General features: G+C 58.3%; 2 protein-coding genes and 2 long non-coding RNA genes across 7 annotated transcripts; 2 read left to right on the top strand and 2 right to left on the bottom strand.

Moving 5' to 3' along the window:
- Positions 1-40,153: 40,153 nt before the first annotated feature.
- On the top strand, positions 40,154-165,456 carry ATXN10 (ataxin 10). The gene is made up of 12 exons (XM_079774523.1): positions 40,154-40,458; positions 60,167-60,358; positions 63,807-63,889; positions 78,443-78,539; positions 79,993-80,151; positions 87,519-87,599; positions 90,977-91,142; positions 97,313-97,418; positions 99,039-99,208; positions 145,220-145,283; positions 163,629-163,813; positions 164,180-165,456. Exons 1-12 carry the CDS (start codon positions 40,343-40,345, stop codon positions 164,180-164,182), a joined length of 1,422 nt encoding a protein of 473 aa, XP_079630649.1. The 5' UTR covers positions 40,154-40,342; the 3' UTR covers positions 164,183-165,456.
- On the bottom strand, positions 113,555-119,659 carry LOC307101511. The gene is made up of 3 exons (XR_013813684.1): positions 116,384-119,659; positions 116,307-116,339; positions 113,555-116,241 (listed from the first exon to the last, which is right to left on the bottom strand). It is a non-coding gene; the product is annotated as an uncharacterized lncRNA (long non-coding RNA).
- A 36,830-nt stretch (positions 165,457-202,286) lies between the features above and the next one.
- Positions 202,287-249,400, bottom strand: WNT7B (Wnt family member 7B). Of its 4 annotated transcripts, none has more exons than XM_079774584.1 (4): positions 248,827-249,400; positions 226,331-226,553; positions 211,388-211,659; positions 202,287-204,779 (listed from the first exon to the last, which is right to left on the bottom strand). In XM_079774584.1, exons 1-4 carry the CDS (start codon positions 248,920-248,922, stop codon positions 204,300-204,302), a joined length of 1,071 nt encoding a protein of 356 aa, XP_079630710.1. In that variant the 5' UTR covers positions 248,923-249,400; the 3' UTR covers positions 202,287-204,299. The 4 variants fall into 4 exon arrangements, with proteins under 4 accessions (XP_079630710.1, XP_079630711.1, XP_079630713.1 ...); XM_079774585.1 differs by having other exon boundaries at positions 226,327-226,553; positions 248,827-249,397; XM_079774587.1 differs by lacking the exon at positions 248,827-249,400 and adding an exon at positions 244,917-246,310 and having other exon boundaries at positions 226,327-226,553.
- Positions 247,185-259,419, top strand: LOC307101556. The gene is made up of 3 exons (XR_013813691.1): positions 247,185-248,061; positions 252,421-252,524; positions 258,401-259,419. It is a non-coding gene; the product is annotated as an uncharacterized lncRNA (long non-coding RNA).
- Positions 259,420-259,793: the final 374 nt, after the last annotated feature.

The raw sequence follows: 259,793 nt of genomic DNA, 5'->3' as shown, positions 1-259,793 counted from the left end.
GTTGTACTGTTGATATTTGGCTCTGTGGACTAATGAGTTTGCCGACCACTGGCCTAGCAGGTTCGATAGGCCCTGCCAGAAGCAGCGGGACCCAGCGCCTCACAGGACACCGGGAAGGTACATTGCTGTTCTGTTCAAACAGAGGAACTCCTTCGGTAAAGACACAGCCGTTCGGTCCGTGTGTGGCCCCGGCATGTTCACCAGGGGAATGGCAGCGTTTTCTCTGCTCCCTGCACCATCTTCTCTGATCACAGGTGGGAAAATAAGCAGGTTTGTGATTCTTCCGATGGACCGTGCATGGGGGTCTGTCAGAAAGGGGGCTCCCACTAGCCAAGGGCCTGAGGGTGTCCCCCCTGGTCTCCTCAAAGAGCCTCCTGCCTGCCAAGGTGCTGGGGCGGGGCCTGGCGTGTGTATTGGAAACGCTTCCCACCGACTAGCACACCATTTCCGGGACCACGGCCACCCTCCGAGGAGCGTGGCTCAGGCACACACCCATGCCCACGTCCAGCCCTGCGAGGCCTCCCGGCGCTCCAGCTCCTGAGCGTCCCCTCCGGGCCCCACTGGGCGCAACGACCGTTCTCTCCAGCAGCGAGCGCCGGGTCCTGGCCATGGGCAGGTGGCCCTTCGTTTACCCTCCTGGCCACCCAGCGAGGTGGGCGTGGCCGTGCCCCATCAGAGATGAGCAGACCGGGTTCAGAGAGAGGAACTCAACTGCCCAAAGTCGCAGAACTTTTTAGAGACGAAGATGGAATTCAAATTCCGTTGATCAGACTCCAAACCCCATTCCCCTCTGACACCCTGTGCCAGACGAGAGGTGGACAGGCTGGATTTGTGGGGTGTCCCAACATCACCCTCAGCCAGGGGGGTTGGACCAAGAGCACCCTACTCCGGAGGCCCACTCTGATCCCCAGGGACTCAGCATCCAGCCCTTGGTTCCCACGCCAGCTTCTCCCCATCCGGCCCTGAGCTTATCCCACCTGCCCCCCAGGGCCTCCCTCCGCCTGTGCCCACTCCAGCCTCGTTGGGATCTCGGGCTGGGGTTCTGTCATTGACGCCTGTGCGGGGCGTGGACCTCACCACCTTCGGAAACGTTCCTGCAGCCGCTCGTGTGGGGCCCTCGTCCATCAGAGCCAGGCCTGGGCCAGCCGGGCACAAGGCCTGCGGGGGCCTGGAGGGAGGGGAACCAGTGCGGCTGGACAGCCGGGAGCCAGGTCCTGGGGCCGGAGGCACAGGGGACAGCTGAGCAGCTCCCTGCCAGCGGATTGGGGTCTTGGCAGGGAAGGGGTGGGGGCCTCCGGTCTGATCGTAGGAGTGGAAGCCTCGGGATGAGGGGTAGGAAATGGGGAGGTCACATGGGGCTCCAGTTCCCCACCTGCAGCTTGGGAGGCAAGTCTGGGGCCCAGGCCCTTGGAGATGGAATGTTCTGGAAGCCTCCTCCTTCCCGAGGCCTCAGTGGGGCGGGTGGGAACGCGGACGCTTCCCACACTCAGTAGGTGTTAGGGTGGGAGCTGCCATTGGCGGGCAGAGCCAAGACTCCTGCCGTGGATTGGCTCTCGGGTGAGCACGTGACCTAAGCGGACCAATCAGCCCTTCCTGAGGGCGGGCGCTGGGGCGTGGGAACGCCTGGGGCGAGGGCAGGCGTGAGCCAGGGAGCAGCCGGGTGCCCGGGAAGAGGGAGCAGAGGGAGCAGAGTCGGGGAGTCAGCGAGGCCAGTGGCACCATCGCCGCGGCTGGGCCAGCAGGTGAGTCGCGCCCATGCCGTCTGCCCGGCCTCAGTTTATGCGTCTGCAAAGTGGAGCGGTCACCCCGCCCTCCAACTGGGACCCAGCGACGTGAGCCGGCGTTTCTGAGCCGCACGCAGGCTCTCCAGTCAGTTCAGGTGGGAAAACCTGGACATCGTGTTGCATTTTTCTTTCTTTCCTAATATTTTTAATGAAACGTTTCAAACAGCAAAGTTGAAAGAATTACAGTGAGAGAAAAGGGGCCCTGTCCCTGGTATTCTGCTGTGGCCGCCCACGTTAATCCATACCCTGCGGACGGCGGTCGGACCCACCGCTCACAACACCGGAAGTCGGTTGTTCCGTGGCCGGTATCAGCGTGGCAGCGGGCCTGGCGCTGGGAGTGGAGGAAGGTCCGGGGGGTCCTAGGGGGGCTTCTTGGTCTCAAGAACTCGGAGAGCCCAGACCAGAGGTTCCCAGCGAGGGGCACACGCCCCACAGGGGGGCGATTTGATTTTTGAGGGGGGCAATTCGAGAATGAGTTATTAGCAGTGAATTTTTTGCATTTCTTATGGTTCTGGGGGCCTCATATATGCATATAGATATATATTGTGATGTATTTATGCATTTCAGTTCTCTGTTATATGTTTTGAAACTTTATTTGCTATTTTTCATATCACGTCATATTATTTTTTAAAACAATTTCTTAGTGATTTCTTCCTCAGTATGTCAACTGTCCTTTCGTTCTTTTATTTTTCTCTTTCATGGCTACCTTGTTCTATGGAAGCCTGTTTAGACCAAGCTAATGGCCTTTTAGGATTCCTCCACGTGAATACGAGTCACTTTTTGAATAATAAGAACTCTATGTCACGGGGTGGGGGGGGCGGGCATCAGGATTTTAGAGATGCTTAGGTGGGGCGTGGCCAAGAAAAGGTTGGGAACCCCTGCTCTGGAGTCTCCGGGCATAAGAAGTTCTTTCTCTGATCTAACCTAAGTCCACCCTCACCCCCTCTCCTCTCCATACTACACCGTTAGCCAACCCAGGATTGGCCAGACTTCGCCCCGCACCAGCCTGAAGCTCTGGTCCCCTCCCCAGGTTCCTCTGTGCACTCAACTGGGGTTGGCAAAAACCAGGAGCCCTGACCTCTGACCTTTGACCTGACCCAAGGACCACCGTATCCCCTTCCAATCCATGTTGCCATGTTGTGTAAATACCGTGGACTTTGGGGGGGGAGAAGCGGTAATAGGGCTACAAAGCCCTTGCGTGACAGATACCCCGAAACTACGACTTAGGTTTTAGAAATGACAAATGCGCGTCTGAGCCGGGCTCCCCACGGCCGGACGCTGCCTTCCTGCCGGCCGGGGCGGGGCGGGGCGGGGCCAGGTGGGGTTCAGAAACAGGAATGTTTCTCCTGCGCTGGAGACGCTTATCCCGGCCCTCTCTTGGCACCTCAACGTGTTCCCCACCCGCCTGGTAATTGCTTCATCAATTGCGTGCGGGTAACTCGCTGAAGAAGGAGGTTGTTAGGCGCGGGGAGCCTGCCGCCCACCCCCCGGGCATCGCCAGGCTGGCCTCTGTGCCGGGCCTGGCCCGGAGGAGCCCCCAGAGGGTCTTCTGCGCCCAGTCTGACCACAGGAGCAGCTGGCCTGAGAGCCGGGGCCCTGGCTGCGGCCATCTGCTCTGCTGGGTCAAGTCCAAGGCCGCTCCTCGGAGCCAACGCCCTGCCGGGGGGTGGAGGGAACATGTCTCATCCCCTTGAGGGTGGGGAGTCAGGGGGTTCCCTTGGGGCTTCGCCACCCCCCTTTGGGCTTTGGAGACCCTTCTGGAAAGCCAGCCTCCGCTTGCTCCCCGCCATGGTCCGCATAGCTGTGCGGCCTCTCCAGGGTCTGATGCCCCGAGCCCCGCTGAGCCCCTGGGAGCCACTGCAGCCCCACCCGGCGGCTCTCCGCCTTCGGGGGCCAGGCCGTCGCTCAGCATCGCCCAGAAGGCTGTTATCTAGAGCGGGTGGGCCCTGCGTGGGCCCCGGCTCCGCTGCACCCAGTGCTTTGGGTTCGGGAGGCAGGGAAATGGCCCTAAACAAGCTTGTTTACCCCCATCCCACCACCGCGAGCACAGTTGTGCCTCCGCTGCCTCCTCTGTCGGGCACAGAGCTCCAGGGCCCCTCCCCACCCTGCTCTCCACGTCCAGGCAGAGCAGCCACTGGTGCTGGGGGAACGGAGTGGAGGGGTCGCCCGGGTGGTGTGAAAGGGGCAATGGAGTTATCACTTGGGACCAGGGCCTGCAGACCCCGTCTCCCGCCTCTTGCTCTCTCTCTCTCTGCAGAAAGTTCAGGGACAAAGCCCGGGGTCTCCCTATGGGCAGCTGTGCCCACCTGCCTGTGAGCTGGGCCCCAGCGTATGGTGCAGAAGCCTCAGCCGTGGAGAAGCCTGGAGCCCCCCCCCCCACAGCACCCCTCTCTCCCCACACACCCCTGCACAGACCTGGAGTGCCCTGGAACCCTGGCTTTTGGGTGGGTGGCGGGGGCAGAGGGGAGAGGTGGACCCCTCGTGGCACTGAGACAGGGGAATGGCAGGGGTCACGGGGTCATGGAACTGGGCCCCGGAAGAGGGGGTCACCTGAGGGAGGGACCGGGAAGCTATTGAAATGTCCCAGAGCAAAGATGGCCATCTAACGCCCGGGCTCACGGACGTTTTTGGGGGGGTGGCCAAGTTCCAACGTCCATGATGGGAAAGGCCAGCAGGTGGCGGACCCAACTGCATTGGTAGCAGCAACCCCCAACCCTGAGCCTGACATTGGGTTTTCTGCCCCAGACCCTCACTCGCAGGCAGAGTCCCAGGCCTGGCCGCCCTGCCCAGGTCCTGCGCCTTCACGGGTCAGTGATCCCAGTCTCGCTGTTGAGTAGCCAGCAGCCCGGATCCTTCCTGAGAGGCGAGCGCCCCTCCCCCATCTCCGTGGGCAGAGGCAGGAGGGGCTGGAAGGAACGCTGAGTCCCACCTGCACCTCTCCGCCGGCCGTGCACGCGGTGCACACGGCAGGTGCTTCCTTCTCGCTCCAGAGAGCAGAGCGGGCACAGGCCGGGCCTGCACAACCGCGCTCTTTCCACGCTGCCCCCCGAGACCAGCAGCGCCAGGAGATGGCTTTCCCTGCGCCCCAGCCCTTCCTTCCAGCGGCATCTCCTGTTGCCTGGGAACCGGAGCCCGCAGCCCCAAGCCCAGATGGCAGCAGAGAATGCCGCGACGGAGGTCGCTGGGAACCCACGCTGGCCTGTGCCGCTGGCCTGTGCCGCTGGCCGCGCACTGTGGGGAATGCCAGTGTTTGGGGTGGACGAGAAGAGGTCCATTGCTGCGCAGCTGGTCCGGTTAGGGTTCCGGGGCGTCTGCCACGGCCAGACTTCGTCGGTTCCATGGAGAAGAGAAGGGGGGCGCCTTGTTTCTTTTGTGCCACAAAACTGGGCAGCGAAAGCCGACCTAGGGTGACGTGAGGGGTGTGTCAGGCGGCCTGTGACCTCCCTGCCGGCCTCTCCGGGGTTATGCCACGGGAGCCGGTGCCAGCTCCTCAGGACGCAGGCCTGGCACCGTCCCTCGCCGCTGGAGGTAAGGCTGGTTCGGGGGCGGCGCCCTGGGGCCTCCGTGCCTCTTGTGCCCAGGGAGAGGCAGGTGCGTGCGTGACCCAAGAAAGGTGCGGAGCGCGGAGGGAACCACCCAGCGGCCATGGAGTCTTCGTAGAGATGGCAAAAGAGAAGACACTTCCGCCCGGTCGGCGGGGCTCAGTGGTGGAGTGTCGACCTCTGAACCAGGAGGTCACAGTTCGATTCCCGGTCAGGGCACAGGCCCGGGTTGCAGGCTCGATCCCCAGTGTGGGGCGTGCAGGAGGCAGCCGATCCATGATTCTCTCTCATCATCGATGTTTCTACCTCTCTCTCCCTCTCCCTCCCTCTCTGAAATCAATAAAAAATCTATTTAAAAACAAGGGGGGAAAAGGACTTCCAATTGGACCAAGATGACTTTCTTTAGAGAAATACCACCTACTTGGCCCACGCCACCTCCAGCCACCACTGGGAGGTTGGCGTCTCGATACCTTCTTGCAGAGGCCAGCCGGAGCCTCAGAAACGGAGGGTCTCGCCCAGGGCAGGACTCGCCGGAGCTGCCGCCCCCTCGGGCCCCCCTCGCTCTTCCCACCAAAGCGGGCGGGACAGGCGGCCTTTGGTCTAAGCTCCTGGAGCCAATCTCTCCTCCTTGCAAACGACGTTCGGCTCAGCTTGGTAAATGCCGGCCGGACATTTGTGACGTGCAAACCCCAGGAGCCGATCGGCCTGACCGACCAACAGCACAGGAGGAGCAAGGAGGGCCCGGGCCCCAGTGGGCGGCAGAGGGGCCGGCCGGGCGCCTCGTCGCTGGGCAGTGCCCCTTCCTCACGTCTCCCCTGAGGACCCACCGCAGGGCTTCGCCAGCTCATTACAAGATGCTCCTCAGAGTTTCCTTCATTCGCTTCCGTTTCCTCGTTGGAAAATGGGCCCGGAACTGCTCCCCTGGGGCTTTGCGAGGAGGAAGCGGACGGTGACTGGAAAGTGGGGGGCACAGTAGTTGGCCCAAGAAGGGGCTCGGAAAATATCCTTGTCGGCTCTCCTCCTCCCGCTGGGCCTGCTGTTGTGGGTGCTCAGCAAACACCGCTGCACCCCATTCTCCTTCTATTGAAAACAAATATTGGCTGCGCACCTTCCGTAACAGGCGCGGGCCAGGCTCAGACCGGGCAAAGCAGACACAGCGGCCAGCAGGCCATGTGGAGAGCAGTGTGGGGGGGGGGGGGGGGAGGGTCTGGGGGCCCCAGCGGAAGCCAGTTCCCTTCATGGCTGGACGAGTTTTGTTTTCATCGCTTTTATGTTGTTAGTTTTCTCTCTGTGCACCAAGATGTTTAAGATAAAACTCACTTCCCTGTCACAAATATGTAAAGAAATAAGTTCTCAACAAAGGACCCAATGAATTGGTTATAATTTCAACGTGACTAACTCTGCTAGTAAAAATCCCATGCACTTTCAGAATCCTAAGAACCAACATATATCCCTTTTTATTTTGGCTGCTGGGAAGCTCAAACCTACATTTAATGTCCAGTTGAATAACACCTTATCTGACATTTAAACTTTAATTTTATCTCCCACCTTGCTTCTGATCTCCTTTTTTTTTTTTTAGTCTATACCATTCTAATGCACGTTTTTCTAAGGAAAGTCATCTCATATCTTTATTTAAAAGGAGGCATAAATTGTAAATAATTTTGTGAAAGATGAAGAGAGTATTAGAATAGAAATCACCGGACTCAATAGCCAAAAGGTGGCGGCGACTCCGGTGTCCACTGAGGAATGAGTGGGCGAAGGAAGTGCGCTCCTCCGTGCAATGGGCTGTCCGTCAGCCTCAAAGAGGCAGGAGCCCTGGCACCTGCTACCGCGGGCGGGGCCGGGAGGACTCATGCTCCGTGGCACGAGCCAGACACAGAAGGATGAGTGCTGTGCGGGTCCACTTCTCTGCGGGACGTAGAAGAGTCACCTCCATGGTGACAAAGCAGAGAGGTGGTTACCGGAGACCCCGGGGAGGGGGAGGGGGAGGGGGAGGGAGTGTTTCTTGGGGACAGAGTTGCCATTTGGGAAGAAGAGAAAGTTCTGGAGATGATGGAGGTAGTGGCTGCACAGCAATGTGAGTGAACTTAATGCCACTGAACTGTGCTCTTAAAAATGGTTAACATGGCGAATTTCATAGTACGTATATCTTACTGCTATAAGAAAGGCCGGCCTGGCTCGGGTTGAGCATTGACCTATGAACCAGGAGGTCAAGGTTCGATTCCCTGCCATGCCCACGTTGCAGGCTCGATCCCCTGTGGGGGGCGTGCAGGAGGCAGCTGATCAGTGATGTTTCTCTCTCATCACTGATGTTTCTATCTCTCTCTCCCTCTCCCTCTCCCTCTGTGACATCACTAAAGGAATATTTTACAAAGAAAAAGGCGCCCCTGGAAATGGACACTGGACGCTGTGCCGGCCCCGGCGCCTCCGCTCTCTTCCTTGGCGGAGGGTCAGGTCGTGGCTTCCGTGTGGCTTCCTGTCCCTCCGACCCCGGGAACTGTGTTTGGGCCTCTCCAGGGGGCCCCGTCCTGCACGTGCTGACTCCACCGCGCAGCCCCTCGCCCGCCCACTGTCCCCGAGCAGAGGGGCATCTGGGGGGCAGCGGGGACCCCCCCCACCGCGGGCCCACAGGGCGCTGGAGAGGGCGCCGTAAATGCATCTCTCAGCAGCCGCGGTGACTGTCATCACCGGGTTATTTTATCTCCGGCCTCCGGGCATTCGCGCTGCTCCCCCGTTATTACTCATATTATATCATCAGCCACAATTTTGCTTGTCAGCCGGTGGGGGAGGGGCGCTGAGGAGCGAGAGGAGCCAGCTCTCTCGGGAGAGGAAGGGGGAGGGGTGGCTGCGTCCTGTGCTGTAACTTGGCTGCTGACAGATGGGCCGAGAAAGGCTCCCTCTGGCCAGGACCTGGGGCGCACTCCCTGTTGTCTGCGGGAACCTGGGAGCCAGCTTTATGGAAGGCCACCGAGGCCGGGCCCCTGCTGACTGGTGCCGGCCTCAGGGGGGCTCAGGGTGTCTCCCGAGCCCGAGGGGCCCGTGGCCACCCTGAGGCTGGGCAGGAGCCCTAACAACAGCCAAATTGCAGTGGGGAAGAGCTCAGACTCTGCCACTGACATGCTGTGTGAAGTGGGCAAGTTGCTAAACCTCTCTGAGACGGATGCGGAAACAGGACAGGACGCTCCCCACCACAGTTCCTGGCAGGGTGCCTGACACCCAGTCCCCTCCCCCGTCAGCACACGGGGAGCAGGACTCCGGAGCCCCCTGGTGCGCAGCACGTCCCTCCCCCGGGGGGTGGGGGGGGAGAAGGTGGCCTGTGCAGGACAGTGCTGAGCGCCCCTCCTTGGCTGCAGCCCAACAACAGACGGAGCTGGTACCGTGGCACACAGAGGCTAGATCAGCGGAGAGGACCGCAGGCCACTAGCGAGGGCAAGTCTGTAAGAAGTGACAGGCGCTGCGCGGGGGGCAGGGACCAGCAGGCAGCCAGCCGGCAGGGACCCCAGCTCCCTCTCAGCCCCTCCTCTCCTGGAATACAAATGAGCTGCTTCCCATTGTGAGCGCTGGCGAGCAGAGGCCAGGCGAGGCCCAGGCCCAACGGAACCAGCGGTGAACACAATGAGCCCTTTTTGGAAGAGACGGTGCAAGGAGAGCAGCCAGCGGGGCCAGTGACAGCAAACAAAGGGCACCCAGTGACTCCGCACAGGACAGGCCGCCTGTGTCCGGGAGCCCGTCCCAGACTCCAGCTTCGCGGCTTTCTGGTCTGAGCCTCACCCAGAGGGGCGAGGCAGCGCGGCTCAGTGGTTGAGCATTGGCCTGTGAACCAGGAGGTCACAGTTCGATTCCTGGTCAGGGCACATCTTGGGGTTTCGGGCTCGATCCCCAGTGGCGGTGGGCGGGGGGGGGGGGGGGGGGGGGGCGGTGTGCATGTAGGAGGCAGCCAGTCCATGATTCTCTCTCAGCATTAATGTTTCTATCTCTTTCTCTCCCTATATCTTCCTCTCTGAAATCAATAGAAATATATTTTTTAAAACGTCTCAGAGCTCATCGGAATCCAGGCATGGTGAGAAACGGGGTGTCCGATGGCTTCAGCAACTGGCAGCCTCCTCGGTGGACAGAGAAGAGAGTGAGGAGCGGTCTCTTGTCAGCTCCTCAGGAGTCTTCCAAGATGTCCTTTTTATTCTTAATTGATGGATCGTGTTTTTTTTTATCATGAACAAGAATTTTATCAAATGTTTTCTTGCATTGGTATTTTTTCTTCTTCTTTATTCTGTTACTATGTCAAATTACACTGCTTGGTTTTCAGACGTCAAACCAACCTTGCATTTCTGGAGTAAGCTCTACTTGGTGATGAAGTAGTATCCTTTTACTATATCTCTGATTGGATTTACTGAAGTTTCCGTTAAGATTTTTCATTCTTATTTATGAGAGATACAAGACTGTGAATTTCTGGTATTGTAATGTCCTTGTCAACTTTTAATATCAGGGTTTTGCTGGCCTCATAAAATAAGTTGGGAGGTGTTCTTTATTAGAGTTTGTATGACATTGGTATTATTTCTTCCTTGAATGTTTACAGAATTACCCATGAAGCCACCTAAGACTGAAGTTTTCTTTGTGAGAACATTTTAACTTACAGATTTGTTGTTAACAGTATAGGGCTCTTGGGATTTTCCATTTCTTCTTGTATTAGTTTTGCTAAATTGTGGTTTTTAGAGGAGGTGCTCATTTATCCAGGTTGTCACTTTTATTGGCATAACAGTTGTTCATAATATCCTATATAATCAAAGCCTAATATGCTAAGTGTCCGACCATTCATTGGACTGTTCGACCAGTCGCTATGATGTGCACTGACCATCAGGGGGCAGACGCTCTGACCAGTAGGTTAGCTTGCTGCTGGGGTCCCACTGATCGGGACTGGGCAAGACGGGCTGGACACGCCCTGGAGCCCTCTTATGGTCCCTCCCCGGCCCCGATCGTGCACCAGTGGGGTCCCTCAGCCTGGCTTGCGGGGATTGGGCCGAAACCAGCTCTCTGACATCCCCCGAGGGGTCCCAGATTGCGAGAGGGTGCAGGCCAGGCTGAGGGACCCAACCAGTGCACGAATCTGGGCACCGGGCCTCTAGTTTTATTATAACACTTAAAATATCGTTGGGACCTGCGGTAATGGCCCCTTTGTATTTCGGATATTGGGATGGAAAATGTGGGGGTTATTTTCTTCCTTGACCCGTCTGAATGGGATTATCAATTTTATTAATCTTCTCAATCACCTAACTTGGCTTTGTCATTTTTTCTATTGTGCGTCTGTTCTCAAGTGCATTGATTTCTACTCTTGATTACATCCTGCTTCGCACTTTCTTTGGGTTTAATTTACTGGGTGCTGTTCGTTTGTTGAGGTTTATAGACGGAAGCTTAGATCACTGATTCTCAACCTTCTTATTTTCTGAGTCACGCGTTTAAAACTACAGTTTCCACGGAAGCACTCGAGCTGCTTCTCCCGAGTTTCAGCGTGTTTGTTGCCATTGTTCTTCCGTCCTGAGTATTTTCTAATCGCCGCCGTTTGCATGCCTGGCCCCTGGGTGAGTCCGAAGCGTGTCGCTCACCTCCCCGCCGCTCGGGGAGCCCGCAGGCACCTCCTGTGATTACTGCTCCTGTAATTGCCCCGCTCAGGGCGCTGTCCAGGCCTGCTCGGCATCTGGCCCGCTGGGGAGGGTTCCAGGCTCCGCCAGCCTGGCCCTGGCCCGGGGCCGCCGTGGGCTGGTCACTGACTGTTGCTGAAACAGGCGAGATCGCGGGTGCTGCGCCCCTTCCTGCGGCCCAGGCTGCCTCGGGGTTCGCCTGGGACACCGGTTCAGCCCCGTTTCTCAGAGCAGCGTCTTCTCCAGGGCGGGCGGGCGGGGCAGCTGTTTGCTCAGCAACATGGAGATGCCATTCCGTTGTCTCTTGGATTCCAAAAACGTGAAGTGCTCCCCCACCTGCGTGTCGCTCTTGGGGCCACGTCGTCTTCCACGTGTCACCCCGACGTTAGTGTAGGCGCTGCCGTAGACACTGGCCCTGCCCTTTGAAACAGTTTCCTTCAGCTTCTCTGTCAGGGCCTCCTCCACGCGGGGCGCAGCAGAGTCCTCACACCCTCGGGCAATGGTGTGTGGGGGTCCCAAAAGGGCCCCCGATAAAGAATGCCCTCCCCCTCCCCCGGGTTCCGAGGAAGCCGTGGGCGCGGCAGAGCGCAAAGCCCCTTTGTCCCGACACACGGGGACCAGGTGGAGGGCGGAGGGGTGTTTGGGACAGGACACAGCTCACCTGGGCCCAGCACCAGCCCCGCGCCGCGGCCCGCAGCCTCCTCATCCCCGCAGGCCAGGGTTGCGGCTCCCCCGACAGCGGGGCCCGGCGGCGGCTTAGGACTCAGCGCGGCTCCCAGGCCCGTGGGCATCCCGGCCGGTTCAGAGCCCGTTCAGAGCCGGGCCGTCGCCCCAACAAAGTTGTCAGAGTGAAATGGCTCCCGGCCCCCACGGGCACGGACCGCGTGGTGGGTTCGTTTACCAGGTATGAGCGTCATCCCCCCTCCCTTGCTCACCGCACGCGAGCTCCGCGGGCCTCTTGTCCGGCCCTCAGACACCCCACTTCCCTCCTGGGCGCCCTGCTTTCCAGGTTGGTGCCGGGTCCTGGCCTCCGTCCTGGCTCCTCCCACTCCTGCGGGTCTTGGTTTAAATGTTCCTTTAAAAAATGTTTATTGATGACTTTTTTTTTGGAGAGAGAGAAACATCGACTTGTTCCACTTCCCTGTGCATTCACTGGTGAGTCCCGCATGTGCCCCAACCGGGGACTGAACCCCCAATCCTGGTGTACCAGGGTGACGCTCCAACCAACCGAGCTTCCTGGCCAGGAGTTAAATGTTCCTTTTTAAAACTATATTTTATTGATTTCAGAGAGGAAGGGAGAGGGAGAGAGAGAGAGAGAAACATCAATGATGAGGGAGAATCATGGATCAGCTGCCTCCTGCACACCCCCCACTGGGAATGGAGCCTGAAACCCGGGCCTGTGCCCTGACCGGGAATCGAACCGTGACCTCCTGGGTCCTAGGCTGACGCTCAACCACCGAGCCACGCTGGCTGGGCTGCATGTTCCTCTTAAGGCGTCCATTTTGGTCCCTCTCCCCATTTAAATCAAGTCCCCTTTATGAACTTTTGTCACACTCTGTCATTTTTTTTTCTTTCTAGAACTTACCATCTTGTATGATCTAGAACGAGTCTCCCTGTCATTTGTGGACGCTGCTCCGTCAGCTCCGGGAGCCGTGGGCACCTCTCCTTCAGCCCTCAGTGTGTGTCCCCCATAGATTCTCTCTCGCCCTCCCCACAGCTCTCCTCTTGTCCCCCCGGGGGCGGGGAGCCAGCCTCCTCCTCTCCCCCCCCACCCCCGTTCCAGTGGAGACAAGCCGGATGTCCTGGGAGCCACGCAGGTGAGTGGGGCGGGGTGCGGGGCGTGGCCGCACTGGCTGCATTGTGCAGGGCGGCCAGCAGGCGGCCTGGTAACGTGTCCACCTGAGTCACCCTTGGCAAAGGCTGCCAGGCCCCCGGACAGAACATGCGTGAGCAGCACCTCCTCGAGGCGCCCCCGCTCCTTAAAGTTAGCCGAGGCGGGCGTGGTCGCCGGAGCGCAGTCGGCAGGTTGAGTGGGGACCCGTGTACCAGGTATGGAGTGGTTTCATTCGCAGGAAGCCGAGCAGAAAAGCAGAAAACCCTGCTAGGGCTAGAATCCTTTTGCCACATTTTGTCCTGTTTTATTTTTATTTTTTTAATATATTTTTTATTATAGGAAGGGAGAGGGAGAGAGAGAGAGAAACATCAATGGTGAGAGAGCATTGTTGGTCGGCTGCCTCCTGCACGCCCCTTACTGGGGGTTGAGCCTGCAACCCGGGCACTGGGAATCGAACCCTGACCTCCTGGTTCAAAGGTCGACACTCAACCACTGAGCCACGCCGGCCGGGTTGTCCTGCTTTATTAAGCCACATCTTCACAACTGGTTTTGGCTCCTCCAGAGCAAGGATTCTGTATCTTTTCCTTTCTTTTTTGTCTCCCACAAAGCACCAGCCCAGCGCAGGGCCCGGTGGGCGCTCAGTGGGACGGCCCCGTCACACCCCGGGCGCTTTGTGGCAAGGCCAGTCAGGGCAGGAACAGCAGGCGTCACGGACTCCACGCGTGTCAGCTCTCACCCTCACGGAGAAGGCACTCCTTGTGTGAAACTCCTCCTTGACAAACGAGGAGACCGGTGCCCAGGTCTGGCCGCGTTCACACCTTCAGTAAAGTGAGGCTTCCAGGCACTCACCCAGGCCTGACTCAGGCAGGAGGCGCGGATAGGGGAACACGAGACCAAAAAAGCGAAGGCCAACCTCGAGTGGCCCTGGGCATGGTCACTGCAGGGACTGGGATGTAAAATGGTGACGTTCTGTCCCCATCGGTGCAGAGGCTGGGCGTGCTGATGGGCTGCAGGCACGTGCGCCCTGCACTCCTCCACCCCCCTCCCCCGCCCCCAGCTACCCTCCCCCCGTGGATTCTCGGCGGGTGCATCAGCCACCACCTACGGTTCAGGGCCCGGGGGCCGGGGCAGAGGTGAAAGTCACACCTTTGAATTCCTTTTTTAAAAATTTATTTCTTTAAAATATGTTTTATTGATTTTTAGAGCAAGAGGAAGGGAGAGAGAGAGAGAGAGAGAGAGAGAGAAACACCAATGGGAGAGAAACATCTATGGGCTGCCTCCTGCACGCCCCCTACTGGAGATCGAGCCCGTAACCCAAGCATGTGCCCTGACGGGGAATTGAACCAGTGACCTCTGGGTTCATGGGTTGATGCCCAACCACTGAGCCACACTGGCTGGGCTGAATTCTTTCTCTGGGATTGCACTGAACACAGCTGGTGTGGCTCAGTGGATAGAGCGTCGGCCTGGGGACTGAAAAGGGTCCCAGGTTCAATTCCGGTCAAGGGCACATGCCTGGGTTGTGGGCTCGATCCCCCGTTGGGGGCGTACAGGAGGCAGCCGATCGATGATTCTCTCTCATCATTGATGTTTCTCTCTCTCTCCCTTCTTCTCTAAAATCAATAAAGATATATTTTCAAAACAAAACAAAACAACAACAAAGCACAAATCCCAAACCTCCGCGGAAACGGGCTATAACAGACCCAGCAAAACCCACAGTGAGGCCTGTTTGCTTCGTAGAGTCCTGCCACACACCCGGGTCCCTGCTGCGCGACCCGGCACCGCCGCCCGCCGCTGCCCCGCCTCGGTCCCGCAGCAGGACGCGCAGGTGACTCGGGAAACATGGAGAAAGGTTCGCCGGGCTGTGATGGCTTCAAGCTCGGTGAGCGCAGTGGTGGCGGGAGTAAGACATTTAGCGAAAAGGGAAGAAGAATCTGACGTGCAGGGCGTGGGTGGGTCTGAGCGCCGCTCCAGCTCACCCTCATGGGGACCTTTGTGCATCCTTCGAAGAGTTCTTCTCTTTTTCCTTTTCCTTTCTTTCTGCGATGCTAGTTGGAGGCGTGTTGGGTAAAATCTCATGTGTCCTTAGGGAGATCCGGCCTCTGTCGTGTAAGAATGGCTCCTCGCAGCCAGCCCAGGGTGCAGTCCCGGAGCCGGGCGTGAGCAGACCTGAGGCGGCCGGCAGCTGTGTGGGCCGGACCAGGGGGGGGGGGGGGTTGGGGAGAGAGCAGGAGCGCAGCCTGGCACTGGGCTGACTCGGGAACAGCTGGCCCCAGCGGGGCTTCCTGGACGTGAGCTGCTGACCCGAAGGCGCTCTCTCCACCTGGACCAGGGGGTGGTCTTGTGGGATCTGATCCAATCATTGAATCCACCTCCCCTGGGAACTGACCTTCAGTCCCCTTCACAGCCCGCATTCCCTTTCCCCAGACGGCATTCCACTGGCCGGGCCGTTATCCTTCCCCTCGGGCCTGGCCCAGGGCCCGGCGCCCAGCGAGTGCTCCGCCCGGAAAAGGCCGCCTGGCGTCCCGGTGCTGGCGCCTCTCTGGGGCTCGGCCGCCTGGTCTCCAGATGACCTCACGCGTTTGTAACTCTTCACCACGCGTGGCCGGTGCGTGCCTCGGTGGGCGGCCCCACCAGGTCTGAAGCGTGGCTTTTGCCGAGCGCCTCCCGATGGAGCTGGAGCTGAGGCCGCGACAGCTGAGGCCGGTCCCTGGCCTGACCAAGGTCGCAGAGCTGGTGGGAAGCCGAGCGAGCGGCTGAGCGGCAAGGAGGAGGCAGAGCTTCTTTCTCGTTCTTTGTTGTTTAAACCCTCTCCCCGCCCCCAAAGTGTGGATGAGTTCAGCCTCTTGGAATGGGACCCTCTATACTCAGTGTCACATGAACAGTTATTGTGGGCTTTTCTGCCCCCCCCCCCCCCCGCCTCCTCTCTGTCCGAAGTCAGGAGGAGGCAGAAATGCTGGGACGTCCACGCAGGGGTCAGGCGGGCCGAGAGCCCCGGCCTAAGGGAAAGTCTTACCGTTTATTTGCGTCAAACTGACGACAGCTGCTGGGAAGCAGAATCTCAATGGATGGAGACAGTGCCCCGAGAATGGCACTGTTACGGCTTATTTTATGCATTAGAATCAGAGGAGGAGACGGAGGGGGGAGCGTGAAATCCATTGGAGGCTGAGGTGGGAGGAAGCCAAGCGGGGGCGGGGCAATCTCTGGGGTTGGGACACACACTTCCACTCCGGTGGGGCCCGATGGTTAGCTAGGCACGGTTACAGCTCGGAGACGGTGTGTGGGCAACGAGATAACGCAGGAATTCTGTGGTCGGGTGCGGGTGGGAGGCTGAGCCCCAGGGCCCTGACGTTCCAAGGTGCTATCTTGGATGCAGAGACAACAGGCAGGGCCCCTGAGGTAACACTGACCTTTGTCCAGGAAGCCGCCGCCTCGGACGTGGCTGGCTTTTAGTGAGCACTGTGTGCAGGCCGACCTCTGTACGTCTCTGAGTTTCTGAGGCCGCCACACGGGCCTCCCCGGGCTGGCGGGGCTCCGCGTGTGGCCCCCTTTTCCGTCCACGCCAGGCTCGCTAGAGCTTGTGCACTTGATCTTGAATTACACCCTCCTAGATCCTTGGTCTGCAAACTGCGGCTCTTTGGCCCCTTGAGTGTGGCTCTTCCACAAAATACCACGGCCTGGGCGAGTCTATTTTGAAGAAGTGGCGTTAGAAGAAGTTTAAGTTTAAAAAATTTGGCTCTCAAAAGAGTTGTACTGTTGATATTTGGCTCTGTTGACTAACGAGTTTGCCGACCACTGGGCTACTTAATAACGACAAGGAACGGTGTGGCCCTCGAGGCCCAGAGTGGACGGGTGTTTAGTGATGGACTTGGTAACCGCATTTTGTCCTTGTTCTTCACCACGGCGTAATTGCCCCAGTTACGCCGGAGACAGCTAAACACCCACGTCTCTGAAGTAGATTGTGGGGGTGTGAGCATGGGGGCGGGTCACCTGCCCATTCATTCACGTGTTCGTTCTGCAGAGTGTCCTGAACCAAGGACAGTAACCGAGCCACATTCAGTTAGATTCACCTGAGGCCCCAATTTAAAAGTTGGAGGCATGAGCCCGGCTGGCGTGGCTCAGCGGTTGAGTGTCGGCCTGTGAACCAGGAGGTCACGGTTCGATTCAGGCCTGATCAGGGCACAGGCCCGGTCCGGTGTTCAGGCTTGATCCCCAGTGTGGGGCGTGCAGGAGGCAGTGGACCGATGATTCTCTCTCATCTTTAATGTTTCTATCTCTCTCTCCCTCTCCCTTTGTCTCTGAAATAAAAAAAAAGTTGGAGGGACGAGAGGAAGGAAGCAGGAGCCAGCCAGCCCGGCACAGGCTGGAGGGGACGGGAGAGAAGGGCACGGAGCTCCTGGGCGGGCGGGGCAGCACTTGGGGCCGGTCCTGAGGACGGCACGGTGCTCAGTGCTCCCTGCCCAGGCTCCGGGAGCAGCAGGAGAACCCCAGAGGGGGACCCCACGGCGGGGGGTGGCGGGTAGTAAGGCCAGGGTTTGCTGTGTTGGAGGCGGGCTGCGACCTCCGAGTTAGCCAGGAGACACCGAGTGGGCCTGGGCACAGGCAAGGACACGTGTCGCCCAGACCTTGCGGACACACAGACACAACAGGCAGAGGAGCTGGGCCGGGACCGGCGGTCTCCGCCTGCCAGCCAGGGGGTGAGCAAGCTAGTCAGCTCTCCGTTGCCTGGCAACACAGCCACAGAGGTTCACGGAATCATAATGAACAAGCCACATGCAAATGAGGCCAATTGCAATTAGCGGGGATGGCACCCAGCCTGCCCTGGGGGAGGCGCTGGTGGGGGGGGGGGGGATCCGCAGCAGACAAAGGAGGAGCGGGGAAAGCAGGGCCTGGTGTGTGGGAACGTGTGGGAACGCGGCCGGCCTGGGCTCCTGCAGACCTGGGGCGCCTCCCGACTGGGGGGGTGTTGGATGGGGAGCGCACCTCCCAGTTCAGACCCTGCAGCCGCCGCTGGTGCCAGGCCCTTGCCACACAGGCCTGGGGGAGCAGGGCGAGCCCCTCGGTGACTCGAACCCTCTCCTTTGGGCCCATCTCTCCGAGACAAACCCAAAAGCTGGTTTCCAGACCCGGCAGCCACCCACTCCCAGGCGGTAGGCATCCGCCCTCCCCTCCCCACCAGATTCTTCTCCAAAGACCCACCTCCCAGCTCCTGACGTTTGGGAGCCGGACCCCCAGGCCCCTCCCAACAGAAGCGGGATGCTGCCCTGCCCACCTGCCCACCTGCCCACCTGCCCAGGGCTCCGTCAGCTGGCTGAGGCCCCCCGGAAAGGTGAGGAACCCCCAGGAGCGAGGACGCGGCGGGAACCTCTGGCACCGGGACCAGAGCAAACAAACAGGAAACAAAGGGTTAGGGTTAGGGTCCCAGAGAAGCCGAGGCTGAAGGGGCGATGAGCGCTCAGAGGCCACAAAGCCTCCCAGCGTCCTGAGCGGGACCGGGGAGAGGATGCGTCCGTCAAACAAGAACAGAGGCCCCTGAGCTCGGACTCAAGGGCGAGGACGGGAGGCCGGTCCCGCCCCCCCCCCCCCGCCCCCCCACCTGCCCTGTGGTCAACAGCAAGAAATAGGAGGGAGCTCCAAGCGGGGCCAGCGAGGGGCAGCGGGATTTCTGGTGCCACCTCCAGGCCCTGGGAGCCGGACCTGCTCCCTGTTCAGGGCCAGTCCTGCCACAGTGGCTCCTGCCCGTCCCCACCACCAGCCGAGAGGGGCCGTCCGGTCCTTTCCCCAGGGGCCAGGGGCAGGCTGTTCACTTGTCTGGGTAACCCCACCTTGCAAGTGACTCTTTATCCCCCAGTGCAGGATGGAAACAGCAAGCGAGGCACGGTGCTCAGGCCCCCAGCCCGCCGTCCCCTCCGCAGGGGGCGGGCGGGGCGCCCTGTTTATTTTCCCAACGGGGAGATAGCCTGGGAGCGTGCCCCCGCTCCCCACCGCCAGGCAGGAACGCGCTGCTATTGTTCTGTCTCAAGGAGCGCCCTGAGCGTGTGGGTCGGGGCCGCCCCAGAAAGTATGAGTCACGGAAACTGAGACGCCGAGGACCCGCTGACAACGCTGCGAATCACCGCTCCCCGGAGCGGGGCGCTGCCTCCCGCTGGGCCAGGCCTCCGTGACGGGTGGAGGCTGGAGTCATACCAGCCCGCCCCGCACGTGGGCCCCAGGCCACGGGCACGCAGAGCCGAAGTCCTACAGTGCAGACAGCTGAGGGGAAACTGAGGCATGGAGGGGCTGCATGACAGAGCTGAGGTCTCACACCAGTAGCAGCAACACCAGAATGTGCGGGGATTGGGGCGGGGTGTGGGGGCCCACGGGCCAGACTCTCTGTCTTCCCTCCTGTGCTCTAGGCCCTCTCACCGCGTAAGGGTGTGGGCTCTCGGACGGGCTCAGGGAAGACGCTGCACTGAGCCGCCCCCCGCCCCAGGCCTTCGGCGGCCTCTCCTTTCCTAAACTCCGGTGACGGCCGCAGAACGGGGTCTGGAAGAAAGAAAGGCCCCCAAGGAAAACAGGGAAATCAATGGCTGTGGCCGGGGCCGCCCAGACAGCTCGGAAGGTAGGCCCCGAGCACGCGAAGGTGGCAGCACGAGCCACCACTGCCAGCTGCAAACAGGCCCTGCTGGGGCAGAGGGGCAGGGACCCCCTGTGCATGTGTCACTATAACCGTATAGGAACGTCCGAGTTCACCTCTTCGACCCCAGAACAGCAGGGTGAGGACTATCCTGCCCTGAGCGTTCGAGGCAGCGGTCTTTTTATTTTTCTTAGATATATGTTTATTGATGTCAGAGAGGAAGGGAGAGGGAGAGAGAGATGGAAACATCAGTGATGAGAGAGAATCATGGATGGGCTGCCTCCTGCACGCCCCCTACTGGGGATCGAGCCTAAACCCGGGCCTGTGCCCTGACCAGGAATCTAACTGGGGTCTCCTGGTTCATAGGTCAATGCTCACTCACGAGCCACGCCGTCCGCTAGGCCGAGATCTTTGACTGTTCTTTACAAGCCCTCCAGAATCCTGCAGAGCCTCAGCCAGGTTAGAAGCTGGGGCCGTGGTTGATTCCAGAAGCTTCTACACTTCCCCAGGCCTCACTTCTGTGCACAGAGGCGGGAATGCCTGCTAAGAGGGCGGGATGTTCTGGCTCCGCCCTGCCTCTGCCGGCTCTGGGCCCCGCCGGTCGGGCTCCTGGCTGCAGGTAGGCTGTGGCCATGGGAACAGTTTATAGATACTGTCGGCCGCATTTTTCTGGAAAACCTGAGCGGGCGGGAAACAGGACGGTCGGCCTCGCGTTCCCCTCAGACACGCGGCCGGCTGAGCTCCCTCCCACAGAGCCTGGGCCAGGCTGTAGATAAGTGCGCGCCAAGGTTGGTAAAAACAAGTGGAAAGTTTTTGTGGTTTCTCATGGTTTCCCCGGGCCAGCTGGAGTCCAGGGGGGAGGTTCTAACATTCCCGCCCCACAACGCAGACCTCCGGGGGCTCCTGGCTGGCTGTGAAATGGGCCATTTCTTTCTTTCTATTTTTTTATCTTTATTGTTGATAGTATTACATATGTCCCCGTTCTCCCCCCACTGGCCCGCCCCGCCCCCTGCCCCAGGCCTTCACCGCCCTATTGTCTGTGTCTGTGCATCACCCTCTGATGCCATTTCCAAGTTCACCTTCCTTTTCCCGCCCTGACCTCTGAGTGGGGAGCTGTCTCCCGACCAGCTGGCCGGTGTGTGAGCGCCAGGTCTCCCTCCACTGGCTGTGAGGACGGGAAGGAGTGAAGGGGTGATGCAGGTGACCTGGCCAGGGGTCTGCGCGGGTGACCTGCGCTAACATGGGAAGGGGCGTAATAGGTTGGAGTCTGAAACTTGCCATAAAGCGATGTCTTCTCCCCCGACCTGTGCACCCGCCGGGGCCTCGCTCCACCTCTGCGTCCAGGTAACCCCCTTGCAAACGCCCTGGGCCACAGGAGCCCCACTTCTCCGTGCTCCATCTCTGTGACCGCACCCTGCTTTAGTGCTGCCCGGACAGCCAGCCAACTGGACCGGGGCTTCCCAAGACCCAGGTACCTCCGAGGGCACCCTCATTGGGGCAGGCAAATGGCTCCTTCCTTTTTTTTTTTTCTTCTTACATTTATTTTTATTGATGTCAGAGAGGAAGGGAGCGGGGGAGAGAGAAACATTAGTGATGAGAGAGCATCATGGATCCGCTGCCTCTTGCACACCCCCTAGTGGGGATCGAGCTTAAACCCGGGCCTGTGCCTTGACCGGGAATCGAACCATGGCCTCCTGGTTCACAGGTCAATGCTCAACCACGGAGCCACGCCGGCCGGAAGTGGCTCCCTCCTTGAGTCGCCCTTGACTGTGACCACTGCTTCTCAGCTCCACGCCGCAACAGCTGCTGCGGAAAAGGAGACACACCAACATTCAGAGGCGCCCACGGACACGGGCCCTGCGCTGACCTCCCTCCCGGGTTTGTGCTCCTTGGCAAACGCTGCCTGTGCCTTCTCGTTTCTTCCCCTCGCCTGTCTCTGTCAGACTCTGTCCCCCACGAGAAGTGACAAGGCCTCGCCCAAGCACCCCGGGCGGCGGTGGCGGGCCAGAGGAAGTAGTCGGAGTCGGCTGGCTCTTCCTCTGTAAAGTCTCTTCTTCGCCGTCCGGGTCCGCCCGCCCGTCCGGCTAAGTTCCTGTGTAAGTGTTGGCGCGAGGAACTCGGACTTGCTGCCACTTGAGCTGCTGTGGGTAAGTGGACTCCTGACTCCGCAAATCCAGAACCTTCCACCCTCAGCGGCCGGCCCTTGGTGAGCTGGTCCGGCCGGCGGCTGGGCCCGCACACAGGCCCCGAGTCTGCGGAGGGCTTGACGTCAGCGAAGCACACACACCCACAGGCCGTGTGTCAGCAGGCAGCGGCGGCACATGTGTGCGCGCACACATACACGCACGAGCGGGGCGCACGCGGGGGAAGCGGGCTGTTTGGTTAGGACGCGGGGCTTTGTCGGGCAGGACGGCGGGGGATTAGGTGTTGATTCAGGAGGTGTTCCCCATGTCAGGTTTCAATGGCAACGGGAAGGAAAAGGGAAGGAGAGAAATGGCCCCTTTCGAACGTCTCCATCCATCATCTCCCCTTCGGCAAACACTGCGAAGCCGCTGGAGAGGCGCCCGCGCCCTCGGGGAGACGGGGGCGGCCGATGGCGCGGTTGCTAAGGGAACGCTGTGGGCTTCCGAGCAGCAGAGCAAACAGACATCTGCAGCGCGAGTCAACCATTAATTCGTTAATATTCTTAGCGACGGGGTCTGGGGAGCCGGCCTGGTCCCCTTTATCCCGGTTCTCAAACGCTCGCTTTCATCGCCAGGCAAACACTCGGCGGCCACTTCACGGCCATTACCCCTCTCCGGCTCGAGGGCGGAGGCGGCTCGCGCTCGGGTTCTAATGGATCAAAGAAAAGGGGGCGCCGCCGAGGAGTGGGCCTCGTGGCCTGGCTTTGTTTCTTAACTGGCGGCGGTGGTTTTGTAGAGAATGGAGAATGCATTAAGGGCAGTTTGACTTCGGCACAAAGCACCTTCGGATGGGCAAACAGGTCTGAGTCGAGGCCAGGCCACGCCGGCTGACCCACGGTCCTGCCTGCGCCATGGCGGCCTTGTCAGCGCCGGATTGCGTGGCGCAGGGGCAGGAGGAGGTGCGGGAGTCGCCGCCTCCGGGCGCTCGGGGCGCAGAGACCGGGAAGCTCCCGGGTGTGGAAGGAACCGGAGACGCAGGCCTGGGCCCAGGGCAGGGACAGGACGCCCAGGAGGCCGCCGTGGCGACAGGAGTGGGTGTCCCAGCTCCCGGGCTGACAGGGCGTCAGCGTGGTCCCTCGGTGCGCACAGGCCTGGCCCGCAGAGTGATGGAGAGGTGGCCTGGCCCAGCGGGGCTTGCCTCTGGCCCTCCACAGGGGCCAGGCCCTCCTCACAGCATTAGCGAGGGATCGGGAGAGCCGGACTTTCCCCTCTCTACCCCAGCTTCCGCCTCTGCTCCCAGCCGGTGCTCCCAGCAGCTCTAGCTGCCCACCCCCGCCCCCCTGCAGCCGCCTCCCTCTCTCGGACCGCCAGTGCCAGTCTGAAAGGTGCGCACAGTCCCCGCCGCCCAGGAGCTGAGGGGGAGGACGGCTCCTGCCGCGGCCACACCCGGGGCACCGAGAGCACCGGCCAGTGCCCGTGCCGCGTGGGCTCCCGGAGCTGCACCTTCCGAGCTGTGTGACCTGCGCCAGTTGCTGAACCGCTCTGTGCCTTGGTCTCCTCCCCCATAACCCAGCCAGCCACTGCTCCTCCCCCAAAGGGCCGGGAAGGATTCGCCGGCATCGCTAACTTTACGGCAGCGAGGGAAGCCGAGGCCCCCGGGTGGCGGCTGGGTGGGCGGCGAGCCCTCCCTGGCCCTGCGTAGGCGCCGGCGCCTCCGGCCTCCAGTTGTCCCTCCCTGAGGCCCAGGAGGATGACCGGCCTCCATCACCCGCAGCACCTTCCTGGCCGTAGACCCTTCAGAATCATCAAATCATAGGGTTCAGCATCAAAACCCGCCCCTCCGCTCCCAGGGGGCCTGTCCGGTCTAGACCCCAGTGGGGACGGAAGTGGGTCGGTCTGCACCCTCTCCTCTCAGTGAAACGCCTGGTACTCTCCCTGCTGTCTTTATGTTTTTATATTATTATTTTTTAAAATAATTTTTTATTGATTTCAGAGAGGAAGGGAGAGGGAGAGAGAGATAGAAACATCAATGATGAGAGAGAACCATGGATCAGCTGCCTCCTGCACGCCCCCTACTGGGGATCGAGCCTGCAACCCGGGCCTGTGCCCTGACCGGGAATTGAACTGTGACCTCCTGGTTCATAGGTCAACCCTCAACCACAGAGCCGCGCGGGCTGGGCTGCCTGCTTTCAGAGTCAGTGTCTCCATCGTCCTGTTCATAAACGAAACAGATGCGACCTGTGTTCTACTTTTATGAGCAGAAACTCACCTTGATGGGCGGGCGCCCCGTGATTTCAGAGGCCGGAGAATGCCCGCCGGGTGAGGGGTGGAGGGACGGGGTGGTAAATGAGGGAACCCCACCCAGCTCCCCCAGGGGTCCCCACATTCCACCCGCGTTGCTCCCGCTCTCGGCGTTGTTGACAGTTCCGAACAGATTCTTTCCACAGGGAATCGGCCCGAACACGACAAGAACGGGCTCGCTCTGTATCAGAGGCTGAATTCTACCTGACAAATTGGACAGCTTCCCTGAGGCAGGGCTCCTACGCTTCGTCATCCTCACCAGAAATGTGATTTATAATCTGCCCCTGTTTGCTAGGCACTCCTGCTCCCAGGAATGAGGGCCTCGCCAGCACAGAGACAAGAGGTCTCCTGACTACCTGGAGCCCCTATAAAATCCGCTCCCCCGTCTCCGGAGCCTAAACCAGATGTGCGTGCCGGGATCCCGCCAGCCAAGTGAGTTTCGTCTCATTGCGTTAATGATAGTGTAGGCAGGGAAACACTTGCTGTCAGGACGGGGCCAGAGGAACCCACAATTTACTTTAGGACTTTCTCTTCTGAAGGAAAGACCCCAGGGGCTGGCGAAAGGGGTTTTATTTCCTCTGCTTCCAGTTTATAAAAACAAACCCGGTGTTTGCTGTTCCGTAAAAACCGACACTTGTGACTACAGAATGAATGTGTCGGGTATCGGGGATCCACCTGCCCCTCAGCCGAGCCGCCTCGGGGATCCTTCGTGAAACCCACACACAGAGCCGTAAACAACCCGACTTCGTAAAAGCCCGGCTGGGCGTTGCAGACCAGGGCCCACCAGTGCCGGCTGAGCCACTGGGCACAGCGGGTTTGGTCTCTGGATCCGATCGCTGAGCAGACCTCAGCGGCCACTTTTTCAACCGCGGCTCCGTATCATGGAGCGTCCCGAAAATCTCCAAGGGGGTGACCTGAGCTCGTGAAAAATGAGCCCAGATGTCAAGGGGACAAAGCTCCCCGTCCCAGAGGTCGTTGGGGAGCCGGCCGCCTTTCGAATTTCACCTGACAAGCGCCCTCCGCTCTGTCCTGCCGGCCCCCATTCCTCCGCTGAGGCCATGGCTCAGAAAACAGTTATACAACAGCGATTGTTCAAAATGGGATCTGCCTGGTGGGACTGTTCATTGTACCCGACATCTTCACGTGTGGAAACAACACGAGTGTTTCTAGTGCTACGTGTCCTTTACTGCATGGCACGCACGTTGGCGTGTACATGTTCTTTGCTCAGAAGGACACGGCGACCCGATGAGAGAGGGATGGAATCTCCCACAGAGAGGCCTCCCGCGTGCAGGCCCGGGCTGGGCTCAGGACCACAGCGCGGTAGCAGCGGCAGCAACCCCTGGAGCGTGTCCCCAAGGGGACTGGATATGGGGGAGCCTGGGGACTCCAGCAGCTCCTCAGGCTCAGCCCTCGCCCTTGGGGCCGCTGGCTCTTTGTGTGTGCCGTGGGGGCGGGGCCGCCCTGAGCATCCTCGGAGGCTGGGCATCCTGGTCTCTGCCCACTAGGTGTCAGTAGCAGCCTCTCTCCTCCAGGGGTGGCAACCAGAAGGTCTCCAGACAAGGCCAAAGGTCCCCGGGGGCACAGCACGTGTCCCGGATGGAGAACCATTGCCCTAAAGAATGAGGGAAGTTGGGCGTAGTTAGTCCCATATGACAGTGTCTTCAGGGAACCTAGAAGCCGTTTGCAGGCCTCGCATTAACACAGCGATTCTGAGTTGCTTCCGAAGCCTGAACAGGACAAATGGGGCAGAATTGTAGAGGCCAATCTGACTAAGGCACAGGGAGAACTTTCTGGAAGAGCTGTGCAGCTTCCAGGCTAGAACCCTGGCCCTTTCCCCCTGGCAGATCTTCCTGGAGCTTCCTGCCAGCAGAGCCCTGTGCTGGCCGCGTGGCACCCGGGGTGCGGTCCTGTGTCAGGAGCAATCTGAAGGCTTTAAAGGTGGACCTCGTGCCCCGAGCAGCCAGCCTGTCCTGCCAGGGCACCCCAGTTCCGCAGGGAGGGCGGGCCGGGCTGTGTGAGGCGGGGCTGGGAGCCCAGGGACGTTGGGGCAGGAGAAGGAGCCCTCCCGACAGAGTTTCTGGTCTGAGGGTGCCTAGCTGGTGTCTGTGCCAGGACTTGAACCCAGGGTCGCCCCCCCCCCCCACCCGCCCCCGCGGAGGCAGGCGAGCTGTGCAGGTGAGCGCCCAGCGCAGGAGGCCAGAGCCTCCCCAGCCTCCGCGCGGGAAGCCTCTCCCCAGGTGGCCGCTAGGTGTCGCTCTGGGGTCTCGAATGACTGCTTGCTGGTGCCGCAGCCGGAGTGGCTGTTCTTCCTGCTGCTTTCCCCCCCCCCCAGATTTTTACATTTTCCTCCCCTTCGCCTCCGGCAGGAACATTCCAGTATTCTCCACCACAGATAGCTTCGCTTTCCCGCTAAATGGCCTTCCCTCTTTTCTCCCCGCCCTGCGTCCTCCACACACTTCCTCCCTGTGGTGGACCCCCTTGCAGGTGTGGCTGTGCTCCTGGGGAGGTGGGGGGGGGGGGTAGGACCCCTGGGAAGCCCCAGTGAGTCCCCGGGAGCCGGAGAGGCAGTCTGGCCAGGGAGCCTGAGCCGGGCCTGGGGACCGGGCTGCTGCCCGCCTCCCTCTCCTCGTGGCCTGCGCTCACCCTGGCTCACGGCCGCCTCACCGTCTGGATGGTGAGCCCCGAATGGCTCCCACTTCCTATTCCCTATGCCCAGAGCAATGCCCGTGGCAGAGGCAGGGGGTCGGGGTTGCTACCGCTGAGGGGAAGGAAGGGAAAAGAAAGAGTTTAAACCCGGAGCCAAGGAAACATGAAAACCAGCAACAGTTCCCGCCCTGAAAGTGAGGGAGCCAGGGAGAGTGTGTCCACCAGGGAGAGAGCGAGGCTGGGGGAGCCGCGGGGAGAGCTTGGGTGCGTGATGGGTGGCCGCCTGTATGGGAGGCCCAGGCAGGCCCGTGGAGAGCGCCCTGCGCAGGGAGAGGCTGAGCTCTGGCGGGGGTGCTGGGGGGGGGGGGGGGTGAGGGGGCGCAGAAAGGAGAGACGGGGCACCGAGCTTGGCCGGAGCAGACACGGTGGCCAGGAATTCCTGTAGGTTGTCAGCTGCTCCACCCGCTTCCCACCCAGGGCCTCGCTTGCCGTCCCAGGTCACGTACAAGGCCTCCCAGAGCCGAGGGTCGAAAGGCCCAGACCACCGCCCCTCTGCTGCTTGCAGGCGGCGCTGCCTGTGCTGGTGGGTTTGCAGGCGGCACAGAGAGAACAGAAAGCACGAGGGCCCTGACAGAGGACACCGCCGCCCTCTCACGCCGTCCCCTTCCCTCCCCCCTCCCCATCCTGATCCCCAGGGAGGGTCACTCTGCAGAGTGCCCAGTGTTGGGGGCCTTCAGCCCGGGACCTTCCTAAGAGAGTGACAGAGACCTCCGTGCCTGTGGGGGCATTTGGGTAGTGGGTGGAGGCATAAGCTAATGCTTACTGAGCACTTACTATGTGCCAGACACTGTGCTAACCGCGTCCCAGGCCCTCAGGTGCTCATGTCACCCAACGAGACGGTTGCCTTGTGTGTCCCGGGCACACGGCTGGCAGGGCCTCGGGCGGGGCCTCGGGCACAGGCAGCCCGGCTCCGGGACTCTCTCAGCCTCAGTCCACAGTGACAAGCCTGCACCGTGACAGTTCCGAGCGACATGAATGAAACTGCATTTGAGGGACAGTGTTCTCCATGGGCCTGGACTGCAGGGTTCATGTGAGCAGCATTGCCTGGGCGATGATTTGCTAAGTTACTTGAGACGGAAACATCGCCATCTGCAAAGCATCTGCACATCTATAACTATACTGGAGGTCCGGTGCACAAAATTCGTGCACTGAGGGGGGAGTCCCTCAGCCCGGCCTGCACCCTCTCGCAGTCTGGGAGCCCTTGGGGGATGTCGGACTGATGACTTAGGCCCGCTCCCTGCCACCACCGCTGCACTCACCAGCCATGAACCCGGCTTCTGGCTGAGCGGCGCTCCCCCTGTGGGAGCGCATTGACCACCAGGGGCAGCTCCTGCATTGAGCATCTGCCCCTTGGTGGTCAGTGCGCATCGTAGTGATGGGTCGTTCAGTCAATTTGCATATTACCCTTTCATTATATAGGATTGGACCTCAACAGCCTTGTCCAGTGGGCAAAGCAGATGAAGAAGCGGAGACTCCGAGGCCAGTTGGGTGACCAGTGAGGGTGCAGCAGCCTCATCCTCCATCCAGCATGCGGGTGCGCCTGCAGCCGGTGGCTCTACTGGAAGGCGACCAGCGACCAGCGACCAGCAGGTGCCTGCTGTGTGCCAGGCAGGCTCACAGCTAATTTCAACAAGTATTGATAATATCCCCGTTAGGGGTCGTTTTCCTCCACTGAGGCTGAGAGAAGTGACTCGTCCGAGGTCCCCCCTGAGCCAGCCCAGAACCCACATCTGTCTGTCTGGCCAGGACACGTGTCTGGCTGCGAAGCTCTGCTGTTTCTCGCCCATCTGAGGGCTTCTGCCCGCCGGCTCCCGGCACCCACCACAGACTCGGCCCATTTCTCAGCCCTCACCTTCCAGGTCTGTGCTGCCAACTCCTGCGCAGGGTTTTCGCTCTGAAAGCGGAAGGAAGGGGCTTTGCTGAGCGCTGTGTTATGGACAAAATAATTCATGAGGATTCAGCGCAGACACGCTGATGGGACCAAAACCAACAACACAGGAGCGGAAGCGAATGACATTAAAATTGGGGGGTTGGGCAGACAATGATAGGGTGGTTAAGAAAGGGAAGGATTTGGTATAAAGAAAATAAGTTCCGTTTGAGGGATGTCTGGCCGTCCGTGGTGGAAGCCTGGTTCGCGTGTTAGGTAGAAGGAAAACACAAAGGAGGAACTGCGGGCTGGGGGTGGGGGCCAGGGGCGCCTCTGTGAGTCATCTGGAGGACAGACGGAGCCCCAGAGACGGGCACCGAGGCTGGAGACGGGAGGGCGCTGCCAGATGTCTGTCCTCCCCACACCTCCTCCTCCCCGGTGACTCTCACCTCCACTCCCCTCCGGCCGCCCACACCCGGGCCTGGTCACCCGTGGACCGTTCCAGCTGCACTCCACGGTCCCACTCCCTGACCACAGCTTCCGATGGCGCTGCCAGGCCCCTCACGCCTCCGTCCCCCGCCCGTGACCTCATCCTCCTCTCCAGGCCCTGGACTTCCCCGCGCGGCCCGCACCTCCGCTCCCTGCCTCCGGCCTCCAGACCACGCAGGCCAGGTCGCCGCCATTCTCTGGCCAGGACCCTCACTGCACTGCCCCTTCGTCCTTCCGCCCTGCTCCTCCGCCCGGCTTTGCACAAGCACCTGTCCCGTCCGCCGCAGCTCCTGCGCCCGGGAGGAAATCCCACACCAAGGATGTGTGCTGCCCACAGGGCCTGCTCCCCAGCCAGCTGCTCGCTCCTCCTGGCTCCCCCCTCCTCTTCTCAGCATCCATTCCAGGCCCCACAGCTTCCCCCAGCAGATGGCTCTGCTCCTGGCCCACACGGGTAATGGGGGGGCACAGATGCCGTGGGCTCTGCACCCCGTCCCCACACACGCATGTTCACTGTGTGATGTTCACTGTGTGCACCCCGCCATGCTTTGTTACTGTGCTCCCTCATTTCTCCTCGCAGCAGCCGGCCTCTGGTCTCATTTGACCGATTGGGAGCCAGAGGCTCAGTGGCCGGCCCCAGGTTCCACAGCCTGAAGGCAGGAGGTGCGGGGGTCCGGGGGGAAGGAGGCTGAGTGTCTTGGGATGTGCGCTCTGAACCCACAGAGCCGGGTGCTGTGCCACAGGCTGAGGAGACCGTGGGACACAAGTAGACGAGGCTCTCACCTCCTGAAGCTTACATTTAATTTTTTTAATTTATTTTTTTTAAATTTCTTTATTGATTAAGGTGTCAAATATTTGTCCTCATCCCCCCATTCCCATCCCACACCCCTCCCCACGGATGCCCCAACCCCCTGTTGAACTTAACCATTGGTTAGGCTCATATGCATGCACACAAGTCCTTTGGTTGATCTCTCCCCCCTCCCCCCACCCTCCCCTATCCTCCCTCTGAGGCCGATAGTCTGATCGATGCCTCCTTGTTTCTGGTTCTGTTCTTGTTCATCAGTCCATGCTGTTCATCATTTCCCCTAGATGAGCGAAATCATGTGTCACTAGAGATATAAGAACTGAATGTGAGACGAGCAAGAATAGTTATGCTGACAGGCAAATGAATCAGTCTGTAGTGAGTTTCTTTCTGGACCAACAGTTCTTTTGAGACCCAATTTCAATGTCCACCAGTTCCTCATGTGTACATGTCGGCACTGACCCCTCAGCTCTGGATGGTGGACAAATGGTGGTAATGCAGGTCTGACTCCCTCTGGTTTGGTCTCAGCCGGACCAGGGGCACGGCTTCACCCGGACCCAGGGGGGTGCGTGGCCTCATCTGGACCCAGGTGCGCGTGGCTTCACCCGGACCTGGGACCCAGCCTCACCTGGATCCAGGGGCGCGTGGCCTCACCCGGACCCAGGGGCGCGTGGCCTCTCCCAGACCCAGGGTCACGTGGCCTCACCCGGATCCAGGGGCCCACGGCCTCACCCAGACCCGGGACCCAGCCTCACCTGGATCCAGGGGCACACGGCCTCGCCCGGACCCGGGATCTAGCTTCCCCCGGACCCAGGGGCACGTGGCCTCACCCGGATCCAGGGGCGCACGGCCTCACCCGGACCCGGGACCCAGCCTCACCTGGATCCAGGGGCACACGGCCTCGCCCAGACCCACTGAAGCTTACATTTTAAAGGACCGACACCATCAATGAGTACAGGACCACGTGAAATAAATGTGGGCAGCGAACATGCCAGCAGAGGGCGGGGCCGTGTGAGGCTAGAAAAGGGGATGAGAGGAGGGAAGCAGAGAGCCAGAGGGAGGGCAGCGTGCGAAGGACTCACCCTTCAGCCCTGGGCTGCTGGCTTTGAGGCTGGAGAGAGGGGCCACAAGCCAGGGAGCACGGTGGCCTCTAAAACGAGAACAGGCCAGGAACTGGGCTCTCCCCTAGAGGCTCTGGACGGAACGCAGGCCTGCCCCTGTCAGCACCTCGCTTCCGCCCAGTGGCTTCCATTTCAGTCATCCGAACAGTGAGACACTAAATCACTCAAGCCACGAAGTCTGTGAAGATGAGTGAGAGACTCCATCTGTAAGATACTAAGTCTGGGTTGTTTTGTTAAGCCCCTGAGTTTGTGGTGATGTGTTACAGTGGCCGGCCGGCGGAAACTAACATCACACCAAGCAATCCCACCTGTGCCCCGGCTGGCTCGTTTCCCTTGTCCATCTGATCATGAGCGACGCCCATCCGTATGGCCAGAGGTAGCGAGAGCTTCGGGACATGTGCCCGCGCAACGGCGGCGGCGTCATGACTTTGGGCCGCTTGCTGGTGTTACTTACGGCTGCCCTCTGGCCTTCCTGGTGCTCAGGCCCAGTCCTGCTGCTCCTGTCTTAGGACGAGTTGCTGCTGCACGCGCGGAGGGTCTGGAAGAATCCAGCTCATGATGGGCAGCACTGGCCACATGGTGACTTGACATCATGGTCAGGCAGTGCCCAGTAGCATGCCAGGCAGGAGCTTTTTACTTTAATATTTTGACGAGGTTTTTTGTTTTTGTTTTTAAAATACGTTTTTTTACTGATTTCAAAGAGAGGAAGGGAGAGGGATAGAGAACAGAAACATCGATGAGAGAGGAATGTCATTGTTTGGCTGCCTCCTGCATCCCTCCTACTGGGGATGGAGCCTGCAACCCGGGCATGTGCCCTGACCGGGAGTGATGGTGGCCTCTTGGTTCCTGGGTCGATGCTCAACCACTGAGCCACACCAGCTAGGCACAGGTCTACTTTCTGTCTTTATATTGTTTGCCTTTTCTAGAAAGTTCATATAAATGTAATAATACAACAGGCAGTCTTTTTGTGCCTGGTTTCTTAATGTGGAAATACCACAGTTTGTCCCTTCACCAGTGGATGGACACTTGGTTCCTGCCAGCTTGGGGCTATGTAAATGTTACTTTGTATGGAAAGACATATACATACGCTTTGTTGTAAGTATATAACTTTTAAAGATATTGCCATAATGTTTTGCAAAGTAGCCATACCAAGTTGCAGTCCCATCAGCAACATATAAGACTTCTAGTTGCTCTACATCATAAGTAACTGTTACTATGTCTTTAATTTCAGCCTTTCTAATGGTTGCATAGTGGTATTTCATTGTTTTCCCCTTTGATTTTTTTTTTACATATTTTTATTGATTTCAGAGAGGAAGGGAAAGGGAGAGAGAGATAGAAACATCAATGATGAGAGAGAATCAATGATCAGCTGCCTCCTGCACGCCCCACACTGGGGATCGAGCCCACAACCCAGGCATGTGTCCTTGACCCAGGACCCTTCAGTAGGCAGGTCGACGCTTTATCCACTGAGAAAACCAGCTAGGGCTATTTTCCCCTTTGAATTACCTTGGTGCTTTTGTCAAAAACTAATTGACCATATAAATGTGGGTTAATTTCTGATCTCTCCATTCTATTACATTCATCTTCACTGTCTTGATGACTGTTACTTTACGGTCTTGAAATAAAATACTTAAGTCCTTCATCCATCTTACTCAGAGGTAATCTTGTTGCAAATTGGTCCACAAAGAACACTTTGAATAGCATTGGTCTAAACCACTGTTAGACCAATGATAGTTACATTCAGAATGACATTTGTAAGTTTCTCTTCCATAGTTTTCTGCCAAATGTTTATAATTAAGGGCTCAATGCCAGACAATGTCAATGCCAGTGGAGAAATTCCAAGTTCAGGCAGAGAAGGTGGAAGGAGTGCTAAAAATATCTGAATATTGTTTGGTACTGATTGACTTGACAAAGCTCACTTCATATAAAGCAATTCTGGCCTTTGCAGATTGTTCTCAATGAATTTCTCTTCTTTTCTGCCAATAGATTTCTTTTCTTCCTTCCTTCCTTCCTTCCTTTTTTTTTTTTTTTTTTTTGGGTGTTGTCAGTCTTTTTATTTTTCTTTTTTTTCTTTTTGATTAAGGTATTATATATGTGTCCTTGTCCCCCTAGATTTCTTTTCTTTACTGATTTTCAACCTTCTGTGATCTTAGCTGCTGGGAAGTGTAAAGCAGAGCAAGTCTCCAGGCAAGAGATATACCTGGGCCTGTGCCCACAGAGGTGGCCTTTTCTTCCTCCAATTTTTACACTTGTAGTAAAATATACATAATATAAAATTTTCTATCTTAATCATTTTTAAGTATACAGTTCAGTGGTATTAAGTGCATTCACAATGTGCAACCATCACCACCATTCATCTCTATAATTCTTTTCATCTTGTAAAACTGAAACTCTATCCATTAAAAACTCTCCATTCCTTCCTCTCTCCCAGGCCCTGGCAACCACCATTCTACTTTCTAGCTCTATGAATGTGACTACTCCACCTCATATAAGTGGAATCATACATTATTGTTTTTTTTGTATGACTGGTTTATTTCACTTAGCTTAATGTCCTCAAGGTTCGTCCATGTTGTAGTATATGTCATTTTCCTTCCCTCTTAAGGTTGAATAATAAATAGTCACTTTGTGGATGAACCATGTTTTGCTTATTCAATTATCCATTGATGAACACTGAGTTGCTTCCACATTTTAGCTTTTGTGAATAATGCTGCTATGACTATGGGTGTACAAATATCCCTCTGAGATCCTTCTTTCAAGCCTCTTGGATATATACCTAGAAGTGGAATTGCTGGATCATGTGGTAATTCCCTCTTTAATTTTTTGAAGAACTGCCATACTGTTTTCCATTGTGGCTGTACCGTTTTACTTCCCCACCCACCACAGTCCACAAGCGTTCCAATTTCTCCACATCTTCATCAATGTTAGTTATTTTCTGGTGTCTTGTCTCTCCTAGTTTTATTTGCATTTCCGTGCTGATTAGTGATGTTGAATATCTTTTCATATGCTTGTTGGCCCCATTTGTATATATTCTTAAGAGAAATGTCTAGTCAAATCCTTTGCTCATTTTTGATCAGATTATTTGTTCTTTTTGCTGTTGTTGAATTTTAGGAGTTTTCTGGATATTAATAACTTATCAGATATGTGATTTGCAAACATTTCCTCCCATTCTGAGGGCTGCTTTTTTACTGTGTAGTCTCTTTTGATGTACAAAATTTAACATTTTCATATAGTCCAATTTGCCTATTTTTTCTTTTGTTGTCTATGCAGAAGAGGCATTCTGAGAGACCTGGGAACATGAATTAGGATACCAGAGGAGGCCAAGTCCCCAGGTAGTTTCATGATGGTTTGGAGCAGAACCATGCCATAAACATTCCAATTCTTTATTTTTAAACCCATGACACATGGTTGCTTTATTATTGCTTTATACTTTGGATGGTCATTAAGATGAAGCTGAATGTTCACCTTTCTTATTGCCTTTTTTTTTTTTTAAATCCTCACCTGAGGATAGTTTTCCATTTATTTTTAGAGAGAGTGGAAGAGAAAGGGAAAGACTGAGAGAAATATCAATGTAAGAGAAACACATCGATTAGTTGCCTTATGCAGGAGCCCTGACCAGGGCCCGGGCTGGGGAGGAGCCTGCAACCAAGGTATCGAACCCAGGACCCTTCGTTTTGCAGGCTGATGCTCTATCCACTGAACCAAACTGGCTAGGGTTTTCTTTCAGTATTTTTTAAGTTTTTCTTATTCAAAGGATTGCTTTAAATAACCTAGCCTGTCATTACTAAAAGTGAAACATTTTCCATTTTGTGAAACTTCTTGTATGAGACAGAGATTATATCTTTTGTGTTGGGTAGAATTCAGATATAAAACCAACCGCTTAGGCCATTTTTCTGGAATGTACTTTCATTTTTTTTCTTGTCCAGTATTCATCTACTTATTTAAGATTCAGCTTAAATGCCTTCTTTAGTAGTCCCTTCTTCACCTCCCAGTTTCCTAGCTTTTTGTACATCCTTTCTGGTATTATTACATTGTATCATCAGTATATGTTTATATTTCTGGATTCTCTAATAGACTGAGAGCTGATTGATGGTTGAGGTGTTATATTATTCATCTTTGTAATGGTAGATTCCAATATAGTTCATGATAGATGCTTAAAAATATTGGCTAAATTGAAATATGAGAATTACATTTAAAATGGATTAGTAGCAATAATAGGAAATTCGGTTGCTAACTTTACAAATTATATAAAAGTCATTGATCCCTACAATGCAGCTATTACTAGAAAGATCAGAACTATTGCTTAAATACCAGCAGTCTATTGTTGGTCACTTACTACCAATTATATCTTGAGCCAAATTAAGTAGGTATTAGTACTGTTTCATTTTACAAATAAAAGGCTTAAAGAGATGTTTTCTTGTCCAAGATCAGGTGCTAAGAAATGAGAGCAGGATTCACACCATCTCATGCTCTTTACCAGAGATCGGCAAACCTTTCCTACAAAAACCCAAATAGTTAATATTTTAGGTTTTCTGGGCCATCCAATCTCTGCCACAATTATTCAACTCTCTGACTGTAGCATCAATTAAGTAATATGAAATAAATGACTGTGACAGTTTTCAATACGATTTATAAAAATAGATAGTGGAAAAGATCCGGCTCGCAGGCTGCAGTTTGCTGATCCCTGCTCTTAACATTTACACTATTCTGTTATTTTTTCCTTCAGGCTCCAAAGTTTTCATTTCAATACATTTTTCTTAATATATTTTATTGATTTTTTACAGAGAGGAAGGGAGAGGGATAGAGAGTTAGAAACATCAATGAGAGAGAAACATCAATCAGCAGCCTCCTGCACACTCCCTACTAGGGATGCGCCCGCAACCAAGCTACATGCCCTTGACCGGAATTGAATCTGGGACCCTTCAGTCCGCAGGGTGACGCTCTATCCACTGAGCCAAACCAGTTAGAGCATCAATACATTTTTATAGCATAGATTCTAAGTGCAAGCCACTGAGCTTGGTCCTGGATGAAATGAGGAAGATAAAATCCCTGACTTGAGGGACTTCAGATGCAGGAAGGTGGTACATAAACACGTTTATAGCCGAAAGCTGTCTTTGAAAAGTCAGAGCCAAGAGTCTAGACTGACCAGAGCTTTTCCTGATTGACACACGATGCTTTGGTGGCATAGGCGGCAATGGCATAAGCTTTCTAGTGAGAGAATCATAGGCAGAGATAATAAGAAGTGAGATAGAGGAGCAAGCACAAGCAAGAAGTTTTCTCTCCATCATTCATCTTCCATTCTCTTTAACAGTATTCTCTCTTTTCTGTACAAAAACCATATACACTTTGGTCCAAATCTTGCTTGCACCTCACCTTTCTCCCTTGCTTTCTATTTTTTCCTTTCCTTTCTTTTTATTTATTTTTACTTCTTGACTACTGAATCATTGCTGATCTAGTTCTTCTGCAGCAGGCTCAAGACAAACTCAGATCACAGATTTCATCTGAAGTTTAATTCAGGTACATCAAAATGATGGCATGTTTACCTAAGGCGATGATTTTCAACCTTTTTCTCCTCATGGCACATAAACTAATTACTAAAATTCTGTGGAAAACCAAAAAATATATATTTTTTGCCAATCTGACAAAAAATAGATATACTTTTGATTCATTCACACCAGATGGCAATTGTGTTGGCTGTTGTAATTTTTTAATTTGACAATCTAAGGGAAAAGCAGTCAGGGCCCCTCACTCAATAGTCACATATCGCATGCTTTAAAAAATCTTGTGGCACACCAGTAGAAAATTGCTGATCTAAGGTAAACAATTACATAAGATTACGTAACATTAAAAAATGCCTTTTAGCCCAAGTGAAATATTAACTTAGTTCTGTCAATTCAGTCAAGGTTGAAAATCCTCCAGCCGATTCCAGGCAGTAAATAACACCCCACTGTTTGACCAATTTAATATTCTTCTGTTTCTCTTGCTTGCCCATACTTCAGCCTGTCCTGTTATTCTCTCTCTTTTAATCTTCCTTATACTTCTTGTCTTCCTCTCCTCCATCCTTCCTCTTTCCTGTACTATTTTGATTGTTATTTCCTTCCTCCTTTCTGAAAATACCTTTTATTTTTTCCATAGACTGTAGACTACCTTTGTGACATGAGTTAAGATAGGAGAGAGGAGGACTTATTTGCCTTTCTGGGCCTTGATTTTCCTCAGATAGAAGTCCAGCTCCTCGCCCCGCAGCACACAGCCATCTGCAGCACAGCCACACTGGCCTGGTTTTGAAGCAATGTATGCAAGAACTGCCCTGCTAGAACTGTTCCTCTAGAAGACTGCTGATTGTGGCATTCTTTCCCCTTTCATCATATTTCTTCGCAATTTTCTTCAAGTGTCTCTTCATCCTTAGGAGTCAGTTTGACCCCCGTCTTGTGGCCCAGGGACAGTACATGGTGGGATTCGTACCGCTGTCTGTCCAGTGTGCTGTCAATGAGCATGATGCAGTTCTTTACTAGGGCCTTGGTGTGGACCAGTTCATTGCTGGATGCATTGTAGACACCAATAATTCTTGTTTTGCATGTGCAACTCTTAGAGCCCCAGGAAAAGTTGCCCACATCTAGCCTCAAGGCACTGTACTTTTTGCTGCCTCCTCGCACTCCGACTGTGTGTATTCAGTGGGTGCCGACCTTACTGTTGGCAGCAGGGTGGCCCAGCTCATATATCTGCTTCTTCTGATAGGGCTTTCTCTTGTCCCCAGCCTGTGGCACTTGTGCCAGTTGTCCTGAGAGATGCCCATGGCTCGGTGCCTACTGGGAAGAGAAAATGCAAAGTCACAGCCCTAAAATTATCTTTCAGAAATGTTCTTTGTTCATTAATTCAACTTTTATTGAACAATTACTTTATAGGAGGTCCTTTTCTAGGTGCTGGAGTACATTCTGGCAGTAAACAAAATAGGTAACAATAAACCAATCTACACTAATAAAAGAGTAAGATGCAAATTGACCATACTGTCACGATGCCCACCAGCCAACCAGGAGTATGCAAATTAACCCAACAAAGATGGCGGGTTAATTTGCATACACTGAGCAGCCGGGGGTGGGGCATTCCGCTTGTGTCATCGCCATGGCGACAACGCAGGCGTTCTGCACCGCCCCAGCCACTCCAGGCCTCTGGGCAGCATGGGAAGGTGGAAAGGTGGCTCCGGCCAGAGAGAAAGGCGGTGCCGGCAGCCAGGGGAAGGAAGGCCCATTATTGCACGAATCTTCGTGCATCAGGCCTCTAGTTAGAAATAAACTATGACATAGAAAGTGTTCAGTGCTATGGAGAAAAATTCCTGAGGATCGGGAATTTGGATGGTGTGCTACTGTTACAATTTTAAAGATTGGTAAGGGAGCCTTGGTCGGCATGCTCAGTGGTTAGAGCATTGGCCTGTGCACCAGAAGGTCTCTGGTTTGATTCCAGATCAAGGGCTGTTACCTGTGCTGCAGGTTCAATCCCCACTCCTATCGGGGTGTGTGTGTGTGTGTGACAACCAAGTGATGTGTCTCTCTCCCATCAATGTTTCTCTCTCCCTCCACCTGTCCCCTCCTTTCCACTCTCTCTAAGAATCAATGGAAAAAATATCCTCACTCCTCTGGTAAGGATTCAAAAAAAGAGATTGATACGGGGAACTCATTAGATCTTTTGAGCAGATAAGTTGAAGTAAGGAAGCAAATCCTGCAAGTATTTGACTTGCATGTTTAAAGGATCTAGAATATTGGGAGTCAATAGAAGCAAAGAAACCAATCAGGATTATATGGAATGATCTAGGCCAGTGGTTGGCAAACTCATTAGTCAACAGAGCGGCAAACCACGGCTTGCGAGCCTCAGTTTGCCGACCACTGATCTAGGCTAAACTTTAGGGGGAATGTTTTCTAAGGATTGTTAAGGTAATCTAAGGATTGTTAAGCATTTTGAATTGTCTTGAGCACTGCTAGGTGATCTAATGCTTGGCAAATAGAAGTATTTGTGGAACGAAATGATTATGTAGTCAGTCAAATGGGTAAGGATGAATTACAATACCAAGTAACTTGCTTGTGCACAATTCATTTCTCCTGCATACTCTGGAGGTGCTTATTATTGTGTTTACATTTATTTAGGAAAGAACATAAAAAACACATTATATACACACTCCTACTCTTCAAATCCAATTGTAGGGGGCACGTATCTATGTATTTTAAGTGGTTCCACAGCCATTTGTACAGTCCTCTATAGTCCTTAACTGTACTCGGCCATGTTTGCCTGTCTCCCAATAGTCTGAGTTCCTTCAGGGTTGGGATCATCTCACCTAGCATAGTGCTTGGCAACAATGCCCGTTGAAGTATACATGATATGATCAAGGGCATGGAAACAAAATAGGTGAGTTACAAACACCCTCCAGAGAATCTGGTCTGATTCCTGTAAAAAATGTTCATTTCCCTTAGGAAAAAGAATCATTCGTAGCCTATGGCTGTAGAATTTAGCCCCTTGACTTCTAATTGTATTTTAAGCCCCTGATGAGCTGGAACAATGTTTTCTCGCCCTGTTTGAAGCGCCTGGTCAACATCTGGGGAAGGGGAACTGAACTTTCAGGGCCTGAGACTCGCAAGCTGGTGACAGACTGCTCCCAGGAGTCGGAGTCGGAGTCGGAGTCGGGCACTGATCACTTCACCCAAAGGAAATGGTCTTCAGTCTGCTCCTTAGAGGGAGCCTGTGCACAGGTCCCCTCATCCTCCCTGGACTCCCCTTTACCCCTCAGTGAACCTGCCCCCTCTCCCCTCCCTCCCCCTCAGTGAACCTGTCCCCTTCCCCTCCCCCTCCCCCTCCCTCCCCCTCAGGTGAACCTGCCCCCTCCCCCTCAGGTGAACCTATCCCCTCCCCCTCCCTCCCCCTCAGGTGAACCTGTCCCCTCCCCCTCCCTCCCCCTCAGGTGAGCCTGTCCCCTCCCCCTCAGGTGAACCTGCCCCCTCCCCCTCAGGTGAACCTATCCCCTCCCCCTCCCTCCCCCTCAGGTGAACCTGTCCCCTCCCCCTCCCTCCCCCTCAGGTGAGCCTGTCCCCTCCCCCTCCCTCCCCCTCAGGTGAACCTGCCCCCTCCCCCTCAGGTGAGCCTGTCCCCTTACCCCCTCCTCATCGGGGTGAACCTTGAACCCAGGCTCCTCCTCTCAGACCTGCACTCTCCAGGACGTGCTTCCCCAAGTCTCACGCAGAACTCCGCCCGCGCCCCCTTCCCTCGGGCTGCACTTCCGCCCGCGCTCCGTCCCCTCGGGCCGCACTTCCGCCCGCGCCCCCTCCCCTCGGGCCGCACTTCCGCCCGCCCCCTCCCCTCGGGCCGCACTTCCGCCCGCGCCCCCTCCCCTCGCGCACAGCCTTTCCGCCGCGGGCGACCCGGCGTCGCGGTGCCGCGAGCTCTCCCTTCAGGTCGGCGTGGCCTGAGGTGCGGGCCTCCTCCCCGCCGGCTTCCCGCCCGCCGCTCCCCCTCCGGCCGCCGCTCGTCCTCGTCGCCGCGGCATCGGCAAGATGGCGGCGCCCAGGCCGCCGCCCGCCGGGCTGTCCGGCATCATGATGCCCGCGCCCATCCCGGACCTGGAGGCTCTCCGCGCGCTGACGGCGCTCTTCAAGGAGCAGCGGAACCGGTAACGCGGCGCGAGCGGCCGGGCGGCCGGCGGGAGGGCGCAGCCTGGCGGGAGCGGGGGCCGGGGGCGGGGAGCGGGGAGCCGGCCGCCCTTCCCCGGAGGCTGCGGCGGAGGCCCCAGGCCGCTTCCTCCCGCGTCTGCCCTCGGGGCGCCCGAGCGGGGGCTGACAGCTGCTCCCCACCTGCCGGTCCAGGCGCGAGGCAGGGGGACCCGACGACCCCTGAGCCCTTCGCCCCCTCGGCCGTTTTGGGACTGGAGCCGATGGCGCTCCTGTCACGTGCAGGCTGCGGGGCTGGGGTGGCCGGAGCAGGTGACAGGGCGCCCGGGTCACGGACCGCACCGGACGCGGGGCGCGTTGGGGGTCGCACCGTCAGGCACTGGGCGGGGCCGGGGTTGGCCTCCCCCGTCCTCACTGCCCGCCAGGCCTGCCGTCCCCGGGGCGGGGCGGGGCGGGGCGGCCCGGGGAGAGCACTGGTCAGGGGCGGCCCTTCAGCCCCCACGCTGCCCCGGGCACCGTAGCCAGGCCAGCAGGTGCCCAGGAGCCCGGCGCACCAGCATGTGCTTCCTGGCCTTGTAAGCGGCGCATATTGGCCACTTTCTAGAAGCCTTGGATTCCTGGTCTAAAAAAGGGGTGTGGGGTACGTCACTGCATTGCTGGGTCGTACAGAGGAATAAACGCAATAGCCTGTGAGAGTATCAAGTGTGTGATGCCCTCAGTCAGTGCGTGTTTGAGTTTGTTCTAATCTCGGCCTCAGTTTTGTCATCTGTTTAATGGGAATAATGTTGTACAGTACTGGTACCTCCCTGCTGGGATTCTTGTAAGGAGCATATGAGATTATGCATTAAACCCTTAGTACCTAGACTAGACACGTACTAGGTGTACCGGTTAATAATGGGGATTTTGTAATCAAAGAAAACACGATAATTTCAAGAGAAACATCAAAAGTGCTGTCTTCAAAGTAATGTCCATCACTAGCTACACATTCCCCTCATTTCAGGTAATCTGTGGATACCGTCCCAATAGAACTTTTCTTGTTTTGAGGCAGACCATTCAGAGACCCAATTTTCCACTTCGTACGTTTTGAAGTGCTGCTCAGAAAGTGCATGTGCCATCGATCGGAACAAGTGGTCATCTGAAGGAGCAAGGTCTGGTGAATACGGCGGGTGGGTTCATACTTCCCAGGCAAGATCTTTTAACGTGTCTTTAACAGGTTTTGAATGTGTGATGGTGCATCATCATGAAGCAGAATTACTTTGCCGTGTCTTCTGGCCCATTCTGGTCATTTCACAATCAAAGCGCGGTTCAAATTGATTATTTGCTGTCGGTAGCGATCAGTATTAACGGTTTCACCTGGTTTTAGAAGCTCATCATACACCACACCTTCCTGATCCCACCAAACACAGAGCATTGTCTTCTTTCCGAAGCGATTTGGCCTTGCACTCGATGTTGATGGTTGACCTGGATCAGTGGTCGGCAAACTCATTAGTCAACAGAGCCAAATATCAACAGCACAACGATTGAAATTTCTTTTGAGAGCCGAAAACCGACTTCTGCGCATGGGCCACGAAGTTTCAGTCGCACTGTACGTGCGCGCCCGCACGTGGTATTTTGTGGAAGAGCCACACTCAAGGCGCCAAAGAGCCGCATGTGGCTCGAGAGCCGAGGTTTGCCGACTACTGACCTGGATCAACCCATGATTTTGCGCATTTGGGATTCTCAAAATAAATCCACTTTTCATCGCCAGTCACAATTCGATGCAAAGACTTTTTTCGTGCCGTTGAAGCAACACTTTACTGATAACTTTTCGGTTTTCCATTTGTCTTTCGTTCAGTTGATGTGGCACCCACTTTCCTTCCTTTAAAATCTCTCCATGGCTTGTAAATGATCGGAAATTGTTTGCTGAGCAACGTTTAATCTTTCTGCAAGTTGTTTTTGAGTTTGACACACATCTTCATCCAATAATGCTTGTCATTGTTGGTCTTCAAACTTTTTCGTTTGACCTGGATGTTCTTTGTCTTTCACATCGAAATCATCCCTTTTAAAGCGTTTAAACCAGCGTTCACAAGTATCTTGAGATGGAGCATGTTCACCATAAGCTTCCCGAAGAATACGATCACTTTCAGCAGCACTTTTCTTCAAAATAAAGTAATGAATTAAAACTTCCAGCAAATGCTCTTTTTTTGGCATGAAATTCGACATTTTTAAGCGTAAAAATATCTATGATGTTAACACCTTCAGCAAATTTGACATATGAAGTTTTGAAGCTTGTTGTCAATCCAACAAAATAGCACACATATCAAATCGCATACACATGTATAACTCCATCTATTGAAAAGAATCCACATTGTTAACTGGTACACCTGGTAGTACTGTTAGCTGATCTCGTCACTTCATACATTTGTGTTCCCCAGTGCCGGGTTCTGTGAAAAGCCCTGTCTGGGAAGCCAGCAGACAGTCCTGCAGTCCCGGGCTGCGCACAAAGGTAGAGCGAGCATACAAGAAAGGGGTGCTAGGGTGGGGTTGGTCCGAATGCTCCCTGGAGGTCCTTAAAGTGGACCCCTTAGTCGGAGCACTTCTGCCTCAGGTCACAATGGTGGGTGTCTGCTGAGAGTGCTGAACGCTTCTCGGGAGGTCATGTTACCTGATGTGGGGCTGATGGGAGATGTGTTGACTGAGTTAATGCCTCAGTAGATCTAAACCAGATGGACCTCTGATGAGTTGTCAGCCATTTGGAGCACCCACTGTGAAACAGGCTCTGTGTAGGGGCTGAGGTACAAAGGTGAAGGGGACATGATCCCTTTTTTCCAAGCTTACTAGGCAAGCTGCTGTGTAAACACACTAACGGGAGGAGCTAGGCAAGAAGAGGTGGTGGCCCAGGGGACCGTGTGGGTCTGTTGGTTGGATCCTGGACGAGCCAGGAAAGGTTTTAGATGACATTGGCTGCCTGGCTGACAGATGAGAGAGCTCATTAGGAAGAACAGTATATGCAGAGGGACCGTAGGCTGATTTTGCACGGTTCCCCAAAGGGTTAAGTGAAATAACAGGAAAGTGTCTGGTACAGGAGACATTCAGACATCACACCCCTCTCTGTAACCTGGAGGATAAAATCCAAGACCCTGAGTCAATTTACAAGGCCTTTTTCTATTCTGCCATTGTGGGGGAGTTAATGGGGAACAGCGAAGGTCCTCTCCAGGGAGTGGCATGATAAGATCTGCGTATTACAAAGAGCTCTCTGGCTGCCCTTGTGGGCGCTAACTCAGAGAGGGGGAGGCTGGAGGCAGGGGACTTTGAAGGCGCTGATGCAGAAGCCCCAGTGAAAGAGAAAAGTGCCGAATCAGGGCATGGTCTATGGGGAGGGACAGGATAAACGTTGAAAATGTTTGCAAGTTGTATGGACAGGACTCGGGGACCAAATGGATTATTAGGGGAGAAGCAGGACACAGATGCTGCCCACATTTAGCTCGAGTTTTCTGGAGCCTGTCCTGTTCCAGGCAGGATTTGGAGACCAGGAAAGGTGAGCGGATGTGCAGGTCTTGGGTGGGGAGGCGGTTGTGTGGTGAGAGTTTGTAAGGATTGGCTTCTGGTCCTGGTCCTGCCACTGCTTCTCTGTGTGTCTTCGGACAGGTCACTAGCTGCCCCTCAGAGGGGTCTCATGGTTTAGACCAGATCCAGCTGCTCCGAGAGGATCCCTCCCCGGCTGAGGAGCCCAGCGGGAGGATGGGCCGCAGTGCCAGGAGCTGGACGGGAAAAGGGAAGCAAAATGAGGCCTCGGAGTAGCAGATAGAAAACATCAGACAAAGCGGAAACAGACAGAAGAGAGTAAGACAGTAATTGATGGAACAAGATTTGCATGTTAGCTAAAAAATGTATTTTGTGGGTCTTCGAAGCCTTGATGCTACAAAACTAGCTTCTGTCTGTGATAGCTGGAGTGACAGAGTGTCATGTAGTGGGAAGACAGTGACTTGGGAACCAGGTAGTTCCTGGGCTTATCTATCTCTCTGGACTTCTTATTTCTCGACTTGAAAATGCGGATGGTACCTCCCACTTTGTAGTGACTGTGAGGGTCTGTAACACTGTATGTGTAGCGCGGTGTTTTATGCCTAGTAGGTGCCATCTAGCACCTGCTATTAAAAAGTAACTGGGCTGTAAGCGACCAAGAACCCAGTTGTGCTTAATCTGCCTTTTAGAAAGCAATGAATGCTATTAAAAAGGTGATGATTCTAATTTTGGGGTTTTCAGGGAAAGGGATGCCAGGATCTCATTGCAACTTTTAGCCAACCTCCAACCCAGTGAGGTAATTCTCCTGTCTCATTGCAATGGTTTTGATATGTCCACAAATTCTCTGCCCTTCAAGAGGAGGAGGGTAATTCCTCTCATTGAGTGGGGGCTGCATTTAGTGTTTGCTTTTAAATAGGAATATGGCAGAAGTGACAGTGTGACTTCTGAGACCAGGTCATGCACAAAAGGCATTGCAGCTGCTCACTGCTCTCTCTTGGACCACTTGCTCTGACAGCCAGCTGCCGTGTCTGAGGACCGCAGGCACCCCTCTAGGCATCTGCTGGGGAGGGATGGAGGCCCCCTGCCAGCAGCCTCTGAAGGAACCATTTACAATTCCTGAGAAATCTTGAGCCAGAACCACACCACTCAGCCACTCCCGACCCTCAGACCTGTGCGGACCCGAAATCTTACTGTTTTCAACTGCTAGATTTTGGGGTCATTTAATAAATAGCAGTAGATAATTAATATTCCCATCTAAATTCTTCTCGATGTGGATTAAACTCAGATTCAATAACCCATTTCTTGAATAGTATCTGAATCACTTAAATCCATAAAAAAATGCTTATGGTAATAAATTACCAGTATTAAGATCTTGCCCACTATTTCTGCTCAGAGGATAATTTTTTTTAACTTACTTTAAGTTTGTATTATACCTTTTTTTAAATGTACATATCTGCATTAAAAAATATTTTTATTGTTTTCAGAGAGGAAAGAGGGAGAAACATCAATGATGGGAGAGAGTCATTGATTGGCTGCCTCCTGCACGTCCCCTACAGGGGATCGTGCCCTCAACCCGGGCATGCGCCCTACCCTGGAATGGAACCATGACCTCCTGGTTTATAGGTCAAATGCTCAGCCACTGAGCCACACTGGCTGGGCCTTATATGCATTTTTAACATTTAACATGTGATTTTTCTTGCTGTGCTCTGAGTCTTTGCAAGTCTTGTTAAATTCTTTTTGGGATGTAGTAAGATATAAATGCATTAAAAAGTCAATTTTTGGCTTTTTCCTAGAAGTATTATTTTTTAACTTTTTAGTCACCTTTGTGATATATCCCTGTCTCTACATTATCTATCTTTATGAAATACATCCAGATAACACATTTTACCCACTGTGTTAAAATGTGGAGCCAAGTGAGGTTGGTTGTCATTCTCTGCCTCTGCTGTACATTAAGTAGCCACTAGCTACAGGTGGCTATTTAAGTTAATTAGAAATAAGTAAAATTAATAATTCTGTTTCTTACTTGCATTAGTCACTTTTTAAGTAGTCAGTAGCCACACGTGGCCGGCCAGTGACTACCTCATTGGTATGCAGATAAAGAATATTTCCATCATTGCAGAAAGTTCTGTTGCATAATGCTGCTCTGTAATTTATTTTTTTTCTATAGAGAAGATTATGTTCCAGTTCTTGAATATTCATGAAATCATGTAACATTTGGATTCTACTTTCTATACATTCTTCTCATGCTTAACTGACACCTTCATTGCTCCTCCATCAGCTAAGCTTCTGAATGAAGTGAGCATTTCACATTCCCTGTATGCCTAGCATTTGCATTGAGTCTGATAATTGTAGGTACTTAACGAATTCCCGTGGAATTGCTTCTGTTTGTGTAACTTATTACTCATTGTGTGTGATTGGTCTTTTTCTTCCATACCCATGTAGACAATAATTTTTTTAAGCCTTCGGTCAAGATGGCTTATTTTTCCTCTTCTGTCTGTGTTTAGTTAAGATAATTTTTCTGGTTACTTCCTTCAAGGTTTTATACATCCTATTTAATAGCGTAGGTACTTCCCTCTACTTCTGAATCCCTTTACCTTATAAACTCTATTTTTCATTTTAAAGAAAGCACTTATTACATTCTAATGTACCGTATAATAATTTACAGCGGTTTTTTATTCTCTGTCTCCTTCCAGAATGGAAGGCCCATAAGGGCAGAGATGTTTGGCTTTTTCATGATTATCCTAGTTGGATAATGCTGCTTGAATTTGATGTCTTCTCTCAAAATTGTCAGCCAGTATTTTTTCAAATATTGTTTATCTTCTGTTCATTTATTTCCTTCTAGGACTCCAATTGCACATATGTTAAACCTTTCATTCTACTTATATGTCCCATAGGCTCCTTTCTGTAGTTCCTATTCTCTCTGAGTTTCTGTTTGAAAATTTTGTACTAATTTGCTGTAGTTCTCTAATCCTCTTTTCTGCGTCTTATTTGCTGTCATCTATTGTGTTCTTAGTTTCAGGTGTATTTTTGAGTCATTGTATTGTAGAATTTCTATTTGATTTTAAAAAAATAGGTTACACTGTTGAATTCATTTTGCCATTTACCTTCTTGAATGTACTAGTATTAATTATAGTTAAAGAATGTGCCTGATAACTTTCTATTGTCAGTTTTTGTCTTCTTGTGTTTCGTTATTTGGTTCTATCTTTTTTTTTGAATGCTGAATGTTGTGCATAAAAAATTGAGGTCAGTTTCAGGTATCTTCCCTTTGCAAATATTTGAAACTCAAAATCAAAACAATCTAAAAGTGATTTTTTTCAACAAATGGCGATAGAACAACTTGATAGCTAATTGGATTAAAATGAACCTTGACCCCACACGTTGCACCATTTGCAAAAAAATATTTCACCATGGGTTATAGACCTAAACATGAAAACTAAAACTATAACATGTGTTTATTATTATTATTATTATTATTATTATTTTAGAGATAAAGGAAGGGAGAAGGATATAGAGAGAGAAACATCGATGAAGAGAAACACCACTTGGTTTCCTTCTGCATGCCCCCTACTGGGGGGTTGAGTCCACAACCCGGGCATGTGCCCTGACCAGGAATCAAACCAGTGACTTCTTGGTTCCTGGGTCAAAGCTCAACCACTGAACCACACCGCTGGGCCTATAACATGTTTAGAAGAAACATGGGAAAATATCTTTGTGGCCCTGAGTGTAGGCAAACATTTATCCAGGACACAACACTAACTATGCAAGAAAAAATTGACTTTATCAAATTATATTTTATAAAACTAAAAACGTCTGCTCATCAAAAGAAATGAAGAAAATGAAAAGGCAAGCCACAAAGTTAGAGAAAGTATTTGCAATATCTATATCTGACAAAGGACTTGTTTTAGAATATATAGAGCTCCTACAACTCAATGATAAAAAGAAAAAATTGGACAAAAAACTTGCATGACTTATAAAGAAAGATATATAAATGGCCAAGAAACACATGATAAAAGTACTCAATAGCATTATTAAGGAAATGCAAATTAAAACAATAGTGAGATACCACTTTATGCCCTTAGGATGACTAGTACCAAAAAAAGGAAAATAAAAGAAAATAGGTTTTGGTGAGGATGTGGAGAAATTGGAACCCTTCTGCATTGATGGTGGGAATGTAAAATGATGCAGCTATTGTGGAAAACAGTTTGGTGGTTCCACAATGAGCTAAACATAGAATATGACCCAGCAATTTCTAGGTATATGTCCAAAAGAATGGAGAGCAGGCACTCAGATGCTTGTGTGCTAATGTTCATTGTAGCAGTATTTACAACTAGAGACCCGGTGAACAAAAATTTGTGCACACCGCGTGGGGGTCCCTCAGCCCAGCCTGCGCCCTCTCATAGTCCGGGACCCCTTGGGGGATGTCCACATGCCAGCTTAGGCCTGCTCCCCGGGGGATCAGGCTTAACCTGGCAGTCAGACCTCCCTATGGCAGCCTGGGAGCCCTTGGGGGATGTCCGACTGACGGCTTAGGTCCACATCCTGTGGGGAGCGGGCCTAAGCCAGCAGTCGGGCATCCTTAGCACTGCTGAGGCGGCAGGAGAAGCTCCTGCCACCACTGCTGCACTTGCAGCAGTCAGCCTGGCTTGTGGCTGAGCAGAGCTCCCCTGGTGGGAGTGTACTGACCACCAGGGGGCAGCTCCTGCATTGAGCGTCTGCCCCCTGGTGGTCAGTGCGCATCATAGTGACCAGTTGTTCCAGTCATTCTGCCGTTAGGGTCAATTTGCATATTACCCTTTTATTATATAGAATAGCCAAAAGGTAGAAACAGTCCATGTCCATCAAAGATGAATAAACAGAACATGGAATACAGTGGAATATTATTTACTCACTAGAGGAGGCCTGGTGCATGAAATTTGTGCATGGGTAGGGTCCCTAGACCTGTCCGGTGATCAGGGCTGATCTGTGGGGTGACCGGTGGGGTGATTAGGGGGCCCCTGCTGGCACCTGCCTTGGCCAGCCTGGAATCGCCCTCAATCGCCCCGCTGCTGCTGCCGGTCACCTTCCTTGGTGGGGTGATCAGGGGCTCCACTAGCACCTGCCTTGGCTGGCCTGGGGCCTGCTGGCTGGGGGCAGCTCCTGCATTGAGCGTCTGCCCCCTGGTGGTCAGTGTGTGTCATAGTGACCGGTCGTTCTACCTGTTGTTCTGTTGTTCGGTCTATTTGCACATTAGGCTTTTATTATATAGGACTAGGGGCCCGGTGCACAAAATTCGTGCACTGGGTGAGTGGGTCCCTCAGCCAGACCTGCACCCTCTCCAATCTGGGAGCCCTCAGGGGATGTCCTACTGATGGCTTAGGCCTGCTCCCCATGGTTCTCTGCTCTCTGCAGACTTGCCTGCTTGATGCCACCGCATGCCCTGGTGTCTGCTCTCTGTGGGGGCCCTGCAGGGGATTGCTTGCCCCTCGCTGCCATGGCCAGGGGCAAGCAGGGCCCTGCTGTCTGTTCGCTCACTGCCAGGAACGTTCCTGCCCCACCCCTGGCCGCTTGCGCGTGTGCCGGCTTGGGGTGATTAGGGGGCCCCCGCTGGCACCTGCCTTGGCCAGCCTGGAGCCACCCTCAATCACCCCACTGCTGCTGCCGGTCACCTTCCTTGGCGGGGTGATCAGGGGCCCCACTAGCACCTGCCTTGGCTGGGTCCCGGAGATGTTCCTGCCCTGCCCCTGGCCGCTCAGCGCCTGCGAGCGTAGGCCCAGATTGGCCGGGGGTTGTTCCGGGCCTATGCACAGGCCTACAGGCTCAGAGCGGCCTGGCTCCCGAGGACACCTGTCCTCGGGATGCAGGCTGCTTGGTGCCAGTGTGCATGCAAGAGGCTGCCCCGACCCTTGCCGCTCGGTGCCTGCATATGCAAATTAACCTGCCAGCTTTGTTGGGTTAATTTGCATACTCACTCCTGATTGGTTGGTGGGCGTTGCGTAGTGACAGTCAATTAGCATCTTTCTCTTTTATTAGTGTAGATGAGGAATGAGGTACTGATGCATGTTGCATCATGGATGAACCTTGAAAATGTTTTGCAAGGTGAAAAAAACCAGACATAAAAGGACAAATATTCTTTGATTCCACTTATCTAAAGTACTTAGGATAGTCATAGAAACAAAGTATTTTAGAGCTTACCAGGGAATTGGGACAGTGCCGAGGGGGTGAGGGTGTGATGGGATTATTGCTTAATGGTTACAGAGTTTCTGTTTTGGAATTAGATCTGGTAATGGTTCCAAAACATTGAATATAATTAAGATTCCTCTGCTGGAATCTTGCATGCAGGGCTAGCCATAGTAGCATCTTATCTGACGGTTCTGGCCCTGAGAGCTCACTTGCAGGGGGATTTCCCTCCGCTTTTTGTGACCTCTGAATACCACAGGGCTCCTTGTGGTCTGTTTTGCAGAGTGACTGAGATAGTTGTGTGTTTTTTTAAACAATTTGTGTTTTGGGGGCTCCTTCCCTCTCCCCTCTTCTCTCCTGAAATACACCAGTATGAATTATCGATACCTTTTTGGAATCAGGCAGTGGGTTTCAGGGGAAAAAGGCTTTTATGAGGCATAGGCTTAGTTTCAAATCCAAGTATTGCCGCTTCCGAGCGGTGTGAACTGGCAAATATTGCACTTCTCCCAGCCTGTTTTCACCGGGTCAGTGGTATGATAATGCCTGCCTTGTAGGTTGATGTTGTGCTCTATGTAGAGTCAGAATGGTGCCAGCACATGGCTGGTGCCCAGCAAACACCAATATTATCATTGCAGCCTCCAGTCAGTAGTGAAAGGAAAGGAAATGTGTGGTCATTCTTGAGAGTTTTGCATATTTTAAAATAGTGCTTGTTAACTGTTTAATTTCATCTCAATTCCATGATCAGGTTCTGGTCTTAATAGGCTTTTAAAACTGCTTCTGGAACTTTAGAATAAGAAACATATAATAACTCCGTGAAAGAAAAGTAGTCTTTTAATCCAAAAGATATGGGCAGTAATTTCTTGTCAATATTTGAATTCCTTGAAAGAAACGTTTTTTAAAGCAATATAAACAATTTTAAAAAGCTATGAGAATTTCCAACAAAAAAGAGACTACTTGAGTGGGGAGAGGGGCAATGGAGGGATAAGGACACATATGTAATACCTTAATCAATTTAAAAAAATAAAACAAACAAACAAAAGAGACTACTTGAAAGTAACTAGAGGAATTTAGATGATTTTGATTTTGCATTTAGGAACTGACATTTAAGAAAACATCCTTGTATACTCTAAGGAAAAAGGAATTTAAGCTTATCTTTAGCTTTCATCCTAGTGTTTTTGTCAGTTGGTTGTTTTTAAACTCTTGACGAAACTACAAATACATGATTATGTTAATGCATTTTTGGAAGATGATATAATCTAACAAGTACCCATGTATTTCACTTGCAAAATCAACAAGTGTTAAAATTGTGTTTTGTTCTCTCAAAGTCCAAAACGTTACTGATACGTTAATGTCCTCTGTATTAGAACAAATTACCCTGCAAGTTAGCAGCTTGAAACACAAACATTTATTATCGTGCACAGTTCATGCACGTCAGGGACCAGGGCTGCTGTGCTGGCGGGCCTGGCTCATTGTCTTTCACGAGGTTGCAGTCCAGCTGTGGGCCCGGCCGCAGCCTTCTGAAGGCCCGACTGGGGCTGAGCCTGGGATTCCAAGCTCGCACGTGGCTTTGGCAGGTGCATCCGTTCCTTCCCACGTGGACCCCTGTGTAGGGCCACTCAGCACCTGGCAGCTGGCTTGTTCCAAAGCCAGATGATCCAAGAGGGTGCGGCTGGGGTGGAAGTTGCGGTGCCGTTATAACCTAATCGTGGAAATGGCACTCCCTTACTCCTGCATATCCCAGTGGTCACAGAGCAGGAGCACAGGAGGGGTCACCTAGAGGGTGTGAATACCAGGAGGTGGGGATCGGGTAGGGTGCCCTGTGTTTCACTTTGCAATCCCATTTCTCCCTTATTCATAAATGGATGCTTGTAAGCTCTGCAGCTCCTGTGCATGAGGCCCGGTGCATGAAAATTCATGCACTGGAGGGGGGTCCCTCAGCCCGCCTGCCCCCTCTCACAGTCTGGGAGCCCTCAGGGGCGGGAGGCGACGCCCCCATCACACCTCTGCTGCTGCCATTGCCGGCAGCGCAAGCCTCAGCCAGCCCTGGTTACCTGAGCCTCGGGCAGCTGACATCCTGAGGCTTGCCTATGCCTTGGGCCGGCCCTGGGCAGCTGGGGCTGAGGGGACTGGGGGACTCCAGAGGCAGGCGCCCTGGCAGGGCTGAGGGGACTGGGTGCCGCCATCTTGTGGCTGTGGGTGCTGCCATCTTTGAGGGCGCGACAGTCAATTAGCATATTTCCTCCTCATTGGCTGTGGGCTCTGCCATCTTTGTGAGGGTGTGATGGTCAATTAGCATATTCCCTCTTTATTATATAGGATTTTATTGATTTTTTTTTTACAGAGAGGAAGGGAGAGGGATAGAGAGTTAGAAACATCGATGAGAGAGAAACATAGATCAGCTGCCTCCTGCACACCCGCTACTGGGGATGTGCCCGCAACCAAGGTATATGCCCTTGACCGGAATCGAACCTGGGACCCTTCAGTCCGCAGGCCGGCACTCTATCCACTGAGCTAAACTGGTCAGGGCTGCAGCTCCTGTTTTTATCGACATTTTGTTTTGAGTGTTACCAGTGTTCATATTGGAGAGCTAGATCATTAACTTCAGCTGTTGTAACCATCATAATTTATCTACCTTTTCTCTTACTGATGGCTATTTGGCTTGTCTTGAATTTTTGGTAATTCAGACAGTGCTGCGGAGACCATCTTTATACACATCTCCTTGAGTACCTGAGCCTTAGTTGTTTTTTCCCCCAAAGCAGAATTTGAGGCAAAGACTCGGATGAGGTCATTTAATCAGAAGTGACCCCCAGCGGTGAGGAGTGCGGGAGAGGGATGCTGGGCTGGAAGGAGAGACACCCCTGTAAGGTGCTTCCTTATTGAGCTGGTAGCTGTGTGGGCAACGGGGGCTCAGCCCCACTGGGCTTCTCTGAGGAATGCAGCTCTGGATTGTCCGAATGGACGGCTGGGTCACTGCTTTAGTAACATGTTGCCATTGGTGGAGAATGGCTCTTGGGGCCCTTAACTGATGGGCCAGGGTGTGGAGTGAGGACACAGGGCATTTCACAGCCTGCTCCTCTCTGCGGTGCTCTCTGTCACTCACTGCTCGAGGGCTGGTTGGAGTCTGAACGGGCCTGGACGGAGTGTTAGTGCCGCAAGCTCCCCTCGCCACTGCTGCAGCCCGCCCCGAGTCCAGTTGGTGACAATTAGATTGCTCTCCGCCACACGAGGCTAGGCTCTGCTGTGGAGGGTTTGAGCCCTCCGCTGCCTGTCTCTGGTCAGGCTGGTTGCTGTAGTTTATGGTTGTGCCTAGACGTGGAAGAACCAAGATACTCTGTGCTTATCACCTCTTTCAAAGAACTTTATGTGGGATGTTATAACCACTGAATCACCTCCAAATCCTCCTAGAATGACAGCAATCTGAAGGCAGGAGCCCTCTCATTCACCTCTATTCCCAGTACCTACTTTAAGACCTAGCACATAATGAGCACTTCATAGTAATATTATTTCCTTGGACATTTAATTTCCTTGAGTCGTTGGATGTATAAGTGAGAGCATAGAGGAAAGACTATAGTAAGGAAAGTATAGAAAAATTGTGAAATATGACGATGACTGTGATTTCAAGAGGTAAAAAAGGTCTTAGTGTTACTCATTGCTTGTATAAGTGTGTTGACTAACTTTCATGAAGGAATTGAGTGAACACTTCAGAGGTCAACATACTACAGAACTCAAAAATAAACCTAGCCATCTGTGTGTGTACACGTTCACTAGGTTTCCCCAAACATTACTGTGCCTCTGGCCAGCAAGAGTCTTTGGATGCACCAAAAACAAAACAAAAAACGAAACAAAACAAAAAACCCACACGAATTGTCAGCTTAGTTAAGGATGCCATATCATCTTGACTCAACCATGATTCAGATCAACTTTGTTGAGAGAGAACATCAATTAAGTTACACTATAAAAAGAACTTTTTAGAGTGATGACAATTTCCTTTATTTTTATCTGTGCCATGAGCTGGAAGACCATATGGAACTATTTGGTAAGGTGTTCTGACTCAACTTCAAAATACAGATGTGGTCAGTGTGAGCCACCCCTCACATTCAATTATCTTAAATGGACACAGTAGACAGGAAAAAGTTAGAGCCAGCAAATCAAAATAAATAAGGTTAGAATTGTGACCAATAGTACCCTCGGCAGAGTTTCTCAGTCTTTCATTCTTCCAGTCTTTTGTAGTGGTCTCTGGACCCAAGGGTGTGGTCACGGAACTGTGGGCAAGGACTCACTCAGAGGCACAGGAACCCTGGGGCTTACTGGGCTGAGTCAACCTCTGAAGGCCACGAGCCTAGGGAAGTCACATTAGAGTTGAGGACGGTTTGTAAACAAGCGATGCTCTTCTTACAGCCATTGAGGAGTGTATCCCTGGCGTGGTTGGTAGAGAGCAGGGCACATAATAAGTACAATGTAAGTGTCAGTGGCTATCATCTCCATTGAGAGTGTTATAAAACTTTATCAAAACATAGGAAAGAACACTTAAATGGTGAGATATACCATTATACGATAGGAAACCTAAAAAATATAGACATCAGTTCTCCCAAAATTGAGCTGTGGTTTCAATGACGTTCAAAATAAAATCTCAACATGGTTTTTGTTAGAAATTCACAATCTGCCGAGACCGGTTTGGCTCAGTGGATAGAGCGTCGGCCTGCGGACTGAGGGGTCCCAGGTTCGATTCCGGTCAAGGGCATGTACCTTGGTTGCGGGCACATCCCTGGTGGGGGGTGTGCAGGAGGCAGCTGATCGATGTTTCTCTCTCATCGATGTTTCTGGCTCTCTGTCCCTCTCTCTTCCTCTCTGTAAAAAATCAATAAAATATATATATATATAAAAAAAGCAATTCACAATCTGATTTTCTATTTTTTTTTCCTTTTTAAAACTTTTCAGTTACATCCTGTTGATCCTTCTACTTCCTATTTACTGTCCTTTCCCCCTCATGCTCTCATTTCCCTTCTTTCTTTTTAAGGACTGCAGCATATACTCTCAGCATTGCTGCAGTTTAAACAATGACAAGGCATTAAAATGATGTGATTTTTTAAAATGTTTTTTTATTGTTTGTTTGTTTTTAAACAGAAAGGAAGGGAGAGAGAGAGACATCGATCGATTGCCTCCTGCACACACCCCAACTGGACTGGGCATGTGCCCTGACCTGGACTCAAACCGGCGACCTTTTGGTGCACAGACAACCCTCACCTTACTGAGCCACACCGGCCAGGGTACAATTCCCTTCTTAATTCAGTTTAGGTCTATGGACTTTGAGTTAAGAATGATTTTTACAGCTCTGACTGGTTTGGCTCAGTGGATAGAGCATTGGCCTTCGGATTGAGAGGTCCCAGGTTCGGTTCCGGTCAAGGGCATGTACCTTGGTTGCGGGCACATCCCCAGTAGGGGGTGTGCAAGAGGCAGCTGATCGATGTTTCTAACTCTCTATCCCTCTCTCTTCCTCTCTGTAAAAAATCAATAAAATATATTTAAAAAAAGAAAATAAAAATAATATATATATATTTAAAAAAGTGATTTTTACATATTTAAATGGTTGGGGAAATAAATAAAATTTCATGACATGTGAAAATTATATGAACTTTAAGTGTCGGTGTCCATAAAAATAGTTTCATTAGGACACAGCCACAGTTAGGTGTTGCCTTAGACTGCCAGACCTTAAAGTGTGTCTCTGACCCTTTCCAGAAAAGTTTGCCCACCCCGCACAGGGGACAGGGCTGTCAGGGACACCTGGGGAGTCCTGGGTGTGACAGAGCGGGGAAGAGCCTGTCAAAGAGGAGTCTGAGGCCTGCAAAGATGAATTGCAAAATGTTGCCCTCGGCTGCTTTTGGCAGGAGATAGAAATGTTTTATTTTCTGTTTTTGCTCAATCAGCCCAGTCACATCAGGAGGCAGGACTTACGGTTTTAAATAACAACCAGTGATTGTTACTTTAATCTCTGAACTTGTATGTATTTTAATAGTTTTTCTTAGTGACAGTGGTTAAACTACTCTAAACCGCATATGCCAGTTTTTAATTAAATCTAAGGTATTAGAATAAATCTTTTAGCAAGTGTGAGAGTCTTAGTTGTAGCATTACAATGACTAGCATTTAGTTTCCTTTTCAGTAGGAGGTTCCACCTGATGAATTGACTGTAAAATGTGTATACATATAGTTTATTAGACCTCTCCAACCTGTTACATGTAATCATGGGTAGTTTTCTTTAATTTTGCTCAAACAGGACTTGCCGAGATTACACCTACAGATCTGTTCAAACTTGAAGGAAATGAAATTCTACCTTTTGTATAATTCAAAGGCTTTTTTTTTGTGGCCTTTTTTTGTGTGTAATGTAACATTTCATTTATATGTTGTCTTCAGGGTATGCATTCCTACCTAATAGGAATGTCTAACGGTTGAATTTAATTGTCCTCTTAAGTACTTTCTGCCTTCTGTGAATGAAGTAGCTAAGCTTTTTTAAGTCCTTGTGAATATTTTGTGTTACTTTAGTTAAAGCAGAAATGACAGCAATTTTTGTTATTAACATTTGTAATATAGGAACGATTGACTGATGATTATTAGTTATTTCACTGTCGTTAATCATTACACATATTTAGCTGTGCTGTCTTGACAGTGAACTTAGAATTTGCAAACCGAGTATTTTTTAACTACTTTGGGTCTGTAATGCCAAAAATGCTTTCTGTCAAGGCCATTTAGAAGGTAAGGAAGTATAGAGGAGTTTTACTGTTAGTGAGTAAAAGCTTTTTGTCCTCATCTGATGAAAGTTGTTAATGTGTTATACTGTATAAAATATTGTGAATAAAATCCATAGTTATTTATTCTATGGGTCTAGATGAAAGCGTCTCCCCTGCCCCCTTTATAGAGGGATACAGACATCTAAGAAATAGTCTTTGCTCTCAAGAAATTTAAAATGTAGTTAATCGGGTTACAACTCCTCTCCCGCCCCCTTTAAACTTACCCATTTATTGTATAGTGTAGAAGAGAAATTAGATGTTTGTTAAATTGCAATCACAAGATCTCTACCTCTTAACATCGGACATTTTCCCTGTTTTGGGGTCCAGCATATGTGGGTTTCTTAATGGAAACGTGAGGTGAGCTGATGCCTCAGGAGCTCCCTTTCCCAGGCACTGATGCCTCTGCTTGCCTCAGGCCTGGCTCCGAGGGTTTGGATCCCAAGTCAGATGCCACTCTGAGTATGCAGACAGTCTCATCACTTACTTTAGACTTGAACAGAACAAGTAATGAAGGCCATTCTGGGCCCGAGGATAAAGACAAATAAATAAGATAGTCTCTATTTTTGGGGCGGGGGGGGGGGGGGTTATAGGCTAGCTGGGGAGGTAGCTGGAAGTGAAGGTAATGGATGTTGGTGCTACTGCAGTCTCTGGACTGAGTGCCAGTGAGCGTGGAGGTGGAGCTGGCTCACTGGACTAGTGGGGCGTTCCCCCAGGGCCGAGAATGAAGGGGACCCAGAGACGAGGGAGAGAGCTGGCTGGGAAGGGTGGGAAGGGCATTCCGGTGGAGGGTACTTTGAGCAGACACGGGGGCAGGGGCTTGGCGTGTTCAGGAGCTCCTGGGTGTGCTCCTCGTTAGTGGCTGGTCATAGTTATTTGGATTCAGGAGCCTTTTGATTGACTAGCTCAGTTAAACATTCTTCTTTTGGTTGAGAGTGTAATAAATACAGAAGAAGGCATGGCCCTGGCCAGGTGGCTCCGTTGGGTGGAGCGTCATCCCATTCACTAAAAGGTTGCGGGTTAGATTCCTGGTCAAGGCACATACCTAGGTTGCGGGTTCAACCCCTGGTCAGGGTGTGTATGGGAGGCAACCAGTTGATGTTTCTTTCCCTTCCTCGCTCTTTAAAATCAATATACATATCCCTGGGAGAGGATTGAAAAGGAAGAAGAGGGCATGGTGCATACATGACAAAGTAACATGTGACATTGGGAATCCTCACAGGCCAGTTCATGAGTTAATTGTTCTGTTGCTGGAACATCAGTTATCCAGTTTTCCTAAGAAACTGCTTTTCTCCTCTTGTGTTTAGTCTACCATAGTTTGGTTGCAAGCTTTTGCTGTGCTTGATACCAATTCTGAGTAAACCGAATTTGGTGAAGATTTCAAAGAGGGACGTCAGGGGAGACCTGCACAGTAGGAAGCTGACTCTCATGCGAGAGGGAGCTTGCAAAGAACCAGTGGAAAGAAGACAGAATTGGCTTCTTCCTCACAGGTGTGAACACATCTCCTCGCCATCTCACTGGCGAAAGGAGGCTTTCCTGTAGACTGCTCACGGGGCAGAGCTCTCCTTCCCTTTGAATGGAAGATAAATAATACATTTATTCTTTGCTGTAGAGATCGTGATCATTCTTGGCAGGCTTTGAAAGGTCTTAACTCTTGGGTGTTTTCTCAGCACAGTAATGTCTGCTGCACTGGATTTTGTCTTCCGTAAAGCTTTCTTGAGAGCGTTAGTGAATGTTCTTCTATGGCACATTGTCACTGAAGATGGCTTACTGCCTACCTGCTTCCTCCAGGTCCTGAGGCAGGTCACCGTGCCCTCAGCTTTTCCTCTGTCATTGATCACTCAAAGCTGCACGGTCCACACTTAGAGACGGCTGGCCGCGGAGATGCGGGCAAATTATTTTATTTTTTGCCTGATTTCTCAATTTTTAATTGATTAATTTACACTCTGCCTCTTTCCAAAAACAAAATTGAAGCACCTGAAAATACAAAAACAGTTAAATAAAATAAAAAATAAGGGAGAGAAGGGAAAGCTGGGTGGGGAAACATAAGGTTAATACTTGAAGTCATGCCTTGGGATTCAGTGTTAAAGACGAGCTCCGGATGCTGTGGACTTAAAGGGGCAGGCTGAGGCCACAGTGGTTTTTACGAGCTGCCCCGGCGACGCACACACACACCGCTTGGGGTACAAGCGCGTGGCCCTGAAGCTCCAGGGGGGAGTGTCTCCCCGGGCCAGCGCTGAGCGAGCCCCGCGCTGCAGGCGTTCCAGGCCGGGGTTCTGCGTGAACGTGCAGCTCCCCGGTGGGCTGGCTGGGTCCGAGGGTGCCGTAGGGCGCTGTGATTGCAGGGGGAGAGCAGAAGGAGCAAAGCCCTCTGGGCAGCTGAATCGGTGAGAATCCTGTCCACTGGCCCACACGGCGGCACTCCTAACGTTAGAGTAGATGGAGGGCTGGCTCCCCGAGTCCCGGAATGAGGAAGTTGGCCTGCGTTTCGGTGCTGGGTTGTACAAAACATTCTCACCTTCATAGCTTTGGAATGAGAGGCAGTGCAGGCCCGCTCCTGGCATGAGAGGCATGTGGGAACCGGGTGCCTGAGGGGACAGCACAGCTCATTTCTCCCCGGGCCACGGGCTCTCGTCTCCCTCTGTCTCCCTCCCCCACTTTCCCCCCACGTAGTTGAATGAATACGTGCGCGCTCGCACACACTCTCACTCAGTGTTGCCAGCTTCACTGTATCTAGGGAACGGATGGTGTATTTGCCTCCCGGGCAGTCAGTCCTCATGACTTGTTTCTGGAAACTGGACTTAGGTGCACACTGGGTGACAGGCCACGGCTCTGCGCTCTGTCTGGAACATGAGATGTAGCTATCCCTTGGATTAAGGGCAGATCCAGGAGCACGAACAGTCCCTGAAAGTGGGTTTGGGCTGTCCTGGGAGTGGAGCTCAGAAGTCACACTGCCCCCGCTGGAACGGGGCTCTGCCAGTAATTGCCCGAGGCCCTGGGCAGGTTGCTCAAAGCCCCTCTCCTTCAGTTATCTTTAAAATGGAGAGGACAGTGCTGGCTTAATGCAGAGATTAAACGCTATAGCACAGGGAATGTTGATAAGGACAGTGCCCGGCATGTAGCCCTTTCATTCTGTGTTGTAAACGAGGGAGCTGGCACAGCAGGCCTAGCCCACCGCCCCACCTCAAGAAGTCAGCACAGGCTGCGTTCTGAACAGGGCGTTGGGAGGTTAGGTTACTTTTTTCTGGTTTGTGACCGTTTTGTCCTCTTCCAGAGAAACCGCACCCAGGACTATCTTCCAAAGAGTCCTGGATATCTTGAAGAGATCCGCTCGCACCGTCGAGCTGGCCTGCAGAGACCCGTCCCGCGTGGAGCACCTGGCCTCGAGTCTGCAGCTGATAACAGAGTGCTTCCGGTGCCTCCGCAACGCCTGCATCGAGTGCTCCGTGAACCAGAACGCCATCAGGTGCGCCCCCTCAGCGTGCCTCCTGGCTGCGGGCGCTCTGCCCTCCTGTCGGCCCGTGAGCAGCTGTGGGGCATCACAGTGTCGGGGGGCGGGGGGCGAGTACTCTGATGGAGAAGGGTGTGGCCTGCCGTGGAGTGTGGTTGGCACGGGGTCTTCAGGCTTCTCCCCGGCATGTGTGTGTGTGGCACTTGGTTTCCCACCAGCACAGCTGGGAACTTAATCGTGGTCACTGACCCAGACTCTGCCCGAGGGCACGTGCGGCCCCGGGCCTCGGTGTCGGCTCCGTGCTTCCCTGGGGCGTGGCCCTGGTGCTGCTTTGGACGGGGAGCAGGCTTTGTACAGGCCTACGATGCCTCCTGACCACTCCACTTCCGCCTGTCTTGTTTACTTGTTTAAAAGATTTCTATTGATGTCAGAGAGGAAGGGATAAAGAGAGAGAGAGAGAAACATCAATGATGAGAGAGAATCATTGACCTGCTGCCTCCTGCACGCCCCCCACTGGGGATCGAGCCCACAGCCTGGGCCTGTGCCCTGACCAGGAATCAAACCGTCACCTCCTGGTTCATAGGTCAACGCTCAACCACTGAGCCGTGCTGCCCGGGCTCCACCTGTTTTGTCACGAGGCTAAAGGCTGCGCGAAAACTGCTCGGTGCTGTGCGCGTTGACACGTTGCTCTCTCCTCCCAGAACTGAACCCCTTTCCTCTTTGGTTTTATGGAATCTGCTTTTCATTAAAAATGTTTACTTGAGATGAAGGCAGAAGCCTCAGGAGCAAGCTCACCTTCCTGTCCTGGACTTGCGTGTAGACGAGCCTCGGGCCCCCTGTCACTGCTGTGATGGGTGCAGTCGGGCTGGTCCAGAGCCCAATGAGGGGCCGCCCTGCGCTGCCCAGACAGTTCTGAGACCCGAGGCTTCGCTGTGATTAATGGGATTTTTAAGATAAAAGGAGAGAGGGAGAAAGCTAGGGTTGTTTAATTCTAAACCAAACCTGCCATCCTTTTGCAGACAAATGGACAGAACAATTATAATCTAGATAATAATAGTCCGCATTTAAAAACCTCACTGGCTGTGTGCTGGAAGCGTGGGCCAGGGGCAGGTTTCTTCTGCCCCTCTCCAGGCAGGAGGCTCTCCGGGGCGCTGGGGGAGGGAGAGGGAGTTAGAGCAGAAACCGGCCTGGGCTGGCGGGGCTGTCTCAGCGCTTGGCCAGCCTCTCAGGAAGGCAAGCGGGCACTCTGGGCGCCGGCCCTAAGCGCCGGGTTTGGTAACCCAAGGGCTTGACTTGCATTGTCTCATGTAATCCTAAGGACAAATTCAAGCAATAGTATGCTACCATGCGGCCACAGGCGGTCCCACATCAAACATGGTTCCTGCTGACGGTCTGCGTGGTTATCAGATTGCCTGTGCGATGGCTCCATACATGTAAAAAAGCAGTAGTATGCTGCTGTTCTTCCGTTTTCACAAAGGAAGCGCTGGGACTCAGAGGTTAAGGAACCTGTCCGAGAGGCACCCATCACTAAGGGCCCTTCTGACTCCCGACTAGAGCTCAGCTCAGAGCAGCCGCCATATCGAGCCTGAGACTTCCTGACCCCGTGTGTGTGACTGCCGGCCCTGAACAGCCCGTGGCCCTGGGCGGGGCCTTCGCCCTCCGGGCACCGCTCCCCTGTCCTTCCCACGGGGGTTAGGTGAGGCCACCGAGGAACGGCCTGCTGGCCCCGCGCACACTGCTCAGCCGGGAGCGGCCGCACAGGAAATAAACACTGTTACTCTCTTTGAAAACAGTTCACTTCATTTTCTTTCTTGAGTACAAAGGTGATATATGTGAACTATAAAAATCCAAACACTACAGAATAAATACTGTGGCAGATAAAGCACCAGCGGGCTCTGGCCGGCCGTGCTCCGTGGTCGTGGTGTCTCTTTCTTCAGCTTCCAGTCGGCTTCATTTCAGCCATGCAATAAAGACACCACGGTAGAGTTTTGTTACGTTTCCTGCCTTTTACCTTCTAGGTTTATATTTATTTACTGTTGATTTTAAAGGGAAATTCCAACCATTTAGGGTATCAGCTCAGAATAAAACATTTTCTAGTCAGAAATACAACAAAGATTTATAAGGCCTTCAAGGCTAACCTTAACTGAAGCCAGTGCGGAGCCTGTCCAGATTCAGATCACAACCAACATGTATTTTCCCGGCGTTTTACTTGAAGTTATTACAGGGTTAGTCAGAAGGTGTGATGCTACCAAGACTGAGGTCTTTTCCCATCTCTGCCTGAGCCCTGCGCGGTGTGAACGCGGCTGCTCTTTCTCTTGATGTGTGGAACGGCCTGCTGCGGCCAGCACACCATCGCTCATGGCCTTCAGGAGTGCTCAGAGCACTAGTGGTAAGTGTGCGCTCTGCGTGTGAATGCCACCCGATTGCAGAGGTCGCTAGACTTCTGTAAAGGGCCCGATGGTAAGTAGTTAGGCGTTGTGACCTCTGTCAGAATCTCTCCCTTCTCCCTTTGGAGCGTGAAGGCAGCCGTAGGTAATAGGTGAGCGAAAGAGCCTGGCTGTGTCCCATGACACGTGAAACCAGAAAATGAGTTTTTTATTCCAAAATACAGTGGTGGGACAGGCATGGGATAACGGTGTCAGACATTGCCCTTTAAAGTGGAGACAATGGAAGGGAAGGGGCGTCGCTGGCCCCAGGCGGTTTCAAAATCCAGTTGGGCAAACTCAGGTGTCAAGGCCGGGCGCTAAGCCTCCGTGGCTTGAGACTGCCCGTGGTCCCGCCCTGAGAGTCCTCCTTCCTTTTCCTTCCAGGACAGCACCTGCTTGTACTGAGCAGTTTATCAGCCTGTTGTCCACCTGTAGGGTTGGGAGTCTGCCTGCCTGTCAGTTCATCCTTCCTCTGAGCGTTTTGTTCACGCTGGCAGGGCTCCTCCTGGTGTAACATCCTCAATCCTGTGGGCCTCACATGGATGTCCTAGGGACTCCCATCAGACAGGAGGGGCTGCCGTCTCTACTGTGTCTGCTGGGGGGACTGAGGGGACAGGAGGTTCCTTCTGGACGCGCTGGGGAGAACGTTGGCCAGCTTTGAGAGGCTGCCTGCATTTCTGCCTCGTGGCCTCCCTCCCTGACCCTGACCCTGACCCTCTCTTCCTCTCACAAGCACCTGTGATCCCATTGGCCCCGCCTGATCCTCCAGGACACCCTGCCCACCTCGGGGTCCTTCATACTCTCCTGGCTGGGAAGTCCCCTTGCCTGTGAGGTCACATGCACGGGTTTGGGGAGCTAACGGGCTGATGGTTCAGCAGTTACAGACAGCAGTACATTCTAACTCTTTCTTTGGAGACCATTGTTCTTTCCGCTGGCCACAGGCACTGTCCCCAGCAGGCTCCGCGCTGCTTTTGGATCACGTGACATGTAGGCTCGGGAACGTGTCTGACTTTGTCTCTCTTAACATCACGACACAGGAACTTGGACACGATCGGCATTGCCGTGGACTTGGTTCTTCTGTTCCGGGAACTCCGAGTGGAACAGGAGGCGCTGCTGACAGGTGCGTCCGGACGACTCAGGAATTACTTATATGTTTGGAAAGGGTTTAAAAACTGAACACTGATATTAATCACTCATTAAAGCACATGTTCTGTGACGATGCAGAGAACCTTTATTAGTGGTACTAAAGAATTATCATTTAAAAAGTTGCAGCAACTTCCTTTCTTGCCTCTGTGGCTGAGCTGTGTTCCTCCCAATTCCCATGGTGGAGTCCTACCCCCCAGTATCTCAGATGTGACTGTATTTGGAGCCAGAGCCTTTAAAAAGGTTAATGGAGGCAAAGTGAGGTCACGTGTGTGGCCCTAATCCAGTGTGACGTGTCCTTATAAGAAGAGGACATCAGGACACAGACACACACAGGGACGTCCGTGTGAGGACACAGGGAGAACAGCCGTCTAGAAGCCGAGGAGCCTCCCTCAGAAGGAACCGACCCTGCCCACTCCTTCCTCTCCCTTCCCGCCGCCCGAGCTGTGAGACAGGCATTTTGGTTGTTGAAGGCCCCGTCTGTGTTGGGTGTGAGCCTAACAGGGACCCCAACCCCCTGCCCTCAGGGCGCTCCCATTCCATGGAGGAGAGCCAGATGCTGAACGTGTTAGACAAAGAAAGAAAGCGGGGACAGAATGGCAGGTTAGCTCTGATTGCCAGTGGCTGCTGATGTGGGGTCCAGGAGATCCAAGCCTCTTACGTTGAAGGCCAGGACGCTTTTCTAGGTGTTTTTGAATGTTTTTGGTTCTTGAACTACTAGCATCAACACTTGTCTTTGAGCGAGGGTTACTATCTTAACCTCATGCTTAAAAAACATAGAATTTTAATATATGACGTATTTACCCAGAGAATTAAAATACTTGATGGCTAAACCCAAGTCACTTAATAAGAAAACCCCAATGTAAATATCTGGCTTTTAAAAAGCTGTAGTTAAAATTCTCTTTAGTAAAGAAAGTATAACATAATTCAACAAATACTTCTCTAAGTGAGAAATCTCCAGGTATACTTAAAATGATTTGATTTATAAATTTATTTACATACAGTTCTTAAAGCCTATACTTATATAAAGTGAGGCATCCTGACCTCTGTGTGAGTATGCATGCCGCTGTGGCCAGGTGGGGAGAGAACGGAGGTCCTCGTCTCTCTACAGGCAAGGAGGCTGAGGCACGGAGTGAAATAGGCTGAATCCGCTGCTAGAAATGCTGCCTGGCTTGTTTAAGTTTCATTCTAGTCTGTGATTTCTTAGTGTTTTTATTTAAAGCTCATTTGTTAAAATTCCTGCATTTTCCTATTTGGTTTAGAATTCTTCCTTTGGGCACCGAATTAGGTTTTGAATTAAGTTAACTTAAGAATTTACAAAGTGGTTGCTCTCGGTTTTTTTAAACAGCACTAATTTTTCAAATATTCTCACGAAATGGGTAGGCTGTGGGATTTAGCTGTGAACTGCCTTTAAGATGTTACCAAGTTCTGTTTGTTGCTCTATTTTTTCATAAATCGGAAGCCCCCGTGCTCTTGGGGGATTAAACCCGGGCCGGGAGAGACAGGTCTCTGTCTCGTGTGGAAAGGCAGCTGCTTCTGAAGTCGGGGGCATGTGGCTCAGGGAGAGTTCAGGAGGCGCTGCCTCTGTAAGGCTGGAAGATGCAAGCGAGGCAGGGAGTGTGTCCCTGGCCTCCCGCGCTGTGCTGGGCAGCAGTTTTCTCCCGGACGATGTGCCTCAAAATAAGGCGCCGCAGGAAGTGCCCCGCGAGCAGACACTGCGATTAAACAGCCATCAGCCCGACCCAGCGCCTCCCTCCCGCACGCGGGCACTCTGCCCTGAAATTACCCCCTCTCCCTCCGCCTCTTCAGCTGTTCCCTTTCCTCGTTTCCATCCGAGTGTAATGTGCTCTCCTGTTTCCCATCTCCAGAACCCGTTATCCCTGTCCTCTGCTCCCACATCTGCTGCAAAGATTTGCTTTCCATTGTTTATAATAAATGGGAAGAGATGATTTCTTCTCGCAGGATTCATTTTCTCTTCACTGAAGCAAGCGGATGATCTACCAACAAACTTAAAGGAGGCGATTTCTGAAACTTTTTATGAACTGGTTTGGAATGGATGAGGACATTGGTTGTTCGGTTTGGGGCTTGGCTGCTCACTGGTGCCCACAGGCTAGAGAGACTGGGTCTTCACAGGCCTGTTTTCTGTGAGGTGCCTGAGAGTGGTCCACAGTTTAGGTAGCTGCAGTTGTATCAACTTCAGTACTTTTTTATTGACATGACGTAAGAGAAAAATAACCACTCTGAACTGAGTGGCATTTAGTGCATTCGCAGGGCTGCAAATATTTTTATGACCCCCAAAGGCATCCCTGGGCCCTCTGAGCAGCTGTATTCCATTTCCTACTCCCTGAGCCCTGGCAACCACCATTCTGCATTTTGTCTGTGGATTTACCTGTTCTGGATATTTCCCATAAATGGAATCATACAATTATGGGATCTTTTGTGTCGGGCTTTTTTTCTTAGCATAATGTTTTTGAGGTTCATTCATATTATAGCATGTATCAGAACTTTATCTTTTTATGCCTGAATAATTCCATTGAATGCTCAGATCACATTTTCTTTAGCCATTCATTCACTGATGACTGTTTGAGTTGTTTCCACCATTTCACTATTGTGCCACCTATAAATACGTGCATGTACATGTACTTGTCTGAGTACCTGCCTCCAATTCCTTTGGGTATATACTTAGGAGTGGAATTGCTGGGTTGATTTTATGTTTAACTAGAGGCTCGGTGCACGATATTCATGCAATGGGTAGGATCGCTAGGCCTGGCCAGCGATCAGGGGCAACCAGTGGGGCGATTGGGGGGGGGGGGCCACTAGCACCTGCCTTGGCTGGCCTGGAGCCGCCCGCTTGCCATCCCCACCCCCTGCCGCCGCTCGGGGCCTGCGGGCTGGGGGTAGCTCCTGTGTTGAGTGCCTGCCCCCTGGTGGTCAGTGCGCATGATAGCAGCTGGTCATTCTGCTGTTCGGTCAATTTGCATATTAGGCTTTTATTATATAGGATTTTTAAGGAACTGCCAGACTTTTCTACAGCAGCTGAGCCATTTTACATTTTCTCCAACGATGTTCAAGGTTCCAGTTTCTCCACATCCTGGCCAACATTTCTTTTCTTTAGATTATAATCATGCTGGTGGGTATGAAACGGTCTCTCATTGTAGTTGTGATTTGCATTTTTCTAAGATTAATGATGTGGAATATCTTATGTGCTTGTTGGTTGTCAATCTTCTTTGGGGAAATGTCTATTCGAGTCCTTGGCCCAGTTTTTATTGGGTTGTTTGCCTTTTTCTTGTCAAATTATAGGAGTTACTTATATATTATGGATACTAGGAATGGTGTGGAATTTATAGGTCCTTCTGGGGAGAATTGCCGTGTTAATGATAGTGTCTTCCAGTCTGTGAGTATGGAACATGTGCTGTTTTAGGTCTTTAATATTGAAGTTGTATCCATTTCAAGTAGACAGCTTACGCTTGTAGGCCGAGTTGCAAGGCTACTAGAGGCAAGGAGGAAAGCAAGCTAAGTTTTCTCGCAACCTTCCTGAAAAAGGCAGCTACCAATATTACTGAATTTTATTTCAAGTAATTTCATTCAAGAATGAAGTTTGCATTCAACAATGAAGCTTTAAAAGTATTTATAGTGTGTTAGTTCAAACCTGATGCAAATCTTTTAAAAGGCGTTCTGGCTCCTAATAAAGTTCTTACACTGTTTTTTGACTATTTCTCTGTGAGAACCGTATGCTTGGTAGAATTTTAGCAGGGCATCTGTGCCAGTTTTGTAACCACTTTTGAGGTAAGAACTATAATTACATTGTCAAAATAATATTTAGAGTATTATTTTCAGAGAATAATTACAGTGGTGTGACGAATATATTATGCTCATCAAATTTTGTGTAAACACAAGCATGAGTTATTTTAATTGAGTTATTGGTGTTATTTTTGGCTTTTATTCTTTTCTAATCTGTAAAAATAATGTTGGGATTTTTGAGGGACTTGGTAACATTTGCAATATTTACATAAAGATCACTTGATAAGCTGTTTGGTAAAAGTAAACTGTCATTTGTCCGTGTCTGGAGTTTTCTGTTGTTTCGGGGCCATCTTTAAACCTTGCCTTCCCAGAACTGAGTTCTGATTCACATGCTCAGTTCCAGTTCCTGGTGACTTGTTGGGTCAGCTGGCTTTCGGACCAACTTACGTTGTTGCCCTATTTAATGTGTTCACTTCCACAAAGTTTGAGTGTTAATATTCTAAAATACTCAGTAGGAATATGTCATTTAAGTTATGACTTATCTTAAGGTTAAAAATGAAGAGGTTTTTTATTATAAGCATTTTATAATTTTACTAGAGGCCCAGTGCACGAAATTCGTGCACGGGGCGGGGGGGGGGGGTGTTGTCCCTCAGCCCAGCCTACAGTCTCTCCAATCTGGGACCCCTCAAGGGACCTTCATTTTTTTTCTCCAGGAGTGTGGTGGAAAAACCCTAGATCACCTTCTTGGATTCTTATTACCCAAATTACCAAGAACACTGCAAGTGGCGGCCTACAGGGAGCTTAGCCAATGAGTGGTCAGAAAAGGTATTTACTTTCAAACCAGTTTGGCTCAGTGGATAGACCGTGGGCCTGCAGACTGAAGGGTCCCAGGTTTGATTCCTGTTAAGGGCAAGTGCCTTGGTTGGAGGCACATCTCCAGTGGGGAGTGTGCAGGAGGCAGCTAATGGATGTTTCTCTCTCATTGATATTTCCGACTGTCTATCCCTCTCCCCTCTTCTCTGTTAAAAAAAAATCAATAAAATATATTTTTTAAAAAGGTGTATCCTCTGCAGCTCTTGCAGCCCCTGGGTTGTGACCACTGGGCTAGGGGTGTGTCCCTGCCACCCAGTGGTGGCTGCTGGGGTCTCCGCACACCCCAGAGGCCAGCAGCCCTCCCGCTGTGGAGGGCACTGGGCTGGGGGCGTGGACACAATCTGCCACTTGGTGCTGGAGCTTGGAAAGCCTCTGGGGCGGGGCGGGAACATCCCCGTCTCCAAATGCCCCGAGGCCAGCAGCCAGTCCCACCATGGGCCCGAGGCTGGGGGCATGCAGGGACCCTGGGCAGCATGCAGCATGGCCGCCAGGGTCTCAGCACACCCCAGAGGCCAGCAGCCAGCCCCCGGTCCTGGGCGCCTGGCTGGGGGTGGCACCCCAAAATGCTGCATCATGTGTGAGCCTTTGCAAGCCGCTGGGGGAGGCCAGCAGCCAGCCCCACCATGGGCCCCAGGCTCGGGGCATGCAGCAGCGGTGGCCACCAGGGTCTCGGCACACCCCAGCGGCCAGCAGCCAGCCCCCAGGTGGGCGCCTGGCTGGGGGCGTGGCCCCAAACCGCTGCTTCGTGCGCGAGCCTTTGCAAGCCGCTGGGGGCAGGGCGAGAACATCCCTGCATCGCTATAGTGACATGGGGATGTTCCCGCCTACCAGGCGGCTTGGGGCCTGCACCCATAGGCTTCAAGTGGCCAGGGGGCGTTCTGGGACCTCTGCCGCTCAGGACCTAAGCGCGGGCCTACAGGCTAGGAGAGGCCTGGGTCTGGAGGATGTTTCTGGGACCCAGGCCGCTCAGCGCCCGCATATGCAAATTAACCGCCATCTTGTTCGCTATGATTGGCTGTGGGAGTAGCGAAGGTACGGTCAATTTGCATGTTTCTCTTTTATTAGGTAGGATTTTACAGTAATTTCAAACAATTCCCAAAAGTCGAAAGAAAATCATCATTATGCAGACTACATTAAACAAACACTTGACTTGTTTTCCAGTCATTTTTCAGTACCTGTAGGGGTGGGTAGGGATGTGTATGTGCAGCTCTGTACCCTGCATCCTGTTTGAGATAGTAATAGTAAGTTAATTCAGCTTCGAGGTTTTTGGCTCATCGTTTTCATGGTACATTTTTTACATGTCAGTGTTTTGATTTTTGGCCACGGTTTTGCAATTCTCTTTGAACCCCAGTTGTTGGGTGAGTCTGAGTGAGTGAATAGTGTGGCATGTTACTCACCTCGCCTTTCATCATGTCAGCGGCTCTGCTGTGGAGGGTTGGAGCCAGCAGCCAGGTGCTCAGCCAGGGTTAGGCAACAGGGGTTGAAGGGAAGGCCCAGGCTCCGACCTGGGAAAGTCCAAGGTCAGAGGACGGCAGCTCTGGGGCTGGCTTGGCAGGCCAGCTTCTCTCTTCTAGCAAAGCAGAGATCTAGAAAGCTTAAGGGCTTTGAAGTTCACTGCCCTGGACACTGGCTCCTGGTTGATGCCTGGGGGAATTCCTTTAATGGAGCAAAATCTTTCGACCCCGATCCTCTGGTGGCCTTTGGCCTTCCCTGATCAGCCTCAGCTCCTGTCCCCACGAAGGGCACCGCTGTTTTGCCAACTGTATTGCCACCACTTACAACTTCACGTCCTGAGTGAGTCCGTGACCCCTTGAACTTCAGTCTCCTCTTGTGTAAAGGGGGGAGAATTTAATACCTCCCTTACTGTGGGTGTCAGGGGTGCAGGGAGGGACCCGACTCGGCCGTGCTTTAAAGTGCTCCTGGGACGGTCCTGGTGCTGACAGGGCTGGCTGTCAGCTGCGCAGGAGCTCATCACCAGGGACGCATTCAGCGGCCGCTGCGGTACCTGGAGCCCCGGGAGGAAATTCTGCCCCCCCCCCCCCCCCCGCCTCTGCCGCCAAGGCTGGCCGAGCCCCGGCCAGTGGAGACGCTGAAGGGCCCGCTTTCTCTTGCAGAGCAGGCACTGGAGGGATTATTTGGAGCCGAGAGGCCCTGGTAACTGGTTTCCACTCAAAAATACGGCGCACGCAGTCTGGGGAGCAGGCTCCTGGAAGCTGGGGTGCAGAGCCCGTGAAGCGCCTTGCGCTCCTGTCCCATCACATGCTCACGGCCCTGCGGGGTTTCCTGACTGGGCCTTCCCCTCCGGTGGGGATGTGGTGGGACCTCATGCTTTCCCCAGAGTGAGCACTGGTCACGTGTGTTGTGTGTGTATTTGCCTGTTGGCTGTCCTACTTTACTAAGTGTTTTTTGAGTTCTTGGTTTTGGGGCCTATGTTTCTACTGGATTTTTTGTCTTTTTGACTGATTTCTAAGAGCTCTTCTGATGTGCTCTGTACATGAAGCTGCCTCAGTTCTGTGTTCCGTGTCTCTTCCTGTTTCAGGGTTAGTTTTCTTTGTTGTTTTTTGTGGTGTCTTAAGGAAAAAATGTTCTTAAGTTTGATGTAGTCTATTAATATAATATAGTCTACTAGAAGCCCGGTGCACGAAATTCGTGCACGGCAGGGGGTTGTCCCTCAGCCCAGCCTGTACCCTCTCCAATCTGGGACTCCTGGAGGGATGTCCGACTGCCCGTTTAGGCCCGATCCAGGATCGGGCCTAAACGGGCAGTCGGACATCCCTCTCACAATCCAGGACTGCTGGCTCCCAACTGCTTGCCTGCCTGCCTTCCTGATTGCCCCTAACCGCTTCTGCCTGCCAGCCTGATCACCCCCTAACCACTCCGCTGCCAGCCTGGTTGATGCTTAACTGCTCCCCTGCCAGCCTGTTTGCCCCCAACTTCTCTCCTCTGCCAGCCTGGTCACCCCTAACTGCCCTCTCCTGCAGGGTTGATCACCTCCAACTGCCCTCTTCTGCCGGCCTGGTCACCCCTAACTGCCCTCTCCTGCAGGGTTGATCACCTCCAACTGCCCTCTCTTGCAAGCCTGGTCCCTCTCAACTGCCCTCCCTTGCAGGCCGGCTGCCTCCCAACTGCCCTCTCCTGCTGGCCATCTTGTAGTGGCCATCTTGTGTCCACATGGGGGCAGGATCTTTGACCACATGGGGGCAGCTATATTGTGTGTTGCAGTGATGATCAATCTGCATAGTACTCTTTTATTAGATAGTATAGAGGCCTGGTGCACGGGTGGGGGCCAGCTGGTTTGCCCTGAAGGGTGTCCCGGATCAGGGTGGGGTTCCCTTGGGGCGAGGGGCAGCCTGAGCGAGGGGCCTGTGGTGGTTTGCAGGCCGGCCACGCCCCCTGGCAACCCAAGCAGAGGCCCTGGTATCTGGGATTTATTTTCCTTCTACAATTGAAACTTTGTAGCCTGGAGCGGAGCCAAGCCTGCTGCTCCCTGTGGGGCGGCAGCCATTTCTGTGGCAGTTAATTCACCTTCTACAATTGAAACTTTGTAGCCTTGAGCGGGTGAGCCTGGCCAGGGTGTGCGGAAAGCTTTGCTTCCCCTGTTGCCGCTGGCAACCCTGGCCTGCTCTCTCAAGCTCCATTCTGCCGCCATTTATTTGAATTTGTTTACCTTCTATAACTGAAACTTTGTAGCTTGAGTGGAGGCTTAGGCCTGCAACTGCTATGGACAGCTTGGCTTGCTCTGTTACCTGGGAAACCTTGCTCTCTGTGGCTGTAGCCATCTTGGTTTGGGTTAATTTGCATACTCGCCCTGATTGGCTGGTGGGCGTGGCTTTGGATGGTGGGCGTTGCTTATGTAGCGGTGTGGTGGTTAATTTGCATATTACCATTTTATTAGAGAGGATGTTTGGTTTTAAAATCTTTCTTAACAGTTATTGCTTTTAAAACCTTTCTATTTGGACTTTTTTGCATGTAGGTTAGTACATGGAATGGAATGTTCTGTGTTGTGTGAACACCTATTTCCATTCTTTGGCACTGATGCCCAGTTGTCCCGGTATCATTTTGAAAAGACTGTCTCTTACTCCGTTCCCTGCTGTCACATCCCTGCTGTTAGTCACACGTCAGCGTAGGTTTGCGTCTTCCTGGTCTGTTCTGTCCTATCGCTGTCTCTCCTCCTGCCGGGGACCGCGCTGGCTCACCCACGGCTTACTGTTTTGTGACAACAAATGCTCTCGCGGCTTTGAACGGCACCTCAGCTGCGCTTGGCCCTTTGTGTCATCACACAGACCCTGAAATCGTATCGTCAGATTACACACACACACACACACACACACACACACACACGGACACACTCATCTTCCGGTGTGTGGAGTTACACACACACACACACACACACACAGACATACACATCTTCTGGTGTGTGCAATTACACACACACACAGACACACACAGACACACACATCTTCCGGTGTGTGGAGTTACACACACACACACACGGACACACTCATCTTCTGGTGTGTGGAGTTACACACACACACACACACACACAGACACACACATCTTCCGGTGTGTGGAGTTACACACACACACACACACACACACACACACGGACACACTCATCTTCTGGTGTGTGGAGTTACACACACACACACACAGACACACACATCTTCCGGTGTGTGGAGTTACACACACACACACACACACACACACAGACACACACATCTTCCGGTGTGTGGAGTTACACACACACACACACACACACACACAGACACACACATCTTCCGGTGTGTGGAGTTACACACACAGACACACACATCTTCCGGTGTGTGGAGTTACACACACACACACACACACACACACACACACAGACACACACATCTTCCGGTGTGTGGAGTTACACACACACACACACAGACACACACATCTTCCGGTGTGTGGAGTTACACACACACACACACAGACACACACATCTTCCGGTGTGTGGAGTTACACACACACACACACACAGACACACACATCTTCCGGTGTGTGGAGTTACACACACACACACACACACAGACACACACATCTTCCGGTGTGTGGAGTTACACACACACACACACACAGACACACACATCTTCCGGTGTGTGGAGTTACACACACACACACACACACACAGACACACACATCTTCCGGTGTGTGGAGTTACACACACACACACACACACAGACACACACATCTTCCGGTGTGTGGAGTTACACACACACACACACACACACACACACCCTGTTGTGATGCAGCCTGGAATTGCATGTAATCTCTAGTCCTGTAATCTGTGAACACGGCACAATGCCTCCTTAGTCCTACTGTAACATTTTCTGTGCAGATTAGAAATGACCTTCGTCCGGGCTGGAATGACGGCCCCGCTCTCCTCTTCGCTCCGTGGGCCTTCCTGCCGCGGCCTCGCTGACATTGCCGTGCCGGCTGACGGGGCGGACAGCCGGGCTGGGGGCGCGCTCCCCGGAAGGAGCCCCTTGGTCTGAGCCGGCGGTTAATTGTACCGTGGGCCTGGGTTCTGTGGATGCTTATGTTTAGGTAAAGCGGCCCCTCCTGTTCTTCGGTGACTAGGCGTTTGTTTGTTTGCTTTAAATTACGAGTGGTGTGAAATTTCATCACATCTGATTTCTGCAGTGTTTGAGATGATCAGATGGTTTTGTCCTGTACAGTTAACATGGTCAGTTATAAATCTGGATTTCTAATGTTAAAGCAGCTTTCAAGGCAGGTGTACATTTAACTCTGTCAGGTGACATGTTTCTGGAGCCCTTTGGTCAGCGGCTGGTTGCGTACCAGGGGTGTTCGTTCCCTTTGGATGCCGTCCTTGTTCTGATGGGGTCGCAGTTATGCTGGGCTCAGAACGCCGGCTGGGAGTCTCCGCCCTCTTTCTGTAAGCGTTCTCTGAAGAGCTGTGTGAACTGGAATTACTCTCTCCTTGAATGTGAACTGGCCACAATCTGGTCTGGGGTTTTCTTTTTGGGAAAATATTTGACTACTGATTCAATTTCCTTAATGGTTAGAGGACTCTTCAGGTTTTTCCTGAATATTTTACGGAATTTTTTACAGAGTCAGTTTTTGTTAGTTATACTCTCGGGTTTTGGTTATTTTATTTACATTTTCAAATACTTTGGCATAATATTATTTAAGATGATATTCAGATATTATTTGTAATATCTTATGGTTTTCTTTTTTTTTTTTTATGTTGCAAGATCTGTGGCAGTATCCTCCTTTTCATTTCTGAGTTTTCTTTGTTATCTGTGTCCTTTCTCTCTCTTGATCAATCTTCCCAAAGGTTGATCAGTATTGAGCTTCTTGATGAAGTCAGTTTTAGGTTTGTTGATATTCTCTTCTTTTTTATTGTTTTCAATTTTAGTTATTTCTTGCTCTGCATCTTTAATTTTCTTCATTTTGGGGTGTTATTTTGCTATTTTCTAGTTTCTGGAAAAGAATGCTTACTTAGCTCATTTATTTTTATTGCTTATCTTTCCCAGTATATGCATTTTAAAGCTACAAATTTCCCTCTGTTCCATTTTAGTTGCATCTCAAAAGTTTTAGTCTGTAGTATTTTTGTTAACATTCGGTTTGAACTATTTTATTTGCATTGTGATTTCTCTTTTGTCCCTATGGGTTATTTAGAACCACATCTCTTAGTTTTAAACTATGGGGTGTTTTAATCATTTGGGGGCTTTATTTTTAGTATACAGTGAGCATTAGTCATATATTAGTTCTTTAAATTTGTTGAGGTTGTCATTTCCTCTGTTATATGGTGAAATATTGTCTGACAGCATGCAAATATCCTTGGGAAGACTACATATGCTGCAGATTTTTAAACTCCCTTTTTACTAATTAAATTCATATGTAACTACCAAGTAGTTAGGAGCTTCTGATAAGCTTGAGGTAACACTCAGACCATATTGGGTTGCTCCAATCACAGGGGTTCATCCAGATTTGTGATTCTTTATAATTAATTGTGTGACTTGGTCAAGTTACTGGTAACTTGTGGGGGTCTTGGTTTCTCGTGCTCTCTAATGAGTATAAACATACCTGTCTCAATAGTAAGATTCTTATAAGGATTTACACATTAAGTACTCAAGGGTTCCATTGAGAGTCTGACTATAGACCCAAACACGTTTTAATTTGAATTTTGTAAATCTGACTTTTTAAGCCGTTTATCACGTGCATATTATGTGCTGGTAGAGAGGGTGGCCAGGTGAGCATTTAGTGTGCTCCCTACTACACGCTCAACACTTAGTGAGCTCACAGCTCATCCTTACAGTAGCTCTGCAAAATACATACTGTTAGCACCATTCGCTGATGAGGACATTGCATCTGACTAAAGTTAAGTAACTTGTTCACACTAAAAGTTGGGAATTGAACTTAGGCTGTCTTTTTTCGTGTGTCACTAAATAGTTTTATTTACTGTTATTCTTTCTTTTTTTAAATAAAGTTTATTTTTCAGAGCAGTTTTAGGTTCACAGCAGAATCGAGAAGGTACAGAGATTTCTCATGTGTTTCTTGCCCCCACACTTGCACAGCCTTTACCACCAACGTCTGGCACCAGCGTAGTTCATTTGTTACAATTGATGAGCCTCCACCAACATAGCATGTCACTCGGAGTCTGGAGTCCGTGGTTTACTTTTGGTTCGCTCTGGGTGCGGTACATTCTGTGGGTGGGGACAAATGTGTCATGACATGTACCCACCACTGTCCTATATAATAAAGAGGTAATATGCAAATTGACCGCCACACCCTCACAAGATGGCTGTCCACGACCAGGCCGGCAGGGGGGTTAGTGAGGGACGATCAAAGACTGAACAAGCAGGCTGTGTGGGGTGACCAGGCCGGCAGGGGGTTAGTGAGGGATGACCAAACGACTGAACAGCAGGCTGCCTGGGGTGACCAGGTGGGCGGGTGGGCCATGAGGGGTGACCAGGCCGGCAGGAGGCGCAATTGGGGGCGACCAGGCCAGTGGGGGCAGGAGGTGCAGTTGGGGATAGCCAGGCAAGTGGGGGGGGTCGGGCAGTAAGATGCGACCAGGCTGCCGGCGGGGGGGGGGTAGTTAGGGGCGACCAGGCCGGCTGTGGGGGGTGCAGTTGGGGGTGACCAGGCTGGCAGGGAGGGCAGTGAGGGGTGACTAGGTTGGTGGGGGGGGCGCAGTTGGGGGTGACCAGGCTGGCAGGCAGGGGTAGTTCAGGGCGACCAGGCTGGCAGCGGGGGGGGGGGGAGGGGGAGAGTAAGGGGTGACCAGGTCGGTGGGGAGGGGGCATTTGCAGGCGACCTGGCTGGCAGCGGGGGGCAGTTAGGGGCAACCAAGTTGGTAGGGGGGGGCAGTTAGTGGCAATCAGGCTGGTATGCAGAGGCAGTGAGGGGCGATCAGGCCAGTAAGGGGGGGCAGTTAGGGGCGACCAGGCAGGCAGGCAGGTGAGCGATTAGGAGCCAGCGGTCCAGGATTGTGAGAGGGATGTCTGACTGCCGGTTTAGGCCCGATCCCTGGGATCGGGCCTAAACCGGCAGTGGGACATCCCCCAAGGGATCCCAGATTGGAGAGTGTGCAGGTTGGGCTGAGGGGATCTCTTCCCCCGCCCCCCGTGCATGAATTTTGTGCACCGGGCCTCTAGTAGTGTGATAAAGTACAGTGTCACTGCCCTGAAATCCTCTGTGTTCCACCTACTCCTCCCTCCCTCCCCTGGCCCCTGGCAACTGCTGATCATTTCACCGTCTCCATCGTTTTGCCTTTTCTGGAACTTGGTGCAGTTGGAAACATACACGATGCAGCCTCCTCCGATGGGCTTCGTCACGGAGTCACGTGCAGTGAAGTTTCCTCTGTCTTTTCACGGCCTGATAGCTCATTCCTTTTAGCTCTGCATACTGTTCCACTGTCTGGATGGAACGTCGTTCACCAGGCACCTACTGAAGGACACCTTGGCTGCTTCCCAGTTTGGGCAGTTACGAAGAAAGCTGCTTAAACATGGGTGTGCAGGTTTTGTGTGGACATAAGCTTTCAGTTCCTTCAGGTGAATGCCGAGGAGCATGATTGCTGGATCGCATGCTGAGAGTATGTTTAGTTTTGTAAGAAATCAAACTGTCTCCCCAAGGGGCTGTACCGTGTGCATTCTCCCAGCACGGAAGGGGTTCCTGCTGCTCCCGCCCTCACCAGCACTCTCGGCAGCATTCTAGATTTTGTGCAGCATTTTGCACTTTTATTTGATAAAATATTCTAAACTCATCAGCAAGGTTGTCAATAAATCATATTCAGTTCTTTTAAACATACTGATGTTTTTGTTTGTATTATAATTGCCCAATTTAATTGTGGATTTTTCTCTTTATACTTTGTCAGTTTTCCTTTTAGTTATGTGTTTGAGGCCATGTTAGTAGGTCATTCCGATCTAAAATTGTTATCTCTTCCTGGTGAATTTAACTCATTCTGAAATGACTTTACCAAAACCTTTAGTAATGCTTTTTGCCTTAAGCATTAGCCTTAAGGTTTATTATGTCTGATTTTATATGGTCTATGATGTTCTTTAGGTTGGTATTTGTCTAGTATATCTTTTTTTTTTTTTACCATGCTTTATAAAAACTCTAGTCTAAGAGTAACTTTTTAAAAATTGGAGCACATATCCCATAGTTAATTTAATTACAGGTATATGTGTTTACATTTATAATCTTTTCAAGAAGTTAGTTAACTTTGTAGAGCAGTTGTTTTGGTGAGGCATTTAATGTTAATGTTATATGCAGTTTCCTGTGGCCAGGGATCTTTATAGTTAAAGGAAGCTAACAGAAACTTCCTGTTTTTAAAAACGTTGGGAATATTTCTTATTCAGATGAATTTATTCATTATGTTAAAATTTTTAAAAACCATACATCTTTTTTACTCATAAATTCTCAGCTTTTCGCTGTGGCCTGCAGTTCTTAGGCAATATTGCCTCACGGAATGAAGATTCCCAGGCCATCGTGTGGGTGCACGCTTTCCCGGAACTCTTCCTGTGAGTATATTGCTGAGTTTTTCTAATTTCTGAGAAAATTGTGGTTATATCATTCCATTTACGTGAAGCTCAAAAACAGGAAAAACGAACCTTTGCTCATAAAAATGAGGATAGTGGTTTGGGTTCAGTACCAGCTGAGAGCGGGCCCGAGCCAGTCTTCTGGGGTTCGGCGATGTTCTGCCTCCTCATCGGGTAGTTGAATAGGTGTATTCATTCATGTCGAAAATGTATTGATTTTTGATTTGTGTCTTTTGTTGTATGTCCGTTTCACTTTAAGAAATTAAAAGTTTGGGTTAAAATGAGAAATATTGTCCTTAGCGGACCCTGTAATTTATAAGGAAAAGCCATAAAACACTGAGTTGTGGGCAGTGGGTAATCATTCATGTGTGTACTGAGCACTTCCTGTGTGCGCGGCACGGGGCTGGCCGGTGTGGAGAACGTCAGCGTGGATTCCGACCCGCTCCCCAGCGTGGTTCGGGGTACATTGGTGATCTTCTGCTTTGTGTGAGCAGCTGTTAGTTCATAACCATGGGAACATGGAGCACAAAGGGGAGCACGTGCTGGGGCGGGAGGGAAGAGGAAAGCACGCTGGGAGTCCAGGCTGGTTCCTCATCCTGGCCGTGTTGCCGCGGAGTGGGGTGACTTTGGCGTGGCAGCATGGAAGCGGGGCAGCTGCTGTTCGTGCCCCGAGCTGGGCATTTCTGCGCCTGCTCCCTGTTCTGTGCCCAGCCCCCGGGGCACGTTGCTGTCCCTGTTTGGGCAGACGAGGGAACTGGAGCTCAGTGCTGATAAACATAACCCCCTCGCTGCCTAAATTCTTCCCTGGTTGCGTACATTTTTCTGGACCACTTGTAGAGTTATGGTGTTTGCATCAGATAATCCTCATGTTCCTTCTCGTGCCCTGAGTATAACTGTCAGTCAAAGATAAGTAGAATTGAAGGCATATATACCTGTTATCTGTATGATTAATAATAATTGAGCTTAGGTGGAAGGAAAGAATTGTGGGACTCACGTTACAGAAGTATAATGCTAATAAATTCTCCAGAAGAGTATTAGGAAGTTTAAGTGAAAAAATAAAATTCTGCCACATGCATGACCCATGACGTAATTGACGAGAGCGAAATTGAGGCCTTCCTAAGATCACGGGCGGGTGAACCAGGACTTACAGTGAGGCTCTGGACTCCACATTTTATTTCTTGCCCGTAGACCACCTTCCCCTTAAACAGTGTGTCCTTTATGACTATTCATGGGTACTTACGTTGTGACTAATCTTATATTTGCCTTTTTTGCAATAAATAATGTACTTGTTTCAAAGTGTTGTAATTCTTTATTGAATTCTTAAAAATTCAGTATGTACTGAATTTGTTATTGGGATTATTATTATTTATTTGCTACAATCATATTTTATCATGCTGTTAAATTGGGCTAACACTTTCATTTCTTTATTTGGAAGGTCTTGCTTAAATCACCCAGACAAAAAAATTGTTGCCTACTGTTCAATGATTTTGTTCACATCCCTTAATTCTGAAAGAATGAAAGAACTGGAAGAAAACCTCAATATTGCAATCGATGTCATAGAAACTCACCAAAAGCAGCCTGAATCAGAATGGCCGTGAGTATCATTTTAGGAAGTAGATTGCTTAAGAACATTCTGACAGATCACGCTCCTAATAGAGATTTTAAGTAAAAATTTGAATTATAATGATTGGACAGGAAGTTAAAACGACACATGTTGACAACAGAAGAGAAGTTTCTCAGCAGCCCCTGGAGGCTTTGTGAGAGGGGAAGTGAGGTTTGAGCGGGTCCTTGAAGGGTGAGACGTTTTTAAGGGGTGAGGAGGGCGAGGGCGCTCAGTCTGTGAAACAACGCTGCGTGCAAACGCGCAGCTCCTGCGGAGCGTGTGGGTCAGACGGCTGTGGCTGCAGTGGGCGCTCCGTAAAGGCTAGAGGCTAGTAAGGGCCCTGTGGGCATCGTGTAGGTGAGACTCACTGTCAGGTCATACTTGTGGTGGTGAGCACACTTGGTGTCTCTTCATTCTAGTTAAACACACGGAGGCTTGTTGTATGGCCCAGCACCGGGTCTGTCACGGAGGATGCTCCCTGTTTTGAGAAGAGCGTGCGTCCTGTTTCTGATGGATGTTGTGTGCTCTCTGTCAGGTCTGGTGGTTTACAGTGGTGGTCACGTCTGCTGTGCCCTGACGGTCCGCTGGCTAGTTATTCATTATTGACAGCGGGTTGCTGTTTCTCCCTTCAGTTCTGTCAGGGTTTGCTTCGCTTATTCAGTCTGTTGGGAGGTCCATATAAGTCTGTAACTGCTATGTCTTCTGAGGACTTGACTCTCATCATTATAAACTCATCAGACATCTTGTTTTTCTTTATTAGGGTCCTCCTGTTTTCTCTAAAATCTGTCTGTTTTCCACATAGTGGATCAGTTTGTCTTGGGTCGGGAGCCTCGAGCTGCCAGTAATCCCACTTGCATTTCACAGGCATGAACTTTCCCAGTTTTGGCCTCTTTTAGTATGAACGTTATTGTTCCATTGAAGGTATACATAATTTTAAAATAACTTATATGTATGGGCATTTATTTTATTTGAATTACCACTTGCACACAAACAAGTTGGTACAAAAATAATTGCTATTGTGCTTGACTTCAAAAACCTCCCTCAGTAATGCAAGTGTTTTTACATGACAGGTGAATCATTAGTCAGGTTATTAAGGGACATTTTCTATAGTCTAATTCTGTTTCATCTGTTAAGTATCTTGGATCTATATTTTATGTAAATATTTTAAAATATGTTTTTATTGATTTTAGAAAGGAAGGGAGAGGGAGAGAGAGAGAAATATGGATCGGCTGTCCTCCTATGTGCTCCCATGGAAGATGGAGCCTGCAACCCCGGCATGGCCGGAATCAAACCAGCGACCTCTTGGTGCATGGGACGACACTCAACCAATTGAGCCCCACCGGCCAGGGCAGATCTATATTTTAACCATCTGTCATTTTTTTAGCAGCATGGAATAAAGGGCAAAAGATCGTAAATGGCAGAATAAGATCTACTTCGGGACAGTTCAAGTTCAAGTTATGAAAGGTCACTAGCGGGGTTTAGACAAGAAGAAGGATGGGCAGTAGTAGTTAACTGTCTCTACAGTCTGCTGGACTGACGTGAGCAGAACTCTATTTGGTAAACAAAAATGGGGCCACAAATATCCAGAGATGTCCAACAGAACGCTTCCTTTCACTGCGAACTCTGAGCCCAGCCCTGAAGATTAGGAGAAAAAACTACTTTTTGTCCTCCCACCTCGCAACGTGCGAGAGCGTTCCACAGGCATGAACTTGCCCAGTTTTGGCCTCTTTTAGTATGAATGTTATTGTATTGAAATTATACCTAATTTTAAAATATTGAGAGCAATATTTTACAGTGAGCCGAAAGGACATGGCGTTAGAACTCATAGGTTTAGTATCTTTTCTCGGAAAGGGACAGATGTAGCTTTCAGTAACTTCGGGTCAGTTTGTGTTGGTTCACACGGGAAAGCGCAGGCGAAGAAGGCTTGGGCAGTGCTCAGTTGAGTTATTGGGATAGTGTCCTGGCAATGCTGGTTTCTCTTGTTTGCTGGTGGGAAAGATGTGTTCATGCTCAGACAGCCCGGGATGAACCAGTCCAAGGCTTGAAGTTTGGCATTTGAATCTATCTGGACCTGACAGCCCACCAAATGTGCGTGACTAGTGGGTGGGGTCGGCGTGGCATGGCGGAGCGGAGAGCGTGGGGCGGCCCTGTGCTGGGGGCGCAGTGTGTCGGGGTCTTGTCCTGTCACTGCCATCCGGGGAGTGTCTTTTGCCACCACGGACAGATGAGAGCCCCGAGACTCAAGCAGGTTCGTGTAGGCTCACACTTGCTGAGTGTCCGGCGCTGTAAGGAGAGTTTCGGGAGGAGGCCCGAGTTGAAAGGTGAGTGATGAGCTCTTTCGGTTTCGGCCTCTTTCAGAACAAACCTTCTCTTTCTGTTGAACCCACGGTGTCACTACAAACATGAATTTATAACTGTGAGCGGAGGATTGCTTTTGGGTCATATTTGGGTTATCTAGTTGATTTATTTTGCATGACAAAGTTTCACTCCCAGATTGCTATCTCCTTTGCTCTAGGGATGTTTCTTGCCTTTCGGATATAAATTTCACTATTTCCTTCGCTATAAAGCTATTAGGGAGATAAATGTAATTATCTTCCCCGTGTGGTTTGACTCTGCTGCCCTTCTGTTCTCCTGCGCCCTCACATCTCACAGCGTGCACCACTGTCTGTGAGGCTGGGAGCACCTGATGGCAAGATTGAGCGTTGTTGGTTCTTGCAACCTCAACAGGATAACACCGGGCATGTGACAGGCATGAGCCTCGTCTTGAGGCTCTGAGTCCGAAGTGCCGCAGCCCAGCTCAGACGCACATGTGCAGAGAGAACTTACCGCCTCTAAGCGGACCGCCCTGGAGTCACCGGGCGTGTAGGCGCAGTGGGTGCGGGGCTGCCAGACCCGGCAGTGCTGGGCGCTGTGTCTGCTCTTCCTTCGGCGCTGCTTTCTCTCGGGCACCGTGGCCGCCTGCGTTGTGAGCGCCTGTTCTGTTTCAGCCCGAAGATGGCATGGCCCGTGGCCCGTCTTCAGCCGCCTTGTCTGTCATTGCTCATTCCCGGGCGACCTTCCCCAGAGTCACAGCTTAGGTTTCCTTTCTGAGTTGATGACTTCCAAATGTACGAGGCTGGCCAGACCTGTGTGTGCGCCTTCCCCCGGCGTGCTTGTAGCCGATGTCTCACACTCGGAGACCTCCGTTCCCTCCCTGGAGCCTGCCATTGCTCCCCGTCTTCACTGGTTCCGTGACCCACCTCACCTTTCACCTCGTGCGGAGGCCCGACCCCGCTCGCCCGAACCTGAGCGTTGGTCTTGCTTCTCTTCCTGTCACTGCTGCACGCATCAGCCCTGTCTGCCGGCCGTGCTCCCAGGTCACCTGCTTCCCACCCTCTGCTCGACAGCGCGAGGCGGCCTCTCCCGGAGACAGACGACGTGGGCTGCCGCCCAGCCACACACGGCGCTGCGAAGGTGTGCAGAGCTCGCCGCTCGCTGGCTTAAGGAGACCCTGGGGGCCTTCCCCGCACCACGGGGCCCGCTGGAAGTAATGCCATGTCCTGGCTCCTGGCTGAGCTCATTTTGCTTCCGACCGCTTTATCTCCCTGCTCCTTACTTCCCGCTGCTCTCGCTGCTTTTCTGTGAATTGCCCGAGTTTGTTCTCTCCTGAATCTTGACAGCTGCCCTCCCTTCTGTGCTCCTCCTCTGCGTGGAGTGCTCCTCTGCATGGCGTGCTCTGCGTGCATGCTTCTCCTCTGCGTGGCGTGCTGCTCCTCTGTGTGGAGTGCTCCTCCCCTGCATGGCGTGCTGCTGCTCTGCATGGAGTGCTCCTCCTCTGCGTGGCATGCTCCTCCTCTGTGTGGTGTGCTGCTCCTCTTTGTGGCGTGCTGCTCCTCTTTGTGGCGTGCTGCTCCCCTGCGTGGCGTGCTCCTCCCCTGCGTGGCGTGCTCCTCCCCTGCGTGGCGTGCTCCTCCCCTGCGTGGCGTGCTCCTCCCCTGCGTGGCGTGCTCCTCCTCTGCGTGGCGTGCTCCTCCCCTGCGTGGCGTGCTCTTCCCCTGGTGGCGTGGCAGGCCTGCTTTTATAAATCTCTGTCAGCACCCAGCCGTACCCATCAGCTTATGTCTTTATTGTCTCGGGCCGCTTTCCTGCTACCTCGGCAGACCGAGGGGCGGAGACTTGGCCCCTGGTCTCGATAGTCAGCGCCAGGCTCTGAGGGAAAAGCACCCGCTGTGTCGTGTTTGTGGAATGAGTTGGGTGACGGTGGTGTCCTTGGCCTCCAGTGGCCTCAGGCTTGTCGGCTCCTCGTGCCGTCGTTGAGGGACTCCCAGAGGTCCGTGCCGGCCTTCCCTGGAGCCTGGGCCGCGAAGCTCAGGCGCTGCGGGGAGGGCCAGGGCCTGCAGGGCGCGAGCACGGACCGCTGTTGACTCTGCCCCGGAGTCTGGGGTGCTTCTCGGGGCGTCTGCACGCAGCTCTGACCTGAAGTTGCATGTGGAATGCAACCTGGGATGTTTTGTGTGCACATGTTTTTGTGCAAGTTGGAATCCTTTAGGATGTAAGGAAACGAGAAGTTTGGGGAGTAAAGAGGTATTCCGCGGGAGAAGGTTAGCCCGCAGGCCTTTGGGAGGGGTGCGAGTGGCCCTTCAGGCTCCTGTCCTATCGGGGGCAGCCTTTGTCCCGGGCCCGGTCCCGCGTTCACTCTGCGGGAGCTTTCGGAGCTGCGTGCCTGAGCCCCGCCGGCAGGTGTGGGGTCTTTCTTGAAAGGAGGAGTTTCTGTTACTTGAAGAAGGTGAAAGGGATTTTAGGGGAAAGGGGCGGCATCTACAAGGACTCCGTCAATGGCTGACGAATGAGTGAATCATTTTCATTGTCCGTGCTGCTTTCCAAGTGAAAAGTTTGATTTCTCTTACTGGGTTGGAGTTGCACTCTGATGTCATTACTAGAAGCTGGAGAAGCAGGACACTGAGCTGAGAGGGTGGGCCGTGGCCAGTGGCCGCTGCCCGTGGGTCAGGACTGAGACCGGGGCCCAGCTCTCTCTGCCACCGAAGTGTCCGCTTCTCTCGGGAGGCGGGCACGGAAGGGGCAGAAACACGCGTGTGTGTAAACGGCCGTTCCCTGGCCGGCCCGGCAGCACTCGCACCCAGCGGAGTCAGGCTGTCTCTGCTGTGCGGGGGAGCGCGGCCCGGGCCTCGGGCTGACGGATGGCTGTGTGTGGGCGCTTCCGGGCGCCCCGAAAGGCCACCGGCCGGAGAGGGAGCTGTTTGCGCGGCAGCGCCGGCCGCTTCGCAGGTTGCTGTGTAGCCGCTGTGGGCGGAGGCCCGGATCTCAGAGCAAGCAGGAGGTGGCCTTCGTTTTGAGAGCGTGTTCAGATCAGAGTCTTTATTCCACCAGTGAGCTGTGAAACATTTCCTAGGCTTTTTGCAGTCAATGAGATGGATTTTATTTATGTTACAAATAAGCTTTGACGTTGTAGACTTGTGTATGGAAATGGCGACAAGTGGCTCCCATTTTTAGAAAATTCCCTCAAACGCTGCTTCCCAGTGACAGTCACTGTCCACGGTCCTTTCCCTGTGCCCCTGATGGGTAGTGGCCTCTGCCGCCTTCTGCCGGTGTTACCGCACCGAGGTGCGGATCGTGGCTCATCTCTTTGTAGTTGGTCACATACTTCCTGCGCTCGGGCTGTTAGCCAGGGTGGACACTTGTAAAATTGTGGTCAGGCTTTGCCATCAACAACCCGCTTTGTGAACTGGTGTTCTGTAATGACATTTAAATGAGGAACTTCCCTGTTAAACTGAGCTCTGCCTCCAGCTGCCTGGGGGGCCCACTCTGGCCCCCGAGGCTGAAAGTAGTTGGCGGGAGGGAAAACGCCCCAAAGCGCCTGCAGCGGAACTGAGGGGAGACTTCAGGAGTGCGGACAGGATCCCATTTCTAGCTGCTTCTTTTTGGGAAATAAAGATGCATTTCTCGGTGCCCCTTCCGCTCTGACCTCTGCCTCGTGGGTAGGATGTGTTTTTGACCCTCCCCCAGCTGGTTTGTCCTACTCTGCCCAGACTTGGAGTACCACTTGCGTGTTCCTAACAGTCTCCAGATGTCCTCGCACATTCTGGGTTGTAGATTAGTGGGCCCCTGCCTCCCTCTTACAGAACTACCACCACATTTCTGAATTTACAGAAATAGTTCTGCAGAAAAATTAATCACAAATTAAAGTGTGTAACTTAGCAAATATGGAGCGTGATTGGGTCTCTTTGTTGTGAAAGTTTTCACCTGTGGTTTCTCTTGAGTCGGTATTTGGTAAGAAAGTAAATGCAGTGAATTTTGACTGAAAATTGAGAATTTATGCAGCACCCTGGAGAGGAGAGTGTATGTATTATATTTAGAAAAATAATCTGAGCATCTGCCACATAAAAACGTCTGCATAATTGACAGCCACTGAAACGGCCATTTTCGAGTTGCTGCAGAGCATCCCATCCCCGTTGCTGTGTGCGGACTGGGGGGGAGGAGAGTAGGTGTTTCGGTTTCGTTTTTATGCGAAGTGACAGCGTGTTGTGGTAGCTAATGTGCTTCATCCTGTTACCATTCTGAAGCCATACTTTTATTTGTTAAGAAGTAATTAGATGAACTATGACTGTAAATGTATTGACTGTTTAATAGCCACTTCGGTTACTCTGGACTTGGAATAAACTGTGTGTTCTTAGTTCTTAAGTCTGCAGATGCCCTCTGGTAAAGACGATTCAGAACTCATCAGTAAGCCGCCCAGCCTTTGAGCTGTCACAGTGGCACTTTGAAGAATATGCTTATAATCTGTGCCCGGGGCGGTGCACAATTGATCTCTAAGTTGGGATGGGCGCTGCCTGACAGTGAGGATGTTTTCGTGGTAACTTGAGAGCCTTCCAGAGGAGATAATGAAGCCAGTGTTCACTGCTGTGTGGCTGGTATATGCTCCCATAAAAAACATAGGATGTTCTCTTTCTTGGTTCATGTTAACACTAAGCTTCTGACTAAACAGTTAAAGTGTTTTCTGTTTATTCCTGAGCTTGTGGCTAAATTCCATTCTGCTGTTTAAACTCCAGTGGAGTGTTTTTCCTTTCTCAGCTCTGACAAATGCGGTAGCAGCCCCTTCCTCCCAGCTGGGTAAAGCGCAACCGTTTCAGTAAATGTCTCAGAAATAAAACTGGAGAGAAATATTTTGAGAGCTTTAATTTTCCTTTAGCTGCTAATAGAAAATAGTATGTGAACCTCTGAAAACATTTTAAGATTACAGCTAGTCAGGAATTCACTGAAAAGGAGTGCTTTTATGTGTAAGATACGCCTATCAGGTTGATAAGGCCATGTCTGTTTGACTATGTTTTTAGTAACCAAACTTTTTCCTCCTTTTTTCTTAGGTTCTTGATTATTACAGACCATTTTCTGAAAAGTCCGGAATTGGTGAAAGCCATGTATGCCAAAATGAGCAATCAAGAAAGGTAACCCCAAAAACCAGTGCGGTTTTGAGTAGTTAGCATTCCATATAGGGTATCCTGTACACATGACTGAAAAACTGTGTGGTTTCTTAGTTGGCACAAAATCTCTAAATACATGTTTCTGTGTCAGTAATGGTTTTAAATTGGCTGGTTAACATTACAGCTTAGCCACAACAGGCAGTGGTTAGCGCGGGCTGCCGAAGCCAGGTTGGCGCCATTGTCCAGGGAAGCCATGTTCGAAGATGTCAGGGCCAAAGGTGGTGCTTGCGCCCTGATCTTATCCTCGTAATTCACGCAGCTAGATGTTGCCGCTGTGTGTGCGAAGGGCGCGCATTTGCCCGCCTCACTGACAGGGTAGTTTGGATATGCTCTCCCAGGGGGTGGTTGCCGGTAGGTAATTCAGACCCAGGAAGGGGGTGCCCGGCTGCGATCTCCCCGCTGTTGCAGCGGGCAGAGCGGTGAGTGCCTGAGAGCGAGCCGCTCCCTGCCGGCCTGGCCGGAGAAATCCTGTGTGTGACTGTGGTCAGGTTTTTATCGTGTTTGGATTCAGTTTCCTGACCTATAAAATTAGAGGATTAAACACAATGATTCACAGTTCTCTTTCCATTCCAATAGGATGTGTTTTTCCAAACCTTATTGGAAATGTTGTCTTAGGAAAATAAAACTTACTCAGAAATCTGATGATCAGAAACTGATATAATGGTTAAAAACTTTAAAAATGTTACTCTTTTGATTGTAGTCACAATTTTTATACTCGCTGTGGTTTTGAAATTTTGCCTGTGTGTTTGGGTCTAATGTTAAGCTTTATGCACTCCTTTGTAGTCGTGTTAAGGAGTGATTTTTCTTTAATGTCTTTAGCAAAAAAGAAAAGTTCATGCTTATAAAGTGAGTTTAAATGCCATGTTTATAAATCCATGACCCCTGCTACTGCCACATATGTATGTTTATTCCTGAAAGAGAATTATTTGTAGTTTTTTTTTTAACCTAAAATAAGTAACTTGATGAGCACTGCTAGAAATTAGTCATTGCTTTGCAGTAAGGAACACACGAGTACACGAATACATAGTTTAATTGTGATTTAATATTCACGTTTGTATTTTCTGCATTGCTATCAAGTGATCTGTTTTTCAACTAATCATTATCTAAGCAAGTGAGGATGGCAGACTAAACAGTTTCCATTTTATTTATAAAACAGTTGTAGCCGCTGCTTCCCTCCTTCATGTAAGTTTTCTGCTCAAGCGTTCTCTCCGCCTCCGCCTCCTGTACTCCCTTCCCAGGGAGAAGGGCCGTCACCTCCTCACAGAACTTCGCAGGCACTGGACCGGGTCCCACTGCATAGCCTGTCCGGCAGCGGGCCGGGCCCCGGGCCCCGGGCCTGCAGCTGTCCGGCGCTCCCGCTAGGAGTGTGTGCGGGAGGGTTGATCTTTCCTCTTCTGCGGCATCCACGTCGCCCAGGCGCAGAACTCAGGTTTTTGAATGAAAGCATGAGCGACCGAGGCAGTTTTCTTACTCACAAAAGGGTTCTCAGCAGCTGGTTAGGGTGCGAGAGCCCTGGTATCCATGGTGCTGCCTCCACTTTCCAGGTCGCCTTGGCCACTGCGGCCGACACCACGTTACAGTCTTCCAGGCACAGCGAGATGGGCGGTGGTGCTTAGGAGACCTTGCTCTTTTCAAAATGCTTGTTTTATACAAGAAGCTGTGTCAGAAATTTAGCATCTAATGGCCACATCCTAAATCTACAAATGCCACTAAGAGCCACCCTCCCCTCTTCTGCACTTGGCATTATGGGTAGTCCTTGCTTTTACTGTGAATACATGATCAGGGAAAGCACTTACAGTTTTTTCTCCTACGAATTTGTCCGCAGCTCCTGTTAGGTGAGTCAGGCCCTGTCCCAAGCGCCACCGGGGCAGCTCGGTCACTGTCAGCCTCGGAGGCTGGCACGCCTGTTGTCCTGCGTGGCAGGTGCACACACGGAGGGAGAGAGGTTAGTGGCTTGTCCAGGCCTCACTGCGGGGGACGGCAGCCTGGCTCTGGAGTCGGTCTTAATAACACTGCCCTGTGCCGCCTCCGGAAGGCCCTTGGCTAGGGTAACTGGTGCTGTATGTAAAAACGTAAAAGACGCCCAACAGTACTCTGTATGAGGACGTTTGAAGTGAATACCTTGACGACAAGATAATCATTCTCTCATCGGTGGCTTATGTCTCCTGAATACGATGTGTTTCTCTAACGCTGATGTGTCAGGCATGGTGGTTTAGACGTCATGACCAGACAGCCGATGCTAGTTCAGTGAATGAATGAAGACCTGAATGACAGCCTCACCCTCCGTTCCATTGGGAGATAGGTTTTGCTGGAGGTGGGTCTTGTGGTTCATACTACACGTAGTTATACGGCCTCAGCCAGATTTCTAGCTGCTGCGAACTTTGTTTTCAAGAAACATCAACCATAAGTATTCTGGCGCGAGAGTTGTCCTTTTGTTCCTCATGCCCTCTGAGTGGCACATAGACACACGTGGAAGCAGGTTCATCAGCCACACACTTTGTGACACATTTGACCACTTCGGGTTAAAGGAGCGGGCCCCTTTCCGGTGTAGAAGTAAAGACTGTACACACAATCCCAGGCCAGAATAGGGTTTTGAGGAACATGCTTGGTTTATGCTGGATAGATTGCCCTGTGTATGCTTTGTTTTTTCTACGAAAAGGAAAAAGGTTGTTGAATAAAAATATTTATTGTTAATTTAAATACTGATATAAAAAATGGCATAGGTTGGGTTTCAGATTTATGTTTTTGTAAACTAAAATGATGAAACCAACAAAAAAGCCAACCTTCCCAAGAAAGACAGTAAAATGAGCAGCTAAGGCACCGACCCAGGAGCGGAGACCGCTCCTGCCGTGGCTCTCACCCCCCGGGGCGTGAGGCGGCGCCTCCTCGCAGCTCTGTGCGCACCAAGTGAGAAAGTGGGTGGGAAGCGCTTTGCTCTAGTAAGTAGTGAATGTTGGTTTTATAGTTCTGATCACTCAGGAGAATGATTAAGTATACATTTCCTGAAAAAACAAAAAAAATAAGCAGTGCATGTTGCCCATTTAACTTTGCTGTTGTTATTATTGTTGGTGCATTTCTGGAGTTTGAATTATTTTAGTGCTCCAAGTAACGATATAAAAGGGGCTTCTTTCTGTAGCCTCACCATATCAAAGAAATCAAGATTTTTTAAAAAACAGATGATTGCTGAGGGTTAATTTTATTCACAAACCTTGTTTCCCCAGCTAGACACTAAGCAAAGTACGGAAGTTAAAGAGTAAAACGTTCTCTGACAGTGGTCTCTGATGTTCTCAGCGCGGTGGCGTCCCAGTATTGCGTGTTCCTGTAAAGTCTTTGCTTCACAGGGTCACCCTCCTGGACGTTCTCATAGCCAAGATGGCGGGCGAGGAGCCTCTGACCAAGGATGACACGCTTGCGCTCCTGGGCCACGCCGAGCTCATCGCCAGCACCTTCGTGGACCAGTGCAGGGTGGTGCTGAAGCTGACGGCCGGGCAGCATGACGACGACGAGGTGAGAAGCCAGACTTCCCCCTCCACGGGGTCCTCGATGCGAAGTCTTCCACAAGCTTTTAAAAGAGATTGCGTAATATCGCAGTAGCCAGAATGGCTCTCCTCCCCCTTCACGTGTTGGAAACCTAATGACAGAGTTGATAGTGTTAGGAGGTGGGGCTTTTGGCACGTGATCAGGTCATGATGGAGCCCTTATGAATAGGGTTAGTGCCCAGAAAGATCCCTCGCCCCTCCCACCACACGAGGGCATAGCAAGAAGCCGCCAGTCTGCAACCCGCAAGACTTCCTCCCAAACCAGCCACGCCAGCACCTGATCTTGGACATAAATCTCCAGGACTGCGAGAAATAAATTCCCTTGTTTGTAAGCCATACTAGTGGCCCAGTGCACGGATTCGTGCACATTGAAAGGAAATGAATTAAATTCCTGGAGCAGCGCAGAGGCTTGAAGGGCGTCTGCGTGGGGAAGGGGGGTCGGGGGGAGGGGTTGGAGGAGAAAAAGAAAACTCACGCTTGGCTGTTCCGGCTCACGGCGCTGGCTCCAGTGCAGGGACTAATGCAGGCGGTCCTAGGTGCTGGCCGGCGGGGCAGGACTGGGCAAGATGGGCCAGACACGCCCTGGAGCCAACCTCCCGCGGTCCCTCCCGGCCGGTCTCACCTGGGGCGGCTTGAAGGTCGTCTGCGGAGTGAGCGGGCTCCCTCCTGCAGGTGGGGTCCCTTGGCCTAGCCCGCGGGGATCGGGCCAAACCAGCTCTCCTCCGACATCCCCTGAGGGGTCTCGGAGTGCGAGAGGGCACTCCGCAAAGTTGCTGTCGTACAGGGTGTGGAACGCAAACACAAGTGTGCAGTAAACCAGATTCGGGGCCGACAGTACCCCAGCAACAACATAACCCACAGCAGAAGGTGGAATCACGCGGCCCCAAGAGGAATCGGGCTCCCTCCTCTCTGGTTCCCGGGGTACGTCACCCGAGAACTGCCACTGCCAATCACCGCAGCTCGGCAGCTCCTGCATTGAGTGTCTGTCCCCTGGTGGTCAGTGCACATCATAGGTACCAGCCGGTCGGACGGTCACTTAGCCTTTTATATATATAGATTATGCTGTTTTTGTTAGAGCAGTTTAAATAGACTAAGACTGTATCCTTATTTTAGAACAGTTAAGAAAATACAGATAAAGGAAAACAATATCCTTATTCACAACCATTCAGAGTTAATGACAACAATTCTAGTTAATATATTTATCTAGGCAGATAACATCAAATAGACACGTGCATATGTACACATGTGCACACACAAACATTAAAATGAAATGATTCTGTGCCATCTTTTTGTAAATTCCTGTTGTTCCTTCTGAATGTAAGCTCCATGTGCACGGAATTTTTGACTAAGTCTGTAGTACTGTGTACATAGCGGGCATTTAGCAAATATTTTCTGAATGAACGAACAATACTTGGTTAATGGCTTTTTAAGTGCCAGTGTAGCGCGCTCAGTAAAGAATTCATCCGCATTTACTTGTCCAGCTAAGGGAGTGGACGTCGAGGGGCCCGTGTTTGCGTTGGTTGTGAGGAGGGTATAGGCTGTGTTTCTGCAGCAGCGCCTGTACCCCTCCAGGCTCCTTAACCGGGCGCGGCCCCAGGCACAGGCCTGCCGGGCGGAGGGTTTACCCCGCTTAAAGCTCTGGGTGCACGTTGGCGAATTGCCTTCCAGAGTGTTTCTCCTGACCCCGCAGGAGAGTCCTGTTCACGCGCCTCCCTGGTTGGCTCCGCCCGGCACTTCACCCTCCCAGGCCTCGCCCTGCGTCCTTCCGGTCCTTCCGTGGCTTAGCCAGCTTACTTAATTGTGGTTCCCTCTCCACTTTAGAATTCTCTTCATTTTTATCTGTTTCTTTTTCCCTTTGGCCTTGAAGTTGGGTTGGTTTTTCTCTGGAATTCTACTCAGCGGTACAAAGAAATGCATTTCTGAGACAGGAACGAGGTGAGCCTCACGGAGCGAGGGAAGACGCCGGGCGGGCCAGGGAGCGCACTCTGGTCCCACCGCGCTCCGCGGCGCGCCGCTTCCCGCGGGGGCAGCTCGCTGGCCGGCTGGCAGTGGGCAGGTGCGGGTGGCTGCGGGGCGCGCAGGAACGTCCTGGGCGATGGAAGTGTTACACGTGGCTGTGGACATTCCCACAGCTCTGCACCGGAGACGCAAGAGCATGTCTTATTGCATGGGACTTCCGCCTCAGTGAGGCTGATTTCATCACCAAGCTCAGAAACACAGTCATGGTCCCTTCCACGCGGATAGGATGATGAACAGAGAGGGAATCACTGGCGAATAGGCGAGGGGCTGCCCTGGGCTGGACGTCCGCTCTCTCCGGACGGGAAGGGGGTGTGGTCGCTGCTCCGTAGCTTCTGGAGACGGAGACTGAGCCTGCGAGCTCCGGCCCCAAATGCAGGGCGTGTTCACGAGGCTCCTGCCGCAGAGACTGCGCCTCGCTCTCCGTGCGTGTGCTTTCCTCGGGGCCACGTGGCTGCTGGTGTTCGTGCCGGCCCGTTGGGTCCCGCTGAGAAAGCCAGTATGTGGGTGCCATTGGCTGGGACAGAGGGGAGAGAAGGCCCTCGCTCACGGGCCTTCCTGGCCTTCCTGGAGACAGAGCTGCGCGTTTCCAGCAGGAGGAGCAGCGAGCTGAGCGAGGAGGTTAGAATGAATCTCCAGGACCCACGGGAGGTGAGGCTTAGTGCTTGTTAAAGCTCAGCTTTAAGGGTTTTCCTGGCTCTCACATTTATGGTATAGATGAGCTCAGTATTGTAATCAGTGACCTGGTGTAACTGTATTTGGGACGTTTTACATCTTTCCTCCAAAGAGGTTTTTCTCTGAAGTGGGAGAAGTTATCTATTAACACGGTGAGCGCCCGGCCTCTGTTGTCTTCCGGACGGAAAGTATAGTGTCAGGCACCGGTGACTGACAGGGCGCTTAACGTGTTCAGTGATAGAAAATTGTAGACAGTTTCCTTTTGAAAAGCCCCAATAGTTTACTTTTTGATAATTCATTGATCCACATACACGCATGACTTGTGCATATTAGTGTATATATGTTACCCTTTCACTTACAAGTTTAAAAAGCTATGGTCATTGTTAACAAGACCCCTTGCCTGAGTATTTAAATACCCTGATGTGCTGGTGTGGCCGCCACCGATGCCTGAGGGCCAGGCGTTTGTGAGCTGATGGGTAGCTTGAAAGCGGCCTTCGTGGAGTATCTGTAGCGTGGGAATCGGCCACTTTCCCAGCAAACCACTGCCTTTACCCATCATATTCAAGGACAAGATAACCAGTAACTGCTCATAGTACTATGTCTGAAAAATCCGAATGAAGCCATCATTTTTATAGCATCTGGCTTTTAATTTATGTATTCGTTCGGCTTTAAGATCCTGAGATTTTATCCATATCTCTTCCTTTATAAAAATAGTCTTAGATTATGTCGTTAATATACCTGTTTCTGTCTTTTGGTATATTTTTGCATACTTCCGAGGTACATGCCCTTAGCCAGGAATTGAACCCGAGACCCTTTGGTTCTTGGGCCGACGCTCTAACCACCGAGCAACCGGCCAGGGCCATCAGTTAATTGAATATGTATCTCTAAAAGATAAGGAGTCTTCACACATAAGTGAAGTAAATGAACCCATTTAAAATTTTTAAATTTTAGTATCAAACAGTACTTACGTTATCTCCTTTGTCTACTTCCCCCCAAATTTATGTCTTTGAATTGGGAACATATAAGGGCCATCATACATTGCAGTTGGTTGATAGGTTTCAAATCTCCTTTCCTATGTAGGTTACCCTGCCCCCATCCCTCTTTCTTCTTTTTTCTGTGCTCGTTGTTTGTTGAAGAAATTGGCTTGTGTGACCTGTGGCGTTTTCTACAGTTTGGATTTGGATGAGTGGATCTCCATGGTGGTGTTTAACGTGGCCTTCTGTTCCTTGAATTTCTTGTGAATTTTAATTAGTTCCAAATGCTTATTCAGATTCCGGTTCGTTTTTTGTTGTGATTTTTTTTTAGTCATGTTTCATCGTTGGTGACCCGTTCATTCATCAAGAGGCTCTTAATGTCTGGTTGTCTCTTTTGTGATGCTCGCAGGCGTTAATGATTATTACCTAGATCCATCGGTGGTTCGGGGCTGTGAAATAGCACTCACTTTTCATTTGTTAGCTATAGTACTTTCTGAAGATATCTCCCCCTAATCAGCGAGTAGGTGACTAGTGTACAAGATACATTTTGTTTCCCCTCCTTGATTACTAATATTCAGAGTAAGGAGCTGGTTTTGTGATGCCATCCTGAGATGACAAGTGCCTTGTTTTGTTTTCATTATTATGCAGTCACTAGGGGCCTGGTGCACAAATTCATGCACCAGCCCACCCCGACCGGGGCCCATTGGGCTGAGCTGGTTGTGGGGGAGGGGCTGTGGGCAGTTGGCCGTCCGGCCCTGTCCCGGATCGGGGTGTTGGGGGCCGATCAGGGGCAGGGCCGGCTGGGGTTGGGGGCCGATCGGGGTCTGGATCAGGCTGGTTGGCTGCTGCAGTGCACGTCATAGCCACCAGTCGTTCCGGTCTTTGTGGTTGTTCCGCCGTTCAGGTCGCTGGGCTTTTATGTATATAGATGGCTCTAGACCCACTTGGTTTGTTCTCGTCATCGGCAGCGTGGTTCTTCCCGATGTTCTAACGCGCGCTTGCTGCCGGGGCCTCTCGGGTCGCTTCTGGTTTCTCCTGACCTGGTCCTAGTAGTTTCAGTTAGCGCCTCTGCCACCCGGTATTGCAGATGTCCTGGGTATCTTACACCCGGTATTGCACCCTGTATGAATCTGCCCGCACCCAGCACCAGGCAGCCATTTCTTGAAGGAGAAAGGGTATTGGGAGATGACAGTGTGGGCACCTACCCACTTAACAGAGAGGGAGCTGAAGCCGTGCAGTTAATGGATCTGCTGGAGTCTTTTAAACCTGGTGTAATGTCAGACTTCTTATCTAAGTATTTCCCCCTAACTTTTTAACTAGCAATTGAAGCTATGAAATAAAATTAAAACGCAAGGCATTAAAAATGGGTGTTGTTTCTTGCTGTTTAGATTGCAACACAAATAGTATTTTAAGATTGCAACACAAATAGTATTTTGAGATTCAACACAAATAGTATTTTAAATCTCCGAATTACAGAATCGTAAATGCAATTAGAATTAACAAAAGGAAGACATTTATTTTGCTTTTGAAGAGTGTTATCTTTATGACCTAAATTTATAGCATCTACCACATTTTGCCAACTAATGTATACTTTAAAAATGAGGTTCAAAATCTATACAAAAATTGCATTTTAAGATTTTATTTTGTCCCAGTTGGTGTGGCTCAGTGGTTGAACATGGACCTATGAACCAGGAGTCGTGGTTCGATTCCTGGTCAGAGCACATGCCTGGGTTGCCGGCTTGATCCCTAGTATAGGGCATGTAGGAGGCAGCTAATTAATGAGTCTTTCTCACCATTGATGTTTCTATCTCTCCCTCTCCCTTCCTCTCTGAAATCAATAGAAATATATATATTCTTTAAAAAAGATTTTATTTTGACTCCCTAGTCATTGGTAGTTGGTATTTTCTTGGGCATGTAATCTATTTGGTAATAAACTCTTCAGTAGCTATGTGAACTAGCATTTCCAAATAATATATTTTCCAGCTTACCAAGATATGGTATATAGGTCTATATTTATCCAGAAATAATGCAGATTCTTGTTGCCAGTGTTCTTTCCACCACAGCATTTTATAGGATTCCTGTGGACAAGAAATTAATGTAGTTCATGGTGTATTTGTATCTGTAAAGTAGAACTTGCTCGCTGGGAACACTTTAAAAAGAAAGGATCTGCATAAATGTTATGTGCATAGCTAGTAATTTTGAACAGTCATTGCACTGCTGGCAGGTATTTTTGCTTGGATGAGAGCTGCTCTGGCTCTTTGCTCCAGTAAGACACACAATCGCATTCTCGATGGCGGTGTCTGCTAGCGCAGCCGGTTGTTCCCGTCATTTCTGATGCTTCTGTTTCTCTCTTTCGATGTGTGAGAAGCACTGACTCTTCAGTACTCACTGTGACAGTTCATTCTCGCACAGCATTTAAAGCAGTCCGATCTCTTAGCCTGATTTAAAACGTGTTTCCTTCTCTTCTCACGAGGCCCTCGCTACAATTCGGCTCCTTGACGTCCTGTGTGAGATGACCGCCAGCACCGACCTGCTCGGCTACCTGCAGGGCTACCCCGGCTTGCTGGAGAGAGCCGTTGGTGAGTGAGCCGGCGCACGCCGCCGTTTTTAATCGAGAAATCTCTCACTTTTCATACTGTAATGTCAGTTCAAACACGGGTCTGTAATTTTCAGGGTATTGTTACATTTCTGAGATTTGGGGGGATGTTTTTTCTCGGAGGAATTACGGTGTTTTGGTAACAGCTCAGGCTGTTGCCCCTGCCCTGCTGTTTAACTCCGGCTGCCTCAGCAGCACGTGAGGGTCCCAGTGCCTGCCGCACAGGGCCCGGGGGTGTCTCATCGCCAGGGCCTGCAATGATGAGGGGGCGCGGTTTCGATGATGATAGCATTTTTAATATCACTGTAGTTTTACCAAATTTGTTAGTAAAAATTTTCCTAGTTACATTTATGGGGCGCGAAGAATAGTGCCTTACACAGTTATTGTGTCTTTGATGTTGATAGAAAACTAGAGGCCCAGTGCACGAAATTCGTACACTGGTAGGGTCCCTAGCGGCTGCCCGGGTACTCCCTCCCTTCCCCTGGCTGCCTGCCACCACAGCTGCTGGCCAGGGCCTCCCTCCCTTCCCCCGGCCAGCCCCGCCCCCTGGTCGAGGGGACAATTTGCATACTATGCTTTTATTGTATAGGATTGTTTTTAAGCAAGAAGCCAGTGTGTGAAATATTACCATCTTTGCCAAAAAACTGTTTGCAAAATAATTCAAGTGGAGCCTGCTCCTTGTGGTTAGCCACGCTTATGCTGCTGCTATTCACTGGCTGCTACGTGTTTCTTTAGAAAAGGTTATAATTATTCTGGAGACTCAGATGCCAAGCAAGATGAATTTGGATCTAAATGGGTAGACGAGTTCTCAGTGAGCTCTAGACAATAGTTAGAATCTCATATCGGTGTTTTATTTTTGAATTCAGTGCTTTTAGTGATCATTAAAACACCACAGACCTGGGAAGCGAGTCATTGTGGAAGAGCATGCGTTAGGAGTCCGGGCAGGCACAGGCTGCCATCTCGGCTCTGAAATCACTAGCTTCTCTGAGCCTGATTCCTTCATTATAAATTGGGAGAGAGACAACTAACTGCCTTTAATAGGCTGGCTGAGCTGGTTAAATGAGATAGTGCGCCGGCACTCAAATACAGCGGCTTCTCCTCGGCTCTTACGGCGGCTCAGACAGTCTGACGGTATTGATCAGCTCTTCTGAATTAGCCCAACGGCACCTGGAGGGCACGTGCCGCCGTCTGATTGCCTGGCCAGAGGGACACCCGTGCTCCCGGCTGTGTGGTGTGGCTCCTCACAGACAGCGGGTGTCCTGGACGCAGCTGACTGGGGGCCCTCAGCCGTTCTCCCCCAAGAAGCTGAGATTGGAAAGCTTTTTCTAAGAAAGATGGTGGGAATGTTCAGCTAACTTTTCTTTGTGGATAAATGGAAAGCCCAAGTTGGGGTCGTCATGATGGCTTATGTCCCCAAAGCCAGTCATGAAAAATTTTAGAGCAAAAATAGAAGAGCCTTTTAATCATTATTTAAAGGAAGCTTTCAGCACTCTGCCTGTATTTGGTTTTAATCCATGAACATAAATTAGATTCGTTTATGGAAAACTAGTACAACATACTAAAGCGTTTCTGTGGAAAATGAAGTTTGTTGTTTTCCTCACAGATCTTTTACGGTTGATTCATGTAACTGCCAACGACACCACAAACATCTTCAGTACCTGTGCTTGCATAAGGGCGGACGGGGACGTCGCAAACATGGTTGAGGGCTTTCGGTCTCATCTCATTCGTCTGATCGGAAATATGTGTTACAAGAATAAAGATAACCAAGACAAGGTAAGACTGTTTCTTACTGTGTATCAGACATATGTGACTTCATTTAGAACAGGGGTCCTCAAACTTTTTAAACAGGGGGCCAGTTCACTGTCCCTCAGACCGTTGGAGGGCCGGACTATAGTTTTAAAAAAACTATGAACAAATTCCTATGCACACTGCACATATCTTATTTTGAAGTAAAAAAACAAAACGGCAAAAACACCCGCATGTGGCCCGCGGGCCGTAGTTTGAGGACGCCTGATTTAGAATATAATATTTAAAATCAGAAAATAATCAACTTTTTTGGCGTGAAAGCTTACAGCGCTTAGAAAGTAGCTTGAGATATGTGTATGTGTGTATATATATATTCCCACAGATAAACATCAAAGGCCATAATTATTTGTATTAGGGTTTGTATTTTTGTAATTTGCATTGTATTTGTCCTTAGTGTGTTTGAGTCAGTCTCCTTTCTTATAAATTGTTGATCTTCGTCCTAAGCCTATGCATTTAAACAACCTAATGTCCTTAGACAATAGTCAATAAAAGCAGGTATTTAAAAAGCAGGTATTTAGAAATTGTCAAACACATAGTAGACACAATAAACAGTAGTTATTACTTTTTTAATCCTCAGCCGAGGACATGCTTAGAGAGAGGAAGAGAGGGAGAGAGAGACACTGATCAGTTGCCTTCCGTATGCTCCCCGACTAGGGATCAAACCCACAACCCAGGCATGTGCCCTGACCGGGAATCGAACTGGCAGCCCCTCAGTGCATGGGACGATAATCAACCACTGAGCCGCTCTGGCCCGGCAACAGCAGTTACTGACATTATCTTAAGAAAAAACAGATACATTTTAATTTATCTCTGTGCCCTACGTTTTGGATTATAGCGACATAAGCATTTCTTCTAGGAATTTTGAAATGAATATAATATTATATCAATAACATGAGAAGGCAATAAAAATGATGGCAGGAGAATTAGACCACATGCTTCATGTTGAACTACTGCCTGTATCTTCCTAACACTTTAAGTGGCGTTTGTTTTGCTCCATCAAATATTGAATATATGTGTGGCAGATTCCACTCTTCAGGCATGGCCACACAGGTACCTGTCATTCTGCGTGTATTCCTGCCATGTGAATGGGGATGACTAGAGCTCTTGGACTACTTGGAACAACAGAACGTGGCAGGAGCGGTCCAGCCCCGTTTCGGTGGTGGCCCACACTGCCTGGCGGCCCCGTTGCCCGCCTCACAGAAGCCGTCACCATGTCAGAGCGGATTCCCTGCGGTCACCGTGCCGAGAGTTGCCAAGTCCACGTGCAGCAGCCCTGGAGGAGGAGAGGCAGTAAGGAGACAGAAAGAGACCAGTTCGAGGAACGAGGCATCAGACACGTGAGCGAGACACCAACTCGGAAGTGACTAACCTCGGTTTCCTAGTGCCAGCTGATGCCCCGTGAACAGGAGCAGCCTGCCCAGCAAGCTCTTCCTGAGTGCACCGCCCACAGCATTGTGGGAAAAAGGGAAAATCTGGGGGGATTAAGTTGTAGGTTCTGCTTTGGTTAATGGCCCTGTGAGCTACTACCGGACCGATCTTCCCACAGATAATAACTAGAAACTCTGGACAGAAGACAGCTTTGTGAAGACACTCTAAGTGGAACCAAACGGCAGATTCTGAGGTGAATTGACACGGAAGAAGGCACAGTGTGTGTGTGTGTGTGTGTGTGTGTGTGTGTGTGAGATGCAGGGCAGTTAAAACTGATGGAAATCTACAGACCTTTTGCTTAAGGAATGAAGGACAGTTTGAAGCAGCCACAGCCATTGGAAGGTGAAGGAGGTAATCCTGGAAAGGATAAAGCAAGTCCTCCGTGCTAACGGCCTACATCCCTGCTGATGCCTGGATCATGCGTGTGGGTCAGGCACCACGCAGCTAAGCGAAGGATGAAATAATCGTATTGAGATTTGAACGGTCACCCTAAAGAATTTACAGTTAAGGTCCAACTAAGATAATTGCCGGCTAAAACAATGTAACAGTTTTTAGAGCAATGGAATGCCGAGTTTCCACAACATAGCACTTGCAACGGCCAGGATCCAGACTCACTAGCACACAGGGAAATCCTCAAGAGAAAGAGATCATTAACAGAGATGGACTATGTGATAACACAAATGTTAGGTTTAGCAGACAAGGAGTTTAAAGCATTTATAACTGTGATCAAGGATGTAAAGGAAAATATCCTCTTAATGCATGGAAAGATATCGTGATTCAAAGAAATAGAAACTATAAAAATACGAACCAAATGGGAATTCTAAAACTGAAAAATATAGCATCCAAATTAAAATTTAAAAATGTTGACTGAATGTGTTTAACAACTCAATGGAGATGACAGAGTAAAGAGTCGGGCCCTAGCTAGTTTGGTTCAGTGGATAGAGCATTGACCCATGGACTGAAGGGTCCTGGGTTCGATTCCTGTGAAGGGCATATACCTCGGTTGCAGACTCCATCCCTGGCCCTGGTTGGGGCTCGTGCGGGAGGCAACCAGTTGATATGTGTCTCTCACATCGATGTTTCTCTCTTTCTGTCTCTCCTCCCTTCCACTCTCTCTAAAAATCAATGGAAAAATATCCTCAGGTGAGGATTAACAACAACAACAACAAATGTTGGTGTATGTGGAGATAGATCAATAGAAATCATCTAGTCTAAAGAACAGAGGAGAGAAAGATTGAAAATAAAATCTTGATGCTAAATTTCAGGGCAATGTGTGTGCAGCATTTGATAACTAGAATAATTCCCAGCACAGGCACAGAACCGTATGCCCGGCAACCTGTTTTTTATTGTGTGTGTACACTGTTTCGACTCCTCCTCATCTTCAAGCAGGTATGAGTGGAAGACCACTAATCCCCCTTGGAAAATTACTGGGCTCATGTTTGTAAGAGAAAGTTTATACAGAATAGAACTCTTTACCTCTTTAATGACCAAGACTGTCTTTCTCGAGGAGCACAAAGGAGGTGTTTTTTCTTGTGTTTAACTGTTCTTTTGTTGCTGCTTTGGATTGGCCTCTTATAGGAATAAAATGTAGTCACCCTTCAAAGGCTTATGGAGTGACTCACTGAAGTCAGGCTCAGCTTGCACCCTGAGTAAACATGGAGTGTGTCCAAGGCTGCCCCGGGGGCCGCGGGCGCCCAGGAAGACCACGGTGCCCCTGCCCGTGGGCCGTTGCTAATGGCTCTGTGAGTTCTGAGCAAACACTCGAGGCTGGGAAGGAGCTCGCTCATTGAGGAGCGGAATGCCTCCGTTTCTCCACTTTCCTACCTGAGCCGACAAAGGCCTCCAGCGAAAGCATTACCTCGGGGGTTTGTTCTCCTCCCCAAGAACCAGACACAGCAGCACAGTCTTTTTCTGAGTGTGCTGGAAGCTTCTTTGTTCTCGCCGTCAAATCCTGATTGCAGCTGGTGTTGCAGATGTTGGCTCTGCTCAGTCAAAGGAAGGAGCTCACTGGCACTCAGATGCCTTTGGTTCTGATTTTGGAGAAGCGGTGATTGCATAGCCCAGTGGTTGGCAAAGTGCGGCTCACGAGCCGCAGTTTGCCGCTCTGTTGACTAATGAGTTTGCCGACCACTGGCCTAGCCGATCTTGATCGCCAGCTAGTCATTCTCGTTGTATCGCCGGCAGGGATGGCCCCGCTCCTGCCCACACAGGGGCCTGAAAGGAAACGGAGCTCTGTCTCTGCTGAGACTGAAGATGGGAGCGAGGGGTGTGCCATCTGATTGAGGTCCTCCTTCCCGCGGAAGGAGCCGGGCCGCGGGCCGGGTTAGTGCCTGTGGGCCCAGCGTGTGCTCGCTGGGTGACGGGGTTTGCCATGGAGTCTTTGCTGTTGGCCCTGCAGAGCAGGTTCTGCTCACCGCACTCAGGGAGAGCCATTCGGCCTGGGAGGTGCGGGTCTGCGAACGCAGGCTGTGTGACAGCGCGGGCTCCCCGCCCCGGACCGTGGCCTCATTCGGGGGCTTCCGGGGAGGACCTCATCACGGACTTCAGACTGACGGTGCGGAGGGCTGGTGTGCTTGGGTCGCCAGGCCCGCCAGGCCTCTCACGCCCCAGCTCGGTCCAGGCTGGCGCTCTGGTGATGAGCACATCCATGCACGTCTCCGTCCCAGTTCCTCCCTCTTCCCAGGCGCGTTCCCAGCGTGGGGGCCTTGGCTGGCGGAGATGGGTGGGCGTCTCCATCAGTGAGCCTGTCACTCTAGGAGCGTCTAGACGCCATCCTTGCCTCTGAACTGGGATTCCAAAATGATCTCTGACACATGACCTGATTCTCTGCGGTTTGCTCAGAAGTCAGTTAAGCCCCGCGGGGTCTCTGTGCTTGAAGCTCATTGATTGCACGGTGTGGTGCCCACCCGGAGAGCACCCTGCCACACCGCTCTCAGCTCATTGTGCCACGTGACGGCTCTGGACAAGGCCGGGAGGGTAGTTATCACCCTGCTTTAAAGGAAGAGACCCAGACAGGCAGCGATGGAACTCGGCTGCCGTTTACTGAGTGGAAGTGGCTTCGGGCCGCGTGCTCCGGAGCGGACCGCACCTCGCAGGTGAGCTCCCGCCGGAGCGCGAGCAGCTCCGACACCCGCGCTGGGAGACCTGTCGGGCCGGAGCAGGTGAGCGACGCCATCCCCTGGGCCAGCTGTGCCGGGAGCAGCCCTCAGGCGCGGAGCTGGACTCCAGGAGCTCCACGGGCCTGGGAAGGGTGATGCCCTGCCCTTGTGTGCGTGCCCTTGGGCTGTCCGCCAGGGCGTGGAGGTGCCGCGCCCGGATGGAGCGGGCCGGCTGTGGGTGTCACCGGCTTCCCAGTGAGCTCGGAAGTCGGCACACACGGCGGGCGGCGGTGCGTCCCGAGTTGTAAGTCCAGCTGGTGCCGGAGTCCCGCAGGCAGGCGCTCCCGCTGACTTCCGTTCTTCGCTGTGCTGTGCTCCTCAGCGCATCTCCTTGCCCGTCTGCAGTGATTAGCTTTCCTTTGGGCCGGAATGGAGAGCCTGGCGGGGTTTCTGCGGGGAGAGGCACAGGGTATCATGCTGCAAACATGGAGAAGCCTTCTTTGGCTTCTTGGTTAGAATGAGGAATGTATGGTTTGCTTTTTCCTTCCCCATTCTTCTTTTCTGTGCTATTGTCATAAATTCTTTAAGTGAATGCTTTATTAGGGAAATAAACCAAACTTTTTTTTTCTTCATAAAACTGCATGCATTCTTTCCACAGTGGGCAGGCAGGTGACCTAGTTTATCCCAGAGAAGTTGTCTCGGCTGAGATGAGCTGTCCAGGTTTGGGCCTGAGTCCTCTCCGCCGGAGGTTCCTTGGAGGCGCTGTTCAGGTCTTCTCCTCCCGATAGGAAGATTCTGCGCGTGCACGTGTGTTTGATCCCATGTGTCCAAACATGCACACACAGCTTTCAGTACAGGCATCGCTTCGTTTTAGAAATAAGTTGGTGCTGTGTGAGAAGTTCATTGTGTAAACACAACTGTTTGTCCACTTTGATCCAAAAGTATCTGTATGAAGTAGGTGTCATTTACATACGTGAGAAACCTCTGTGATGCATTCTTCATCAGAAACGTTTTACCTCTTGTGCTGTTCCCAAGATTAAACTGTGCCTGCCACACAGTAGGGTCCAGTAAAGTTTTCTTGAATGAGGTTTGTTTTTAAAATATTTGTTGAGTGTCTGGTGCATACTGAGCAGTTTTAGGTTCTGAAAATACACAGCCAGTAAAACACAACCCCTCTTTTCAAGTAGTCTGTATTTTACTATAAAATATCCTGACTGCATTTGCAAACAAAGACGTGATAAAAATAAAGTAACTTTTTTAAGTGAAAATTAATGTTCCTCTAATTCTGGGTATTCACAAAGCTTGAAGTAGCTCTCACATTCCCGGGTCTGTGTACATTGCTTTCCTCCTAGCGGCCTTCTCGGAGGAAGTAAGTGAAAGCAAATATGAGCACTTTCTTCAGGGGAGAATCATTTTTTTTCTTGTCAGTTTCAACATAAATGCTTTCTGAGTTGATTTCTCTTTTGTTGGACTTGGTCAGGAGTGGGGTGTTTCTGTGCGGACACAGCACCGTTCCACTCCGTTCTCAGCGCTGGGGAGCTTCGCAATGGCAGGGCCGTGGCCTCTCGGCTGTTTTCCTCTGTCAGAAGCGAGTTGTATAGAATTCAGCACATTGATTTGAAGATTGAGTGTATAGGCAAGATCTGACTTGCTGAGAATTCCACTTTCTTTTGTAATGTAATCCCAGTTCAAGAAATATGTCAAAATTCATACATCAAGCTGTCACCATTTGCTTCCTGAACCTGCAGTTCCTGTTACAGTAAATGAAATTAAAATTCCTATCGGGAGGACACATCTGGGGGGGGGGGGTGAGTTTGTTGCAGCTGTAAATTTTTTTAAGGCCCCAAAGACCCTTTTCTGTATCTTGTTGTGGAGTAATCAGCTTATTCTTTTGCAGAAAAGGTGTAACGTTATTTAAAAGGAAGGAACATGCTAAGTACCAGTATGGGGATAAAATGTAACAAGGTACAGTGTCATTGCTGTGCCTGTTGCCTACTGACTAGGCTTCAGTGTGAAAGCACTAACTGCTGCTCCCGGGGCCCCCTCCGCTCGCTCACTAGGCTGCAGGCTCCGTGAAGGGGGACACGGGTCTGGCCCAGCACCTGCCCGCGCTGGTGTGGCCTGTGGGCGAGCGCCCCCTTTCACTGATGAACCAAAGCCTCCGAGTAGCTCAGTTCCTTGCCGGGGGCGACATCAAGCTGGATGCTGACTCTAGAGCCAGGCTTTCCCTGCGGTGTCCCCCTTCACCAAAGACAGACATCCGAGCTTGCCCTTCGAGAGCTCTGACCAGCTTGGTGGAGTTCTTAGCCGGCCGGACACCTTTGGTAAAGCAGCGCTCGCGGGACTGACGGAAGTGGTTCCTGACAGCGATTGCGTCTTAGTTCCCGCTGGGCTGTCCTCCGGGCTGACCTTCTGGGCGGTCTGCCTGCCTTGAGGTGCGGAGGGAACGTGGCAGGGACGCGCACATTGCTGAGAAGCACAGTTACGGGGCCCCGGGGCCCAGAGGAAGCCTCGGGGTCCCTGGGCCATGGCGATGGGGCACGTGGTCAGGGCCTGGAACCCCTTTCTTAGCTGCGCTCGGTGCTCTTGGCTGTGCCGCGTGGGGAGCGGTGGACGACGGGCTTCGGTGGCGTTTAACAGTGACAGTGATTATGTCCCAGGATCCACGGCAAGAAGTACCCGAGACTCAGGCGGGCCACGTCTGGGCGCCGCATCTGTCCCGATGGAAGTACAGAATCTGTTTTCAGACTCATTCTTTGTTTGTTGCTAGCCCTATCAAAATCTCCTGAAGGAAAAAAGACAGAAATTTGGAAAAATGAAAAGAATTGGGGAATGGCTTTAACAGTATTATTTTTTAAAGCGAAACGCTCGACGATGCACAGAAGTGGACAGGCTGGTGGAGGGAAACAGTCCGCGGAGAAGCTAACGTACAGGGTGGCCCCGTGACCCGGAGCAAAGGAGAGCTGGTGATAAAGGGACGGGATAAGTAGCTCGCCTCGCCCGCCGCAGACCAGCAGAGGCCGGGGCTGAGGCAGACAGATGTTAGAGATGGAGCCTGAACCCTGTACCGGCATCCATCGGTTTTTCAGAGTAAGCAAGAATGTTTTATAAGTTAGAAATAATAAGGATGCCCTAGCTGGTTTGGCTCAATGGATAGAGCCTTGGCCTGCAGACTGAAGGGTCCCAGGTTCAATTCCGGTCAAGGGCACATGCCCAGGTTGCGGGCTCAATTTCCAATAGGGGGCGAGCAGGAGACAGCCAGTCAATGATTCTCTCTCATCATTGATGTTTCTATCTCTCTCTCCCTCTCCCTCTCTGAAATCAGTAAAAATATATTTTAAAGAAAGAAATAGAAGGGTTATCATAGATTTGAAAATAAATGGGGGAATGGGCTTAAATCAGCCCAAATAGGTTTAAACCTGGGTCTGTTAAATAATAGCTGGGTGACCTTGAGCTGATTAGTTAGCCTCTCCATGACTCAGTTTACTCAACCCAGAACAGTCATTTCAGTCATCATGGCCACGTGGGTGAGGCGTACCTGAGGTCAGGGTGTACGACGTGCCCCGCACGCAGTCCAGTCGGTGAGAGTGACGCTCACCGCAGCCTCGTTTCCGTCGTTGGAAATGTCCCGGTGACGGCACAGGGTCTGCACCACGCTCACGGTGCCACGGGCAGGGGAGGGCCGAGCCGGGCACGGCACGCTGCCAGGACGCCTGCTTCATGTACTCGTGTCTGTTGTATGTTTGCTTACGGTCCGCAGGTGTCTGGGTGGGTGGCGGGGTGACCGAGGAGCGCCCGGTGACAGTGGCAGCAGGCCCCGCTGCTGGTGAGGTGGAGGATTGGGGTGTTTCTTCCGTATACTTTTTGCGGTCTTTGTAGTGAATGTGAGGCACTTTAACAATAAGAAGAAGGTACTAGTAAAAAGGGAATCCCGCTTTTCTCTGATCGGAAGCGAACTGCTGGGTCATCAGTGCCTGGAGGAATTCTCTCTTTTGCCTCCATCGAAGTCCGCCTTCCTTGGCCAGGGCCTGGGCTTTAGCAGGTATAACTTTAATTAGATTTTTAATTGAAAGATTTTAGAAACTAAAACATTAGCATAAGACCTGCTAACAAACAATAGCTGAGCTGGGGATGGTAAGTGGTGGTGGTGATGGTGGTGGTGGGTGTGGGTGAGAGAGAGAGAAAGAGAGAGATTAGGAGGGAGAAAATAGACTGTTACAGCATTGTTTTCCCCTTTTAAGGGACAGAGTTTGAATGGGACCCTTTCGGTCAGGTGTTCTGACTTGGGACCCTTGCTTTGCTGAGCGCGTGTGTGTGGAAGAGCCCTCCGAGGCTCTGACGTTGGGAAATGTCTCCTGTCTCCCCGGGCTCATTTCTCTGGTTAAATGAGGAAAGTGCTCCTGGTTCATATGTTGGAGAGTTCTCGCCTCTTCTAAGAAAATGAAACGGACCTGCCTGTCACACATCTGAAGCAGTTTGATCTCTAGCATATTTAGTTGTGTGTGTGTTTTCCCGGCAGCACTGAAAATTAAGAGGATCAAAGTCACGTTCCAATAAAAGACTTTTTTCATCAGCACCAGAAGTCGCTCTCCCTCCCCTCCTGCCCTCCCTACCCCCCGCCTAAAGCCTCTGTGCTTCTTGTTCTGATAGAGTTTAATTTCATACCCATCACATCCTGAGGGACCAAGAGTGAGATTTAGTCTCAAGCTGGCGGCTTCCAGTCTGAATGTAAATCTGCTGCTGTGCTGCAGTTAGAGTCGGGGACCGGGCTCAGACACTGCGAATGGAAAGGGTCTGCCCTAGGCTGCTCCGAGGGTTCCCGGGGGGGGGGGGGGGGGGCAGGTGTAAAAAGGATTGTTGGTCTCATGGAGTAGAACATGGGGGTGTGAAAAGTACTCAGTAGCAGCCCTAAGTGCCTGGTGTGAGTGGCTCCCTGGGGACCTTCAGGGAGAGCCTCTGGGGCCGAGGATTTAAAGGGTGAAGGAAGGCAGGCCGCGGGGAGGGCGTCCTCCAGCAGTGACCTCTCCCCGTGTGGTGTCTCCGGCTCTGAGGGCAGAGCCTCGGGCTGTGAGCGGGCAGCACCGCGGGAGGGAGCCAAGAGGGGAAGGTGGGTCCCTGCAGGCCTCCCCGCCGGCGAGCACAGGCCCCGCTGGCTCCTTGTTGCAGAAGACCAAGAAGACCCAGGACGCTTCTGAGGAAGTAGGAGGGACACTGTTTACTACGCCGGCGGGCTCGGAGCGGCCTTCCAAACCTGAGTGAAGGAACACGCATGGGCCCTCCCTTATATCTCCCTCCCTGTGCTCTTTGTCCCACAAGCATGGATTTGCTTCCGGTCCTTTTTGAGGGCCTTGCAAGAAGGCCCCAGGTGTTGGGGGTCTCCAGGCCGTATCTGAGGGTCTGGCCCAGCATCAGAGCTAACAGCCCTCCCTCTGGGCAGTGCACTGTCCACAGTCCAATGGCCTCTGTAGCCGGTTCTGCAAGCCCAGTGTCTGGGAAAGAGGCAGTGACTTAACCATACGTCATCAGGAATGTACACCGAGCTTGCTGACTTGGATTCAGGTCACTAGCCTCCACATATGAGGGTTACACTGGAATTAGCCCTTTTAGCCTCCTCATCCTCGGGCGGCTCAGGGGCCGGGAATGCCGGTGCAGGACCCTGCTGGCCACGCAGCCCTCGGCCGCTGCGGGCAGGTGCGCTGCCCGCGTGGGCGCAGGAGCTGGTCCTTTCTCCACGGCCCGCCCAGCCCCGTTTCCCATCACACGAACAATCCCACTATCAACCTTCCATGGTCCTCAGTCAGATCTATGTCAAGTGCACGGACACGTCGGGGGGAAACGTTTTAAACGTGTCCATGTTTATGGGACACATTTTCGTCTTTTCCTGAGATCCAACGTGGTGAGATGGTGAGGGGAGACCCGGCCTGCCTCCTGGCGAGGCCCACGCGCTGCCAGGCCTGGAGCTGCCTGCTCGCTCCCACTGGTCATGCTGCCACTAGTGGGCGCTTGTCTAATGGGAGAAAAGGCACAGTTACCTGGGCCACTTATTTAGATAGAAGAATGGAAATTGTAAAACTTCAGACCCTGGAAAGGGACATTGCGTCTGGAATGAATGCCAGGTAAAGTGCATCTACAATGAATCGCCACGGGAGAGGCCAGCACATACGGGCTGACTGGGCACAGGCGTGTGAGCCCTCTGTGGACACTAGCGTGTTTCCTAGAGTGGGCAGGATCATCATCCCATCTTACAAATTTGTAAACTGAGGCCCATCAGGGTTAAATAATTTGCCCAAGATCACACGCAGCCAGTCGGGGAGAGCCACGCAGGAACCAGGAGGCCTGGCTCCTGCCCAGGCTCCGCGGCCTCCCAGCGCCGGCTCCTCTCCCTGATGGGCCGCACGGTGCCGGCCAGGCCTGGGTGATGCTCCTCGGGGACGTGGCCGCCACGGCACGAAGGGTCCCTCCAGCTTTCTAGTCGATCGCAGACTCGGTTTCCGTGTTGCACGTGAAGGCAGGCGGGGTGTCCGACCCGGCCTTTCGGGTGCGCACGTACAGGCGGCGGTCAGGGTTCTTGCTTAACCAGACTGTTTATGATTAACTGGTACTCTGCAGCCTTGACTGACACTTTCAAACAGACATCTTTCTTAAGATGGTGTCTGCTGACATATACTATAGATACATATATAAGCAGAGAATATGTGTTCTTTAATTAAAGAAAAACAGTAGATTATTGTCATTAAAAGAAAACGGCAAAATAGCTGTGACGACCTTCTTAAAGGCTATTTCCCGGATTTGTGTGACTGGGAGTTTCTGGGGAGGCTTTGGGCCGCGTTCCGGGCGGGCCCTCTGCTAGACCCGCAGGCGGCCGCTGAGTGGCATCAGCAGCGACTGTGTGGGGGGTGGGGGGGGGTACAGTTGTCCTTTTGTGGCTGAACTGTTTGTGTTGTTGTGCCTCTTATGTTACAAATCCTTCCCCATGTGGCTCTCAGCTCATGTTTCTCTCCAGCATTTGAATAATTGGTTTAACATGAGACTGATTTCTGGGGATGATTCATCGCTATTTACTCGGTAAGATTCGGTGGCAGTGTTGAATTTACCCACTGGAAAAATCCAACAGGTAACTTAAAAAAGAAATCATTTCTTGGCAGAGGTGGGGGCCGGAAGGGGTTGGAGCTGAGTTTCCTTCTTTTCATCCGGTCAGTGCCCGAGAGCGGAGGCGAGGGCCACCCTGAGACGAACGCTTCAGGCGTCCTCTAAAGCGGATCGCCGCCTTCTGTGGCAAGGCATGACTTTGGTCTGCACCTGCGCTCCAGAGCGGACAGCCTGGGGCTTGGGGTGCAGAGGGGGAGGCTGGGGCGGCTGAGCAGGCGGTGGGTGGGGGGTGTTGACAGGAAGAATCAGACTGGCAGGCTCGGAGCAAGGCTGCTGCGGGCGTGTCTTGCCTGCTGGAATTTCAACCCCGGCAACTTTCAGCGTCACCCTCCTTCCCAGCCCCCACCCAACATCTCAGAGCTCCAGTGCCCACAGGGAGTGCCAGCTGCTCTATTCCATGCCACGGAGGCGCTGTGGCGAGCCCTCCGCTGCCCGCTGGGATGCTGCCTCTGTTTCCCCCGCAGTTCCAGCAGCTGCGCCAGGAAGCCGGAGGCTGGGGGCGGGGCAGGGCCCTAGTGCAGTCAGATTTAGAACTGTGTTCCCTGGGGGGTCCTGGGAGGATGTGTTCCAGAAGGGAGGCGGGTTCACCGTGTGTCCTTCCTGTGTCTGCCGCGGGCGGAGCTGGGTTTAGTCTTGAGAAAGCACTCGCTGGGCAGCGCCGCTGAGGAGGCTCCGGGCTCACTCTGCTGACCTTGTGGCCACACTGTGCTTAGAATTCTCATGGAAAGGAGCGGGTGTTTTGTTCTCTTTTATGCATTATCATCTTTTGTAGTTTTTGTAAACAATTTAGCTTGGATTTATTAGAAAATTAAGCACTGGTACACTTTCTGCAGTCAGTCCTACTCATGGAGGCCACATTCGTTAACTTGGCATTTATCAGATGTCTGTGTATACTGTTTAGTAACTTCATTTAAATTTGTAAAAAGGTGAAAACACTAAGTTGAGCCTTTGTGATGAGATGCACAGATTCACCAGAGTCGGTGGCACGGAGACCGGTGCGGCTTAGCTGCTTGTGACAGAGCAGTGGCGTGGGGAAGGCCGTGTGGCAGTGGGGGGACCCCTGCGCATCCTGCCCCCAACACGCTCCCCCAACACACACACACACACACACACACACACACACCACCCTCATCGCCCTGAGCCGCCGGTGCTCCTGCCTGGCCTTGGCTCCCTCATCTGCAAGTGGGTCCACCTGGTCAGGTTGTTGCCAGAGGGGGTACCCCCGCCGCCCAAGTGTCTGCACAGCCCTCACGCCGGCAGGGTCCTCAGGCCGAACTGCAGGCTCCAGCCATTCCAGGTCCGTGTCGGGGCGCGGAGAAGCCCGCCAGCCTCGCCTTACTGAGATCACACACTTACGGCCGGAGGTGTCGCCATGTAGGTTGAATGTCAGGATTTCTGGTCCAAACATGAGACTCAAATTCCAGATCTTGAAAAGCCCGAGTTCCTGCGGAGCATCACACCGCTTTCCGCTGGCTTCCGCTGTGGGGCATCCACAGCCTGGAAATGCGGGGCTGGGGCAGCGTGTCATGCTCGGCAAGTGGCCTGGGAGAAGTTTGGGGGCTGCTGAGTGTTCCTGTAGGCACGCACCGGCCTGTGTGCTGCGTGTGCACGCGTGCCCTCACGCGAGCAGAGTGCGGGAGCTGTGCGTGGGGCCGTGGTGTGGTCTGCACGCTGCACTCGGGGCCAGCCCGCTGCCGATGCGGCCTCCCCGCCGGTCACTCCCCAGGCCTGGGCCAGGCTGCCGTCTGCGGCTCTTATGGACTCGGCGGCCACAGGACCGCAGTCTGCACGGCTCCGGGAAAGGGGAGACCTGCCTTCCCGGAGCGCTGAGATTCGGTGTCACTTAGATTCCCTGCAGGCAGTGGGTTTCATGTCTTTGATGGTAGCCTGCACCCCCACCGCCGAGCAACGCCCACTGTGCCCGCACCCTGCTCAGTCCTGAGGGCAGGCGTGAGCGGAGCGGCGGGGCCTGGGGGAGGTGCCCGCCAGTGAAGGGGTGCCGTCTGGGAAGTGTGTTTTCAGATGGAGGTGACAGGCGGACCAGGCAGAGGATCCCCTCTTCACGGGCCATGTGCAGCTCGAAGGAGGGGCTCCCCAGGAGGTGGCGCTGCAGACCTTCAGGGTGAGTAGCGTTCAGTACCGCGCAGAGGCCGGGCCGCCTACCTGCTCACACACCGGTCCCCGTGCCTCCGCTTCCTCCTTCCTCTGCACCACGGAGACCGAAGGTGATAGAGCCCCCCCCCCCCCCCCCCCCGCCCCAATTTATACAATGAAATGCACAGATTCTTGATGCTTCGGTAAGTTCCAACATGTGCGTGTACCTGTGTGACTGTTGCCCAGCCAAGGTGTGGAGAACAGTTTCGTCTCCTCATCAGCTGCCCCGTCGGGGCCGCCCCACAGCACACCCTGTGCGGGGCTGGTGGCCCTGGGGAGGAATGAGGAACAGGGTGGAGCCGGCACATTCTTCTCCGAGGTGGAGAGGGTGGTGGCGGTGGGGATGGCTGGGTGCTGATACACCGCATTCCTTTGCTTGGACTTCCCTGGGAGCGGAGCGTGTCCTGGAGGTCCTGGCTCCGTCGAGGCCTGACTCGGGGCCCTTACAGGGAACAGCGAGTCTTGGCCATCTGCAGGTGCCGTTCCGACCGCAGTCACGTGCTTTCCGTCAGTCTCCTCGCAGGCCAGCGCCTCTGAGTGTGTGTGTGTAGACCCAGCTCCCATGGGGTTTATTCAAGCAACGGGGTGATTATTCCACATTCTTCCCTTTAGCTTAGCAGACACCTCCTTAGGGTCTACTATTTGCCAGACTCTGTTAAGCTCTGGGGTTCAACAGTGGAGTCAGGAGCTCTCCTTATGCTCAAGTAGCCTCCACGGCGAGACAGCTACGGCGTGGCGCGGCGCGGCGCGGTCAGACGGGAGGGAGGAAGCCCGGTGGCTGCTCATCAAGACGGGCGCCGGCAGAGGCCTCCGGGAGGAGCAGCGAAGGGCTGAGTGTCACCCTCGGGAGCGCTTTGCGTGCTCGGACCTCTCCCTCAGCTTGTTGGATCCTCTTGTTACTTCCCCCATTTTGCAGATGGGGAAACTGAGGGCCAGAGAAGGTAAATCATGTGCCCACGAGCACACTGCTGTTACGTGGCCTGAGCAAGAAATAAGCCTCCTTAAGCCACTGACATTTTGTGGGTTGTTACTGCAGCATGAACTAGCCTATCCTGACTCTGAGCATGGGTGTGGGGGGATGGGGGAACCACCCAGGAGGGGAAGCATTCAGAGTGGAGGAGGGGCCCTGTGGCCGGGAGGTGGGAAGGAGGAGGGCGGGTGAGTGGGGAAAGACTGAGGAAGACAGGAACCCATGGGCGCTTTCTTTCGGACTTCGGGGTGGGTGGGGGCTGTTGTACTTGATTATTGTTACCTATTGGGAAAGTTAGCCTTTTATTGTTGCCTTAACGTTTCAAGGACTGCCTTACTACTTAGCGTATTTGTATTGGCGGCTGTGAGCAGAGATTAAAACCATTTCAAATACAACGAGGCTGCAGACTGCTTTTCACTCCTCGCGCTCTCCTCGGCCCTAGCGCAGTGCCTGGCCCTGGGCGAGTGTTCTGGACATCGTTAGGAAGGACAAATGAGGGTTCCGAACCAGAATTCCTTTCTCACAGTTCCACTAAGTTCCTGTGTAATGCCGCAGCTGCTGCTTTTTCATTTCCCTGTAACCTTTATAGGAAGCGTAGGCACAAAAATGATCATTGCTAAGATGATAATGCAATATAATAGCTAAAAACGCCTTTAAAAGGTGAAAGTTAATGTAGTGAAGCATTGGAATACATGGGTGCTAGGAAATATTCCCCTTTTGTGAACCTTCTGAATCCAGGGCATAGAATATTTTATATAATTCGTTGCTCTATTTTTTTTTATCATACACCTCTTCCTGCTTTTGCCCAGTCATTATTAGCAATTACATAAAAATCTGTTTTAAGCTACACCCCAGGGAGTAGCAAGAGTTGGTTACTTGTCTAAGTGGTCTTTAATTAAAGTTGGAAAAAATGTAGGCCCTGATGATGGAAATATTTTTAAATGTTGTCTAAAACAGAAGGCTGATTAAGTGTAGTCAGGTTGAAACTGTACTTAAATGGATTAAAGTCTAATCTGGCTTTTTGCAAAACCACATCTGTCTGGGATGATGTAGGTGTGGTCCCCGTTTTAAGCAGGTGGAGGACCAGGTAAGCCTTTAAGAGTCTTCTGACTCCCAGGTTTTTCTCATTTTAAAACAATGTCCTGTTTAAACATACGTTCTTCCTTCAGTGTATGGTTTAAGTGAGCTGAACAACAAAACGTATTCATAAAGGGTAGTATTATGCTCATACCAACTGCCAAAGTGCCGGCTCGACGCTGGGGTAAACAGTAGGTAATTGCCCCCGTCCGCGCTGGCTTGCGCGGTGCACCCCCGGAGCTGGTTCTGGGTTAGCTTCCCTTTGCCTGTCCCCCGGCTGGCCTGTGTCCGCCGAGGGCAGGTCCTTAGCCGCCTTCCCTGTGTGTGCATGGCCCTCGGCGCCTGAGTGCTGCCCCTGCTGGAGCGAGAGGCGGCGGCTGCTGTCCTTTGTCTCCGTGACAGTGACGGCTGGGGAGATCGTATCCGGCAGGAGCACAGACGTGTAAGCACAGACTCCTTTCACTGTGTCCTCTGCATGTTCTGTGCTTCGTGCTGCTCATTACACCTGCGCGCGCGCACACTTCGAATGTGTCTTCACACCCCACTGGTTCCCTAGGAAGAGTGTTCGCACTCTGCTTGGCGCGGCCGTAACCAGAGCGGCCCCCAGGTGGCCGGTGGCCCGCCAGGGCTCTTCCTGCTGGTGCTTGGGGGCAGACGGCGGCTCGTTAGGCGCCGGTGAGCTGCGAGGAGCGGCCCTCTTCCTTAGCCATTAGCCTGTGGTGAAGCGGCTTCACTAGCAGCGTTCCACCGGAGGTCCCCGAGCCGACTGGAGAGGGTAGGCGAAGGCCTCCCTACTGCCGTGAGAGCATGGAGCCTCAGGGGGAGCTGGGGGCCCCCGGGCCTTGGCCACGCCAGCAGGACGCAGAGCTGCCCGGGTCTGCAGGGCCGCAGCCTCCCCGCGCCCTCTGCCTGCTCTTCTCCTGGCCTCCTCTCTCAGACCTTCTCTTGCTTATGGCACCGAGTGGCCGCCTCCCCATCTTCGCCCGGCCTCCCCCCGCCTCTTCGCCCGGCCTCCCCTCGCCTCTTCGCCCGGCCTCCCCCCGCCTCTTCGCCCGGCCTCCCCTCGCCTCTTCGCCCCGCCTCCCCTGGCCTCTGCCTGGCCTCCTCTCGCCTCTTCGCCCGGCCTCCCCTGGCCTCTGCCTGGCCTCCCCTCGCCTCTTCGCCCGGCCTCCCCTGGCCTCTGCCTGGCCTCCCCTCGCCTCTTCGCCCGGCCTCCCCTCGCCTCTTCGCCCCGCCTCCCCTGGCCTCTGCCTGGCCTCCCCTCGCCTCTTCGCCCGGCCTCCCCTGGCCTCTGCCTGGCCTCCCCTCGCCTCTTCGCCCGCCCCGGGCAGATGGCGTCCCTCCGCATCTCGCCCCAGCCCCTCCGTGAGGAGGACTGCGCCGCTTCACTTGGGCGCCTTGCCATCCCTTCCAGCAGCTTCCCCGCTGACTTGGAGCGCCCCACTCTGCGCAGAGGTCTCCCCAGCCCTGCAGCCATTCCCCTCCCGCTCCCCAGCCCAGGGCCTGATGCTCTGCTGAACCAGGGGGTGCCGCGCCGGCTCAGCCAAGGGTGACCCTGAGTGGGGGCGGCTGAAAGGCTTAGAACAGACAGACAAGAGGATGAGAGCTGGGTCTCGGGGGGGACGCTGCTTCCTGAGAGACAGCGCCGATGCCCACGAGCCGCGTCTTTGTTTTATAGCCGATGCCACGAGGCACAGGGAGGGCGGGTCAAGATGTTCACAGCATTCTCGTGGGTTTCGATCCCACTCAGCTACACGCACCTGGTCCAGCTTTGTTTACTTGCAGCCGCTATCACTCAGACACGGGGGCCACGTGTTCGGACCACAGGTTCACGCTCACAACCACAGCTGTTGGCTGTCACTGTGCTGGGAGGCTCTGCCCTCCAGGCTGGGACTTGCATGTGCCCTCTGATCAGTCCGAGGCTTGAACCTGTCCAAACGCTGTGGCCGCGCCCCACACCAGGGCCTCGCCACTGGTCAGTGCGAAGTTAGGGTTTGGTGGAGGGTTTCCCAGCCAGACTCCGGCCGAGTGTGCAGCCGCTGCCCTCCCGCCGCCTCCACCGCGGGCCCGGAACTCGCCAAGGCACCTATTTGCATCTGGCTGGCCCAGGTCTGTCTGGCCTTGTCTCTTCCGACACCAAACTGGACTCGCTGTTTATTAGCCTTTGTCTGCACCGGTGGCCGTTTTGTTGCCTTTCCCCCGTCAGCCTTTGTGGGTAGATTGAAGCTAAGATAGGGCTTTCTCTTTTTGGTATCAAACCCTGGCATGCTTTGGTGAAGAGGAGCTAAACAAGCTTTTAAACAAGCAAAGACTTTATTCAGAGCCGTTAAAATGAGACTCTCTGGATGGGACAAATAACAAATCCCGGGACCATAGATATATTTAGTAGCTGTGCACTCACCGAAGGGCACACACTTCCGCTGCTCACAGTCCTGCTCTCCGTGTCACGTGGCTGGAATGTCCGCCTGCGCAGGGCGAGCAGCCACCGAGGTGCTGCCCAGTTTAAACTGGGCCGTGTTTGATGGTGCCCAGCCTGGACCTTCGCATGGCGGTTCATTGGCCGGTTCATTCTAACAAACTGCTTTTTACGCGATGCATTTTCTTAATGAAAAAAAAAAAATCCCAGTGAGGAATTAATGTGAAGAGCCATGCTGACAGGACAGCAACATAAACGGAAGTCCGTTCCCCTAGACCTGTGGTCGGCAAACTGCGGCTCTTTGGCCCCTGGAGTGTGGCTCTTCCACAGAATACCACGGCCTGGGCGAGTCTGTTTTGAAGAAGTGGCGTTAGAAGAAGTTTAAGGTTAAAAAATTTGTCTCTCAAAAGAAATTTCAATCGTGGTACTGTTGATATTTGGCTCTGTTGACTAATGAGTTTGCCGACCACTGCCCTAGAAACACGTACATATGTGTTTACACGCTTTTGTGTCAGCACTTCACAGGGAGGATAAAGAAAATGAGCAGTTAGGTTTATGCTGTTAGCAGCAGCTGTTCAGCCTAAAGGCGGCACCACGAGTGCAGAGAGAAGGAGACCTCGGTGTGAAGTCGGAGGAAACGGCAGCGGGAATGCCCGGGCAGTCATTTTCCCCCAGAGAGGACGTATTTCCCAGTTTTGTTCACGGAAAAGACTAAAAACGAGTGTTTGTAGCATCACAGTTGTGTTTTCAATACCATTTCTCTACAAAGAACCCGGCTGCCCTGGCCGGTGTGGCTCGGTGGATAGAGCATCAGCCTGGGGGGCGTGTGCGGCAGGCAACCAGTGGATGTGTCTCTCACATCACTTTCTCCCTCTGCCTCTCCCCCTCCCTTCCGCTCTTTCTAAAACTCAGTGGGGAAATATCCTTGGGTGAGGATTAAAAAATAAAGAGAAAGAAAAAGAACTCGGCTCAGCAGAGAGGGCTGGCTCTCGGCGGGGCAGGAGGTCGGGGAGATGTGCTGGACGTGCGGGTGTGCGAGAGCGTGGGGGGCTGGGGGCTGCGCTGCGCAACAGGGCGCCCCGCCGGCCTGCAGGGCGGTCCGCCGGGGGACGACTAGATGGTTTGAAGAAGGAAAAGCAGGGCCTGCCGGGGACGAAAACACATCAGATCCACCAAAACCCTGCCTCACACCGACGCCGAGATGGACGGTTCACTGTCGCCACTGTGAGGACTGCAGATGAGGGAAGAACCCAGCATTTACCTCCTTTCGAGTTGGAGCCGTACGTGAGGGCAGTGAGGGCTGGGGAGGGACGCCTTACGGGAGAGTGCGGCTAGTTCGTGCAGAACGAGGAGTATCAGAAATTGGTTGCATTTTTAAAGTACAGAGTGGGGCAAAAGTAGGCTTACAGTTGTTCGTATGGAAAATAAAATAAATGACACAAGAATAAACAGACAAATGTGGGATCTTTCAAGTTTCTTGGAGAGACTGCCTTCCTCGGCTCTTTGTTTTCCCAATCCTTTTCCACATAATTCCTCCGTAATCTGTTGAGTTGAATTTCTTGAGCCAAGTAATGTTTATTAGTCCAGAGAATGGACGCCATTGAACTAGAATGATTGTGCGCGCGCATGTGTGTGGTAATCTTAAATAATCCAAAAACCTACTTTTATATTTTGAGAAATTATTGATTTGGATTTTTAAGTTTTACTGTTACTGTTAAATTTTACTGTTACTCCTAAGTGACACCTTACTGAGCTCAGCCTGCTTTAGTTAAAAGGGGCTGTTTCTCATGCTTCGTTACATATGGAACAGCCTGTGATGATCAAGGTTATCTCACCCAGGTAGCATCCCCTGCACTTCCGTTTTGGTTATGGAGAGGTTACCATAGGTGGGTGCTTAAACTTTTGTGAACTCAGAATTCTTTTATGATGAGGGACCATTTCATGTTTAATATTCTTGGTACAGAGTATGTGTTCAAATATTTTACCAGGTATGTGTTTTTTACAGGTTCATATAATATATAAAATGCATTTCTGTTCCAAGAAAAATAGAAGTGGTAAACAGTTGGGAGCGAGCTTGCATATTTTCCTTTCTCATCCTGTCTGATGATTAATGCGGCCAGCGGTGTTCAGCCTCACGGTTAACCAGGTTAGTGTTTAGCTGTGGTCGGGCTGCTTCCTGCGAGAGCGCAGCGGCCAATCCCAGGCTGCCGTCGCCCAGGCGGAGTCTCCGCATTGTTTCCAGATCACGGTGCTTAATGGAAGGTCAGCTTTCCTGGTGAAGACAGATTTTGGATTAACCACGCTGTGCTCTTGCGCACGCCCCTTCACACCTGCCTGTCCGCCTCAGCTCCGGCAGCCGGCCCCGGCCACGGCTCTCATTCCCATGCCAGAGGGGGAGGCTCGGCTTCGCAGCATCAAGTGCAAAAGCAGCTTCTGAGTGAGGCAGGTCTGCCCGTCTCCGCAGGGAGACCAGGAGGCTTCGTGGACAGAGCGTGTGTGACCGTGGATGGAGCCCTAATAGCTGAGTCTCTGCTTCTCCTTCATCTACTTTGCTCGACTGTTAGGAGGATTTAGTGCGGGGCTGGCAGACTACAAACTGGGGGCCTGTTTTTGAAAGTAAAATTGTATTGAGACAGTCCTGGCCACCCCTTTAGTCTTGTCAATAGCTGCTCACATGCTGCCCAGCACAGTTGGGTAGTTGTGACAGAGACAACCCAATGGCTTACAAAGCCTAAAGTATTCATTCTGTGTCCCTTTGTAGAAAATGTTGGCTGGCCCTTGATATAATGCATTAAAAAAACAGTGGCTGAGTCTTAGCTCTGCCACTCAGTGACTGTGACCTTGACCATGATTTGTAACCTCTTTGTGCCTTAATTTCTGCTCCACAAACGTCATTTTTCCATCAAGTCGGTGAGTATCACGTGCTTGCCGTGGGTCAGGCACTGTTCTAGGCTCAGGAAGGGCAACAGTGCACGGAATGGACCCAGTGCCCGCCCCCGGGGCTCGATCCGGTGCCGCCTGTGCAGAGAGGGCAGGCAGTGCCGCTCCGAGGAGGCGTGGAGGACCCCGGGCACAGTGATCCTGAGTGGACTGTGCTCGGTGGGTGGACAGAGTGGAGCCTCAGTTCCGGGTTGGAACCCCTGTTCGCTGTCCGCGAGGTTTTGGTGACAGAAGGAGTAGCCGGAGAACGAAGGACGTGCGGTGCCTTAGCCCCGAGAGAAGCTGGGTGTGGTCTCCGGGAAGGAAATGGTGTCTCTGAGGGCCGGGTCCGAGCAAGGGGAAGGTCTCAAGTTGTTCTTGGTGCAGAGGTCTGTTCAGATGGAGGAGGACGGAACAGAAAAAGTAAACATTTGATACCTCCCATCTCTTAATACTCATTTACCGAACATTAGCCCGTGGACTTAGCTCCTGGAGTTTCCCCGTATTTTAAAATCCCCGTTAGACAGGAGATCCCTTGGACTCGGGCGCTCTGACTGCGTGCAGGAGCCGGGAGGAAAGGGCTCAGGAGTGGAGGGAACGGCGGTGGCTGTATGTGAAGACTGAAGGCTGACGTGTGAAGGGGGGATGGGTGTGCCTGTTATATGCGGTGACTGTTGGTAACTAAGTTGGTGTTGGCACACAGGTCCTCGCACCGGCGTGGTGTCCAGCGTGGCGCTCGGGCGTGTGGTGGAGGGAAGAGTTAAAACCTGAGGGCAGTGGCCACAGTGTCAGGACCTGCAGCCCCCGATGGTCTGACGTGGGCGGGAGAATTGTTATAGTTTCCTCATTTGTAAAGGAAGGAGATGGGACCAATTTCTCCAGCTCCTTGTCCGCTCTGGTGATGTGACTTGTGACTTTTCTCTGGGACCAGGTGCCCCAGAGTAGAAAGCCTTGAATTGTTTTTCTCTTCTGCTAGAAATAGCCACCTCCTCCTCCCCGGAGGACGGACTCCTGTGAGTCCATGTTCTAAGCACAGAGCACAGCGCACGGGAGAGCAGGCCCGGCCCTCCCAGGAGTCCGCAGCTTCCTCCTCCCCCGCTCAGCACGGCCGCCTCTGTGACCTGCCTGCCGGCAGAGTACGGTTTGATCGGCCACAGGCGCTCCCCGGTCTGCAGCCTGGGGTCCAGAGTCACGGCCAGCAGACTGAAGATGGCGGGAAGGAAGAGGGCTGAGGTTGGTTTGTTGGTTGGTTTAAGGTGGAAAAGAGGGAAACCTCCATAGCTGGGGAAGGCTGGACTTACTCTGCGCACGCGCGCCCCCCACCACCGGCAGTGACGCGGCACCGTGGTCTCCCTGTGGTTTGGGCGGCGCCCTTGTCCGCTAACGCCTGCCCTTGGCAGCGGCTGGAGGAAACATCTACCCTAGAAGCGTCCATGGAGGAAAGTGACCCCTTCAAGATCGCCTCATGTAACCGCAGTGGGAAAACCAAGCCTTGGAACTGTAGCTTGTGATCTGGTAGAGATTACATAAAACTTATATACTTTTGAAAATAAAAATCACTTGTATTTTATATGAAAACATGCCATTTTTCTGCAACTTTCATTTTTAAAATATTTAGTTATTAACAATATGTTTTTGAAAAATCACTGATAAAGAAGTGGAAAAATAAAATATACCTCAGTGGTTTGACCAGTCAGGAGTCTTCCCTGTCTCTAACATTACTAGGGTGAATATTGTCTGTCTGTAATGGCTATAGTGCTCCCAGGTAATGACATTCCAGCGAGAGAGGCTTCTGTAGATCAAGGGCAGACCCCTGTTTGAAGCTGTGGATTGTGAGCCTGAGCGGAGGCGTGTTTGGAAGACAGCAGGGCTCCTGTGAGGCCAGGCCTCCCGCCTGTTGGAGAGCGTGGCCGGGGGGGAGCGCCTCTGTATGTGGAGGGCAGGAGCTCTGGGCAGTGATCTAGGTCCAAACCCTGGCCCTGCTCTGGGCCGGAGTGAGCCCCCTGCCCCTGGACAAACAGGGCAGCAGCAAGTCCTGCCTCAGAGCTCCTCGGGGGGTTAAGTCAGGTGGTTCACGGGGTGTGAGCAGCGGGGGAAGCAGTAGTAAACATTAACTGTCGTTACTTTGTTTGCACAAGTGCATCTGGTCTTCCTTCTGAAATCTAACCTGCGTCGCTGGCTTCCTCCTCTCTCCTGAGGGAAGTCCGGTGGCGTCTTGGAAACAGCACATTGAGAATGGCCCTTCGGACTCCGGATCGAGATGGCATAGATGCGCCTCTGGACGCCGCTGCCGAGTGCACGCAGCCACAGCCCTGACCTCGGCTGTATAGCAGACAGCGAGACCGAGAGGAGGCCAGGCAGAGGCAGCCCGCCTCGGGGCCTCGGACTGAGCAGCAGCCTGAGGGCAGGTTCCTCTCGGCTGATGTTCCAGAAGCTATTGGCCCAGAACACCCGTGAGGGTGGAAGGAAGGAGCATCAGAAGCTGGTCAAGAACTGAGAAAGAGGCAGCTTGGCAGGACAGACTTGTAGACAGTCCCCACCCCCTTTTAGACAAACACCCTGGGAGACGTGGCCTCACTTGCATCGGCAAAGGGAGCGTAGACTAACCCTCACCCCGATACAGGGAGGCGCCCCTCACCCCGCTGGGTGGGGAGCCAGGACTTGCATCCACTCCTTCGTAACCAGGCGCCCTCCCTCCCCTGCACAGCTGTGAGGGCGGCGCGTGGGAATCCGGAACGCCGCCTGTGCGAGGAAGGGGGGTGAGACTACTTCTCCCAGCGGTGAGGGGCTCCTCGGCCGGCCGCACACCTCGGGGTCAGAGGCGGCTGGGGGAGGGCCCGGACCTTCACCCCGTGTGGCAGGAACAGGGTGCTGCTTCCCACCCTGGCCAAGGCAGGAGGTGCACGAGGTCCAGCCTCCTGCCATCACACCCAGAATGCTGGGGTGCAGTTAGAGATCAGGTGTTAGACCAGGAACCCAGGAGGGCTCAACTCGAATGACGAAGACAGGCAGCATGCCGCACCGGAGGGCACAGATGCGGGACGTCCGGCAGGGTTTAGCCGCACTCAGAAGTGTTTCAGGAAGCAGTTATGAAACTTGGAACCAATAGGAAATCTCAGCAGAGAAACAGAAGATGGAAAGGAAAGCCAAATGGACATTTTAGGGCTGAACAACGTGGTAACCCGAGTTAACATTTAAAACCTGTCCGCAGGCTCTGCAGCCCGGAGAGGAGAGGACAGGAAGGAGGCGGTGAGCGCGGGCAGAGGGACAAGTACCCAGCCTCAACGACAGAAAGCGGGCAGATGGGGTGTGGAGAGCGGCTACAGCGTTTGGCAGGTTCAAGCCTCGGGCTAAGGAGAGGGCACGATCCTCTCGTGGCAAAGCCACGTGCAAGTCCCAGCATAGTTACAGCCAAAGGCTGTAGTTGTCAGCTTGACCCTGTGGTCCCACAAGGCTGAGTGATGTGGGCTTGATAGAGTTCAGGTGCATGTAACTGAGTAGATTCGAAACCCGTGAGAACATTGTAAACATCTTGACCACGCCTTCCTTTGCCTCGTGGAATCTGGCTATAAAATAAAGACTCGGCTTGCAGGCCATGGCGCTGTCTCTCTAATCAGAGGGTAGCGTCCCACCCAGTCCAGCTTTTTTCTCTTGTCTGTCTTCGTTAATCCTTCACCACCACCCCCCCCCCCGCCAGGTTCACCCCTGGCCGTGCTGGCGGGCACACTGGGGAGATTGGCAGGGACACTAGGGCTCGGGTAGGCGGTCTGTCACCAGACTCCCGGAGGAGACAGGAAAGAGGATTCGGCCAGAAAATTTTTCAAAAAAACAGGGTCCCAAATTTGGCAAAAAATAGAACTACAGCTTTAGGAGGGTCCCGGCGGGGTCATGTTTCCTTGGTAAACGCGCACCTACCTCTCTGGCAACAATTGTGATCCTGTTAGCTCATTCTTCCCGGTAGGAAAGGGGTCTTGTTTTTAGCCTTCATTCGTCATGGCTAAGGCCGCTTGCCTTTTCTTCGTCCAGGCCACATCAACCAGCATTTTTAATAAAAGCATGAGAAGGTAATCGTTCGTTACATACCTTGTTTTCCTAAGCCAGCAATTACCTGGGTATAGACCAGAAATTAGTACTTATATTCACCAAAAGTCATGTACATGGATGTTCATGCAGCCTTATTCATACCCGCAAGCAGCTGGAGAGCGTATCACTAGAATGGCTGCGTGGCCGCGGCGTGTCCTGCAGGGGGGGGGGGCAGCGCTGAGAGTCGGTCCTGTGATGCGCAGCCGCGTCTGAAGGGACCCGGGCACAGGGGGTGCCGTGTGGCTCCCCTGGCCCCGATCGCAGCAGAGTCAGCGGCGACCTGAGCTGCTGGAGGTGAGGGTGCTGGTTACCGGGAGGGGTGCCGGCCGCTGGGGCCGCGGGAGCCCTGGGTGCGGGGGTCCTGCGTCTGAACTTCTCCGCGTTGCGCCTGCAGGTTGTGCACTTGGCTTGTAACTCGCTTCTGAATCCATGTGCGCTCTGGACCCGCCATCTCCGGGAGGCCTTCCTGTCGCCCTCAGGACACAACGGACGCAGCCGGGTCAGGCGTGCTCCTCTCGCTATTCCCGGGGCGTCACGTCCCCCTCCCCCCTCGGGCTCCTGGGCTCCTGACGCTTTTAGCTCTGCGGCCTCGCCTCTCCCCGCCCTCCCGCACCCTGGTTTTGTGGGAGCAGCGGATGTTGGACCCCGTCAGTCCCGGGAAGACTGCCCCGGGCAGCGCTGCAGCTCCTGTGAAGCAGTCAGTCCTGGGGGCCACCTGCCTCCCGGCTCCGCCGCGCCTCTGGCTGTCTCGCTGGCCTCTCGGCCCCCTTCAAGGCCGAGTACCCGCAGCGGCACCGAGGTTCCCGCTCATTTCCTGTTACTTCAGCCACTGCCTCTTTCCTGGGGACCGGAAGCGCCCTCCTGCCCTTGTGTGGTGCGCGCTTTTCGAGGCGCGAACTTGTCACCGGCCAGACCGGGCTCTCCCGCTCGCTCGGCGCTCTGCCGAGTTGCAGGACCCTTACCGGCCTCACCCTCGTCTGAGGACAGAACGCCCGTTCCCACCTTGCAAAGCTGTTCTGAGCACCCAACATGCGTGTAACATGTTGGCATAGAAGGTGGGTTTCCTTCCTCTTGTCCATGTCCCGTTCTCCAGCAGAGGCGGCGTTCTGACAACAGCGTGCGCTGCTGGCATGCGTCTCTGCAGACACGGTCCCCTCCTGGTGACCTGCGCCCGGACCGTGGGACAGGGGACGGGGGGCTGCTGTGTGGCGCAGCCGGCAGTCAGTTCCTGGATGGGCCGTTGGGACCCCCGCCCCCAGGTTCACCTGTGGCCTCAGAGCGGGGCCACGTGGAGGCCTGGCTCCCCTCGCCGGCCCCAGGTTTGAGATGCTCCTTCCCGGGCGTGTGAAGCCCCGCCGGGCGCACGCTGGGCAGGCCTGGCCAACTCAGCGGGCAGCGGCCGGCCCCGGCTGTGCAGCGGCGGCACCGGCTCCTCGGCACCCGGCGGCCGCTGAGACGCTGCCCCCGGGTTAAACCCGGCACTGCGCTCCGGACCGAGCTCTGCCTGCTCCGGCACCGGAGGGTGACACAGGTGACGCACGGGGGTGGGGACAGCACCCGAGCGGCGGGGCGGACGCGCGCTTTGTGGACTGGCCGGTGCGTTGTTCTGTCTGCAGAGCTCTGCGTGTGGGCACAGCCGTGCCGACAGCTTCCGGGCACCTTCTTTCCCCTGCGGACGGGGGTTCTGGGGTTCCTGCATCCTCGTCACGCCTCGTGGGACCCGGGGAGGCTTCAAGTCACCGCACGCGGTAAATGCACTCCGGATCCGTGTTTTCCCTCTTCTGCCTACAAACAGGCCTCTCATCCGGCTCCTCGAATCGCTGGTCAGCTTTGCACATTTTGCTTAAAGAAACTGCCTTAAAGGAACGACGGTGGTGGGCAAGGAGTCTGTGCTCTTACTTTTTCTTGTGGTTCAGCGAGTTTCACGTTTGTTACAAAGCATGCACCGGAAGTGCCGCCGCCGCCGGGGCAGGGGGAGCAGAGGGCGGGCCGATAGCAGCCATTCCATTGGGCGCTCGCCGGGGCCAGGTGTGTGCGGCGTGTCCTCTGGAGGCCCCACTGGGCCCGGCTTTCCGCCCCCGGTGGCTGAGGCCGAGCCGGCCCTGCTGGGGCTCCTGCCGCCCTGGCTGTGCAGCAGCTGGAGGCCGAGGGCGGGAGCCGGGGCGGGGCTGCGCCTGGGGTGTGGCCCCCCTAGAGGAGGACACGCTCGGCCGCCTCAGCCCCCTCCTGGCCGGCTCCTGGGGATGTTCCACGTTCCAGCCCGGGGAGCACGCCCGTGGGGCAGCCTCGGCCCGGCTGCCGGCCTGTGGGAGCAGGTGTGCGGCGTAGCGAGGGGGTTCCGCGGCGCCCACTCGCCCCCCGTGGGAGGCATCTCCCCCTCACGTGGGCACTCATCATCTTTTCAGTCTGGAGAGCAGAATAGACCAATCTTGTTTAAAACCATCTCGCTTCACTCATTATTTAAGCAGATCTTATCTGCTGGGGGAAGAATTCATGAGGAAATTGCACCGAATTCAGATGCAGACGCTCCAGGAAAATGGGTGGTTCGTCTTCCTGGAATATGCGGTTGCACTAAAAACATTTGTATTAATCGCACTGTCCCTGTCCTGGGGGGACCTCAGCAGGCTCGGCCCTGCTGTTCTGGAAAAGCCCCTGTGTTTTCCGCGCACAGTTCCGATCCGCGACTCCCGGATCTACTGGGGAAACGACACGCTTCTCGGTGCTTTCCCGCTCCGGCCGCCGCTCCGCGTGCGGGCTCTCCTGGAAGGCCTAAGGCCGGGGACTGCGGGGCCGGCTCTGGACAAGTGGGCTGTTCTTGGCTCTCAGGTCCCCGCAGTGACGCTGTGGGCCAAGCCGATGGGGGCACCAAGGTGCTGTGAGTCTGTCCGGGAAGCTGGGCGAGGCTTGTCCTACAGGTTGTGGGCTTTCCTGCCTGCACGTCTGTTCACCCGTCGGGCAGATGGTGGGTTCTTCCTTGTTCTGGTTTCGCGCTCTGAGGGCAGCTCGGCGCATGTGTTAGCTGCTCAGCAAGCTTTACGCCACGGCCTGATCCCCAAACCTCCGGCCTGATCCCCAAACCTCCGTCCTGATCCCCAAACCTCCGGCCTGATCCCAAAACCTCCGGCCTGATCCCAAAACCTTCGGCCTGATCCCAAAACCTCCGGCCTGATCCCCAAACCTCCGGCCTGATCCCCAAACCTCCGTCCTGATCCCCAAACCTCCGGCCTGATCCCCAAACCTCTGTCCTGATCCCCAAACCTCCGGCCTGATCCCAAAATCTCCGGCCTGATCCCAAAACCTCCGTCCTGATCCTCAAACCTCCGGCCTGATCCCAAAACCTTCGGCCTGATCCCAAACCTCCGGCCTGATCCCAAAACCTCCGTCCTGATCCCAAAACCTCCGGCCTGATCCCAAAACCTCCGGCCTGATCCCAAAACCTCCGCCGCGAACGCGGGCGGTGGGAAGTGCCCCGCTTCTAGAGAAAAGGCAGACGAGCCCCACACCCCATGGCTGCTTCTGGAGGAGGCGCTGGCGCAGGGGAAAGGGCAGGGGCAGTTCTGCGGGCGGAGAAAGTTGGAAGCGTCCTTCGGGGCAGCTTGGCACGTGTGGCGAATATGTTAACAGTTTGCATCTGGTAGTGCTTTTGGGAATTTCTCCAAAGTAAATCATCAGTGATGGAGTGAAAACATTTTGGTAAGGATATTCATTATATTGTTGGCTGAAATTTAGAAGTGATTCAAATGTCCTGAGAAGGTGAAGGTTAAATAAATTACAGTGGATTGGAATAGAATTGTATATACCATTTAAAAAACCCACTTTTTCAAAGAATTTTTATTATATGGAAAAATGAGATAGTGTACATTTGGCAATGATCCCATATTTTTAAAACATGTATAATATATTCGGTCTGAGGAAAAAGAGAAGGTGTGCATGGATAGAGCTGTCCCTACTTCAAGGGGTGGGGGGGGGGAGCGCGTTGGCCTCAAAAGAAAGGGGTCAGATCCTAGGGAGCCCCCCAGCCTGGGCTCGGTGAGGTTTCGGGACCGGGATCCTCTAGTGAAATGAACTCTAATTCTCATTGGCCCGAAGCTGACCTCCTTCTGTTCTACCCTGTGCCTGCCCCTGAGCCCTCGAACGCAGAGGGGCAGAGGGCTTGGGAGATGGTGGGTCCATGGTGTTTCGCTCCCTCTCCATCCCCAAGACCAGCACCCTTGACCCCGGCACGCAGGGAGCCTGCTTCCTGGGAGCACTGGCCGGCAGTCCTTCTGAGGTTGAACTTTCCATCCAGTCTGTTCTTCTTGTGGCCTGGGCTGGGACAGAAGGAGTCGGCTGAAATAAAAATATTTCTTATTCAGCTTAGTTGGGTGGGTTTGTATGTGTATCTTATGTTATTGCTGTCTATTTTTAGCAGAACAAGATAAGAAATTGGCATATTTCACAGCCCACAGTATAATTCGGTTTCAGTAATAAGCTTCTAAAAGAAGTTACCCTGAAAAATGATTCGAGGACAAATCCAATGATCACTGTAACTTTTTAATTTTTTAAAAGTCCTCACCTGAGGATATGATTTGTTACTGATTTTTAGAGAGAGAAACATCAGTGTGAGAGAAACATCCATCAGTTGCCTCCCATACGCGCCCTGACCAGGGATTGTGCCCACAACCTTCTGATTTCCGGGATGACGATCCAACCAACTGAGCCACGGGCCAGGGCGATCAGTGTAACTGTTAAAGAAAACCTTGTCACTGCATTTCCACTTACCGTGAGCTCCTTCCCGGTGAAAGGGAATAGCCATATCGCTCACAAATTAATCCAGTGGGAATGAGCGCTTACACTCGTCTGCGGTATCTAGTGTTGGATTATCCAAACTATTTTTTTTTTTAAGCACAAGTGAGTTTTGTTTTTCTTATAAAAGATGTACAACACAGGTTTTAATTTTCTTTCTGTTTTGGAGACACAAGAGTATGTCACAGCTCAGGGCGACAGGTGTTGGGAAAGATGTTTGCAGTACATTGTGATGGGGCGGCCTGCGCCCCGACAAAGCTTCCAGCAGCTCCTGGCCCGGAAGCTGAGCTGGAGGAGGCAGGCTGTGCCCGGACCACAAAGTGAGGGGGCGAGCGGGAACTCGGTGTGTGTTTTGTTGTTGTTGTTTTATTGTCTAAAGTTTTACATATGTCTCCTTTTCCCCATTTCCCCCCCACCCCCAGCCATTCCCATCCCGGGCAAGCCCCCACCTTCCCAGTGTCTGTGTCCATTGGCCATGCTAATATGCGTGCATACAAGTCCTTTGGTTGCTCTCTAACCCCCCCTCCCCTGCCATTTGTCTCTGGATCTATTCTTGTTCATCAAATTATGTTGATCATTATATCTCCATATGAGTAAGATCATGTGATATTTATCTTTCTCTGACTCGCTTATTTCACTTAGCATAATGCTCTCCAGTTCCATCCATGCTGTTGCAAATGGTAAGAGCTCCTTCTTTTTTATTAGCGGTGTAGTATTCCATTGTGTAGATGTACCACAGTTTTTTAATCCACTCATCTGCTGGTGGGCACTTAGGCTGTTTCCAGATCTTAGCTAATGTAAATTGTGCTGCTATGAACATAGGGGTGCATATATCCTTTCTGATTGGTGTTTCTGTTTTCTTGGGATATAGTTCTAGAAGTGGGATTTCTGGGTCAAATGGGAGTTCCATTCTCAACTTTTTGAGGAAACTCCATACTGTTCTCCACAGTGGCTGCACCAGTCTGCATTCCCACCAGCAGTGCATGAGGGTTCCTTTTTCTCCGCATCCTCGCCAGCACTTGTCATTTGTTGATTTGTTGATGATAGCCATTCTTACAGGTGTGAGATGGTATCTCATTGTTTTGATTTGCATCTCTCAGATGATGAGTGACTTTGAGCATGTTTTCATATGTCTCTTGGCTTTCTGAATGTCCTCTTTTGAAAAGTGTCTATTTAGGTCCTTTGCCCATTTTTTGATTGGATCGTTTATCTTCCTTTTGTTAAGTTGTATGAGTTCTCTGTAAATTTTGGAGATTAAACCCTTATTGGAAATATCATTGGCAAATATGGTCTCCCATGCAGTGGGCTTTCTGGTTGTTTTGTTGATGGTTTCTTTTGCTGTGCAGAAGTTTTTATTTTGATATAGTCCCATTTGTTTATTTTCTCCTTAGTCTCCATTGCCCTAGGAGCTGTGTTGGTAAAGATATTGCTACGACATATGTCTGCTATTTTGCTGCCTATGGAGTCTTGTAGGATTTTTATGGTTTTACATTTAAGTCCGTTAGCCATTTTGAGTTTGTTTTTGTGTATGGTGTAAGTTGGTGATGTAGTTTCATTTTTTTGCATGTATCTGACCAAATTTCCCAGCACCATTTATTGAAGAGACTGTCTTGACTCCATTGTATGCTCTTGCCTCCTTTGTCAATTATTAATTGAGCATAATGGCTTGGGTCAATTTCTGGGTTCTGTGTTCTGTTCCATTGGTCTATATGTCTGTTCTTGTGCCAGTACCAGGCAGTTTTGAGAACCGTGGCTTTGTAATATATCTTGATATCTGGTATTGTGATCCCTCCAACTTTGTTCTTCTTTCTCAGGATTGCTGTGGCTATTTGGGGTCTTTTTTTTATTCCAGATGAATTTTTGGAGAGATTATTCTAGATCTTTGAAATATGCCATTGGTATTTTAATGGGGAGTGCATTGAATCTGTGGATTGCTTTGGGTAGTATGGACATTTTAATGATGTTGATTCTACCAATCCATGAACATGGTATGTTCTTACATTTGTTTATGTCTTCCTCTATCTCTTTTTTCAATGTCCTGTAGTTTTCCAAGTACAGGTCTTTTACGTCCTTAGTTAAGTTTATTCCTAGGTATCTTAGTTTTTTTGGGTGCAGTGGTAAATGGGATTGTTTTTTTCATTTCTCTTTCTGTGAGTTCATTATTGGTGTATAAAAAGACCATAGATTTCTGGGTATTAATTTTGTACCCTGCTACATTGCCGAATTCATTTATTAGGTCTAGTAGTTTTTTGATGGGAGTCTTTGGGGTTTTCTATGTATAGTATCACGTCATCTGCGAATAAGGACAGTTTTACTTCTTTTCCTATTTGGATGCCTTTTATTTCTTCTTCTTGTCTGATTGCTATGGCTAGTACTTCCAGTACTATGTTGAACAGGAGTGGTGAAAATGGGCATCCCTGTCTTGTTCCTGTTCTTAGGGGGAATGAGTTTAGTTTTTGCCCATTGAGTATGATGGTGGCTGTAGGTTTGTCATATAGGGCTTTTATTATGTTGAGGTATGATCCCTCTATTCCCACCTTGCTGAGAGTTTTTATCAAGAAAGGGTGTTGGATTTTGTCAAATGCCTTTTCTGCATGAATCGATACGGCTATGTGATTTTTACCTCTCAATTTGTTTATGTGATGTATCACGTTTATTGATTTGCAGATATTGTGCCATCCTTGCATCCCCGGAATAAATCCCACTTGGTCATGGTGTATGATCTTTCTGATGTACTGCTGGATCCAATTTGCTAGAATTTTGTTAAGGATTTTAGCATCTCTGTTCAGCAAGGATATTGGTCTGTACTCTTTTTTTGTGGTGTCTTTATCTGGTTTTGGGATTAGGGTAATGCTGGCTTCATAGAAAGAGCTTGGGAGTGTGCCTTCCTCTTGAATTTTTTGGAATAGTCTGAGGAGGATAGGTTTTAGTTCTTCTTTGAATGCTTGGTAGAACTCCCCTGTAAAGCCATCCGGACCAGGGCTTTTGTTTGCTGGAAGATTTTTTATCACTGCATCAATTTCTTCAGTAGTTATTGGCCTGAAAGGTTTTTTGATGCTTCCTGATTGAATTTTGGGAGCTTGTATTTTTCTAAGTTTAGGTCCATTTTGTCTCAGTTGTCCATTTTGTTGGAATAGAGTTGTTCATAGTATTTTTTCATAGTCGTTTGTATTTCTGTGGGATCGGTTATTACTTAACCTCTTCCATTTCTGATTTTGTTTATTTGGGTCCTCTCTCTTTGCTTCCTGGTGAGCCTGGCTAGAGGTTCATCTATCTTGTTTATCCTTTCAAAGAACCAGCTCTTGGTTTTATTGATCTTTTTTATTGTTTCTTTGGTCTCTATGTCATTTATCTCCGCTCTGATCTTTATTATTTCCTTCCTTCTGCTTAAGCTGGGCTTTTCTTGTTGCTCTCTTTCTAACTCTGAGTTGTAGGATTAGATAATTTATTACCATTTTTTCTTGTTTTTGAGGTAGGCCTGTAGAACTATGAACTTCCCTCTCAAGACTGCTTTTGCTGTGTCCCATAGATTTTGGATTGTTGTGTTTTCATTGTCATTTGTTGCCATGATGCTTTTAATTTCTTCTTTGATCTCTTTGGTAACCCAATCATTGTTTAATAGCATGCTATTTAGCCTCCAGGTATTTGATTTTTTTATTGTTTTTATTGTAGTTGATTTCTAATTTTATGCCATTGTGATCTGAGAAGATGCTTGATATGATTTCTATCTTCTTGAATTTGAAAAGACTTTGTCCTTGTCCCAATATGTGGTCTATCTTTGAAAATGACCCATGCGCACTTGAGAAGAATGTATATTCTGTGGCTTTGGGGTGAAATGTTCTGAAGATGTCAATCCATCTGGTCTAGTGAGTCATTTAGGATTGATGTTTCTTTGCTGATTTTTTGTTTAGAGGATTTGTCCAGTGGTGTTAGTGGGGTATTAAAGTCCCCTACTATGTATTGCTGTCAATCTCTCCCTTGATATCCTCTAGAAGTTTTTTTATGTATTTGGGTACTCCAGTATTGGGTGCATATATGTTTACCAGTTATATCTTCTTGTTGAATTTCTCCCTTTAATATTATGAAGTGGCCTTCCTTATCTCTTATTATGGCCTTCACTTTGAGGTCTAATTTGTCAGATATAAGTATTGCTACCCCAGCTTTTTTTTCATTTCCATTTGCCTGAAAAACCTTTTTCCATCCCTTCACCCTCAGTCTGTGTGCGTCTTTTTTTCTGAGGTGGGTTTCCTGTAGACAGCAGATATATGGGTCATGTTTTCTTATCCACTCAGCTACCCTGTGTCTTTTGATTGGGGCATTTAATCCATTTCATTTAAAGTTGTTATTGATAGGTACTTGTTTGTCACCATTTTTATTCTTTACCCCTGTGTTCCTTCTTCGCTTCCTATTTCTTCTTATTACAGCAGACCCTTTAGCATTTCTTGCATTGCTGGTTTGGTGGTAATAAACTCCCTTAGTCCTTTTTTGTCTGTGAAGCTCCTGATTTCACCCTCAATTTTGATTGATAGCCTTGCTGGGTACAATATTCTTGGATTCAGACCCTTGCTTTGCATGACTTTGTATATTTCATTCCATTCCCTTCTTGCCTGATGTGTCTGTTGAGAAATCAGTCACTAGTCTGATGGGAGATCCCTTGTAGGTAACTTTCTGTCTCTCTGGCAGCCTTTGAGATTCTTACTTTGTTCTTGGTGTTTGCCAATTTAATTATAATGTGCCTTGGTGTTGGTCTTTTGGGGTTCATCTTGTTTGGGACTCTGTGAGCTTCTTGGACTTGTGTGAGTTTTTTCTTCCCGATATCAGGGAAGTTTTCTGTCATTATTTCTTCAAACAGGTTTTCTATTCCTTGCTCAGTTTCCTCTCCTTCTGGATCCCCTATTATGCAGATATTGATTCGTTTCATGTTGTCCCGAAGTTTTCTTAGGCTCTCCTCCTGTTTTTTGAGGTGTTTTTTTCTAGATGCTGCTCTGCTTGGGTATTTTTTCACACCTTGTCTTCTGCCTCACTGATGTGGTCCTTCGCTTCTTCTAGTCTACTGTTGATGCTTTCTATTGAGTTCTTCATTGCAGCGATGTCGTTTTTCATTTCTTCTTGGTTCTTCTTCATTTTCTCTTGGTTCTTACACATGTTGTTCAATTTGTCTTCCATCCTTTTCAGCAACCTTATGCTCTGAATTCTTTCTCTGACATATTGCTTGCCTTCATTTTGTTTACTTCCTTTTCTGGTGATTCCTCCTTTTCTTTCGTATGCAGGCTGTTTCTTTGTCTTCCCATGATCGCTCCTCTCAGAGTGTCTGGCTCTCTCTCCTGAGTTGACTTAAAGGCACAAAATACAACATGACAAGACACAACGCACAGGGCACCAAACACAAATGTATTCACGATACTAATAACCCCAAATAAAGGTGACCACCAGAGAATTAGGGAAGAGAAAAGAGTGCAAAAATGATATTGAGAAAAGGAAAAAATGTAAGAGAGAAAAGATAGAGAAGAAAAAAGAAGGGGGAAAAAGTATATATATGTATGGGGAGAAAACTCCAATAAACAAGAACTAATCCAAAAAAATGCAAATAACAAACCCCCAGAGATTCATGCAAACAACAAATAACAATCTAAAAAATGAAACAACAAATACCCAGATGAATCTGAGCAGGCAGAGCTTTCTCTAGGGCAGTGATGGCGAACCTATGACACGCGTGTCAGCACTGACACGCGTAGCCATTTGTGATGACATGCGGCCGCTGAGGCGGCCGCATGCCGAGGATGAAACATTTACGAAATAATGTTTTTTCCTCGAAGTGACACACTACCCGAGTTATGCTCAGTTTTTTGGCGAAGTTTGACACGCCAAGCTCACAAGGTTGCCCATCACTGCCCTAGGGGATATCTGACCTTTCCATCCACGGATTGCCTCACCAGCTGTGATTAATTCGCCAATTCTGGGTGGATGTTGTTCGATTCAACTATTCATCTGCTCTGTCCACCTATTCAGCGCCGCTTTGTCTCCCCCCTGGACAGACTTTTCAGGCACCCGCCGTCGGGGAGGCTGGAGTCTCGGTGTTCGTGGGTTCGCAGCTGAGGCAGCTGGTCTTGGGCGTTGTGGTTGTGGGGTCCCGGGAGATATGAGGTCTCCCTGGTCGAAGGTAAGGCTGGGCTTCGATCTCAGCCGCTCTCCCCTTCCAGATGGCGTGGTCTGTGCTGCAGAGCCGGCTGCTCCACGAGAGATTTCGGCAGCAGTCGAGGCTGCCTGGCCAGGGGAGCCCGGTCTGCCAGTCCCCAACAGTCCCGTGGGATGTAGCTGTCCCTCCTCACACACAGACACTCCCGCACTCCTTTCTCTCTCACACACTGTCTTGCAGCCTGCTGTCCTGTCCGCAGCCATCTTGGGCGCCTCCCCTGTATACTTTTGACATGACTCAGTGGTGTTTTCAGAAGTGCTTTATGGCGTCGTGCGAGCTGGTGTTCAGAGGTGAGGGCAGGCTGGCGCGAGGGCGCTGATCACACCGGGCCCCCTTCCCGCGTGGAGGTGTTCAGGTCCATCCAGCCGCCATGGCCGCGGCGCCCAAGTGCGAGCCCCGCCTCCCGCTGGGCCAGGCTCGGGGCCATGGCTGAGCTCGGCGGCCAGACACTCGGCTCCGCACAGACTGAGCGGTGGCTCCCGCCCACTGGACTCCGGTTACGTGCTCAGGAGAGACCCCCCCATTTACTCTGGAACCGGGGGTGCTGCCAGTCCGCGGCCACCTGCTCCTGTCCCACCTTCCGACTGAGGGACACTCGGTGCTGACGCCATGGTTACTGATCGCCGCCCAGGAGCCAGGAGTCCTCTCCGCCGACCTGAGTGCCCAGTGCCAGGGGCTTGTCCTGAGCCCTGCTGTCCCCGCCCCCCCCCCCCCCCCCCGGGAGACCGCATTGCTGGGCGGGGAGACCCCGTGTGCAGTGCCTTCCAGAGGAGCTCTCGAGCCCAGGGACGGAGCTGCTCCCGTTCTCTCGGCGTGAAACAGAGGACAGAACGGCTGGCGTCCACCTGGATGTCTCCACGCCTGTCGCCCCTCTCAGGTCCACAGCCGTGCTCTGGAGTCCCCCCTTCGCCAGCCTTTCGCTTCTGCCTCAGTAGGCGAGGCCGCCTCACCCAGCAGGCCTGAATCTCACGTCCTCTCTCTTCCCGCCCCCAGTCTAGAAAGCAGTTCCTCCCGCTGTACCTTAACGGCACCTCACGTCGGCTGCTTCCTGTCCCCACAGCCACCAGCGGGGCCTGGCCCGTGTCACCACTCGGCTCTGACCGCGGGGCCTCCTGGCAGGCCTCTCTTTACTGGACAGCCAGACTGATGATTTCATTCACCTGCATAAAACCTTGGGGCTCATTTTACACCTGGGAAAAAATCTAAATTATTTTCCTGACTTTAAGGCTATATTCTACCCTACTGGGCCACCTGCGGAGCTTTTACAGTCCATACATGCACATACGTGTGTGCCTGGACCGTCACCCACGCTCCATGAGCTGGGACCGAGGCCGCACTGGCGAGAGCCAAGGAGCGGTGGGGGCCTCCGCTCCGTCCACAGCACAGCGGGCGGGGCGGCTTCTGCCTCCGCGTCCTGTCTGGTTCGGGGAGGAGCTCGGTCACCGGACATCTCCCGCCCCTGGAGGGCCCCTCCCGGGCCGCCGCTCTCCCTTTCTCCTGGGCCCCGGCAGCGGAGGCGAGCTTGTGCCCCCAGCGGACTCTTAAGTGGGTCAGACAAATACATGAATCAAATTAACCCCAAATCACTTTGACCTCAAGGCAGAATTCATTCCATATTAAGATACTGCAGCGAAAGGCCTAAATTCACTGTAGTAATAAAATGCCCACAAGAGATACCCTATATTTGAATATTAATTCTATCTCATTAATCAAATTCCCAGGGAAGTATTAAAATCCAAAGATGACATTTCATTTTAAATTAAAGTCAAGTGCTCTGCCCATATGAGCTAAAATTCAAAGAAATTGCTCTCTCGACCTTCATTCTGCTCAATTGCAACTGGGGGCTCTGGGGCTGCTCAGGCCGGGTCCTCGAGCAGCCGCAGCCACAGCCTGGCGGGGTTTCAGGAGCCCGGGACCGAGTCGCTGATGTGCCTCACTTCCTAAAAGTGAGCCGGTTAGCAGGGCCCGGGCTGGTGTAAGCTGCTCCTCCCTTCCGAAGCCTGACCGCCGTTAGGGGCCGAGCCTGTCCCGGGTCTGCCGGTGGCCTCGGCAGCGGGGGCTCCGCCAGCAGGTGGACCACAGCAGGAAGCCTGCGGCCTCAGCGTCGGGGAGGGTCTTGGCTTCGGCCTCCCGGGACTGCAGTGCGCCCGTGGCAGGTGGTGGCCTGTGGCATTGGGTCTCGCTGTCCTTCTCTTCCCCTCCTGGGTGTGTAGGCCTGCTCACAGCTGAGCTCCGTGGCACCTAGACTAACACATGGACGCCTTCTCTCGTTCATTGCACAGCGCTTAGTCTGGGCGCCCTTGGCATCTCCCTTCCGGGCGTGTCACTCGGCAGTGTCAGCATTTCCTGCTTCACACCCGCGTGCCTGGCCCCTAAGACTTCGGCTGGTGCTCCGGGAGCACGTCTCTTCCCCACCCGGTCAGCCTGGCGCTCCTCCGACAGCCACACCCGCACTTGCCCTTCAGCTCCTCGTGGGTCTGAGCCCCGTGTTCAAAGGGCATCTCAGCAAGACCGCCCGCCGCGTTAACAGCTAACGTTTCGCTTTGAACAAAGCCCTTTGACGCTGCGGGGTGCGCGGAGTGTAGTGCCCACGCGAAAGCAAGCCTGTCCGGGGTCTCCTGTGCTCCGGGAGCCTCTGCCTCTTCTCCGAGGGCCGGTATTTCCTCCAGGCCTCCGCACGTGGCCTTGTTCGCTAAAACAGTTCTCGGAGAACTAAATTGCCGGGGCGGCCAGCAGAGCCTGCGGGACGGGTGGATGAAGGAGGACTCTGACACGGTTCTGTGGGAGAGAGGCTGAGGGACTGCCTGGCTGCAGGAACCGAACAGCCCGTTCGCCTGCCCCTCGGGCTTTCATTGTGACAACGGCCTGAGCTAAAATGAACTCCGAGGCTCGCTCAGCAGGCAAGCACCCGAGAGACACGCGCGTCCGCAGTGTCCTTTCAGCAGGGACGTTAAGGACTAAGCATAACGGTTCCAGTAGACACCCCGGGGCTCTGACTTGCTTGGGAAAGTCAAGGCAGGGTAGTCGCCTTCGACGGCTCCCCCCGGAGGCCCCCGGCCTTTCAGAGTTCCTCCTGACAGACTTCCCGAGCCCCGTGCTTCCCCACATCAAATCACAAGCGGTGCTAAACATCAGACCTGTCCCGTGACATCGAGGCTATTGTTAGTCCATTGATGAGGAAGGTGACATGGGCGGCTTTCTGATCTACATTGAGGCCGTGAGGGATTGTGCGGCACGTTAGCGGCCTGGTGCCTCTGGGCTTACGAAAGGAATAAGCCTATCGTGTGCGTACTCGTCTGCCTTGTCCTGGGTTAGGAGCCACGTCGTAGGAAACTCTACTGGGAGGTGGGGAACTTCCTCTTTGTCTGTTGTTTGGACAGCTTACATGCATGATGGAGAATCTGTTCCTTAAAGAGTTGGGGGACCCACTTGGAGAGCTGTTTGGGTCTGACTGTTTTTGTTAGAGAGTCTTTGGTCATGTTCCTATTTTTAAATTACTTAAATTTAAATGCTTAAATGATCATTCTGTGAAGGCTTTTTATTCATTGTGTCAATTTTGACATCTTTTATTTTTCTTAGAAATAACTTCCATTTAGATTTTCAGGTTTTTTTTGTAAAGTTTATGATATTTTATCTATGTTTCTATACTTATTTTTCTCTTTTTATTCTATTCTTTTAAAACCGATGACTGTTTTCCTTCATCAGTCTTTACAGAATTTTTAAAATTCTAATAATACTTACAAAGAACGTTAAGCTTCTAGTTTGGGTTAATTTTTCCTATTGTGTTGCTACTCTAGTTCACTGACTTCTGCCGGTCAGCCTAAGAACAAAGATGGGGCCATAGCAGGCTTCTCTCAGAAACAGTGCAAACGGGAATCAGCGGGGTGACAGCTTTAAGATGATAGGAGACACTGTCACTCCGGAGCCAGCCAGCCAGGATATTTTTCAAAAACGATGAGGGCAGAATAAAGAGATTCCCAGGCGGTCAGAGGGAAAGAGAATTTGCCGGCAGAATGTGCTGTAATGAGTGTGCAAGGACGAACAAGGTGAGCCTGATCCACATGAAGAAATCAAGTATGTGGGTAAAATAAAAGGCCTTCCCCTCACTTTTTGGTTGTTTAAAACATGATTGGCTCTTCGATGCATTTATGGCAGGAACGTATGTTGAGGTGTATAATGTGTGTAGAAGTAAACGCATGAGGGCGGCAGGTGCCCAGAGGCCCAGTGGCGTGTCCAGCTGGCAGCGTGCGGGTGTAGGAAGTCGTCTCCAGTGATCCTCACGTCACAGCGTTGGCACCAAATCAAGAGTAAATAGGAAATCTCCATCGCCGACATTTTAGAAAATGGATTTGTAATTAAAAACTTCTCCCACAACCAAATCTCCAGGCACACATTGCTTCAGTGGTGAGTTTATGAATCACCTGAGAAGGAAAACATGCCCAGTGTTTCTCTTTAAGAAATAAAGGAGGAGGGAATACTTTCCAACCCATTTTATGAAGCCAACAGTGCATTTGTCTGTATATAGTCCAGACAAAGCCTTACAGGAAAAACAAGCTACAGAAACGTAAACATTAACAGAATCATGAACAAAAACAATTTTTTCAAAATATTAACTAATAAATTCGTGTACTATATAAAATGAAGTGCATTGCTAATAATGATGGCACTGTTGAGTCAACATTACAAAATCAAACACCAATGACCACATATTAACGGAAGAAAAGGGGGACAGAGATAGGATGATCTCAATAAGTAGAGGGAGAGCGTTTGACAAAATGTAACATTCATAATGAAAATGGACAGCAAATGGAGAGGGGGGAGGAACTTCCTCAGCGGGTCAGGGCACCCAGCGCCAGAGAGAGGGCTCTCAGCCCCGTCAGCTGCACCGGGTGCTGAGTGTGGTAGAAACTGGAAAATTGTTCTTCGTCTAAATGGAAAAGTTAGGCCCTGACTGGTTTGGCTCAGTGGATAGAGCGTCGGCCTGCGGACTGAAGGGTCCCAGGTTCGATTCCGGTCAAGGGCATGTACCTTGGTTGCGGGCACATCCCCAGTAGGGGGTGTGCAGGAGGCAGCTGATCGATGTTTCTCTCATCGATGTTTCTAACTCTCTATCCCTCTCCCCTCCTCTCTGTAAAAAAAATAAAAAATAAATCAATAAATCAATAAATGGAAAAGTTAGCGTCTTAGAAAACACTGTTGAGACAATGAAAGGAAAGGCCCATAGTGGGAGAAAGTATTCACTCGGCGTGTGGCTGCCAAGGGCTCGTGTCCTGTTATCTGAGGAACCCGCTGCTCAGTCAGAGGAACCGTGGGCAGAGACTTGGAGAGCACTTTGCAAAAGGTGGGGGCCCCACGCCCTGAAAACAGGCTCCATCAGGAGCCATCGGGCAGGTGCGGAGGAGTCGGGGTGATGCCCGAGAGGGTCCGGCAGCGCCCGGCGCGGGCATGTCTGAGGCCGCCTCGTCCCCGAGGGAAGCCGGCCCTGCCACGCCACCTCGTACCCGCGTCAGCGCGAGGACGGGGACCCTCCGTCTGTGCTGTTGGAGGCGCTGTGTTCAGACGTGGACCAGACGGGGTCAGGCCGGGGCCCGCGGGGCTGTGCGCCTCTCTCCGGGTTTGGTTTGACTTCGGGTTCCGTTCGGTGGGAGAACAGCCCGAACAATGAGGCTGTTTCCTCTCAGCCACCGCATGGCCCCAGGAGCTCAGAGGTGGGGGGGCGGGGGGGGGGGGTCTGCGCCTTTGCAGGTGCGTTCTGTGAGGTCGAGGTGGGAGAGAACAGTTAGCAAACCAGTCAGCTGCCCTGTGTACACCTGTCTCCAGGGGCGAACGTGCGTGTGTTCAGGCGGGTGGGCTGTCTTGCCGGGATGCGCTCGCTGGGGAGGCCTTACTGAGCTCGGCTCCTTGATGTGAGCTGCCGCCATGACTCATCTCTGGGTTGGCATCAGTTCCCAACACGCTGGGTGAAAAAACAACTTGTTTTATGAAGTGCGAACAGAAGGAAACTTGTTAATTCCCTAATTGTTCGCCCCTGCCCCCGACGTGAGCTCCGCACCCGCAGTGAACTTGAGCTGTAATCACCGAGCGCCCATCACTCCCGAGGGTTCCGCTCTGCCCTGCTCTCCTCGTGACCTTGCCCTGTGTCCTTTTTTTTTTTTTTTTAATGATGTCAGAGGAAGGGAGAGGGAGAGGGAGACAGAAACATCCATGATGAGAGACAATCATTGATTGGCTGCCTCCTGCACGCCCCCCACTGGGGACTGAGCCCACAACCCGGGCTTGTGCCCTTGACCAGAATCGAACCCGAGACCCTTCAGTCCGCAGGCCGACGCTCTATCCACTGAGCCACACCAGCTAGGGCTGCCCTGTGTCATTCTTAAATGACCTGCTTGTCATAGGTCACTTATGTTATAACATTAAATGAAGTTCTATAAGAATTTATCTGTCTCATTTCCTAGTTCACTGGTGTGAATGACAAGCATACCCAGTCCCACCACGCCTGGTGTAACCATCCCTTACTGCTTGCTTCAGCGTCAGTTTTCAGCGGTGATTTTATTTCCTCCAAAGAACATCTTACCTGTTTAGCATATCTGAGAATTCTTTCTCCCCAGGAAAATGAGATGTTTCTCTTGCATTGAATAAAGGTCCTGGATCCTTACTCCCCTCAAAAGAAACCTGGTTTTAAAAATAAATGTACAATTTTGCCTAATTCCCAGTAGGATTGTGTCCTGGGCTGTGGGCCAGTCTCCCTGCGGTTTCTCGGCGTCCAGGAGCCACGCTCCCTCCTCGCTGTGGCCGCTGGATTTCTTGCAGTGAGCAGCAGGACACGGCCACCATGAGAAGCCCCTGTGTGCCAGCCGTACGCAGGCACCCTTGGAACTGGGCCCTGTCATCTCCGTTTTACAGATGAGAAAACTAAGTCTGAGGGGTCCGGAGACTGACGAGTCCTCGGCATCGCACTCGCCGCTACGTGGCTCGCTCGACTCGCAGGCTCCCTTCCGGGTCTGTGCGTGGAGCCAGGGACGCGCCCCCGTGCTGTCCTCCCGAGCACCTGCAGTGCCTGTTGCAGACCGTCGTCCCCTCCGCTCGGTGCTCCAGGGGCGGCAGGAAGTGGGTGTGTCCCCCGGACGGCAGGTCGCAGGGCACTGGAGAGCCGGCCTCCGGGCGGGGCTCTGACCGCGCAGCTGGTGCGGAGCGGCCATCCTGCCGCTTGTCGCAGCTCCTGGGCCTTTTCAGGAGGGAGCGACAGCCCGGGAGCAAAGGCTTTTAGAAAAAGAGAAACCGATGGGAATGCACGCTAACCGTTTCCAATTGAAACGTAAAATGAACGTTTTTAGGCTGAAAAGCTTGGTTCCTAATGATGAATTGCCCGCTGCTTTAGCCTGAACATAGAAATAACGGTCCAGACAGCCGTGCCACCGCGGCCTGCTCAGAGGCCGAGTGCGTGGAAGGCCCCGTGGGGTCTCTGAGCTCAGGGCGCATCTCACCGAGATGTGAAGTCACAGTACCCATCTAATCCTGTGAAGTAACTTTTCTTCCTTTTGTGTGTCGTCAGATTAACTTGTTTTTATAAGTTTAATTTTAAAAAACTATGTAAAAATGCACAGGGTTTCAAAGCCAGACGTGTACAGGCAGGTGCACTCACGGAGGCTGGCCTGCATCCTGTCTTCCGCATCGGCTCTTCTCTGCGCTCCGGGCAGCCTTGCTTTCATGTCGCCGTTGTGGTGTTTGGGACACAAGGAGCCTGTTTATTGTGCCTCCGGGAGGACAGCAGGGGTTCGCACTTTCCACCCTGCACCGCGCTCTCGCGCGTGCTCTGATGTCCGGCCGTCCGGTCGCAGCACGCGGTGGCCTCCATGCGCTGCCCCAGCCACCTGGAGTCTTCGGCGTCACGCCATAGTTATTGGCCAGCGGGGGCTGCAGCAGCTGAGGCGTTTCCGCGATACTTGTTATCACGTTGCCCACTCCAAACCGTTCAGTAGCCGTCAGGGACGGGCAAATGGACCACGATGACATAGCACCTCACTCCCAGGACGGCTGCCCTGGCAGGCCACAGCAGCTGTCCCCGAGGAGGGGAGGGGGAGCCCCGCCCGCGGCTGGGGGGCCGGAAATGGGCAGCCCCTGGAAAGAGTCTGGCAGCTCCTCGGAACGTTCTCTGCGGAGCTGCCTGAGATCCTAGTGATGCTGCTGCTGCCAGGTACATCGCCAAGAAAACGAAACGCACATGTCCACTCAGGAACACGTACACGGGCGTTCACAGACATCATCATATCCGGATGGTGGAACTAGCTCAAGTGCCCGTCGCCAGGTGAGTGGGTAAGTGAATGCGGTGCATCCACAGCACCAACGGCAAGTGGTCCAGCCATCATGGACGGAGCACACCGCCCGGGGACTCAGTGGATGGGACACAGGAGGCCGTGTGCTGTGATTCCGATGGCGTGAAGCCTCCAGATCCCGCACATCCCTGGAGACAGGGCTGGAGCGGGGGAGGGAGTGGCTGCTGGGGGGTATGGATGGAAAGGTTCTAAAATTAGGGAGTGTGCCGAAACCGGTTTGGCTCAGTGGATAGAGCGTCGGCTTGTGGACTCAAGGGTCCCAGGTTCGATTCCGGTCAAGGGCATGTACCTTGGTTGTGGGCACATCCCCAGTAGGGGGTGTGCAAGAGGCAGCTGATCGATGTTTCTAACTCTCTATCCCTCTCTCTTCCTCTCTGTAAAAAATCAATAAAATATATTTAAAAAAAATAAAAATAAATAAATAAAATAAAATAAAATTAGGGAGTGGTGACGACGACACACTTTGTGAATGTACTAAATCCACTGAATTAAAAGGGTGCGTTTTCTGGTGTGAGGATTATAATCTCAATAAAACTTATAAAGATATACGTTGTGCTGCAGCGAGTCACCTGTGCAAACATAACTTCGCATGACCATGGTGTGTATTTTACCTGCTGTCCTGGCCAAAAGGGTAAATAGCTCAGGACTGTGCTGTCTGCCCGGCGCCGCTCCGTGTGCCTGTCCCTGTCCCTGTCCGCCTCCCGCAGTTTGTGTCAAATCGGCATTTGCCCCCTGACGGCTGCGGCTGGTCCTCGGCGTGGCAGTAACCTGCCTTCCTGACTGTGCGCACAGTTGAGCGTATTCTGATATCTTTATGGTCCGCATGCATTTCTTTTTTATTTTTTCAGTGTCGTTTCTGTTCATGTATTTCATCCATTTTTCTATTGGATTGTTGGTCTTTTCTCAATTTTTAGAAGATCTTTATGTATTAAAATAATAAACCTTTGCCTATGATATCTTACGAGTCATTTTTCCAGTTTTCATTTGCCTTTTTAAAAAACCTAGTCAAACCTGTTCCCTGCTGCTTCTGGATTTTGAATCCAGTTCGAGAAGCTTTTCCTGCTCCGAACTTAGGAAGGGGACTCACTTGCTCGGCTAGTGACCTGTCGTGACCTCAGGCCCAGCTGGCGTCTGTCCTGGGAAAAGCGATCTGCTTTTATCCTTGTTTGTGTGGCTCCCAGTCGCCCCGCGTTTTTGAGAAAGGGGGAAAGGAAAAGTATCACTTTTTGTTCACATGCCTGTTGTTAACTATTTCCGGGTTGATAATTGCAGACAGTATAGCGACAAGCAGGGCAAGAAAACGGACAGATCCCCGTGGTCCCCGGCGCTCCGGCTGCTGCGTGCGTAACTCCGTGCTCTCCTCTCTGCAGGTCAACGAGCTGGACGCCATCCCCCTGATCCTGGACAGCTGCAGCCCGGACGACAACAACCCCTGTATCCTTGCGTGGGAGCCCCGCTGCAGGCCGCAGCCCGCGCCCCGGCGTGCCCGCCCGCCCGCCCGCTGCTCCTGTGCTGAGGAGCTGCCTGCTCTCCCGTTGGCTTGTTCCTAAGAAGGAAGCCCCTTCCCGGTGCGGCCGGGCCGGCCCCCGGCAGCCCGTGCAGGTGGTGGCCGGGGCTTCCCGGGCGGACGGGAGTTACAGGGAGAACGCGCCGTGGCACCGGGCTCTTGTTTTGGCAAGTCCTGTCCTGTGGCCTCTGGGACTGAAGCCGCGGCTCCGGCTCTTGTCCTCACCTGTGATCCAGGTGTGTTCCGGGGTGTCTGGCACTCGTGTCCCCAAGGAGTGGCGCTATAGGAAGCAGGTCTCGTGCAATGGCGAGGAACCCCAGAACCCGTGCCGCCCGTTTCGGTTTGAGAGAGAAGCTCAGTTCTGGAGCCGCCCTGGGGAGGGGCACACGCAGCCCGGCCCGGCCCTTCTCCGCACGGCCTGGCGCTGACGGCGGGGAGAGGCAGACCGGCTGCCGTGGGGACTGGAGAGTAGAACCCCATGGGGACAGTGAGGAGCTGTCCGAGGATGGAGGAGATGGGGGGGGGTGCATTTTAAAGTAAAATCCCTCCCTGGTTTCTGTCAAGGACAGAAAAGGAGCCCTGGCTGGTTTGGCTCAGTGAATACAATGTCGGCCTGTGGACTGAAGGGTCCCGGGTTCGATTCCGGTCAAGGGCACATGCCCAGGTTGTGGACTCCATCCCCAGTAGGGGCGTGCAGGAGGCAGCCAATCAATGATTCTCTCTCATCATGGATTATCTCTCCCTCTCCCTTCCTCTCTGACATCCATAAAAATATATTTTAAAAAAGAACAGAAAAGGAGCTGATGGAAATCACGTGTTTCAAAGTAAGTGGACGGAAAATGCTCACTTGTGCTAGAGAGCCTGTCGTGTGTCTGATTAGAAGAGAGATCTCTCCTTTCAGAGAGCTCGGAGCCATAGCTCCTCAGGGGGACAGGCCCAGAGCCTCTCGCTCGGGCAAGCAGCCGGCTCCGTCGCATCGTGATTGGGGCTCGGGCTGTGCTCGCTGCAGACCTCCTACTCGGCTCAGCTCCAAGGCCGGGGAGGAGAGCGGGACGCTTTCTGCCCAGGAGAGCAGGGAACGAGCAGGTGCAAGGAAAGTGGCTTCTTAAGAAATAAGAAATGCACCCGGGTTTACTCCCATGGCCCTCGGACCGCCCTTCTCGTGAGACAAGCTTCGTCTCGTGGTCTGTAGCTTTTGGCAAAGACCAGACGGCTGGGAGGCTGTTGCCCACAGCACGCCAGCTCACGGGGCTCCTGCGGAGGTCTCCGCCCGGCTCCCCAGATCCTCCCTCCCTCCCTCCCTCTCTCCCTCTCTCAGCTCTTTCAGGAACCTCAGCGGTCCTGCTGAGCATCTACACACTTCCCCTTCCTTACTCCCGCAGCGCCCGAGCAGACCCTGTGTCTCACCTGCCCTTCGCGATGAGCAATGCACTGTGAGTCCCGGCCACCTGCCTAACGTCAGGCCGGGTTTGAGCGAGGTGTGTGGCGTGTGCCCGCTTCCTAGTCACTGGCCCGCACTGCCTCCTCGCCAGCCGCTGGGAGGCGCAGCACAGAGGCCGCAGGAGCTCACTCCTGGGCGCTTTCTGGGCCGTGGGGTGGCGGAATCTGCAGGAGGCTGTGCGTCATCCGGGCAGGGAGCGACCGCGGCTGGAGCCCCTGGGAACCTGGCGATGGGGAGACAGTGCTCTGAGCATTCTCATGGCTTTGAATGGCGTCACCTAAGCGTAACCTCTAGACAGGCTCTGCTTAGTGTCAGGCATGTACCTAACTCCCCGTTACCATTTGGCTTGTGTCTTACCAATGTCCCAACCTCACACGTCCGGTGAGGCTTCCTCCCTCTGCCCAGCCACCGGTCCTGGTCAGCGGGGCACCTCCATCACCAGTGGCCACGGCCAGAACCTGGGAGCCGCTCGCCGCGTGAGAGGAGGAACGGGCGTGAGCACAGTGGCCTGGTGACGTGCGTGTGTGTTTTGCCAAAAGAAGTTTCTCCCAAGAGTTGTTTCTTCTGTAAATTCATTAAGCTCGGCTTGGCGATGATATTATTTCAAATTTGTTTGGTTTAACCTCTTCAGATAATTAACAAGAGGCAAGCTCTTAGTGAATTTTAACTTCAGTCGTTTATGTAAAAAGCGGTAGGTGTCTGGGTGTGCTTAGACTAGGAGCAGTTCTGGTGTGAATGCCACTTAATAACAGCACCTCCGTCTCGGGTCATCCGGGTCATGCCCATCAGTCTCCTCCCTGGGAGGGGAGGGCGTGTGTGGCCTCTGGACACCCCACGGGACTGACTGGCCACCCGTGGGGACCAGGAACTCCAGGCTGCATGTCAGAGAGGCCGGTCCGTGGGGACAGGCTGGGAGGCCCCTGACGCCCCGTCTCGGGCAGTTCCAGCGGCCGGTGGGAAGACGTCGTCTCCAGGGTGGCCGGCGGGTGAGGAGCCCTGGGCTGCTGCTGCTTCGCGACACGAGCCAGCGCCCAGCTGTTGGCTCGCCGCGCACTGTGGGTCCCGCAGTAATGACAGGGGCAGAGGCCACCGGAAAGTTCCCGCTCCGCGGCCGCAGCGGCCGTTATTATTCGTCAGGTTTGTGGCAGTGGGACTTTCTGTTGTTGTTTCCAAATAGAAGCAGCTGAGCTTCATTTGAAATGTTTTTCTTTCATTCTTTTCTCATCTGTTTTGATCAGCATCCTTGATGTGGGTTTTTTAATGTTGTTTTTATTGGAGGGGGAGGGGCAGGGATAGAAGGAGAGTCCAAACAGGGTTGTGTTTTTTTTCTGTTCTTTCTTCTTTTTCCTCCCTTCCTTTTTTCTTTACCTTTTTTTGTTTGTTTGTATTGAATACCTCATTTGTAAGTTTCGCATGCACACAGCACCTTAACCGTTTGTGGGAATAATAAGCAAACTCTCTTTCTTCGTAGTCCGATAGCATAGTGTCCACAGCATCATCTCTGGAGCAGACAGACCCTGGTTCTGCCGCTTGTTGAATTCTAAGCACCTCACTGAGCCCCCTGAGCTTTAGCCTCTTTGCCCCACAGGGTATGGTGGAGGTTTGTAAATTGCCCAGCGTATAGTTTCTCAACAAATAGATCTTGTACAGAGACCCTGTTATAACTCCGGATCCCTAAGAGAGAGGTATAAATGCCGCTCCTGATTGTGCTGAGTCAGTGTGAAAGCTCCACAGTGATGATGGTGATGATGTCACAGAACAGAACGGCGAGCTCGCACCCAGGTTCACAGCGACACAGATGGGTGCCGGTGCAGTTTGGCGAGAAAAGGACAGGTTTTTCCCATAAATAGTGTGAGACCAGTTAGAAGTGCATGCTGGGCCCTGGCCGGGTGGTTCAGTGGCTGGAGCAGCATCCCGTACACAGGAAGTTGGCGGGTTCGATCCCCAGTCAGGGCACATGTCCAGGTTGTGGGTTTGATCCCCAGTTGGGGCGCGTATGGGAAGTGACCAGTTGATGTTTCTCTCTCTCCCTTCCTTTCTCTCTAAAATCAATAAAAACGTATCCTCGGGTGAGGATTTTAAAAAAGTCCTTAATGGGAAAAACTCATCACCCTTACCTCAATCCTTTCTCAAAGCGCTGGCGGGGCCTGGAGTGGCCTGAACGTGCCACTTCCTGGCACCTGCCCGTGAGCCAGCAGGCCCCCTCCCAGGTATGTGCCCATCAGAGGGCGTGCCCAGCATGGCGCCGCCTGGCCAGGCGAGCAGTCTTTCTTGCGGGAGTTAGATCTTCGCCGTTCCCTGTGCGTGTGGGACGTTCCGGCGCTAGCGCCTCATCTTGGCGAATGTAGGAATTTTAGAATAAACACAGAAACGGTTCACTCTGTCCTTTTTATGGGGCTCCAGCTGGTGACTGGCCTGCCCAGCGGCAGCGAGAGGGCGGCCCAGGGGAGGCCTGGGACCCGGGCTGGCGCGCCTGCCTGGCTGGTGTCTGTAAAGGTGTCAGCGTGTCCCCTTGCGGCACTTCCGTCACCTCGACGTTAGGAGCAGGGACTGGCCGGGGCCCTTTCCCCTGGAATCGGCTTCCTCCTGGGGGTGGGCAGGGCTTGCCTCCCTTTGCTTCCGGGTCCCACACAAACAGTCGCCAGCGTTCGGGTCATTTGTTCACGTTGGGCTGACATTAAGGAAAAACTGGAAAGCCTCATAGTGCTGTTTTGCTTTAAAAAGATGAATTTTTGTTTTGGCTTCCCCACAGTTGAACGTGGTTTTTTTGAAGCTCTCGTTGATTCTCTTAGCCCTCTCCTAGTGCGATTGAAGATGCACAAACCAAATTGTTCTCCCCACCACCGCACACAAGTGCGCAGTTTCACAGGTTCGCGGGGGCCTCCCCAGACCCCGTGTGAAGTGAGTCGAGTGTGGGGCTAAGGAGTGGGCACACAGATGCCACTTCCAGGTCGTTTAGAGTGTAACCCGCTGCCACCGAGCACCCCACACCCACACACACAGATGCAGGCATCCAAATAGACGCGTTCAGAATGAAAGCGGGGAGAAGACCGGTTTTCCACAGCTTTATGGTTACCTAGCAATTCTTCCAGGGCTTGAAGCCGACATTGGAGGGTCAGATGTAATGTAACGAGTGAGGCTTTCACAAAGGGAACTGTCTCCTTGTCCAGGTGTCTGGGTGAAAGTCAAGCTATTTTAAAATGACACAGAAATGAAATGCTTGGAATTGTGTCCACGTGCCTCTCAGTTCTGTGCTTCTCGGTGTCCTGTCTGAAGTGTCGCGGCGTCACCACCCAGGTTTGTGCACGGGAGCGTGCGGGCGGCCCTGTCTGCCCTCGCCCTCTCGGGTCTGCACGCGGGCGTGGCCTTCGGCCCTTCACCCAGCGGCCTGGATGCGGCTGCGCTCGGAGCAGGTGTGGCCCGGCCCAAGGTGCCTGGAGCTGCCCCGGCCCCGGGCTGCGCGATAAGCAGCATTATTATGTTTGTATTTCCTTACAAAGCTACTTATTTGCCAGTTTTTCTCTTTGCATTCGCTGTATTAAAAAGCTCAGTGCCTCTTGGCTGTGTTCACTTTTTCATATTGTCTCTTTAAATACCATCCCACAGGATCCGTATTTTGTAAGACATTGAGAGGCCGGGTTGCCGGAGCCTGGCACCGAGAGACAAGTTCCGGGTGACCCTGACTAATGGCAGTGTTTTTGCCTAAAATGACGTTGGCCAGATTTGGCCGTGCCAGCCAGGGTCTGGTCAAAACCTCGGCGTGCCGGACCCTTTCCGCAGGTTAAGTGGTAACTCCTAGCTGCTTTGTTTTGAGATCCTCATTCTCTGCGGGGAGTTGTGTTCTCTGTAGCACTTTTCTAGAACCAACAGGTTTTTTAAAAAAACAACAGAAACCTCGTGCTGGCGGCGAATGCGCTGCGGTCCGCGCATCCCTGAGCCCCAGGATCCGGGCGCTCGAGGTGTCGGCAGAGTTCTCGGCGCCGGCCGGGCCTGGGACCTGCGTTTGGCACACCAGCCCGCCCTTCAGGTCTCCCTTCCATCCCCCAGTTTCTCACAGCGACTTATTTTGAAATGTAATATGCACACCAAAAAGCGAGAGGAGTGTGTGTGCACTGTTTGCAAATAATTACAAAGGAGCCGTGAGCCAACACCCAGGTCAGGCGGAAACACCGCGGCCTCTGAGCCCTGCCCATCCAGCCGCTCCGGAACCCTGGCTCAGCGCGACCTGCCCGTTGGCCCCCGCACCCCGCCGTGCTGTGGGGTGGCCCGTTTTTAAACGTCTGTGAATGGCGTCACGGCTTGCCTTTTGTCATCGGGCATTCAGAACCGTGATTGCGATTCGCCGAGTCGTTGCGGGCGGGTTCCTGTGTCCGTTGCGAGAGGATTTCGCATTTGTTCCGTCAGCTGCTGGGGGACACTCGGCTTATTCCTCCTTTGGGGCCATTGGGGTTCATGCTGCCGAGAGCACTTCTGTGCGTGTGTGTCCCGGGCGTGAGCGTGCGTCTTCGGGGTGTGGACCTTGTGCGGCTGGTGTGGCTCCAGCTTTCTTCCGGAGGATGCCAGACTCTTCCAGAATCCCGTGTGCCAGCTGGTACTCCACCGGCGGTGGCCCAGAGTGCCCTGCGCTCACGTCCTGGCCACCACGTGGTGCAGTCAGACTGTAGAGTTTTGCCTGTCGGAGGAGTATGTGTTGCTGTTGTGATGGTGATTTTAATTTCCCTAATTAGCAATATGTTTATTGGCATTTGGGTTTCCTGTGTCGTGAAGAAGCTGTTCAATTTTGTTGCCTATATTTAATTGAGGAATTCTTTTATATTCAGGATATCGGATCTGTGTTGACATAGTCCCTCCCATCCTAGTGGCTTGTTTTGTTTTTTATTTTCTTTCTAGTATCTTTATTATTGAGATGTAGCTTACGTATAGTAAAATGCCAGATGGGAGAAAGTGTCCCAGTGTGTGTCCACCCCGTGTCACACCCAGCGGGCGGGGAGGGCGTTCCCCCCTCCTCCCCGCACCAGGCCCACAGCTGACGCTGCTCTGGCTTCGCTGGTGTTTGGATGAGTTTTCTTCTCTCTGTGGTGAGTGGTTTTGCGTCTCACCAAAGACCCTGAGGTCATGGCCTGGCCCGTGTTTTCATCTGGACGCTGGATTGCCCCGCCTTTCCCGGTGGGTCTGTGATCCCAGAAGTTAGTTTCCGTCTGGCGGACAGCGGAGGCGCAGTTTCTAATGTTCCCTGTGGTCCCAGCCGTGACGAGACCTTGCTTTCGCCCGGCTCTGCAGGATCTTACCATAAGCCGCAGTCCCGCGGGCATGGCTCTGCCCGGTTTGGTGCGCCCTGGTCACGTGGCGATCCGTGCCGCCTGCTCTCCGTTTCGGCTCAGCGTGTGCGGCCCTGCTCCTGTGCCTGTCCTCCGTGGGTAGAAGCCTTTCCAGTGTTAAAGCCTCGTGCGTGTCCTGTCCCTGTGTGGCCGGTCCATCTCTGCCTGTTACTCTCTCATGCTCCGCTCTGCACTCTGAGCATCTGTGCCGCGCGGCACTGTTCCAGCTGCTGGCACTCAGCGGCCGCCAAGGGGACCGTCTGTGTTCCCGGGGGTGGGCCCACCAATGCAGCGGAGGAAGGAGCCCCAGCCTCACCTCCAGAAGCCTCTGCTGTGTGCCCCCAGGAGCCTGGGACACCCCTCCCTGGGGCTGCATTGGAGCTGCCTGAGGGCAAACCAGCCTGATCGTCTGACCGTTTTATGGGTCGCCCGGCCCAGAGAAGGTGCATCCTCCTCGGCCTCCCCACTGGCCTCCCTGCTCGCTGGCCTCCCTTCTGCCCGGCCCCGGGCTCCTCCACTCGCGCCCGCACCCACGGCCCTCTGCCGGGGGCCCCACGCTCCACTCCACCAGCCGCAGAGGTTCCCGTCACTTCTCAGCTCTCGCTTGCTGGCCTGGCCCGCCGCGTCCTCTCCGACTCGCCAGGTGACCGTTTCTTCTTTTCCTGTGGTTCCTGCTCAGTGTCCCCGCCGAGGCCACCCCCCTTGTCATCGTCCTCCCGGGACGGGCTTTGTCGCGCACCTGTTCAGTGGAGTGTGGTCTCGCCGCCGCCTCTGCAGAAGCCACACCGCAGGGCCAGGCCCCGCTGTCCTGTCGGCTGCTGTGCCGCAGCACTGAGCACGGGCCTTCGCGCTTGTTACAGCGAGTGAGCACGGCCTGGCGAGACGCTCGGGAGCATCAGGTGTGGCCAGAGTCTTGGTTGTGTCCGCATCCCTCTGGACGCCAGGACAAGCTCCGAGGCGATGCTGTGGAGAGAGGAGTGGGGCCGCCGCCAGAGTTGGAGTCTGTAGCTGAACGAGGTCTCCCCGAGCGAGTCCCTCGGGGTAAAGTCTTAGAAGGGACGTGTCGAGGGAGAGCTTTAGATCCAGTGTCCCCGCCACTGCCAACGTGGCTTTTAATAGTCCGACGTGTGGGTGCTGACTTCCCGTCGGTGTCGGGTTATTCCCAGGTCACGTGCTGTTCCACGCGGACCCAGCAGGCTCCGCCCGCGGTGAGGACAAGCTCAGGGCTCACCAGTGACTCAGAGATGGCGGCCGACAGCACGAGGCCCGGCTGCACCTCCTGGTTGATGCTGCGGCCCAGCGGAGCCTCCTGGCGGCCCTGTCCCCACCGTGGGCGCCCGCTCCTCACTGCTGACCTCGGCGCGGCGGGGGGAGGGGGCGCCGTCGCTGCCTTCGCCCGTGCGCCTGCAGCTGTGCTGGCCGCCGTGTCCTGTCACGTAGGTGGGTGCGTCTCTGCTTCGAAGTCGGATTCGTTTCACACTGCTCACTGGCCACTTCCAGAGGCATCATCAGAGGCGGTCACACCGGCTGAAGGTGGCTGGCACTGAGGTCTCTGAGAGAAGGGACCTGCTGCAGGTCTGAGCTGTCCCGTCTTCCGCTGGTGAGCGGGCACAGCCCCGAGGCCGGCGCTCAGACTCAGCGGGGAGAGCCCGCCCCCCGCCCTCCCTCCTCCCGCCACAGCCGTGCTCAGGCAGCGAGGCTGAGCCTGCGTCCGCCCCGCCGCCCCCGCCCCGTGCCACCCAGGCCAGCAGTGCCCCCTGCGCCTCAGAATGGGGCCACTGCCTGCGCCGAGCGTGTCTGCGGCCGGGACAGCCGCGGGCACTGTCTGTCCTGGGGGCAGGGCGCTGTCTGTCCTGGGGGCAGGGCGCTGTCTGTCCTGGGGGCAGGGCGCTGTCTGTCCCGGGGGCAGGGCGCTGTCTGTCCCGGGGGCAGGGCGCTGTCTGTCCTGGGGGGCAGGGCGCTGTCTGTCCCGGGGGCAGGGCTGCCTGTGCTCATCGTGGGCGCCGCTGCTAGTTCGCAGGTACCTGGCAGTGGGGCTCCTGGGACCCACCGCGTTCCTCCTGCCAAGCCTCGCTGACGCTGAAGGCGGCGGGGACTCTGGACAGAAACGCGCTCGAGGCAGCTTCGTGTTTGATGTTCCTTCACCCGCGGAGCACGCCTCCTCCCTGGCAGAGGGGCCTGGGCTTCCCGGGGTCTCCCCGGTTCCACGGTGCCTGTTCGTAGATCCCTCCATCGCCAGGACGCGGTGACCTCGGGTTCCATCACACCCTGCCCTGCTCCCTCTGGCAGGAAGCCCCGCAGTGGCCCTGCGGGGAACGTGGGCGCCGGGGAACCTGGGCGCCGGGCGGCGGCGCTGGCTTTGGAAGTTGGCTGTCCAGACGCCTCTGCCTGGCGCTTCCTCCCTGCGGCGTGGAGGCGGCGCTGCGCGGCACGGGGCGTCCGCCAGCCCGGAGCTGACCGAGGGCTGGGGGCCCCGTCCACGGAGAGGGGAGCCGGGGCGCTCACCCAGCAGATGCAGGAAGCGTTCCGACCCGATGTGCGCAGTGACAAGGACGAAGGCGGGAGCCCCGGCGCCCAGGTCCGCACGCCTGGGGAGGAGTCGGGGTCACCACCACAGTAGGGTGACAGTGGCACGCGAGGGTAGTCACGGAGAAGACGCCCTACGTGATGGCTGAGAGGGTTATTCCCGGCTATCCCAACCCCCCGTGCGGCTGCCCGAGCCGGGCTCTCAGCGCTGTGCCGTGCGCGCCTGGGAAGGGGCGGTGGAGAGCTGCCCCAGGAGCAAATGGAACCACTGTGGCCCCGCCTTTCGTGTGGTTGGAGTTAGAAGTGGTCTCGGTTGGTTCTGATCCCGAAACCTGTTGGGTGACGGGGATAACAGGCTGCGACCGCCCCGGCCCGCGCTGTGCTTTTAAGTGGTTAGTAAAACGCTTCCAGAACGGGGGGCGCAGAGTTGGTTTCTGGGCCGCAGGATCCCTCACCAGCAGGCCTGCAAGTGCGGCCGCTCGGCCACAGGGCTTTTGGGTGGGGGTGCGTGTGGCACCGCGGGCAGGGCACCGCCTCCCCATGACGTCACTGCCAGCTGTGGGCTTGCCAATCGGTGACAGCAGCGCCTCATTGTGCCCTGCTCTTCTGGGGTGCGTGCACTGTGCACGTCTGGGATCGGAAAGGACTTGCGCACAGTCCACCAGGGCCCAGGGCAGGCGGCAGTTCCGCGGTCCTCGGTCCTCCCGTGCCCGTGAGGTGACACTGCGGAAGTGGGGGCCTGGGGAAACGGAGAGCTGGCTCAGGCCTCTGGTAGGGGAGGGAGTGACCCACCATGACCTGAACAGCTGGTCCCCCTTTATGTATGTGTGTGTGTGTGTGTGTGTGTGTGTGTGTGTGTCCTCACCTGAGGATATTTTTCTATTGATTTTTAGAGAAGGGAGTGGAAGTGGGGGGGTGGGGGGGAGAGAGAAACATCGATGTGAGAGAGACACATCAATTGGTTGCCTCCCACACGCACTCCTACCAGAGACGGGGATTGAACCTATAACCCAGGTGTGCGCCCTTGACCCGGAATCACACCTGAGAGCCTTCGGCGCATGGGCAGATGCTCTAACCCCTGAACACACTGGCCAGGGCATAGCTGATCTCTCCCTTTAACACGGGTGGGGCACCCCCGCCCGGCCTGCAAGCCGGATGAGGCCTGAGGAATCGTTCGGTCTGGCCCTGCCACGGCAACCGCAGGCGGGACTCGAAATGCAGTAAATCTGGGAGCTTTTCTATAGCAGCCTGAGTGTGCGTTAGTGATTATATTAAGTGAGTGACGTAATATCCAGATGGCCCTGGGAGGAAGGTTCCCACCCTGCTTTCAAGGGTCAGCTGATGGGCAGGAAGTTGCCTGTGAGGACAGTGCGTGGCCGCGTCGCGTGGACAGTGCTGACTGCGCAGGGATGGGGCCTCCTGGCCCACGCGGCGGTGACAGCGCTGGGCCTTTGCGGCTCCTGGGAGTTGGAGGCAGAGACCAGCTGCGGCTGCTTTTGAAGAACCCGCTTTCCCAGGTGCCCCCGTCAGTGCTGAGGTGCTCTGGGCCTCCTGCAGCGCCCTCAGCGCAGCCTCCTCTCCGTCCCCATGGCGGCCTGCGGTCCCCGCCTCTCTGGTCGTCCTTTCTCACCAAGCCCGGCGCCAGCAGCGGCCAGCAGTGGCAGAGCCAGGGGCTCGCGTTCACGGTGCTGCTGTCAGGGCACTGCCGAGCCCAGAGCAGTGCGCGTCGGCGCGGCCGGAGCCCGCCAGCCACAGCTGTCCCTCAGATGTAACTACAGACACATGGGGACTGGACACCAGATAGACCAGCAATTGGAGAAGGAAGCGGCAGCCCAGATGGGCGGTTTGTGGTGGTACTGACCCGCGCTGCTCAGCGTCAGGCAGGGGCTGGGCGCAGTCTGCTCGCTGGGTGCGGCCTCGCTGGGTGCGGCCTCGCTGGGTGCGGCCTCGCTGGGGTGCGGCCTCGCTGGGGTGCGGCCTTGCTGGGTGCGGCCTCGCTGGGGTGCGGCCTCGCTGGGGTGCGGCCTCGCTGGGTGCGGCCTCGCTGGGGTGCGGCCTCGCTGGGTGCGGCCTCGCTGGGGTGCGGCCTCGCTGGGTGCGGCCTCGCTGGGCCCTTCCGCCGCGGAGGAGCGCAGTTCGCTGACGCCTGCGGAGAGGAAAGCACAGGTGATGGAAGCAGGTGGAGGCGGGAGTGGCATGAGCTGCGCAGTGAAGTCTGAGTGTAAGACGGGCTCACCTGCCCAGTAGAGCGTGTGGCGCTGTGAAGGGGAACAGAACGGGGTTCCAGATCCTTCCCCCACGGGACCATTATCTGCCCGCCCCACTTCCGTGTTTGCCCTAAGTCGCCCGCCCTCCCTGCCCCCCCGGGCCCGGGTTCCGGAATCTGCAGCAAGTGCCCTGATGCTGGCTCCTGGAAGGTCCTCTTCCTTCTCCCATCAGCTCCAGTGGCTGCGGTGAGCCTCCTGACTGGACCGGGAGCGTGACTTTGGCACGTGCGTCTGCGGGTTGGGCTGTTCAGCCGGGAGGTTCTCTGTTGGTGCCATCTCCCGGCCTCCATGCTTCTCTGCTGGCGTCGGTACCTGACCTGCACCGGCCCCCGGTCCCGTGTTGGGCTAAGCCTCTGAGTCCCACGCACAGCTGCCTGGAGGGCGAGAGCCGCTTCTCACTCTCACCCTCCCAGGCTCAGCCATCCCCGGGGCTCTCACCCCCCCAGGCTCGGCCATCCCCGGGGCTCTCACCCCCCCACCCCCAGGCTCAGTCATCCCCGGGGCTCTCACCCCCCCAGGCTCGGCCATCCCCGGGGCTCTCACCCCCCCAGGCTCAGTCATCCCCGGGGCTCTCACCCCCCCAGGCTCGGCCATCCCCGGGGCTCTCACCCCCCCCAGGCTCAGTCATCCCCGGGGCTCTCACCCCCCCAGGCTCGGCCATCCCCGGGGCTCTCACCCCCCCAGGCTCAGCCATCCCAGGGCTGAATCTCTGTCGTCTGGGGCTGTTTGGAGACACCCAAAGGGCCTCATGGCGTCCTCCTCCAGCCTGGCTGCAGGTGCTTCCCGGAGGCTGTGACACAGGCCCCTGCCTCTGTTTGCAGTCGCTATGGCAACGTTAGAAACACTGTTCCTGGAGCGAAGCACACAAGAAAGCACTTGAAGTGTCGGTGGATTAGAGCTTTAGAAGCTGTTTAATTTTCTCCCCCTCTTCCTTTCTGCTGTCTCTTTGGAGAGGGAACAAGAGGGCAATGTGAATATTAACTGGGACCCGCTTTAATCTCCGTCACACTCGAGGGTCCGGGTCCCACAGACACCGGAGGCCGCGTATTCATGAGCCAGGCTGGGGCGGGGGTGGGGGGCAGTGCATAAGGGCTCTATTGCACCGTTTCTCTTGTCCACTGGTTTTATCGAAGGAACAACTACTAAGGCTTGGTTTTTACATTATGATTAAGTTGGAGACCCTAGACTGGACTTCTACAATGTCCTCATGACATGGGGACAATTAGAGGACCTCATGAGGTGTTATGTTATAAACTAGAGGCCCAGTGCATGAATTCGTGCACGGGTGGGGTCCAGCTGGCCTACCGGGCCTGTTGGGAGGAGGAGACGGGGAGGTTGGTCAGCCAGCCCACCCTGACTGGGGCTGATCAGGGCCGGGCCAGCTGGGAGGAAGGGTCGCAGGTGATTGGCTGGCGGGCCCTGCCCCCAATTGGGGTGGGGGTGCTGATTGGGGGCAGGGCAAGCCATGGGGAGGGGCTGTGGGAGGTTGGCCAGCCAGCCCCACCCCCAATTGGTATGGAGTGGTGGCTGGCTGGGGGGCTGCTGGCTGATCCGGGTGGGGTGGGCTGATTGGGGGTGGGGCTGGCCGTGGGGAAGGGCGGGGTGGGGGTGTTGGCCGGCCAGCCCCATCCCCACCCCCAGATCAGGCTGGTTTGCTGGCCGCAGTGGCATCATGGTGACCTGTCCTTCCGGTGTTCAGGTCGCTGGCTTTTTATATATATACTAGGTGTACCGGTTAATAATGGCGGATTTTGTAATCAAAGAAAACACGATAATTTCAAGAGAAACATCAAAAGTGCTGTATTCAAAGTAATGTCCATTGCTAGCTACACATTTCCCCCATCTTTCAGGGAATTTGTGGATACCGTCCCAATAGAACTTTTCTTGTTTTGAGGCAGACCATTCAGAGACCCAATTTCCCACTTCTTCGTACGTTTTGAAGTGCTGCTCAGAAAGTGCGTGTGCCATCGATCGGAACAAGTGGTCATCTGAAGGAGCAAGGTCTGGTGAATACGGCGGGTGGGTTAATACTTCCCAGGAAAGATCTTTAAACGTGTCTTCACCTGGTTTTGAAGTGTGTGATGGTGCGTCATCATGAAGCAAAATTCCTTTGCCGTGTCTTCTGGCCCATTCTGGTCGTTTCATGATCAAAGCGTGGTTCAAATTGATTATTTGTTGTCGGTAGCGATCAGTATTAACGGTTTCACCTGGTTTTAGAAGCTCATAATACACCACACCTTCCTGATCCCACCAAACGCAGAGCATTGTCTTCTTTCTGAAGCGACTTGGCCTTGCAGTCGATGTTGATGGTTGACCTGGATCAACCCATGATTTTGTGCGTTTGGGATTCTCAAAGCCACTTTTCATGGTCAGTCACAATTCGATGCAAAAAAGACTTTCTTTCGTGCCATTGAAGTAGCATTTTACTGGTGACTTTTCGGTTTTCCATGTGGCACCCATTTTCCTTCCTTTAAAATCCTTCCCATTGCTTGTAAATGATCAGAAATTGTTTGCTGAGCAACAATCTTTCTGCAAGTTGTTTTTGAGTTTGACACCCATCTTCATCCAATAATGCTTGTAATTGTTGGTCTTCAAACTTTTTCGTTTGACCTGGACGTTCTTTGTCTTTCACATGGAAATCACCACTTTTAAAGCGTTTAAACCAGCGCTCACAAGTATCTTGAGATGGAGCATGTTCACCATAAGCTTCCCGAAGTATACGATAACTTTTTCTTCAAAATAAAGTAATGAATTAAAACTTCCTGCAAATGCTCTTTTTTTAGCACGAAATTCGACATTTTTAAGCGTAAAAATATCTATGATGTTAACACCTTCAGCAAATTTGACATATGAAGTTTTGAAGCTTGCTGTCAATACAACAAAATAGCACACACATCAAATCACATATATATGAACATACGTGTAACTCCATCTAGGGGGAAAGTCCGCGTTATTAACCGGTGCACCTGGTAGACGGCAGCCCAGAGTGAGGGGCTCACTCGGAGGCTCCGCCCGGGAGGGGTGGCGGCTGCAGCCTCCCAGGCAGGGCTCTCCTCGCAGAGGAGGCGGGATTAATGCATGGACGTAAGGATGCGGACGCACTTCGGTGGACGTGTTGAGGTTCTGCTGTCGTCTGTTTGTTCTTTCTGGTTCTCAAGGTACCGAGAAGCCCCCGCTCCCTCCCCTGCACCTCGTTTCCCCGAGACCGGCTGGGGAAGAGCGCGGAGGGCCCCGCTGCCGCGGCTTCGGTGCTGCTCTGTGAGGGTGTCCGCTCCCCGGGCCCCGGCGCTGGCGTCGGCTCTCATTCTCCTCCCTCTCCGTGCGCCTGTCCTGGAGTCAGTGGGGATCGGGTCAGCTTTTCAGCAGAAATTAGCCACCAAACCCTTCACGAATGAAATGCTATTAAAATACCATAACAGCCCGGCCAGCGTGTCTCAGTGGTTGAGCGTCGACCTATGAACCAGGAGGTCACAGTTCAATTCACAGTCTGGGTTGCGGGCTCGATCCCCAGTGGGGGGTGATGCAGGAGGCAACCGATCAATGAGTCTCGTCATTGATGTTTCTCTCTCTCTCCCTCTCCCTTCCTCTCTGAAAGCAATCTATAATGATAAAAGCATAATGTGCTAATTAGACCAGACGTCCTTCCGGACGCTGCGAGGGCAGCCCGGGTCGCGGGTGCCGGAGGGAAGCCGGTGCCGGCAGCCGGGGGAAGGAAGGCCTCCTCTTGCATGAACTTGGCGCATCGGGCCTCTAGTAAAATGTAAGAGCAAACAAGCCTAACAGTATTTTCACAACACGCGGTGGCTGCCTTCCCAGATGAACATGATTCAAGTCCACGCTTTTGTCCGTCCACATGGGACCTCTGAGGTTTGTTGTCACGGCCTTTTATGGACACAGTTCAGCATCTGCCTGGTTTGCATTTATGTTGGTTTACTTTCCTCTGATCTCAGCCCTGCAGAGCCCTGAGTCAGGGCTGTGGGTCGTGTGGTGCCCAGGCCCCGCCCCACGGGGAGTGGGAGACACGCTCACTGTGGACACTGACGCGGGCAGACACTTGCCAGCACTGGGCTGGAGCGGGGACAGAGGTGATGACACATCACCTTGATGAGGAGGGGCCCAGGGGGGCTGGGCAGACAAACATCCACATTGCGTATCCGTGCTCCACGTCGTGTGGGGCCTGAGGCAGAGCTGGGGTACGGACATCTGGTAGGTGTGGCCCCAGCCCTTACACAGGTGGGCACAGTGATGTGGGAACGAGAACGAGAAAGCTCTGGGAACATCCCGAGGGCGCACCGAGCCAGCTGTGTGCGGGCGGCCGGGTGGGGGTGGGGTGGTGTTGGGGGGCAACTGCCGGGGCGGGGGGCACTTAGCGTGTCTGTGAGAAATGAAAGGGCGGGGGAGGGGGAGGCATGTCCCAGGTTGGGGCTCGCGTGTGGGACTGACATTGCTGGAGCCTCAGGGCTGAAGGGCCCGCAGCGAGACCGGAACGCGGGCCGTGCTGGGCAGCGGCCGTTTGCCTGGACTGCGAGCCTGTGCACCGGGAGGGCCCGCCGGCCTCGATCCCGTTCCAGCCCCAGCCCCGCAGCTGTCCGGGCTCTCGGCGCGGGGTGGGAATGTGGGGTTCCCACTCAGTATCGGTGCGTAGCCAGGAGGTTCGGGAAGCAGCCGCCTGCTCTGGCACTGGGAGCGGAGCGGTTGGCACGGGAACCCGGTCCCACGTGGCTTTCCGGCCTGAACGCCCCCTTTCTCATGTCTCTCCTCCCGTCGGGTCTCGAGGGCGCGGCCTCTCGCTTCCCGCGAGGAGCTGGGCGGCGTGACGGCCGGCCCTGCGTGGCAGTGGGTCACGCTCAGGGCCGCTGGCAGGCGGAGGCGCTTCCGCGGGGGCTGTTAGTCTTCTGGGTCCGGCACAAGGTGGGGCCTGGTGACTGGGGGAGGGAGGAATTCATTTAGGTTTTATGCGTTGGAGTGTCTCTGGCTCCAGGAGAAAAATGTGGCTTAGCAAGGCCCGGGGCATTGTGCGAGGGGGACAGGTCCGTGGCACGAGAACGTCCCCCCGGGGGGCGGGGGTGAGTACTGAGAGCGGCGGCCTCACCGGCTTTCCTGGCCTGGCACCTGGGCAGGGCCGTCCCGCACACTCAGTGGCTGCGGTGCCACGTGCCCGGGACCGGGCCGTCCCGCAGCGCTTGTCTGCGGGGCCCGGGTGTGCGGCGAGGCCCCTCGTGCAGGAGCCAGTGTGCCATCGAGGCCGCGACCAGGAGCGCGGGGCCAGGAAGGCCCCAGGGTGGGAGGCAGCTCGGGGGTGGGAACCAGGACGGAGCCACCTTTCAGCCCCAGAGAACATCCCGAACGTAAAACTTCCCGTGTTTTCTGCCTCCCATTTGTCTGACTTCAGGGACCGGCGCGTCTTTTCCTGTTTCCTGTGAGGTTTTTGAACCAGGGACACCATCTGACTCACTTTCTGCCCCAACCCTTCGAGCGGGAGCCACAGGCTGAGCGTGGGGCCTTCCCTGCTCCTGCGTGGTCGGGGCCACAGGCTGAGCGTGGGGCCTTCCCTGGCTCCCGCGTGGTCGGGGCCACAGGCTGAGTGTGGGGCCTTCCCTAGCTCCCGCGTGGTCGGGGCCACAGGCTGAGCGTGGGGCCTTCCCTGGCTCCCACGTGGTCGGGGCCACAGGCTGAGCGTGGGGCCTTCCCTGGCTCCCACGTGGTCGGGGCCACAGGCTGAGTGTGGGGCCTTCCCTAGCTCCCGCGTGGTCGGGGCCACAGGCTGAGCGTGGGGCCTTCCCTGGCTCTGCGTCATTGGGGCCAAGGGGCTGCAACCAGGACAGGCCTGGCACCTCGTGGCACACACGTGCCCGTCGTGGCCTCGGAGGCGCCGGCCTGGGAACGTCTGCCATCGGACAGGCCTTTCCCTGCTGCCGCCCCGGGCACGGGCAGGAGCGCTCTTCGCTGGGGAAGTGTTCATCCCTCCGGACCGACGGGGCCAGGCCCCCGTTCTTGGCACGTCCTGTGTGTCCCTGGCTCCAACGTGGAGATGTCCCGACAGCAGCGTCTCCCCGGTCCCCGCGGGGTGGGTGGCACAGCTCGGGGACGAAGGCGCAGGCCCTGGGGCCGCACGGTGCTCTGTCTCGTGGGGAGCGTCTCCTGCCCGCTGGGAGGGCTTCGTGCACAACCTGTGAAGTTGGGGGGCGGCGAGGCGGGGAGGGGGGCACTTTCCCGAGAGCACGGCGCTCAGCTGAAAGCACGCCCTGGACAGGTCCCAGCGGGAGTGGATTCCACGCGGCTCCTGGGAAACCATCTTGTTCAGTGGGCTTGCCTTCAGAGAGATGGTTTCTTGTCTGGTTCGGTGACATTCTGATTCTTTCCCTCGTGGCTAACAATTACCTGTGCGTGTGTGCGTGCATGTATGTGAGTGTGTGTGAGTGCACACACCCGTGTTCGTAAACTTCAGGGGTGGCTACTCTGCGCCTTTGCTTCTGCGTCCGTTCATCAGCAGATGCTGCCATCGCACACGGGACACGTGTGCATGCGTGTGTGCCATGTGGTAGGTGTGTTTCCGGTTGGGATGCATAGTTGTAGCACGTCCTCCAGAAAAGCACCCGTGGGTCGGCAGGTGCCGCTCCCGCCCCGCAGCCCCCCCCTCCCCCCACCCCCACCCCCCCCCGCAGCCCTCGCGGGCGGTCCGACAGCAGCGCGGCGGCACATTCCTTCACTCGGGGCCAGTCCTGACGCAGTGGGTGGTGTACGCCATCCGCAACCTCACCGAGGACCACAGCCAGAACCAGGACCTCATCGCCAAGATGGAGGAGCAGGGGCTGGCCGACGCGTCCCTGCTGAAGAAGGTGGGGTTCGAAGTGGAGAAGAGGGGTGACAAACTGGTCCTGAAAGCCACCAGCCCGCCCCCGCCGGTGAGTGTGCCGCAGGGAGGGCCCCCTCCGGCCCCTCGGACAGCAGGGTTCCGGCCGGGGAGCGGGGAGCGGGTGGGAGCGCTGCGCCCCCAGAGCGGAAAGGCGGCCTGACACCTGACGGCCGCTTCTGAGGAGTTCAATGTCATGCTCACTCGGGGGACTCGGAAGAGCACGTCACCCTGTCGGTCTGTTTCTGGCGGAAGGAGACTGTGCAGAGGGGGCTCCCGCTGCCCGGGCGGGGGGCGGGGGGGGGCAGTGCTGCTGGAGCTGCGGGTTCTCCTCGTTTCTGATCACGACCAGCGCTTCTCGCTCCCCCCCCACCCCCCCACCCCGGTGACTCGGAAACAGTTCTCTCTCTCTTCGCAGTGACGGCCTCCCCGGGAGCAGCGTCCGGAGTGTGTTTCACGGACGGTTCGTCTTCGCAGCGAGTGCAAGTGTTGGAAGGCTCGGCCCCGATTCAGGAGCTCGTCATGCTTAGATGCTAGCGTTCATGTGTTTCCGTGTAAACGTGAGAGTACATGCGTGTGCTGTTGTTTCTGTGCTTTAAACCCTAGCGTCTGCAGCCCGTCCCCTGGCCACGGGCCCTCGGGCCTGTGCGCTTCCTGCCGCCGCACGGGCTCCTGCGAGGCCGCCTGGGCGGAGACGGGGCTGCGGTCCCGTTCGCTCCCGCAGACGCCGCAGCCCCTTGGTTCCCTCCTGTGGGGCAGCTGACGCGGTGCCACTGTGATCCCTTCTCGCCCCTTCTCACCCTTCCGCCTCCCCAAGCACTGACAAGACGCCTTTCCAGTTAATTAATTCGAGAGATGCTGAAGAACAGCGCCCGCGCCCTCCCTCTGTGCTGGGGCACCGAGCTGCCCTTTGGAATTCCGTGGGGAGCCGGGGAAACGGGGCCATTAACTCTTCCCGCTCTGAACGTCCTAGAATCAGGCTCCTCGGGCCCGTTCCTGGCCCTGTGGTGCCTCTGGGGGTCTGCGCTCCAGGGACAGCTGTCCTCGGTGAGCCCAGTCTCCGAAGGCCGCGCCCGGGTGGCCGTGGCTTCGCTGGGATTGCGCAAGCAGCTTGGGGAGCGGGAGGCGACTTGACCCGGATCTGTCTGTCCGTCTGTCTTTACTTTCTCTGTATCTCCGTCGTAGAGTAGAACTGGGTGAGTGAGCTCCAGGCTGTGACCGTCGACCCGCAGCCTCCTCGGACCTCACTGGGAGGTCGTGGCCATCCGGGAAGCTCATCCCCCACCGCCTGTTGCTCCGCTACAACCCCGAGAGCTTTTGCACATCTGTTGGACCTTCCGAATCAGCAGCAGAGCCCAGCAGACGCCCAAACACGCTGTCCCAAAGTACCGCGCTTGCGCGTCCTCTGTAGCCGACTGATGCTTTGTAAACAGCCTGAGCATGAAATAAAGGTTGTCCGCTGTGCCCTGTCCTGTGTCCCTCGAGAGAAGTGTCAGCTTCTGGGGTTGGCGATCTGCAGGCAACATTTCTTCCTCTTGTTTGGGGCTTTCCACCAGGGGGGAGACATTGCGAAATTTAAAATGCAGAGCCGGCATTCTGTCCGGGACACAAGGAGTTAAACTCCGGTCCTCTGAATGGGAGCGGGCCAGAGGGGCACAGCGGGGCCCCTTCCCTTCACCAGGCTGCAATGGACACTCTGCCCTCAATGCTGTGCGCATCGGTGCGGCCACACAGACGTGCCGTGGAGCCGTGTAATGACAAACACAAGGACATAAAGGGAGCCTGTGGGAAGACAGCGTGGGGTGAGGGGTCTGTGTGCTCTAAATGGGAGGTGGGGGGCTCGCATTGTTGTGGCTGCGGGTACTCCCGGCGCATTAATTCCCACAGCAGCTGCCCGCCCTCCGCCTGAGCGCCTTGTTTGACACGCTGCCGAGGATTAAATCTCCGCCCCGTCCGTCATTTAGAAGGAGAGAGGGAAAAGGGGCAGGCAGCCTCTAGAGAGAGAACGGTCACAGCGAGCTCTCAAGGGCAAACCGGCGAGGCAGTTGAGGGTTAGCGCTGCAGGCCAGCTTCTGCCTGCCCTTGAGTCCCCGTTCTTGCAGATGATGTTTAAAAAGTCACTGGACAGTGGATGCTGGTGTTTCAAAAATATTCATTGTTACGATTTTAGTAACATACTCCTGAATTCATCATGTATGTATAAATGCATGTGTGTAGCTCCATATTAACACATCTCATAGGTTGGGGTTTTTGAGGGATGCTAATACTGAGACGCATCTTCTGTTGAGTAACTTATGCGTCTAACCACAGGGCTTTGCAAATTACTTAGAGATGTCTGTCTGCAAAATGGGAGATAGAGAAATGATTGCCGTCATTTGGGCTACCAATTAGTAAAATTTTTTTTACTTTTTTATTTTTTTAATATATTTATATTGGTTTCAGAGAGGAAGGGAAAGGGAGAGAGAGAGAGAAACATCAGTGATGAGAGAGAATCATTGATGGGCTGCCTCCTGCACGCCTCACACTGGGGATCAAGCCCACAACCTGGGCATGTGCCCTGACTGGGAATCGAACTGTGACCTCCTGGTTCATAGGTCAACGCTCAGCCACTAAGCCACGCAGTCAGGCTCAATTACTACATTTTAAATCAAAATTTAAATTTTGTGTGTGTCTATTTAGTGTTATCTTAAAGGCATTGCATACTGCTCTTATCACCTGTGACTTAAATGTCATTTAAATGTGTGTTGTTTTTTTACTACCTTTTAATTTCTATCCGCAAATGAATTAAAGATGCTGGAACAAAAATGCCAGTCTTTGCACACAGGAGGAGGACTTTAAAAACATGTATTCTCTCCTCGGTAAGTTCTGCACATGAACCTAAAGGAATCCGTTTGAGACTTAAAATGCAGAGAAGTTGAGGGCGAACCTTAACATTTAAGGTTTAACACAAAACCAGTCCTTTGGAGAAGAAAACCCCCACGGTGCTGTCCAAGGTTCTGATAGTCCCAGCTGCGTGGCCAGCGTGTGGAAAACCAACTAAAAACCCTTCTCGTCATCCAAGCAGGGGCCGCGGCCAGGTCTTCCTCGCCAGGCATTGCGCCGTGTTTCTCCCTGGGAGCGCTCCAGTGGACAGCAGGACAGCTCTGGTTTAGGCAGGACCCGGGGGTCAGGGAAGGTCAGGGCCAAGGACTTTTCTCTGAGAAGTGTCTGATTTAGAAAAGAGCAACCCGGCCGGTGTGTCTCAGGGGCTGAGCGTCGACCTAGGAACCAGGAGGTCACAGTTGGATTCCCCATCAGGGCACCTGCCTGGGTTGCAGGCTCGGCCCCCAGTAGGAGGCTTGCAGGAGGCAGCTGATCCATGATTCTCTCTCATTGATGTTTCCATCTCTCCCTCTCCCTTCCCTCTGAAATCAATGAAAATATATTTTAAAAAGAAAAGAGCAGGCAATTGGAGTCAAGCCGCCATGTCGTTGTCTCTCTCTCTCTCACACACACACACACACACACTCACCATGTTCTGCCCCCGGCGAAGGCGGAGGAGGCTGTTCCTGGCCCTGGTCCTGCCCTGGGCTTTCGGCCTGTGTGTGCAGATTAGATGAGGGACATGGCACCTTTGTCTTCTCCAGCTTTGCTCTCAAAGGCAATATAAACATGGCTATATTTCCATGTTAATCTTTAAAACTTCCGGCGCAGTTTCATCAACAAATTCTACCCACATTTTAGGAAGTACTGCCAGTCACTCACAGATTCTTCCCGGTAAAGAGGGAACACCGCACAACTCACTTTGTGAGGCCCGCGGAACTCCGCGGCCCCGAGAAGGAGGAGGCAGCAAAGGCCATCCCACGCGTGAACATGGGTCCAGGCCGCCTACGCACATCACTGACAGCTGCAAGTTGGTATAGCGTTTTCCAAAGCAAATAAACTTCACAGCATTAACAGAAAATCATGATCAATTCAGACCAAAGTATGAGAAAATTCAACATCCAATTTGTGATGTTAATTTTAAAATGAACACACTAGGGCATGAGAACGTGCCTGCATTAGAGATGGGGAGCGGGCCCCCATCCGGTGTGACTGCGGACTCCCTACCAGACGGGGAAACTCGGACACAGACACCAGGGCGTGCGTGCACGCGGGACAGTCCCGGGAGGAGGTGGCGAGAGGGCGGCCGTCTGCAAGCCGGGGAGCGAGGCCTCGAGGAAACCAAACTGCCCACTCCTGGGTCAGCCTCGCCTCCAGCCCCGGGGGAGAGGCTTTCTGTCCTCTAGCCGCCAGCCTGCCGCGTGCAAGCGGATGCAGGCGCACCGTGCTCGCAGCTGGATCTGTAAGACGCTTCGCCCTGCCCCCGCTTAGCTGCCGGGGTGCAGGGAGCAGGAGGCAGACGGCCGGGGTGCAGGGTGCAGGGAGGCTGCAGCGGAGTCGGAAGAGCCTCCTGCAGGAGCCGCAGCCGGTGGCTGAGGGGATGGGCCGGGCCCTGTGTGCGTTGGGCTGGAGCCAAGACAGGACACTGCCTCTGGGGACCTCCGCGCGGCTGCTGAAGGCTCACCCATGGGGAGACCTCGCACCCACCTGAGATGGTGGGGAGCCCCGGGCTGGCTGCAGGCGAATGAGGCGAAGCGGATGGCGCGGAGGCCACGCAGGAGGCAGCCTGGCCCCGGGGAGGGTGCAGACCGCGGTCCCAGGCCCAGTCCCGGGAGCTCAGGAAGTCCCCGGGCGTCCGAGCATCATGTCTCCCTCGTCAGCATCAGGCAAGAATCAGGTGAGGGTTCGACCTGACGGTGTACAGCAGGGTCCTCGCTCAGGAGACCCCGGCCAGAGCGGCTGTTCTGGGGGTTCCTGCAGGTGGGGTGGGGTGGGGTGCGGACAACCCAAAGGGAGGCCAGCTTGGCGGCAGAGGGCGGAGCCGAGGGCAGGCTCAGGCGCTGCGACCCGCCTGCCTCTGGAGAACCGCAGGGTCCATGAGCACCCTTCCCTGCTTCTCCGCAGCCTGCTCACTCCTCCTCCAGGAAGTCTTCCAAGGACGGGGTGCGCCTGCATCGGCACCTCCCTGATCCCGGGGCTCTGCACCATGGCCTTGGGCTGTTTCATGTGTCAGGGCCGCAGCTCAGAACGGGCGCTGGGGAGGGAGAGGAGTCTGCGGCCACTGCAAACAGCGTGCCTGGCACAGGGCCCGCTCAGTGCCGGGCGGGACAGGACAGGACGGCCCCGAAGCCGCCCCCCCCCCCCCCCCCCGTTTCCTTAGGGAACGGGGGACCCGGATCACCAAAATGCAGCTACAACCGGTAGGTGCCAGAGGCCCGGCCGCATCAGGCTGCACACGGCGGGTGCCCAGCCCCGTCTCCTCCGTGGATAAGACGCCACGGGAGCTTTCAGGGTGCATCGTTCTGCTGAAGCCCAGAGCCTACTGCACACGGACGCGAAATGGGGGCTTCCTGTACGTCATCCGGTCAGCACCCCGGAGCTCCCCGGGGCTGGGACACCCCAGTTCCGCCCCCACCTCTCCCCTCACCTTCCCCAGGAGCCCGAACAGGACTGGCTCCCTCCCCGTCGGCCTGGGCCCTCCACCGGTGGGCGGCGCCATCTGTCCCCCTCGGCCGGGTCCCCCGCCTCCTCCTCCCCCGCAGGCACAGGCCTCGCCCACCCTGAAGGGGACCCCCAGCTGCATTCACTGTGCGGCTCACTTGTCGTCAAGCTCGGTTCCCATCTCCCTAACGGAACTCGGAAAAATGGACACCAGCGTGTCCAGTCGATCCCTAAGTCTTCACCTGACGTCTTCCCAGCTGCAGATCCTGTCCTTTGCAGCAAATGTTAGAGACACTAAAACAGAGCCATGCTGTCCTTCCTGTGACTGAGCGGCGGAGTCGAAATACAGACAAATGTGCCACCTTCATCCATTTAAAAAATGAGGCTGCTTTTCTTTAACGTTTTCCCTCTGGAATCTGCATCTTCATGTCCTTTCTCTCACAGAACTTTACCCTAATGTGTTATTTTTACGCTTGAAATCACTCAGGATACGCATGGTTGCACATACACAATTAAATTCTGGCCATAACAGAAATAAATGAAAATCTATAACAAGCAGATACCCGGGAAATACCTGAATATTGGGAAATTTTAAAACGCACTCCTAGATAACCTGTGGGTGGAAGAAGAAATTATTAAACAAATTAAAGGTATGTTTATCTGCATGATAAGGAAAACAATGTATGAGAATTCTTTAAATGCAGCTAGAACAGTGTTTACGAGGAATTTGGAGCTTCAGGCTGCTTTGTTAGGAAAGGAGAGATTTCAAAGTGATGATCTAGATTTCCCATGTAAGAGGCTTCAGGAAAAGGGCAAATGAAACCCAGTTATGAGCAAATGCGGAATCAATACAGAACACGGGCAAGTGGCAGGGAAAGTCGTGAAAGGAAAAGATCAATCTCCAATGAGCCTGCTCAAGAAACCCCCCAATGACCCATATCAGCCACGAAAGACGGGGCATCACTACAAACCCTACAGACGTTAAAAGAAAAACGAGGGACTGGGGAATATGAACAACTTCATGCCAAAAAATATTGGAAACTTGAGTTTTTCTCTGTGCAAGACATGAATTATCAACATGGACCCAGAACAAGGAAATTCAAAGAGCTCTGTCTCTGTTAAACCAATTGTGTGGTTAATCTTCCCACAAAGACAACCCCAGGCCTCCGCCTTCAGGCTCAGCACCCTCTAAAGCGGGCCTCCCCTGCCGCCGGGGATCTGTCCAGAGCAGACACCTGTCGTGTCATCCTGCACCCAGAATTCCTCAGCAGCTTGCTCCCCAGGAGGACATTCCAGGCAACCTGACCCGGTGCTGCCTGCCTCAACCCAACCACCATCCTTCCCCATTTCATGTCCCCTGGCCGCCGCCTCCTCCTCCTCCTCCTCCTCCTCCTCCCCCTCTCCCCCTCCTCCCCTTCTCTTCTTCTCCTCCCCCCTCTCCCCTCCCCCTTTCCCCCTTTCCTCCCCCTTCTCCTCCTCTTCCCCTCCTCCTCCTCCACCTCTTTCTTCTTCTCCTCCTCCTCCTCCCCTTCTCCCTCCTCCTCCTCCTCCTCCTCCTCCTCCTCCTCCTCCTCCTCCTTCTTCTTCTTCTTCTCTCTCTCTCTCTCTCTCTCTCTCTCTCTCTCACACACACACACACACACACACACACACACACACACATACACCTCACTTCTACCCTGGCAGTACCGCCTACCCCCACCAGGGGGCATTGGGAATGTGTGGGAGCATGAGTTGCCACAACCACCATAGGGTGTCCCTAACATTCATGGGCAGAGGCTGGGGGTCAGACATCCAGCAGTGCCCGGAGCAGGCCCCACAGGAGGGGTGCCCCTGCAGAGGATGCCGGGGGAGCCCCTCGGAGTCCCCCGGGGGGTCAGACCTGCTGTGGCCCCGGGCTCTCTCGCCTCCTGTGGGGGGGGGGGGGGCGGTTCTACTCCGCCTCCGGGCTCTGCCAGCTGTGCTTCCCGGAGATCTTCCCAAACGGAGGCCCAGTTACCGCGGGAGTCTGCCTCCCGGCACGCCCCTTGGCCAAACAGAAGTCCATTTCAGATCCCGGAGCAGAGACTTCACCTGAATGGGACCTGGGTGGGGGCACGGGGGAAACGGGGACCCCTGTAATACTCTCCACAGTAAAGTGTAAAAATAAAATTTAAACAAATGAAAGGAAAACACTATGGGGGCAGAATTCCAGTGTTTCATGTGTGGCCGGGTCAATGTCCCCATCCCTGGCCTTCGGTTCCCTGATCGGAAGGGTTTCCGTGAGCTCAGGCTCACGGGCCTGCCACGCCCTGTCCCTCCCCCTCCTCCCTCCCCCCCTCCCTCATCTCTGCCTCTGCTGCTGCCAATTCTCCTCTCCCCCAAGGGGCAGCGTGGGCCAGCGTCCCCTCCCAGCTCCCAGCTCCAGCACCCAGCTCCCAGCACCCAGCTCCCAGCTCCCAGCTCCCAGCTCCCAGCTCCCAGCACCCAGCTCCCAGCTCCCAGCTCCCAGCTCCCAGCTCCAGCACCCAGCTCCCAGCTCCCAGCTCCCAGCTCCCAGCTCCCAGCTCCCAGCTCCCAGCACCCAGCTCCCAGCACCCAGCTCCCAGCTCCCAGCACCCAGCTCCCAGCCCCCAGCTCCCAGCACCCAGCTCCCAGCTCCCAGCTCCCAGCTCCCAGCACCCAGCTCCCAGCTCCCAGCTCCCAGCTCCCAGCACCCAGCTCCCAGCTCCCAGCTCCCAGCTCCAGCACCCAGCTCCCAGCTCCCAGCTCCCAGCGCCCAGCGCCCAGCGCCCAGCGCCCAGCTCCCAGCTCCCAGCTCCCAGCGCCCAGCTCCCAGCTCCCAGCGCCCAGCTCCCAGCTCCCAGCGCCCAGCTCCCAGCTCCCAGCTCCCAGCTCCCAGCGCCCAGCGCCCAGCTCCCAGCTCCCAGCTCCCAGCTCCCAGCGCCCAGCTCCCAGCTCCCAGCGCCCAGCTCCCAGCTCCCAGCGCCCAACACCCAGCTCCCAGCTCCCAGCGCCCAACACCCAGCTCCCAGCTCCCAGCACCCAGCACCCAGCTCCCAGCTCCCAGCTCCCAGCTCCCAGCCCAGCTCCCAGCTCCCAGCCCAGCACCCAGCTCCCAGCACCCAGCTCCCAGCTCCCAGCACCCAGCCCAGCCCGGCTACCTGGGGACACCCCTCGCCTGCCAGACCCCGGGGAGGAAGCGAGAAGCCGCCAGCCTTTGGGTCAGTGTCCCTGACTCGCAAACGGCCACGCGGGGTTGCTGTCCCTCGCGGGTCGCGCTGGCTGTGTCCTTACTGAACCCGGCAGACTCGGGAAGGGGGTCCCCCGCTGCTGTCCCCGATTCTTCCTTCTCCCCGTGCGGCGGCGGCGCGGCCTGTCAGTCTGGGCAGCGGGCTGAGCCTCGCCCGTGCGGAGGGAGATGCGGAAGAAAACAGAAACCTTGTCTGAACTTGAAAACAAAAGTGCTGATGCGGTTCTTATTCCAGAAACATCTTCCTGACTAAGAGCGAGGAGAGGCCCGGCTCGTGGGTGGGCCAGCGCGTCGGCTCCCACCCGCTGTGCCAAGGCTCTGCGGGCACGGTGGGCACAGCCGTGCATGCGTGTGTGTGCGTGTGTGTGTGCGCGCGTGTGTGTGCGTGCGCATGTGTGTGCGCGTGTATATGCGTGTGCGTGTGTGTGCGCGCGTGTGTATGTGTGTGCGTGTGCGTGTGTGCGCGCGCGTGTATGCGTGTGTGTGCGTGTGTGTGTGTGTGGCAGGCCCACAGGGTGACCGAGGCAGCGTGTCCCCGTGGGAAGAGCGTGCACGGGGGCAGCTGCTGCCTTCAGGAGCCGAGTGACCGGGCAGGTGACCAGCTCTTGGAGCCTTAACTCCATCATCAACCAAAGGGGCCGCGGGCACCCCGGAGGCTGACGGGGCTGCGGGGCCCACAGCGCGCCCGTGCTTGAGTGGTGACCATTCGGTGCCGGGGGGGCACGTGCCGACCCAGGCTCCCCCCCCCCCCCCGCCCGCCTCTTCCGGGCCGCCTGCCTGTGTCGGAGCCGCCTGCTGGGCCTGCGTCCCTCGCCGTGAGGTGGCGGCCACCTCGCACGCCGGGACCACACAGGGCTTGCGGCTGGCACGGCCCGGCTCTGCCAGGAGGCAGCTTGGCCAGGTCCCTCCCGCCGGCCCAGCTGGCACTGTCTCGGGTTTCACGGCTGGGCCGGCCGATGGCAGCGGCGGGCAGCGCCCTCGGGGTGACGGGGCGTTTTCCGGGGCGCCGGCTGCTGAGGCCGCGGTCCCACATCCCGGGAGCACATCCCGGGAGCACACCCCGGCGGGGAGCCCGCGGCTCGCAGGTGTCGCGCTCCTGGGCGGTGTGAGGCCTGAGTCGGGGACCCCCCCCCCCCCAGCCGCTGCGTGGGGCTTTGTTCCCAGGTCCCGCTCCGTCGGGTTTTCTCCGGGGCATCGGGCTGGCACTCAGGGCTTCCCGCCACAGCGTGTTCCCGCCATGAGCACCGTGAAGAATGAATCCGCCAGGGGCGCTGAGCCCGGCTCCTCCCCCCCCTCGCCCTGCCAGCTGCTCCCTCTCCCTCTCTGCTCTTCCCTCCCCCTCCCCCCCCCCCTGCTGCTTCCAGCGTCCTGGTTCCTCTCTCCCTGGCTGCCCTGCACCGGGAGGGCCGGGACCCAGGGGACGGGCAGGGCGGGGCACAGAGGTGGCCCGGGCACAGGTGTCACAAGCAGCCTGAGCCACCGCCCCCCCCCCCCCACCACCACCATTCACCAAGGCCCGGCTCCGTGGAACACAGGTTTGGCTTCAAACGGTAGGAAACGGCGCCCTCCGAGGGCCTCGCACAGCTTCCCCCCCGCCCCCCACGGCTGCAGTGCCCAGGCCGGGGGACGAGGCGCCTTCTGCACGGCCCGGCAGGCCTCCTCCCGTCCCCCCGCCTCCCTCCTGCGCACACAGAGCGGGTCCCTGCTCTCCTGGGGGCGGGGGGGCACTAAAGGCCCAGGCTGATAGGTGACAAGGTCACAGGTGTCCGAGGCTGAGGGGAGCCTGTGCGGAGGGCGGCGGGCGGAGGGCGGCCAGGCCGGCTGTGTGGCCTCGGGCAGTCGCTGGCGCCTCTGGCCTCCGTGTCCCCGCAGCGCGGATGAGAGTCAGCGCTCCTGGGGCTGGGCCCGAGGTTCCCGAGCCGGAGCGGCCGGGGCGCCTGTGTAAATGGGGGCAGGAGCGGGTAAGGGACACTGAGCGGACCCTGCGCCCCGGATGGCTTCGGCAGGACGGTGGCCCCAGATGTCCTGGGCGCTTAGCCTTCCGGCTGCTCCCCTGCGGCCGCAGCCCCCCAGCCCCAGCTCCCTGCTCTGCGCCACCCTCTCTCTGGCTCGGGTCTCCCTTCCCGCGCCCCTCCCCCACACCCCATCCTGGGCGCTGCCCCCTGACCCCGAGGGCGGGCACTTCCCCTGTCTGCTCACTGCTGCCCTGTCCCCAAATGCACTGGCACCTGGCAGCGGCCTCTTGCTCAGACCCAGGGCCCACAGGGAGGTGCAGGGCTAGTTCCCTCCCGCCCAGGGGCCCTGCCCGCCGCGGCCCGTGAGGAGCTGCCGTCCGTGGAGGGAGCTGGACCCGCGCTCCGTTTCTTCGGGGCCAGAGCGGTGGTCTGACCCCACGGCCCGGCCCGAGGCTCAGCATCGAGGCCCCATCAGCCGCGGCTTAACCCGGCGGCCGCGGCCGCGACAGTTGTGAGCTGGGGGTACTCAGCGGCTCCAGCCTCAGACCAAGACCTCTGGGGTGCCCACTGCCATGCACACACACAACACACACACATACACTCACATGCACACACATGCTCACATGCACACGCGTATGCACAACATGCTCACACATACAGCACACACACATGCTCACATGCACACACGCACTTCCTAGCACGGCCGCTGGTTAGGGAGCCAGGGCTCCGCCGCTTTGCCAGGGGCTTATTGCGGCCCTGGCACCTGGACGCAGAGGCCCGGGACGGGGCTCGGTCAGGACCACCTCGCCCAGGTCTTGCTGCACAGGCAGGGGCGAGGGCGTGGCCTGCATCCCCTGGTGCTCCCGTCCAAGGCTGCCTTGCCCCATCGTGCCATGGGCAGGGTGGGAGAGGGCACCCCCCGGGGAAGCATCTGCCGCAGTCACCACCCCCGTGGGACTGGACAGAAGTGACCCCCCGGTCGCTGCAGACGAGCAGTCAGGAACCGTGGCCATGACCGCGGCCGTTGCCTCGGCTGCCTGAGTGCCAGGGAGCCCCGCTGCTGGCGGGTACCATGCCTCCCCCTGGTAGATGGGTCCCCGCCTTCTCCTGACCTGTCACACCTCCAGCCTTCCTGCTGGCCCATCGGCCTGTTCCTCTACTTCAGGGAAACGCTCTCTGAGCAGCAGCCTGGACCGGAATCCGGTGCCAGGCTCTCTCCGCGTTGGCATCATCCAGACAAGGGAGCCAGGCACTCTGCCTCCTGCCCAGAGCCCTGGGCACCCCTGCCAGGAGGCCGGCTCTGGCCGCTCCACTCTGCGCAGGGGGTGCGTCTTGCCCTGACTCGGCCAGGCCCCCCGCAATCCGTGTCCAATCATGTTCCACCCCTCCTCCTGCTGACAGCTCCGTGGATAAGCCCCACCCACCTGTTCTCCCCGGGGAGGGGAGGGCGGACGCTCTGTCCAGCTTTGCATGGGATCACACCCAGCAGGGAGGAGGTGGCCAATCCTTGGTTTAAAAAGAGGGGGTACACCCTGGCCAGTTTGGCTCAGTGGTTAAAGCGTCACACAGGAGAGCACACACGGAGGATTCCGTCACACAGGAGAGCACACAGACAGGATTCCGTCACACAGGAGAGCACACACACAGGATTCCGTCACACGGGAGAGCACACACACAGGATTCCGTCACACGGGAGAGCACACACACAGGATTCCGTCACACCGGAGAGCACACACACAGGAGAGCACACACACAGGATTCCGTCACACAGGAGAGCACAAACATAGGAGAGCACACACGGAGGATTCCGTCACACAGGAGAGCACACACACAGGAGAGCACACACACAGGATTCCGTCACACGGGAGAGCACACACACAGGATTCCGTCACACGGGAGAGCACACACACAGGATTCCGTCACACGGGAGAGCACACACACAGGATTCTGTCACACAGGAGAGCACACACACAGGAGAGCACACACACAGGATTCCGTCACACAGGAGAGCACACACACAGGAGAGCACACACGGAGGATTCCGTCACACAGGAGAGCACACACACAGGAGAGCACACACGGAGGATTCCGTCACACGGGAGAGCACACACACAGGAGAGCACACACAAAGGAGAGCACACACACAGGATTCCGTCACACGGGAGAGCACACACACAGGATTCCGTCACACGGGAGAGCACACACACAGGATTCCGTCACACGGGAGAGCACACACACAGGATTCCGTCACACGGGAGAGCACACACACAGGAGAGCACACACAAAGGAGAGCACACACACAGGATTCCGTCACACGGGAGAGCACACACACAGGAGAGCACACACAAAGGAGAGCACACACACAGGATTCCGTCACACGGGAGAGCACACACACAGGATTCCGTCACACGGGAGAGCACACGCACAGGATTCCGTCACACGGGAGAGCACACGCACAGGATTCCGTCACACAGGAGAGCACACACACAGGATTCCGTCACACGGGAGAGCACATGCACAGGATTCCGTCACACGGGAGAGCACACGCACAGGATTCCGTCACACAGGAGGGCACACACGGAGGAGTGCAGGCTAGTGCATGGTGGCAGCGAGCAGACCCGCAGCTGCCTGGGGACGGCGGGGGAGGGGGTGACCAGGGCACTTGGGGGGACGGCTTTGTTCATTATCTTCATTTGGTGGCTGAGGTCTCAAGGATGCAGACTTATGTCAAAAGTTATCCAATTGTACCCTTTAAACCTGGCGGTTAAGTGTCTCACAGTTAAACCTCAGTAAAGCTGCTTGTAAAAAGGCAAGAAGAATGTTCCAGAAGTGAGCACCCTCCCGCCCACAGAGGTCCTCAGGGCGGAGAGCTGACCCAGAATCGGAGTCACATCCTGGGGGCTCCTCAGACACCCCGAGTCCTGAGCAGTCCCTCTTCCCTCTGCAGATGGCCGCGTGGGGCCCTGGTCGCGGGAATCGCCTGACCCCAGGAGGCGAGCCTGTGGCTGGGCCAGCACCCGGGACCCCCCCACCCCGGCACCCACGGGGCACCTGCCTCTGCTGCCCTGGGGCCACAGGCCTGGCTCCTCTTGGCCCCGGGGTTGTGCGGGGACCAGGGCGCACACCCAGTGGGTGTTTCTATAAAATAGAGGGCAGACAGGCGGGCGGGACCCCTCCCTGCGGCCCCCACCTCCCGCCTGGAAGGGGAGCCGAGCACAGACCCTGGGGAGGCGGCCGTGCTGACTGGTTGTCTGGGTGACGCTGGTGTCACCTCGCCCACCGGGGTGCGGGGGGGCAGCTCGGGGCCGGGGGCACTCGCGTGCCCCTAGTTGGCGTGTTGCCAGCGGCCGCTTCCTCGCCCGCTGTGACCCTGAGCACATTTCTGACCCCTGAGGCCCGTTGCCCGGCTGTGAGGGGGGTGGCAGCCGGGCCTCCGAGACCCTGTGAAGTGGGGGACCGTGCGGGCCAGGTGCCGGGTACCGTGGCCGGCACCACTTGGAAGCTGCAGCCCTCACCTGACCTTTGCCCTCTGCCAGAGACCAGGCCTCGAGTCCCCTCTCCCTCCACTCGCCAGGGCCCGGGAGGGTGCCCATGGCCACCAGGACAAGGGAGGGAGGGAGGGGGGAGGGGAGATTTGGTGCCGCCTTCCTCTCCAATCAGAGAAGGTTGCCATGGTAACCCTGCTGGGCGGCTCTGCACAAAAGGATGGAGGTGACACCTAGCGGCTCCCCCCCCACACCCCCCCCCCCCCCGTCTTTCCTCCCCCAGTGCGTGAACCCGGTAACAGAGTCACCCAGAGGCAGAGGGGCTAAGACGCCCCCCCCCCTCCCCGCTGCCCACGGACCTTTCTGCCTAGAAGGCTCCACCCCTCGGGGTCCCACGCGCTGGGGGACCTCACCTGCCCCGGACCCGAATGAGCACCAGTGACCGCCGGCCATCTGTGCGACCAGGCCCGGGCCACGCCACCCGGAGCACCGCCGTGGTGCCGGGGCTCAGACCCTCGGGGGGACCGGCTGGAGGTGGGCGGTGTGCCACGGCCGGGTGTGCTGGTGGGGCCGCTGCCTGCCACTGCCCTTCCCGGGCGGACTCCCCTGAACACGGTGCACCCCTCGCACAGAGGGGGCCGGGGTCCCTGCGGAGGACGCGCACCCTGCGGCCAGGGCACAGGGCTGCTGTGGGGGCGCCGCGGCCCACCTCCCTCCTGGGCCGCTCTGCTGGGCTGAGGTGGTACCCGGAGCTCACAGCTCGGGGGGGGAGGGGGGGCAGGGGCCTGGGTCTTGAGGCAGGACGGGCCCCAGGTTTCCGCGGGAAAAGGCAGAGGGCCTGGTGGCTTAGGCGGGGGGGGGGGGGGGGTGAGGGGGGGGGAGCGCTGCCCTCACCCGCAGGGCCTGTGCGGGGCGCGCTCATTGGGAACAGCCCCAGGGGCCTGCTGGCCAGACCAGGACCCTGCGGCCTGTGTGACCCCGTGGCCGCGTGGGGCCGGCCGGGGCAGTGGCCACGTCACGGAGGAAGCAGAGGTGACGTGGGCACTGGGACCCCGTTCTTCCCCTCCTTTTCTGGGGGTGTGGGGGGCACTTCCTTCGCGCCGGGCCCAGGGACGCCTGACCCACCGGTGGCCCGGGTCCGGGCCGCCCTCCCTCGGGGCAGCTGCTGCTTGCACACCCGTTGGGGGGCGGGAGCGGGCCGGGCCTGGCGTGAACTGATCTGTATTCATGGGATCCCCTCGCGCCCGCCCCTGTGGGTGCAGGAGGGGGGGCTGGACCGCGTCTGGGGAGCCTGCGCCTCATGGACTCAGGAGGGGGAGCGGCTCCCCTCGGCCCCGCGCCCGGCTTCGGCGTCTTCTTCCGAGTTGAGTCTGTTTGTGAGGAGAGAACAGAAAACTCTGTTCCCCGGCCCAGCCCCCCCCCCGCCCTCCCCCCCTCCCTGCAGCTCCCACGAGGAGGCGGGCGGCGGGCAGCTCCTTTCAGGCGGCGAATGTGAATGAGCGGCAGCGGCGTGACCCCGTGTGCACGGCGCCCCCCGGCCCCCCAGGACAGGCGGTCCCGGACAATCTCACAGGCCCCGGGCCTCCTTCCGGCCGGGCAGGCGCTGGGCTGGGGGCTGGGACCACCCTGGGGAGGGATTGGGGGGGGGGGGCGGTGCCCGGTCCCGGAGATTCAGCGCCTGGATTTTTTTCTTGTGTGTCTCCTGCCAGGGTGGCCCCAGTGGCACCTGCCGTGGACGGTCCCACGGACACGGAGGCACTGGCGGGGCTGGCGCTGGGTTTGGGGTTGCTGAGCCGGAGCCACTGAAAGGAGGGAGGCCTCGGCTTCAACCCACCGCCTGGCCGCTCCCAGCAACACCCCCAGACACCCTCCCACAGACCCTCCCAGACACCCTCCCAGACACCCTCCCACAGACCCTCCCACAGACCCTCCCAGACACCCTCCCACAGACCCTCCCACAGACCCTCCCAGACACCCTCCCACAGACCCCCCCAGACACCCTCCCAGACACCCTCCCACAGACCCTCCCAGACACCCTCCCAGACACCCTCCCACAGACCCTCCCAGACACCCTCCCACAGACCCTCCCACAGACCCTCCCAGACACCCTCCCACAGACCCTCCCAGACACCCTCCCACAGACCCTCCCACAGACCCTCCCAGACACCCTCCCACAGACCCCCCCAGACACCCTCCCAGACACCCTCCCACAGACCCTCCCAGACACCCTCCCACAGACCCTCCAACAGACCCTCCCAGACACCCTCCCACAGACCCTCCCACAGACCCTCCCAGACACCCTCCCACAGACCCCCCCAGACACCCTCCCACAGACCCCCCCAGACACCCTCCCAGACACCCTCCCACAGACCCTCCCAGACACCCTCCCAGACACCCTCCCAGACACCCTCCCAGACACCCTCCCACAGACCCTCCCAGACACCCTCCCACAGACCCTCCCACAGACCCTCCCAGACACCCTCCCAGACACCCTCCCAGACACCCTCCCACAGACCCTCCCACAGACCCTCCCACAGACCCTCCCACAGACCCTCCCAGACACCCTCCCAGACACCCTCCCAGACACCCTCCCACAGACCCTCCCAGACACCCTCCCACAGACCCTCCCAGACACCCTCCCAGACACCCTCCCAGACACCCTCCCAGACACCCTCCCAGACACCCTCCCAGACACCCTCCCACAGACCCTCCCAGACACCCTCCCAGACACCCTCCCAGACACCCTCCCAGACACCCTCCCACAGACCCTCCCAGACACCCTCCCAGACACCCTCCCAGACACCCTCCCAGACACCCTCCCAGACACCCTCCCACAGACCCTCCCACAGACCAGACACACCAGCCCCCTTACTCCCGCCCCAGGACAGCTGCTCACTTCCGTTCCGGATGAGGAAACTGAGGCCCAGGGAGGCTCAGACACTCGCCTCCAGCCTGGCACAGCTCCACGGGGCAGGGCTGGCACTTGCACCCGGGGCTCCCCCACCCCCACCCTGGCGTTGTGCTCCCCACGCCAGGCAATGTCTCTTCCATGCCTGTGCCCAGCCCGCAGTTAGCCCATCGCTCGGGACCAGGGCCTGGGCCAACGAGGCTCAGACTGGGCAACTCCCACCCTGGGTGTCTCCCTGGGGTCTGTCGGGGTGTCCCTGGGAGTCTGTCGGGGTGTCCCTGGGGGTCTGTCGGGGTGTCCCTGGGGGTCTGTCGGGGTGTCTCCGGGAGTCTGTCGGGGTGTCTCCGGGTGTCTGTTGGGGTGTCTCCGGGTGTCTGTTGGGGTGTCTCCCGGGTGTCTGTCGGGGTGTCTCCGGGTGTCTGTCGGGGTGTCTCCCGGGTGTCTGTCGGGGTGTCTCCCGGGTGTCTGTCGGGGTGTCTCCGGGTGTCTGTCGGGGTGTCTCCCTGGGGGCCTGTCGGGGTGTCTCCGGGTGTCTGTCGGGGTGTCTCCCTGGGGTCTGTCGGGGTGTCTCCGGGAGTCTGTCGGGGTGTCTCCGGGTGTCTATTGGGGTGTCTCCCGGGTGTCTGTCGGGGTGTCTCCGGGTGTCTGTCGGGGTGTCTCCGGGAGTCTGTCGGGGTGTCTCCGGGTGTCTGTTGGGGTGTCTCCGGGTGTCTGTTGGGGTGTCTCCCGGGTGTCTGTTGGGGTGTCTCCGGGTGTCTGTCGGGGTGTCTCCGGGAGTCTGTCGGGGTGTCTCCGGGTGTCTATTGGGGTGTCTCCCGGGTGTCTGTTGGGGTGTCCCTGGGGGCCTGTTGGGGTGTCTCCGGGTGTCTGTCGGGGTGTCTCTGGGTGTCTGTTGGGGTGTCTCCGGGAGTCTGTCGGGGTGTCTCCGGGTGTCTGTTGGGGTGTCTCCGGGTGTCTGTCGGGGTGTCTCCGGGAGTCTGTCGGGGTGTCTCCGGGTGTCTATTGGGGTGTCTCCCGGGTGTCTGTTGGGGTGTCCCTGGGGGCCTGTTGGGGTGTCTCCGGGTGTCTGTCGGGGTGTCTCTGGGTGTCTGTTGGGGTGTCTCCGGGAGTCTGTCGGGGTGTCTCCGGGTGTCTGTTGGGGTGTCTCCGGGTGTCTGTTGGGGTGTCTCCCGGGTGTCTGTTGGGGTGTCTCCGGGTGTCTGTCGGGGTGTCTCCCGGGTGTCTGTTGGGGTGTCCCTGGGGGCCTGTTGGGGTGTCTCCAGGTGTCTGTCGGGGTGTCTCTGGGTGTCTGTTGGGGTGTCTCCGGGAGTCTGTCGGGGTGTCTCCGGGTGTCTGTTGGGGTGTCTCCCGGGTGTCTCTCGGGGTGTCTCCGGGTGTCTGTCGGGGTGTCTCCGGGAGTCTGTCGGGGTGTCTCTGGGTGTCTGTTGGGGTGTCTCCCGGGTGTCTCTCGGGGTGTCTCCGGGTGTCTGTCGGGGTGTCTCCGGGAGTCTGTCGGGGTGTCTCCAGGTGTCTGTTGGGGTGTCTCCGGGAGTCTGTTGGGGTGTCTCCGGGTGTCTGTTGGGGTGTCCCTGGGGGCCTGTCGGAGTGTCCCTGGTGGTCTGTCGGGGTGTCTCCGGGGGTCTGTCGGGGTGTCTCCGGGTGTCTGTTGGGGTGTCCCTGGGGGCCTGTCTGAGTGTCCCTGGGGGTCTGTCGGGGTGTTTTCCAAGTATCTGTTGGGGTGTCTCCGGGGGTCTGTCGGGATGTCCCTGGGGGTCTGTCGGGGTGTCTCCGGGTGTCTGTTGGGGTGTCTCCGGGGGTCTGTCGGGGTGTCCCTGGGGGTCTGTCGGGGTGTCTTCCAGGTGTCTGTTGGGGTGTTTCCAGGGGTCTGTCAGGGTGCCCCTGGAGATCTGTTGGGGTGTCTCCCGGGTGTCTGTCGGGGTGTCCCTGGGGTCAGTCGGGCCACGTGAGGATCATCCACTGAGACCGTCTGTGACCAAATGCTCAGGACCGGGGCGCGAGCTGAGGGAACGACCTCCACATGACTCGCCACGGCAGCCTACGGGAGACCCTGCAAACGCCAGGCCTGGCTCCCCCATCGCTCACTGCCTGCGGCCGGGCCGCGCCGACGGGTAACGAGCGTGAGGAACCCTCATGCCCTGGTGGCTGGCGCCGGCCCTCCCGGGCTGCCATTCCCATCTGGGCGGGTTCGCCCTGCTCCAGCGCCCAGGAGGTGCCCCCCCACCCAGCCCCTGGGGCGGCCCGTGTCCACGCCCTGAGCTGGAGCAGCTGGAGGAAGTGAGGTGGTCAGGCCAGCCCGGGGCCTGGGGGGCGGGTCAGCGGCCCCAACTCCAGCCGGAGCTCGGGCACTATCCCCAGTGCCACCTGGGCCAGCGCTGTGGGCCGGGGCTGCGCAGCATCACTGTTATTGATAGAGAGGAACCAGGAACAGAGAGGCAGACTCACTTTCCTGAAGCCACACAGCGGAGAGGGGGGCGCAACTGGACCCCACGCCTGGCCCTCAGCTGGTTTTCCGGCGGCGGGATGGAGACCCTGCTCCACAGGCGGAGGGAGGGGGCCCTCGCGGCCCCAGCGAGGGGGCCCCGGGCTGGGGGACAGCAGGTGTGGAGGGAGGGGGCTGGGGGGTGTCCTGCCCATTTGGGGAGCCAGGAAGCTGGGTGAGGAGCAGGGGGGCGGGAGGGGCGGGGGAGACCCCCGCGTGCTCTCCAGGAGCCCCCGCGCACGGCCTCACCCGCGCGGCCTCGCCGGGCTGCCCCCGGAGCCTATGCCTCGCTCCGCTGGGACTGCTCTGCCGCCCGCAGAGCCCCCCACGTCACCCGCGGCGCACCCCGCCTCGCTCCTCCGCTGGTCTTCGCGTGGCCCAGGGTAATGATCTTGTTCATGAGGCCACGGCCACCCCGGCTGGCCCGGGGCACGCAGCGGCCGGTGCGGGATGAGGCTGGGCCGGCTGCCTCCGCGCTCCCTGCGCCTCGCCTCCAGGGCCCGGTCGGCCTGCGCCCCTTCTCTCGCCACAGCCCTATTGGGGCCCGTTGGACGGACGGCAAACCGAGGTGCGGAGAGGACAGGAAACGCGCCCAGGGCCCGAGCTCCGAGCTGTGAGAGGCCCCTCTGTGCCCCGTGCCGGTGCCGAGGCGGGCGACAACCCGGCCCTCCCTGGCACAGCGGCTGGGCCATCGGCGCCCTCCCCACCCCCCCACCCCCCCCCCCCGTCCCCGTCCTCAGGGCGCCCGGAGACCTTCCTTCGCCCGGGGAGCCCCCGAGAGCCCCGCCGTGATGGCCCAGGTGGGCAGCTGCTCGGGGCCGCCCCTCCCCCGGTCAGAGTGGGCCCAGCCACGGGCACTTCCTCGCGGAGCCGTGGGCGCGCGCCAGGCCGGGCCGGGCCGCTCTGTAATTTCCATGTAGCTGGGCATGTGTGTGTTATCGGGTGATACTTAAATCCCAACCTTTTCAAAAGCAAACCCAAGTAAGTACATATTTGGGAACCATAATTCCAAGCTTGGAGGCGTCCCTCGAGGCAGATGGGCGCGCGGCCACCCGACCGCGAACCGTCGTCCCTCTGCGTCCTCGGCTGGGACAGCGTCCGGAGAGTTACGCCCGCACCCTCGGCGGGGCCCATCGCTTCGCAGCGGGTCCACTGGGACCCCGAAGCCCAGGTGCCCGGTCACTGGCCAGGACGGTTCCCCGGTCGCAGCAGGACGAAGTGACGTGCAGCCTCCTCGTCAGGGAGTCCGGAGCAGGGGCCCGGGCCGAGCTGGCACACCCTCAGGCGAGAGCGTAGGGGAGCCCGTGGCTGGCGGCCTTGGGGACCTGGGCCCCAGCTACGCCTCAGAGGGACTCGGGGTCCCGGCGATGACGCGTGGGAGGCCCCACGCCACAGCCACGTCGTGCTCGGGGCAGTGGGGAGCTATGGGAGGCGTCGGAGGGAGAGGATGTGTTTGAGGAAAAGTGAAGCTGCCCGGGGACTGGCAGGGTATTCCTCCCTCATCTCGGGGCCCAGGGTCCAGGGCTGGCTCCCACCCAGCCTGCTGCTCACCCGGAGGACCCGGGGCCTCAGTGGCCTCACCGTGGAGAGGGACCTGGTGCCTGTCCCGGGAATGGCGGCACGCTGGGCGAGGGAGGACAGGCCCGGCCGAGGCCCCGCATGCTCCTCCCTGAGAGGCCACGGGCTGGCTGGCACTGTCCCTGTCATGAGCACCCCGGTGAGACCGTCCCGCCTGTGAGCAGGGCCGGTGGGTAGCAATTCCTGCAAAGGGCACTCAGGACCCAGCACCCCGCCCGCAGCCCTGGCCCTGCGCCCGCCATGAGGCGGGAAGCCCCCTCCCTCCCCCCGCTGGAGCACCCTGCCTCAGTTTCCCTGTCCGCCCAGTCCTACCCTTTATCCAAGGTTGGGCCTCACACTGCCCCAGCCTGCCTGGAGCCAGGGGCTCCCCCGCACCCCCCAGGTCCCTGCACCGCCCCGTCTGCTCCGTGGGCCCTGTGGGTGCCCATGGGGCCGGAGGGGGAAGCCACTGGGGAGTCGGCAGGGGGTGCCCCCCAAGAGCAGAGGGAGAAACCTGCTTGGGTGGACGTCTCTGAACCCCCCATGGAGCCCCGTTCTGCGAGGGGCTGAATAGGTCCCCCAACCCCCAGCGAGAGAGACTTCTGGGCTCAGGCACAAGAGAGGCAGCTCAGGCCAGGCCGTGGATGGCCCACGTCAGCTGCTCCCCAAGGCCCTGGCCTCCTGGCCACGCGCTCTCTGCCCCCTCCTGCTCCTCCTCCTCCTCCTCCTCAGGGGTCCCCTCTGCCCCGTCCTGCTCCTCCTCCTCAGGGGTCCCCTCTGCCCCCCTCCTGCTCCTCCTCCTCCTCAGGGGTCCCCTCTGCCCCCTCCTGCTCCTCCTCCTCAGGGGTCCCCTCTGCCCCCACGGCCCCCACCGCCCGCCTGTAGTCATGGCTCCACGGCACTCACTGCCCGGCTGCTCCTGACGGAACTTGGGGCCAGGATGGGCCCCTGCCCCCCCCCCCAGCTCAGGGAGGCGTGCCAGGGTGGGAGACGGGGAACCAGGTGGTGACCCCGCGTCTGCACAGCACCTGCCCCACTGCTGGCTGTGGTGAGGCCCCGTGACCCCCGACCCGGGGCCCAGCGGCCGGGCAGGGCCAGGTGACGGAGCATTCGGGCGGCTCGCTTGCTCTCCCCAAACACGTTGGAGGCTTTTACAGAGTCACGCTCCCTCCCCCCATGACCCACACACAGACGCCACGCGCAGGCGCTGCGGTCGGGGTGGCGGGTCCCAGTCCCCAGAGGGCCACAGCAGCCCACGTCTCCAAGGGGCGGGCGGGCCCAACATAGGGCACCTCCCCTCAGGGCCGCGCCACTCCGCCCCGGCCCCCCATCTGCCTATGCCACCCAGGACAGGCCCGGTGGCCCGCACACAGGCAAGCACACTCGCACACGTGCATACACTCACCCACAGGCAAGCACACTCGCACACGTGCACACACTCACCCACAGGCAAGCACACTCGCACACGTGCACACACACAGGCAAGCACACTCGTGCATGTGCACACACTCACCCATGGGCAAGCACACTCGCACATGTGCACACACTCACCCATGGGCAAGCACACTCGCACACGTGCACACACTCACCCACGGGCAAGCACACTTGCACACGTGCACACACTCACCCACAGGCAAGCACACTCACACATGTGCACACACTCACCCATGGGCAAGCACACTCGCACACGTGCACACACTCACCCACGGGCAAGCACACTTGCACACGTGCACACACACAGGCAAGCACACTCGTGCATGTGCACACACTCACCCATGGGCAAGCACACTCGCACACGTGCACACACACAGGCAAGCACACTCGTGCACGTGCACACACTCACCCACAGGCAAGCACACTCACACACGTGCACACACTCACCCATGGGCAAGCACACTCGCACACGTGCACACACACAGGCAAGCACACTCGTGCACGTGCACACACTCACCCACAGGCAAGCACACTCACACACGTGCACACACTCACCCATGGGCAAGCACACTTGCACACGTGCACACACACAGGCAAGCACACATTCGCACACAGGCAAGCACACCCTCACACACGTGCTCACACTCACACACACAGGCAAGCACACGTGCACACACAGGCAAGCACACTCACACACGTGCTCACACTCACCCACAGGCAAGCACACTCGCACACTCACGCAGGTGTGAGGTACAGGCTGTGCGCTGTCCCACCCTTGGCCTGGCCTTGGGGCAGGGGGAGGGTGCTGGTGGCAGTAGGACCCTGAGGGTCTCTCAGGGTCCCTGCCAGGCCCCTTGGTGGGGGACAGTGGTGAGGATGGGACCTCGCAGCCCGAGAGCCGTCCAGGGCCAGAGGGGCCATGGCAAGAGGCTCCTGCCATTCTGTCCCCCCCTGTGCCCGGGGCAGGCGGGGCGCTCTGTGGGGGCTGCCCCCAGGCCCTGCGTGACTGAAGCTGAGCCCGCCCCCGCCCCCCCCCCCCCGACTGGGCTTTGTCCTGGCCTTTCTCTCGGGGACCATGGAAAAGCCGCGTCAGCGCTGCCTTTGTCTGCGCCGGACAAAGGCGCCGGTTCACAGCCGCGCGGCCGGCTGGGCGTTGGGATAATTCGCCCACAGAAAGCGTGCGGCCCTTTCGCTCCGTCAGCGGGACTCGCACCCGCCCTCCGGGCCTCTCGGGCGCCCTGGGAAATTCCCGCAGCCGAGGCAGGCGCGAGCCCTGGACACACAGCGGCGCTGGCCCCGACGCCGTCCACACCCCTCCCGCCCCCTGCGGCCGGCGGCTAGCAGGCTCCCAGCTCCGGCCATCTGGGCGGCCATGCACCCCCCACGGGCCCAGTGTGCTCCCCTCGGCTCAGTTTCTCACCTGCGGAAAGGGCGCTGAGGCACTGTGCACCCCAGGGGGTCAGGGGCTGGTCCGAGCCCACACTCGGTGCCCAAACACGTGGGAGCTGGGAGAGCTCCCCCCACCCCCACGCACACAGGGCCCCGGGCCGTGGACAGCGCACCTGCAGGCGGTGAGGCCGGAGGAGGTGTGCCGGGGCGCGGGCGGGAATCAGGCTGCCACAGAGGGAGGAGGACGCTGCTGGCCCAGAGAGCCCCCCCAAGTCCCATCAGAACGAAGACCACGGTGGGGTGGCGTCTGCAGCACCCCCCCCCCCCCCGCCCCCCGGCCCCAGCCGATGGAGAGGCTCAGGCCCAGAGGAGGGAAGAGCTGTCCTGGCCCATGCCTGACCCCCAGGGGCCCTGCAGCCGGCCTCCCGGTGCCGCTGCCTCTCGGCGCTGACTGCCGGGGCGCCTGCTCTCAGCGGCTGGGGCTCCCGCCGGCCCCGGGCTCCTCATCTGGGCCTGGCCCTGGGCAGCCGGGGTTGGGGGGCTGCAGTGACAGGACTGGGGCTCCATGGTGGGGGGGGGGGCGCTGACAGGAGTCAGGTGCTGTGAGCAGCCCCCCTCCCCAGCTCAGCAGACCCCCCAGGACCCAGCCAGGGGCCTCATCGGTCCCCCCCCTGACCTGTGCACCCAGGATCCTGGGAATCAGCTCCTGAAACACGAGATGGGGCATCCTGCAGGGCAGTCACCTCATTGTGCAACTGGGGAAACTGAGGCAGGGGGTGGGACCAGCTGGAGTCTGAACGCCTGAGACACGGGGCAGCTGCCGCCCGGGCCTGGCTCTCGGGGGACCACAGCAGGGTCTCGGAGCGCCCAGAAATAGGCCCACGCGAACCATCAGCTGACCCGCGGCAGAGCGGAGGCCGCCCTCCTGCAGAGGTGCTGGGGCAGCGGGACGCGCACACTTGGGCGGTGACCTGCACAGGCCGCACACCCGTCGCCGGAGGGAACTCCGCGTGGGTCACAGGCCAAAGGGAAGACACGAGCCATCGACCGTCCAGAGCCGGCGCAAGAGGAGGCCCGGGTGGCCGCCGTGTGGCGATGGCTTTTCAGACACAACACCAGACACAACACCAGACACGACACCAGACACAACACCAGACACGACCAGCGGAGGGCGCGGGCCGAGCGGGCGGCGCTGGGAGGAAGCTGCTCTGCGAGGGACGGAGGTCAGAGGACGCGGAGGCGACCACAGGGAGCAAGTCCTTCAGCAGCCCCGGGGCGGGGGGGGGGGGACTGGCCTCCAAACCCACGGAGAACGCCAGCCCACCGCCGTCCTGAGAGCGGGCACAGGGCCGGCCGACCCCTCGCCGCTGTAAGCAAGCGTGTGCCGGGCGGGTTTCCTCACCGCTCCCGCCCGTGGCCCCGGGAAACGCTCCACCTCCGCCGGCTTCGGGAGCCGCACGCGAAGACAGCGAGGGGCCCGCCTTCCCTCAGGACACCGGTGACACGGAGGCCGGCGTGGACCGGAGCGCCGGCAGGCAGCCTCGGTCACGCCGGTGGGATCCGATGGCGCAGACGCCGTGGGAGACAGCCCGGCGGGTCCCTCTCTCCGGATGATCCCGCGGGCGCACTCCTCGGCATTTACCCAGAGGAGCCGAGACTCGTTTCCACGCAAAACCCTGCGCGTGGGTCTTGACAGCAGCTTCATTCATAAGTGACAAAGCGGGGAGGCAGCCAGGAGGCCCTCCGCAGATGGAGGGTAAACTCGGTCCGCCGGACGGTGGGACGTGGTTTGTTTGTTTAACGTTTTTATTGACTTCAGAGGGGAAGGGAGAGGGAGAGAGAGAGAGAAACATCAAGGATGAGAGAGAACCCGCCCCCCACAGGGGCCCGAGCCCGCAACCCGGGCCTGTGCCCCGACCGGGAATTGAACCGTGACCTCCTGGTTCCTAGGTCGATGCTCAACCCTGAGCCACGCCGGCCAGGCCAGACAGCGGCGTCTCCTTGAGCGCTAAGAAGAAACGGCCGTCCAGCCACGGACACGCAGGCAGGAACCTTCCAGGCACGTCCCTAAGTCAGAGAAGCCGGTCTGACCGTCTGCGCGCGGTGCTTCCAGCTCTGCGACGTTCTGGAAGAGGCAGAACTCCGGGGACAGGGCAAAGGCCGGCCGCCGGGGCCGGGGGCGGGGGGCGGGGGGGGGGTGCGCGGCAGAGCCCGCGGGTTCGGGCAGGGGAACTCCCGGTGACGCTGCAGTGACGGGCAGACGTTCATCCCAACCCAGAGGACGCCCGGCGCCACGCGCGAACCCTTCCCCTGTGGACGTCACGAGAACGCCGCGGCGGCCTCGCCGGGAGAAGTTAGCAGCGGGAGCGGAGGGTGGTCAGGCGGTCGGTGGGAACTCTGGTCTCCCCACAACTTGTTTGTAAACCAAAACTGCTCTCAGGAGTCTTTTTAAAAGAGTTTTACATGAATTACAACCACACGCACAATGGGGCGACTCGCACAGACACGCTGGGTGCTGGTGGTCTGTGCGCCTCCCCCAGCTCGGCTGAGGTGCAACGGACACGTGTGTGGGGGGGCGCCTTTAAGACGGACCCGTGGAGCTGTGACGGTGCCCGTGAGCCGTGAGCATAGTCCTCGCTCCCCCGGTGGTTTCACGTTTTTGTAAACACAAACGAGGCCAGGCGGCCGAGGGACCGGCTGTGGGACCCCTCACTCCAGGCCCAACAGGCCCCGCGGGTCCACGTGGAGGCGCCGGAGCGGCTGCGCCCTGAGCCGGTGCCGTCCGTGCAGGGCTCGGGGCTGGGAATCTGCCGAGCTGTGCGCTTCTGCGTCCACCTCCCTGCGGGTTGGACTTCATTAAAAGGCTCTAGGAAAAACAGTGTTTGCGGCCGAAAACTGGAAATCCCAGAAGAGGAGGAGGAAGGTGGTTTCTCTGATCCACACGCTTCCCACTGGGGGGGTCCCCCCCTCGAGAGGCCCGGGAAGGGGAGGAGGGCCGGGTCGCGTCCTCAGGAGCCTCGGGCTGGGTCGCCTCCGCTGAAGGGTGTTCTCTGGGGTCGGGAGCCCCCGGGGTCGCCGAGGCCAGGCCCAGCCGCGGCCTGTTCTGCTCCGAGGGCCCCAGGGTGGTGGCCCGGTGTCGGGACCCGGGCCTGGAGGGGCTGGGACGCCCAGGGCCACTCTGGGACGGGCACCCGAGTCCCGGGCACCCCTCCCCGCGGCCCTGAGCAGCCCGGGGGCGCCCCTCTCCGGGCGAGGCGGCGGCGAGGCCAGGGCCAGGCCAGGCTGGGGCTGGGCCGGTGACATCATGACTTGATGCTGCCAGTTCCTTCCCGACCTCGGAAACCCCAACATCCCGCTCCAGGAACTGGTCTGCGGCCTGGGCTTTGGCCGGCTGCCCCGGGAGCGAGGTGGGGAGGCCCCAGGCTCTCCCCTCCACCCCCCCGCCCCGCCTGTCCCTGAGGCCCCTTCCCTTCGCGGCTCCCAGGGAGCCGGTGCCAGTGTGAGAACCAGTGGTCAGCTCCCTCTGTCCCCACCCCGCCCCCCGCCCCCCTCAACGGCAAGAAAAACAAACAGCTGTCCTCCCTGGACTGGAAGCGCCGCCCGCCCGCCTCAGGCCCGGCCGTGGCTGACTCACCCGCTGGCAGGGCAGCGAGAGGGGCCCCGGCTGCCCCGCGGTGACCCAGGCCACGCCCGCCCCGGCCCGGGCCAGGAGGGCAGGGGGCTCACGTCCCACGGCAGCCCGCTGTCCCTTAGCGCGGCGTGTGACCGCGGCCTGACCTCTCCCGGCCTCGTGGCCTCCTCGCCCGAGGCCGACGCGGGCCGGGCCTCCCGCCCTGACGGCAGTGGCCACCTCGGACGGCGGCCGCTCGGGGGCCACCCAGCGCAAGGCCCGCCGTGGCCGGGCGGGAAGGGGGACGGGTCAGAACGGTTTTAACCAAGTGGAAGGACGTGGGCCCGGGGAGCGTCGCCCGGGGACTGCCTGACGCCCTGAAGGTGCCATCGGGTGGCCGGCTCCTTCCTTCCTCCCACGGACAGGGAGCGCCCGTTCGCCGAGGCGGGCAGGAGGGCAGCACTCCGCGGGCAGCGGGCGGGCGGCCTGCTGAGAGCACTGGGCCTCCCAGCCCCTGAGCCCCCACCTGCCCTCGGCGGGGCTGGGCCCCGAGCCCCTGGGGACCCCGTCTCTGCCTGGGGACAGTAAGGACCGGACAACCCAGAGAGCTGGGAGCTGTGGCCACTTCTGCAACCTGCTGTGTGTCCTGCGGGCGGGACCTCTCCTGGAGCCCGTCTCCCAGGGCCTGGGGTTTGGGGGGGCGGGGCAGTTCCAGGTACAGGCCCAGCCGAAGCCACAGGAGAGCGTGCCCTGGGGGTGCCCGGGGCACCTGCTCAGCCCCTGGCGCTCCAGGCAGGCAGCTGGGCCAGGGCTGCTGTAGGAGGGGCCGGGGGCTGAGCCGAGGGCCTGGCAGGGCAGGGGGCAGATCAGAGGGCACCGGAGCCCTGCTGGGTTCCCACGCCGGCCAGCAGGGCAGGTGTGGCCTCGGGGTCAGCGCGCGGTTGGGGGCTGGGGAAAGCCGGGTGTCTGGCCCAGACCTGCCGGGCAGGAGCGCCGCCCAATTACCCTGCAGTGGCCCGAGAGCGGCTAAGAGGATTTGCCTTTTGTCTGGCTAACGACCCCACAGCTCCACCCGCCCTCCCGGGGGCACCAGCCCGCCGGATCGTTAATTAAAAGGAAGCCGCCTTCTCCATTACCCCAAGGCTGCGCGCTGTGAAACCCTGGGGTCACCTCGAGCCCACGAGGAGGGGGCGCTGGGTTATCTGCCGGCAGAGGCAGCCGGGCCGAGCTGAGGCCACCGGTCCCGGGCCGTGAGCCCCACAGGCGGGTCCTCCGGGATGGAACTCCCTTCGTGGTTTCCAAACACTCTCAGCAGCAGAGCCCGTTGTCGAACTAGCCCTTCTGTGGAACCCCACTTGGAACAGGAGCAGAAGGGGGTCCCAAGGCCAGCGCCCTGCCCGCCTGCCCTGGGTCGGGGCACCCCCTGAGGACACCCCGTGCCGGCCCCGCCCGGCACCCTCCCCCGGGGAGCACCTGGACCTGTGGCCACCCCAGGTCACCCCAGACTGTGATTTGGGGGTCCAAACCCCTCTCTTTTACTGCGCGGTTGAGGGGGGTTCCGACTGACCCCACGGAGAACCCTGCCGACCGCTGCCGGGCTGTGCACGATCCCTCCTCTCGCTCCTCGTGGCCACGGAGCCCCCGCGAGCCCGGCTGCAGGACACCGGCCGGAGGGAGGCAGGCCCAGCCGCCCCTCTCCTCCTCAGAGACCCTGGGCCCTGAGGGTGGCTGGGGCCTGGCAGCCAGCACACTGCTCACGGGGCAGTCTTGGCATACAGTGGGCGCTCAGTACTGTGCTCGCTGGGTGAAGGCATCACTGAGCTCCTGATCTCATAGTTGCCTAAAGGGGACCGGGGGCTCAGCCCGCCCCCCTGCCCCCCGCACCGGGACACGGGCAGGGGCAGGGCGGGATGTGACCGTGTCCTGGACAGCGGGGCAAACTGGCCGTTTTGTTGTCTGTTTTCAAACCTGTATGGCATTTTCTCGTTGAGCCAGGCTCCGCAAACAACCCGACATCGCTCCAGGCCCAGCAGACATCGCTCCAGGCCGCTGTGTCCCGGGCCTGTCACCAGCGGGCCCCGCCATGGGCCCGGCATGCCGGCGGAACCGCCCAGAAGCCTGGGGTCTAGTGGGATGAGCACCAGTGGTGGGGAGGGGCGGCCAGTGGTGGTGGGGAGGGGCGGCCAGTGGGGGGGAGGAGGGGCGGCCAGTGGTGGGGAGGAGGGGCGGCCAGTGGTGGGGAGGGGCGGCCAGTGGTGGTGGGGAGGGGCGGCCAGTGGGGGGGAGGAGGGGCGGCCAGTGGTGGGGAGGGGCGGCCAGTGGTGGGGAGGGGCGGCCAGTGATGGTGGGGAGGGGCGGCCAGTGGGGGGGAGGAGGGGCGGCCAGTGGTGGGGAGGGGCGGCCAGTGGTGGGGAGGGGCGGCCAGTGGGGGGGGGCGGCCAGCGGGGGGGAGGGGCAGATGTGACAGGAAGACTGGAAGGTCTCCTTAAGGGTTGGAGTGATGAGGCCACAAGCCAAGGACCGCGGCAGCCCCCAGGAGCCGGGAAGATTCTGCCCTCGAACCTCCGAGGGAGGCGGCCCTGCTGACCCCTTGGCCTGGGGCTGGTGGCCTCCGAGCTGTGAGGGAGGAAACGTCCCCTCTTAAAGCTCCCGGGGGCGGTCACGGTCATGCCCTCCGGCAGCCACAGGAGAGTGAGCCCCGCCCCCGCCCCCCCGCCCCCCGGGAGCTGGGGCACTTTGGGGTGCCTTTGTCACGTCTGCATCTGCGGGATGAAGCCCAGGCCTTGGCACAGAGCAAGCAGAATGGCACCGCCTATGGGGTCCTCTGCCCGGCGTCTGACGGCGGCCAGTCCGGGGGCGGGGCCTGGAGGGAAGTCTCCCGGAGAAGGAGCCCTTGGGGTCGCTGCCCAGTCAGGAGTCGGGCGGGAGGGTCACGCCAGCGCGGGCGGGAGGCGGGGAGCCGCCTGGCTCGTTCCACAGAGGACGGCGCTGGCTGGGCGGGTGGGGACCGGGCGGGTGGGGACCGGGCGGGTGGGGACCCAGAGGCTCTGGGAGTGGCGGGGCAGGGCCGCAGGAGGGCGCGGGGTGGGCGTGGGGGACGGCGCGGCTCAGCCAAGCGTGTGCTGCAGGCCCCAAACCCGCCACCCAAGCCCTTTTAAGAATAAAAACAAATATTTGTGTTGCATGTTGTGTGTGTTGGGGTTTAGCTTTCTTCTTGAAGCTAAAAATAGGTGCCTGCCCGCGTCCGTGCGGGGTTCCTCCTCCCACCGCCTCGCCCAGCGCTGAGCAAGGCCGCGGCGCCCGGGCTCCTGCCAAGTCCCGCTGCGGTGACAGGCGTGCAGGTGTCAGAAAACGATTATGGGATTAAGGTGCCCGGTGCTGCGTTGCAGGAGGCTCAGCAGCGGGCGCCACACCCAGGCGGGCCGGCCTCGGGGCCAGGGGACCAGGAGGGGCTTGGACACCAGCCCGGCCCCCCTCACCCAACAGCACTAATACCCCCCCCCCATTTAAGAGTAAACAGACAACAATGACAGACGGATGGGGAGGCACAGGAAGAAGACGTGTCCCCGCTGAGGAGGACCAGGAGCCTCAGGGTGGGGGGCTGTGGGGAGTGTCCGGAGGGGGCAGAGCTGGTGATGGGGGGGGCTGTGCCCAGGGCAGTGTCCCGGGTGCCAGTGGCACATGAACCTGGGGGCCTTCAGGGAGGGGCTCTGTTAGGCTGCGGGGAGGAGTCCAGGGCAAGTGACTCGGGGACGAGCGGGGTGTCACCCACAGAAGCCCTGTGAGGGTCAGGAGGGGACTCGGGGGCCCTGAGACCCAGCCTCCATCAGGGACCAGGAAAGGAAGGAGAGGGGAGGGACCCCGGCCGAGGGGCTCCCCGAGGATGAAGGCAGGCGGGGACCTGGGGCTCCCGGCCCCGAGGCAGAGCCGGATGATGGCGCGGGGACACTCACTGTCAGGTGCGGGGGTGAGGGCGAGGCTCGGGGTGCCCCTGGAGCACCGCCTTCCCAGCAGCCCCAGGCCTGTGACCTGCCCCCAGGGAGAAGCCCCTGGGTCATCGCCGGGCTGCCGGCTTGGGGACAGGCTGCCCTCTGCTCCCAGTTGGCGTGGGCGGAGGAGGGCGGAGGCGGGCAGGGGGGCAGGGGAGGGAGGGGGCAGGGGGGTAGGGGAAGGAGGGGCGCAGGGGAGTGAGAAGGGCAGGGGGACAGGGGAGGGAGGGGGCGGGGGGGCAGGCTGACGATTCTACTGGATGGTCATCACAGCCCGTCTCACTAGCCCCTCTCCCAGCCCTAGACAGGCCCTCTGTCCCATCTTACAGAGGGGAAACCGAGGCAGCGCAGGCCATGGTCACACAGGCAGGAGCCCCTGCTCTCAGCCTGGGCTCAGCAGGCCACGCCCTCCGCCCACAGGCCACACCCTCCACCCACAGGCCACGCCCCCACCCACAGGCCACGCCCTCCACCCACAGGCCACACCCTCCACCCACAGGCCACGCCCCCACCCACAGGCCACGCAGGACCACGGAGGGGCCGTGGCTCCTTCACCTCCCGCATCTCCTCTGAGCAGCGGGCCTGCGTCCTGGACCCTGCCCACCCCGTGCCGGGCAGCCCCTCCCCACGGCCGAGGGACAGCGGGGTGCTCGGTGGCCGGACGCACCAGGGCCTCCGTGGCCTTGGGTCCTGGCCATTCCCCGCAGACAATGCCGCTGCCCTCACTCCATGTGCACCCAGGACCCCCGCGTCCCACGGCCGCATCCCGCAGTCTCCCTGCCGCCTCGCGCCTCCCCCTGCCCCTTGCTTTCCCTGCGCAGCGGCAGGCGGACCCGTCAGAGAGCAGGCAGGCCGGCGCCGCCTCAGAATCCCTGAGCCTGCCCAGTCCTACTCTGGCACCCTCCTCCCTGTGCCCACTCTGCCCCTCCCCCCATAACCTGGCACCCTCCTCCCTGTGCCCACTCTGCCCCTCCCCCCATAACCTGGCACCCTCCTCCCAGTGCCCACTCTGCCCCTCCCCCCATAACCTGGCACCCTCCTCCCAGTGCCCACTCTGCCCCTCCCCCCATAACCTGGCACCCTCCTCCCTGTGCCCACTCTGCCCCTCCCCCCATAACCTGGCACCCTCCTCCCTGTGCCCACTCTGCCCCTCCCCCCATAACCTGGCACCCTCCCTCCTGTGCCCACTCTGCCCCCTCCCCCATAACCTGGCATCCTCCTCCCTGTGCCCACTCTGCCCCCTCCCCCATAACCTGGCATCCTCCTCCCTGTGCCCACTCTGCCCCCCTCCCCCCATAACCTGGCACCCTCCTCCCTGTGCCCACTCTGCCCCCTCCCCCCATAACCTGGCACCCTCCTCCCTGTGCCCACTCTGCCCCCTCCCCCCATAACCTGGCACCCTCCTCCCTGTGCCCACTCTGCCCCTCCCCCCATAACCTGGCACCCCCCCTCCCTCCTGTGCCCACTCTGCCCCTCCCCCATAACCTGGCACCCTCCTCCCAGTGCCCACTCTGTCCCCTCCCCCCATAACCTGGCACCCTCCCTCCTGTGCCCACTCTGTCCCCTCCCCCCATAACCTGGCACCCTCCCTCCCAGTGCCCACTCTGCCCCCTCCCCCATAACCTGGCACCCTCCTCCCTGTGCCCACTCTGCCCCCTCCCCCCATAACCTGGCACCCTCCCTCCTGTGCCCACTCTGCCCCCTCCCCCCATAACCTGGCACCCTCCCTCCTGTGCCCACTCTGCCCCTCCCCCATAACCTGGCACCCTCCTCCCAGTGTCCACTCTGCCCCCTCCCCCCATAACCTGGCACCCTCCTCCCTCCCTGTGCCCACTGTGCCCCCTCCCCCATAACCTGGCACCCTCCTCCCTCCTGTGCCCACTCTGCCCCGCCCTCCAGCTCCTCGGCTCTCCTTAGCCCTGATGACCTTCTTCTGTGCCCGGCCGTTCACGGGTTAGGACGTCTGTCCTCCTAACAGACGTGTTGTCGCGTGCCCCCTCCCGACGGTCAGCTCCCGTGGGCAGGGCTCTGGCTGCATCAGGTGAATGCGGTGAGGCAAAGCGTCTCACGCCCAGAGGGTACTGGGCCTCGGGCCCCGGAGGAGAGGACGTGGATGGGCCAGCCCTCGGAGAACCCAGCACGGCCCGCCCCGCCCTGCCCCGCCCTGGCCCAGACGGTGACCCTCCAACCGCAGAACCCACACTCCTGGGCCCGGGCACAGCCGGCACCGAGGGCGGCGGGGTCAGCGCGGCGGCACCCACTCGCCGCCACGTGGAGGTCGGAGCAGCGTGCCTTTCTCCAGGACCTGCCGCCCCCGTGGCTCTGCCTCCGGGACGTCCTGGTCCCGCGCCCGAGGCCTCCAAGGTCCCCGCCGGCCGCCCAGCGTCCCTGCTGCACGGGAGGCGCTGGCAGCCCCTGGGCCTCAGCGGGTCCGGAGAGCGGCGCCCTCCCTGCAGCGGGCACCCCCCGGCCTGGGCACAGTCCTGGTCGCTCAGATCTCTGCCGCTGGCTGCCCTCCGCCCCAGTGCTCTCCTCTCTGGGAACCCAGGCGGGGAGCGGGCGCTAGTCCCCCCGCCGGGGTCGGGACCACCCCCCGGCCGTCCGGCCTCCCAGCAGCAGGGCCCGCCCCGCGGCTGAGTGAAGGAGAAGCCCGAGGCCTGGGTGGGCCTGCTTAGCCCGCAGGCGGCGGCATGGGGAGCCGGGCGTCCGCGCAGCGCCCCCGGGCCGGGCCCATCCTGGGTCTGACAGGGCTCTGGAGCAGCAGCCCAGGGGGCAGCGGAGGCCCCGTGCCCGGAGGCCCTGCTCGAGTGTGTGCATTGGGCTGGTGGGACCTCATGGCAGACCCTGTCCCCAGGCCCAGCGGGGGGTGGGGGAGGGCCAGGAGCAGCCTGGGGTGGCCCCGGCGCCCAGCCCTCGCTCCCCCGCCCCTCACAGCCCGGGACTCTTATTTGAGGACTTTTCTGCTGAAAAACGAGCGCTCCAGGCAGCAGCCGGTGCCGGGAAGGCCAGCTGGCACGCAGCCTCTGCCCGGAGGAATGGGCTGTGCTGGCCATGGGGCGGGGGAGAGGGGGCAGTGAGAGCTCCTGCCAAAAGCTGCAAAGCCTGAGCCTCAAGTGCAAGGTTCCCCCCTTCTGGAACCTTCTGGATCCTTGTCGGCTGCGGGGCCGTGCTTCAGGCTGCACTGTCCTCCTGCCCGGCCCCCCAAACCCCATGCCCCCTGTCCCTTCAGTTCTCAGGCCGGAAGCATCCCTGCCTCCTGCCTCCCTCCCAGCCTCCCTATCCTGCCCTTTTCTCCTCGGCCCAGCCCAGGTGCCGATTCCTCCAGGAAGCCCTCCCTGACCACCCACACCCAGGCCCGGTTCCACACCCCTCTGCTCTCCCAGCCTCAGGTATTGAGGGTGGGGCGGGGGGCAAAGGGCCAATTTGTCCTTCATTCTGTCCCTGGCCTCGCCTGGGCTCTTAAAGGAAGACTTCAGTTTGGATTCTGCTCTGGGACCCTGACCTCCCCAGCCGAGCTCAGTGACGGACGGATGGGTGAGCGAAGGGATGTGCGAACGGACAGAGGCAGGTCCCGTCCTGCTTATGGGAAAGCAGAGGCTCAGGAGCCAGAACTGGGCCAGGAACCAGGGAGGGACCCTGGGCAGAGCCCCAGGCCCCTCGGGTGGAGTCCAAGGCGGAGCCGGCAGGACGGCCCAGCGGCGGCCTCGCCCAGCAGCCCCGCAGGGCTTCCGAGAGTGTCCGCAGGGGTCCTGCCTTGCGTGGGCAGCCGGGACCCCCCACTGGGTTAGTCCTGAGTCCTGAGGACCACCTCGGGCCTCAGGGTGGGGGGGCGGGCCACCCAGGAGGCCAGCAAGGCCCCAGGAAGGACACCTGCCCAGCACCTGGACGGGCCCGCCCTGCCCTGCGGGCCGCGGGCCTCAGCCTGCAGGTGGAGTAAGAGGACCTCAGTGGCCGGGCCGCCTGCGCTGGCTGCGAGCGTCCCTTCCGCCGAGGTTCCAGCTGAGCCCAGAGGCACGGAGCCCGGACCCGCCAGCACTGACCTATTTGGGGAAAGGGTGTTGGGAAGGTTGTGGGGAGCGGGCCAGGCAGGTCCGGCCTGGGCACTGCTCGTCCCGGGGCCCTGGCTCCGGGCCCTCTGGGCTCCCCTCACCAGGGCACTTGGCTGACCACTGTCCCCTCCGCAGGCCTCTGCCGGGTGCCAGGCCTGCCGCGCCCCAGGACTCACAGCTTCGGATGCCCAAAGCCCTGGGACGCCCAGGCCGGGGGTCTGAGTGCCAGGCTCTGCAAGACCGAGGACCTGCTGCACAGGCACGTGGCATCCCAGAGAGGCAGGTGGGCGCACGCCAGACCCCGAGGAAGGGAACGGGCCAGGACCGCCGCCGGCAAGACCCAGGCTGACCTCCTGGCTCAGGCCCCCGCTCCCAGGAGCTCACACTTCCCCTGCTCACCTGAGCTCCAGCCTCCACTCACCTCTCCTCCCTCCCCGGCCCCTGCCCCCCAGACCACAGCCCCACCCGTCCCAGGCCCCCTCAGCCCAGGTCGCCTCCCTGTCCTCCCTCCACCCCACCCTGCCCTCCTGACCCTTCCCCCAGCTCTGGCTCACGCCGAAGTTCACCCAGATGTCTAACCCAGATCCTCGCCGTGTAACCCGGTCTTTCCTGTTCTGTCCGAGGCGAGGACGGATTGCAGCTGTCGCCTCCGCCCCGAGACTTGCCTTCGCCGTCGCCGTCCCACTCAGGGGAGGAGGCGTGTGAGTTGTGTAGAAGGAAGACCCCAGGGGGCCTGAGTTCAAATCCTGGGTCTGCCTCTCGCCGGCTGTGTGACCTTGGACAGAGCCCTTTATTCCCTGTGCCTCGGTTTCCCCGTCTATAAAACGGAGCCAGCACTGACCTATTTGGGGAAAGGGTGTTGGGAAGGGTGTGGGCACCTGTGGGCCAGACCCAGTGACTGGCATGATGGGGCTGTTCAGTGTCCCATGGGCCCTCAGCCTGCTTGGGGGCAGGGGCAGGCAGCGATGAGAGCCCTCCCCTCGGGACGGGGACGGGGGAGAGCAGGAGCCTGGTGAGCTTGGGCAGACAGGGAGGGTGTGGGCAGGGGCAGAAGGAAGGGCCCCGGGCAGAGGGCACAGCTGGGGCTGAGGGGTGCGGGGGCAGGAGCTCGGTGGGGGAGGGGGCTCGCTGGCAGGGCGGGGCTTTGCGAGGGGCGGGCCTTTGGGGGGAGCGGCAGAGGAGGCAGAGGGCCAGGGAGAACTCCACGGGCCCTGCTGGGTGGACAGCCCTGGGCGGGGGGCAGTGCGGGAGGCCTGGGTGCTAAAGCGGCTTCCCCGACAGCCAGGGGAGCCGGCCGGCCGGGCGGCGCTCACCCCGTGCACCTCTGGAACGAGGAAAGAGGGGGCGTCGGGAGCCAGCCCACGCCTTTCCTGTCTCGCGGGCCTCCTCGGTCAGCGGATGCACCCCCAGAATGGGCTCCGCTCAGGGCAGGGGAGCGGGGTGAAGAGCTGAAGCCCCTGAGGTCACCCCACCCCCAGGGACAGTCCAGGGCCTGCCCCCAGCAGGGCCGCCCGGCCGTGAGCTCGTGAATGAACGGGTGAGTGGGTGGCCGCGAGGTGCCCCCGCCCGCCCCCCCCCCGCTCTCTCGCTAGTATCCCCACACCCTCCCCACTGTCCAGGCAGGGCCGGCGCGCGTGGGGCAGGACCAGGCAAACCCAGCCAACCCGGGCAGGAGGCCGCTCCGGGGCGGAGAGCAGGGCGCCAGCTAAGGGGACGAGCACGGCGCGCCGGGCGGCCCTGGGAGGGCTCTGGAGCCGGCGGCGGCCCGGGCGGGGGTCTCGGGCCCAGGGCCTGGCGGGCAGTGTGGGCTCGCCGCCGGGGGCAGGGCCGTGCGGATGTGCCCGCAGCCTGGGAGGCTGGGCTGGGGTTGAACCGTGGCCAAGAAGTAAGTACAGTCTGGGCACCGGGGCCGGGCCTTCTCGGCTCTTTCCTCATTCCTGGCCTCGTGGGAGTAGTCGGACCCTGGCGTTCCACCGCGGCCGCCACCTCGGATCTGCTTACCGTCTCAGGGGGAACCGGGGCCGCCTGCCGAACTCCTCAGGCCGGCCGGGCCCCGGGCCTCCGCGCCCCCCGCCGCCCCCCGCTGCCTCCTGCTCTCAGGGGGAGACTGAGGCCCCGCGTCAGGGCGGGCCGCCGGGCGGCTCTCGAGCCCGGTCGGGATGGGGTCTTTCCCACCTGCCCCCCCTCGGGACGCCCACCTGTGGCGCCTCCCCTGGGGCTGGGGCCAGGCTCCGTGGGTGCCCGGTGGGCAGAGGGCAGACGGGCTGTTTGATCAGTGGTTCCGCCTGATGCCAGGCTGCTAGGACCGCGGGCAGTGGCCAAACCGGCCAGGCCGCATGCCTCCCGGCCCTCGGCAGGAATGCCATTCATCCTCCTGGGCATGGTTACCTCGGGCGAGGCCGGGCCTCCGGGGAGAGGAGAGGGAGGCTGCCTTCCCAGGGCCAGAGAGGGCAGGGGGCACCCCGGGGGCACATGAGCCAAAACCCACCAGACACAGCTGGATGGACCGCCAGCAACCCCCAGGCCAGCTGGGGTCAGAAGGGAAGGGAGACACCGAGGGCAGCAGATGGGGCCAGGGGCACCTGGCTGGGGTCCCCCACCCCCAGGCTCCCCATTTTCCCGAGAAGAGCCCCTGCCCGCCCCCCGCGTCAGCCCCGCTCCAGGCCACGGCCCCCCGCAGCCCGGCCCGCTGTGGGGAGCCCCGCCGGTGGTCCTCGCTGGGTGGGGCGGGCCCAGAGGCACCTGGAAGGTGTGACTCAAGGTCCCAGCCGGGACCGGGGCCAGGTGCGAGGAGGGGAATGGGGTGGGGACGTCAGGCAGGGCCGGCGGAGAGGGGCCGGGCCGGGAGGGCAGTGGCTGGCGCTCAGCGTGCCTGCGCCCCAGGGTCGACGACGTGGACTCCACACGCGCGCATCGTCTTTGATCCCAGCTTTATTGGAGCCGCCGCTCCCCCCGGGAGGCGGACACAGCCCGTCAGAAGCCCCCCGGCTCTCCTGAGCGGCCCTGCGGCGACACGCAGCGCCCGGCCGCCCGGGCCACACGGACCCCTCACCCCCGCGGAGGGCCCCGCTGACAGCTGGGGAGGCCCGGGACAGTGCGCACGACTCCGGGCGACTCCTGGCGCCAGGGCCCGAGAGTCTGTTTCAAGCAGAAGGAGGAGCCTGTCTCGGGGGCAGCAGCCCCCCCCAGTACCCAGTGTAGGTCACAATAATTTAAGACACTATAGACATCTCAACACTATATAACAACATAAGTTAACCAGGTGCCTCGGCAGAGGGCGGCGGCCGCGGACGGGGGCCTGGGGCCCGTGGGGCAGGGTGGGGTTGGGGGGGACATGGGCCTGGAGGGTCCCAGGACAGCAGCTAAGGGGGTGTCCTGGCATCGTTAGGGGCACGGCCCAGACAGTGCCGCTCGCCCCAGGCTAATGTCCAGCCCACGTGGCCGGTCAGCCGCCCGTGGTATCTACGGGGAAAGACCCTAGTTCGGGGCGGGGGGTGGGCAGCGGAGGGCGCACCGGCAGTCACCGCACACCAGGCTTCCCGGCAGTCACCTCTGCGGCTCGGTCGCCCCGGGAGGTGGGCGGTGGGTCGGCAGAGGACACGCCTGCCCGAGACCCCGGTTTCTCATCTCTCCCGTCCCCCACGTCGATTAGGATGAGCCGACCCCTTCCGCTTCCCTCTCCCAGGTTTCAGGGTGAGTGGACTTCAGGGAGGGCCTGCATGGTGCGGGGGCGGGGGGACGGGGGTGTCAGGGGGGGCCCTAGCACAGGGTCGCCTGGACCCAAGCTCTCTCCACATCAGGGTCCAGGTGAAAGGCCAGGATGGGAAAGACAAACCCTCACAGGCATCTCTGGGGGTGCAGAGCCCGGGGAGGCAGCGGGGAGGGGTGCAGCGAGTTTCTCAAGGCGTGGGGGCCGCCTCACGCCAGCCTGGGCGTCCCCAGAGCTTGTCCTCTGGGGCCAGGGGCCATGGGCTGTGGGTCAGGACACCCACGCCACGGCAGGCACCCCCACTCGGGTCCTGGGGCCTCTGGCTGGTGATGGGCCTCAGTGTCCCCCTCTGTCCAACGAGGCCAACACCCTGAAGACTCCCGGCCCCCCCACACCCCGCTCAGCGCTGGCCTGGGGTCCCGCTGGCTCCGGGGTGCGAGGGGCTCTGTAAACTGCGAGGTGCCAGGCTGGTGAGGGCTGGGGGGCCACAGCTCTGGGGAGGGGTGCAGCCTGAACCTGATCTGGGGGACAGTTTGATCGGTTTGATGGGGTTTTCTAAAGTCTTTCTAAGAGAGGGGAGCAGAGGTCCCTGTGCAGGGCTGCCTCAGGGTCCCCTGTGGCCATGCTGGTCGCCAAGCCCTGCCCGCTCACCTGGGGGCCGAGCGCACACAGCCACCCGTCCCGGGCAGAGCCAGGCGGGGCCTCGGAGAGAACCGGGCAGAGGGCGTGCGCTACACGGGGGGCGGGGTCAGGACCAGCTGGCCCTGTGCCGAGTCCTCCTCTGGTTCCATGAAAACATAAATAATCTGTCCACGTCTGCCCAGCCCATGCCAGGGTCCCGCAGCCGACGTGGCCTGAGACAGTCTCACGTGGGGCCGGCCGGCGTGGCCTGTCCGTGTTCACCCCACCAGGCGGGGCGGGGGTCACGCAGAGTCCTGTCGTGTCTTTGCTTTCCGGGGACACGTGTGTCCTCGAGGCCCCCTCTCCCGGAGAAAAGAAAAGGCGTCGCTGGGCCGGGCCGCAGGCGCCGTTCGGCCACAGGAAGCGACGGGAATGGCGGGAAGGAGCCGCGGGACGGGGAGAGGGTGCTGGGCCCAGGGGTTCCTCCTGCGTCTGGAGCCCCGCCGTCCGCAGCCACCGCTGCCCAGCGGGCCGCACGGGCCAGGAGGGCGGGGGCCCGCGTGCCGACGTGGCGGGCGGCGGCGTGGCGGGCGCGGCCTCACTTGCAGGTGAAGACCTCGGTGCGCTCGCTGCACGTGTTGCACTTGACGAAGCAGCACCAGTGGAACTTGCAGTTGCACTGCCAGACCCGGGTGTACTGGTGCGTGTTGTAGCCGCGGCCGCAGCACATGGTGTCGCAGCCGTCGGCGCCGGGCGAGGTGCGGTTGCACAGGCGGCCCTGCGTGCCCACGCTGCCCGTGGCCGCGTCCTCCTCGCAGTAGTTGGGCGACTTCTCGATGTACACCAGGTCCGTCTCCGTGGGCTTCTGGTAGCTGCGCAGCTGCTTGATGCGCAGGAACGTGGGCTGCCGCAGGCGGCTGGCGCGCACGGCCTCCACCTGCACGGCCGCGTGGTACTTCTCCTTGAGCAGGTGGCCCACCTCGCGGAACTTGGGCAGCGTGGTCCAGCAGGTCTTGGTGGTGCAGGAGCCCGACACGCCGTGGCACTTGCACTCCAGCTTCATGCGCTCCTCCAGGACCTGCTGGGCCGGAGCAGGGCTGAGCGGCCGGGGGAGCACCCTCCGCCCGGGGCACCCCTCCGCCCGGGGCACCCCCCCGCCCGGGGCACCCCTCCGCCCGGGGCACACCCCCGCCCGGGGCACCCCTCCGCCCGGGGCACCCCTCCGCCTAGGAGCACCCCTCCGCCCGGGGCACCCCTCCGCCCAGGGCACCCCTCCGCCCGGGGCACCCCTCCGCCCGGGGCACCCATCCACCCGGGGTAACCCTCCGCCCGGGGCACCCCTCCGCCCAGGGCACCCATCCACCCGGGGTAACCCTCCGCCCGGGGCACCCCTCCACCCGGGGCACCCTCCGCCCAGGGCACCCTCCGCCCGGGGCACCCCTCCGCCTAGGAGCACCCCCCCGCCCGGGGCACCCCTCCGCCTGGGGCACCCCTTCACCCAGGGCACCCCTCCGCCCGGGGCACCCCTCCGCCCGGGGCACCCTCCACCCGGGGCACCCCTCTACCCGGGCACCCCTCCGCCCGGGGCACCCCTCCGCCCGGGGCACCCCTCCGCCCAGGGCACCCCCCGCCCGGGGCACCCCTCTACCCGGGCACCCCTCCGCCCGGGGCACCCCTCCACCCGGGGCACCCCTCCGCCCGGGGCACCCCTCCACCCGGGGCACCCCTCCACCCGGGGCACCCCTCCACCCAGGCCCCCAGCCTCCAGCCCTAGCAGAGCCAGCTCCCCCAGGCTCCCCGCTGTGTCACCCGAGTCAGTGTCTCCCCCTGAGCCTCAGTCTCCTCACCCGCTAAAGGGGCTGCTGACCCCCCTACCGAGCAGGCCGTGGAGGGGCCGTGAGAACATTCGGAACGGGCAGAGCCGGGCACACGGTTATCCGAAGTGCGTCACGGGCTCTCCCCGCAGCCCCTCGGGAGCCGGGCGATGGCTGCGGGAATGGAGGCCTGGCTGCCTGAGGGGCGTGTGCAGGTCCCAGGGCAGCAGGGGGGAGCCGGGCAGGGGGGCGCCTCACGGTGGCACCAGACCCAACGACAGCGGAGCTTCATCGCTGGGGACCCCGGCCCGTCCCCCTCCCTGCCCTCCTGCCGGGGCTGGGCCTGGCGTGCCGAGGTTCTGGGCCCCGCAAGCCCGTGTGCGTGGGGGGCTCTCCGCGCCCCGTTTGCTGCGGGGGGGGGGGGGGTCAGCGAGGCGAGGCGTGCCGTCTGCTGGGAACTGGTCCTCCTCCCGGCTCGGAGCGGCGTGAGGGGCGCAGCCGTGTGCTTTCCGGGGCCTCCCGCCCCGTCCCCCGAGGGCCGGTTCCCAGCGCCAGCCCTGACCCCGGCTACACATTTACCCGGATCGAAGGGGCCTGCCAGGGAGCTGATTGAAGATGCGAATCATTAGCCCACGCTGCGGGGGCCATTTGTCAGCTGTCCCGCCCAGCCTCACTTCCCGACAGCCAGAGGAGCTGGCTGCCCCGACCCTGGCCAGAACCCCAGCCCTGCCCAGGACCCCAGCCCTGCCCAGGACCCCAGCCCTGCCCAGGACCCCAGCCCTGGCCAGAACCCCAGCCCTGCCCAGGACCCCAGCCCTGGCCAGAACCCCAGCCCTGCCCAGGACCCCAGCCCTGGCCCAGGACCCCAGCCCTGGCCCAGGACCCCAGCCCTGGCCCAGGACCCCAGCCCTCGCCCAGGACTCCAGCCCTGGCCCAGGACCCCAGCCCTGCCCAGAATCCCAGCCCTGCCCAGGACCCCAGCCCTGGCCCAGGACCCCAGCCCTCGCCCAGGACCCCAGCCCTCGCCCAGGACCCCAGCCCTGGCCCAGAACCCCAGCCCTCGCTCAGAACCCCAGCCCTCTCCCAGAACCCCAGCCCTGCCCAGGACCCCAGCCCTCGCCCAGGACCCCAGCCCTCGCCCAGGACCCCAGCCCTCGCCCAGGACCCCAGCCCTGGCCCAGGACCCCAGCCCTCGCCCAGAACCTCAGCCCTCGCCCAGAACCCCAGCCCTGCCCAGAACCCCAGACCTGCCCAGGACCCCAGCCCTGGCCCAGGACCCCAGCCCTGGCCCAGGACCCCAGCCCTGGCCCAGGACCCCAGCCCTCGCCCAGGACCCCAGCCCTGGCCCAGGACCCCAGCCCTCGCCCAGAACCCCAGCCCTGGCCCAGAACCCCAGCCCTCGCCCAGGACCCCAGCCCTGCCCAGAACCCCAGCCCTCGCCCAGGACCCCAGCCCTGGCCCAGAGGAGGAGGCCCACAGGGAGTGCAGGAATGCAAAGGGGCGGGAGGGACAGCCCACAGAGCCGGCCGCTGCCCCATCTCTCTTCCTGCCCTGGCGGCCTGGGGCCTGGACCTCGGCGAGGACGTCGGTCCCGGGCTCATGGTCCAGTGTGGGGGACAGAAGGAAACTGACACATAAAAGCACCAAGTGCAGGGGCTGTGGGAGCCTCCGCCTGCCCTGGGCCAGGGTGCCAGCCGGAGGGCTTCCTGGAGGAGGCGGTACGCGCACTGCACGTCTATGGAGATCACTAGGTGGAGGAGGTGTGCGCGAGGGGGTGCAGCACCAGCCGTCCTCGTCACCGCAGGGGGAATATTTGGCCCAAATGAGCATCACGTGTGTGCGGCGGCCGTGCGGCCGGCGGCCTGGAGCTTGGGGGTGGGGCCCTCAGCGCCTGCGTGGATGACACCCTGGGGCGTACTCGGACCTGGGACTGCAGGGCCCTGGGGTGTCGGGGTCCAGGGCACAGGCCAGAAGCCGGGTCTGAGGGTCCGGGTCAAGGGCGGGACCCTGGTGGGACCCCTCTCCCAGGGAAAGCACCCCCGGGCCTCCTCTCGGCCTCCCGCCCCCTCCCACCCATGTCTCCCCTCCTGCTCCCTCCTCGCCCGCTCCACGTTCACCTTTGCGCTCCCTCTCCTCAAAGCCCCTCTTCCATCACTGGCCCGCCGAGGCCTGGGTGTTCCCCTGCCCTGGCCACTGCCCGCTGTGCCGCCCCTCAGCCAGGAGGTGCCCACACGGACGCCCTCAGAGCCCCTCGCCTGGGCGCCGCCCACCCCGGCTGCTGCGCAGGGATGCCCCCTCAGTCGTCCGTGTCGGCCAGAGACCTGGCCCGGGCGCCCACACTGGAGGCTGTAGCTGCCCCCCTCTCTGTGCCACCTGCCCTAACCCCCTCCCTCCGTCCCCTCTTCCTGTCAGCATCAAGGCCACGCGGACCGACTCCCCCTCCCCCCACCCGGGGACCCTGTGTGGCGGGACCAGGGGCCGCCCGCAGATGGAGCCGATGGGCAGCTGTTTGCAGAGCGAGGGGCCGCATCCCCGCTTGGCTGGTCCCCGCGCCCGCGCCGCCCCCGGCAGTGATCACAGGCGTGAAGAATGTGCCGTTTCCGCCTCCAGGGCCCTCGAGATAAGAGCGACAGCGCAGGTGGCGCCAGCCCCGGGCCCTGAGACCACCGGGCGGGTGCGGGGTGACCGCGGTACCCAGGAGGGCCGGGGACCGAGCGGGCCCTCCCCCAGCCTCGGTGCCCCCACCGCCAGGTGGGGTGGAGGTGATGGGGCTCCAGGAAAGAGCTGACTTGGGGGTTCTTTCTGGAATAAGGGGTGTCCCCACTCTGGGAACAGATTTCAGGAATGGCCAGGTTAGGGAAGAGGGGGTGAGCAGGTCTCCACGCTCTGGAGCCCAGCGGAAGAGGGGTGAGCAGGTCTCACGCTCCGCCTGTCTGCCCCTGGCCCACAGGGGAGTGGGGGACCACGTGCCCGCCGAGGGCGGGCTGCAGAGGGCCCCCCTCAAACACACATCCACTAGGACCTCAGGTCGTGATGCTATTTGAAAACTGGGGCTTCGCAGATTAACGGAGGTGAGACCGGAGACCATGCTGGACCAGGGTCGGCCCTACGTCTGAGGACACGTCCTAACAAGAGACGGAAGAGGAGACACGGGCCGGGGGGGGGGGGGGGGGTGGGGGCACGTGCAGACGGAGGCAGAGCCTGGATGATGGGGCCACAAGCCAGGAGCACCTGGCGCCCCCAGGGCTGGAAGGGGCAGGGAGGACCCTCCCCTGGAGCCCTCCGAGGGAGCACGCCCCGCCCACTCCCGGCTCCAGCCTGGGAGAGAACGGGTTTCTGTCTCTTTAAGCCCCTCCAAGGGCTCAGAGCAGCTTTGGGGGGGCAGCGGGCAGGGGACACGGTGCACTATGCCCACCGCGCAGGTGAGGAGACAGGCTCAGAAGGGGGCCTCACAGGGGTCAGGGACAGCATTGGCACCGAGTCCTGACCGCTGACCACTCACAGCCCTTTCCTGCGGCCGCTCTGTCCCCGACGGCCCTCGAACTGCTGACCCCTCCCCTGACAATCTCTTCTCCTCAGTTCACAGCTTCAGCCCAGGGCACCCCCACATGCTGGCCCTCCTCCACCTGCATCCCCCTGGCAGGCTGGGACCCTGCCCCAGCCTCCTAGCTCTCCTACCCCCATCTCACCCCCACCCCCCACCCCGGGCCCAATCCTGCCGGCCTCCTGCCCGATGCCCTTCACCACCTGTCAGTCTCCGAGCACCCCCAAGTCCCGCGCCAGGCCAGCATGGGTTCACACGGGCCTCAGAGCCGAATCAGACTCCACCCTGGCCCTCGAGCTGCTCGGCCCCACTCTCCCTCAAGGGTCTGCGATGGCACCTGTGCCCGAGGGGCCACCATCCGGCCTGGCTGTCAGCCCTTCACCCAGGCCTGCTCGGCCTGCCAGTCTCCTCGGCCGCCCACACCCCTCGCCTTGGCCGGAGGCCCGGCTGCACTGCACGCGTGACCTTCGCCTGCGCTGGTCCCTCCGCGGGCTCCCTTCCCCACATCTCCTCGGCTCGCTCAGCCACCTCCCCACGGAGCAGCGGAGCAGTGGCCAGGGCCCAAGGGGGACAGTGAGACCTTCTTCCCAGGGGTGTGGGGAGCCCCCACTCCGGGCCCAGCCACTGCAGAGGCTCAGGGGAGGTGGTCCATTGCGGGCTCAGCTAAGCCTCCTACCCCCTACCCCACTCCCAATGCCTCCAGGTAAGCGAATCGCCTCCCTCGGCCCCCCAGGCACCGATCTCCATCTGCCTGTGCACAGAGCAGTGATTCTGACCTCTCTTCCCTTAGGTTGTCAAGTGAAAAACTGACAACAGCCAACCCGGTGTGAATGAATGAAAACTACACCTACTGGATATGTTGGATCAGCAAAACAATGATGCGTGTTTTTGGTGTGCCGGGGAATTTCTGTAACTCGCTCATGTGCCGGGAGATGGCACAGGCTGACAATTTCTGGCCTAGAGACGTGCCTGCACACTGTCTGTGAGCTCCCTGGAGGCAGACCGTCACTCCTTCCTTCATTTACGCGTTCATTTGACCAAAATGTTAATAACCTCAACAGAAAAAGCCAAACCCTTGGCCTGGCGTCCAAGGCCTGTTCTGGGCCGGCCCTGCTTGCCCGCCCTTCCTGCCCCCGCCAGCTTGAGTCCTTTGCAGCCTCGCCCCCTTCCCCCCCCTCCCCCCAGGCCACCTCCTTCTGCCTCTTTGTCTCTGCTCTGGGGTGTCCTTCAGGCTCCCGTCGCCGCCTCCAGGAAGCGTCTGCTTGCCTCCCGCTGGTCCCCTCTCGGGGACCCTGGGTGTGGCCTCTGCTCCGTTCAGGTGCACCCTGTTGGTGCGGGGGCAGCTCCCTGGCTAGGGTCACGTCTGACTCCTCCCTGTCCCCGTGGCCCACCCAGCCCTAGCACAGAGGAGGGGCAAGGAGCGCTGGTTGAGTGAATGAGCGAGCGGCCAGTGCCTCCAGGGTGGTCCCTCGGGGGCAGTTTCATCTCCTTGCCTGGAAAGGCAAGCCTGCCGTGCCTGCAGCGCCCCTCGGGCCTGGCGCCCTGGGTGCAGCCAGCGCTGGGAATCAGACCCACAGAGGCGTTCTGCTCCGCTGCCTGCCCTATCTCTGGCCATCTTGCCGCCACGGTGGCCGCTCCTCCCGGCCCAGTATCTGGGGCCTGCATCTCCCCGAGGCAGGACTGGGCCCGTGCTGACCTCTTCCCCAGTGTGTCCCTCCTGAATGTCCTCCATTATCCCCCCCCCCCCGAGGCTGCATCCACCCTGTGCACGAGTGCTCCCCCCCAGCTTGGGCCCACCCTCCCCAGGCCGCTCCTCCCGGAGGGAACACCCCTCCTTAGGTCTCTCAGGGCAAACTGAGCCAAGACTGGTCCCTCGAGAAGGCTTTCCTGGTATCTGGTGTGCCGGCATGGCCCCTGGGACCAGCGCAGGGACACGGGACTGTCACCTGGGGGCCTGCCCCACCCCGGGGTCCCCAGGCAGGCCCTGCTCCCATTCTGCGTGGACACAGGGCCTGTCTCCTCCTCCTCCCAGGCTCCCTGCGGGGAGGCGGTGCAGGCACATCCCTTCACCACTCCCGGCCTCAGTTTTCACACCTCGGGAATGGGAGCAGCCAGGTGCGTCCCTCAGAGCTGCTGGGAGGACCGCCCACACCGCACCGCCCACACCGCACCGCCAGGGTCCAGGCTCCCAGCTCCCACCGCCTGGAGGGGCGCCCACGCTGGGGAGGTCAAGGCCCGGTGACCTAGTGGCCCCGCCCCAGCCCCGCCCCTCTCTTCGCCCCGCCCCCTCACGGCCCCGCCCACCGTGGCCCCGCCCCTCGCGCCTACCTTCCGGCCCGCCTCGTTGTTGTGCAGGTTCATGAGGCGCCGCGCGTTCTTCTTGATCTCGCGCGCGTCCACGAAGCGGCGGGAGAAGTCGATGCCGTAGCGCACGTCGGCCGAGCAGCCGCCCCACTTCCAGCCCTCGGCCTGGTTGTAGAAGCCCTGCTTCTCGCGGTCGCAGCCGCAGTTGCTCAGGTTGCCCTGGCTGCAGGCGGCCGTGACCGCGTGCGCCACGCCGGCCGCGGTGATGGCGTAGGTGAAGGCGGCCTCACGGCTCCCTGCGGGGGGGGGGGGGGGGGGGACGGCAGACACGTGAGGCCCTCCCGGAGCCCCGGACTCAGCGGGGCGCAGTTCCCCCAACGTGGGCGGCGCCGGTGACAGGTGTGGGGGCCCCCCCGCCCCCCACTGCAAGCCCTGCTCCCCAGGGGCCAGTCACGGCCGCCGACCCCGTGGGCTCCCCAGCAGGACCCACGCGGCCTCTGCCCGCCTCCCCGCTGTGACCACCAGTCACCCGGTCCCCAGGCCCAGGCTCCTGCGGCCCCTGCTCCACCCCGGCCTGCGGGGCCTGAACTGCCCGGACGTGGGTGCGGGCCTCCGCCTCCCTCTCCCCAGCGCCGTCCGGGCGGGCCCCGGGGGCAGGCCTGGCACCTCCGCCCACACCGCCCTCCGCAGCTCTCCTCTGCCTGAGCTGGGCAGGGTGCCACCGCCCAAACCCCAAGTCTGCGCCCATCCTCCCAGCCCAGTGCCCCCCCCACGGCCTCCGTCCCTCACAACGACGCCCCTCCCAGCGCTGCGCACACGCCCTGGGGGTTACCTGGTCTTTTTGGTGGAATCCCCTCTCCTTCCTGCCCAAATCCTGCCCCTTCCTGCCCCGTTCCCAGGCCTCCTCCCGGCAGCCCTCCCCGGGCACCGCCAGAGTGAGCCCTTGCCGCCGGCCTCCTTCCGCGGCAGATCAGACCCTCTCGGCTCTCCGCACCGTCCGCCTCGTTAGCCCCACCGCGGAGACTTCCCGGCTGCACCGGGTCCGAGGCCGCTGAGAGGAGCGGGTCCAGCTCCAGTTCTTTATTCTCCACGGCCCCTGGGCAGGCATCCTGGCCCGTCTCTCGGCCCCCTGTCCCCGTGCCCATGACCAGAGGCCCACGTGGGCCCAGCCCGGCGCCGCGGGCACAGGGCTCAGCGGTGCTGCCGGGGCCAAAGCCCCACTCCGAGGGACGAGCCGGAATCCCACTGCCTGGCGAAGTGCTCACGGGGCAGGGCCGGCTTCCGTCTCGAGAGGAACAGCTGGGCACCCGCGACCCTGGCCGTCCACAAGCCCGAACCTGTGTCCCGGCGGCCACCGCCCCCCCTCACCTGGCTGCTGTCCCTGCTGCCAGGGGCTGGGGTGACCCTCCAGACTGAAGGAGGCTAAGGGTCAGGTCAGGTCCATTCCATAAACATCCATGAGCACTGACTGCCCAGCCTGTGCTTGGCGCTCACTGTGTGCTCTGGGGTCCACCTCCTCACCCACTCACCGCCGGGGGGCTCACTTAGATGGGGTCCCCGTTCTCCTGGGGGGCTCACCCTTGGGGAAGTCCTTGTTCCCTGGGGGCGCTTCCCTCCCAGCCGGGTCAGAGCACGGCCCCCCGGGGACCAGCTGACCACAGGGCTCTGCTCCCCGGCTCCTTAACCAGCCACCCTGCAGCACAGGGCGTGGCTCTGAGGTGCCCAGCCCCTGTGCCATCAAGGCTGGCTGACCAGGGACTCCCACAGACACAGGGACGGGAACATGGGAATCGACCTCCCTGGCTCTAAATTAGGCCACTGCGCTCGGAAGGAAGTCCACTGGGTGTGGGGTGGCTATTAAACTCCTTGCTTGTGTTGCCCAAGCCCAGCAGAGCCTGCCGACAAGCGGTCACAGGACACACAGGCAGGAGTGATCAGCCAGGCGGGGGTCCCAGGGAAGGAACTGACTATGGGACTCTGCAAGAAGGGGCCGCAGGGAGGCATGGAACTGCAAAGGATGCCTGACCTGCCTCGGTGGAGGTGGAGTCTGGGGAGGCTTCCTGGAGGAGGTGACACCTTAAAGTTTAACAAGAAGCACGTGTTAACTCCCTATGAGCGCATGTGGCATCTGAGTGTGTGTGGACATGTATAGTGTGTGCACGCGTGGTGTGCCGGTGTGTGTGCACACTCCTGGCCCCGGCAGGAGCCAAGGCGCAGAGGTGTGACAGTTGGGTGCTGAGGCTGCAGCGGTATGAGGTCAGAGTAACAGGAAGGAGGTGGCTGAGGTCTGGGGGAGCCGCCTGAGGTGGCCAAAGACATCCTGGGACGCAGGCGGCACTGTGCGGGGCTGGGGTCGGACGCGGTGGCCTCGGAATGGAGAGCTCACGGCCACATTGGGGGGGCGTCCGGAACTGTTAGAGAGGTCAGCAGAGCCGTGCGGGCCAGGTGGCCGTTGCTGTCACTCAGCAGTTGCCCCGCATCCCAGCATCCCTCTAACCCCTCTAACATCTGGGGCAGCTTTCCTCACCGTCCGCATCTCACAGATGCGCGCCCGGAGGTACCGGCTATGAGACGGATCGGGGCTGAAGCAGGATCTGAAGGCAGGCAGGGGAATCAAGGCCCAGGGGAGCAGCGGGAGGGGCTGGGGGCCTGGGGCGCAGGTCACAGGAGGTCCTCCTGTCCCCGGCGTGGCCCCTGCAGCCAAGGGACCTGGGCAGCAGGTGCAGCTTCGAGGGGAGGGGGTGCTACGTTTGGACAGCCTGGATCTTGGGGGGCGGGGGAAGGGGGAGAGGGAATAGCAGCTAGCCAGCAGGTGCACGCTGGGGTGGGGGTTCGGGGAGCTCAGGGAGACCCAACCGGCTTCAGAGGGGGCATGACACAAGCTAGGCACCCAGTGAGGGGGGCGGGGGGCGGCGGGCAGAGAAATCGCAGACGATTGCGCAATCTGCCAGGAGGCCCGGCCAGCCGGGGAGTGAAAGTCCTGCCGGAGCAGGAGGCGGGCCTGGACCCGGCCTGACCCCCTTCTCCCCTCCCCTCCCGCTGCCCCCGGAGCCCACAGGGACTCCTCCTGAGCCCCGCAGGCTGCTGACTGTGCCTGCGGAGGGCGTGGCGGGATCTCCCCATCCTTCGCCCGGTGCCTGCTCCCACCTGGCCAAGCCCAGACCCGGCTCAGACTCGGTTACTCATCGGTTACTCACCGGGCCGCCACTCCCGGTAATTCCTTTTTTATTTGGTTTTAATGAGCCAAACCCTCTTGTCTCACCATGGAGACAAGGGGGGGGGGGCATGGAGGGAGTCCTCGTTAGGGGAGAACCCAGGAGGCTGCCCTAGGTCCTGGATCTGTGCGCCCGCACGCTGCACACTCACCCTGTTTCATTCCACGGCAGCCCCGGGACAGACCTGCACACCGGCTCGGGGTCCTCGGCGCTTGCCCCGGTCAGTGTGCCCGGCGTGGAGCTGGGAGGGTCCTTCCCCAAATCACACCGGGGCCGCCCGGCCAGTCCCCAGGTCGCTGCCCCGGGGGGAGCAGGCACGGGGGCTTAGGAAGCTCCTCAAACCCTCAGCCTTGCTCAGCAGCTGTCCGGCCCCCTGGCCTCTGAGATGACCTCGAGCCCCGACGGCCTGACCCCACCGGCCCCCGCCCACCACTACCTGCAGCCCAGCTTGGCCACATGGACACTGGCCCCCTGTGGGCAGGTCGGCGGCCACCAGGGTGCACCCCTCTTGTCCAGTGGGCCATCCAGCTGGGCCCTGCCACTGCCCACAGGCTCGCCCGGCTCTGCACACCGCTGGGCCGGCCCCCGCTCCTGCAGCCCCGTTGGAATGAGGTGCCCAGGGGCTCAGGGTGGTGGGCAGGGTCCACCTCTGACCCTTTAGTGCACCCCCAACTCAATGTTTCCCGTACCCCAAACACAAGCAGGGCTGGGCTGGGCCTACACCCACCACCTCCTTCTATCCCCACGACGGCCCAGGAGACACCCTCCTGACGAGCCCACGCCACAGGGGACACTGAGGCTGGAGGCCGCACGGTTTGCTCCAGGCCGCGGCGGCCGGTGCCACAGGTGTGTCTGGTGACGGGGTGGGAGTTGGAGGAAGGCAGCACGGTGGTCTGTGTGGGGCCAGCAGCTGTCCTGGGGTGCACGTTGGTCTCAGGAGGCCTCGGGGTGCCTTTGGCATCAGAGCCCCCCCGGCACATCTGCGTGTGGCCCCGCGGAGGTCGCACACCCTCCCTGAGCCTGTGACCCATCGGCCACGTAGGGCGGGAGATCTTCACCCAGCCCACGGCCCCGGGCAGCGCTGGGCACAGACAGGAAACGTGGGCACCCCTCACCCCTCACCAAGTGGGAAGCAGGGCAGGGCGGACCGGGGACCCTCTGTGCTCACCCGAGCCCTGGCCGCCCCCCCCCCCCCCCACAGCGGAACATCACAACAGCAGAGCCCTCAGGGACCCCGGCCTGTGGGTAAACCGAGGCTCCCGGGCCACTCGGGACCATCCAGGCCCGCCCTCTCTTTCCTGTGGGCCATTCAGAATCAGCCCTCGCTGCCCCATGGGCTCCAGGCCCAGAGGGAGCAGACCTGGCCCGCCCTGCCCCCGCCCTCGGTGATGCCAGCCGGACCCGCTCCCGGGGCGAGGGGCCTAGCCTTCCCATCATCCCTTCACCCTGAGGACGCCGGGGACCAGGCCGACCTCTGTGAGCGGGTGCTGGCGGGGACAGGGGCGCCGCACGCCCGAGCACAGCGGGGGCCGGGGCAGAACAGAGCCATTGCCCTCCCCGGGCAGAGCTGTGCCCCCCCCCATGCCAGGGGCTCCCCGCACTGTCCACTCAGAGCTACTTCCACTTCCTAGCCCCTCGGCCCAGAGAGACGCACACGCTGCCCGAGGTCACACAGCAGCTCAGCAAGTGGGGGGAGCCCAGGCCTGATATTCCGGAACGACTCAGGTTTGGGGTCACACATGTTCCCAGAGAGGGGGCTCAGAGGCCGGAACCTCGAATTCAAGTCCAGACCCTACAACGGGCCAGTTGGGTGACCTCAGACTGACAAAGAGGCCTTTCCGTGCCTCAGTTTCCCCACCTGCAAAATGAGGGTGATGGCCCTGATCTGGCCAAGTCACGTGGCAGACGGCCCAGCACAGAGGGTGGCTGAACTGAGCATCATGCCTATACATGACACGCACTACACACACATCATGCCTAAACATGACACACACCACATGGCTCTCCGTGAGTGTGCACACATTTGGGCATCCGTGTGTGTAAACCTCTACACGAGTCCCCATGCTCGTGTCCCGGGCATGTGGCTGGGCTCACCCACGAATGTGGCTCCGGAGCGTGTGCACCGGCGTGCGCACCGTGGGCCTGCCCGTGCTGTGGCCACAGTCCCGTTCACCCTGCCTCCCTGTCGAGCTGTCTTGCCCTTGTTTAAAAAAGAAAAGAAAACTGGCCTCTTCTATAATTCAGCCACAAAAAGCACATAACCCCGTTACAACTAGGAAAAGGGTCCGACAGCCTTTCTCCAGATGGGAGGCACAACGGCAATGAGCCCTGACGAGGTGCTCAGCATCACCAGCCCTCAGGGAAACACCAATGAAAAGCCCGCCCGGCCGGCGGGGCTCAGCGGCTGGGCATCGACCTCTGAACCGGGAGGTCAGGGTTCGATTCCCCGTCAGGGCACAGGCCCGGGTTGCAGGCTCCATCCCCAGAGTGGGGCGTGCAGGAGGCAGCCGATCCAGGAGTCTCCCATCATGGATGTTTCTCTCTCTTCCTCTCCCTTCCCCTCTGAAGTCAACACAAATATATATTTTGTAAAAACCACCGTGAGAGAGCACGCCCCCCTGCTGCGTGGCTGAAACACAGGCAGCGAGCAGCGGTGGCGAGGAGGTGGCGGGATCGGGACCCCGCACACTGCCGGGCAGCCACGCCTGCAGCCGCTGCGGAGCGCTCAGCCGGTCCTCAGATGCTAAGCATCGTTCCCGAAGGACCCAGCTACCCCTCAGTACGTTCTCCAGAGAAAGGACACACGTGTCCACACAACACCTCCCAGCAGCAGCAGCCACACAGCCCAGGGTGGAGACGGCCCCCCGGCCACAAACAGGAGGAGGGACACAGACGCTGCGGTCCGTCCACGCCGCGGACACGGCTCAGCCGCGGAGAGGAAGGAGCCTGCGCCCGGCGGGCCTGGACCACACACGCCGCGAGAGCTGCCGGACCACGGCCACGTGTGCGTGAGTCCATCCCCACGGAATGGCGGGACAGGCAGGCCCACGGGGACCGACAGCAGGTGGGTGTGGCCAGGGGCCAGGGGTGCAGAGCGGCTTTTGAACGAGATGAAGATTCCAACATGGACTGTGGTGCCGGCGGCACACTGAACACACGCCACGCCACGGGATGCACACGGTAAATCGGTGAAGTGTGTGGTATGGGGTGATGTCGCAATAGAGCTGTGATAAAACAGCATCTGACGGTTTTAGGGGACTGCATATAGCTTGTCCTACTCGCTTTAAACCCTCACAGCCCCCCCCCCCCCCCCCGAAGTTAGGGTGCTCGGCTCAGAGGAGGCAGGCGACTGGCCCGAGGTCACGTGGCAGGCCAACCACAGAGCAGAGATCTGACCCGGGACCCCAAAGTCTGTGCACAGACCCCTCGCCACGCGCCAGGACAGGGCAACCTCGCGGCCCCGCCTCCCACCTCCTGCCCAGGCCTGGGCTCAGGCTGCCTGGGTGAGCCCCGTGCCCTGCGCTCTCGCCCCTCCCTTTTCTCGCTCCCTCTGCGGCCATCCGATGTCTCCCCAGCACCAGTACCGCCCTCCCTCCAACCAAGCCCCCGAGTCTGGGGGTGAGGCCCTCAGCCCCACCCATCCCCGAGCCCAAGACCAAGCACCCAGCAGGCAAGACTGACCCACTGCAGCCCAGGGGGCGGCCGGGAGGCGTTCTCAGGGCCCGGGGCACGCTCAGCCCACGGAGGGGTCATGGGCAGGGTGGCTGGAGGGACTGGGGCAGAGGACGGCCAGGGAGGCGCTGAGAGAAACGAGCCGTGCGCAGGTGCGGGGAACAGTGTTCATTCAGGCAGAGGAACAGCAATGCTAAGGCCCTGGAGAGAGAGAGAGAGCTCGGTACCCACTCACGGATGCCCAGACGTGCACAGTGCGGAGAGCCCGTGTGTAGTATGTGTCTCGCGTGTGGGCGTGAAGCTCAGCTCACCCTCTGTGCAGAGAGCCGTGGGAGCGGAGCCCCAGGGGCATCGTAGACGTTACCCCACGAAGGGGAGGAGGCCTGGAGGGGCTGCTGTGACCGACCCTGAAAGGGACCCTCGGGCTGAGGGGGGGCCTGGTGGAAGCAGAGACCCCCCCGGAGGCTGGGACAAGGGTCAAGGGAAGAAGTGCTGGCGGCCTGCCTGGAGGAGGAGGCCAGGCGTGAGACAGTGGACGGCTGAGCGGGGAGGGGAAGGCGGGCCCAGGTGGGCTCCTGGTGACACTGGCCCAGTCCTTTGCTCCCCAGGCCTGTTTCCCAGGAAACGGGGTGAGGCCCAGGGTAGTGGGAGCCTTGGTCAGAGGGATCTTCCTGAGGAGCAGGTCAGAATGGGTGCTGGGTTGACGGGGGCAGGGCCACAGGCCAGGATGGGGTCCCAAGTCCTCCCGGCTGCTGGCTGATGAGTTCCCACGAGCCTGGAAGTGGGGGGCGTACCCTCCCCCATCCACACGCAGCGCACAGGTGGAGAGGGGGCCAGGGAGGCCCAGGCAGCTCCTGGTGTTACCGGCCAAGCAGGCACGGTGCCCGGGTCCAGGTGTGGGGGCACAGGAGCTGGGAGAGAAGCCCAGGGGCCCAGGGCGGGCCAGCAAGCCCTGTTGGCTGCCCACACCCCACCTGGCCCCTTGGCCTCAGCCTGAGCTGCCTCCCAGCACACACGGGGCTCAGGCTGGGGCTCCGGGGTGAAGCAGGGGGGTGGGGGCGGGGTCAGTGGGGGTCAGGGGAGCCCAGAGATGCCTCAGGCCTAGCGAGGCCCCGAGGCCTGGAGCCCTGGCCACTCTGCCCACGACGGCCGAGCCGGTGTCCACACCCGCTAAGGGGCAGCGCAGCGTGAGCGAGGGAGCCGCGCAGGGCGCAGGGCGCAGGCCTCGGGGACGCGCGAGGGGCAGGAGCGGTGGCTGCTGTGACTCCGCCGAGCGGGCCAAACCCCGGGCCAGGGCAGCAAGGGCGGGGGAGGCCACACTAGTGCTGTGCATGCTCATGTGTGTGCATGTCTGTGTGTGTGCGCGTGTGCCTGTGTGTGTGTGTGTGCGTGTCTCTCTGTGTGTGTCTGTGTCTGTGTCTCTGTGTGTGTGTGTCTGTGTGTGCGTGTCTCTCTGTGTGTGTCTGTGTCTGTGTGTGCGTGTGCCTGTGTGTGTATGCGTGTCTCTCTCTGTGTGTGTGTCTGTGTGTGCGCGTGCGTGTCTCTGTGTGTGTGTGTGCCTGTGTGTGTGTATGCGTGTCTCTCTGTGTGTGTCTGTGTCTGTGTGTCTGTGTGTGCGTGTGTCTGTGCGTGTCTGTGTGTGTGTGTGACTGTGTGTATGTGTGTGTGTGTGCGTGTGACTGTGTGTGTGTGCGTGGGTACTGCCGACCTCTGTCCTTCCCTCTCGGTGTCTGACTTTCCCCGCGTCCCTCTGACCCTGTCCCCGTCGGCATCCCCGGCCCGGCCCCGCCCGCCCAGTGGGGCTGAGTCAGTGTCTCCGCCGGGCCCAGCCCATCCCGTTGTCATAAACAGAGCGGGCAGAGCTCCCGCCGGCCCCAACACGCCGGCCGCCCGCGCCCCGGGCCTTTGTTCTGACCCAGCGAGGCCCTCACACGCGCAGCCCTGCAGGTGGGTCGCGCTCCAGCCGGGCACGGGGCGCGCCCGCCCCGGAGTGGGTAGAGCTGGCCCCAGGCCCCATGGCGAGGGGCGACCTGGACCGGAACCCCGGGGCCGGGGCCTGAGCTGGGCCACGTCCAGGAGCCCCACCCTGCCCCGGGTTCCTGTTCGGGAGTCAGCCTCGGCCAGCCTGCCCTCCTGACCGCCCGCATCTGGTCTCAGCAGAAGCTGCCACCGCCTGTGGGGGGACAGGCCCCGGCCCGGCTGGCCAGGGGCAGAGCCGGACCTCGGGGTCACACCTCAGCTCTCCCCGTATGCCCGGGGCAGGCACTGGCCCTCGTGCGCCTCAGTGTCCCCGCCTGTGACGTGTGCACAGTGGGGCGGGAGCGAGCGACGCTGCTGGCAGTGGGCGGTGGCTGCAGCCACAGAAATGACCCTCCCGAAGATGGTGGCCGCCGGCGTGGGGCTCGGAGATGGCTGTGGTCGGGGCTGGGCCAGGCCCAGGTCTTCAGACCCCCATCCATGGAACCCCTCGCGGAACCCTGGTGTGGGCACTGGAGCGGTGGGAGCCTTCCTTGCCTCCATTCTGTGGAGAGACCCCCAGTCCTGGAGGAGACTGGGCCCAGCCTCAGCCCCGGTCCAGATGGGGAGACTGAGGCCCAGAGAGAGCACGGCCGTGCCCCAGGTCACACAGCGAGTGGGCAGCTGGCCGGGAGGGGCTGCCTCCCTGGCAGTGCCCTCGCCCCTCCTGGGCCACCCCTGCCACAGCCCATCCTGCCTGCTGGGGCCCGGCCAGCGAGGGTGGAAATTCCCTCCCTGGACCGGGTCCAGGCGGCCTCTGAGGGCCACGTGAGCGGGGCAGCCACGCCCAGCCCGGCACCCCGCTCGCTGGCCAGAGGCTCGCCGACCTTCGGGCTTCCGCGCCCCCGAGGGCGGGCCACGGGCACCTCAGAGCCGCCCCCTCCAGGGCACGCTGGCCCCAGGCCACACGGCGAGGGGCGACGTGGACTGGATCCCAGGTCTGTGTCCTGAGCTGGCCGTGGCCTGTCCAGGAGCCTGCACCCTGCCCGGGCCCCTGGGAGGGGACAGCACCCCGCCTCCCCGGCCTCCCCGCGTCCTGAGACAGGAGTGGGCTCCAACCGCTCGTGCCCGGGGACGTCCCCCTGACGGACAGTTGAGCCCAGCTGTCCCCGGTGTCCTGGCTGCTGGACCCCGAGCCTCACAGACGTCTCTGTGCCGCCTCAGGCCGCGACCCCAGGCCGAGGTGGGTCGGAGTGACCGGCGGACAGGACAAAGACCTGCTTCCCTCAGACCCGGGGCCTGAGCCCGGCCCCGTCCGCACCCTGGGGACCCCGAGCCTTGGCAACACCTCTCGCCTCTCCCGGGCCTGGCACCGCGGGCGCTCCCTGCACAGGCCGCCCAGGGACGGGGCTGCCCAGGAAGCAGCTGGCCAGCGACCTCCGCCCGCAGCGGAGCTGGAGGAAGTCCGGGGGAGAGTCAGGTCGGGGTTCGAACCTCCGCCCCCGTGGCCAGGTGGCAGCTCTGACCCCGCCGGCAGCCTGGCAGGCCACCGCAGAGCTCCTGGCGGCCACACCAGGTGGAAATGCCGGGGAACTTCACGTTTAGCCCATCTGGCCGATAGCACCGTGCCCCCGGGTCGGCAATGAGGCCATTAAAGAGCTTTTCACTGCCTTTTCTCTTTCAAAGTCTCCGGAATCGTACCCTCGTGCACCGTCCAGTTTGCACGTGCCACGACTCAGTGCCCCCGGTGGCCGAGAGCACCTGGCCCTCCTGGGGACCCGGGCAGGACCCCTGGCACACAGGAGGCGCATGGGACCTGGGTCGCCCCCTCTTTCCCAGGGCCCCTGCCTCCAGCCCTGCCTCTCGGAGTCCCTCTGCGACCTCGGACCGTCCAGGAACTCGTGCCTCAGGTGGGCAGCGCGGTACCCGGAGGGTCTAGGTCTCCTGTGATGGCCGCGCCGGCCTTGAGGGGCTTTGCTGCGCCCATACAGAGTGTGGCTGCGGGGCTCAGGGCTGGCTCCCAACGCCAGTCTCCGCCACGGAGCCAACGGGACGGAGACAGCGGCCGGGGCGGCCACGTGAGCCGGGATTAGGGTGGCCCCTATGCCTGGTCATGTCTGAGTGCCACATGACAGGCGGGACGCGGTGTCCCATGGCCGCTGGGGTGGGCTCGGAGCCCGCACAGGTGGGTCCCCAGGGCTCCGGGGGGGGGGGGCGGGGCGGGGCAGTCCTCCCACGCCTGCCAGGCCTGCAGCGCTCACACCTGCCTCAGCGCTCCTGCCCTGCCCCCTCCTCCGGCCTCGGGTCTCCGCACCCTCCCGCTCCCCCTCCTGCTCCCGTGGTTCCTGGGTAATACCGGCGGCTCTCTGGCACCTCCACCTGGAGCCCCCTTCCCTGTGCTCCCCCAGGCCCCTCTGCGTCACTCTGATCCGCCCTCGGGTCTCCCCTAACTGGCCGCCCTGTCCAGGAAGCCCTGGCCACAGTCCTGAATGGAACACGCGGCCCGTTAGCAACGTCCTGCCCTGCTCGGGGGCCCTGGAATGCAAGCTTCACCCCCAGTTCTTGTCCATTCTTCCCTCCCCCACTTCATGAAGACAGCTGAGCTGGGGACACATTCACCCCAGTGCGCACGCATACACACACATACACGCACATGCACGCACATATGCACACACACCCATGCACACATACACACGCACACACGCGCACGCACACACGCGCACGCACACACGCACACATGCACACATGCACACACACGCTCATTTTCAGAAGAGACAGGTCAGGAGGGACCGTGTGCAGCAGCTGGAGGGGGCGAGGGGGGCCTCACTCCGCGAAGGGCCAGAGCCACGGGCAGCCGGGAGCCCAGGCGAAGCCAGCGCAGGCCCCACCGGGAGCTGAGCTCCTAGGGAGCAGTGAGCCCCCCCACCCCCCGCCCCCCCGGAGGCGCAGGTGCCGGAAAAGGGGCTGGACCTCGGCACAGGGACTGGCGTGCCCCTCTCAGGGGTCCTTCAGTTCTCAAGGTGCAGGCATGGCCCAAGGTCACGGGCAAGGCCCGAGGGGGCCGCCCCCCCACCCAGGCCGTCCCCCTCTCGGGGCCAAGCATTAATTGTCGCCGCTTGAGTGGCTGCTCCCACAGTGCCCCCGGCTGCCTGCCAGCTCATGGCCTGGCTCCCATCTCGTGCCCAGAGCGCCCGCATGCCTCTGACAAGGACTGGCCTGGCTCCTCGGCCCCACTCCCTGCTCGTGACGCCCAGCCTGGGCCCCGGAGGAGCGAGGCGCTTGCTCAGGCCGTCCCAGCGCCCAGCCCGCTGCCTGCAGAGCGCAGCCCAGCTCCAGCGCCAGGCCCTCTGGGGAGGGGCCAGCGGAGGCCTGGCCTGGCGGGGAGAGCCCCAGCCCGGGCAGAGTGCAGGGCGGGCTCGGGGCAGGTGCTGGGCTGACCTGGGGCTGAGGGCAGGCGGATGGGCATGAGGATGGATGTGACTACGGCCTGGCTGTGGGCATGGAAAGGCGGAGGCCCCTGGGGGATTCAGCAGAGCGGAGGGAAGGGTGGCCCGGGAGGAGGGAAGGGGCCGGTATGCTGGGAGAGAGGAGGGAGCATGAGCGACACAGGCAGGGCTACTCAGACACCAAGCTGAGGCGCCGCTGTGTGCCGGGCAGTAGGGAGCCACTGCAGGTTGTGGAGGGAGGGAGTCACATGGCTGGGCTGGGGGAGGCAGGGGGACATCCTGACAGCTGCCCGGGGAGGGCCAGGGGGCAGCGGCAGAGGTGGACAGAGGGGTAACCAGGTGACCGCTGAGACGACTGGGTGGGCTGGCCAGGGGGGCAGGGTGGGGGGAGGCGGGGCGTGGGGACGCACGCGGCAGGATGCTGAGCGTGCCGAGCCACAGGTCCCGTGGTCAGCTTGCTGCGCCGTCCACAGGGCGCGGCCATGGGGTGGCCCCGGGGAGCGCAGACTGGAGCGGGGCCCAGAGGGAGCGGAGACACAGAGGACGCCGGCGAGGGGGCCCAGCCAAGGAAGAGGGGTCACTCAACCACACAGAGTCACACGGCCTGGCCTCGAGCGGTGGGAGCAAGAGGAGGTGAGGCATGGGGGGGGGGGGGGCAGCTCGGCCTAAAGGTTTGCCTCTGGAGGCTCATCGCAGGGGGGCTCTTAGGGGGGTCCCCAGAAGCAGAGCCCGAGACGCGACACTGCGGGAGCTCAGGGCATGAGGACACCGAGCAGCCCCCCTGGAGGCAGCGGGACCCCTGGACTCCAGGAAGGACAGGGGAGCTGAGAGCCGCGTCCTCACACAGTGCCTGGCTGGGGACGGCCACCGGTGCGGGCCAACGCCACTCAGGCTCAGGCGGCCACAGGCGTCCGCGTTGACTGAGGCACCGAATGTGAACCCCCCGCCTGGGCCCGGCCCCAAGGACAGGCTCAGCGGGGCCACGGCTCTCTCACCCCAGCTGGTGACCCCAGCCCTCGGCCAGGCCCCGGGACCACGCCCACCGCCCGTCTGCCCAGCGAGGCACCGAGGTTTTCCAGAGAGGAGGCTGGATCCGAACCCAGCTCCGCGAGGCAAACCCTGCAGCCGCGGCGACCTCACGCTGCCGGGGCCCGGCGTCCTCGGCTGGGCCGTGGGGGAGCTCGCAGCTGCCTCCCAGCCCGGAGCCTCGGGGCCGGGGCCGGGGCCAGGCAGGCAGTGGGCACCTGGGCTGCGCTGGATGGGCGGGCAGCCCCCCCTCCCAAGCTGGCACCTGGAGGGAGGAGCTGCACTTGGGTGGTGGGGCCCCAGGGAGGGGCGGGGCCCCCTTCCCGGCTGTGCCAGGTGCCACCCACAGGCTGCTCACCGCAAAGGGGCCCCCGGGGGGCCCTTCCCTGCGCCGCCCCAGCCCGTGCCCGCTCCACGCCCCGCAGAGCTCTGGCCTGGCCCGGGGCCCAGCAGCTGTGGCGCTTGGCTCTCTGGGACCGGAAAGACATGCTGTGCCCACACATTCCCGGGCCCACCTGTGCCCTCAGGCTGGCGTCCGAGAGAGAAAGGTGCCCTGCATGCCTGGCGCTGCACCCCAAGGTCCCTTCCCCCCTCTGACCCCCACGATGGCGGGGGGGATGCTGTGTGACGGTCCCCACCTCCCTCAGCAGCAGCGGTTTCTGGGGCACCGGCTGTGCGCAGGCCCGGAGCGGCCCCGGGGCCCACCCAGCAGAGGGCCTGCTCGCTCGGAGCGCACTTTACAAAGGAGGAAACGGACGCCCTGAGCAGCCCTGAGGGGCAGGTCAGGCGGCTGGATTCTAACCCGGGTCAGACGCTGGAATCACACTTCTCCCTCTCCGCCCCTCCTGGGCCTCAGTCTCCTTGCCTGTAAAATGGGCGCGATGGAGCCTCCCGGGGCTGGGAGGACATGGAGACCCGGCGAGAACCGTGCAGCGGCACCGCCAGCAGAGATCATGCCGCCCCCCCTCCTGAGCTGCCCCTGCCCAGGGAACTGGAGGAGCACCCCTCCCCCACCCCCCCCGAAGTCCTGACTCCACCTGCACAGCCACCCACCCTGCCTCCCGCCCTCGGACGGCACCCCACGCACGTGTGATCATGGGTGACCGCGTTTCCCTCTCGGGGCCGTGGCAACATTCACCCCACAGCTCCTGAGGGCTGGGCCCCGTTCCCACCAAGCCCCGCAGCCCCACGTGGGACCCACCCCGGTCACCCCAGCTCCGGAAACAGCCCTGCAGACCAGGGGTGGGGGGGGAGGGGGAGAGGGAGGTCCTGGGCACGCACAGCCGCCCAGCAGCAGGGCGCGCCTCCAACCACTGCCCCACACTGCCCACCACCAGCCTGCCCGGCTCGTGTCCATGCCAGGATGGCGTCCCCCAGCCCCCAGCCCGGCGCAAGGACCCTCGTCCACTCCCACGGGCTGGCTCCCGCAACGCCTCCCTCGTCCCAGCCGTGGCAGGGTCCCTGGGGGCAGGCCGGTCTGGGTCTCCCTGGGGTCCCGGTCCCCCCCAGGCCAGGCATGGAGAAAGGAGGTGCTGTGGCAGAGACATGGTCGGGGGCGGGCCTGGCCTGGCCGACAGTGGGGGCAGGTGGCCTGGCCGGGCACCCGAAGCCGGGGTGCCGTGTCCCGTGAGCCTGGAGGCGCCCTTACCTACTCGGAGCTCCTGCCCGAAGACCGTCTTCTCCCCGAGGGCGGAGCAGTTCCAGCGCCCAAAGCGGAACTGGTACTGGCACTCGTTGATGCCCATCTGCGCCCCCTCCCCGATCACAATGATGGCATCGGGCCGGCTCTGGCAGATGGCGCGCTGCCGCGGGGCCAAACCGGGGATCTTGTTGCAGATGATGTTGGCTCCGAGGGCCACGACGGACGACAGCGCTCTGCGGGCGGGAGAGGACAGGGCGAGGTGAGCTGGCGGCAGGGCCGCCCCCAGGGGCCACGTCCACTGACACGCACCCCTGCCCTCTCAGCCTCCCCATGGCAGGGACCAGGACGTGGCAGGACGTAAAATCCAAGCCCCAGGAATCCAGAGGCCACGGACAGGGAGCCCCGGGGCTCGCCGTGCCCCGGGACCAGCTGCTCGGACACGTGGGCCTGCACCCATCCCCTCGGGTCTGCACGCAGCTGCCCCAGCAGCACGCCCCAACTCCCGGCCTGGTCCCCGGGGTGCCTGGGCCAGGCAGGCTGCTGAGGGAGCCCCGGCTGGGAGCCAAGCCCGCCGCCTCCTGGCTCCAGCCGCAGCCCGTGCGTGACCTTGGTCAGGCACTCTGCCTCTCTGAGCCTCAGTTTTCAGGCCCAGGAAATGGGGGTATAACACACCTGTTCCCGGTCACCACCTCACCACCCAGGCTCAGGCGGGAGAAGGGGGGAGGGCGGCACAGGTGGGGGACAGCTGCTGCCATGACTTCCTCGTTTCTGGGTGGCGGGTGCCCTCAGAGAAGGAAACAGGCGCCGACGCGAACTGAGCACCTACTGTGTGCTGGGCGGGGCAGCTTGTGCTCAGAACTCAGAGCAGCCCCTGAGGGCGCCCTGGCACGTGCTCCCGGCATCCTCCGGGAGCGGGGCCGGGGCGGGAGGGCACCTGTGAGGTTGTTGTCTGCGTGACTGTTTGCTGGATGAAGTGAAAGTCCCAGCACATGAAGTTACACCTTTTAACGCTGAGCACATTCACAGCGTTGTGCAACCACCACCTCTAGGAGCTCCCAGACGTGGCCACCCAGCCCTGAGCCGGCACCCCCGCCCTCCTCCAGCCCCCGACGCGCCCCGTTCCCTCGGCTCCGCCCGAGCGGAGGCCTCAGAGGGACAGACTCACACGACGTGTGGCCTGAGAATGGCTCCTCTCTCGGAGCGCTATGTTCTCAGGGGTCGTGACGTGGGAGCAGGTGTCCGTGTTTCGGTCCTTTTTAAGGTGCAGGAACATCCCACCGTGTGGAGAGACCCCCTCTGTCCCTCCGTTTCGCACATGGGCGTCCCCGCCTTCCGCCGCTGGGACAGGGCTGCCGCGGACGCGAGGGCCCGGGCGTCGGTGTGAGTCCGTTCCCCGTTCTTTGGGGCTCACGCCAGGAGTGGCATTGCCGGGTCATCTGGGAGTTTGTTTAGCGTTTGGGGAACCACCAGCTGTTGTCCAAAGGGCAGCCCGCTGGGGGGAGGGGCGTGGTTTCCAAAGAGGCGACAGCTGGTTTCAGACGGCCGCTTAGTGAGGCCGAGGGTGGAGTGGGGGAGCCCGGGGCCCCCGACGCAGATGCCCACGGCCCTGTCCTGTGCCACGGCCTGTGGCCCTTTCCTGGGAGACGGCCGGTGTCCCTCCAGGGCGGCCGGCACCACAGCCGCCTGGGAAAGTCCCCGTGCGGCCCGAGCCCACAGCACGTGCTGGGACCCGGAGCCAGACGGACACCCAATCCCCACCGCCCGGCCGGCCCCCCGCTAATCTGTCCCAGACCCCCCCCCCCCCCCCGGTCTCCCCGGGCACAATGGGCAGAGCGGGAGGCTGGCGTGGAGGAAGCGCCTCTGGGCGGCCAGGCTGGGAGGCGGCTGGAATCCGGGGAATTTGCCCGGAGTAATTGTAGATCCTCCGAAAACCGACCCTGGGAACTGAGATGGATGGGAACCCTGCGGGCACCGGCCTCCGGGCCACAGGTCAGAGCCGCCTTGGACCCAGACGCAGCCCGCCGCCCGCTCCCGCCGCCCCCAGCACGCCAGGCTGCGGACCCAGCGCGGAGAACCCCCGGGGGCAGGCACGGGGGCAGCCGGTCTGCCTGGGGAGGTTCCAGTGGGGCTCGGGTGGGTGCTGGGGGATGAAACGGATCATGGCAGCCCTGGTCTTCCGCCTCCAGGCAGCCCACCCGCCTGCTGCCGCCAACGCCCACAACAACCACGCACTCCGGGCGCACAGCCCAGCCACAGCGCCAGGCTCCGCTGCCTGGGATGGGGTCTCCTGGGACCTGGCCCCGGGGGCCCACCCGACGCTGGCGCTGGCCCTCGGCCGGTGCCGCGCTCGCTGCCTTTCTCGGTGCCAGAGGCTCCTTCCTTCCAGGCCCACGTGCAAGGCCCCCGGGGTGCACCCCCTCCGGCCCGGCACAGGGGGCGCGTCTCACCCCAGCTTCCCCACCGTGAGGGCGGGTCCAGTCCGAGCTGCATCCGGGGCCTCGGCTGCCCTGCGTCGCTGCCCACGAGGGTTTGTGGAACGTGGGTGAGCGAGTGAATGCTCAAAGATTCCGGCTGAAGGCACTGCCACGCCGCAGCAACCAACGCACCGTCCGGTTTGCAAACAGGCGGAGGCCGGGCAGGAGGTCTCCACAGAGGCCGCGGCGGCCTGCCAGCAGGTGCGGCGGTGAGCACGGCGCCCACTGGGAAAACGCACGTCCGAGCCCGGCGGCGTGGCCTTGCTCAACACGACGGAACACCGGTGCTGGCGCGGTGTGGCGACCCCGGGACCCTCGCGCACCGCTGGTGGGAGCGTGAGACGGTGAGACCCAGGCCCTCGACGCCACGCCTCGGGGCGCAGCCACAGAGCGGAGGGCGGGTGTTCCAACGAAACCCTGCGCACACACGTTCACAGCGGCGATTCACAACAGCCCAGAGGCGGGACCAGCCCCCATGTCCGTCATCAGATGAATGAATAAATAGAATGTGGCCCTGGCCGGTGTGGCTCAGTGGACAGAGCACCGGCCTGCAGACCGAAGGATCCGGGTTCGATTCCAGTCAAGGGCACGTCCCTCGGTTGCAGGCTCCGCCCTGGCCCAGGCCCTGGTCAGGACGCGTGCAGGAGGCAACCAATCAATGTGTCTCTCTCACACCAATGTTTCTCTCTGTCTCTCCCTCTCTCTCCCACTCTCCCTCAAATCAATGGAAACATATCCTCGGGTGAGGATAAAAAACACAAACAGAATGTGGTCTGCCGTGCCATGGAATGGGGTGCTACTCAGCCACGAAAAGGAAGGGGTGCCAGCACACGCCATGTGGACGCGCCACGGAAACGTTACGCTCCGTGAAAGGAGCTGGGCACGGAAGGCCACGTTCTGTAGGTTCCGTCTGCGTGAGACGCCCGGCGAGGTAAACCCACAGGCACAGAGGAGGACCCGTGGGTGCCAGGGGTGTGGCTCCCACCTGGTGTCATGAGAGACGTTCTGGAACAAGACAGAGACATGGCTGCACAACACGGAGACACGCCGGGTGCCACTGGGCTGTTCGCTTTCAAACTGCGAAAGAGGCCAGTTGTATGTAACGCGTCTGTAACCACAATTTTAAAAATCCATCTGTACACGGATTTCCACACCCGGCCGCAGTGGGACCGGGGGGAGGAGACTAGAGGGGGCTTGCCCATGTGGCGCCCCACTTGTACCCACGGTATGCCTCCCCGGAATGTGGGGGGATGATGGAGGAGGGATGGGAGCCCCCAGTCACCCCCCAGCCAGTGCTAGATTACGGGTGAAATATAGGCACCGCACCCGGCCGGCGTGGCTCCGTGGTTGAGCATCCACCTGTGAACCAGGAGGTCACAGTTCGATTCCCGGTCAGGGCACAGGCCCGGGTTGTGGGCTCGATCCCCAGTGTGGGGCGTGCAGGAGGCAGCCGATCGATGATTTTCTCTCATCGTTGATGATTCTCTCTCTCTCCCTCTCCCTTCCTCTCTGAAAGCAATAAAAATACATTCAAATATGTATATATACTGGTGTATATATACACACATATACAGGCACCGCTCAAGAGTCACAGGAGCATGAATAATCAGACCTGATTGGTACCTCAGAAATAACTTCAAACAGTCTTCCTAAGACTTGGGGTTTCGTCCCCAACAACCTTAGATTCCCCTGCTCTGAGCCTCGGGCCTCTCCTGGCCGGGGGAGCCCTGCCATTCCCCATCCCCACGTCACGGGGTGCGGCCTGGAGCTGAGAGAGGCCAGGGGACCCGCCGAGGCCACACAGCCGGGCCGAGAGCCGCCTCCGCTGCCAGAAGGCAGGTGGCCGCAGCGCTGTGGCACCAAGCACTGCGCGTAGTAGGTGCCTTACAAACACGAGAGGTCGGCCAGGAGGGGAAGCCACGCCCCCTTTCCATCCCAGGACAGCTGACCTCCTCCCCGCCCGGCTGGAGTCCTCTGGTCACTCCTGAGTTCGTCCAGGGCCGTGGACACTGTCGTTGCTGGCGTTTGAGGCCGGAGCCGCTGCCGGCCGCCCCATCCCCCTCTCCCCACAGCCCCGCGTGCCCGCGGGCTGGCCACTGCCCTCGCAGGCAGGCCTGGCCCTGCCACACCCAGGACTTGCCCACACTCTTCCTTCCGCCTGGAAGGGAGGGACGGCTGATAAGGCCCCGGCTTGGCTGTCCTTAGGGAACCATTGGCGTGGGACGGGGATAAAAATAATTTCACAACCAGATAACTGGTTCCCGGGAGGAGGCGGGCGGACGCAGGCGCATCCTGGGGTAACTGGCCTCGGGGTGAGGCCTGCTATGGCGCGCTCGTCACGCCGCCCGCAAGGGGACTGGCTCTCGCCCCAAAGTGGGGGGAACCTCTGGGCACCTCCCGCCTGCAGCTGCCCGCTCAGGTGCCGGGAGAGGCCGGGCACCTGGGGAGGCCAGGCAGGGGCTCCCGTCTCAGTCGCTGATGCTTCCATGGAAAATTCTGCTCTGGGCTCACCCGCTGCACTGCTCAGGGGCTCGGGACACGGGAGGGGACACAGCTGAGCGTCAGGAAACGTCCCTCGCCCCTGGCCAGGGCCAGTCGGAGAAGGGGTTCGGGGCCTGGGGGCAGGACGCCAGTCTCAGGCCAGAGGTCGGGAGGCCAGCAGAGGGCCTGGCAGGGCTTCGAGCAGGGCTTCGTGCCAGGAGGGGACAACAGGAAGGAAGGAAGATCCGCCAGAGCGTCCCAGGGGCTGAGGCGGGTCCAGTGGGGGAGGGGGGCCACGCCAGGTGACAGGCAGGTGCAGAATGGCCGCCATGGCATTAGCAGGCCCCGCCTCCCCGCCTGGCAGCGGGGCAGCGTGAGGAGCATGAGCGCGGGGCGGCCAGCGTGGCCGGAGACCTGGCTCTGCCTCTTCTGAGCTGTGAGGCCTCAGGCAAGTTTCTTAGCCTCTGTGCCTCAGTTTCCACGTCTGTGAAATGGAGTCAACGTGGGCCTGCTGCCTCACATTGCTGCTGGAGGACACGATTCGAAGGACCCAGCACTTGGCTGGCCTATGGCCAGAGGTCACCAGTGGGGCCCACATTCGCCCTCGGGCCTGAGCCGGGGGGCCCGTTGCTGACGGTCATTCCTTGAGCCATGGTGGGGACCGGGGAGCGTCCATCAGGGGGACTGACCCTTCCCCCGGCAGCTCTGGAGCCAGCGAGGCCCACGTCACACTGCGCCCACCAGGCGGGTCCACGCGGGACCAGCTCCTGACCCGCATCTCGCTCTGGATGGAGTCCACACCCCACGGAGCTGAGCTCTATGTCACCACAGCCACGCATGCGTGTCCAGCACAAGCCGGGAGCCGCCCTGCGGGGTCACCCCGGAGAAGGACAGATACACTGTGACACGTTCACACCGTGGGGACACATCCACGCGGGAGACCCTCCCAGACACGCTGAGCCGAAGAAGCCAGACGGGACAGGCTGTAGAGCGGGCCCAGCTCCCCTCGAGACAGCAGTCAGACTGGGTCCCCGTGGGCGGGAGGCACCCCTGGGAGGGGCCGGAGCCTGCTGAGTTCCGGAACGTTCTCCGTCCCCGCTGGTCATGGTCACACAGGTGCCCACAGAGGGAGCACGCGCCACTGTCCTCCCGCGACCTCTGCGCCCCCTCACGTGGCTGCACCTCAACCAGAAGGTCCAGGCTGCAACCCGCAGGACAGGCCGGTGAACGAGGCGCGGATGAAGCGCCAGGGCTTCTCACAAAGACACGCGTTTGAAAGACGACATGAATGCTAAAAACCATCGCCACGCGCCTCGTCTGTGTGTGCCTGGCCTTGGGGTTCCCCTGCAGGAGTGCAACCTGAACCCAGGCTCTAAGACACCCCGGATTCAGAGGCCTCCCCTGCCGGGTCTGCTGGCGCTGCCTGCCCGCCCCCCTCACCCCTCCTGGACATCCACAGAGGTGGCCGCCCACCCCCCCAGGCTCTCGGCTCTGTGAACCCTGAGTGAAGGGACAGGCCGCGCTCAGTGGCTCGGGGCCGGGAGGGGGACGGACAGCAGAGCCTGGGGTGGGGGCCCTTCACCGGGGGGGTGACAGGCCCCGCCCTCAGGGCCCGTGGCCGAGCTGCCCACCTGCTGGCGTCCCCTTCCCCGAGGCCCTGGCAGCGGCTGGGAGGAAACAGCTCTGGGCTCTGGCGAAGGCCACCCCTGCCAAGGCCCAGCTGGGGGCTCCTCGGGCAGCCCCCGCTCCCCCATCCTTGGCGAGAACATCCGTGCCACGTCGCTGTCAGGGACCCTGAGGCCCAGAGAGGGGTCAGGTCGGGGAGCCAGTGTCTCAGCTGCCTCCAGGATAGAGCCATTCTGTGCCCCATCTCTGCAGGGGGTACCCCAACCTTATTCGGAGGTAACCACCCTCCACGCCTGTCCCAGCAGCCGGGAGTCTAACCTGAATCCCTTGTGCTGCTCAGCACTCAGCAGCTCGAGGCAGAGTGAGCAGCTACTGAGCGCTGGAGTCTGGGCTAAGAGGAGAGCGAGCAGCCCTGGCCGGTGTGGCTCAGTGGGTAGAGCGTCAGCCCAGGCACTGGAGGGTCGAGGGTCAAGGGCACGTAGCTGGGGTGCAGGCTTGTTCCCCAACCCAGCGGGAAGCAACCAGTCGATGTCTCTTTCACACGGATGTTTCTCTCTCTCCATCCCTCCCTCCCTCCCACTCACTCTCTCTAAAAGTCAATGGAAGAAATATCCTCAGGTGAGGACTGACAATAACAACAAACAATAATAATAACAACAACAACAAGAGTCATCATGAGCCCCTCACAATAGGAACCGGAGGTCCCGAGAGGCCCAGCACCGGCCAAGTAGCTGAGAAAGGGCGCGGCGGGCGGGGGCTGGGACCACTCCTGACCTCGAAGATAGTCGGGGGGGGGGGGCGGTCATGGGTCCATCTGGAGAGCCATGTCCCCCGCTGGTGCCTCGGGGCCCAGCTGCATGGGGGCCCTTCCGGGGGCTCCTGAAGGGGTCCCTCGGGCCCGGGGCTGAGTAGTGGACGCCTCCTCAAAGGGCCGGCCGAGGGCGGGGGCCCTGTCTCACCCCACGGTGTGCGGTGCGGGGCCCGGGTCCTCCTGGAAAAACGGAATGAATGGCGGACAGACGGGCCCAGGAGCAGAACGAGGTGACACCTCAGCCCCATCTGCTGGGGGAGCCACCGGGGTCGCTCCTGGGTCACTCGGGGAGCAGGACGGCCAGCGAGGCCACCTCAGGGGGTCGGGCTGGGCGGGCAGGTGGCTGCGGCGGCCCCGGCCGCCCCCCCTTCACTGCGGTCAGTAAAAAGCCGCTTTTATCCCCACTTCCCGCGAGGGCCCCGCTTGCAGCGGCGGGAGGTGAGCAGGTGCCCGGGTCACGGGGAACGCCGCCCCAGGTGCCCTCGGTGGCACTGACCGCTGAGCACCGGTCCCCGCATTGCCGGGGGGGGGGGGGGGGGGGGGACAAGCTGTGCCATTCTGTATAAAAACCGGAGGGAGGAGGCGCCCCTGCCAGCCGGGACCTGTGACGGGAGCCGTCCAGCCCGGAGCTATGGGATCCCTCTGCAGAGCCTTAAGTCCCCGCCCCAGGCGGGCCGCTGTGTCGCCAGAGGCCGCAGAGCCGGCACCTCCACCGCAGACAGCCAGGGACAGAGCTGACGCGGGCGGCCTCCTGCCCGCGCCCTCTGCCCTCTCTCTGGACTGAGCCCCAGCTCCTGTGGCCCCCAGGGCCCCCTGCCCTGAACCAACCACAGGAGGGGCGAGGTCCTGAGGCCAGGGCCAGGCAGCACCCCGAGGGGTCGGAGGTTCCCATTCTTCCTGGAGCCCAACCTTGAGGCACCCTCTGGGCCTCAATAACCCAGGCCCTTCCCCCGGACTGGGAGGGGGCCCTGGGCACCTGCCCCGTCCCTCCTCCCCATCCCCAGGGGCAGCCCACCAGCCCCCCGCCCTCTGGGGCCGCACCGCCCACGCCCAGCCCGCCCTCCCCACCCCGCAGGACAGCGGCCCGGGGCCATGGGCGGCAGCCAGGCGGCCGCAGCACACGCCTTATCGCTCCCTCCTGCCCACAGCGCCCGTGGCGGATCCGCAGGGCTCCCAGGCTGACGATGGCTGACGTCCTCCCAGACCCCACTCTCCCCCGGGGACCCTCCTCGGACCCCCTCGCGCTTCTCCGCACACCCCTTGGGGCAGGGCTGTCCACCCACCTGCCGTGGGGTCCCCCGGTCAGGGATCCCCCCATGGCCCAGCACCCAGCTGGGCTCTGAGCTGGCCTCGGACGTGAGCCGCACCCCAGCCCCAGCTGCTGGAGAGAGGGGGGCACGCTGGCCAAGTTGGGCCCCAGCCCCAGCCTCCTTCCGGCCCCCCCCCCCTGGCGCCGGCCACTGCCCGCTGCCCCCGCTCCTCCAGCCCCCGCTCTGCCCGGGGCCGTGCAATCCTTCCTTCTGGGCATCCTCGGGCGAAATATTTGAGGAATGTTCTAATTATCTGCCATCAGCCAGGGAGGCGAGCGGTCCACTCGTCCAGGAAGTGCTCGCAATACCTGAGCCCCCCCCCGCCCCGCAGCCCCGCGGCCACTTCCTGCCGCGCCCGCAGGTGCAGGGCTGACAGCGCTTCCAGCCGCGGGGGGCCGCCAGGGCCTCGGGTCCCGCCGGCCACGTGGGGAGAGCATGTCTCCCAGGTCTGGGTGGTGCAGCAGACCCCCAGCCCCCGTCACAGAGTCAAAGCCAGAGAAGGCACTATGGCGGGGGGGGGGGGGTCCCCCGCAGCCTCCTCTGCGGAATGAGCGGGAGAGAAGGGAACAGAAGGGGTCGGAGCCCCACGGCTGGTGCGAGGGCCCGGGGCGCTCACGCTTGTCCTGTGTCTGGACCTCCGCGTGCGCTCCTCGCCGCCCTCCCCGCAGGGTCTCAAGGCCCAGCTCTGTGGGGCGGGGCGCGGGGACACCCCAGAGGCTGGAAGGCCACACGAGGCTGTTCCCTGACAAGTCTCAGTTTTCTCATCTGAGAACAGGGACCCATCAGCCCTCTTCGGGCAAATGGCGTCTCCCTTCACTGGCCTGGGCCCTGCAGGGGCTGGGGGACGTGAGTATGGACGGCAGGCCTGGCCGCAGCCCGCCCCCCCACCCCCCGCCCCCAGCCATCGGCCTGTCCCCTCACCTGCCCAGGCCCAGGCCTCACTTTTGGGGGAGGAACCGGCCAGAAGGCCTACCGTGCTGAGTGGCATCCCTACAGGTCTCACCTCCTCTCCCCCTGTCTCACCTCCTCTCCCCCCATCTCACCTCCTCTCCCCCTGTCTCACCTCCTCTCCCCCACCCCCCTCTCACCTCCTTCCCCCTCGGCTCTGCGGCTCTTCAGAAGAGGCCTCCCCAGCCCGCCTCCAGATGAGGAAACTGAGGCGTAGGGCAACCCAGCAACGGGCATCGGGGTGCTGGGCAGGGACGAGGGTGTCCCTGGAGGAGGCACAGAGAGGCCTGGAGGCAGGAAGAGGTGCCGCTGGGCCAGGCGGCCCCCCTCTGCCCCTGCCGGCCCCACCTGGGCCTCGGTTTCCCACCTGCATAGTGGGCGGCTGAGGCGACAATCCAGGTACCGAGCCGTATTCTGCAGTCTGGCCTAGGATCCTGCGTTCGTTCTGCTCTGCCGCTGACTCGCACGGGCCTCGGTTTGCCCATCTGTCCGAGGGGAGAGCAGTCCCTGCCACAGGCTCCCCGGTGGCCACGCCCGCGCCACAGCCTTTCCAGGCCGCTGCTCGCTCAGCTCAGCCTGCCGGCTGCCCGCAGTGTTCCCGGCGAAGAGAGCGGAGCGTCCGCCCGCTCCCTCCCGCGCCCGGCGGGCAGCCGCCAGCCCGCCCTCCCCTCAGAGCTGGCATGCCTGGCCTGGCACCCTGCGGCTCCGCCCTGGAGAGAACCAGGCAGGCTGGGCAAAAGCAGGCAGCGAGCAGGGGGCGAGGGCGGGGCTGAGGTGGGAGGTGGGCGAGGACAGCCAGGGGGTCCTCCGCTCCATGAGCAGCCCCCCCACCGCCCCCCGTGCTAAACCTGTGGAATCAGAACCTCACCCATCCCTGTGACCCCCGGACGTTGACCCTGACCTCAGAAACTTCCGGACCTCTGCTGGGCATCCAGGGCCCATCGTGAATGCCTGGGTTCAGGCCACGTGGGCCTACCACTCCCCCTGCGGCGGTCCCCGCCCCTCCCGCAGCAGGCACAGCTCCAGGCCCGGCTTCGGGCCTCCTCCGGAAAGCCCGCCTGCTTCTCTCTCCTGCCCCCTCCCCTCCCAGCCCGGATGCGGCTGGGGGCCGGGCGTCAGCAGCACCTGCCCGCAGGCCTGGCCGCTCTGCCTGACCCGGGGCTGGGCCCCAGACCTTCCCCAGGCCTATCCCCGCCTTTCTCCTCGTCCCCGGGGCACAGAAGGGACACTGTGGCCGCCGCACCGGAGGCTGCACGGGAGCTAAGCCTGAGCAGGAGTGACCCCAGCCCTGGCCCTGGCGCCCGGACCTGGGGGACGCGGGGCGCCTTGCAGGCCTGGGTGACCAGGATGGCCAACCTGCAACCTCAGGACAGACTCACTCTGGACGACATGAGGGCAGGACAGGAGGGCAGACATTGGCCAGACCCTGGCCCACAGGCACCTCTCGGGCCGCCCAGGCCGTGGTCGGAGGTGGGTTGGGGGCAGGCCCCGCAGGCAACAGAGTGATCAGTCACCTCAGGACAGATGACGGCGGGCCTGCAGGGGCCACACAGCGCTCAGAGCAGAGGATGAGCCCAGCCCGCCCACCACAGGCCCGGGCCCCCCAATCCCCCCTCAGCTCTATGGCCCTGCACTCTGCTCTCATCAAAGCTGGGAGCCCCCCATCCCGCCCCCCAGAACCTCCTGGCTCAGCCCCTCCCACCTGGCTCACTTTCCAAGCAGCCACGGCCCTGGGCTCTTCCTTCTGAGAACCTCTGGGCCCCGGGGCCTCCCCAGCCGACCATTTCATCTTGGCTGCCTCGCGGGGCAGGGCGCTCACTACCCCAGGAGCAGCCTGCTCCACCCTGGGCACCGGGTGTGACCACCTGAACCGCGTGGTGAGCGCTTAATGAGGCAGCACCTGGACACCCCCCCCTCAGCCATCCGCCTCCCCCCCCCCCACCCCGCTCCATTGGAGGAGAGGCGCAGTATCTGGTCCAAGGCCACGCAACCACCTGGCAGGGGTTCGGCCTCACAGCCAAGGGCAGGACAGCCCTGGGCCCTCCCGGCTTCCTGCTTCCTCAGCATTCATTCTTCCAGCCCTGGCGGCCCTCCCGCCCCTCCCCCTGCAGGAATCTCCACCCTGGACGGCAGGCGGGGAGGGCGCGCCGGGGTCGCTCTGGGCTCGCACTCAGCCTTGGCTGCAAACCCTGGCTCTCAGCACCTCCCTGGGAGAGGCCGGGAACCACCCCGTGGGGGCCGCACCCTGGGGGCAGGGAGCCCCCTGCAAGGCCCTGTCCTGGGGCAGAAGCTAGACAATGCGGAGGACTTCCCAGCAGCCACCACACCTCACACCCTGCCTGGCACAGGGGCTGCCGGGGAGGAAATAAGGAGTGAGGCCCCGGTGTCCAGCCCCGCACGCCTCAGGGCTGGAGTGAGGCTGCGAGAGCGCTGGCATGTCGGCAGGTGGGCAGGTCGGAGAGAGGCCTGGTGCCCCGGCATCTCACAGCCCTCAGCCCAGCCCCAGGTCCAGAGGGCAGGGCCGGCTCCTGCTTGGGGGAATGGCCCCTCCCTGAAGCCCCCCTCCCTCTGAGCCCAGCCCAGGAGCAGCCCCTCCCCGTCCCCAGGATAAAGCTGTCCACCCAGCCCTGCTTAAAGCCTTCCCTCCCTCAGCCCCCAGGCCCAGGGCACCTGCCCCCACCACCCGCCCTCACCGCCCACCGCCCACCCCACTCTAACTGGCTGCTACCCAGCCCAGTCACCCAGCCCTCTGCCAGGAATGCCATCCTTCTCTCCAGCACTTTCTGGTTTTTTTTAAATATATTTTTTATTGATGTCAGAGAGGAAGGGAGAAGGAGAGAAACATCAGTGATGAGAGAGAATCTTGGATCCGCGGTCTCCTGCACGCCCCACCCTGGGGATGGAGCCCACAACCCGGGCCTGTGCCCTGACCGGAATCAAACCGTGACCTCCTGGTTCCTAGGTGGATGCTCAACCCCTGAGCCACGCCGGCGGCCAGCACATTCTTTAGGACCAGGTCAGAGGTCACCTTCCAGGCGAGGGCCTCCCTGGTCCGCCCTCACGCAGCGGGGTTAGGGTTAGGGGGCCTGCCGTGGGGAGGAAGGCGGCGCGGCCCAGTCCCACCTGCGCGCTCTGCCACGGCGTTCACACGGGCGCGGGCTGCCGCGTGGCCGTTCCGGGGCCGAGCCGCCCGCAGTGGACTGCAAAGCCGGTGCCCAGTCGGGCCCGGGGCGGGGGCAGGTAGTCGCTCTGGAGGAACCCCACGCAGAGGGGTCCTTAATGTTTTACCATCGGGACAGCATGGGCCCCGGTCTCAGTTCCGACCTCGCCGCCCGGCGGTTCAGCGTCTGCTCCGGGAGGCGAGCCGAGCCTCCGCCCTTCCAGGTCCTTCCCTCCCGGGAGCAGGGCCTGCAGGGCCAGCAGTGCATTGTGGGGGGCGGATCAGAAAGTGAGGGGAGCAGGGCCTGCAGTGCCAGGAGCCCTCTGACCTGGAGGCAGAGCGGGTGGGGAGCAGGACCAGCAGGGCCAGCAGTGCATTGTGGGGGGCGGATCAGAAAGTGAGGGGAGCAGGGCCTGCAGTGCCAGGAGCCCTCTGGCCTGGAGGCAGAGCGGGTGGGGAGCAGGACCAGCAGGGCCAGCAGTGCATTGTGGGGGGCGGATCAGAAAGTGAGGGGCCCCCGGGGGCGATGGGGACGGGAGCCAGGGAAGGCTAAGGCTCTTCCAGACCAGCGGATGCCCGGGAGCTGCTTGCTGGGAGGGCGGCGGGCAGGCTCAGGTCACGGCCCAGTGCCGGTGTCTGCCCCGCTCGGTCCCAGACAGGGCCCTCCCGGCACCCCGAGGCCTCAGAGGCCACCTGCTGTGCTGGGCTCTGCCGCTGAGGCTACGGGGCCGCCCCGGGGCTCAGCAGCCTTATCTGTGGAGTGGGCCCAGCACAGCGCGTGGCTCCCGGCGCAGAGGGCCCAGTGAGGAAGGGCTGTCTTCCAGGCACGGCCCCTCCGCAGCATCCTGCATCCCTCCTGCACCCGCTTGCCTGCCTCCGGGGCCAGAGAGCTCACCACCTCTGTTCCAGCAGCGGGCTGGCTGGAGCCTCAGGCTCCCCACTCAGGGTGAGGACGCCCTGGGTCGGGGCAGGACTGGGAGGGGCCTACGCAGGGGAGCAGTTCTGTGATGGAGACAGGGAAGAGGGAGAAAGGGAAGAGGGAGCGCACCTGCGCCCACCCCCACCCCGCCGGCCAGCCCAAGGGGAGGCCCCAGCCCGCGCCAGGGAAGGAGGACAAACGGTGGTTTTGTCCTTGGCCAGCGGGCGGCCGGCACCACACAATGACCCTTTCATCGGGCGGAGGGAGCCCTGTGCCGGGGTTTCATCTGACAAGGGCGGGCGCCCAGCCTGTCCCCTTGCTGGGGGAGTGGGGGTGAGCCCTATCCAAGCTGGACCCAGGGCCATGAAGAATGGAGGCCTCGGGAGCCCGCCGAAGCCCCCCCAACTCCCCCGGGGAGAGAGGTGGAGAGCTGAGGGGACGGGCCACAGGCTGCACCCAGGGGGCTCGCTCTGCGCCCCCCCCCCCCCCCCCGCCACCATCCTGAGCTGACAGAAGGTCTGGGTCCCACGGCCAAGACCTCCATCTCCTCCCCTCCCCTTCGCTGCCACACCCTCTACTCAGAGCATCGGCCCCGATCCCCAGCTGGGGCTCTGGGCTCCCCCCAGGCTGCATGAGGCTCTGGGACGGGGTGGGGGGGGAGGGGGCCTATGTCCCCGTGCCCCAGGGGAGCTCAAGGCAGAAACAAGTGCCCACAGGGCCCCACACAGCACCTCCCTCCACAGTGACCGGTGACGCCTCCTCCGGCACCTCCACCGGCTGCCAGGCTTCCCCTGAGGCCCCAAACCCCGGGCTCCTCTCCCTGCTGGACCCCATAGGGGACATTTCCTCAGAGGCTGCTCCCCGGGCTCTGGGTGACCTCGGGAGAAGGCCTCTCTGGACTCCGGCAGGCAGTCTGACGCCCTCGGCAAGGTGCTGCGAGGCGCCCGCGAGACAATACGTGTTGTTGTTCCTTCTAAGGGTCTCTCTCGTGGTCCTGCTTAGTCTGGGCAGCTCCTACCCATCCTCCCAAACCCAGTCTTGGTGTCACCTCCTCCAGGAAGCCCTCCGGGAGCTCATCACTCTCCTCTGAACAAACACACTCCTAAGAGCTGGGAATGAGCCTGCCTCCTGAGCGCTTACTGTATACGCGGGATGCCGCTGAGCACAGCCCTGCACTGGCTGGCTGGATCCTCACACCCATTCCAGGAGGTGTGAGTCCCCGTGGTCCCCTCTGCATGGAGGACACAGCCGAGGCTCCAGGACACCCAGGCAGGACACGGAGGAATGGGGATAGGATCTGGGTTGCCACCTGGCCCCTTGGCCTCGTCAGGACTCACGGGAAACCTGACTAGAAAAGGGGCCACCTCCTGGGGCCCCAGGAAGCCTCGAGGAGCCCTCCCACGCCCGTGCGCCCTCCCCACACAGAGGTCAAAGGGAGTCCTCTCCAGAACACACTGCGTGCCCCCTAACTAGCGCTTGATGAGTCTCACATGGTAGTGACTTGTTGGGGTTCTCTCTGATGTGTCCACCTGAGCGGGGGTCCCTGGGGTTCTCTCTGATGTGTCCACCTGAGCGGGGGTCCCTGGGGTGTAGGATGTTGTCAGTTCGCTGGCTCTGACCCCTGCGTGCACACCCACCCTCTCCAGCTGCTCACGCGCTCAGAGCCTCGGGCACGTGGGCCGACCTGAGTGTGTTCTCCCTCCCTAGCGGCGGACAAGGAGACTGAGGCCCAGAGAGGCCCGTGGGCCTGGCCAAGGCCACACAGCACGGCTCCTCCTGGTCCCTCCCGACAGACCAGCCAACGGCCGGCCGGGAGCTGCTCCTCCCAGGGCGACCTGTCCGCGCCTCCGCGGCGGCCCCGTTCTGCCCCCACACGGGCCGTGATGCCACGGAGGGAACCTGATTCACCCCCCGCCCCGGGTCATGCCCACGGGGCTTCTGGGCTGCGGTGGGCACCACCACCAAGCCACGGCGGCGGAGCCAGGAAGAGGCCAGCCCGGGCTGGGCAGCGGTGAGTGCCCCCACCCCCCACAGCCAGGTGGTCGGTGAGTAACCGCCCTGTCACCCATGACTCACTCCGCTCCCCAGAGCAGGCGGTCACCACGAGGCTGCTACCGGAAGACCTGGGGGGATCGCTCAGCCAACCCCACATCTGGGAGAGGGTGGCCAGGGCCGGAAGGACCTGCCCCGCACAGAACGTCAGCTCGGTCCTGGCACCAGGCCTCCGCCAGGCCCCCGTACCCGCTGACCTGGCACCGCAGCATCCTCTTGGCCTGCGGCCCCCCACCTGCCCTCCCCTGGCCCTCGCTGACCCGCCAGCCCTGGGAGCTGGGAGCTGCTGCTCTGCCCGCGGAGAGGAGGGCGTGGTTGGCCAGAGCCGCCTCACACAAGCTCGTGGGGCCCAGCTCAGCACCAGGCATGGGGGCGGGGGGGGGCCCTTCCAGGCCAGCACACCCGTCGGACCCAATCAGCGCAGGGCCCAGGCATGCATCTGGGATTCACTGCGCACCGACCACAGCCCAGGACAGGGAGCTGGGAGAGCAGCCAGATGAAGGGCAGGATCAGCTGTCCGCCCCTGTGCGACCCCAGCAACGGGAGGCCTTCTGGAAAGTTCTCTGGAGGAGAAAGAGACTCTGCCCGAGGCCCCTCCTGCCCTGGGCATCCTCAGATCCCGCGGGCCCAGCTTCCTAACGGTCCCTTGACCCCAGTCCTCCGAGGACGCTGGCGCTGGAGGCTCACCTGCCCGCGGGCATCAGCTCAGCCTGGTCTCACCACCCGCACTGCCCTGCTCCCACCATGGCACCATCGCACACACCAGGCCGTGCCCACCCAAACGGGGCAGGGATGCCCCAGAGATGCTCCAGCCCCGCCCCCTCCTGGGAACATCTGAGCTCTCTGCCCAGGAAGGCAGGCTCAGCACTTTCTCCCCGGGACTGGGACGGCAGCTCCGGCTGGGCGGGCGGCGGCCGGGCCGGCTGCTGAAGGCAGGGCAGGGGCAGTGCCCACTCCAGACCCCAGTGCCGGCCGGCCGGGACTCTTGGGAAAGCTGCTGCTGTAGGAGAAGTCGGCCAACCAAGCCGGCAGCGCGCACCGTGGAGAGAGCCGTGTGGGCGCAGATGGTGGCCACGGCAGGCCCGGATTTGGGGGCCAAATCAACCCCAGGGAAAGCCTGGGGTCTCCGGAGGTACACTGGCCGCCACCTGTCCCACAGCCCTCAGCGGCGGCCTGGCCCCGCCCCCACCGGCTCCGAGCCCCTTGCCCCCCTCCTTCTCTCAGACCTCACTGCACACCACCCCAGGAGTCAGGTCCCCACCCTGCACACCTCCCCGCCGCCCAGCCCCAGCCAGCTGGCTCCCAAGCGCGTTCTCAGGCAGCGCAGCTGCGGGTTCTCTCGATTTAAGACTGAGGTGCCGGGTTCTGGGGAGGGGGGGCTGCTGACCGCCACCCCCGACCTCTGAGACCCGGAGGCGGGGACCCACGGCCCGCTGGGCTGGTGCATTTCCTGGGAGCCGGCCAGCAGCAGGACCCTCTTCCCGAGCCCGAGTCCCCACCGCTCCGGCGGTCCCCGGTCCCCGCCCGCCCCGCGCCCTGCCCGGGGCGCCCGCTCCCCCCGCCCCGGGCGATGCCTCCGCAGCGGCTGCTCGCCGGGCCTGGAGCGCTCTCCGCGCCCGGACCTTGTAATTATGTCCCACAGCCCGGCAGACCGCGGCCTCGCAGCATCTGGCTGTGGTTGCGAACTTTTGTTTCAAGATGCGCGACTATTTATAGAAGGAAAACTGGTAGGATAGTAATTTCCTAGGAGCTGGAGGAGGAATTGGCTGCATCGCTATTAAAAGGGGGTGGGGGCGCGGCCATTTATTAGAACTGCGGCCGCGTGGGGGGAGGGGCGGCGCGGGAGCGGGAAGGCCGCGGTAGGCGACCCCGGACGTGGCCCGCGTGTAAAGGAGGGGGAGGGGGAGGGGAGGGAGGCAGGGGCGGGAGGCAGCGCCGGCTCTGAGGTTTAATCAGTAGCATCCAGCTGAAATTCCCCCAAACGGCGGTTCCATAAATCAAACTTCTTTTTACATCGGAGGCCAGAGCATATGCGTCCCATTAGGAACCCAGCGAAGCCACCGCTGCGCCAACGTGCCCCTCGGCTCCCGGGGCCGGGCCGGGCCCTGCCTGGAGCTGCCCGGAGCCGGAGCCGGAGCCGGGCGATCGCTGGCCCGCCCGCCCGATGCACACGCGCGCCCACGCTCCGCGCAGCTGCCCGGGCCGGGACGCCGGGCGCACCGGGGCACACCTCGGTGGGAGCCGCACACGCTCACTCTGCTCCCCCTCACCCCCAGGTGAGGAGTGGGCAGGGATGGGCCAGGCCCCGCGCGGCGGAAGGCGCGAGAAGCCGCAGACTCGCAGGGCAACTTGGATGCTCTCTGCCTGGTGGGGAGCGGCGTGCACGTGTGCGCCCGTGTTCCGCGGGGGCGCGGGGGCGTGCGTGGGACTCTCTCCAAGGTGGCACCACAGTGTGGGCCGCGTGGGTGTCTATGGGGAGGGGGACAGCGCTGGTCCAGGACTCGGCTCGGGCGCAGGGCATCCCCGCCCCGCCCCAGAGCCCTCCGGTGCCTGCAGCCTGGCCTTGGGGGTGAATCGGGCCTCTGGGAAGCCACCTTTCCTCTAACCCGAAGCCACAGCGTCTCCCTGGCAAAGCTCCCCTCCCCGCCCCGTCCTCCACCTCGGGGCTTCGGCCGGCCAGGCGACCCAAAGCCCCCTACTTTGGCGCGCGCTGGGCACCGGTGCCCCGCCCAGGACTCCCTGCCTCGTTCCCTCCCCGGGCTCCCGCACTCGGGGCTGAGGAGGGAGGCCCGCCCGCCCGCCCCGCCGCACTCACAGGTAGCTGCCGCTGGACAGCAGGAGGAAGATCTGCGGGCAGTAGACGGAGAGCAGCGCGCTGCGCGGCGACAGCAGCAGCATGGTGGGCCGGCGCTCCCGGCGGGCTGGCAGGCCCCGCGGGCAGGGCGCCTGGGCCAGGGGCGGCCGGGGTCTCCGCGGCCCTCCCCGAGGTAGGGCGGCGGCGGCGGGCGCTAGGGACCCTGGCGTGCGGGTCCCTGCGCGGTGGTCTCCGGTGCCCCGCCGCCAGGGCTGCGCATCGCCCTGGGGCTGGAGCGCGGGGAGGGGGTGGGGCCGGCAGGGGACACCAGGGAGCCTCGGCCCCGACTGGACCTCCGTCCGTGGATCGGTCGGAACCGGCTCTGTCACTCGCTCGGCCTCACGTCTCCAAGTCTCCCGAGGCACGCCGCTGCCATTGGCCGCGCTGCCCCTACATCCGCCTCCCCGCGGGCGGGTGTTTTAAAGGGGAGGCTGACCCGAGCGCGCGGCGGGAGCCGCCCCCAGGGCTTGCCCAAACCGCCTTGGCTGGGACCCCTTCTCCGCAACTTGGGGAGCCACACAGCCCTGGCTGCGCTGGAGGGTGCACCTGGGGGGAGCGCCGGGGGTGGCCGCGCGGGGGCGTTGGCTCCCCGGGGCTGTGCTGCGCAGTGTGTGCCCGTGTGCATGTGCCTGCCTGTGCCTGGGCGCCGGCAGCAGCGTGGGCGCGCCCGTGGGGCGCAGGTGTGTGCACACACATGCACGGTGTGCGCCGTGCGCCCTGCAGGCCGGTGAGCCTGGCTGCGGGTCGCGGGCCCTCACGCTGCGGCCGGGCAGGGCTCACCTGTGCACATGCGCACTGGCGTCTGCAGGGTCGGCCTCCGAGTCTCTTGGGAGAGGCTCACAGTGGGCGCGCACCCCAACAGGTGCACAGAGCCCCGGCTCTGGCTCCCCCACTCCTGCTGCTGTCCCTGGGGGGATGGTGCAGTAAGAGGGGACACCCTTTCCGGGGAACCCTCTTCCAGTGACTTCCTTTAAGCCCAGAAACACGGGCTGAGTTCCACCTGCCATTGTCTGCCCAGCGTGGTGCACCCGGTGTCTCTCTAGATGCAGTGCAGCCCCTTTAAGCTGGGGCGAAGGCACAAAGCAGGCCGGGTGACAAGAAAAGAGAGGTCTCAGCAACATGGCGGGGAGGGGGGGGGATTTGGGGAATCCAGTCCTGCCCTCGGCCTCTCCCTCTGCGGAGACCCACCCCAGCATCCGGAGGGAGGGCTGCCTGTCCTCCTCATTCTTTGGGGTGCAGGGTTCTCTGGCCCCAAGGCCAGGCGGCAGGCCTGGAGCAGGGCTGGTCTTGGGACTTCGTGACCCTGATTCCCGGGGACAGAGGGGACCCAGACTTCAGTGCATCCTCCGGGCCCTGGCTTGGCCTCTTTGGGGCTGGAGCTCGAGGCTGCTCAGTCCCCAACTGAGAAACGGTGACTCCCCAAAGCCGATGGCTTTAGAATTGTGCAAATCCAAGGCACGTCTGGCCTTGGGACCCCCATCCCAAGGGATTGAGGGCCTAGTTCTCCATCCCTGCTGGTCTGGGACCCCTCCCAGCGGCTGAGACCTGCACTGGCTGAGGACCATGGGAGGGGGTACTGTGTGTGCACAGCTGTGGGCAGGCAGGCTGTGATCATGGAATATCCCAACACAGACCACCTCTCACACTCCGAGGCCCCCGGTGCACTATGGAGGCACCCCAGGGGCCTGCAGCGGCTGTGAGGTCTCGGGCATTAACAATAAGAAATGCTGGGCCGGTGTGAGGGGACACCCCCCCAGTCCCACACAAAGGCCCCCAGGACTAACCTTCACAGCGTCCAGGAAAGGAGGCGCTACTGTTACCCCATTTTTAAGATGAGGGCAGGTGGGCTGGGCGGTTAAAGAGCTCAGCCAAGGCCACTGGATGAGGGGTGTGGGGGGCACTGCCCACCCAACCTCAACCTCAAAGCACAGGGCTCCCAGGTCATTTAACCCCTGAGGTGCGGGGGGGGGGCGGGGGGGGCTCCTCCTCCCTCTTCCCCCTTCCCCCCTCCCCCACAAGATCAAGGACGGGAGGGGGAGCTGGTGGCAGGGGCTGAGCCCCCCTTGGGCCCTTAGTGGGTCCCACAGTGTCCCTCTGGGTCTCCCTGCTCTCCAGGAAGGAGAGTGTGTGTTTTGGGGGCGCCGGGAGGATGTTCCACTCCAGGTTCCTTGATGGGAGCGGAGGGCAGGGCCCAAGCCCGCCGGCGCTCTCTGCATGCCCAGGGCTGGCGCGTGCCTGGGTGCACAGGCTGGGTCTCCCAGGCCCCCTGCCCCCCCTCCACCACCACCACCCAGGTCAGATGGCCAGAGCGCAGTCCTGTTTGCAGAGGGGCAGGAGGCTCATGGTGTGTGTGTGAGCCCAGGCTGGGCACTGAGGGGGGGGGTGCGGGGTGCCGCACGGAGCCCTTCCTGGGAGCGGTTCTCGGGGCTCCCGTGGGGGAAGGGGTGCTGGGAAGGTGCTCCGCGGAGGCCAGAGCCAGCTCCGTGCCAGCTCTGCCCCTCGCTCTCCTGGCCTTCCTCGCTGGGTGTCCGAATCCTTAAACACAGAGAGCCAGGGAGGGCGCGGCCTGGGTGCTGAGCAGCGGGCTGGGGGGGGGGGGGGCTCATTAGGGGTGCCCATTACTTTGGGGGGCACAGAGAGAGTAACCGCAGGGGCTGCTGGAGAGTCCAGAGAGCGGTCTCCCTCCCCACCCCACCCCACCCGCACCCCCAGCAGGCTCCCTGCGCGAACTTGCACCTCCATAAACACACAGCCCGGGACGGAGCCTACACGCAGACCCAGCGGAACCCAGGCCGGGACAGACGGCTTCCGTCCTGCCGGCTGGCCGGCCTCAGTTTCCCCAGCTGTGACACGCCGGAGGGGCCGAGGGCGACAGGGCTCTCCGCCCGCGGCACCGGGTGGGAGGGCCCTCCCTCCGGGCGGGTCGGGTCGCAGCTTTGCCCCCCGCCGGGACCCGCCCGCCTCCGGCTGCCGGCGGCGCACAGTAGGCGCGCTGGGAGCGGCGGGTGCGGGGCCTGGGCGCCCCCGGCGAGTGCTCCGCTCCCCCCGCCCCCCCTTCGAGCGAGGCCGAGACGGAGTCTGTCTAAGGGAGATCGCAGCTCAACAGGTAAGGACTCGGCGGCTTCAGGAATGTGGAAATACGACTCGGAGCAGCTACCGCCGCGAGCGCGGCCCGCCGGGCGCCCGCCCGCCCGCCCGCCCGGCCGCTCCAGGGGGAGCGCGGCGAGAGGGGGCCGGGCCCAGGGCCCCGGGAGGGCGGGGGCGCGGAGCCCGGACCGAGCCCGAGGCGGCCCGGGCGGCCGCGCGGCCCATCCCGAGCCAGCAGGACGAGTTGTCAAGGGAATTTCAACACGTCCGGGTGATGGATAGAGACGGAGGGCCGTGGCGGGTGCACCGGCCTGCGCGCTCGCGGGCGGGGTGCGCGCCCCCCGCGCGCTGGGGCCTCCCGAACCGCCCGACGCGCCCCCGCCCCCCGCCCCGGCGCGCCCTCCGGGCGGCGAGCGCTCGGCCCGGGCTCAGCGCCCGGCGCAGCCCGGGGGAGGGAAGGCGCGTCCCACCCCCGGGGCCTGGAGCCCAAACAGGTGGAAGTACGCGCCGGGCACGCTCGCCGCTACCCGCCAGCCCGCCCGCGGCCGCCGCGCGCCTGCCCTCCGCCTCCAGCCCCGGGCTGGGCGCCCCTCGCCAGGACCCACCGCTCAGGGCTCGGCTGCGTCCTGGCTCGGCTTGGGCGAGGAGCCAGCACCAGGCCGGCCCCGGGTCCTGGAGAGCCGCCCAGGGCCCACGCCGGTCCCGGCGTTCCCGCGAGGAGACCCCGGAGGCGGCTCCCGCGGCGGCCCGTCCCCGGCCGCGGCCCGTCCCCGGCGTTACTCACCCGAGCTTCACGTAGAGGACGCCAAAGCAGAGAAACACGTAAAAAATCCACTTGCGGAAGTTTCTGTGCATGATCCAGGGCGGGGGGCTGCGCCATAAACAGCGGCGGCGGAGGGGCGCGCGGGCGGGCGGCGGGGCGGCGGGGCGGGGGCCTGGCGGACCGCGCTCAGCCGGCGCTGCGGCTCCGGCGGCGGGCGAGGCGCGGGCACTGGGCGCGCGCTGCCACCATGGTGAGCCGGGGCGCCGCCGCCGGGGCCGGGGGAGTGACCTGGGCGCGGGGCGCAACCTCGCAGCCCGACTGAGCGGCCGCGGAGCCCCACGAGCGCCGGCGGGGACCCGGGCCCGGGCCCGAGAGCGGCGGCGGGGCTGGCGCTGCCTGTCCTGGGCGCAGCCGCCTGGGGCCGTGCGCGCCTCGCCGAGCGCCTCGGCGGCCAATGTGTCCGCACTTGTCGGCCTCCCCAGGTGACTCGCGGCCCCGGCAAACGAGCTGCGAGGGAGCGAGCGCGCCCCAGGTAGGAGGATCCGCCTCCCGCCCGCCCTCCTCGCTCGCTGCGCGCTCTCTCTCCCTCGCTCCCCGTCTCTCCCCTCCCTTTTCTCCTCCCTCCCCCGTGACACACAGACGCATCCACCCCCCACCCCCTCCCCAGGCCGGCTCCCTCCCGACTGTCCTGCTGGGACGGGGCTGGGGGAGGGAGATTGGGGGCGGGGGGGGCACGGGGGAGGGCGCGGCTCGGAAGAGACACCTGCGCGGGGCTGGCGGCCTCTGCGCCGTGGGATGGGGGTGGGGCGGGGGCCGGGAACGGACGGACAGTACAGACCGTGGCGGCCACTCAGCCTCCGGTTTCTGGTGGGGGAGGGGGAGACCCCCAGCCATACCTTGGTCCTGGCGCCCCCCCTCCCCCAGCACCGGGTCCCCCGGGGCCACACCCTTGGCCCGCAGCAAGGCCTTCCGCAGACCTGGATCCAGCTCCCCCTCCAGCACCTGTCAGCACTGCTGCCTCCGGGCGGGGCGGGAGGGACCGGCGCGGCCAGATGGGGGGGGGGGGGGCTCAGGTGACCTGGGGAGCCCCTCTACTAAGTTTTCCATGATCGAGACGATTGGGGGACATGGGGGCGCTTCCCAGACTCGGAGGGGAACTCCAGCTCAGGGGTCCCTGCCTCCCCTCCCCAGCCCCTGGCCCCTCCGGTCCGGGATCCCCAGTGCGGGGCTGGAGAGCGGGAGGTCAGACCGGCGGGGCCTCACACACCTGGAGCGGCCTGGCGGGGCCCGGGCTGGAGTGAGGGGCCTGCTCAGCTGAAACCCTCGCTGTTGGGGGGGGGGGGGGGGGCAGGGACAGCGACCAGGAGCCTAACCCCGGGCCTGGCTAGGCCCCCTCCTGCTCCCCGGCGAGTGGATGGAGCCGCGGAGAGCTGAGTCCCCTGGGACCAACTGGGACCCAGACTCACCAGGGTGGGAGTATTGGGGGGCGGGGGTGGGGGTGCTGCAGTCACCCTGGGTCCCACCCAGCCAAGCTCAGGCAGGGACCTGGAGCCCAGAGCCGCCCTCCCCGCCCCCTGCAGTCCCCGGCGACCCCGGCCCCTGATCCCCTCTTAATCCCTCAAATCCCCTGAGCCTTTGCCATGACCCGGGCGGGCGCGGGCCATGCCGGCCCCTCGATCAGAGCGGGGCCTGCAGCTGGGCAGAGCCGGCAGGACGCGGTGTCCCCAGACGCACGGGAGTTGGAGACAATCACAGGCAGGGAAACTGAGGCACAGAAATACGTGCAATGACCGCAGCAGCCTCACCCCCCGCGTCCCCTGCGGAACAGAAGGCGGAACTCTGGAGACTGGAGGGTCAGGGCCGAGCCCTCGGGGTCCGCAGCCGGAGCGGGTCGGCGGCGGGTAGGGAGCGTCGGAGGAGCTCGGACCCGCGGGCCGAGGCTGCCACCTGGCGGCCACTGCGGGCTCAGACGCGGGGCCGCGGGGGCGCCCAGGCCTGGGGTCGCGGGCCACCCGGCCTCCCGGGGACTTGCAGGCGGGCGGTGTCCCCACCCTGGCACCGCGTCCGCGGCCCCCCCCGCCCCCCGCCCCCCGCCGCCGTCGTCCTCCGCCTCCTGCTCGTTCATGGGGCGAATCCTCGGGAGCCGTGGGTCTGCGGCGCGGCTTGGAGAACCACGCCGTGGGGCCTCCTCCCACCTCCGGCCTCGGCCAGCCCCAGGCCCGGGATGCAGGGACCCCCATCGCCCACCCTTGTCCCCTCCAGATCGACTCTGGAGGGTTGGGGCCGGGAGGTGAGAGGGTGACCGTCCGCGGGCGGGACACCGGGTTGGTTCACGATCTCAGCTACGCGGCGTCCTGCTGCCCCCTGCCGGCGGCGGGAGGGAACGGCCGGGCCAGGTTCAAGGACCACTCAGGGGACCTGCTCCCCTCACCGGGCTGTTTCCCTCTGGCCTATGTGCATGCATACATGCACGCATGCACCCATACATGCATACATGCAGGGAGCAGACGCAGCTGCCTGCGTTCCCAGGGCTAAATCCAGAGCTGCAGGGCTGCGTGACCCCACCTGTCCCTCCTCCCAAATGGGACTGCAGCTCTCCTCCCCCTGAGCAGGAGGGGCCGGTGTCGGGTCCAAGGTGCCACATGTTTAAGGCGGGAAGGATCGGGCGGAAGGAAGGAGAGGGGTCCCTTCTGCCAGGGATGGGGCTCCGGTTCCCACTCAATAAGGACACAAGCCAGTGCCCCAGAGGCAGCAGTCTCCAGAGTGAGGGCACCCTAGGGACCCCGGATGGGTCTTAGGCACCTTTGGGCCCAGCAGGGCAAAGTTCCCAACGTCTGCGGCTCGTGTTTCCTCGTCTCCATGCGGGGGGACTAGAACCCCGCAGCCCCTGAGCAGAGCCCCCTGCAGCAGAGGGATGAGCTGACCGAGAGCAGACGGCGGGCACTCAGTCAGTGCGGGTCCAGCCTGGCACCACCTGGCCCCTGCCTGTCCCTCCTCGGCCTCATCACAGGCCCTGGTCCTCTCCTCTCTGTCGCCTGGTCTTTCCTTTTGTCACTTGGACACATTAAGCCAGCTCCTGCCCCAGGGCCTTTGCACACGTTGTCCCTTCAAGTGCAGTGCTGTCCCCGGTTCTGTGAGGCCCCAGCTCACATGCCCCACATCAGAGGGCCCTCACATTCCTCCCTCACAGTGCTCCCTGGTGTTCTGTATCATGACACTTTACTGTCCCCCTGGTGACACGGAAGGCAAAACCTGTCATTATCTGTGTCCTGTCCATCGCCCGTCGGTAAGCTCCATGGGGACCACCTCCTTGTCTGTTTTGGTTCCCGCTCTGTCCCCAGGGGGTAAGGTCGAACCTGGCACATAGTAAGTGCTCAATAAACCGTTGGTGGGCGAATGAATGGTTTCCCAGGAGGCCGCTGGCATCCAGGGCCTGCCATGTTGCAAACGACCAGGGACCTGACAGGGACTCCTTTGAACCTTGAGTTTGACCTCAGCCACCGCCCCCAGCATCCAGCACACCCTCTGCTGGCTGCCTTTCTCCCACCCCCCTCTTGCTCCTTGTCTCTGGCTTCATTGACAAGCATTTCCTGTGCCCCCCAAATCTCTACTCAGGTTACACCAGGCGTGTATGGAGCCCCTTCCAGATGAGGAGCACGTGCTTGCCTGGTGGACCTCAGGCAGCCTTGTGAAATGATGCTGCTAAACCCATTGCACAGGTGAGGAAACTGAGGCAGAGAAGGAAGGGCTTGGCCGAGGTCACACAGTTGGCGGAGCTGGGATTGGAGCCCAGGCCCACGGGGCCCAGAGCTGGGCTTCTCTCACGTCACTCTCAGCCTCCGGGGAGGCGGGGCCTGAGCCTCAGGGGAAGTGGAGCCCCCAGTTCAGGGGGGACACTGGGTGTGGTGCGAGCAGAGGACGAGGCCATGAGGACCCACTGGGTGAAGCCCAGGGGCAGTGAGGTCCCTGAGGGGGCCCTGGAGAGGAATGGCGGCGCAGGGGTCAGAATTCTAAATGGCCCCCAAGATTAAGGTGACCAGATTTTAACATTGGTAAAGCGGGACACCATTGACCGGGGGGGGGGGGGTCCTTTTTTTAAAAAAATATATTTTATTGATTTTTTACAGAGAGGAAGAGAGAGGGATAGAGAGTTAGAAACATCAATGAGAGAGAAACATCGATCAGCTGCCTCTTGCACACCCCCTACTGGGGATGTGCCCAAAACCAAGGTACATGCCCTTGATTGGAATCGAACCTGGGACCCTTGAGTCCGCAGGCCGACGCTCTATCCACTGAGCCAAACCGGTTTCGGCCCGGGGGTGGGGGGGGGTGTGGGGGGGTTCTTGATTAAAAATTTGGTCTATATTGTAATCGCTTTTGGTTTTTTTAATAAAAGGAAATTCACTTCTTAGCTCATCGTTGAATTTGCATCCTCTTTTCATACTCATTATGTTAAAAATCTAAAAAAAATAATTTAAAATTATATTATAAATTATTATATACATGTTGCTTAAAAACACAGTAAGTAGGTACATAATTACATGAACATATTTTATTGTTAGTTTATAAATTAAATTAATTTGATTGTTATAAAGTAACTATATTTTAAAAATTATTTTAATCCTATATTTCTTTCTAAATAATAACAATACTAACTTGTATTATTTTTCCTCTGAATTTGCCGTAACGTAAGTCGTAAGTGTCACTTTCAAGGCCGGCACTAGACTTTTTGCCGCCACTATAAAATATAAATAATATGAGTACTGTCTGCTAAATTCAAGAAAATTTATGTATTTATGAAATAAATAAATAATTACTTACCTAAATTATCTGAATAGCTGATTTGTAATGACATCACTTCTTTAACTAGCTTACTAGCACGAAGTACGATGTGTATCGTCTGAGAGACAGTTACAAAATGTTTTCGTCGTTGCCAATCCCAAAAAATGCCATTGTTCATTAAGTCCAAACAATGGTGGTCGAATTCTAACAACCGATCAACAATGCGAACTTTGATAAGCAGTTCTCGATAATCAGTTCTCAACAATTATTTGTTATTATTAAAGTTTAACATTATAAAATTAACAAAAATAATATAAAACTCATATCCTGGCTAAATAGCCACATGGCTGCCGAAAATCGTATATTCCCTTCCCGTTCTCCCGCCGTTCCCTAGCTTGTCATACATTCTTTCCAAAAATCGGGACTTTTTTAAAACGCCGCGGGACGCGGGACAAATTGTTAAAAATCGGGACTGTCCCGCCAAAAGCGGGACGTCTGGTCACCTTACCCAAGATGCCCTGCCCTGACCCTGGGACGGGATGTGGTGATGCGAGGCCCGTGAACATGTGTCACGTGGCAAAGGAAGTGATCACGTGACTGATCAGCTGACTTTGAGCTCATCATAGGGGGGTTAGCCAGTGGGCCTGGCCCAATCACATGAGCCCTTTATTTCTTTTAAAATATGTTTCTATTGATTTTAGAGAGAGAGGATGGGAGAGGGAGGGAGAGATAGAAACATTGATAGGCCCAGCCGGTGTGGCTCAGTGGTTGAGCATCAACCTATGAACCAGGAGGTCACGGTTAGATTTCCCCGTCAGGGCACATGCCCGGGTTGCGGGGTCGACCCCAGTGTGGGGCGTGCAGGAGGCAGCCAATCAATGATCATCTCTCATCATTGATGTTTCTATCTCTCCCTCTCCCTTCTTCTCCGAAATCAATAAAAATATGTTTTAAAAAGAAAAGAAACACTGATGAGAGAGAATCATCCATCAGCTGCCTCCTGCACGCCCCCAACTGGGGATCAAGCCCACAGCCCGGGCCTGTGCCCTGACCGGGAATCGAACTGTGACCTCCTGGTTCATGGGTTGACCCTCCACCACGGAGCCACGCCGGCCGGGCACGTGAGTCCTTTAAAAGCAGAGTGTGCTTTGGCTCATGGCAGAGGGGTAGTCAGAGAGACTCAGAGAGTAAGGTGGACGTGCCCGTGCCAGCTTCAAAGGCGGCGGGGACCTCGCGGTGAGGAGTCCAGGGGGCACCCGGGAGCCGAGAGCCACCCCGTCCGACAGCCAGCAAGGACATGGGGACCTCAGTTCTGTAGCCGCAGGCCCTGCCTCTGCCCCAAGGAGCCTGGATCCTTCCCAGCCCCGGTGAGGGGCGCCTGGTCTCGGGGACCCTGAGCAGAGCCCCCTGCGGGACATGCTGCCTCTGGCCCGGGAGCCCAGGCGTGTGCGAGCGGAGCCCCCGGCGATAGAAGACACACACAGTCCGATCTGGGCGCGCAGCCTTCGGGGCAGGAATCCAGGGGACGGACCGGCTGCTGGCGCTGAGGGCGTGGAGCCCAGGGCAGACTCTGGGAGCAGACCCGGGTTTAGGGGCGCTGGGAGCCATGGAGGGCTTGAGAGGCGGCTGGATGGAGTGTCTCCCGCTTGCCGGCCGGCTGGCTCCTGGGATCCCCCGGGCGCCCTGGGGAGGGGCCGCGAGGGTGCGCCCGGCCCCCCGGCCCCTTGGACACGTGCACACGCGGCTGAAGGTTCTGAGTCCACATCCCAGACCCGCTTCGTGCGCGAGGTCTTCCGCGTCCCCTTGGGGTTCCCAGCCCCCTGAGGGGCAGGGCCCGCGTGCGGAGGGGTGGCTCCCATGGGAGGCGCAGGGCACCCTCCGGTGAGACAGACCTGGAGCCCACCCAGGGGAAGAGGTCGTGGGAGATGGAGGAGTTCCGGGGGAGCCTGAGAGAGCCTCCGGGGAGCCCCCCCACCGCCCTCGGGGCCAAGGCCTCCCCCAGGAAGGGACCGCCTACAGGCCACCCCCAGAGCTGGGCGCGACTCCACAGGCACCCTGGAGCCCCAGGACCCAGCGTGGGTGCACCCAGAATACACCCTCTGACCTCTGACCTCTGGCCTCCCTGGGGGTTATGGCTCCAGGAGGAGAAGCATCAGGTGGAGGCTCAGGGCCGCCTGGTGAGAACTTGCTGTTTGGCTCTGAGGTGCCAGGGGCTGCGGAGGGGAGGGTCGTTGCCTTGGTGACTGGCTTGCCCTCCGCCTTGTCCCAGCTCTCAGTGGGGGCCATCGCCCCAGGTGCCAGGAGCCGGAGGGGCACAGCAGCCCGCCAGCCCCGGGAGAGACGCCCCCTCTGCTGCGTCCACGTCACCCTCCGGGGTGAGGGTTGCTGTTCTCGCCGCCAGGGGCACCTGCCTGACCACGAGCCCTGAAGCCAGAGGGCCGGCAGCACAGGCTGGGGGGGGGGGGGGGGGAGAGCGGGGGACAGGCCGGCCGCGCACCTGCTCAGGCGTCTGGTCACAGGGTGAGCTGCTCCCACTGCCTGCAAACCCGCCTGCTCCGCTGGGATAGAGCAAAGCCTCCCCAGAGCAAGGCACGCAGGGAAATGTGCCCGGGACCCCTCGGCCTGCAGCGGAGTCCCCCCTGACGGCCCAGGCCACCACCTGCCCCAGAGAGCCACAGGGTGGTGATGGCCGGAAGTGGTCCCGAGTCAGTCCTGCCTCTGCGCCCCTCCCTGCTGTCCCCCACCTGGACGCTCCCCTCTCCTCCCCTCCCCTCTCTCTCCTCCCATCTCCCCTCCCCTCCCCTTCCCTCCCCCCTCTCCCGTGCTCAGTGGACTTGGACACTGGCCTGCGGAGCCCTGAGGCTGGGCCCCGCCAGGAGGGACGCTGAGAGCCAGGCCGAGGCCTTGGACGTGTCCCCGCGAGGGCTCGAGGCTGGGCCGGGGCCGCCCACCTGCGCCGAGGCTCCTCACCCGCGGCTCCAGGGGCACCCGGCCCTCGTCCTCTCGGTGCTGGGTGCTGTGCTGGGCGCTGCAGGGGGCGTGGCCTCCACCCACTAAGTGCCTGTAACACACACACCACTCGCCCAGGTGCGGCCACCCACCGTGTTCCAGGCACTGAGAACCGGCTCTGGCTGTGAGGCGCGGTTCTGTGTGTGGAGGGGACGGGTCTGTCTTCTTGCGTGGACATCCCCAGGACGCGGCCTGGTCTCCTGGGTCTGCCGGGCTCTAGTGGGATCACGGGCACGCCTGAGCTCCCGCATGGGGGAGCAGAGAAGTCCAAACAAGAAATTTCCCTTTGCCCTAACGGTGTGGCTCAGTGGATAGAGCGTCGGCCTGAGGACTCAAGGGTCCCAGGTTCGATTCCGGTCAAGGGCATGTACCTTGGTTTCGGGCACATCCCCAGTAGGGAGTGTGCAGGAGGCAGCTGATCGATGTTTCTCTCTCCTCGATGTTTCTAACTCTCTGTCCCTCTCCCTTCCTCTCTGTAAAAAATCAATAAAATATATTTTTTTAAAAGAAATTTCCTTTTAAGCCAGTGACACGGCATCCACATCCCTCTGCCCGCACCCCACTGACGCCTCCCCTGCCCACACCCCACTGACACCACCCCTGCCCGCACCCCACTGACACCACCCCTGCCCGCACCCCACTGACACCACCCCTGCCCGCACCCCACTGACACCACCCCTGCCCGCACCCCACTGACACCACCCCTGCCCGCACCCCACTGACACCACCCCTGCTCGCACCCCACTGACGCAGCCCAGCCTATGGCCCCGCGCAGCTGCTCTGGGGCTGGGAACCCTGGTCACAGCTGGGTGCCGGCCGGGGCCGCTCCCACTGGACAGAACAGGCGGCACCCAGACACCAAGCGGGGGACGGGGACGATGGATGGTGGAGGAAAACTGGCAGCTCCTCACATCCCTGTAGATGCCAGTCCCCTCCCCGGTCCTCCCCACACGCCCGACCCCCCCCCCACACACTACTCACTATTCTTTTCTTTTTTTTTAATATATTTTATTTATTTTTTACAGAGAGGAAGGGAGAGGGATAGAGAGATAGAAACATCGATGGGAGAGAAACATCGAGCCCTAGCCGGTTTGGCTCAGTGGATAGAGCGTCGGCCTGTGGACTGAAGGATCCCGGGATCGAGTCTGGTCAAGGGCACATGCCCAGGTTGCAGGCTCAATCCCCACTGGGGGTTTGGGGGGGGCATGCAGGAGGCAGCCGATCAATGATCCTCTCTCATCATGGATGTTTCTCTCTCTCTCTCCCTTTCCCTTCCTCTCTGAAATCAATAAAAATATATTAAAAAAAAAAAGGGGGGGGGAGAGAGAAACATCGATCAGCTGCCTCCTGCACACCCCCTACTGGGGATGTGCCTGCAACCAAGGTACATGCCCCCGACCGGAATCGAACCTGGGACCCTTCAGTCCGCAGGCCGACGCTCCATCCACTGAGCCAAACCGGTTAGGGCTCTATTCACTATTTTTATGGGCCCTCCAGGCCTTCGCTTCTACCGCTCCTGGTCTAGAGGGGGCGGACCGAGCTCCGTGGCTTAGTCCAGGAGACCTTGCCCCCAAGGCCAGCTCCTGCTGACCTGCCAGCCATCCCACAGCGCCATGTGATCCACGCGAGCTGTATGCGGCCCCACGAAGGCCGTGCCTCCGGCTCCCGCACACGTAGTTGTCTTCTTTAAGCGTTCTTCCCAATACATCAGTCAGCTCTAATGAGGTTTGACCGCATAGTGTAGCAAAACTCAAAAAAGCAGTTCTTAACTACGATTAATGTGTGCGTTTCTTTCCCATAACAGATGTCTGCCGGTGGTCTTGATCCGCCATCTAGAAGGGGTCAGGAATGTGGAGAAGGCGCTGCTGTGTGTAAATTAAATAAGAGTCCAGAGACGAAACATAATTTCGGAAGGCATTTCGGGGGCCAGAGGAGCCTGGCTGAAGAAACCAAGTTCCCTTGTCTCAGGAACCCTTGCTTTTTATTAACACAAACTGTCCTAAGGCAAAGTAAACATACACTTCAAAGGCCAGGGTTCAGTACCCAGAACCCATTGTCAGATTGGAAGAATTACCTCCGGCTGTTCAGGTGTTTGGCCAGCAGGAGGCAATAACATGTAGATTAAGATGCCCTCGGCTGTCTGGCAGCAAGCCATCATTTTTGCATCCTTTTCAGGTTTGGGGAAATGCCCTCAGCCATCTCCAGATGATTCAGCCCTGCTGACCTGCTGGAACTGGCTTCCGGCAGATGTCCAGAGGTAGATACGAAACCAGGGCTTGTATAAAGGCCACACAGGTCATCAGGGACCCAGGCTCCTGCCAGCTTGTTGCTCTGCCTTCCAGAGCACGCGGCCCTTCACCTCAGAGTCCTAGATGGCTGCTGGAGGCCTGCCCTCACCGTTGCTCTCCAGGCCGCTGGGCAGAAGAAGGACGAATAAGGGCCTGCCTCGCCCCGTTCCTGAACACGCCCACTTAATTCTCATTGGCCAGAACCGGGTCACATAGGCAGATCTCGCTGCAAGGAAGGCTGGGAAACGCACCACACCCAGCTAGAATTGGAGCTCAGATAGGGAAGTGCATATTGGGGCGCACAATCACCCACTTCTCCCCATCCCGTGATCTGCTCAGGTGGCCCTGTCCTGGATCCACCCAGCCTGTGGACCACGGATGGTTCAGCCTCTTCGCTGGGGGCTCAGCTGGGCCCCAGCCCGAAGCCAGGCCCCAACGGCTGTGCTGAAGGAGCACAGGGGCAGGTGGACACCCCGCCTTCCCGCCTTCAGCCAGCCCTGCGCATAGAGTATTGAGCCGTAGCCGGTTTGGCTCAGTGGATAGAGCGTTGGCCTGCGGACTCAAGGGTCCCGGGTTTGATTCCCGGTCAGGGCACATGCCTGGGTTGTGGGCTTGGTCCCCAGTGTGGGGTGTGCAGGAGGCAGCCGGTTAATGATTCTCATCATTGATGTTTCTATCTCTCTCTCCCTCTCCCTTCCTGTCTGAAATCAATAAAATATATATATATATATATATATATATATATATATATATATATATATATATATATATATATATATATATATATTTTAAAGAAAGAGTGTTGAGTAAAGCCAGCTGCTGGCTGATCTGACTGGGCCCGGCCTGGGCGGTGCAGGGAGAGGGCCATTGAGGACGGCAAGCACGTACATTTCCTCTCATGGTCACTCC

The sequence above is a fragment of the Cnephaeus nilssonii genome (genome assembly GCF_951640355.1).
Source record: "Cnephaeus nilssonii genome assembly, chromosome: 6".
Taxonomy (NCBI): Eukaryota; Metazoa; Chordata; class Mammalia; order Chiroptera; family Vespertilionidae; genus Cnephaeus; species Cnephaeus nilssonii.
The sequence above is the reverse complement of the archived record's forward strand: the minus strand, read 5'-3'. Positions and strand labels throughout refer to the sequence as shown.

Excerpts from the sequence above, each read along its gene's own strand:
- ATXN10 (XM_079774523.1), top strand. The coding sequence starts at position 40,343 with ATGGCGGCGCCCAGGCCGCCGCCCGCCGGGCTGTCCGGCATCATGATG. Across the intron at positions 40,459-60,166 it reads TTCAAGGAGCAGCGGAACCG|AGAAACCGCACCCAGGACTA; the intron begins GTAACGCGGCGC and ends GTCCTCTTCCAG. Across the intron at positions 99,209-145,219 it reads ATAAAGATAACCAAGACAAG|GTCAACGAGCTGGACGCCAT; the intron begins GTAAGACTGTTT and ends TCCTCTCTGCAG.
- WNT7B (XM_079774584.1), bottom strand. The coding sequence starts at position 248,922 with ATGGCGCAGCCCCCCGCCCTGGATCATGCACAGAAACTTCCGCAAGTG. Across the intron at positions 211,660-226,330 it reads TCTTCGGGCAGGAGCTCCGA|GGAGCCGTGAGGCCGCCTTC; the intron begins GTAGGTAAGGGC and ends CCCCCCCCGCAG. Across the intron at positions 204,780-211,387 it reads ACAACGAGGCGGGCCGGAAG|GTCCTGGAGGAGCGCATGAA; the intron begins GTAGGCGCGAGG and ends CCGGCCCAGCAG.